Below are 283394 nucleotides of genomic sequence, written 5' to 3' on the forward strand. Positions count from 1 at the left end.
TATAAAAGCTGAACCAAGATCCTGCCCTGATTTTAGAAAAGAAACCAAGATTCACATGCAAAAAAGACATAAATTTTCACACTTGCAATGAGGAAATAGGTACATATTTGTATATATGTGTATATATCCTATATAATAAAAGACTAATATGCAAATAGACCAAATGGTGGAACAACAGAACAACCAGTCGCTATGATGTGCACTGACCACCAGGGGGCTTGTGCAGAACATGGCAGATATTGGCTGTGGCAGAATGGTGGAGCAGGTGAGCGGGGGTGCCAGACCAAGGTGGGGCGCCAATTGTTGTCATCAGGGGGAGCCTCTGGTGGTTACTGAAAATTCTTTGCTTCCATACGCCATGGTCCCACCCGGCGCTCGCACCTGCTGCCAGCACCATCCCCACTCATACCCACTGTCGGTGCCCATCGCTGGTCCTGATCACTTGGCACCATCAGCAGGTGCCAGTGGCTACGGGCCCTGATTGCCCCTGAGGGCTTCTCCACCTCCCCCTGCTCCTGAGGGACGATCGGGGCAGCAGCCGCCACTCACACCCGCTGCTGGCGCTGGTCCCAATCGCTCTGCGCCATCAGCGGGTGTGAGTGGGGCCGGCGCTCTCAGTGCATGGGAGTGGCAGTGGTGGCGGCAGGAGCGGGGCTGCTGGCAGACAAGGGACCGGGTTCTGCGGTGGGAAGGGCTGAGACCCACCCCTGTGCCTACCGCAGCCTCGCAGCCCACAGTTCCTTCCAAGGTGCACTTGGGCCCTGCACTGGGCCCCTAGTATGTACTAGTATATAACATTCTGTAATTACATTAATTTTTTATAATTGAAGAATATTCATATGTCAATATTTTATTATACGTGGTTAGTTTTTCCATTGAATACATTTGTTCATTTTTGCTATCTAAAACCAGTTCTATAGTTAGGAGTGTCTAGAATCTATAAAAATAGGTATGTATCGCCAAAACCGGTTTGGCTCAGTGGATAGAGCGTCAGCCTGCGGACTCAAGGGTCCCAGGTTTGATTCCGGTCAAGGGCATGTACCTTGGTTGCAGGCACATCCCCAGTAGGGGGTGTGCAAGAGGCAGCTGATCGATGTTTCTAACTCTCTATCCCTCTCTCTTCCTCTCTGTAAAAAATCAATAAAATATATTTAAAAAAATAGGTATGTATCAATTATAATAAAATAATAATTCATTCTAAGCCAAAGAGATAAATTCTTACTCCAAATTTTTCATGAGCAATATATTGATTAAGCCCTGTCTCAAAGATTGAAGTTTGAAAGTCAAAGGGCTGCCTTTGCATAAGTTAATTAGCAGATATTCTGAGAAGCATTTTTAGCCAGCACTAAAGAGTCTATTATGAAATACATTGACTTCATAATTGCTATTAAGAGTTGCTTCACTAAATGGGTTGTGTCTATCCTTTCTTAAATTCATCTGCCTTCCTGTTGGTTACACCAATGAGCTTTTTTGCGATTTCTTTAATAAATGTATTTGAAGTTTTACAGGTAGTGGGGGTGGGAAGGAGGTACAATGTCTTCAAGAAGAGCGACTGAACATAAAAGATTAATCTGAGGTTAATTTTGGTATTTAAAATTAAAATTTAATTTAATAAGCTTACATATCCAAAACATTTGCTTCTTCCTTAAATTTTAAGTTCAATCTATATATCTTATTCTACATGTGTCTAAAAAGCTTTAACAATCACATTTAAGGGAACAGTGGGGGAAAGGAAAAAGAGAAAACTCATCTCATAGACACAAATAACATGTGGTGATTGCCAGGGGGAGGGCAGCAAGGGTCAGGTGGAGGAGGATCCAGGTGAAGGGATAAATGGTGATGGACAAAGACTTGACTTGGAGTGGTGAACACACAATAAATACAGTGTACAGATGATGTTTTGTAGAATTGTGCTCCTGAAACCTGTATAATTTTGTCACCCCAATAAATCCAATAAAAAGGGGGGAAATTTTTTAAAGCAGTAAATAATCCCCCCCCCCAAAAAAAAATAAGGGGCCTTTGGTTCATATTTGGTCTTACCAAAAAAAACAATTTTAAAATTTCAAATATGCATAAATTTTTAAAAGTCAGACAACTGATCTTTTAAATAATATAATTGTCTGATTGAACAAATAACCTTTTCCTAAATATATAAATATCAAACTACATATTTAATAGGCTAAATTTATAAATAAGAACTTTAGATTTTCGTCAATGATTTAATATCATGTATAACTTTAGAAAAATTTCAACCTAGAAATTCTAAATCTAAATCAATTACTCAATTAACACATTTTTAACTTGTTGACATGGCTGACAACTTAATAGACCATTCTTATAAACATATCCAGATTCCTTATTATAAAATTATTAACATAATGGTTTTGTTTCTCTTAATACTTTAAGATTAATCTAAATCTTTTTTATTAACCAATGTCACCTCAATAAATTTATTAAAATAAATAGTTTTAGAAGATGCTAATCAACTAAAATTTAATTACATCACTCTCCAAAATTTAGGGACTACCTTCTTTTTTTTTTTAGTCTTTATTGTTGAAAGTATTACATATGTCCCTTTTTCTCCCCCTGACCCCTTTTGCCTCCCCTGCCTCCTGCCCCAGGCCTTTGCTACACTATTTTTTGTGACCATGGGTTATGGATATATGTATAAAAGTTCTTTGGTTGATTTCTTCCCATCCCTCCATCCACCCACCCACCCACCGACCCCCGCCTTCCCTCTGAGATTTGACAGTCTGTTCCATGCTTCTATAGGGACTATCTTCTTAACAGAAGTTCTTAACATCTAAAGGTAACAGGCAAGAAACTGACTAAATTCTAGTCAACGACACCAAGGGCCACCTTCAACCATTTTTACAGATTGTAACAGAGACTTAATAGCATAGTGAAGGGGTTGGCATCACGGAGAACCTAAGTCTCTTAGGTTCAAGTTATATCTCTAGACCCTGAGAAAGAAGATACCTACTAAGAAGGGCTCCTGGTGGCTAACTGTGCTCAAACTTTTATTTTTTATTTTTTTAAATATATATATTTTTTTATTTCAGAGAGGAAGGGAGAGGGGGAGATAGAAACATCAATGATGAAAATCATCTATCCACTGCCTCCTGCATTCCCCCTACCAGGGATCGAGCCCGCAACCAGGACATGTGCCCTGATCAGGAATTGAACCGTGACCTCCTAGTTCATAAGTCAAAGCTCAACCACTGAACCATGCCAGGCGAGCACCACCACATTTCTTGACTGCCCTTGCAACTAGAGCTTGGCAAGTGATTTGGGTTCCACCAATGAAATGCACCCATACAAAGTATGAAAGGTGGCAGCAAACTATCTGAAGTGAAGTCACCTTTTATTCTGCAGACACCCAAAATCAGACACATAAATCAGTGTGACTCTGTACAGTCACTAAAGCAGAGATCCCAATGCCTAGTCCCTGACTTGGTTAGTAATGAGAATTAGCAATTTAAAAAATTGCTTTCTTTCTTGCTCCACTCAAAAGTGTCTTCTGTTTGGTTCTTAAGCCATGCACAGTCTAGAACAATGATTCCCAATCAGGGGCAATTCCTCATCCCTCAGGGGACTGTTGTCACTATCTGGAGACATTTTTTATTGTCAGGAACTAGTCTAGCTGGGCAAGGGGCTAGCAGACAACTGGAATGTTACTGCCATCTAGTGAATAGAGGCCAGGGTGCACTTAAATATCCTACAGTACAGACTCTTGACAACCAAGAATTATCCAGTCCAAAATGTCAATAGTGCCGAAGTTGAGAAACCCCAGAACCGTATAATGTGCTCAATATCTGCACATTAAGTGGCCCTTTAGCTGTGAGTTGCTTATAGTTACCCCACCCGGTGAAGAGAGAACAAGTATGAAAAACAGTGGCACTTGGAGAAGAGCACGAGAGCATTGTAAGGAGAAAATCTTCCTGGGCTGGTCAGTGGTATCTGTTTGTTTGTTTGAGTGAGTGTTTCTAATTCTTGAATGTTATTCTCTGGATATCCAATATTCACAGGTTTTATAAATTTTTAAATTGTTTTGATCACAATCAAAATATATTCAGTGATAAATTGATATTAATATTTATATATAAATATTTTATTAATGCTGATATTTCTCTTACATCTTTTATTATTCATATGTACTTTTAATATATTCCTATGTTGTAGAATAAACAGTTTCGGAGTTTAGAGTTAGATGCAGATTATCTGTCTATCCATCTATCTATATCTATTCATCCATCCATGTATCTAGATTATCTATTAGCTACTTGTCCATCTACCTACTTGTCTATTTAATCTATACTATTTCTCCTTGTATCACATTATTAGCCACTAGGATCATTAACTAGATTCATTAAATACTGAGCACTTGCAAAATAGTGGTACTCTAATTTAACTCTAAATCTTTTTCTATTTTCTAGCTGAAATACTTTTATAAAGAGAATTTACCCTTCATCAACTACATTGATAGCTTGGGTTTAGGTCATATAGAAAAGATAGAATAGGTGGTTGAGAATTTCTCTTTATTCACCAAGTTTTTCAACACTGTTTTGGTTCCTTAGTATCCACCAAAGGTGAGCCATAAGGCTTTTGTTGTGGTTGTATCATTATAAATTAATAGACTTGAACATATTTGATGTGATTCAACCCATTGCAGTTAATGTGTTATCTTTGCTAAGTGGGGCTTTATTCAGGCCAACTGTTGGGTCCTTTTGTCATGATCCTGGCAATCACCAAGTGCTTTGTTGCTGTTTGGCAAGGCAAGATGTCCCAGGTTCACTGGGACTTGTGGTTTCCTCTGGGGAAAATGATGTTTAAAGACCAGAAGCGTGGTGTGCCAGACATTTTATAAAGAGAAGCTGTTTTTCATATCCCGATAGTCAGGAGGAAAAGGGGACTGGGTACCGTCAATCTATTTGTAAATCTGCCAGTAAGGAAAGTACATTTTTCTCTCTGTACAGACAGCCAATGCTGCTAAGACAGTGCAGTCACTCTGCACGGGTATGCACACTGCAGATGCACTGCCTGAGCAACACCAGCGATGTAGACATTGGAGAGACAACTTTTAATTGACAAGTATCTAGATACTGTACTGCAGGATTTTAGTCTTTAGCTTCCTGGACAGTGAAATAAAAATATTTCAAAATCAGTGTAACTTCAGACCCAGTTTGTTTGCTACTGATCAATGGCCCAGACACATCAATTATTTCTTTCTCCCGCTATTTAGTATTTAATGATCTGCAAATGCACTCCTAAAAAGATGTCAAAGATTTAGAAACAGCCCAAATGCCCATCAGTAGATGAATAGCTTAAAAAGCTGTAGGGCATTTACACAATAGAATACTAGGCAGCTGTAAAAAAAAGAGGGATCTCTTACCCTTTGGGACAGGATGGATGGACCTGGAGACTATGCTAAGTGAAATAAGCCAATCTGAGAAAGACAAATATTGTATGATCTCACTTATTTGTGGAATCTAATAAACAAAATGAATTGACCAACAAAATAAGACCCAAAGCATGGGGACATGAAATAGACTGACATATCTTGGTGTGGGGGTCACGGGGACGAGAAGAGATAAACCAAAGAACTTATATGTATACTTATATGGACATGAGCAATAGTGGGGTAAAGACCTGGGGGGGGGGGGGGGTAGGGGCTGGGAGGAGGGGAGTAAAGGGAGGGCGGAGAATAAAAAATAAAATAAAATACACATAACCTTTTGTTCGTTTGCATGTGGTTTTCCAGTTTTCCCAGCACCATTTATTGAAGAGACTATCTTTACTCCATTGTGTGATTCTGGCTCCTTTGTCAAAAATTATCTGTCCATATACATGTGTTTTTTTTAAATGATTTTTAAATAATAATAATTTACGTCAAACCAGCCCTGGAAGAGGTGCAGCTGGGGATTCATCAGAGCTAAAAGCGCGGCCAGGGGCTAGGGTTTCCGTTCCATGGTGGAGCTGGGTCTGGAACAGCATCAGACTAGTTCCAGTCCATCAGTCCACCGTGTGTGGGGTCCACCTGGCGTGAACCATGTGGGTGAGTGCAGAGTGTGAAAACCCCACGAGCCAGGAGTCAGGCACGAACAGCAAAAGAGGGAACTCCTTTGTTTAGGAACTTATGTATCACACAGGCTGTAGCTCTTCCCATCACTAAATTCCTTTATGAGGATCCAGCAGGGATATCTGCCAAAGGTGTAAGACCATGTCAGAGACAAATGGGTGGCCTGCAAACTCTGTGTCATAGAGCCCTAGAGTTTCATAAAGCAGTCTTATGGGCTAAGAAAGTTGAGTTAGTAGGGCTTACGGGATCCTCCATTCCCACCCAACCAGAGCACTTGTATTTGTATCTGCAGTAAAGATGGAAGTGTGTAAAATTTCATCTGAAAAATGCATACTACTGTTTTTTTTATTTAAAATATATTTCTTTATTGATTTCAGAGAGGAAGAGAGAAGGAGAGAGAGAGATAGAAACATCAATGATGAGAGAATTATTGATCAGCTACCCCCTGCACACCCCCCACTGGGAATCGAGCTGCAACCCAGGCATGTGCCCTTGGCCAGAATCGAACCTGGGACCCTTCAGTCCGCAGGCTGACGCTCTATCCACTGAGCCAAGTCGGCTAGGGCCATACTACTGTTTATTTTAAACATTTGAAGGACAATGGAGAAGATGATTTCTAAGATCTAGTCAAGATCCATCATTCTATAACCTAAAAAACCATGAGTAACAAAACATGAAAAAATGCTTAACTTCAACAATAATCAAGCATAATTCCATGTCGACATATCAAAATGAATGTTAATTATTTGGGTGGGATAATAGTATTGTGATTACCTTATCTTTTAGAAGTATTCAGATGAAATTGAAAGATTTTTTCTGAGATTTGGTTCAAAATAACATTAAACAGAGTATAACTGAAATAAGATTGCCCAGGTATTGATTATTACAATTGTGTATGGTATATATGAATAAATAATGATATATCAGATTCACTGTACAATTTTCTGTATATATGCTTGAAATTTTCAAAAATGAAAAAAGTTCTACCTTGCCAAACAGCAACAAAGCCCTGGGTGACAAAAGGACCCAACCGTTGACCTGAATAATGCCCCACTTAACAAAGATAACATAATAACTGCAAGGGGTTGAGTCATACCAAATATGTTTAAATCTATAAATTTATAATGATACAACAACAACAAAAACCTTATGGCTTTCTCTCTCCCTCTCTCTGAAATCAATAAAAAGTTAATTAATTAAAAAATAAAAACTAGATATTTAAAAAGTTTTAAGAAAGTTTAAGGACCCCTATAAAATAGCATATATTTCCCCTTCAAAACTTGGGGACAAATCACATTTATGATTCTGTAAAATAGAACATATGCAGTCTGGGTATTGCTTGTCAATTTAATTCTTTCTTCAGCTACAAAGATAACTCATTACCAACAAGCCATTGCCACAAAGGAATCTTGTAATGTCCGCATAATTCCTACATGACCTTAAACTGACACTAATTTTTAGTGACAAGGGCCACCTCAGATGACCAGAATTGGTGGTCCTGTTGGAAGAGGATCTATCCATTTGGTCAAAAAGTGCTCCTGGTCCTGGAGCAGGCTCCATTAATGTTAGGCTATTAGACTGTGCAGAAAAGGCTTAAAGCACCCCCGTGTGGCCCGTATGGGTTAAAACAAGCCATGCTGTGGGGTGTTTTTTTGGTGTTGCCCATGCAATAAAGCCACTGGGTGCCCTTATCCCTCAGTCCAAAAATGGCAGCTGTAGCTGGAGATCTTGTAAGAGTGTTCACTTTACCAGGCCTGATACACTCTTAAATGTTAGTCCAGATCTCCCATCCTAATAGTAATAAAAACAGAATTTATTCTTTGGAGGAGAACAATCAAAAATCTTCAATAACATTATTTCTAAAAGTTTTAGATATTTTATTTGTATGTGCTTATTGTCTTATATGGTAGCTTTTGCAAACGTCTTAGGTGATTTTCACTAAACTCTAGCATCTAAAAAAGATCTGTTTATAATAAATGATTAATAATTCTAAATGAAGAGAAAGTAATCATTAAAAATAAAAAGCGTAAAGAATCTATCTCTGAGAGCACACTCCATCCGTAAATGAATGGAGCAGCAGAAAGAGCACAGAAGTGGGAGTTAGAAGGGAAAGATCCTCTAGACTCAGTCCTCACAGCTTCTCTACGGGCAGATGTTTCTGTCTTCCTGATGCAGAGAGGATGTAACTCACCCTGGGACACACAGCAGAGCTGGCATTCAAGCCGGGGCTTGCCTCACCTCAAGTGTATTCTTCCCCCAATACTAGACTGCCTAGGGAGTTTTTCTCCACAAGGCCTTAGGCAGGTCATGACCGCCTTCACTCTCTATTTTTCTTCTTGCAAAATTAGAACACTGAGCTGCATGATCATTCTGTTCAAAAGCTAAACCTTAGTCATTTGTCTAATGTTTGTAGTGTCCAGAAAGCTGAAATGTGCTAGAGTCTAAGCTTAAGAAAAGTTGGTTCAGTGGCCACTTTCACAGTTTTGCAACAAATGTCAAGCCAAAACTTGAACTTCCACACATGCCAAAAGGTGAATATTGGTGCCTTTGTTATCCCCAGGATGCAGAAACCCCACTCCCCTGACATGCCCCAAGAAACACACAGGGAGGAGCTCTTTAAGCACACCAGGATTTTCATCCCAGAGAAAATCATACACATGCCAGAAGCACAGTAGTTCACAAGGATACATGCAGACCACTAAAGTGATATAGGAGGGACATACTTCTTAGGAATAACTAGCTGGCTGCAAAATTAATACTTTTAAACATCTGCATAAAAAAAAACAAAGTTTATAATTCTATTATGTTTTCTTCCCACCTTGTAACATTGTTCACAACCTACAATATATCAAAAATCATCTAGTCAGTTGATAGGGGAAACGTGAAGAAAGGAAAAAGGAAGAAAATTAATTAATTATAATTTTTTTTTAAAAAAGGGCCCCGAATTGACCAAGAATGAGAATGCACTGAGGAATATTATTAACACAAGTCTCTGTGTTTGCCATTATAAGGAAGAGAAGAGAGGAAGGGATAAGCAAGGGTAAGCGTACTGGATCCAAATACATTTGAAACCCATCTCTGGGAGATGGCAATTTACTTAATCTGTCTGATCATTTTTCCCCAGCAAGAATCTATATATATAAAGCCCTAATATGCAAATAGACAGAACAGTGGAACATCCAAACAACCGAACAACCGGTCACCATGTTGTGTGCTGACTACCAGGGGGCATGCGCAGAACATGGTGGGCGTTGGCTGCGGCAGGATGGCAGAGCAGGTGAGTGGGGGCACCAGACCAAGACAGGGCGTCCATCGCTGTCATCGGGGTGAGACTCTGTGGTTACTGAAAATTCTTTGCTCCCGTGTGCTGCGTTCCCGCCCAGCGCTTGCACCTGCTGCTGGTGCCAGAGCCGCCATTTGCACCCACTGCCAGTGCTGGCCCTGCTTGCACCCACAGCCGGTGCCAGAGCTGCTGCTCGCACTGGTTGCCAGCACCCAGCGATGGTCCTGATCTCTTGGCACAATCAGCAGGTGCAAGCAGCAGCTGCCAGCTCTGATCACCCCTGAAGGCTTCTCCATCTCCCCCTGCTCCTGAGGGGCGATCAGAGCAGTAGCCACCCCTTGCACCTGCTGCAGGCACCAGCCCCAATCACTTCACGCCGTCAGCAGGTGCGAGTGTGCTGGGAACTAATTCCAGCATGTAATAATTACAAGAGTATCATCAAAAGGTTGATGAAGCTTGGGCAGCTCAACAAGGGTGAGGCACATATGTAGTTTGCCTGTTGGAATGGCTACCCAAACCTGAATAGGATTGTTAACTGCCAGACAGCTCAGGGCATTTTATTGCCTCCTGTTGGTCAAACACCTGAACAGCTGTAGGCTATTCCCCAAACTGGCAATGCTTCAGTGCCCTTTGAAACCTTACCCTTTGAAGTGTATATCTCCACCTTGCCTTAGGACAAAATGTGTTAAATAAATAGCACGGGGTCCTTAGACAAGAGGAGTCTTCAGTTCCTTTAGCTGAAGCTCCTCTGATCCCCAATGCCTTTCAAAATTATCTTTCGTCTTTGGACTCCTTCTTAATCATCTACACATCAGCCCCTTTCTCCAGAATGCTGAACCCTTTGTAAGACTGGAAAAAGAACTTCAGCACAAGTGGGGCCGGCGCCATCAGCACATGGGAGCTGCGGCGGCGGGAGTAGGGTTGCCGGCAGAGAGGGGACCGGGGGCTGCAGCAGGAGGGGCCAGGTGGGGGCACAGAGGATGGGCCGAGACCCGCCCCTGTGCCCACTGCAGCCCACAGTTTCTTTGAAGGTGCATGGATTCGTGCACTGGGCCCCTAGTGGAGGAATAAACCTTGTGCATCTGCCGTGGCTATTCAGTGGCTCAGCCTCTGACAAGCGTCTGGCACAAGGGCAGGAATCAAGTGCTAGTTCCCTCCTCTCCCCATGCTCCTAGTTCCTGGGTCCCTGCCTGACCCTACCCAGGAAGACTGGGAACGAGGTCCTCCAGGCATCATCTAAGACCAGGGAGTGGGTGGGACTCAATACACACAAATGAAATTTGCTGCCACTGAAATGATCTCTGAAGGATGCCCCTTTGCTCCAGGCCTTCTGACTGCACTTGAGCAACAAATGGGTTCAATTCAACCTGCGTCAAAATCATCTGCAGTTTATACATGCTGATTCCTGGTGTGGGTCCCAGAAATAAACATGTTTATCCAATTCTCCAGGTGATTTAGGGTACTGTATAGTTTAAGAACCAATGTTATAGGGTGAGAAGAAAACACAGACTGGAACTACAAAATCTAGGGGTTTAATCGATGTTGAAAAATATTAGTTTTCAGTTCATCATTAATAAGAAATATGCGCAGATAAAAATGGCATATGAAAAGTAACAATGATCCACAGTCCCTTATCTGAAATTCTGAGACCCACAAAGCCCTTAAAAAGCCACATGAAAACAATCTCATGTGGACTAAACTGATGAGAAACTAGTTATATTTTTTACATTCCCCACCAAATATGACTGTTTCATTGCTGAAAGGTGTTTTTAACAGAGTGCTGCCCCAGATTTCACTACGGGGTACATGACATGTGCTATAATGCCTTTTCCTAAAGTCTAAAATATTCTGAAATCTAAAATACATCTGACTGCGAAGATTAGGGTTATGGGATTGTGGCCCTATTCCAGGGAAAGAAAAAGCATATTAATACATAATTTCTTGTCAACCATCATCTATTCTTGAATAATCCTGGGTCTTTCCACTCCTTTGGAAGGATCTGGGACCCCATCTATGGAAATACCCACCTCCAGTGATACTTGTTTTATCAGTCTTTTCTGCTGAGTCTCCAGAGAAAAAGTAGCCTACTAGAGCTTTCCCCACATTTTCCCAGAGCTGGTCAACTTTCCTCAGCAGAAAGCTCTTTCTACAAAGCAAACAGAGCCACCCATATCCCCTTCACTCTGGCCTTGTCAGGCCCACAGAGCAATAGTGTCATGTGGGCCCAAGAGCGCCAGGCTGTGAGTCAGTGGACCTGCTCAGTGCTGCCTCTCCCTTCTTAGAGAAGGTATATCCTGCAAGCTTCAATTTTCACCTCTGTAATAACGCTCCTTATCATCAGTACTCAGGATTGGTAAATAGGCACGCCCAGCTCCCGATCTGAGAATTATCCAGTGAAAACAATACAGATCTGAGTCATCTGCATTTTTAAAGGGTACAACACCCCCCAAGCAGAAGCAGAAGCAGAAGCAGAAGCCAGGCTAAGAAGAGAAATAAATGCCCAGGGAAGGAAGCAGACTTTAAGAAAGGCTGTGGGCCTGATGAATAAAAAGATAGATACAGAGGCAGTAAAGCACCGAACAGACTGTCAAATTACAGCGGGAAGGCTGGGGAGTGTTGGGGAGGGAGGGAAATAGATCAACCAAAGGACTTGTATGCATGCATATAAGCACACCAATGGACACAAGACACTGGCGGGGGGGGGGGGGGGGGGGGGGGCGCGGGGCGGGGAATGAGGGCATGCGACAGGGGGTAGGGGAGGCTGGGGGAAGGTCAATGGGGAAAAAAAGGAGATATATGTACTAATATATGTAATAATTTAAACAATAAAAAAAAAGCTGTGGGAACTAATTGTACATATTTTAGTTGGCAAAGATCCCAGGTTCTTAACTATCAATTCATAGAAGGCAGGGATAGAAATCTACCTTTTTCCTGCTACTCCATAAAAGCTTAGCCCTTCATACTACTGGCACATGACACTAAAAAATGTGTATTGAATGAATAAATTAGTATCATGTCAATTCTGTCTTGAACACATCCAAGGCCATTATAGTCCCATCTTTCCTTCCTTTAATTCTTCTTTCACAGAAGTTTTTATTGTTTTCCTCAGATCTGATCCTGGCCACTGTTCTTAAAAGTTGCCATTGAGTCTCTAATGTCACTTTTCAGAGAATGTCTGCTTCTCTAGTTTCATCTTTTATAAACTGTCCACATGAGCCTGAACTTTGAACAGGCCCTCATACTCACTTCTGTACCTTTCCAATCCCATTCATTCCCTATACACATTTTGTGAAATATCACACTAAGAATCCTCAAATGTCATTTCCTGACTTCCTGACTCGATAGCAAGAATTACTACCTTACTGTCCCCATAGTATTTTAAACGTAATTCTTTTAGAAATTTTAATACAATTATATTTCAGTTGTTCACTTCCATTTCAGACTAAGAATTCCTTATAGCAAAGAAGTTACCTTTAATACCAAACTATTATAATGCTCAGTACTTATAGTAAGTACTTAATAGTACTTTAATAGGTTCTCCAAAAAGCCCAAGTCCAATTTCCAACACTAGATAATTTTAGTTGCAACGTGAGTTAAATATACCTCTCTACCCTAAATTGGAACTCCAATCACAGCCATTTCCCCTAGGAAATATGTTCTGAGTAATAGAATCTCTCCTAAGAGAAACACCTCATACACTTAATTTTGCATTTCATTTCAGAATGTTCATGGACCACAATAATCCCCAACAAACATTATAGCTGGAAATTGAATTTCCCTCCTCACAAAATAGGAATTGGTACAGCAGAAAGAAGTCAGGCTGTGAGGATACAAAATCATTAATACTGGCTCCTATACTTAGCTTAAGGCTCAATTTTCCCATTTTAAAAATGTGAATACTTATCAACTTTGCTGGTTTGTTTGCTTTGTTACAAAATAAAGCACCTAGCACAATATGGACATAAAAATGTCTTTTTAATTACATGTCACTCAACAGGCATGGAGTTTCCCTGAAACTATTTCACAAGAATGAGATAATGCAGTTATCACTTGCCACTTTTAAAACAAACAGGAAAAGTAGAATTCGTAATTCAAATATTTGCAACATGGGGACAGTTTGTACTTAAAAGTAAAATCTAAATTTTTTTTTTTTTTTAGTTAATCCTCACCCAAGGATATGTCCATCGATTTTTAGAGAGTGGAAGGGAGGGGGAGAGACAGAGAGAAATATCAATGTGAGAGAGATACATCAATTAGTTGCCTCCCACATGAGGATTGAGCCTGCAACCAAAGTACGTGCCCTTGACCAGAATCAAACCCAAGACCCTTCAGTCCATGGGCCACTGCTCTATTCACTGAGCCAAACCAGCTAGGGCTAAAATCTGAATTCTTTTTAAATGTTTTATATAATTCTTTTTTCAATTTGTTCAAATTAATACTTTACCTTAAATGTCCTGGGTTTAGTGTGATTGTTGTCTATCTTTCTTTTCAAAAAGATACATCAATAGATCCATGGGACTTGAGAGATCAGTATTTATTTTAAAAAAGAAAAACAGGAAAAACAAAGACAAGATTTACTTTATTCCATATTAATATATTCTTTGTAAACATACCCACAGACTGCATCTGACACATAGCAATCAGTGTTTCTTTTCTTTAATGGCTATAACTTTAGAACCTGAAATTAACTATACACTAGTATCTCCCAGCCTGAAACTACTATAAATTGATAAATCAATATAATAAAAAACAAGCTTCAGTTTCCTCCGGATGTTTAATTCAAGATGAAGTGTAGCCATATTCCATGAAATGTGACTACCAGTAGGGAGGTGTGTAGCCCTTCTGAATCAAACAAATAAAAGCACTGTGATCCAGCTAAAAGCCTTACATAGATGTTCTTCTGTTCTTAATCACTATAAATAAGGTTGTCTCTTGTGCTTTCTCTACTTTAGGAAGTTATATACTTTATAGATGAGAAACAAATCAACTCTACTGGTTTGAATTCTGTTATTCTTTTTACTAAAGACCTTTTGTTTTTCCAATTAAGATGGGAAGACCCAGCTGTTGGTATAAATAATTTCTGTGACAATATTTAAAGGATATCACAATATTCAGTGTCAGTTCTGTAATCTTTTGGTAAGGGAGTGGCTAGAGGTTCTTTGCTCTCAGTAAGTGCTCTGGGCTGATGGATAAACACACTAAATTTAACACCCTGGTTGTTGGCAGCTCTGACAAAACCACTATTGGCAGTCATTGTGATGGCTTTTAGGGTGTCTCCTGTCCCAAAAATCGTTAATGAACGACTATTGATTTTTGAACTGGCCACTAGTCGCAAGGCACGTTCAGAAGGCTGGTCTGGCACCACATTAATTCGCTTAATTAGCGCAGTGGCCCTCTCTCTCTCCCCAGGTCCTCCTAAAGCATCTAGAATAGACTGAAAATCCTTGACAGCAGATTCACAAGCAAACAGTTCCTTGTCCTTCATAAATGCCTCCAGCTGCGGTAGAACCTGCTCTTTCCTCTCTTGCTCTGCTTGTTCTGTTAGTACTTTTTCTTTAAAGATAAAGTGGCAACCTCCATAGCTGAGGGCAGATACATATGTGATCAAAGTAGTAATGTCCAGATTTACTCTTTTGCACACATCAACCTTAATCTCTGTTGGAAACGCAACACTTGCTAGTATATTTTCCCGGTCTACTCTGGTCACCTGGAAACGTTCAGGGCCCTCTTCATCTGATTCACTCTCACTCAGTGGGAGCTCTTCAAGGTGATCTGACAGAGAGTTAACGGCCACTATGTCTCCTCTCACAGATATGCCCATTTCTTTCAGCTTCTCTGCCATGGGGCTGGAGACACTGTTGTAAAATGCAAAGATGATGTGAGGGTTGCTATACTGCACTGGCTGCTGGTGGCTGGCCTGAAGGAAGTCTTCGGCTTGCTCAATTATGCTTTTGTCACCATACTGGCCCCGGCCCAGCCAAATATTATGCAAAGCTTCAGCCTTTCGGCCAATGGCTTTCACCCAAGTATGACCACCATTTGCAACAACATCCACCACAAGGGTCTGCTTTTCTCCCAACGTATCTGTGTAGCCAAAAACATGAAGAACACTAACAACTTCTTCCAGATTTTCTGCTGATTCCACTATGGCTCTCAGGTGTGTTAAATTAGTGCTCTGTAAATGGGATTCCTTAATAGCTACTTTCCCAGCTTCTACTTTCTGTAAAAATTTTAATTCAGCCTTCAATTTGCTGCACAGCTTGGCACCACCTTCAACACCACCTTTTCTTGATCTAGAAAGTGATTCTGCTCTCTTGATCAGTTCCTTGGCTATGGCAATGCGTTCACAAAGCATGGAGTGTGCAGACATGCTGATAGCATTATCCCTTTCCTATGAAAAGAAAAGAAACAAGGCAAATTGAAAGTCTTCACAAATTATGGTGATTAATTTTCACTGAGGATTATAAAACTTCAATCTAGCAACCAAGTTTATGGAGGCTGAGTCTAGGGACCTGAGCTTCTGCATGTCTTATTTTGGAGTGACTCCCTTCTCTGACAGCTAAGGAAGGAATAATAGCTATACTTCCAAACTCTTCCTTAGGTGTGCTGGATTCTTAGAAATTTCAGACTTTCATTTCTTCAGCTTGAAGTTATGGGGTCCGCAGCATGTCCCAGGTCAGGATTAAATGCAGGAGTTCGGCATTCTGCTATGTAAGAAATTCCCTATCAGCAGCCTTACTCTGGTTGTAGATAAATTGTAATAAAAGCTCCAAAGTCAAGGTAAACTGATTAAAGTAAAAATATCCACACAGATATTAGCAAATTGCCCAAAGCAAGACTCTCTCCCCTAAAAGGACCACACTAAGGCTCTCTAACCTTTTCCTCCTTCGTGAGTGGGCCTTCTTTAATCAGTGATTACCCAGGGGCACATAGTACACGCGCCAAGGAATCAAGACTGCCTCATTCCTGCATTTGACGCCAACCAGCACCTTTTAAAACACCGAAGGAGCACAGTAACTTGGCTTCCTCTCCCACTCAAACATCAACCAAACTCCATGGGGACAGGGGACAGCCCGCGACAGGGTACAGGCGCGGCGGTCGGTGCGGGTTCCGGTCCCCCTCCGCCGCGGCTGAGGCCTGCCGGGCAGGGTTGGGTTCGAACGGCGCTGCGGCCAGGGCCGGGCGTGGAGCGCGGGCGGGCGGGCGGAGGCCGCGCTGGCCACCCCCCACGCCGGCCGCCGAGTTCAGCCCTCTCCGGGCCTCGAAGGGGAGTCCGGCCTCCTCCTCCCTCCCCTCCCGGCTCCTCACCCGCAGCGCCTGGAACCCCGAGCAGCGGGCATGCGCGCGCGCCCGGCTGGGACCCCCCGAGGAACTTCGCGCGGCAGCCCCCACGCGACTCGGGCCGCCAGTGCTCCGCCCGACAGCCCCGCCGCCTCCGGCGCCTCCCGCGTCGCGCAGCCCTGCGCCGGGTGACGCAGCACAGGGATTCCCAGGAGGCAGCGCGGCCTCCCGAGCGGGGCTGAGGTTGACGCGGCCATGTTTGGTGATGGCACCGGGCTTCGGAGAGACGCAGAGGTAAAGGCACGGCCACCGGAAGCCAGGAAAGGAGCAGTGGCGGTTCCCAGGGATCAGACCACTCGCCAAGGCTTCATCCCCAGGGTCCCAGGCAGGCTGACCGCGGGCCCTAGCATCTGGTCACTGGTTGGACCTTGCCTGGGTGGGAGTGGGTGCATTTTAGTGAAGAAACTCCCGGTTGAGCACAGTTCCCTCACCCTAGCCAAGTACCCCATTGCTATCAAATTCAAACCCCTAACAGGTGCCAGGCAATGGTTGTCTTAGGAAAAAATTTGGCAGAGGTTACATATCTGGTAAGTGCTGGCGCTGCGATTTCTGACTCCAAGCCAAAGCACTTTCCATTGCACCATCCTGGGCTCTCCACAGAAAGTGGAGTATAGAGATGAGTGCCCTCCTCAAGAGAACAAAAGATCAAGTAACTTCCAGGAGACTGGAAAATTTTATATAAGTCTAGAAATAAGTATCTACAAGAGTGCCCGAAGTCACCCAGAAAGGTTAGGGCTTTATTAAAGGAAGAATAACTTTAAAAGTGGACTTCCAAGTTAAAAATCTTTTGTATACCTTCTGTCAAATGTAAGAAACATTCAAACCTGTGAAGAATTTTTGTGCGTTTATTTGAGCCAAACCATCCACAATTGCTGGGAAAGATCTCAATGCATTGAGATAATGCTCCAGAGAATGGCAGTTTTGCACCTTATTTTATGCATTACAATGAAAACAGAAGACACAAGTGGGTTACATGAAATTCATTGGTGATTGATTAGGGAGGCAGGAGAAAGCAAATGGGGAGGGGAACCTCTGGGATTGGATGAAACGTAAAATGATAGACACATATTATCTTTTACAGAGATGGGTATGGGATAGTTGACAGCCAACGATTAACATGATAATAACGGTCTCTGCCCCAGTGCAGGGGCATGGCTATGCCCTGAGGGGCCTGGAGAAAGGGGAGTTACCCTGACAATCCAAAGGAATGTTATCATAGATGCAGAAGACAATAGATAGGCTGAGTTAAGGTAAAAATGGACTTTTGTCAGGGAAGATTCTAGCTTAGTACATGATTACCTGCCATAAACTGCTTTTGGTTAAAGTTTATAATTTCAAACCATTCTTAGGTTACTTTAGTTCTCTGGGTTTGACACTTCTCCAAAAAGGGCACCCAGATGGACAATAGACGCATGAAAACATCATTAATCACCAGAGACGCAAATTAAAACTACACTGAGGTATCACCTCACACCTACCAGAATGGTTTCCATCAATAAATCAACAAACAAATGCTGGGGAGAATGTAGAGAAAAGGGAACCCTAGTGCACTGCTGGTGGGAATGCAGACTGGTGCAGCCATTGTGGAAAACAGTATGAAGTTTCCTCTTAAAATTAAAATGGAGCTGCCATTTAACCCAGAGATCCCACTTCTGGGAATATATCCTAAGTATCCCAGAACACCAATCAGAAAGAATATATGCACCCCTATGTTCATAACAGTGCTATTTACAACAGCCAAGATCTGAAAATAGCCCAAGTGCCCATCAGTTCATTAGTGGATAAAAAACCTGTGGTACATTTACAAAAAGCCATGGTACATTCACATCATGGAATACTATGCTGCTGTAAAAAAAAAAAAAAGGATGTTACCTTTGAGACCACATGGATGGACCTAGAGATTATGCTAAGCGAAATAAGCCAGCCAGAGAAAGACAAGTATCACATGATCTCATACATGTGTAATCTAATGAACATAATAAACTAATGAACAAATAGGTCCAGAGACATGGATATGTGGAACAGACTGACAGATCACAGGGGAGGTGGATGCTGGGGACAAGAAGAGATTAACCAAAGAACATATGCATATATGCATAGCCCATGGACATAGACAATATTGTAGTGAAGGCCAGGACTGGGTGGAAGGGGTAAAGGGGGTTAAAATTGGGGATATCTGTAATAGTCAACAACAACAGCTAGAATCTACAGGCTGGAAATGACTAGAATTTGGGACATTTAGAGATGCATGGAATGGATTGCTAAACCAAAGAATCTAGACATAAAAAAGGATTTATTTTAAGGCAAATGAAAAGAACAAACAGAACAAGGGCGAAGTGTTCCAGGCAGTTTCAATTGAACTGGGCTTCATATTTAATGTGGCTGTAGGCAGAGATTAGACTCTTGACACCAATCCATTTCAGCTAATTTTTCCTCTCTTTATTCTGTAAACATCCAATAAGAAACTGCATGTGGTTTCTTTTTGTCCTAAATATAAATGCCTTTACTTTCCCTTCTTTGATTTGTAGAATTTTAGCATCCCTCTGTTTTTTTAATTTGATATCAGAGAGCAAATTCCAAGGCAGTACTTAGCCAAATCATTATCCTTGCCAGGCCTTTCACTTGCATTATTAAAATATACTTTCAGAAAACCCTCTGAGATAATTAACTTGTGCTGTCACTTAGGCAGTAAGTGGGAGAGGGGAGACCTGACTAAAAACCATTCCTTTTTATCACTACCTTCTCTTTCTAGTGTGTTGGATTCACAATATATCAAGAACCCATAAGGAAAGATTAGATGAGGCCTTCAAGACAAACATCTATAATAATAAAAGTGTAATATGCTCATTAGACTTGATGTCCTTCCGGACAAAGTCGGGGCTGCGAGGGAAGCCCAGGCCCCGGGTACCCAAGGGAAGCTGGTGCCAGCAGCCTGGGGAAGGAAGGCCTTCTCTTGCATGAATTTTGTGCATCGAGCCTCTAGTCTTGAAATAAGAAGTTGGCATGTACCATAATAATGCTTCGGCCACTTAGAATGAGATAGGGGTGTTGTAACTGGGAATCCTGACAAAAATTCTCGAAGACTCTTTCCCTAAAGTTGGCTAAATTTTAATCAAAACCTTTTTAGCTACATTTAATCATGGAAATGCTAGTATCTGTTGGTAAAAATAATGACACTCATAAACCCTCCCTATGTTCTATAAGCCAGACTAATGATGTGATTTCTCTTATCCTAAGATCTCTTTAAAAAGACAAAGAAGTCCAGCTGGTGTGGCTCAGTGGTTGAGTGCCCACCAATGAATCAAAAGGTCACTGGTTCCATTCCCAGTCAGGGCACATACCTGGGCTGCAGGCTCAATCCCCAGTGGGGCGTGTGCAGAAGGCAGCCGATTGATGTTACTCTCTCATCAATGTTTCTCTCTGTCCCTCTCTTTTCCTCTCTTAAAAAAAAAAAAGTCAATAAAAAATATTTTTTAAAAAGACCAAGCAGCCCAGATGGTGTGGTTCAGTGGTTCAGTATCAACCCATGAATCAGGCACAATTCAGTTCCATGCCCCTGTTGTGGGCTCAGTCCCCATAGGGGCTGTACAGGAGTCAGGGGATCAATGATTCTCTCTCATCACTGTTTATCTCTCTCCCCCTCTCCCTCTCTCTAAAATCAATAAAAACATTAAAAAAAAAAAAAAAACGACAAAAGAAAACTATACTATGCCTTCACATCCTCACATATAATAAAAACAGAGTTCAGATACTCTGAATCACCTGCTTGATTGTATGGACCCTAATTTGCAGTCAAGATTCTGAATACTCTGAGATTACATGAATGAGGGCGTCTTAAACCATAATTTTGACGCTTAAGTATTAGTATTTTATTTCCAGCACTCATGTTCATCCTTAAATTTAAAAAGTATGTTCTAGACTCTAAGGAGGTCTTTTACAATACACTTTATCTACTTGTGATGGAGAAACCAACAAGAACCAGCACATAATTTTTCACTTACATAGTTTATATCCCATAGGAGACTATTTGGCTTAGCACTCTTCTAAGCTCCAGTGCTATTTCACAGAACCACCCAGGGTTCCACTGACCCACACCTAGTGGTGCCTAAGAAGCATCTACACTTCCTACCTTGTCTCAGGAATACATGAACGTCTGTAGATATTCTCAGCTCTAAAAACAGTGTTTACCAAAATCGGCATTTTGCTTTACTGAAGCATAGACAATATCTGGTAGTAAAGAAAGAGGATAAGATTTGACTTAACCAAAATTGCATGAAGAATAAAGAATGACTTCACCATTCTGTTTTGCAACATAGTTTCCAGAAATCAACCGAGATAAAAAGCAGAAAATAACTATTTTAAAATTTTACTAACTCATAAAAATCTGAAAGTTGGATTTAACAGTTTATTATGAGTTATAAGTATCATTTTAAAAACACTGATCCATTAAATCATGTAGAAATAAGTATGCAAAAAGTCTGCAAAACAAAACATACTTTAAACATGTTTAAGTATAGAGATTATCTGCAATTCCAGATTTTCAGTCACTTCATTATGCTATGGCAGCCAAGTAATCCTTAACTTCAGTTGGAGTAAGCCTCCTAAATCCAGCTTCATTGCAGATTCCAACTTCTATGTTATCTTCTGTCATCTGCCCTTCAAAGCTTTCCTATTGTGAGGCAGGAAAAAAGGTCAATTTTCCAAACAGTTAATTATAAAATCATCATAAACCCAACTGTTAAGATTTTGAACTAACCTTTAGGGTTAATATGGCTGTATGAATGGCATCTTCAAGTTCTAGATCTTCATTATATCTAAAGAGTTTTTCGAGAAAAAAAAATTATTGCACTATTTATATTATAATAATTATTTAAACACAATGATAGCAACAGCCTAAGACTTTTAAAAAATTTTAAACACTCTTAAAAATACTAAGTTATAAATTAATCCTTTTAGTCACCTCATTGAGATAGCTGTCCACAAATAAGAAACTGACAATAATTTAAGGTGCATTCCCAATATCATGAATATAATCCCAATATGAGTTTATTTTAGGAAACTTCTTTAATTATAAGTAGTTCAATATAATCAGAATGTGGTGGCAATATTATAATAATTCTTAAAAATAAAACAGAAAATACAGACTTTTGCTAAAATTTCTTGTTCTTTTAAGTTGTAACTCCATGTGAAATGTTTTGAAGACTCATTAATAAAATGAGTAAAAGAAAAGGGAAGTGATTTAAGATCCTAAATTATTTAAGTTTACCAATTAATATTAGGTCTAATCTTAGCAAGGTTCATCTGTTAGTTAAAGTCAATTACAAATTTTTCACATTAAAATGTAGGACATTTTTTGGTGGACTACAATAATGCGAGTCTAGAATACAGCTGGAAATAAGTGAAAGCAATTCATTGTTATTATTAGGGCAGCAACAGCAGATTTTTACATAGTGCTCCACTTTTTATCAAGCATGTATATCATATACTTACTCTACCATCAATACTAGGTATTTGGCTTCACAATTTATTTCTGTAATTGTCATAATGTAAAATGTTACCATTTAAATCACTTAAAAAGTTTTCTCCAGATCCAATTGTCCTTATATTTTGATAGAAAGAGAAGTTCTTAAGAAATTAAAAATATTACCAATTAATATATTGAAGAACAGGGAGCCAGAGTGGAGAGTTTTTAGTTTTATCTGTAAGTAGGCTCGAATACAGAATACTACAACAGATTTTGGACTCAGGATATGAATTATTTAAAGAGAGGTGAAAACCATAAAGTAAGATTGCTAACAAATCCAGTTATGGTAAGCCTACCTTTTCTCAAGAAAAGTTTTTCCATTCACATAGTTCTTTCCCATCGCTGTGGCTTTCCAGGCAAAGTAAGCTCCCTAATAAGGAAAGGAAGAAGAAAACCCATTATTTTAAATAATCTAATTATATTGACTTGCCTTTTTTTTTTTTTTTCTCTATAATTTGTCTCTAACTTCAAGTCACAAAGTAGGGTATTCTTTCAAAAAAGTTAACAGGGATATAAAAGGCAAGAAAAAGACTTTTGGAAGTTATGGGGAAGTTCATTATCTTGATTGTGGTGATGGTTTACTCAGGTATTTACCTATATCAAAACTCATCAAGTTGCACCCTTTAAAAAGTGTGCAATTTATTGTCCACAATTTATGTAAAAAAAGCCAGTTAAAGGAAACTGCGGGTAACATAAAGCAAACAATTAAGAGTGATATTTTAGCTTACTAGGATTGAAGGGCTCTATAAAACTATCATATGTATCTGAAAAGTGGTGCTCAATTCATCATCATTGGTGACTAAATTAATTAAAGCAGCAGCAATATGGCATGACTTCATCTGTTGAAAAAAATATACATGCACACGCGTGCACACACACACACACTCAAATACCACACATATTTTAAAAGAAACAACTGCCTTTTAGATACAAGGATGAAAAAGGGCAAAAGATAGCATCTAGATTGTTGTGATGGTGGCTTCTGCTACCCACTGGAAAGGAAAGTAACAGGGCTTGTTATCTAGCTTCAGAAACTCAAAGAGATGGAATTATAAAGTTCTCAAAATACTTAATTTTTCTGATTTAAATAAAATACTTTTCTTTGCCTTTTTAGATTATAAAGTTAGATCATAAGATTTGAATTAAGCGAACCTGTGTCTAATGATACATTAAATATGAAAGATCAGTTCCTAATGACTTTTTCTTCCAGTTCTCACAGCAAATGAGACAGATGCAGAGTAGCAACATCCTTAATGAATACTTTTAACTCAGAGACCAATCCTCTGCTTTAGAGTAGACAAGTCACACATTTTGCAAAACAAAAGACAGTTACATCAATGTTTCCACAGGATTAGTCACACTCAAGTCAGCCTCCAGATTAAACAGATGGCAGAGTACAACACTGTCCTCTAGACCAGTGGTCAGCAAACTGCAGCTTGCGAGCCACATGCGGCTCTTTGGCCTCTTGAGTGTGGCTCTTCCACAAAATACCACGTGCGGGAGCGCACATACAGTGCGATTGAAACTTCGTGGCTCATGCACAGAAGTCGGTTTTCGGCTCTCAAAAGAAATTTCAATAGTTGTACTGTTGATATTTGGCTCTGTTGACTAACGAGTTTGCCGACCACTGCGCTAGACCCATATATTTCACAATATTTCTCAAAGTAAGAGAATTCCAGAGACTTAAAAAGATCTGATTAATATTTCAACAAATCATTCAATTATGTGACGTGAATGAACAAGAGAACAGAGGGCAAAACTAAGGTAGCTTCTTTATCGAAAGACTGAATTACCAACACTTCAAATGTGCAAATAAATATGAACTATTTCATACTTTCTAAAGTCCAAATGAAAAAGACAAAATATTGTTAATTTCAAATTTTCTGTTATTGCTTTTATTAGCTTTTAAAGGAGCACTTTAACAAATCCCTCAAATACATCTGATACTTACTGATGGATCTGACTGAAATAAGTATGGTCGCCCCTCATTCCAACCACAAATTAGTAAAGAAACTCCAAATGGACGAACACCACTGAAGAAAGGAAAATGAAAATTACTTGTTAAAGTCAACCTAAGTAAGAATTTATTAATTCTCAAGTGAAGTAAATTATCAGGTAAACCAAATTAGACTCATAAGTTCCTTAAAAAAATACTTAATACCTCTTTCTGAACAAATCAAATCAAAACAAGGTAATTCTCTTTGTGGTACCAAGGAATAGCAGTTAAATCATTTCATTAAATGGAGTGAAACAAATATTGGGTTGAATAAGGGTGGAGTAACATTAAGTGTCCTAACAAAATGACAACTTTCAGCAATGCAGTTTTTTCACTGGCTTCCTTCGCACATCAGCCACTAGCTAGGGGTACACTACCTCATCCACGTTCACAAACTCAAAGGAATTAAAATGAATATGGATGTGTCAAAGAGTTATTGCTTTCATGGTGTGCTTATGATCATTTCTGATTGGGATGATAAACTTGGAAGCAGTAGGGTTGTTTGCCTATACTAGTAAAAAGTATAAGAAATATCTGGCAAAAGAAATTTATTTAGAAGCTACTTTCTGCTGCTTTCCTCTATTATACAAACAGCAAAAAAAACACTCAGATTTTTTCCATAAGAAAATATTCTAGTTCCACTTGAGAAATTATTCATCATGGTGATTTTCTCTACTCATTAAACAAATACAGGAATAGTAAGTCCTCTTTTTTTAATGTATCTACTCTTCTAAAATGATTTCTTTTTCTAATATGACACATTTCAAGTAATAAAGTCAACTTACCCTGATTGGGTATATTCTTGCATCACAGAAGCTACTCTCTGTACCAGCTGAGCTGTGGGAATGGGTTCTTGGTAAACAAGATAATATTGCTGAGCTAGTTTTCGAGCTCTGTGCACAAGCACTCTAGCAAACAAGGAAGAAATAAAGTTTAATTAAAATGAAGCCATTCTAAACACTCATTCTCTTTCTAACAACATATAACTACAGCACAAGTTTAATAACTATCTGCTCAAAGCCAGTCTTGCTACTACATGATTCCAGTTAATTTACAAGAAAACATCACAGCATCACAGAGATGAGCCACGGGAAATAAATAAGGACAAGGCAAAAAGAGACTAGCAGTACCAGTCAGCTTAATAACAACAGATTTAGTGTATACTAGTACAGTGAGAGCTCTATCTCCCTCCATGGTTCCAAGGACAGCACCCTGTTGCTTTATACCTCAATCCAGCACACACATATACACCTGCACACATGACCAAAATTTCAAGCATTTTTTTCTCTCTGCCTCAAACTTTCTCATAGACTACACTTCAAAAAGTCTCTTTCAAAGATTAAAGGACAGCAAATTACTTGTAACTTTAAAAATGTAAAATTTATCTTAAGAATATACTGTACAATAATCAAGTATATAGTAAAACAAATAGGATGTACCTTTACCTGCTTATGTACTACTGATCTGAATGAATCATGCACATTATCACCCTGTACAATAAAAACTCAGTTTATTCTGTCAGTAGCACACTGAGGCATCCCTTCTATAAACCACTAACAGGATCCACTATAGTGAAGCATGATCACATTCCTGAGACACTGTTGCTTTTAAACTTATTAAAGGGAAATTCTGGCGCTACCTATTTTGTTCCACACAAAATCAAGAATGAAGTCATATTCCTTTTATTGTTAAATGACAGAGGGCTGTCAATCTCTTTCAACTTGTTGGTCCCTGATGTAACAGGATTACTCTCTTCCCTCCTGTGAAATACAAAGGAGTGAACAGATGATCATCTAGATCCTGAATGGCTGTCATATTCAGAAAATTTCAGTGGCCTTTGAGAATTTTGTCCCTTTACTAAAAGCAAATAAATAAAATAAGGTCAATTCTGGATGGTGATACTTTCTTCTGCTGCCTGAAGACTTTTTAAAATATAGTTTATTATACCTATCATAACTTGTATTGCTTTGCTTTTTAAAATGCATTCGAAAACAGCAAAGCCCTTGAAGTCCAGCCCTTGGATGGTAGAAAAGGGACTGTGATCAGAAAAGAGAAACTACTAAACAGGTAAGAGGAGTAAGTTCTGTATCTATCTCCTCTTTTACAACCAACTTGCTTCCATTGAGTATCCTCCTTAAAGTAATCCTTTATGCTGCTATTGCTATACAAAACAAAACAAAAAAGGAAGTTGGAAGATTAAAGGATAAACATTCCTTGATTGTTTTTTCTCCTCAAATATAGATTATGAGCAAGTCATGAGATGGTGAGAAAATTAATAAATAGTATAGCATACCTGTAATCTGGGCCCATGCCACTATATACCAAGCCTATATGTTTGGTAATTGGCTCCACTTTGTGTACACTTCGCTCATCATACAGAATGGATTTCTGTTTCTTCTCTGTTGCTAATACCACACCATTTGAAGCTTTAAAAAAAAAAAAACCCACACACACAAAAAAAAAAACATTACACCTAAATGTTTAATCATTTAAAGACTTCTTCAAGAGCTTTCAAATAATAGCTACATTTTACCAATTTTCTTTTACTTTCAAAACTTTTTCTTCTGGATTTCTATATTAAAACACATTGTGTACCAGTAGTTTTATTGCTAGCTTTACCCAGTGGCCAGATAAGTTTCTATTGAATGAGCACAAAAAACGTTTTACATAAATGTTAAAGGCACGCTTTAAAATTAAATACCATTGCATTTTGAAGCTATTTATTACATGTTCTTATAAGCTAATATCTTTTTAAAGTATGATACTTTGAAAAACACTGTGTAATATGAAGCAAGAATTCTTATGATCCGTCTGCAATGTGTTAAAATCACCTAAGGAGCAACAGTAAATCAATTTTTCCCTCAGTGGTCATCTACATACACGAAAAAATCCCTACAGCTAACAGTATTACACAACTTTCTTAAAAGTATTCCAGGACATCTTAGAGTCCACATGTTTTAAAATAATGGAATTTTGCCTACTTGTCCTACTCTTCTTATAATCTGAAATTTAAAAATCAATGACAAAGACTTTTTTTATAGGGTATCTTTAGATAATAATCTTTTCTAAATTACAGGAAGGATAAAAACTACCAGAGAATAGTGATATATAATTAATGGAAAAATAAAATAATACTCAGTTATTTGAATGGGAAAGACTATTTATAGATTATCACAACTATTTAGATAAAGGTGCTATATTTATTTTGAAAAAAATTTAATCACCTTGTTAGGCTTACTATATTCTTGAAACTTCAGATACTGTACATTAGAACTGTAAAAATTATGCTGCCACAGCTTTTCATTCATAAATTAATTACTAATTAATTCCATAAGAACATTGGGATAACTATTAGCAGGCATCTGAAAGGAATGAAGTATTTAATTACCTTTAATTCCCACTGAAGGGGCTCCTCCAGCTACAGCAGCCAAAGCATATTCAATCTGAACAAGTTTACCAGATGGGCTTAAAAAGAAACAAGGATTATTTATTAAATTCACACATTCTCAAATCTTTACTATAGAAACATCTCCAAATCCATTAATCAAAAATCAATAAATTGCTAGACTTTGAAATCCTATATAATAAAGAGCTAATATGCTAATTAGACAGAACAGCAGAACGACCATCCAGACAACCTTCCGGTCGAAGAGGAGCTGTGAGAGCCAGGGCTGCAAGGGCCGAGCCCCTTGCACAAATTTCATCCATCGGGCCTCTAGTTTATCATAAAGTTGTACGAAAGCTGAAGTTTACTAGGCGATTTGAACATATTCATAGTGAAGTGCTAATCTGTTTCCTTAGGTTATTTTCTTCTTGTCTGCTACTTAAAGAAGTATCATTACTGTAGCCTTTCACCACTCACCTCAACCTTGTGATTTGGGCAAGTTATTAAATCTCTCTGTACCTCAGTTTTCTAATCTGGAAAATGGAGATAAACAGTGCTGTAGTAGTTACCTATTTCAAAGGTTGTGAAGATGAAATGAAGTGATGCCTTTTGTTCCCGGCACAAAATTAATAAGTAAACACCAAAACAGTAATGTTATTAAGAACGTGAATGTGTCTGTTAAATACCAAACAACAGCATATACCTCATGTGGGTGGAGCTATATATATTTTAGAAAGTAGAATGGCCACTTAAGACCTAGATATCAGTCACAACTAAGTACTTCCTATATAATATACACGTTTACCATACTTATCATTGCATCTTTCTGTATGAAACCTCACTAATCTGTGCTCACTGACCAATCTCTGTATTCAATCATGCCTCTACCCCATTCCAAAGCACCAACATCTCTATCTGGGATAAGTGAAATCGCCCTTCTAACTATTTTCCTTTCATCCTTATGTCCATCCCCCCAGGCGGAATTACCTTTGTACCATGTCACTCCCCACTTAAATTCTACAGTAACTTCTTGGTTCACTTAAAATAAAAACTCCTTACTCTATCCCTACAAGATTGGACTTGACCCACGCTAACTCCTTCCTCACTATTTGCCTTATATCAATTCCTTTAAGAGATCAAGCTCTTTTCCAACTGTAGGACTGTCATACATGCCGTTCCCTGTCTGCAACGCTCTCTAACCCCTAAATCTTCAAACAGCTGGCTCCTTTTCATCTTCCAATCTCAAAAATCACCCTCAAGCATTGGCCTTTCCTGACTCTGATTACCAAATCTTAAATTATGTTCCTTCTAGACCCAGGAGTCGCAGAGGGAAGGGGGGAGCGGAAAGAGATCAATCAAAGAACTTGTTTGCATATATGCATAACCCATGGACATAGACTATAGTGAGGTAGGCTTGGGGGATGGAGGTGGGGGGGATGGAGGCACGGAGGCGGGGTGGAGGTGACCAAAGGGGGGGGGAAGGGGGGACATACGTAATACTTTAAACATAAAGATAAATTTAAAAATAAAATAAAGAAAAAAATAGTTATGTTCCTTCTTTAACCTCTTTTTGTAAAACTTCCCAGTAAGGGAAAAACATTTTTCAGAATGCAATTACAGACACCAATTTGTTAACTCATTTACTGTTAATATTCCCAACTGTATGTGATACACAAGAATACCTAGGTGATGACAGAAAGCTTAGCGCTTTCATTTTTAGTTCCTCAGCTTCAAATAAGGGCATCGAAGAAACCGAAAGTGGGAGATTTTGAAAGACACAAGTACGAAAAGGAGGCTAAAGCTCAGATCAAATGTTAAATTGAGGCTTTCTGAGATCTGACCAACATTCCGAGCTCCAGAAGCTCCGGAGTCAGGCCTACCTGGGTCAGGAAGAAAATCCTAGGTTCTGAATGGGACACCCAGACAGAGCTCGGCCAAAGCTGCCTTCTTCTCTAGTATCCAAAGCGAAAGCAAATCCCTGGCTGAGGCCTGTACCTTCCCACCATCTCAGGGTCGCCCGGGACTCCCGACCTGCGCTCCCGCGGCCTCCCGGGACCGCTGCTCCCCAGGCCGTGGGCGGGCCCGACAAATGACTTTGCAAAGTCGTACTTCCACCCCCCTCCCGTACTGGGCCCTCCGAAAGCACCGAGCCGAAGACCAAATCGGGGGAAAAGACAACAAGCCGGTGGGCAAAGATCCTGCAACCTCAGCTACGCAGATTATCTCCATACCTGAAAGTAGTCAACGAAAAGCTGTAACCGCGCTCCGCCATCTTTACCCGGAGAGGCAAAGCACGTTCTCGCACCTGCGCACTACGTCCGGCTTCCTTTCATTTCCCTCCAGGCGCCTTCCTTTCTCTCTCTGATTGGAGGAAAGTGAGAGCCGCTCCAGAGGCATGCTGGCCGTTGTAGTTCCAGAAGCCGGGTGGTCCGACTCTGCGTCTGTGCGCATGCTCCGAAAAGGGGCGGGACTCGGCAGCCGAGTAGGAGGCTTTGGTGTTTGCGGCCATGCTGGTGCTGGTGGTTCCGCCGTGGCCTACAGCCCGGGGACTTCTCCGGAGCTGTTGGCAGCGACTGCAGTGGAAACTTCAGCAGAGCCTGCCAGGCTTTCCCAGGCCTCCGTGGGGTACGTAAAGGAGGTCGCGGTGGAGAAGAGGTGGATGAGGGAACCCCAGGCAGCGTGGTGGATACAGTTCATACGCTGCCCTTCTCCCACGTTTCGATCCGCGACGGGACGTTTTCAGGGACACTTACTTGGGAACAAGAGACAGTTGTTTTTTCCGCTTCCTCTCCGCAAAAGAAAAAGCCCTCCGACACATTCTTACAAATGTTACTGAAGCTCATCAGCTCAGCGTCAAGGGCCGCCACGATCGGGATCCTTGGATCTGTCCTTTCCTCCCACACCTTAAAGCCATTGGTCTTTGTGGTGTTTGAGTTCCGTACAGTTAAATCCCGATCCCCGTGTTTCCCCCCGGAAACTAATTTGTATTGGAAGTGTCCTAGATATTAAAATTTTATGTTTACCTTCTGCTCCATTTCTGAGGTCTGCCAAACGTGGTAATACACAGGCAGTCTGAAGGGAGAGCCCACTCACAGTATGCCAAAGCCTGCCTGTGCTCCCTGGGGTTATCCCCAGGACAATCCCATCAGACATCACCTTTCCGCTGAGGAAACAGGCTGAGAAAGGCCCCGACGTTACACACGCCTTCCAGAGCCTGTGCTGTTAACCTCTGGCCTATGCTTAGAGATACTTTTAGGTAAAAAGGAACACCAGTTTTTAAGTGTTGCACAGCTTTGTATACATTTTCATTTTCATTTTTAAAATGTAAAGTTTTTTTTAAAAAAATGTATTGATTGATTTTAGAGAGAGGAAGGCTGAGAGGGGATCAAACCCTCAACCTTGGCTATTGGCACCATGCTCTATAACTAACTGGGCTACCCAGCCAGAGCCTGTATATTCTTAAGAGTACCTAAAATCAAAAGAAATATTGCAAGTCTGAGGAATAGCAAAGAGCGGGTAAAGGAATCTATTTGATTTTATAAACAATTTAGAAAAAAAGTGAAATGTTGACGGTTACATAAACTAATATACAAAGAGTGGTGAGCTAGTGCTTTTTCTTAGCGAACAGACAGGAATCGAGATAAAATATTATGAACTAAGTGACTTAAATAGGGCCTGCCAGCTTATATGACGAAGGAACTAACTCAGTTTGAATATAATTAAAAAGCCAGTAGGCAGTTTTCTTACACTAGGTCAGAAGTGCCCTTTGGGACTCTCAAGCTTAGATTTACTTGTAAAATAAGTAAGTGTACTGCCGACCGACAGGATATGGACAAACTCTTGCTAGAATTTCACTGATTTCATTTCAGCAGGTGTCTCTAAGAAAAAAATTATACTTGTGCTCTTTAAAAGTGCTTTATGTATGAGTTTTGGTATAATTTAATAGCTAAGGTTTTCTGTTTAATGTCTATTGAATGTAATATTCCAAATTATCTATAAATATCTCTGTTTTCATATCACTCTTGATTGTTAAGGAGAATTATATCTGAAAATAGTCATTTAGAAACTAAAAACTGATTCTGAATCTTCATATTTTATTTTGTAGAACCAGCATTAGCGGTCCAAGGTCCGGCTATATTTACAGAATCAGCAAATGATACTAATGGAAGTAAGGAGATTTCCAGCCTTTTGGATAGTATCTTTTGGATGGCAGCACCCAAAAAGAGACGCAGCATTGAAGTTAACCGGTGTAGGAGAAGAAACCCTAACAAGCTTATTAAAGTTAAGGTAATATGTTCATTTTTGTAGGTGTACTTTTTCTCATGATTATCACTGCATATCTTCCTTGTATATTCATATAACTTTTGGGTAAATTATTCTCAGATCTTGTATGTCCACTTCTGGCTTAAATAAAATGCAATATTCTCAGTATGTGTGTCTACTGTCCTGTCGCCTAACTAGTAACACAGTCAAGGAGGGAGTTTGGAGTCGGGCAGAGGACTGGATTGTGAAGAGCCTAAATGACTTTTTAATTGTGAGCTGTACCACTCCTGAGCTATATAATTTTGAACTATTTGTGGGTAAACATTTTAACTGGAGCAGGACCTGAAATTAAAGTTAGAAGCAGTAGTTATATTGGACCTTGGTTTTTCTAGATTTTACATATTTATTCTATTCTTCATTGTGTCCAGTAAAATACTGTGAAGGAAAATCCTTAGATTGGTAATAAAAATAGCTAACATCTATTAAGTGCCTATGATGTAATTAAGATGTGAATTATCTCATCAGTCTAACAGCCCTCCAAAGTAAACAGTGCTTTGATCATTTTTAGGATGAAGAAACTGAGGTAAAAAGAATTTACCTGTGGTCAGGTTTTGAGCCTGGCAGTCTAATTCTTGAGCTCAAATTTTTCTCTTTAAATTTTTTTGTGTGTTCCTATCATCAGACAGTTCCAGATCTCCACTCTCCATTTGATACGTGGATATACTGTCTTCATTGACCTAGTAAAAAAATACAGTGTTTATCTGTTAATTTATGGCTTTAATAGCTATGTTTGAATTATTGGCATTCCATAGCAGCCACACAGTACAGATGAAACTCGAGAACAGAGAACTTACTATTAAGCTGTTACGTTCATTATTAAACTAAACCCTTAGAACTTAACCCAAGAAGTGTTAATGAGTCAAAGTTGAGACTAGTCTTAAAATCTGGAACTGAAAAATACTTCATTAATTAAACAACAATAAATCATAGAATTGGTTGAGAGAATTTAAAATTTTAGGGATCTATTATATGATTTCCCTGACTGTTTATTCTGAGGGAAAAGAATAGCTCTTATCCTGTGCATTCATTGAATTGTTTTCTGCTACATGTATTATGCTAGGTGCTTTTTTTAAGTATTAAATTTATTGGAGTGACATTAGCTAATGAAGTTTCAACTGTACAATTCTATGATACATTACCTGTTTATTGCATTGTATTTCCACCACCCAGAATCAAGTCTCCTTCCATCACCATGAATTTGGCTTCCTTTACCTTTCTCTACTTTCTCTACCTCTCTTCTCTGCTAATCACCAAACTGTTGTCTGTGTCTATGAGTGTTTTGTTTGTTTCTTTCATTTTTATATCATACATATAAGTGAAATCATATGATTTTTGTCTTTTTTCAGCTGACTTATTTCACTTACTATGATATTCTGAAAATTCAGATGGCAGTATTTCATCTTTTCTTACGGTTGAGTAGTAGTCCATTGTGTATATGTACCACATCTTCTTTATCCAGTCACCTATCAAAGGACACTTTGGTTGTTTCCATGTGAATAATGCTGTAGTAAACATATGGTTAAATATACATCTTACAAATAAATGTTTTCAAATTTTTCAGGTCAGTACCCAAAAGAGATATTGCTGGGTCATATGGTAGCTCAATTTTTAATTTTTTGAGGACCCTCCATATTGTTTTCCATAGTCTTTATACCCATTTGCATTCCCACCAGCAGTGTATGAAGGTTTCTTTTTCTCACCATCCTTGTTTTTAATAATTGGTTTTAGAGAGAGAAAGAAACATCAATTTGTTGTTCCACCCATCTACGCATTCATTGGTTGATTCTAGTATGTGTCAGGACCAGGGATCGAACCCACAATTTTGGCATATTGGCACCTTGCTCTAACCAACTGAGCTACCCAGCCAGGTCTCTTTGTGGCTTTAATTTGCATTATCCTTATCACTAAAGTTGAACATCTTTTCTATATATCTGTTGGCCATTTGTATGTCTTTTCGGGGGAAAATGTCTGTTAGGTTCTCTGCCCACTTTCTAATTGATTTTTTGTTTAGTTGTATGAGTTACTTTATATTTTGGATATTAGCCCATTATTAGAAGTATTGTTTGCAAATGTGTTCTCTCATTCAGTTGGTTGCTTTTTGTTTTGTTGGTTTTCTTTTGCTGCCCAGGAGCTTTTTAGTTTGATATAGGGGTCTTTTGCTTAGGGGGCAACTTCATAAAATCCTCTCTCAGATCAAGATCCATAAGTTTAGTACCTATGCTTTCTTCTATGTATTTTACTGTTCCAGGTCTTATTTTTAGGTCTTTGGTCCATTTTGAGTTCATTTTTGTGTATGGTATCAAATAGCAGTCTATTCTTTTGCATATGAGTTTCCAATTTTTCCGGCACCATATATTGAAGAGGCCTTCTTTTCTCCATTGTATGTTTTTGGCTCCTTTGTAAAAAATTAGTTTTTCATAGATATGTGGGTTTATTTCTGGGCTCTCAATTATATTCCATTTATCTGTGTATCTGTTTTTCTTCCCACTGTTTTGATATTATAGTTTTGGAGTATAATTTGAAATCATGGAGTATGATACCTCTGGCTTTGTTCTTTTTCTCTCAGGATAGTTTTGACTATTTGGGGTCTTGCGTGATTCCCTACAAATTTGATGATTTTTTGGTTCTATTTCTTTTTATAATGCCATTGGGATTTTGATAGGGATTTCATTAAATCTGTATATTGCTTTAGGTGTTATGGCCAATTTAACTATTGATTCTTCCAATCCATGAATATATAATATATTTTCATTCCTTTGTGTCTTCTTCAGTTTCTTTCAGTAGTATCTCTAGTTTTCAGTGTACAGGTCCTCACTTCTTTTGTTAAGTTTATTGCTAGGTATTTTATTTTTGTCTGAGATTTCATTCTCAGTATATAGGAAAATAGTGAGTTTTTGTAGATTGATTTTGTATCATGCTACTTTGCTGTATTTGTTTATTGTTCCTAATAGTTTTTGGTGGAGTCTTTAAGAGTTTTTAATGTAAATAATCATGTTATTTGCAAAAAGTGACAATTTTACTTCTTCATTCCCAATTTGGGTGCCTTTTATTTCTTTCTCTTTCCTGATTGCTCTGGCTAGGACTTACAGTACTATGTGAATATCAGTGGTGAGAGTGAACATCCTTGTCTTGTTTCTGATCTTAGAGGAAAATATTGTCTTCATTATTGAAAGTACTAGGGGCCCAGTGCACGAAATTCGTGCACTGGTAAGGTCTCTAGTGGCTGCTGGCTGCCAGCCGGGTACTTCCTCCCTTCCCCCTGCCACTGCCAGCCAGGGCATCCGTCCCTTCCCCTGGCCACCTGCTGCTGCCGCCATCCGGGTCCTCCCTTCCCCCAGCCAGCCCTGCCCCCTGGTTGAACTCCTGGACAACCTCCCAGTCGAGGGGACAATTTGCATACTACGCTTTTATTATATAGGATTACAGGTGCCCCCTTTTTGCCCCCATTGACCCACCCCAGGCCTTCACAGCGCTATTGTCTATGTCTATGGGTTATGCATATCCTATATAATAAAAGCGTAATATACTAAGTGTCCGACTGTTCGTTTGACCAGTCGCTATGATGCACACTGACCACCAGAGGGCAGACGCTCCGACCAGTAGGTTAGCTTGCTGCTGGGGTCCCGCCAGTCGGGACTGGGCAAGATGGGCCGGACACTCCCTGGAGCCCTCTCGCAGTCCCTCAGCCTGGCCTGTGCCCTCTCGCAATCCAGGACCCCTCAGGAGATGTTGGAGAGCCAGTTTCAGCCCGATCCCCGCAGGCCAGGCCGAGGGAACCCACCAGTGCACAAATCCGTGCACCAGGCCTCTCCTATGCATATAATATAAGTTCTTTGGTTAATCTCTTTCCACCCACCCCCCTCCTCCTTCCCTCAGATGCATCAGTCTGTTCCATGCTTTCATGTCTTTAGGTCTGTTTTGTCCATCAATTTATTTTGTTCATTAGATTCCACATATAAGGGAGACCATATGATACTTGTCTTTCTCTGACTGGCTTATTTCGCTTGGCATAATACTAACCAAGTCCCTCCATGCTGTCTCAAAGAGTAAGAGATCCTTCTTTTTTACATCTGTATAGTATTCCATTGTGTAAATGTACCATGTTTTTTTTTTATCCACTCATTTACTGATGGGTACTTGAGCTATTTCTAGATCACGCTGCAGGAACGGATCTCGGACACTGCTATGAACATATTGGGTGCATGTATTCTTTCTAATTGGTGTTTCGGGATTCTTCGGATATATTCTAAGAAGTGGTATCACTAGTTCAAATGGCAGTTCCATTTTTTAATTTTTTGAGGAAACTTCATACTGTTTTCCATAGTGGCTGCGCCAGTCTACATTCCCACCAGCAGTGCACTAGGGTTCTCTTTTCTCCACATACTTGCCAGCACTTGTCATTTGTTGATTTGTTGAATTGAGAGTTTCTTATATATCGCCTTATGTTGAGATACTTTCCTTCTATTTTGAGTTTTAATATAAATCAGTGATGGCGAACCTGTGATACGCGTGTCAGCACTGACATGCCTACCCATTTCTGATGATACGCGGCCGCATGCCGAGGATGAAACAAACATTTGCTGCTCCTGAGGATGAAATATTTGCGACTAGAGTCTTGGAGTTAGTTTTTTCCTCAAAGTGACACACTACCCGAGTTATGCTCAGTTTTTTGGCGAAGTTTGACACACCAAGCTCAAAAGGTTGCCCATCACTGATATAAATTGATGTTGTGCCTTGTCAAATGCTTTTTCTGCACCTATTGACAGGATCATGTGATTGTTATCCTTTATTTTGTTAATGTGATTTATCAGATGGATCAATTTGCACTCTACTTGATAGTGATGTGTTATCTTTTTTAATGTATTGTGTTTTTACTTATATTTTGTCTGGGATATTTGTATCTATATTTATTAAAGATATTGGCCTATAATTTTCTTTTTTTGTGTTGTCCTTGCCAGGTTGATTGGTTGGTTGGTTTTTTTCTTGCCTGATTTTGATATCAGGGTCATGTTGGCCTCATAAAATGTCTCTTCAATATTTGGAAGAGTTTAAGGAAGATAGCCATTAAATCTTCTGTGACAGTTTGGTTCACTAATGAAGCCATCTGGTCCTGGACTTTTACTTTGGGGGAGGTTTTTAATGACTGTTCCAATTTCATTACTGTTGATCAGTAATATTTATATTTTTTAATTCATCATGATTCAGGCAAGGAAGGTTCCTATATTTCTAAGTCCTTGTCCATTTCTTCTAGGTAATCAAATTTGGTAGTATATAGTGTTTCATAGTATCCTTGTATGGTCCTTTGTATTTCTCTGGTTTACAGTTTAACATCTCGTTCATTTCTGATTGGTTTATTTGAGTCTTTTCTCTTTTTTCCTTATTGTGTAAAGCCAGACGTTTGCCAGTTTTATTAATCTTTATTTCCTTTCTTCTACTGACTTTGGGTTTCTTTTGTTATTCTTTCTCTAGTTCTTTAGGGTGAAATATTAGGTTGTTTATTTGAGATTTTTCTTGTTTCTTGAGGTCGTCCTATAGTGCTATAAACTTTCCTCTTATTACCACTTTTGCTATATCCCCCAAATTTTGATATGTTGTATTGTCATTCTCATTTGTCTCTGTATCTTTTTGTTGTTGTTAATCCTCATCCGAGGATACTGTTTCCGTTGATTTTTATTTTTTTTTTAAGAGAGAGTAGAAGGGGTTAAGGAGGGAAAGAGGGAGGAAAGAGAAAGAAACATTGGTGTGAGAGAAACACGTGGATTGGTTGTCTCTCGTATACACTTCACCAAGGCCAGGAAACAAAACTGTGGCCCTTTGGTGAGAAACCTCGATAGGTCACCTCCCTCATGCACCTTGACTGGGGATCGAACCCACAATCTGGGTATGTGCCCTGACCGTGAATCAAACTCGCCACCTTTTGGTGTACAGGACAATGCTCTAACCAACTGAGCCATAGTCGCCAGGGCTGAAATCTTTTTGTTGTTGTTGTTTTATATTAGAGACTTCACTGTTCAGTAGGTTGATAAGTAGAGATCTTTCTTTTGTTTTCCAGTAGGTGTTGCTGAAGCATAACTCACAGTTGCATAGCTGCCTCCCCTCACCCTCCCAGAGCTTACAGCAGCCCCAGCAGATGCTGTAGCAGTAGCAGTGGATGTGTCAATGACGGCACACACTCTCTCTGCAGCACTGAAGACTAGAAGGGCAGAAGTATTTCTCCCTGAGTGTCAGGCACACACTGCAGCTCAACCCAGTGACGGGCTTCTGGGATCTCTGTGGAGTGGTGGTGTCTTTGCTATGGAAGATGACCCGTATTCCCTGGGGAGGTGGGCATCCCTTAGTCTCGGCACCACCCCTGTGGGGGATTGTGGTAGGCGATGGGTCTCTGGGTCTGTGAGATCCCAACACTGCCTCCTGCAACTACATGCTGCTAGCAGTGTTGTCCTTTCTGAGGTGTCCCAGGTGCCTCCACTAGGCTCCACTGCAGTGGGTGGGGTAGGGTGGGTGGGAAAAGGTCTGTTCTTGAGTTTGTGGCCTTGCTCTCCTTCCAATAACGGTGGCTGCCCGACCTCAGCTGCCATATCTCTGCCCTGTCATTAGGTTAAGCTGCAGTATGCTCCTGCTGCTTAGAGTTGGATGTCTGCCCCTCCAGTCCTCAGGGCTGCGGAGAGAGTGCACTGTAACCCAATACCTCCCCTGCTACCTATCTGCAGCTGCCCCTGTGAGTTTTGGGAGGGTGAGGGAAAGCCGCTATGCATCTGTGGCTTTGTCTTCTGCCTGGTAATGGCAACTACTAGAGCACAGCTGCCACACTTTTGTATTCCATCTCTGCCCTTCACTGGGTTTTGCTGCAGTGTTTACTGTCACTCAGGAGGAATGTTGATTCTAACTCTGTTCCTTAGGGCTGCAGTATGCACTGTAACCCAACACTTTTCCTACTACTGAGGGACCATAATGAGCTCTGGGCTGCTGCTTTGATGCCCATGTCTGGCCTTCCTCCTTCCCTCCTCCCCTTTTCCCTGAGATCCACCCACCTTCAGATGTTTCAGTGCATGGATCTCTCAGCTGTGTTTATGTGTTGAGCAGAGAATCCTCTGTTGCATTATAGCTGTCAAACTTGTAACTTCAACAGGAGAACCCTCGAGGTCCTCATGCTGCCATCCTGCTGATGTCATTCCTATTTTTCTTTATATTTCAAACCTACTTTTAAACACATCAGAAAGACTTCTTTAAAGGTTGTCATTTTCTCATTAAAGTTGGATAGACATGTGTAAAAACTCATTAAAATACCCTCAATTTATAACAAGACAGGGAAGTTTTACAAGAAGTAATCAATGTTCCTATGTTAAAAAGAAAATGACACCGTCTACCAACTATACTTCACGTAAGGATTTGAGTTATACTGTGATAAATCAGGGGAAGCCGTCTTGTAATGTGTTCGTTGTTTTGTTTTTCTGAAGATAAATTAAAAGGAAACATTAATTTTTTTATTATTATTATTATATGCTTAGCATTTGAAGATGTGGAACGGAATAGAGTACTGTTTTAAATAATATGACTGCTGTGTAGATTCAAAGTCAGTGGACCTGAGTTGTAGTCCCAGTTTTTCTACTAACTCTAACTCAATGTTGTTTATCCCCAGTTTTTCTATTAAAGTGAGATTGAACTAGATGGTAGGTGACCTCTCATGCAGAAAACTTAAATATAAGCATCACTCCCATCAGAAATTTTTTGTTCATTATTTTGCCTCTTATTAAAATACATTTTTGTTGTTGTTGATTTTTCTCTTATAGCACAACATAGTCGTCTGTCCTGAATGTGGTCACCTGAAACAGAAACATGTCCTTTGTGGCTATTGCTATGAGAATGTGTGCAAGGAGACTAAAGAAATCAGAAAAGAGATGGGGAAACTAGAAGGGGGCCCTTTTAAGGCTCCTACCGTAGAGACCCTGGTGCTGTACAGCGGAGAGACACCATCTGAACAAGATCAGGGCAAGAGGATCATTGAACGAGAAAAGAAGCGACCATCCTGGTTCACCCAGAATTGACACCAGAGATGTTTAAAAAGGGTAACTTAATGTAAAATATTTCTCCTGGAAAAGAGGAAGTTTTTTTATTTTTAATGTTTTGTGTCTTTTAAAATCATCAATATAGCTTAAAACATCCTTCATAAGAAGTTTTGTGTGGGTAATTTGAAGATGATATCAGGAATAAAATCTGAAAATGTGCAGAGTCTCTGGATTTATAAGTCTGTATCTATTATAAGGTTTTAAGTAAACATTAAATTTTTAGGACAAAACAATAAAATAATTTACAATTCATACCAAGAGTTATGTGTTTGGCTCTGATTTTCTTTGTTTGCCAGTATTTTTTCTTACACAAGTATACTTACACAAATACTTTTGTTTAAGTAACACCTGGAAGTAGGTTGTTATTTTAATTCTGGGTATTCTTTTTTAAGATGGTAATTCTAGCAATGAGAAAAGGTTTGTTCTGTTTGGGGTTTTTTGTTTTGTTTTTGAAAACTAAAATTGCCTTTGGTGGCATTTGTATGGGATGCATTATGTTAATTTACTTGGGAAAAATAGTTCTTGACATTTTACATGAAATCAAAATAACATTTAGAATTCATTAAACAGCTCATGAGATTTGTAATTATTGTTTTGGGAGAAAGACTTTTAAAAGGAGATGTGAGTGAATTCAATAGTACACAGAAAGTGTGCTAAGGATGTTGCCTTTACATTTTCCTTTTAGTATGTCCTTTTAGTTTATTTTACATTTTTATTTTTATCTCTTTGTAGCAATGACCTTTTTAACTTAAAGCAAATCATTTAATATTTCTCTCTCCTCTGTATCTACCTTGAGCCCAAGATTTGCTATATTTTTTCCTAAGTAAGATAACTTATTAAAATACACAGAGGTAAGTAAGGGATTATGGTTACATGGAAAATCAGTAGACATGATAAAACCCAGGGATATATTTTAACCCTTTGCACTCACTTGCTTTTTTCTTGATTCCTTTATTCTAATGCTATCCGTGTCGTGTCATACTCAACATCCGAGTGCAAAAGGTTAATGCATATAACCGTAGCCTGAATAAGTATTAGAATTAGGCAGCAAATTCAACATTTGAACTTCCTTTTCCTTGGAAAGAGTTTACATGGGTAAGTCTCTACAAGTTAAGACACAATCTAGAAATTCACCACTATCTTGGTACTAAGGCCTGATGGACATTTCTCCCAGGCGACTTTATAATGAGAACTCTGTGAAGGGGTAATCCATGTTATTCCTAGAAGTAAAATGACCAGTTTCATGAGGTACAGTAAGACCAATAATATGTCAAAATGTAGTTCAGTAAAAACAGATCCTTAAAACTAAGAACATTTTGGAATCCCAGTAAATAATTCTTTTAAGGCTTGGCTTGATATGGGCATAAAATTGAGTTTCAAGAGGAATCATCTGAATATTCTTATTAAGGTACTTCTCTGCAGATAATTATTTCTTAGTATCTAACAAACCTTAAAAATGCTGTGTCACACTTAAGGTAGGTATACCAGTTAATAATGGATTTTTTTTCAATAGATGGAGTTAAACATATGTTGATATATATGCGATTTGATATGTATGCTATTTTGTTGTATTGACAGCAAGCTTCAAAATTTCGTATGTCAAATTTTCTGAAGGTGTTAACATCATAGATATTTTTACACTTAAAAATGTCGAATTTCATGCCAAAAAAAAGCATTTGTGGGAAGTTTTAATTCATTATTTTGAAGAAAAAGTTATCGTATACTTCAGAAAGTTTATGGTGAATATGCTCCATCTCAAGATACTTGTGCACGCTGGTTTAAACGCTTTAAAAGTGATGATTTTGATATGAAAGACAAAGAATGTCCAGGTCAACCGAAAAAGTTTGAAGACCAACAGTTATAAGCATTATTGGATGAAGATGCGTGTCAAACACAAAAACAACTAGCAGAAAGATTAAACGTTGCTCAGCAAACAATTTCCGATCATTTACAAGCAATGGGAAAGATTTTAAAAGAAGGAAAATGGGTTTCACATCAACTGAGCGGAAGACAAATGGAAAACCAAAAAGTCATCAGTAAAATGTTGCTTCAAAGGCACGAAAGAAAGTCTTTTTTGCATCGAATTGTGACTGGCAATGAAAAGTGGATTTATTTTGAGAATCCCAAATGCACAAAATCATGGGTTGATCCAGTTCAACCATAAACATCGACTGTAAGGCCAAATCGCTTCAGAAAGAAGACAATGCTCTGCATTTGGTGGGATCAGGAAGGTGTGGTGTATTATGAGCTTCTAAAAGCAGGTGAAACCATTAATACTGATCGCTACCGATAACAAATAATCAATTTGAACCGCGCTTTGATCGTGAAATGATCAGGATGTGCCAAAAGACACGGCAAAGTAATTTTGCTTCATGATAATGCACCATCACACACTTCAAAACCAGTTAAAGACACATTAAAAGATCTTGCCTGGGAAATAGTAACCCACCCGCCGTATTCACCAGACCTTGGTCCTTCAGATTACCACTTGTTCCGATTGATGGCACACGCACTTTCTTCAAAACACGAAGAAGTAGAAAATTGGGTCTCTGAATGGTGTGCCTCAAAACAAGAAGAGTTCTATTGGGACGGTATCCACAAATTACCTGAAAGATAGGGGAAATGTGTAGCTAGAGATGGACGTTACTTTGAATAAAGCACTTTTGATGTTTCTCTTGAAATTATCATGTTTTCTTTGATTACAAAATCCACCATTATTAACCAGTACACCTAGTACTTGAGGTAGACATGACTAAAGAAAACTAAAGCTAACCAGGTACGTACCTGAATCTATTCCACTGCCTACTCAGCATCTCAGTTGACAATCACCAGGTTGCAAAATGTGCCAGTACATTTTATACTTTGATTAGAGGCCCAGTGCGTGAAATTCATGCACAGGTAGGATCCCTAGGCCTGGCCAGCGATCAGGGCCGATCGGGGCCTTCTGACTGCCAGCCAGGGCCTTCCTTCGTTCTGCGCCGCCCCCTGGTGGCCAGTGCATGCCATAGCAAGTGATCAAATTCCTGGTTGAACTCTGGAGGGGACACTTTGCATATTAACCTTTTATATATATAGGTTTTAGAGAGAGAGAGAGACTAGAGGCTCAGTGCACGAAATTTGTGCATGGGTAGGGTCCCTAGGTCTGGCCCAGCCATCAGGGCCCATAAGGTTCCTTGCCTCCTTCCCTCAGCACCCACACGCCACCACAGCACAGTTCCCCCCACCTCCCTGCCTCCTGCTTCCATTGCTCCCTCAGTGCCCCACTGCCATCACCACTGGTCGCCCGCCATGTTCCACGCCTCCCCCTGGTGGTCAGCGCACATCATAGCAAGCAATGAAACTCGCACGGGGCCACTTTGCATATTAGCCTTTTATATATATAGATTAGCAGTAGGCTTAATCTTCAGTAGACCTAATGAGAAAATGTGGGCAGGATCACTTTTTTGTTAGCTTTCATGGACAGATAAACATAAAATGCATCCCCAAATTAGCAAAACCAGATGTCTAGTTCCTGTCAGTAAACCACGTCAGGAAGAGTACTTAGTATTCTTAGCACTTTTTTGAAGAGGTTGTTCCCTCAAAGTTACACATTTCATCATTTCATGCCTCCAGTTTTTACTTTCAGAAAAAATAGTTTAAATTAAGTGATGTTTTACACATTCTGAACATTAGAAATGAACTCCATCCTTTCTTAACTCCAACATCAAGATGTTGAGACATTCACTAGGCACTTGGAGGGAGGGATTTCTGTCTACCTTAACTACTTCCTAGCAGATCACCAGGTTCTGAAAATCTAGTGTCTGATTTTACTTCATTTCCCTGCTGGTGTCCTCATCCTAACCCTAATCATTTCTTTCCTTAGCTGTTACTGTGTTACAGTTATTTTCATATTTCTAATTATTTTAATTGTTTTATATTGTGAAAGTAATTTTATATTACAAAAGTAATTGTAGTTACTGAAGCAATACAAAGTGTGTCAGCAAAAAGTTAAGAATCGCCCTAGCCGGTTTAGCTCAGTGGTTAGAGCGTTGGCCTGCGGACCGAGGGGTCCCAGGTTCGATTCTAGTCAAGGGCATGTACCTTGGTTGCAGGCACATCCCCGCTGGGAGGTGTGCAGGAGGCAGCTGATGAATGTTTCTCTCTCATTGATGTTTCTAACTCTCTATCCCTCTCCCTCTCTGTAAAAAATCAATAAAATATATTTTTTTAAAAAGTTAAGAATCATTTCTTTACCATCACACCTACTACACACCTGGTGTATGTGCTTCTAAATGCCGCACTATCCCATCATTTCTGATCCTATCACTCCCCTGGTCAAAACCAGGCTCCTAATTAAGCCCTCTCTTGCATCATACCCCTCAGGCTATTAGAATCACAACCAAATGTAGCAGAGACTGTTGAGCACCTCAGCATGCACCACTCCCACCCCACTGTCTTCACTTGGCTTCACTTTGTTTTTCCACTACCTCACTGAATATCCTTTCCAATTCCCTTACCAATTCCTTCTCTTCTTCCAACCTCTAAACTTTTTAGTGCCCAAGTCTCCATCCCTGATGATCTCTAACAGGCTATGGCTTTAAATAGCAACTACTTATTCAAGCCTTCCAATTTGCTATTTCTGACATGGGCCTTTCCCCTGAACTCCAAAGTCCTACTCAACTGCCTACTTGGCAACTCCAGTCAAATGTCTAAAAGATAACTCATTAAACTCAGTATCTCCAACTCAGAATCTCCTCTCTCAGTCCTGCTACTAGTATTTCCTCACTCCCCAGTGATAGCAAATTTCAGGTGATAGCAAATTCTATTCACATTGCTCAGTCCGAAAAAATTCAAATAAGAACCCCCAAGCTGGTAACCAGATGTATGAATCCCCAGGCTGGTAACCACATATATATATAACAGAATTTCTTACTTTGATTTTATTTTTGATTATAACTGTTTCATGTTCACAGTTTAACAAAATATTTCAATCCTATCTAATAACTAGAGGCCCAGTGCACAAAATTTGTGCACTTGGAGGGTCCCTCAGCCTGGCCTGTGCCCTCTCACAGTCCAGGAGCCCTCAGGGATGTCTGACTGATGGCGGCAGTCGGACATCCTTAGCACTGCCACGGAGTCCTTAACACCGCCCCTGTGCTCACCAGCCATGAGCCCAACTCAGGGCTTCTGGCTGAGTGGTGCTCCCCCTGGTCAGTGCACTGACCACCAGGGGGCAGCTCCTATGTTGAGCATCTGCCCCCTGGTGGTCAGTGCATGTCATAGCAACCAGTCATTCCACCGTTCAGTTCATTTGCATATTAGCCCTTTATTATATAGGATAGACAAATATGCAAATTGACCATACCTCCGACACACCCACAAGCCACGCCCACCATCCAATCAGAGCGAGTATGCAAATTAACCCAAACCAAGATGGCTACAGCCACAGAGAGCAAGGTTTCCTAGGTAACAGAGGAAGCCAAGCTTTCCACCTGCCCTGGCCAGGCCTAAGCCTCCACTCAAGCTACAAAGTTTCAATTATAGAAGGTAAACAAATTCAAACAAATGGCGGCAGAATGGAGCTTGAGAGAGCAGGCCAGGGTTGCCGCCGGCAACTTTCCGCACACCCTGGCCGGGCCCACCCGCTTAAGGCAACAAAGTTTCAATTATAACCCCAACACAAATGGCTGCGGGCCTCGGAGGGAGCCCCAGGCTTGGCTCTGCTCCAGGCTACAAAGTTTCAATTGTAGAAGGAAAATAAATCCCAGATACCAGGGCCTCCGCTTGCGTTGCCAGGGGGCATGGCCCGCCTGCAAACCACCACAGGCCCCTCACTCAGGCCGCCCCACGCCCCAAGGGAACCCCACTCTGATCAGGGACACCCTTCAGGGCAAACCAGCTGGCCCCCACCCCTGTACCAGGCCTCTATCCTAGCTAATAAAAGAGTACTATGCAGATTGATCATCACTGTAACACACAATATAGCTGCCCCCATGTGGTCAAAGATCCTGCCCCCATGTGGACACAAGATGGCCACCACAAGATGGCCAGCAGGAGAGGGCAGTTGGGAGGCACCCGGCCTGCAAGGGAGGGCAGTTGGAGGTGATCAACCCTGCAGGAGAGGGCAGTTAGGGATAACCAGGCTGGCAGAGGAGGGAAGTTGGGGGCAAACAGGCTGGCAGCAGAGTGGTTAGGGGGTCATCAGGCTGGCAGGCAGAAGTGGTTAGGGGCAATCAGGAAGGCAGGCAGGCAAGCAGTTGGGAGCCAGCAGTCCTGGATTGTGAGAGGGATGTCCGACTGCCCGTTTATGCCCGATCCCACCAGGACTGGGCCTAAACGGGCAGTCGGACATCCCTTGAGGGGTCCCAGATTGGAGAGGGTACAGGCTGGGCTGAGGGACAACCCCCCTCCGTGCACGAATTTTGTGCACCGGGCCTCTAGTTTATCTATAATCTGATTGTTTTACATATAATTATTTAATCTATCTGGAATTAATTTTGATGTGATATATGAGCAGATTCTAACATGAATTTCCCTCCCTCAGATACATCACTAATTTCCTTAATACTATTTAACATTTACAAACATTTGCATTATAAATTCTTACATATGCTAAGGTCTGCCCCATGCTTTCCCATTATCTGTCTGTTCATGAACCTGTACAATGCCATTTATTGCAACATTATAATGCATTTTACTACATGGTAAAGGAAGTATCTTCTCATTCATATCTTTCTGTGTCAAAAAAATATATTTTTTCAATATGGACTTCAGAATTATTTGGTCTAGTTTCATAGTCCATGCTAGAAATGTAGTTAGCATATGTTCTCTTTCTACATGCATAGCAACATGATATTTTTTTCTATATTTCAATCTTATTTTCCTGTAAAGGGGAACTTAAAGATGCAATGTGGCTCCAGCAGCAAAGGCATTTGGAAAATGTTGATTAACCCTCTGTAGCTTCAGGTTTGGCTGACTATGCAGAAAGCCAGAATACCACTCAAAGATAGATATTGTGCCCCCAGGAAGGAGGTTAATTAATGTATAGAGTGTGATAACTGCCTGTACATTATGAATTACTAGTGGCCTGGTGCATGGATTCATGCACATTGAAAGGAAATTAGAAGAAATATTTTAATATCGCTCTTTGCCCTTTCTCTATAATAGAAGTGTCAACCAAATTCACAATTGACAATGACAGATCGAAACACACCCGTGTGATTGGCTCCAGCGAGAGCTTTAAATGTATCACGTTTATTTTTAAATTGCCAGTGCGAGTCATATGTACTGGACAGACAGGCAGACGGATGGACAGACAGTCGGTCACTTAGCCTTTTATATATATAGATAGCTTCAGATATCAGATCCCTCCAGAAGCTCTGGGCTATAGGCAAGTGTGTGCCTTGTTTGCAATATATATAACTCAAGTCAGCCTATCATAGTGATAAAGCTCCTAGGAGTTGATATGTATAATCAGTTTAAGCTCAAATTTTCTCCCCTTTGCTGGTTTGACATTATCTGTTAACTTGAAAATTCATTGTTCTTTCTCGTGGTCTACATGACTACCCATCGTATGGTTTTACTATTAACCCCCTATAAAAAATAGACCTTGTCCTGGGAGGGGTTCGGATTTTTACCTGGCTGGCCACCACTGGCAGCAAGCAGCTGCTTCGCTCATGTATGTAAGTGTATCCTAGTAATGCCCTTATGAATTTGAATAAGACTACATGTCACTTCTTGGCCTTTAGGGGAGACAGCAAAAAATTAAAGTCATGGGAATATGATGGGGAAGGCATGTGATTAGTTAGTAAAGAGGATTCCCTGCCCCAAGGACTAGGTGAAAATGCCCTGGGCTAGAGGAGGGAATAGAGGCATCTGAGAAAGCTTTCGTTTCCAGTCCCGAGTCAAAGTTGACCCCTGGAAGGAGGACTGGAGTCTTACTTTGGGGAGGCAGGAAGACTCAAGAGAAGAAGTGGCTGTGTGGTGTTTTTTTGGCAGGCAGGGCCTTTTGTGGTATCACAGAGAGTTGAAGAACCAACCATGTCTAGTCCTGAGGGGTCTCCCAGACAGAAACCAAGGGTGACTCTCCAGGTCACATGGATAGAAGACCAAGAACCAGATAGGAAGATGACTGCTCAGTGGATAACAAGAGCTTGTATCTGCCCCATCTTCTCTCACGTGTCACTTAGTAAACCCTCCAAAATCTAAAAGAAAAAAATTAAAGCCATCCCTGGAAAAGGCAGTATGCTGGATATGTGTGTGGTGACACAGTGGGATCCATTAGCACTAAATTGGTGGTTGTGTCTGTCACCTGGTGAAATGCAGACACAATAGAAATTAAACAAACCAGAGAGGTAGAACTGATGCTGAGGCAGTCTTGCTAATGTCAAATCAGCAAAGGGGTGAAAATTTGAGCTTAAACTGATTATAAATATTAAATCCTGGGAGCTTTATCACTATGATAGACTTCCTTGGGTTTATAGGTAGCAAACAAGGCACACACTTGCCTATTGCCTGTGAAGTCATATGGCCCTTGTGATTTTTCATAAAAATTTTTAAATTTCATTAATAGTTATAGAATTATTTAGATTTTTTTAATTAGGTAAGATGTATTTATTAACATTTTTAATTTTGGTTAATCACATTTATAAGTTTCAAATGTACAATTCTATAATGGATCATTTGTATATTGTATTATGTGCTCACCACCCAAGTCTAATCTCCCTCGGTCACCATAACTTTGACCCCATTTACCTCTTCATCCTCCCCTCACCCCTCTTTCCCTCTGGTAATCACTCTCCTATTGCCTGTATCTATGAGTTTGTTTTTGGTTTGTTCCTTTATTGCATATCCCACATATGAGTGAAATCATATGGTTACTGTCCTTTTCTGTCTGACTTATTTCATTTATTATAATACTCTCGAGATCCTTCTAAAGTGTTTCAAACGGCAGTATTTCAACCTTTCTTATACTATTCCATTGTATATATGTACCACATCATCTTTATTCGATCATCTATTGAAGGACACTTAGGTTGTTTCCATGTCTTGGCTACTGTGTACAATGCTGCAATAAACAGGAATGCATATATCTTTACCAATAAATGTTTTCAAAATTTAAGGGTAGATACCTAGAGGAGGGAATGCTGGGTCATATGGTAGCTCTATTCTTAAATTTTTTTGGAGGTACCTCCATACTGTTTTTCATAGTGGCTATACCAATTTACTTTCCCATCAGCAGTGCATAAGGGTTAAGATAGAATTTTAAAAAATATATTTTCACATTATATTTGGGGTTATACTAATACTAGAGGCCTGGTGCATTGAAAATTCATGCACTAGAAGGGGAGTCCCTCAGCCTGGCCTGCCCCCTATCATAGTCTGGGAGCCCTCAGAGGCAGGAGGCGACCTGGCGATCAGGGGAAGGCGATGCCCCATCACACCTCTGCTGCTGCCACTGCCGGCAGCGAAGCCCAATTCTCTTATTACATTTTTTTTTTTTTTTGCATGATCTATAGTGGTGTTGCCTCTCTCATTCTTGACATTGGCTATTTTTGTACTTGTTATCTTTTTAATTTTAGTACCCACTCTCCCCCCGCCCCAGGCACATATCAATTTTATTCATCTGGAAGAAATGAATTGCTGTTCATGAATATAAACAACAAACAGGGTAAAGTAATCTATGGAGTTAGAGATCAAGCTAGCAGTTTCTCTTGTGGGAGTAGTAATGGTAGGGAGCACAAAGGTGATGGTAGTACTCTCTTGACCTGAGTGTTGCTTAGGATGTTCACTTTGTGCAAATTTATTGACCTATATACTTAATGGTGTGTGAACTTTATCTATAATATTCTTCAATAAAAATCAACTTGAAAACCAACTTTTGGTTTGTTAGTTCTACTTGCATATTTTATTAGTTTTTGCTTTTGCCTTTAGTAGTTATTTTTCCCACTTTCTTTTGTGTATTTTGTAGTTTCTTTCTGACTTATTGAGGTAGTTCCTTATTTTTAGCATTTAGAAATAAAAACTTCCTTTTATGCACAGCTTTTTTTCTCCACAAGTTATGATATGGAATAGTTCATTAACATAAGTTTAAAATATTTTCTGATTTTCATTACTCTTCTCTCTTTAATTTTAATTTTTTACTGTATTTTTTGCTTTTATATTATTTATAAACATTTTCTTAATTTCAGAACATGTAATATTTTATTAATTATATTTTAAAATTTATTTATACCTTAATTGTCTTGTGATCAGAGAAGGTACTGTATGCTTTTAATCTTTTATAACTTGTAGAGACTTGCTACATTATGATTCAATGTATGATCAATATTTGTAAGTGGTTCATTTGCCCTTGAGCATAATACTTATTCTGCAATTGTTGGATGCAGTATTCTGAATATATTCTTTATGTTTAATTTGCTGGTTACATTTTTGAGATTTAAACCCTTATTTATATCTTTCTAGTTTGCTTTAGCATTTATCACTGTCTATTTTTATATCTCTTCCACTTTTTTGTATAAATTATATGTTATGTTAATGGATAAATACATGTTCAAAATTGTTATATATTCTGAGTGAACAAAATATTTTTTCATTTTGAGGTGCTTCCCCTATCTAGTAGTATTTTTTTGCCTTAAAGTCTACTTTGATATTAATATTGCTATTTCAATTGTATTTTGGTTTGTGTTTACACATTTTCTACTCTTTTATATTGAATATAATATTTTTACATTTCAATATAACTCCATAACCTATATAATTTCTACTTTTCTTATTCTTGTCTATCTTTTTTTAAAACTATATTTTAGATTAATGAACTATTCCATTTTTTGGCAGTTTGGAAGATATGCACTCTTATGATTCTTTTAGCAGTTGTTTCTGATATCATAGCCTGTGTCCTGACTCATCAGACTTAAATATTACTTTGCAATTTTACCTTCTTCCTGAGTAATGCGGGACATTAGAACACTTTCGTTCTGTTTCATCTCCTCTTGAAGATGCAATTTTGATTCTGCCTAAAATATAAATCTTATGAAAATAATAATAATTTATATTTGTTTATATTAATTTATATATTTATCAATTTCATTCCTTTTTGCATCTCAAGTTTGCTATATGAGATAAGTTTTCTTGTGCCTGAAGAATATCCTTTAGCTTTCCATAGGTCAGGTCTGCTAATGATAAAATTATTTCAGCTTTTGTTTTTCTAAAATATATTTAATTCATCTTCATTTTTGAAGGCTATTTTTAAAAATATATTTTTATTGATTTCAGAGAGGAAAGGAGAGAGAAACATCAATGATGAGAGGGAGTTATTGATTGGCTGCCTTCGGCACCACCCCTAGTGGGAATCAAGCCTGTTACCTGTGCATATGCCCTGACAAGGAACCTCCTGGTTCAGAGGTCGATGCTCAAACACTGAGCCACACTGGCAGGGCTGAAGGACATTTTTGCTGTAAATTAGGAATCAGAACAATGAAGATATTATTCCATTAACATTAAACTTTGTTATTTTTTATGAAAGTAATCTTTCTTAACTGCTTTTATGATTTTCCTTTTGCCTTTTATTCTCCCTTCTTCTATCCTACCCCAATCCTGCCCACAGTTGTACTCTGATATTTTTAGGTGTATGCTTATTTTTATTTTTCTGGCTTGGGTTTTCTTTGGAATTCTTGAATCTTTAAATTGATGCTTTTTACTCATCTTAGAAAGTCATTATGTATGTTAGGATTTGTGACTGTTTCCTCCATGTTTATTATTTTCTCTTCTGTGTTTTCCATTCATTTCTCTTATGGTTTATTTTGGATATTTTTCTTCTGATCTATTTTATTCATTTCACATTTTTACCTTCAAGTTTTTCTAATCTTCTGTAAATCCTGACACTGAGTTTTTAATTTTAGTTATGAGGTATTTTTATTTCTCTTTTTAATGGTGGATTTTCTTTTGTTAAATTTTATTTATTTATTTATTTATTTATTTATTTATTTATTTTAATGTTGACATAATTTTTGATGTCCCTCTTTTCCCCACCCTTTGTCCACCCCCACCCACCCTTGCCTCCTCCTCCCCTGGCCTTCACAAAGCTATTGTCCATGTCCATGATGTATGCCTATATATGTGTTCTCTATCTAATCCCTTCACCTTCTTTAACCATTCACCCCTACCTTCCCCTGGGTACCAACCAGTCTGTCCCATGTATCCATGCTTCTAGTTCCATTTTTTTAAATATATTTTTTTATTGATTTTTTACAGAGAGGAAGAGAGAGGGATAGAGAGTTAGAAACATCGATGAGAGAGAAACATCGATCAGCTGCCTCCTGCACACACCCTACTGGGGATGTGCCCGCAACCAAGGTACATGCCCTTGACTGGAATCGAACCTGGGACCCTTCAGTCCGCAGGCTGATACTCTATCCACTGAGCCAAACCGGTTTCGGCTCTAGTTCCATTTTGTTCATCAGTTTATTTTGTTCATTAGATTCCATATATTAGTGAGATCATAGTATTTGTCTTTCTCTGACTGGCTTATTTTACTGAGCATAGTATTCTCCATCCATGCTGTGGCAAAGGGTAAAAGCACCTTTTTTACAGCTGCATAGTATTCCATTGTGTAAATGTACCATAGCTTTTTTTAAATGTACCACTGCTGATGGGCATTGGGCTGTTTCCAGATCTTGGCTATTGTAAGTAATGCAGCTATAAACATAGGGATGCATATATTCTTTCTGATTGGTGTTTTGGGATTCTTGGGACATATTCCCAGAAGTGGGATGGCTGGGTCAAAAGGCGGTTCTATTCTCAATTTTTTGAGGAAACTCTATACTGTTGTATGTAGATTGATGGATAGTAGCCATTCTGATAGGTGTGAGGTGATACCTCATTGTAGTTTTTATTTGCATGTCTCTGATTAGTGAACTTGAGCATTTTTTCATATGTCTATTGGCCATCTGTATGACTCATTGGAGAAGTGTCTATTTAGGTCCTTTGTCCATTTTTTAATTGGATTATTGGTCTTCCTGGTGTTGAGTTGTATAAGTTGTTTTTAAATTATATTTTGGAAATTAACCCCTTATCAGATATATCATTGGCAAATATTTTCTCCCATACAGTGGGTTCTCTTTTCATTTTGTTGATGGTTTCTTTTGCTGTGCAGAAGCTTTTTAGCTTGATGTAGTCCCATTTGTTTATCTTTGTCTGAGTTTCCCTTGCCCCTAGAGACATACCAGCAAAAATATTGATGTCTGAAATTTTGCTGCCTATGTTTTCTTCTAGGATTTTTATGTTTTTGCTACTTACATTTAAGACTTTTATCCATTTTGAGTTCATTCTTGTGAATGTTTTTTATTTCTATAATTATATTTTATTGTTTTAAAACATATTTTTTTGTTTTCTAGTTCTGTGCAGAAATATTTAAAACTGTTGTTTTGCTTATGGACAAAATAAGAATATTTATTTTAAAGTCTATGTCTAATAATCCCAAAATCTGGAGCTCTGTATATTTGAGGCCTGGAGTCATGTCATTTTCCTCCAAAGACAATTTTCATTTGCTTTTGCCAAGTCCCTGTGGGGTCTTAACCATCCGGACTCATGTCATATCATATTTCATGTTTAAAATTTCTGGGCCGCTCTCAGATGATTTGAAGCTGGTATACAGTCTGAATTAGCACTAGTTTACTCTCAAGTCTTGCTTACTCTTAGGGTACAATCCTTTAGGGCCCAACTCCAGAGCACATGTAGTTTATGAGGGAATCTCACGTTTAGTGGTCTTAAAGTCTTACTTTTTTCTTTGAAACTCCACAAGTCTGTGGAAATACTGATTTGGTTCTCAGCTAATTTGTTTGGATTGGCAATGGCAATTGTCCCTGGGCAAAAAGACATTCCCAATGATAAGATTACCTTTGTTTATTGGTTTTAGATTTTTCTTTGTTTTGCTTTGGTTTTGATTTTTGTTGCTGTCTTTCAGACTTAGCAATCTTTACAGTTTTGTCAGGTCTGTAATGACTTTGTCAACTGCTGATTGTTGGTGTCAATTCAAATGCCAAAAGGAATCCCCAGTTTGGGATGTGGTGAAGAAGGAAACTTTCTTTTAAAAAAGAAAATATTTTTATTGATTTCAGAGAAGGGAGAGGGAGAGAGAGAGAGAAACATCAATGATGAGAGAATCATTGATTGGTTGCCTCCTGCACGCACCTTTCTGGGGATTGAGCCCACAACCTGGGCATGTGCCCTGACTGGGAATCAAACCGTGACCTCCTGGTTCATAGGTCGATGCTCAATCACCAGCTAGGCAAGGAAACATTCTTTGGTGCAAACAACTAGATGGTAATACAGCATGGCTGTGAAAACAGCACTGCTGTGGAACAATATCTTGATAGTGCTACATTACAGCTACTGTGAAAACAGCAAGGTTGTGAGGCTGTTCAGTTCTGCCCTGGGGAGACCTTTCAGTTTTGCCCCAGAAACTGGAAATGCAGTCTTCAGTCTTTCATGGAAAGTGCACTCCGCAGTCAGAGGGAAGCTGGCCTATATAGACAGAAGTTCCCACCCATGGTCCCTGATTGGTCAGAATAGACCTGCTCTGAGTGGTCAGAGCTTCACAGCTCTGATTGGGGAAATCCTAAGGTTGTAATAGGACTCCAGGAACTTCTTTTGTTTATTTATTTATCTATCTATCTATTTATTTACTTATTTAAATTAAGTTAATTATTTTCCCCTCTATACCCTCTTCTACTCCCCTCCCCTCCCCCCCCACACACACCCTAGAGCTGTCTGTATGCTCTCTATCTATGAGTCTGTCTCTATTTTGCTTGGTAGTCCAGTTTGTTCATTAAATATTACATAAGAGTGAAATCATATGGTGCTTGCCTTTCTCTGACTGGCTTATTTCACTCAGCATAATGTTTTCCAGGTCCATCCATGCTGTCACAAAGGATAAATTTTTCTTCCTCTAGTATTCCATTGTGTAAATGTACCACAGCTTTTTTATCCACTTTTCTACTGATAGACACTTGGGCTGCTTATAAATGTTGGCTATTGTAAATAATGCTTCAATGAACATAAGTACACATATATTCTTTCAAATTCGTGTTTCAGGTTTCTTCAGTTAAATTCCCAGAGTGGAATTGCTGGGTCAAAGGCAGTTTCATTTTTAATTTTTTTGAAGTAACTCTATACTGCTTCCCACAGTGGCTGCACTAATCTGCATTCCCAACAGTGCACGAGGGTTCCAGGAACATATAGATATAGATATAGATATAGATATAGATATAGATATAGATATAGATATAGATATAGATATAGATAGTTTTCAAAGAGGAAGGAAGAGGGAGAAAGAGATGGAAACATCCATGATGAGAGAGAATCATGGATCAGCTGCCTCCTGCAAGTCCCCAACTAGGGATCGAGCCCACGACCTGGGCATGTGCCCTTGACCGGAATCGAACCTGAGACCTTTCAGTTCACAGGCCGACGCTCTATCCACTGAGCCTAACCAGCCAGGGCAGGAACTTCTTTATAAGGACTAGCTCAGATGGCAGTAACACAGTGCAGGCAGGCAGTCTCGCTGTGCAGAGGCAGGCAGTTTAGTGCAAAGGCATTTCAGTGAAGTGCAGTTTGCGTGAAAGTTCCTTGTGCAGAAATGGCTGCTAGGTTCTACTTTTTTTTTTTTTAAATATATTTTATTGATTTTTTACAAAGAGGAAGGGAGAGGGATAGAGAGTTAGAAACATCGATGAGAGAGAAATATCGATCAGCTGCCTCCTGCACCCCCCCCCCCCCCACTGGGGATGTGCCCGCAACCAAGGTACATGCCCTTGACCGGAATCGAACCTGGGACCTTTCAGTCTGCAGGCCGACGCTCTATCCACTGAGCCAAACCGGTTTCGGCAATGTCTTCAATGTTTATCTATGTTGTAGCATGTATCAGAATTTCATTCCTTTTTAAAGCCAAAAGTATTCTATTGTATGTATATACCCATTTTGTTTATCCATTCGTCCATCAATGGACATTTGGGTTACTTCAACTTTTTGGCTATTATGAATAACTAGAGGCCAGGTGCACAAATTCATGCACGGGTGGGGCCCCTCTGGGTGGCCTGTGGGGATCCGGCTGAAACACCCCAATCCAACACTGTCTGCAGATCCTACCTGCTGCTCCCACTCATCCAGGCCCCACTGCACCCAATCAGTCCTGAGCAGGAGAGGCTCGTACTGCTGCTCACCAGCCTTGAGCCCTGTGTCTGGCGCCCTCCCGAGGAGAGTGGCCTGTGGGATTGGGCTGAAACCGGCTCTCTGACATCCCCCGAGAGGTCCCGGATTGTGAGAGGGCACAGGCCAGGCCAAGGGACCCCACTGGTGCATGATTGGGCCAGGGAGTGACCATGGGAGGGATCCCAATCGGCCAGATCCCAGCAGCAAGCTAACCTACCGTCTGCCCCGTGGTGGTCAGTGCACATCATAGCACCTTGGCATATCATTAGCATATTATGCTTTGATTGGTTGAAAAGTCAACCGGTCACCAGACGACCAGACACTTAGCATATTAGGGTTTTATTATGTAGGATGCTGTTATGAACACAAGTCTGTAAATATCTCTTTAAGACCCTGCTCTGTTCTTTTCAGTGTATTACCAGAAGTAAAATTGGTGGATCATATAGTAGTTTTATGTTAATTTTTTAAGAACCTCCGTATCGTGTTGCACAGCAACTGTACCATTTTACATTCCCACCAACGATGCACAAGAGTTCCAATTTCTATACATTCTCCCAACACTTGTTTTCTGTTTTTGTTTTGTTTTGCTTTTAAATAATGGTCAATCTAATGGGTGTGACATGGTATCTCATTGTGGTTTTCATTTGTATTTCTCTAATGATTAGTGATTTTGTATAACTTTTCATGTGCTTATTGGCCATTTGTGTGTCTTTGGAGAAATGTCCACTCAAGTTCTTTGCCTTTTTTAGATAGGGTTGTTTGTCTTTTTGTTATTGAGTTTTAATAATTGTTTGTATATTCTGGATATTAGTCCCTTGTTATATATGTGACTTGCAAATATTTTCTCCCATTCTGTTGGTTGCCTTTTTACTATGTTTTTTTAATGCATAAAAGGTTTTTAAAAATTTTGATGAAGTCCACTTTATCTATTTTTTTCTTTTATTGCCTGTGTTTTTGTTGTCATATCTAATAAATCATTGTCAAATCCAATATCATGCAATTCCCCCCCCCCCATGTATTCTTCTAAGAGTTTTATAGTTTTAGCTCTGTCCTATTTTGGGTCTGGTTTAAGGTAAGGGTCTGACCATTTTTTCGCATGTAGATATCCAGTTTCCCATCACCACTTGTTCAAAAGATTGTCCCTTCATTATCGAATAGTCTTGGAACCACTGAGCGAATTTTTGTGCTCTCTGTCATGATCCATTGGTCTATATGTCTGTTTTTATGCCATTACCACAATGTTTTGATTAGTAAATCTTTGTAATAAAGTTTGAAATCAGGAAGTGTGAGTCCTCCAACTTCTTTTGTGTGTTTTCAAGATTGTCTTTGCAATTTAGGGCCTCTTGAGATTTCATTTGAATTTTAGAATGAAATTTTCTATTTCTGCAAAGAAAAAGTCCTTGAAATTTTTATAGAAATTGCATTGAATTTTTTGATTACTTTGAGTAATATTGACATTTTAACAATATTAAGTCTTTCAATCTATGAATATGGGTGCTTTTCCATTTATTTATGTGTTTTTAAATTTCTTTCAGCAGTGTTTTATAGAGTTTAGTGTGCGAGTCTTTCATCTTTGTGGTACAATCAAGCAAATTTTATATTTTTTTCTAGCATTCAAATATTTTTGTCTTTATTTATTTTTAATTTATCTTTATTGTTGAGAGTATGACAGTTGTCCCCCCTTTTTTCTCTCTCATTGCCCCCCTTCACTTGGTTCCCTCCCCACCCCAGGCCTTCACCACAGTATTGCTGAAACCATGGCCAATGCATATAATTTCTTTGGTTAATCTCTTCCCAGCCTCCTCACCTCTTCCCTCTGAGATTCCTCAGTCTATTCCATGCTTCCATGTCTCGGTATCTATTTTGTTCGTCAGTTTATTTGTTCATTAGATTCCACATATAAGTGAGATCATGTGATATTTGTCTTTCTCTGCCTAGCTTACTTAGCTTAGCATAATATCCTCCAGGTCCCTCCATGCTGTCTCAAAGGATTACGATCCTTCTTTCTTTTACAGCTGTGTGGTATTCCATTGTGTAAGTGTACCACAGCTGTTTTATCCACTCATCTACTGTTGGGCCCTTGAAGATGAAACTGGAATTTAGATTCCTGTTTGCCTGACTCCAGTGTCTATTCTTGTCCTTTATACTATGCACTGTGCTAAAACCAGATTCTAAACTGACTTGAAGTCATCTGTGGATTTGTATTCTATTCTTGGTTATTTCCTTAATGTTAGGTTATTACTAGAGGTCCCTCGGCCTGGCCTGCGGGAATCGGGCCGAAACCAGCTCTCTGACATCCTCCGAGGGATCCCGGATTGTGAGGGCACAGGCCAGGCCAAGGGACCCACTGGTGCACGATCGGGCCGGGGAAGGACCACGGGAGGACTCCAGGGTGTGTCCAGCCTGCCTCACCCAGTCCCCATCGGCCAGACCCCACCAGCAAGCTAACCTACCAGTCTGAGCGTCTGCCCCCTGGTGGTCAGTGTGCGTCATAGCTACTGGTCGAACGAACAGTTGGACACTTAGCATATTAGGCTTTTATTATATAGGATGTGTAAAGTAGCATATTAGTTCATCCTTCTTTCTTTAATCATCCTTAAGAAGGTTTAACAATAAGTGGCCTTTATTTCTCATGGGGTATTAAAATAATTTCATTAGTTATTTTAAAGGACAAATTACTAAATAAAAGGAATAATCAAATTTTAGAACTAGAAGGGGCATTTGAGCTCAACTGGGAGAATTTGTTCATTCAACAGAGGAGGAAACCCAGACTTAAAAAGGAAACTCTTGCTCATATTCTGACAATGAGTTATCTGGAAGGTGGTGGGCTACCCTGCTAACGAGGCTTAGGTTGAAGCAAAGAATGTTTAGGCTCAGAGCAATGAGTCATGCGTTCTGGTGGCTCTTTGAGACAGTCACCCATCTTTCAGGCATTCTTTCCTCTCTACCTGAAATGGGAGGAGAGAAGCAGCATGGCTTCCATCTGGGGCACAGACATCTGGTCAGTGTTAAGATTTTCCAATTTCATTCTTGCTAACCTTCCTTGATCCTGTCCATAGCTCATCAAGTAGTTTCTAATATTTACCATGGACTTACTGTGTCGTATTTGTGATACACCAAACGTATCTAGTGCACAGTAAATCTATTGTTTTCATTAATTTTCTGTTTTACTTTCATATTACCCTTGGCCAGCAGAGGCTAGGCAATGAACACTCAAAATTACAGAAGAGACGTGCACAATCAGAAGGTTGGACGTGTAATAGATACCTGTTGAAAGGGCACAAGACAAAAAGCCTATCCTAACGATACCCCAAACCAGTATGCGTTTCGCTTTCCAACATTCACACCTCTATTTTTTGTTAAAAAATAAAACCAGAAATCTTGTTAATTCCTTCAACAAATGTCCATGCAGTTTTTAGCTTTGAAAAACAGCTAAAAGTGGAAAGACCACAGTGGGAAGGGATATGATTTCTTTGGTCAGTTGTGGATGAGTAAAGATAAAGTGGCCCTCAGCTCTCCCTCTCCGTGAAGGATATGCTGCACGCAGTGCACAGGGGAGGAATTAAGCTTCTCATTGTGCCCTTATTAGAAAGTGAACAGGTGCCAAGCTATGCACACATTAGCAGAATACAATTAACACAAGCTGCTGACTCCATTTGTAGTGCTGAGCACAGCAGTATAAAAACAGGACCATTATAATAGTGCTAGAGTCAAAGAGAACTGTGAAGCAGTGCATTTTTTTTTTAACTTTTGCAAATTTGAACCTAATACATAACACTACCATTAAACACCAGGAAAACACATTTTAAAATTTCATTTATCTTTTGAAAAAAAATGTTTTTTAATTCTAGATCGGCCTTTTTGGTGGAATTCACCAAATCATTACTATCAACAATCAAGGTATGTGACTGCCTCACGTGAGGCTCCCTCAGGAGAGACATTGGAAAAATGAATGAAAGAGTCTCATTGCTGCTGCCAGTAGCCCCTTAAATTGTGTTGTTTTCCAAAAGCATGATAAAGAAGGGAACAATTTAGGAACAAAGGGATTTAAAAGTGAAGTCCAAACAGGGAAGGGCACCTTTGAGAGTGGTGACTGTCAAGATTCTTTTCACCTCACAGGGGTGGCCTGAGTCCTATTTTAACATTCTTTGTTAAGATTATCTGACAGTCAAAGAAAGAAAAATTATATTTTTTCTCAGAAATAAATTAAGGGATACAACACTAAACATTGAAATTGAGAATTTTTCTGAACTCATAGGAATTAATGAGAACTTTTCAAGTTTCCTAAAACTCATCTTTGAGTCTGTTTAGGGGAAAATAGACATTAACATGAGGGAAAGAAAAATAAATTTAGTGCCTTCTTTATATAGTGACCCCCAGGTCATTTTAAAAGGAAACATTTTACTCCCTCCTTGATCACACACTGTCTACCACCACCTACTGTTTGTCTTGTTCTCTAACATCCTAAAACCTTCTTCCTGGTCTCCCTGAAATGCAAATGCTATTTATAGCTTTCAGGGATAAAAAGAAAATTAGAAGCATGTGAGGAGGTTTCAGTGACCAATGGAACAACTCAGGAGTATCACTCATGTGACCTGCTTAGTCAATGCCTCTCCACCAACATTGGAGGGTCAATAACTGCTTCTCAAGATTCTTGACACTTACTTAGCTCTCGACCTAAACTAATCCTGTTATCAGGCAAGAGGGATATATGGGGCCTTGCATTAGTGATCTAATTGACTCCACATTAAGTCAGCCTAATAGCTGGTCTTACCCTAGTACTATTACCCATGTAGTAGACATCTGCTCTTTTTACCAGCCAAACATTTATCTCCCACTAAGAAATGGGTATTTACCCAGACTTCAACCTGAAATCAAGAGCCAAGCTAGTGGTTACAACTGTTCTGGGAAAATCAGTCTCAGAGAAGGACTGAAATATTTCATTAAACAATTTACTGGAAAATACCCACTTCATGTCTTACAACTTATTGAAAGCACATTTTACCTACCCTACTCATTCCCCACTTCCAAAATTCCGCACACATTACCAGAGCTCTATTTGAATTCCTTAGTTCTAGTCCTATAAAAATCTTTGTTGGTGAGACTGTATTTCCTATGCCTAGCAAGAATAAAATTTAAGTTAACCAATAGTTCTTCCTAGTGGCCTGGTGGGACCTTCAGAATTCCAGTAAGAGCCCCTCAAATTTCCTTGGGAGGACTTCTCCACAAGCTTTGCCCAAGTGTTTTCAAGTGTGGCTACTTTTGCTTTCATTTTTAGGTGTGAGTGTGTGACCCAAGCCTAGGTAACTGTCCCATACCTCTTGACATATGAACTAGTTTTTGGCATGTGAAACACAACTGTCAATCCGAACCAGTAAGTGTCAACCTCAGGATTGTTCTAGAACTATTGGTACATGAGCATTTTTCTTTCCTTTGAGGTTGTTAAGTTGGTAAACTGCAAATCTGGAGCTTCTGGAGGCCATTTTGAAACTGTATAGAAGAGGCTGCATGAAACAGTGAAAAAAGTGATTCCTGGGACATTATTTGTGAGCATAAAGTTAGCATTGCTCAACTCTATCTGGACTTTTAGTTAGGTGAATTCATTAGATCCCTTTCTCATTTAGTAATTGAGTTATTGCCCATTCCTTGTGGGCAAAGTCTTGTTTTGTACTTTATTCTGGTAACTGGGACCCTTTCTTCCTCCCCGCTCCCCTAACCTATATTCCCTATAATATTATTTTTAAATATCTGCTTTTTCCCTGAAATAAGATTATGTATCATTACCTTGTGCTAAGAGATATCTGTTCTACATCCGAGGAAAGGAGGATATGTGATCTAGACTGGGCCCAGATGTGCTTTGGCCAATGGGTTGCCAATACGCATGACAATAGCTTTATTTAACCAGAAACTTTACATTACATGGGTTGGTCCAGGCCCTCTTGCATTCATGCCCTCTGCCATAAGAATAGCATGTTTTCTATAGAAACTTCTTCAACTTGGGTGCCAGAACAGAGCAAAGCCTGGAAGAGTGCATCAATGCCAGCAGAACTGGAACAGATCTATAGCACTCATGTAACTTAAGCAAAAACATACTTTTGTTGTTGTTTTAAGCCACTCAGATGTCTTGGGGTTGTTTGTCATTATTGCAAAAGTTAATACTTCTTAGTTCATCTTGTCTAAGATTGCCTTAATTCAATAATTCTGTTCTTAAACTTTCCATTGGCAAGCATCTTGTTACTTGCTGCCTGTCTGAGTCTCATAACTCCGAGAGGAAAATTGACAAGACATTCTGGGGCAGCAGGAACCAGGGCTGCGAGTCCTCCCTGAGACAGCATGACCCCCAAGACTCCAGTCCTGATTACAGAAGCTGGAGGAGAGGCAGAAAGCAATAAAACTGCAAGTACCTATATCCTTATGTGAAACAAGGAACCAAGAGTTTAAAATAGAGGAATTAAAATTACTAAAGACAGAAAAATCAAAACTGGCAGACCTGGGGAAGTTGTAGGATAGGGAAATGTGAATAATCTGTGAATAATTTGCTAAATCCACAGTAAAGGTCCTTGACAGAGGAGACATCACATTATCCCATCTTCTCACATCTCCCCCGCCCCCTTGCTGGGGATGATCCAGTGGACTGTTTTTGATGTATTTCAGGCTATTATTGAGATGGTAGGAAGATTTAGTAACAGTTTTCCAGCCTATATCATTTCCATTATCACACTGACTTTTCCCTTTCTTCTGTTCCTCACTTCCTCCCACCCATATTGCCTTGGAAACCAAATAGTTTTTCTCCTCACTTTTATGGATAGTAATTCAGCTTTCCCTTAACTCCTACTCCCAAATTTTCCTACACAAATCTTTCAGCGCAGCAGGAAATGGCTGCTGTTCTATTCAAGTCTCCTTTGTTATCAGCTATATAGTTTATAAATAATAAAATTTGTTTTTCTCTTTTACCTCTCTGATTCTATAACTCATTGTTATCTCCTGGGAGTCCCAGAGATGTAGCCTCTAAGTGCATACTGCAACGCCTTTTACAAATGCACACGAATACTCTTCTAAATTCAAGTTTTATTTACCCCAAGGCAAAAACTCTACTCAAGTTCTGTCATACTTTATCACTTTCTGTAGCCTTGGCACACAGTTCCTTATTTTTCTCATTATTCCCAGCAAAGGTGGCTCACATATATTTAGATATATTTTTCAATCTCTTTATCTCAGTTTCCCTCATTTGAAAATGGGAACAATAATGTCTTTTTCATAAGTTTATTATGAAGATTAAATAAATAATACACATAGAACAGTGTCTACCTAGCAGAAATAAGTGTTCAAAATTTTAATTTTATTATGATTATCGTATACTGAACTCAAGGGTCTCCTAATTGCCAGAAAGTATAAAGTAAAGTAGCTTAATATTACTGAATGGCAGCTGCATTCTGGTTAGGGGCTATTTTGAAAACCCCACTGAAGAATTGAAATAGTGCTCCCTATAGAGTCCCCCCTCTTATTCCATATTTTTCTTAGATTATATTTATTTAGGTACAGTCTAGCAAAATAGGAGGGAGCCTATGTTTTCTACACACACACACACACACACACACACACACACACACACACACACAATGTGTGAAAAGAGAAGGCTATATAGACTCAGACAGAGATTTGGGAGAAAATCCATGTGACATCTTTCCTGGTGATGCCTCAATACCATCCATATTTCAGAGCTTTCTCTTGGATATAAAGCCTGTTAATTCTGTGCATTAGACAATGTTAATTCTATGCATTCTAAAGAGCACGTTCTCTCTCCCAGGAAATATTGAAAGAATATACTGCCAATGTCCTAGCACTGTGATTGGCAAACTGCGGCTCGCGAGCCACACGCGGCTCTTTGGCCCCTTGAGTGTGGCTCTTCCACAAAATACCACGACCTGGGCGAGTCTATTTTGAAGAAGTGGCATTAGAAGAAGTTTAAGTTTAAAAAATTTGGCTCTCAAAAGAAATTTCAATCGTTGTACTGTTGATATTTGGCTCTGTTGACTAATGAGTTTGCCAACCACTGTCCTAGCAGATCCTTACTGGGGAGTGACACTTCTCTTTTCATCTGGCTCTCAGGAGTAACTTACACTCCACAGTCAATGGATAAAACAAATAATATGTCTATAATTAGAAATATGAATGTGAAGCTTATTTTTTTTCCCTAAAAAGCATTATTTTCTAAAAACTGGGGGAAATGTCTCAACAAGTCTTCTTGGTCCCTGAAATTTCATCTTACAGCCTAAATTTTATATGTGGAGCATAAATATGTAATATAAATAGTAAGGTGAACTAGGCAAATGTTTTTGTCACCCATATGATGTAGAGATTCATAATATTTAAAGAAATTACAAATCAATGAGAAAACTGACCTTAAATCACACACTAGATCAGATGGATTTACTTGATATCTACAGAACATTTCATCCCAAAGTAGCAGAATATACATACTTCTCAAGTGCACACGGAACATTCTCAAAGATAGACTATATGTTAGGACACAAAAAATGTCTCACTAAATTTAAGAAGATTGAAATCATATCAAGCATCTTCTCAGACCACAAGGGCATGGAACTACAAACCAACCACACACACACACAATATATATATATATATATATATATATATATATATATATATATATATATATTCAAATACATGGACCCTAAATAGCATGTTATTAAACAATGAATGGATTACTAATGAGATCAAGGAAAAAAATAAAAAATTACCTGGAAACAAATGAAAATGAGCACACACCACCCAATATCTGTGGGACATAGTGAAAGCAGTCCTGAGAGGGAAGTTCATAGCTTTATAGGCCTGGCAAGAAGCAAGAAAAATCTCTAGTAAACAATCTAACCATATACCTAAAAGAATTAGGAAAAGAACAGCAAGAAAAACCTAGAGTAAGTAGACGGAAGGAAATACTAAATATCAGAACAGAAATAAATGACATAGAAATTTAAAAAATAATAATGCAAAAGATCAATGAAACCAAAATTTGGTTCTTTGAAAGGATAAATAAGATTGAGGAACATCTAAACAGACTTATTGAGAAACAGAGAGCCCAGCTGGAGTGGCTCAGTGGTTGAGCATTGACCTATGAAGCAGGAGGTCACTGTTCAAATCCCCATCTGAGCACATGCCTGGATTGCTGTCTTGATCCACTGTAGGGGACATGCAGGAGGCAGCCGATCAATGATTCTCTCTCATCATTGATATTTCCATCTCTCTCTCCCTCTCCCTTCCTCTCTGAAATCAATAAAAACATATTTTAAAAAGGAGAGAGAAGACCCAAATAAACAGAACTGAAAGAGATGTAACAAGAAACATCACAGAAATACAAATGATTGTTACAAGCAATTATATGCCAACAAAATAGGCAAACTGGTTGAAATGGACAAATTCCTAGTAACATATAATCTTCCAAAATGAAATCAGGAAAAAGCAAAACACCTGAATAGACCAATAACAACCAATTAAATTGAAGCAAGAATCAAAATACGTTCAGCAAATGAAAATCCTGGATGATTTCACAGGTTAACTTTACCAAATATTCAAAGACGAACTAACATCTATCCTTCTCAAACTATTCCAAAAAATTCAAGAGAGGGAAAGACTCCAAGCTCTTTTACAAGGGTAACATAATCCTAATACCAAAACCAGATAAAGACATAACAAAGATAGGAAATTATAGGCCAATATACCTGTTTAATATAGTTAAGATCCTCTACAAAATATTAGTAATTCAGATCCAGAAATACATTTAAAAAATCATACACCATGATCAAGTGGGATTTATTCTGGGATGCAAGGTTGGTACTCTATCCACAAATCAATAAATGTGATACATCACATAAACAAAATGAAAGGTGAAAATCACATGATCATATCAATAGATGCAGAAAAAGCATTTGATAAAATCCAGCACCCATTTATGATAAAAACTCTCAGCAAAGTAGGAATAGAGGGATCATACCTCAACATAATAACAGCCATATATGAAAAACAGCCAACATCATATCTAATGGGCAAAAACTAAATGCATTTCCCATAAATCAGGAACAAGACAGGGACGTTTGCTTTCAGCACTCTTTTTTTTTTTTTTAAGAAAAAGGTTGCGAGATCCGAACCAAGATGGCGGCATAGGTAAACACCTAAACTGCTGCCTCACACAACAATTTCAAAACTACAACTAAAAGACAAAATGTCTATCACCCAGAACCACGGGAAAGCTGGCTGAGTGGAAGTTCTACAACTAGAAGGAAAGAGAAAAGAGCATTGAGACGTGCACAAGCGCTGAAAAGCTGAGGTATGGAGGTGGAGGCGCGCGAATCGGGCTGGCGGTGGGTGACTGGGTGCACTGCTTTTTTCAACCCAAAGGGAGACAAGCTCCCGATTACTCTGAACTCCAGTTTCTGGGGAGACGCTGGGGACCCAAACTCCTACGGGGAGAAGCTGGACTGTCTGCCATCGGGTCGAAAAGTGAGGGTGGCTTTCTTGCAGAGGTGCGCGCAGCAATCATTGTTTACTATGCTGGGGCGTGGGACGCGGAAACTTGGAAACGCAGAGACGGCTGACTGGCAGCCATCGCTGTTTGCTACGCCCTAGCCTAGTGACTCCCTGAGACCCCGCCCCACACAATCTACAAACCCACCCAAGCTCCACGCAGTGGCTTTTGCATATAAATGGCCTGCCCTATCGCAGCTTAACCTAACAAGCTGCAGCTCTGGTCAGACAGCTCCAAAACCTCCAAACCCAAGGTAAAGAAGAGAAAACTGTAGTTCTCACTGTAGCTCCTGCTGGGTGGCCTCAGACAGTAGCTGACCTGAACCCCATTGGAGATCCAGAAGCTAATGTATCTAGTGGTCAGTGTGAGATGACACCAGATTTCAACTACTCACATCCATAAGTGACACATTCAAGAGGCAGACTCAGAGAGCACAGCACCAAAGCCCCACTGAAGCAAGTTCTGCCCCATAAGCGTGTCTCCAGCACAGCAGTTCTTCCATTATAGACACAGCGGGTCCTCACAGCCAATTGGCCTGGAGGTCAATTTCTCCCAGTGTACCAACAGCAATCAAGGCTTAACTACACCAAGACTTTGCACTCAGCCCACAAAGGGGTGCACCAAGAGTGTCCACCTCAGGTGATAGGCTGAACCACTGGTCACCTACCACAGAAAACCACTCCATCAACACAGGGAAGCAGCAAAATGCGAAGACAAAGAAACATGTCACGAATGAAAGAAATAGAGGAAAGCAAACTACTGGACATAGAGTTCAAAACCACATTTATAAGGTTACTCAAGAATCTTCTAAAAAACCACTGAGAAACTTGATGAGACCTCCAAGGAGCTTAGTGAGACCTTCAAGGACCTTAATGAGAATGCCAAAAAAATGGAAAAGGACCAGTCAGAAATTAAGCATACACTGTCTGAAACAAAGAATATACCGAAATTCAACTGTAGATCAAAGGACCCCAAGAATCAAACCAAAGATCTGAAATATGAGGAAACAAAAAAACACCCAACCAGAAAAACAAAAAGAAAAAAAGAATCCAAAAATATGAAGATAGTGTAAGGAGCCTCTGGGACAACTTCAAATGTACCAACATCCGAATTATAGGGGTGCCAGAAGAAGAGAGAGAGCAAGATACTGAAAACCTATTAGAAGAAATAATGACAGAAAACTTTCCCTACCTGGTGAAAGAAATAGACTTACAAGTCCAGGAAGTGCAGAGAACCCCAAACAAGAGGAATCCAAAGAGGACCACACCAAGACACATCATAATTAAAATGACAAGGGCAAAAAGACAAAGAGAGAATCTTGAAAGCACAAGAGAAAAACAGTTAGTTACCTACAAGGGAGTACCCACACGACTGTCAGCTGATTTCTCAACAGAAACTATGCAGGCTAGAAGGGAGTGGCAAGAAATATTCAAAGTGATGAACAGCAAGAACCTACAACCAAGATTACTCTACCCAGCAAAGCTATCATTCAGAATTGAAAGTCAGATAAAGAGCTTCACAGATAAGAAAAAGCTAAAGGAGTTCATCACCGCCAAACCAGTTATTATATGAAATGCTGAAGGGTATTCTTTAAGAAGAGGAAGAAGAAGAAAAAGGTAAAGATAAAAATTATGAACAACAAAATGACAACAAATACATACCTACCAACAAGTGGATCTAAAAATCAAGTGAATAAAAAATCTGATGAACAGAATGGACTGATGAATATAATAGAATCAGGGACATAGAAAGGGAGTGGACCGACAATTCTCAGGGGGAAGGGGGTGTGAAGAGTGCGGGAAGCGATTGGACAAAAATCTTACACCTATGGATGAAGACAGTGGCGGGGGGTAAGGGCATGATGTGGGGTGGGGAATCAGGTGGAGGGGAGCTATGGGAGGGGGGGAAAAGAGGAACACCTGTAATAATCTGAACAATAAAGATTTATTTTAAAAAAGGTTGCATTTATTTCAAAGAGAGGAAGGAAGAGGGAGAGAGGGATAAAGAAAATCAATGATGTCATAGAATCATTGGTCAGCTGCCTCCTGAACGCCCCCTACTGGGAATCCAGTCCACAACCCAATTATATGCTCTGATGGGGAATCCAACCGTGACCTCCTGGTTCTTAGGTCTGTGTTCAACCACTGAGCCACACTGACCAGGCTCAGCACTCTTATTCAACATAATATTGGAAGTTCTAGCCATAGTGATCAGACCATAAGAAGAAATAAAAGGCACCCAAATTGGAAAAGAGGAATTAAAACTGTCATCATTTGCAGATGTCATTATATTGTATGTAGAAAACACTAAAGACTTCACCAAAAACCTACTAAATCTAATAAATGAATTTGGAAAAGTTGCAGGATATAAAATCAACATCCTGAAATCTCACATAAAGATTACGTATACAAAAGAAATAAAGATATTAAAAATGAGAAGTAGTCAAAATAGAATAGGCGAGTGAATGCATTAAGGTAACATTTGCAATTGTGTAAGCAGATAGAAATTGAGACTTAATACCAACAAAGCAAAAAAAGTTATAATGAATTATTTTTTATTGATGTTAATTATCTACAAAAAAAGTTTTACAAGTCAAAATGTGTATAATAGCCTTAATCAAAATGTTAACATGTGTTAAGTACAAAGAAATTATGTCTAATGTCTTTTTAAGGTGGCTTAAGCATATTTCAATTAGATTGCACAGAGTAATTTAATGCACATATGGTTAGAATAATATGATGGAAAAGTTTAATTATTTGACATATATCAAAAATTTAAAAAATCAAACAGGTGTGTCTTATTTAACCAGCCATGAAACATTTAATAAAAATGAACTACATACAAGGTTAGAAGTAAACTTCCAAAACATTCAAAGTAAGACATTTTATACTTCATGCATTATAATATACTAGAGGCCCAGTGTATAAGAATAAAAAATAAACACATGAGAAGATGCTCCCCCTAATTAGGCATTAGGAAAATGCAAATTAAAACCATAATAAGACACTGCTATACACTTGAATATACTATATACTTCTCTGCCTATTTTCTGACCTTGCCTCATTAATCTCGAATGCTCTCCCTTCACTTCCTTCATCTGCCAACTTCTACTGATCCTTTAAGACTCAACTTGGGCACCATCAATTCCAAAAAGTCTGCCCTTGGACTCCCACCCTCACTCCCCCAACCTGGGTCTGAATTAGTGGCCTTTGTAAAATATGATAATGGATCCTCCAATTTCATCTATCACCTCATCCATCAAATATATAGTGCTAAGTTGTTTAATTAGAGGTTTTGGTATTCTTAACTCTGATCTCCATGAAGTAATAGATTCTGTCTTCTTTAAGCTTATATCCCCAGAAATTAGCACATTAAAAATTGTTGAATGAGTGAATAAATTCATATAGAAAAATCCTATGCTCTTTCATGTAGGCTCAGCCTCTGCTTTAGGTATACTCACCCTTCAAAGTTAAAATCATTTCCCCCTCATTAGAGGAAGTCCTGGTTTCTCTAGGTAACTTACTTAGCTGCTCAAAGTTAGACACCCTGGCCTCTGAGTTACTATCCTAAGTCTTAGGACCTTAGGTGTCCTCAAATGATAATTTTGTGTCCCTGGCTGCAATTGATCTGCTGAGAGAGACTATGAGACTTGATACCATGAGCACAGCTACAACAGCGTGGTCCTTAACTATAAGACATTCACTTCTGACACTACCATGAAGGTCTCACCAAAGATGAAACCCCTGGTCAGTCCAAGTCAGAGCTTTCTCAGCATGGTAGGTGCCACTTGCAAATGGTGCTCTGTTTGTTTGTCTTTGTCTGCATGTGACCTGAAATGAGCAGGCATGCCAGTCCTTCCCTGCATCCCACTAGATCCTCAATTAAAAGAGTGGAAACAAAGAGTGCATCAGCATCATAATAATACCTAATATTTATTTATGCTTCTCAAAATGGCTTCATCATCTTATGCCATTATGTAAGACTAGAGGCCCAATGCACAAAATTCATGCAAGAGTAGGCCTTCCTTCCCCCGGCTGCCAGCACCGGCTTCCCTCTGGCACCCGGGACCCAGGCTTCCTTTGCAGCCCCAGCTTCATCTGGAAGGTCATCCGGAAGGACGTCCGGTCTAATTAGCATATTACACTTTTATTATTATAGACTAGAGGCCTGGTGCACAGATTTGTGTACCAGCGGGGTCCCTTGGCATGGCCTGCGGCGATCGGGCTGAAATCAGCAGTCCAGCGCTGCCTGCTGCTCCTGCCTGCCACTCCTGTTCATCCGGGCCCTGCTGTGCCTGCCATGGGCTCGCACCCAGTCAGTCCTGATCAGCTGTGAGCCCTGCAACTGGTGCCCGTGGGTCAGCTGAGCGGTGCTCTTGCTTGGGAGTGCACTGACCACCAGGGGGCCGCTCCTGGATTAAGCATCTGCCCCCTGGTGGTCAGTGTGCACCATAGTGACCAGTCTTTCGGTCATTGGGTTGCTTAGGCTTTTATATATCCAGATTAGTACTATTGGAAGCATTGGGATAGTGAATTACTATTATTGTATTTATAAATGTTTGGAGTATATTGGGAGCTGGGTAAATATGATTCATGCATGGGTGGCTTTAAAATTCATGGCAAATCTTTTCATTTCTCCACCAAATACACCTCATGTTAAGTTAGGGCAGCTGAAGTCTGTTCCCTTTGGATTCGAGGTCTTCTACTGGCAATGAGACCTTAAGGAAATGATACAACCCTGTGTAGCCTGGGTTTTCTTTGTAAAATATGATGATGCTCCCCAGACTGCAGAGGGACTACGTGAGTGTGAGGAATAAATAAGTCAGTAAGGGCGGAGCTACCTTCACATCTTCCAAGCTTTCCACTGGTTTTGGTTGTGAGAGAGAAAGCGATGCCAAGAGGCTGCTCAGTGAAATAAGTTCCACTGAGGAGCAGCCATCTTACAGAGTTTGGGGGTGGGAGAGGCAAGAGGAGATGTGGTTTGGGGAGGTGCTCTGGTCTTAAGTAAGGAGTCTGGAGGCAGGGCCAACCCTGCTTATTCTAGAGGAGTCCTGCATTTGCGGGAGGGGAAAAATGGCCACTCAGGGTGTGAATAATGTCTTATGTAGGGAGTGCTGGGCAGGAGAGTGGCAAGAAATAAATAAGCATTGTGAAGAATGCAAGTAGGTCATAGAATCTCAGACTACAGAATGTGCTCGAAACCACTGCATCTTAGGTGAACACCTACAGGCCAAGTATAGACCCAGTGCACTTAGATTTACATATATGGAGTAGCTAGCAACCGACAGTGACCAACATTTCAGTTCTGTTGGCATCTCGATCGGCTGTTCAAAGAGGGCGTAGTCTCTGCTTCCAGTTCTAGCATTCTGACACTACGTGCCGTTTAATATAAAACCCGGGTTGAAATCCAGGCTTGCCCAACCATAGATTTTCCGGGAAGATTTTCATCCTTTGCATTTGTAACCATGATGTTCTTTTCGTGTGTTTGTGGTGCAAATACTAGACAGTTTCTGGACATGTGTTCTGTGAATGTGCGTAACTGTGCATTATTTAAGTGGGTAACGTGTGTACTAGAACACCTGTTATAGGGTACCTACTGAGGTGTCTGTACCACATCCTTTCTCAGCACACTGGCTGTACTTACACAGAAGAGCCAATGGGCTCTGAGCTGGTGCTGGATATGCCCAGTGTCCGTTCTGGGTGTTGGAAGGATAGGGCCCCGGGTAACAAGAATATATACACATACTTTGAATAATTATAAAGGCAGTGTTTATTAAAGTACATTTTATTTTCAAAACTGAGCTATCAGCTGTAAAGTGTGTATACATTTTGGGGGAACACCATATATATATATACCTATGGGAGGGGGGGTAGGAGGGGGGAGGGGGGTGGTGCTGGCGCTGAGGCCGTAGGGCGGGGCAGCGCTAAAGAGAGCCAGCGCTGCTAGTGGCTGCTGCTGGAATCCGGTACCCACCGAGGAGCAGGCGAGGCGGGCGGGGTGCGGGCGGGAGGATGAATCGATGAAGCGTGCTGCGTTACGGTGCATCAGGCGCCGCTGTCGGAGCCGAACCCGGTGCGTCTCTGACCCCGCCGGCCCGCCCCTGCCGCACTCACCCGCCGAGCCCGGGCCGCTCCGCGGAGCGCTGGCCGCCGCTGGTCCCGGGCAGCCGCAGCGCGGCGAGAGCGGGTGGGCGCCCGGTCCGTCCCGCAGGTCCCCGAGGCCCGGCGAGCCCTGCAGGGCACATGTGCCCCCCCGGCTCTCATCTGCGCGCTGACGGGAGCATGATTTGTGCCCGGGCCGGGGCTGCCAAGGTAAGCGGGCGCTTTTCAGGGGCTCTGCTTGCCGCCCCTTCCTCTGCCCTTCGCTGGGCGGCTTCGCCGCTGCAGGCGAGGCCCCGGCAGCGCCCTCCTTCCCCAGCACCCGGGATCCACCCTCCTCCCCACCTTCTCGCTTCTCCGGGGCGGTTCAATTGTCAGCCTGGGGCGCGCCGCCGCCGGGGCCCGGCAGGCGTTCGCGGGCGTGGACCCGAGCTCGGGCGCCACCGGCACACCCGGCCCTCCTGGGAGGTGAGGCTCCGAGAGAAACAAAGAAACCCCCCAGCGGGTTCGCAGCGTCTCCCCCGCCCCGGCCCTCCCAGTGAGAAAGAGGTGTCGGTGAGGGGGCGGAGAGACCTACGTAATCCCCTTCTCAGCCCACACCCACCCCAGCCAAAGCTCTGGATGGCGGCTTCGCCCTGGGCTCCCGTTAGGTAATTGTGCCCCTTGCAATGCCCAGGGATAACTGAGCGAGCGCCCGCGGCCCCCGTACGGACTCGAGAATGCTCGCCCAGGGGGCAGGGGGCAGACCCGGCCCCTGCTCCTGTGGGTGGTGGCGGGCGCGGAGACGCGCGGGGCGGGTGCTCCTCCAGCGCCTCCCGGTCCCCGGCCGGCTGCGCGGCTCAGCGGATCCCGCGACCTGAGTTTTAACCGGGGCAGCCGGTCCAGTCACCTGCGGTATTGCGACCTGCGCACGGGCAGAGAGGAGCCGCTGGGGGAAATGTGCCTGGCCCATCCATTTGTAGCTGAAGGTGCGCTTCTTTTTTTATCCCCGCATCCCGGTCTGTGACAATGCAGCCCGCTTCGGGGGGCTCCCACAGTGTGGTCCCCCACCCCACCCTCATCAAGTGCCTTCCGCTTGCCTTGGATGTGCCGGCCCCTTGGCCTCTTTGCGGGGCGCGGGTGCGTGGGCTGGCGGTCTGTTTGGCACACACAGAGGCCGGACACCATAACTTCCCTGCCGGGTTTCAGCGCGCGGCGGGAGCTGGCAGGGACTCAGGCTGCGGAGATGTCGTGGGGCTCCCTGTGGTTCCAGGCACAGCCTGCCTCGGTCTGCACCGGGCAGACACCAGCTCGCCCTGGGTGCTTTTCCTGGTTGCGGAAGATATTACCTGACGTTGCTGTAGTTATTTGTGTGTGTGTGTGCTTACTTTTCTTGGGATCCGCAGTGGTGCAATTCTCCCCTTGTTTTTATTTTTTTCTCTCTTTGGAAAGATAACAAGGCCGTCTTCCGCAGAAATGGATGTAGGAAGATCAGCATAGGTCAAAGGCTAAGGGAAGCATCTTTTCTCTCTTCCTAGTATTTAAGTGCGATGTAGGAGGGCAGATGTTTTTATGCCCGGAAATCCACGGGAAAAGGCCAGCCGTTAAAGACCCAAGAAGTGTCATTGTCCAAAGACCGCACAAAGCAGGTAGCCATATCTGCGTTTCTCATCGGTGGACTCGCTCGGCTTTGGCTATTGCAGCAATTCGTTCTAGATCACGGATTCGTTTTGGAAATGTGTGTTGTGCACTAAGAAGGGATTAGAGTCCACATGCCCACCCCGGTATGACGTGTGTGTCTGATTGGTAGAGAAAGAGTGTGTGGTAGAATTCCCTGGTAGAAAGAGTGTGTGGTAGAATTCCTTCTTTCTCTCTGCTGCCTCCTCTGGAATGTGGCACCGAAGAAATGTAGCACGCTATTAATTCCTGGACCTGCAGAACTTCCGAGTGTTTAATGTAATAAAGCATGTTCTGACTAATTCTGGAACCCCAGTCTAGTGCAGTTGGCAGCTTTGTGAAAGGACAGTTCTGTTTTTGTCTGGGGTAGTTATTTCACAGAGGCAAATTACTTAAGTTTGTTCGGATTGTGTACGTTATTGGCGTGGTGGGGAGATCCCATCCCCAGCCAGAACAGTCTGTAAATGCATCAGCATAGAGGGACTGCAGCTGCTGTGATCTCTTTGCCTAGCGACATTTGATCCCTTTTAAAGGTGGGTGTTTTAGAAGATGACTTCAGGCTTTACCTTCTCTGATGTTTGCGTCAGATCTGACTGTTAATCTAGGAAATGCTACCAGACCAGATGTGACCATGGAGAGATAAGCCTCCTCAGCCCCTTCCTTATCGGTAAAGTGAGGAAGCCGGGCTAGCTGTGGTTCCTCCCAGTTCCAACACTGTGTGTGTGATAACGGTAGAAGAGCAAGAGAAGTTACCCAGGTTAGCAAAGCAAAGGGTTATAGCCCAAACTGTGTAAGCAAAGCAGGGATTGATTCCTGGATTTATGGCTTGCTTTTATACCTGCAGGGTGTTGTTTTTAACCACAGTATCTGCATTTTTCTCATAAACTAAAATTAGGCAACAACTAAAATGGGTCATTTTTTTAAAATTCACTATAGCAAAAATATTTTGTGCAGTTGAAGGAGAGAGAAGAATGTTGAATTTATAGGATAACATGTTTTCTCTTTATTTGTGGATTAGTTATTTATTCCAGCCCTGTCATTGGTGGATAATTGAGACTGTAGCTTATTTCCAATGATTTTTGTTTTGAACAAATTGGCAATAGCATAACTTACTTTCTCTGATAGAATTTGGTGTTGCTCATAAAACTTGTTAGCTGTTTGGCTTGTTATAAAATCGAGTGAGCCAACAATTATTCTATAGGCAAGCAAAGTGTTTTCTTCATATGCTTATACTAATTTGTACAATTTAGGGATAGTTGAGATATTTGATCATTGTTTTATGCTTATGCACACAACTTTCCACAGTAGTGTGCTACTTTTTTAAAAAGTTACAATCAAAATAACTTCCTGAAATAATAGTGCCTGTCAGCATAATGAATCTATCCCCCTCCAATTTTCCCATAAGCCTTTTGTCCGTCCCACTAAGGCAGCACTTACCATATTGCAATTACATTAGTTGTGAATGGCCCACAGCATCCTTGTCTTACAAACAGTGTATCTTGAGGACAAGGACATTGTTAAATTTATCTCTCATCTCTTCAGCACCTTGAACTTTGCCCAGTCCATGGTCTGCTCTTAGGGTTGTTGACTGAGTGGATTTCAGGTCATAAAAATATCATCTACTTGTTTAAGCAGGAAATAGGTGGGAATTCTTCCCTTTGTGAATCAGATGAGCAAACCAACGAGGTTATTTAAGATGCTGAGGAGAACCAGCAAGCTGGGACTCCAATCCAGGCTTTCCACTATACTGCTTCTAAGAGAGGCTACACCACACCCACAGTAGAAATGAGGTAGACAGCAAGTTCAAATGCTTCAGGTTTGGGTCTTTTGTTTTTTACGTGGATGACTTATATTGTCCATTCTGACAAAATCAGTCTGATACTGCTTTGTTCTGTCTTGCTGTAGCCTTTGAAGGAAACTTGTTCTGTCCAAGCCCTCTGTCTCTTAAGTGGCACTTAAACGGAAAGCGTGAGAGCCCTCCTGCCCTCCTCCTCCCCAAGTGCTTCTGAAACAATCCATTGATTCGGCCATCATTCCTGGCCCGCTCACCCCAACAGAGTTGCCCAACAGGCAAATTTCTGTGCTAACAGGTGTTACTTATTGATAAAGCAACCCCTGCTTCTCTCCCATCACCTTCTTCCTCTCCATCTTACAAGACAGAACAGGTGACCGTTAGGAAACCAGGAAGTACAGTGCTCATATGCCCTTTCTGTAAAGCAGCCCTGGGCATGTTTGATGTCTATGGCCTTTTAGAGGAAACAGTGTGAAAGGTTTGGTGTGGCTTTTTTCAAGTCCCTTTTCCTCCCTCAGGTTTAATTTCTTCTTCTTTAAAAGTAGGGAGCTGAACCAGGTAATCCCAAAGGTCACTTCTGCCACCATGATTCTGTGATTATTTTTGTTGGTTTATTCAATTGAGCTAATTAGGGGGGGGGATATCAGTGATAATTTAACTTGACTATATATATGTATATATAGTAGAACTACTTAAGGCTCTCTGTGTCAGGCCCTGGGTTATCTAATAATCACTTTGGGTCCTCTGTCAATGCTATTCTCCACAAATGTAGTAATTTTTTCTTATTTGTAAAACTAGATTTACTGTATTGAAGGAAAAGGTTTGTGGCATTTCCTGTTCCAAGAAGTATACAGTCCTCAAGTCCTATATAAAAGGTTTAGAACTTTAGGGTTTGATAGTCAAGGTTCCAATACCTGTAGTAAAGCAGTTTTATTTTCACCATGTGTGTGTTTCATGGCTGAATAACTTGCAGCCAAAAGTGTTCCCTGAGATTCATCCAACCATGTCTCTTTCCATTTATTGCTGCTTCCTCTTTTTGCTTTTCCCTCCCTCCCTCATTAGCTCCATGGACCTCCTGTCACATTTCACAAAATATATGCCACTAGTACCATTGCCCACCTCCCTCACCTTCACCATGTCCCTCCAAATGCAGTAGTCGGAGCCTCATAATCTTCCTACTTGTCTCAACCTTTTCTATACCCTTCATGAGTATTGCTTCTCAAGTTTGAATATGAGGATTAGAGGCAGACTGGTTCATCTGTTTTTGTATTTCTCATGGAATACATGAAATTATCAGAGCAGTTATCAGATCAATTTTGTTAGAATGGACAATATAAGTAATTCAAGTAAAAAACAAGGTATTTGTGTCTTAAAATCTATTTCAATACTTTAGGAAACAAAGAAACATATAGATGGTATATATATACATACATATATGTACATATATATATATATATATATATATATATATATCATACTATAATATTTGGATGTGTGGGTATTGGTAAGTGGTTGTTATCTTCTGTGACACAGTCACTGTAGGGAAATAAGTGGTAGGTGCAGGATGTTACTGTTTATTGGACCACTGGAAAAAATATCTGGATTTCCATAGCAACAAGTGATGTGTGCTGTTCACATTATTAATTAGTAACCCTCACTTTATTGTCTCAAAGCTTGATGCACACAGAGGATGAAAAATAAGGATATAGTGTATAGACAGGCTCTTCTCATACTATCAGGCATTTATTGCATTGCAGTATTTTGGGTAGAATTCGGTGGATGGAACTTAAAGCTGGTTTTGGAGTTGGGGGAGGTGGGAAGAGCTGGAAAGAGAAGCCATCTGTGCCCATGATGGAGATGCTGTCATGTAGACTTCATTTGGGGTCCCTTTTATGTTTTTAGTGGAACAGATTTTTCTTTTCACACTTTCTAGATCTATTTGTATTGCACAGATGTCAGGGAAATATTGTGTGTGTGAAAGAGGAAAAAAAAAAAAGACCAAAATTCACATTCATGGCCAGGGATTGTAATTTAAGCACGTTGCCCTTAAATTGACACCCATCTAACTTGCACAAATGTGCCTTGCTTTTGCTTTCCGGGTATAAGTCACAGCAATTTGAGAAAGAGAAATCTCAGTCCTGCACATTATTGAAATTCATGGATTCAGGTTAAGAAGGTGAAAAAAAAAAAGATGGGAAGACTAGAATTACGCACTGTAGATCTTGCTAATGGAACCCATCAGTCAGTCATCATTTTCCTTCCTATAATAAGTACACTGACCAGATGAAAAAACTACAGGATACATCAATAGATTTTAATCATTCAAAGGACTTGTCTTTTTCTTTACAATTAGTCATAATTCCTTTTACTATTAAAACTTAAAACTACCTAAGTAACAAGTTTCCCCCCTCTTTTTTGAGCACAAGTTATTTTTGTGAAAATAATCCTTTTGAAATTGAGAAAAAAAATAATTTAGAGGGTTGTCCATGCCATTTCCCCCTCCATCTCCTCAGTGTCGCGTCCTGTGCCTACAGGACCTGTGTGTAAAGGGGATGACAGGAGGGAAACTGTTGGCACACAAATGCACTGTAATATATTACACTTTATAGACCCCCTGACCCTACACCCCCACCGCACTGATGTTTTGTCTCCTTTTATAAAACATACCTCGAAAAGTTGTTTACACTGGCTTTCTCCACTCTCCATCTCAGCCTGTAAAGACACATTTTATCAGGTAATGTTTGATTTAGACAAACAATACATTTAACATAAATGTAAATTATGGGGCGGGGGGGGGGGGGGAATGTTTGCCATACAGCCTGAGACCAAAAAAAGCATCAGTTCATTTTTTAAGGTCTCTTTGTGCTCCTGCCTCATCTCTCCTTCCGGCTCTCTGAGAGCACCCTGCTTAGGTTCCTGTCCCCACCTGTCCCTCCACTGTACCTGGAAGGTCACCAGTGGCCTCTTCCTTGTCAAATACAAGGTCAGTCTCTATCCTCAGCAGCACTTCACCTTGTGCACCCACTTCCTCTTTCTCAAGCTCCTGGCTTCTAGGACCCCAGATTCTCCTGGTCTTCCTGCCGCCTCCCTCCATCCTCTTCCTCAGGCTCTGCTGATGGCGCCTGCATGTTTATCCCTGCTAACCTCTACTGAATTTTGATCTCTACATGATGGAATTCTGTAGGGCTTGGCTTTCAGATCTCTTCTCCTCTTATCTACATCCCTGCCTTTGGTATAATACTGCATTCATGCTGATGATCCCAAGTTGATTTCACCAATCTTGACTCATTCCCAGAACAGCAGACGTAAATATGCCACTGCCAGCACCTTCCCTCGAATGCCACGTCATCTTAAATTTATATGTGGAAACCCTCTCTCCCCCAATTTTTACTCCCCAAACCAGTTGCTCAGCCAAATGCTTTTGTGTCCCCTGATTTCTCTCTCACCCAAATCTAGCTTTCAGAAAATTGTTCTCCCTTCCTCTCGCCCCCTCCATCGAGCACGACCACAGATAAATAATAAGTCACCATGATTTTGCACTTGATTTTTAGCTAGTGTCTTGTATTTCTTGCCCATCTGCAATCTATTCTCTATACAACAGTCCAAAAGATCATTAATTCATTCAACAAATACTAAGTATCTGCTATGTGTCAGGTATATCTTAAGTGTTGGCATGTAGCATAAATACAATGTACCATAGTCACATTACCTATTATGTCTTTGCCCACAATCCTTCAGTGTTTCCACCCTGCTCAGAATGAAATCCAAACTCCTCATTTGGCTACAAGGTTCCGCATAACCGGGCCTCCGGCTCCTGCCTCATCATTCTCCTTTCCCTGCTCACCGGCTCCCAGTCCTCAATCGCCTTCCTCTTCCTAGAAGATGCCAAGTGCACTCTCATCTCACATGCTGTTCCCTTGATCTGGGGGATGTCTCCTCACTACAGGCAAGTTTCTCCCTTGGTTAATGAGATATCACACCTTCATAAAGGCTTTCCCTGATACCCCATATACACTGTGCTCTTTTCCTTTTACCTAATTTCTTTTGTCTTCACACCACTTAGCACCACCTGATATATGTTCTTGCTTATGTGTCTGTTTTCTGTCTCCCCTTCTAACTTATAAACACACTAGAGCAGGGACCTGTTTATTTGCTCAGTGCCTGGGACATAATAGACACACTCTTTATGAGATCAAATTCCTTTAGAATCTGCTGGGTTAGAGTGTGGATGGTATTTTTAGGTCTCTGGATCCTCTAAGAATACTCTTTTTCTTTTCCATAAATCATTTTTCCTACTTCTTGTGGTGGGGGTTGAGAGTCTTTAGTTAGTACCGATTCTGTTATTCTGCTTGAGCATTTAGTTAAAACCAATTCTGTTATTTATCCTGGCTGCGTTTTCTAACACTTAAAGTTGGAGTTTGTCCTGGATCCCTTTTCAGCACCCAGCAAGTAGCATTTGGTCACTCAATTATTAGTGTTTGCCATGACGAAGTAACCGATTGAACTAAAGCCAACCCGCGGTCACTCAATTATTGTTAAATTGAATCACTTACTTGTTGTTGTTGCCAGAACGTGATAAAATTGTTGTCTGCCCTCCTGTCACTACCTCCTCTGGGCCACATTGACTTTGTCATCTTGAATGTGAGCATGTCATTCCTGAGTTCAAAACCCTTGGAAGCTGCCACAGTCTACACAATGAAGAACCATCTACCCAGGCTGGCCTGGCAGGCCTGTGCGGCTGTAGACAGACATGTCCCCAGAATGCTCCAGTGACCTCTGCTATAGTCAAGTGAATCTTTTTTTCCCAAACACGCTCTGTGTGCTGGCTTACAATTGTGTATTTTTTTCTTATTCTGTATCCTACTCTTCAGTCCCCTACCCATCTGTAAATTTCTTCATTTTAAAGATCTAGCTTAAATCTCACCTCCAAGCAGAAGCCATCACTCAGTTTCCCAATAAAAAGATATGATTCTTCCCCCCACTGAGTTCCCTGTGATAGGTATCATTGCATGTCCTTACTAACTGTTCTGCCTTTCAACCCCCCTTTATATGATGAGCTGGCTCCCCAAGGTTAAGGGCTGTGTCACATTTATCTTAGTATCCTGAAGACAATTGTCCCATTATCTGCCACTGCAGATATTTCTCTTAAGTGAATAAGTGACCGAAGGAAAAACCCAAGAGTTGAGAAGGTCTGCATTTTATTGCTTCTAGATTGGCTTTATGCACAATGTATGCCTCCATGAAATGCATGTCATAAGGATGGGTAGAAAGTTGGGAGAGGCAAGCGCCACCAAGAACAGAATTTCTACGTGCCTTGTTAGAGGATTCTACTGAGTGCTAAGAACAGGGCTCAGGCCAAAACCGGTTTGGCTCAGTGGATAGAGCGTCGGCCTGCGGACTCAAGGGTCCCAGGTTTGATTCTGGTCAAGGGCATGTACCTTGGTTGCGGGCACATCCCCAGTAGGGGGTGTGCAGGAGGCAGCTGGTCGATGTTTCTCTCTCATCGATGTTTCTAGCTTTCTATCCCTCTCCCTTCCTCTCTGTAAAAAATCAATAAAATATATATTTTTTTAAAATGCCAAAACCGGTTTGGCTCAGTGGATAGAGCGTCGGCCTGCAGACTGAAGGGTCCCGGGTTCGATTCCGGTCAAGGGCACGTACATTGGTTGCGGGCACATCCCCAGTTGGGGGTGTGCAGGAGGCAGCTGATCGATGTTTCTCTCTCATCGATGTTTCTAGCTCTCTATCCCTCTCCCTTCCTCTCTGTAAAAAATCAATAAAATATATTTAAAAAAAAAAAAGAACAGGGCTCAGTAATAGAATTCAGTAACTATTTAAAGACAGAAGGCAGTTTATAGTTAAATGATATCTTAAATTTCTAATATCCTTGTAATATATTCTTAGTGAGAAAACTTCTCATTAAGGGGACTGGAGAGGCTTTCTTTCCTGAAAACACACAGTTAGACATGGAGCCTGTCTTCGCCCTGCTTTCCTGCCCTGCCATGAATAATGCAAATATATAGAAACTAGAGGCTCAATGCATGAAAATTCATGCAAGAGTAGGCCTTCCTTCCCCCGGCTGCCAGCACTGGCTTCCCTCCGGTGCCCGGGACCTGGGCTGCTTGGCTCCGGCCTCAGCTTTGCCCGGAAGGACATCCAGAATGATGCCCGGAAGGACAGTTTGTCTAATTAGCATACTACCTTTTTATTATTATAGATATATATTTATAAATATACGATATATAAATACATATGTATATATACGTATTTTTAAAATTCTGGTTTACTATCCTATCTAATAAAAGAGTAATATACAAATTGACCATCACTCCAACACACAAGATGGCTGCCCCCATGTGGTCAAAGATGGTTGCCCTATGTGGACACAAGATGGCTGCCACAAGATGGCCAGCAGGGGAGGGCAGTTGGGAGGGACCAGGCCTGCAAGGGAGGGCAGTTGTGGGCAATCAGGCCAGCAGGGAAGGGCAGTTGAGAGGGACCAGGCCTGGAAAGGAGGGCAGTTGGGGGCGATCAAGCCTGCAGGGGAGGGCAGTTGGGGGGGACCAGGCCGGCAGAGGAGGGAAGTTGGGGGCGACCAGGCCTACAGGGAAGGGCAGTTGGGGGAGACCCAGGCCTGCAGGGGAGAGCAGTTGGGGGGGACCGGGTCTGCAGGGGAGGGCAGTAAGGGGCAAACAGGCTGGCAGGGGAGGGCAGTTGGGGGGGGACCAGGCCTGCAGGGGAGGGCAGTTAGGGGCAAACAGGCTGGCAGGGGAGCAGTTAGGCATCAATCAGGCTGGCAGGGGAGTGGTTAGGGGGTGATCAGGCTGGCAGGCAGAAGCGGTTAGGGGCAATCAGTAAGGCAGGCAGGCGAGCAGTTGGGAGCCAGCAGTCCTGGGATCGGGCCTAAACGGGCAGTCGGACATCCCTCGTGGGGTCCCAGATTGGAGAGGGTGCAGGCTGGGCTGAGGGACACCCCCCCCCCCCCATGCACGAATTTCGTGCACTGGGCCTCTAGTTTTCAAATAATTTTTCAATTGCTTATTCATTTAGAAGACATTTCTTGAGCTTCTATTATGTGACAAGTATTTATGTTTGTTTGCATGTGGGAGTTTTCCATCTAGACAAAATCTACTTATAGTTTAATATGAAAATGTGCAAAAGTTACATCAGAATTAAATACCTGCTGTGGAAAAACATCTAAATTGAGAAGACAAATTGATAAAAACCCTGTGAGAGTGATTATTTCATTTTTCATATTATTAATGGAGCATCTATTATATACCAGACACTGGGTTGGAAACTGGGTTATCATGGTGAATGGAAATACAGCCACATTCCTTGTCTTAGAGTGAGGTCCTCAAATTTATAATATTGCTTTCTGGGAAGCTACTCATAGTTTAGTCATTAAACAGAATATTACGCTTGTGAGGGACTTAGAAACCATCGTGATATTTTTCTATTAAATTTATTTTATGAGCCCTAACTGGTTTGGCTCAGTGAATAGAGCATCAGCCTGCGGACTGAAGGGTCCCAGGTTCGATTCTGGTCAAGGGCATGTGCCTTGGTTGTGGGCACATACCCAGTGGGGGGTGTGCAGGAGGCAGCTGACCGATGTTTCTCTCTCATTGATGTTTCTAACTCTCTATCCCTCTCCCTTCCTCTCTTTAAAAAATCAATAAAATATTTAAAAATTTTTATTTTATTAAAATCTAATGCTGTCATCATAGTAGATCTTAGACATCTTGAGAGCCCATGGCTGTAGGAACATGCTCCCTTATGACTTGAAGCTTTGCCACACATTTCCTTTATTTTTCTTTTTTTTAATATTTTTTAATTGACTTCAGAGAGGAGGAATGAGGGAGATGGAAGCATCAATGATGAGAGTCATTGATCGGCTACCTCCTGCACGCCCCCTACTGGGGCTATACCTCACAACCTGGCATGTGCCTTGATCAGGAATCGAGCCAGTGACCTCCTGGTTCATAAGACGATGCTCAACTAATAAGCCACACTGTCTGGTCAAGGAGCACTTTCTTAATCTAAATATTCTACATCGATTTCTGTGAACAGTTGTATCAAGGGCATTCTGTAGCTCAGGCTTGCCATCTGCTCAGGACATACAAGCTCCTAGGACCAGGTGAAGTGAATGGCCTGCCTTGATGCCCATGGTTAGCAGGTGGACCAGGCCTGGGATGGAGACCACACAGGACACTGGGCCCCAGGATGCTCTCCTGTGGAATAGGCCTTCAAATGGGGTGGGCTGTGGGTGGGGAGAGGAGGCATAAAGACAGAAGACCAGACCCTTCCCTCTAGGGATCTGCATCCTACTCTGGGTTAAAAGGCATTTATGACGCTAACTTAGGATATTCTTAGTTTCTTGGAGAAAACATTGAATGAATCATTTCAGCTATATAGAGAAATTTGAGGGGTTCTGGCAAAAAAAAAAAGTGAACCCAAGTTGTATCTGTAGGTGTGGGAGTAATGAGGGAGGGTAGGAATTGGGTGAAAGAAGTGTCAAATCTAAGATAGGAAAATGTCATTCCATGGTCCACTCCCTTTTTCAAGTGTTCACTTGTTTCCACTGAACAATGTAACTGAAGCACTACTTTTATAAAAACATTAAACTTTGTGGTATAATGTTTTTCTTAATTTTTAGAACTCTGGCCTTTGAAATTTCACTTAAGAGACAAGTGTGAATGGCTTTGTGTTTACATTTAGCACATCTTGGTATGCATTTGCAAATGGCTTTTGAGGGATACAGATATTTTATTTTTCAAATCTATTTTTTTCAAGTTGCCATTGTGACTTCAGGCATTTTCCAGGCAATGAGCTCTGTGAGATTTGAAAATTAGTTGTCATTTATAGATTTATAGAATGCTGGCTGGGAAAGGGACCTAAGCTACGTCTCACTTAACCCCCTCATTTCCACATGGTGGAACAGCCATCTCCCAGGGTCTTGGCCTTACACTTGTTAAACCTAAAGTGGGAAGCTGTCTCTCAATTACTGACTTGGCCTAAAGCTTTGCAGCACCCTTTGCTAGCTCATGTTAGGGCAGGACAGGAAACTGGGATGCGTTCTGGGTCCAGGCAGATGTGGGTTTCAGGGTTGGGGATGGGGAGGTGGGGACTTGTGACCAGGAGCTCCTGCTGGATCTTTGTCAATTGTTGACATGTGGGAACATGACCCAAGATTGCTAGCTAGTTCTTCTATTTATACTGGATGTTTAAGCGAAATTTTATGATTTTAAGGTGTTTTTTACTCATTCAATTTAATGATTTCACAGTACTTTGGGGGGCCAAACCAGGCATAACTGTAGCTTCCAATTTGCAACTTCTGCTCTAGAAAAACTATGCTTTGAGTATTTCTAGGCTGGAAACAAAGGACCATGATCATGGCTTCACATAACTAAAATATGAAAGGTGACAGAGGGACTCGCTCCAAGTCTAGAATGAGAACTAGTGGGCAGAGGGTTTTGACACAATATTAAGTGTTTTCTGTTACTCGGAATGATTCGAGAGGAGTGAAGCATTGGTGTGCCAGTGTGCCACTGCGCAGAGGTCACAGGCCCCTTGTTGGGGTGCTGAATGAGGCCTGGGGTACTGACATTTTCTATGACTCTTGGGTGATAAGCTCCAAGTTTGCTCTCCAACTTAGCTAATCAGTGGTCCCGAGAGCCTCCCACTGCTTCACTATTCCATGGGAAATGGGTCAAAGCTTTCAGGACAAAATTCAGTGAGAGACAAGGTATACATATATAGCTTGCTCTCTCTCTCTCTCTCTTTTTTAATGTTTTTATTGATTTTTAGAGAGAGAGGAAGGAAAAAGGAGAGAGAGGCAGAAATATCAATGATGAGAGAAAATAAGCTGCCTCCTGCATGCCCCCCACTGGGAAATGAGCCCGAAACCCAGACACGTGCCCTGATGGGGAATTGAACTGTGACCTCCTGGTTCATAGGTCGATGCCCAACCACTGAGCCACACTGGCTAGGCTCTCACTCTTTTTTCTTTATTTTTTTTTTTTTTATTTTTTTTTTATTTTTTTTTTCTTTCCAATTTTTTTTATTAAGGTATTATATGTGTACATATCTTGCCATTGCCCCCCCCACCCCACTCCCATATATGCCCTCACCCCCCAGAGTTTTGCGTCCATTGGTTATGTTTATATGCATGCATACAAGTCCTTTGATTGATCTCTTATCTCCCCCATCTCTCCCTAACCTTCCCCCTGTAATTTGACAGTCTGTTTGATGCTTTACTGTCTCTGTATCTATCTTTTTTTTTTTCAATTTTATAATGTTCTTTATTATCCATAAATGATCTCACTCTTTTTTCAATAAAAACTCATCAGCTTGATTCTTTCTTCCACTTTTTGTCTTCTTCCATAATTGTCCTGTTTTCTTATGTCCATAAAGCATTGTGCAAAGCTTCTTTATCTTCTATATTCCCACCCCACCATTATGAAAATTTCTCTTTTCTTTATTTTTGCTACACCACCTTAAAACTTTTATTTTAAAAAAGTGTATATATTATTTTCTATAACAAGGGTCTACAAACAAAGGTTGGTTTGCCTCTTGTTTTTATAAAGTTTTATTAGAACATAGTCACACCATCATTTACATATTCTCCATGCATGTCTGCTTTTAGGCTACAACAGCAGAGCTGAGTAGTTAAGACAAAGACCATACAGCCTGCACAACCTAAAATGTTTACTAATTGGCCCTTTACGAAAAAGTTTACTGACCCCTGCTGTATATGAAAATGGATATATAAGATAGATAATTTGAAAACAAAAACATGTATAAAGAATAAAATAACAACCACCTATAATGACCAGAAGTAAGATTCATTGTCATCTTAATGCATTTCCTCTAAGCATATATACAGTATAATACTGGAGTCATACCATAAATACAACAATGTATCCAATTATTTTCTTGTCATACAATTTTTATATTATTTTAGTTGGCTATATGAAAATCTTTATATAATAGTCCATGTACATGTATGTATCTATTATGTGTTGGTTCTTTATGTGGCACTTTGCTACATATTTTACATATAAAATTTTATTTAATCTTTCTAAGCTTATGTGGGAAGTATTATTAACTCCATTTTATGGATGGGAACACTGAGACCTGATGTGTTTTTGTGACTTGACCAGCTCACACAGCTAGGCTATCTGACAATCAACCTGGCAGCTTCAGCCATTCACCTATTATAGGGCACTGAAGTTAAGTTTACCTTTTTTTTTTTTTTTTTGCATGGACTGGATATTAGAAATATTTCATTGACAAATACCAATGTACACAACTCACTGACTGCATTTCTCATTATTCCCAAAGAAATGATTCCCAAAAGCAGAACTAATGAATGCTAAAGATACATTGAGGTTTCTTCAAACACATTAAAGCTGTGTTTTTTTTTTTTGCTCTTCGGGAAAGTTATAACTATATGCCATATACCACCAGTTGATCAATACTGAATACTATGACTTAGTCATTCTGCTCTTGCTCTTTGTCTAGAGAGGAGGCTGATTCTTTGTAGGTAGTGTGGCCAGGTGACTTCTCTGAGAGTGACTTTTGAGAAAGATGTTTTCTGGATGGAAAGGGACAGGCTCAGTTGGCACAAAAGGCTCTGCCATTTGCCCTTCCACTTCTCCCAGACATCTGTGACTGAGGATGGAAAGCTGCAGCTGAGAATGGCAGGCAAAGGGAAAGGTAGCCTGGAGGCCTCTGGGCCCGCTGCATTGCCTGGGAAGAGTACCCTGATTTAGCGGAGCCTCGGGTGAGGGGACTGATACCCAGGCGGATGTAATCTTTGTCCCAGCAGAGAGACAAAGAAAGTGAAGCTCTGGTTCTACAAATTCTCTGTACCTGTATTTTCCAACATTTTCTCTCCAGGTAAAGTCTTGGTGTTTCTCTTTCCAAACTGTACGAAAATGTTTTAAAATATGGTTTTTTATTGATTTCAGAGAGGAAGGGAGAGGGAGAGAGAGATAGAATCATCAATGATGAGAGAGAATCATTGATCAGCTGCCTCCTGCATGCCCCACACTGGGGATGAAGCCCACAATCCAGGCATGTGCCCTGACTGGGAATCGAACCATGACCTTTTGATTCATAGGTTGGCGCTCAACCACTGAACCATGCTGGCTGGGTTTTTTGAGATATTTATATATCATAGACATTAACTGTATCACATTTGATGTGGCTATAACGTCGTTTAATTTTATTTATGATGAACTTTTGGTTAAGAAGGTAATCTTCAGAGATCTCCATCAAAAGGTACAGTTTGTTTTCACAATTAGTAATAGGGAGAAATTCTTATTCCCCAATAATTTTTTCTTTAATTGTTCTGTCATCCAGTGGATCCTTCCCTGAAACCATTATTACATTGGGAATTGCCAGCCCAAGGAGGGGTCTTCTGGCAGAGTGGAGAGGAGAGGCACCCTGTCAGGAGGGAAGCTCTGAGACAGACCCTTGGGGTGCCCTTGTTATCAAGTCGGGCACGGACACCCTCCTCGAGCACCCAAATACCTCCTTATGTGGCTTCACAAAGCCTACCACCTGTTCCCAGTGCTGATCACAAAGAGTTGAAACATGAAGAATCTTTGCTAGGATCAGCTGCCATTTCTTACGACTCAGGCTGCTGGTCTTGTAACCATGCAGAAAACTTGGTTTCTTCAATCTGGCATTTTATTTTGATGTTTTGCCTTTGACTCAAACTAGCCTTACCGAGTGCCCTGACTCACCCACCTTCCTCTCTCTTGTTTAATCATTAAGCCTGCAGGACAATGAGGTTCTGGTCAACAACCAGTAGTCTTAGGAACAAGGTCCTGGGTCTATTGACTACTGAAACAAAAACAACCATCATATCTTGGTTTCAGTTGTATTTTAGCTCCAAAACCCAGGAAAGTGGAATCATTCCACAGAACAAATCCTTGCAGAAACGGACAGAACAACTCCATCACTGACATCAGGACTAGATGCAATGATTAATTACCCCTTACCCTAGCACCAACCAATTGGTAAGGCCAGCTTGAGTCAAAGGCAAAACATCAAAATAAAATGCCAGATTGAAGAAACCAAGTAGAGACCATTATCCAAACTCCATTAGGCACCACAACTAATTATTTTTCCCCTATAGAATCCATCCCTTGGAGGCCATCCAAGAATCAGGTCTTTGAGCATGAACGACTTGTGACACCAGGCATAGTGTCATCTCCTTAATAAATTCTTACATTTTTGGCTGCAAACTCCAGTTCTGTCTTATCGGGCTTTGATGCACACAGGCAAATGGACTCCTTCAGTCTGGTAACAGTCTTCACGGTGCTGGTGGACCATCTGCACTTCTACCCAAAACCATCCTGCCTTCAGCTGGCTCTATGGCTGCTGCACTGGAAGGAAAAGCCATCCTGTAGGAGTGCTTCTCCCTGCACTCACCAGTGAATCCTCCCCCTTTTGCTAGTAATAGGGCTTGTGAGGAGTGGATCGGGCCCAGCTGGCATGGCTCAGTGGTTGAGCGTCGACCTATGAACCAGGAGGTCGTGGTTCGATTCCCAGTTGGGGCACATGCTGTTGTGGGCTCCATCTCCAGTGTGGGGCGTGCAGGAGGCAGCCGATCAATGATTCTCTCTCATCATTGAGGTTTCTATCTCTCTCTCCCTTTCACTTCCTCTCTGGAAAACAAAAATAAAAAGAAGAAGAATGGGATGGCCACTCCACTTCAGCTCCTTGAGTGCACTCAGCTGGGAAGTACAGGGAGAGCTGCTAACGAGATGTGTGGTCACCTCAGGAGTTACTTCCTCTCCTCCCTAAAAACTATATGTAATACCTTAATCAATAAAGAAAATTAAAAAAAAAACTATCACTTAAAAGCGCACACACACACACACACACACACACACACAATAAACAAGTTTGGGAGATTCAGTGTTTGGCTATTAGAAGTGGTTGCTCCTGGGAAAGCCTAGATCTGGTTGACAGTTTAATGTTTTGTCACTTTATAACTCAAGAAAGATGCTTCTAATTTTAAACAAATTTCACCAACTTTCTAATCAAAGGACAACTTATTCATTTAAATATTGTAGACCTCACATCCCTTTGTGATTAGGTACACATGCTTCTCAACCTATGACGGAGTTTCATTTTGATATACCCATTATAAATTGAAAATATCCTAACTTGAAAAGTATTTAATACATATAACCTACCAAACATCTTAGCTTAGCCTAACCTACCTTAAATGTGCTTAGAACACTTAGCCTACAGTTGGGAAAATCATCTAAACAAAGCATATTTTATAATAAAGTGTTGAATATCATATAATTTTTGTAATCATAATTTGCTGGCTTCATGCTGGGCAATTATGTTGCATTTTATCTCAATATTAATTGCCCTACTCATCTTCTTCTCACCAGAAGCAGGATACAGGGATGTTTTGTAGACATGATGGGATGCAGGAACACAAAACACAATATCCAAAAAAATGCAGATACCATGAACACTATAGGATTGTAGGTACAGTTTGGTTACCCTCAAGATCTTGTGGCTGACTCGGAGCTGTGGCTTGCTGTCTAGTATCAACCACATATCACTAGCCCAGGAAAAGATCAAAATTTGAAATATGATTTCTACTGAATGTGTATTACTTTCACACCATTGTAAATTTGAAAAATTGTAAATTGAACCATCATAAATAAGGACTGTCTGTATTAGTAACTTTGCCTTATCTAGCCCAGCTAATCCACAATGTAGATAGAGCAACATATGAAGAGCTTCAGTCATTTGAAGTGTTCAAGGACACTCTAAAGATTGGTTTATTTACCCTCAATTACCTGAGAAGGCATGGTCCCATAGCTACATGTGTGCACTGTGACCTGTACTATTTCTTAAAAGGAAACCCCTGCTCTCCCATTCGTCAAGCCCTTGGTTTACCATCCATTGAAACCCAAAGAGTTCTCCCCTGAAGTCCTTAACCAATTTCAATCCAATTCCCTGCCCAGTTTAGAAGCAGGAAGGCCTTAGGTAAACTTTTCATCACTGAGTGAAAAAAATCTGTCAAAATAATATAACATTGTTTAAACTTTTTGTTCTTTTTAAATAATATTTTCTCTGTATATAGATATCTATATTTATTATAGAAAATTTAGAAAAAAAGACCTAGTGTTATTTCTATCACTCTATGAATAAACATGCATATATTTTAACCTTTGTAATTCATTTTTCTTATATTTATTGTGATAACATCTTCAAATAATTATTGATTATTTTGACACAGTTTTGTTGGTTCTTAGATCTAGATACCTTCCAATTTATTTAACCAAACTCCTTGTTGGGCATTTATATTCTTACCAATTTTCACTGCTCTATTAATGATAAAGTAATCTAGATAAATCTTTGTGCTATCTGTTGTTAAATATGTGACCTTTTGTGTCTGGCCTTTTGAGTTTTATCCGTGTCATAGCATGTATTAGTACTTCATTTCTTTTTATGGCTGAATGATACTTTATTGTCTGTGCCTATCCAAATGTATTTATCCATTTATCAGTCAATAAATATTTAGGCTGTTTCTACCACTTTTTGGCTATTGTAAATAATGCTTCTATGAGCATGTATATGTTTGTTTTCACTTCTTTGGGAATGTAAATCTAGGAGTGGAATTGCTGGATCCTATTGTAATTCTGTGTTTAACTTTTTGAAGGATTGTAGCATTTTTTAAAATAGATTTTTAATTTTACAATAGTTTGAGATTTACAAAAATATCGAGACAGTATTATACCCAGTTTCCTCTTCTGTTAACATCTAAAATTAATTAGTAAACTTGTTAAAATTAATGATCTAATATTTATACAATATTATTAAGCAAAGTCCATACTTTCAGATTTAATCTTTATCCAATATCTTTTTTCCACAAGGATTTCATCCAATATGCCAAATTAAATGTACTTGTATATGTCTTCTCTGATTTCTCTTGGCTGTGACAGTTTTTCAGACTTTCCTTGGTTTTGATGACCTTTTCTCATGATTAGAGTTACATGTTTTCAGGAGGGAAACCACAGAGGTAAAGCACCATTTTCATCACCTCAAAACAAGGGTTCATGCTATCAGTGTGACTTGTCACTGTTGTTGATTTTCTCTCTTTTTAAAATATGCTTTTATTGACTTCAGAGAAAGGAAGGGAGAGGGGGGGAGAGATAGGAGCATCAATGAGAGAGAATCATTGATCGACTGCCTCTTTAATGTCCCCTACTGGAGATCGAGCCCACAACCTGGGCTTGTGCCCTGACCTGGAATTGAACTGTGACCTCCGGGTTCCCAGGTTGGCGTTCAACCACTGAACCACAATGGCAGAGCTATTGTGGATGATTATCTGGCTGAGATGGTGATTGTCAGGTCTCTCCACTGTAAAAAGTTATTTTCCCCCTTTCCACACAGTGCTCTTCAGGAGGAAGTCACTATGTACAGCTTACATTTAAGGAATGGAGATTTAAGTTCCGCCTCCCTAAATTCTTTAGAATTTCTCTCCACAGGAGGTTAGTCTCTTCTTCACTTATTAATTTATTCTTTCATTTATTTATGTCACTATGGCCTCCTAAGTATTTAGTTTATACTTCAAGTTATAATCCAACAATTCATTATTTTGTTTCTCAGATTGTTCCAGCTCTGGCCATTGGGAGCTCTTTCAGCTGACTCCTGTGTCCGTTTGACATAGCCCATCATTGTGTGGGGTTTTTGTTGTTGTTTTGTTGAGCACTTCCTTACTTCCTGGCACTACAAAAGGCACCCAGGCTCATCTTATATATTTCCTGGTCTCGTGCTGGATCCGTCATTTCTCCAAGGAGATCTGGTTTCTTTTATTGGAGAATAGAATTAAAAACTAAAATCTGGCTCTTAGGTTTTATGGCATTTTTTATGTTGAACAACTACATTTTACTTATTAAAATCATCAATATTTTACTTAACATTTTCTTACTTTGCAAAAAGGGTAATATTAAAATGCCTTTTCCTTTCTAAGAGTAAATGGTGAGTGACATGAATTTTGACATAAATAATCTGCACATATTTTTTTGCTTTATTTTTAACATTTGAATCTTTAAATATATGAGCTATATTTTTGGTACCTGGTATAAAATAGATATTTTACATTTTTTCAAAATAGATTACTAGTTCTCATACTAGGATTTATTTTATGCTTTTTAAGTAATTTTTCCTTGGCCTTTAAATGTCAAGATATGGATTGATTGGGTTATGGGTTAGTCTGTAAGGCCCCTTAATACAGTTGAGAAAGTGTGTCACTGGTAAAATCATAATTATTTTTTCCTCTTATTTTCTCGTATATCTCAATGAACAGCTTCTACATGCAATGGTTGTGTGTCTTCTTGCTGTGGAAGTCTAGCTTCTTGCTTCAGCCATTGGGAACTCTTTCAGTTGACTCCTGTAAAATTCCTTTAATTGAAAAATCTATCTGTTCTAGTTTATTGCTGCAGGCAATAAATTCAAACCCTTGTTGCCCAAATATCATGGGGTGTGGTTGTGAGAAACAGAGTACATGAAACATTTGCTGAAAGATCTATGATCTATCCAACACTCTGTGTACTCTGCATTATACCCCCAGGGCAGAACAGAGCAAAAGGAAACAAAGCAGAAGTGGACTCAGGTCTACCAGTTTTGCTCCTTTGTAGACTTGTTCTTGTCACAGGCTTTTGTCCTGCCCTTCCTCTGTGGGTTTCTGTGACAACTAGCAACAGTGAAGACACTTAAATTGATCGTTTGGGACTTTTATGATGGAAACTTCGGTGCTCTCCATCACCTTGTATCTCTTCACTTGGGCCTTACAAAGAATTCTTAACAGACTTGTGGGCCAGCAGAAACTTCCCCAGGATCATTGGTGGTTAGTTTTTATTTTATGGTCACTGTTTATTTTATCATATGGTATTTTCCTCTTTGGTTTGGCTGATAGAAAGCTCAGAGCCACATTTATGGTCCGTTTACATAAAAATATTTGCCTCTGACTGAATTTTACCATTCTGTTTCCAATATTTTTGCTTTGTCCTTATTTCTTTTTTTATACAATTTTTTTATGGTATTGGATTTAGAGTTTCTATACCTGAGCACTATTAACATTCTGGGCCAGATAATCCTTTCTTACAAGGATTGGCCCTATGTGTTTGCCCACTAATAGAAGCCTGACCACCCCCAGTTGTAACAAGCAAAAATTTCTCCAGAGTCCTCCAAATGGCCTCTGGAGAGCAAAATTACCCCTTGGTTGAGAGCCACTAGATTATGTATATTTATGTCATCACTAAAATATCTTTGGCTATAAGGCAATGTATAAAATTTTAAATTAATAATAAATAATTAAGTGAATAAAACTTAATAGGTGAAAAATGGGGAGTCGAACATTTATATATGAAGCTAGAAGTGATAACCTTAATAAGTTGCCCAAGCATCTTTGCATTAGTTCTGTAAATGTATTCATCTGGTGGTTCTAGAGTGGGATTTTACCCATGGAAGGTACCATGTTTCTAAAGAGAGAAGCTTTTGAAGCAGAGAAATAGAGGGTGTGCAATGGACCAGCCTTCTTTGGGCACACCCGGTCCACTTGTTTACAGATGAGGAAGGCAAGTGGGCATATCAGCAGTCAGTGGTAGCTGGCGAAGTCTGAACACAGGCAGTGCTCTTTGAGTGCTTCTACTGCCTGGTAGAACAGCTTATGTAATTGAAAACATGTGGACATGGGACAATGAAAACAGAGAACATGGGTGAGTCATAGAGATCATCAAATTGGGACATAAGAACTGGGTTATTTGGCAGTTTCAGGGCCTTATTGCTTCTAAAGACTATTTTAAGGCTGCTTTATGTGCTAGCACAATTATGTACCTCTTCAGGAACTTGCCTCTGGCCAGCAGAGGATAATGGAAATTTTGTACTTTAAAAATATTTTTTTTTGTGAAAGACCATTCAAGTTGCCTATCATCTAAGGAAGCCTTTATTAAGCTTTCAAAGGCAGAGCTAAAGGATAATAGGTAGCACCCAGGCAAACATTTTAATGTGCCTGTTATGATTTTTGTAATGGTAATATAGATTCAATCATGCAAGAATGTGTTATGTTGGGGTTTTTTTTTAACAACATTTCAGGCTGAGATCTTTCATAAGAGTAAATAATTGAGCTTTATACTATTTCTGCTTGTTGAAATAGCCACATAGAGTGCAGTTTGCTCTTTGCTTAAAGAAACATGATTTCATTTGGCTTTTAGGGCACATCCCGTTGCAATAGAAGCACAATATAGTTTTTTGGGTTTTTTTTTTTGTTTTGTTATTGTGATTGAGCTGAAATTAAACTATAGAAGTTCTGAAACTTGTGGACACAAATAGCAGTGTGGTGATTGCCAGAGGGAAAGGGTGAGGGGTAGAGGGTGAAGGGGGTCTAATATATAATGATGGAGGATTATCTGACTTTGGGAGGTGGGCACACAGTGCAATATACAGATCTCATAGCATAGAAATCCACACCTAAAACCTATATGATCCTATTAACCAATGTCACCTCAATAAATGTAATAAAAACGTTTTTAAAGCATTGGTATTAATTCTAAAAAAAAAAATGAAATATACAGATGATGTCTGAAACCTATATAGTTTTATTAACCAATGTTGTCCCAATAAATTCAATTAAAAAAAATAAAAAAGCAGAGATCTAAAACTCAGTTTCACATTCTTTATGACTTGGAAGTCCAGAATTTGTGGACACCTACCCATCGACCTTTTTGTATGAAGGGTAAGCAGAGTTTTTCAGGAGACAATGAGTTTCTTTAGTTTAAAATCAGGTTGTGGTTTTTTGTTATTGTTGTTAGAAAATGAATGGTGACCTTCCACCTCCAGACTCCAGGGTTCTTTCCCCGCTGACGGCCCTCGATGATGCTGTTATCAGCATGTGAGTATCAGGAGAGTATGGATTGCGAAGGGATCACAGTAGTCCTGCCAAAATGGTGTTTTGGTTAATTGTACAATCATGTTTAGTTTTCAGTCTTACCTACTTGACAGCAAGGATTGTTTTGCTAAACTCTATATCTTGATAACTAGCACTGTACCGGATGCATACTAAGTACTTAATGCATCTTAGGATCAATTTGTACTTAGTGATATGGGCAATATGTAAAGGTTATCTCCAAAAGGCACATCAATCATATTCATAACAAATGTTCCTAATGCTTGAGGACCTATTTTATATCATGTGGCAATTTGGGTTCTCCTGGAAATGAGCTCTGAGTTGGGGTTGGCTGTTTGGGATGTTTTGTAGGGAATGCCCCTGGAGCTGAAATGGTTGTTAGGGTTGTTCTCTATGCAACCAAAATGGCTGGGCCTCTATATCTATGTTTTTGGGTATGTGTCATCATTGGAAGGTCATGGCCTTGGATGAGGCAGCTCTCTGCCACTGAGGCTGACCTGAAGGAGATGAAGACATGTGCCAATAGCACTCCCAACAGCTGGACCACATCTGCTCCTAACACTGCTTAATAGTATTAACAATTGATTTCAGATAGGTATTTTATTCTTTTGGTCGCTATTGCAAAAATAATTGTGTGTTTTTTTTCCTGGAGTTTCATTTTTAATATATAGGAAAGCAGCGGATTTTTGTACATTGATTTTGTAACCTGCAACTTTACTATATTTGTTTATTGTTTCTAAAAGTCTTTTGGTGGAGACATTAGGGGTTTCTGCATACAGAATCATGTCATCTGCAAAGAGTGACACTTTTACTTTTTCATTCCCAATTTAGATGCCTTTTATTTATTTCTCTTGCCTGATTACTCTGGCTAGGATTTCCAGAACTATGTTGAATAGGAATGATGAGAGTGGGCATCCTTGTCTTGTTCCTGATTTTAGAGGAAAATCTTTTAGTTTTTTTACCATTGAGTATAATATCGGCTGAGGGTTTGGCGTTTCTTATGTTGAGGTACTTTCCTTCTATACCTATTTTATTGAATATTGTAATAATAAGTGGATGTTGTATCTTATCAAATGTTTTTTTCTGCATATATTGATGAGATCATATAATTTTTTTAAAACTTTACTCAGTAGCTTTATTATAGTATTGATATTATTTTTTGAAATGATATAATAAATATCATGGAATAAAGTATATTAGAAACCATATTAAATACACAATCAGACAGGTATAGTAAAAACCTGGGAGCATTAACTGCAAACTGGAAATATTAGTATGAACTCAATTTAAAAAATATTTTATTGTGGTAAAATACACATAAAATTTACCAATTTAAAATTTGTATTTATTTATTTACTAGAGGCCCAGTGCATGATTTAATCATGCACCTGGTGCACCAGCGGGCTGTCCGCCTGTGCCCCAGGCCTTCCGAAAGCCTCCGGCGCTGCGGAGGCTTTCGAAAGGCCTTGCGCCGGAGCAGACAGGCGGCCAGGTCCCCCGCTTTGGCCTTTGATCGCGGGGGACCTGTCCGGCTGGCTGTCCGCCGGCGCCCCAGGCCTTCCGAAAGCCTCCGGCGCTGCGGAGGCTTTCGAAAGGCCTTGCGCCGGAGCAGACAGGCGGCCAGGTCCCCCGCTTTGGCCTTTGATCGCGGGGGACCTGTCCGGCTGGCTGTCCGCCGGCGCCCCAGGCCTTCCGAAAGCCTCCGGCGCTGCGGAGGCTTTCGAAAGGCCTTGCGCCGGAGCAGACAGGCGGCCAGGTCCCCCGCTTTGGCCTTTGATCGCGGGGGACCTGTCCGGCTGGCTGTCCGCCGGCGCCCCAGGCCTTCCGAAAGCCTCCGGCGCTGCGGAGGCTTTCGAAAGGCCTTGCGCCGGAGCAGACAGGCGGCCAGGTCCCCCGCTTTGGCCTTTGATCGCGGGGGACCTGTCCGGCTGGCTGTCCGCAGGCGCCCCAGGCCTTCCGAAAGCCTCTGGCAGCCATGGTACAGACGCTGAGCTCGCGGCGCCAGAGGCGCCGCGAGCTCAGCGTCCTTCTGGCCCAATCAGCTACCCCGGCCACCCTGAGTCCCGCCCCCTGCGCCTCCTGCTGGCCCAATCGTGGGCGTAGCGGAGTGATGGTAATTTACATATTACCATTTTATTATGTAGGATTAAGATCATATAATTTTTATCCTGCAATACTTGTCTCTTGGAGTCAGCAGTGTGTGTTGAGTGGCACATTCATGAAAGTTCTCTCTTCTAGCTTCCAAACTCCGTTTTAAATGAGGTTTCTGTTTATTAATTTTTATGGATTCCTTGGAAATTTCTTGGGAAAAGGTCCTGAAGGGAGAACGCACATGTAGAGATCAGTGCTGGAAAACAAAGTTAGACTGGTAGCAGAGGCTGCATTTGAAAGGGCCTTGTTAATACTTAGGGAATTTACATTATTTACTCAAAGAGGAGGAGAAGATATTAACCCTTTGCACTCGCTTGCTTTTTTCTCGATTCCTTTATTCTACTCGGGATTTAATTTTTTAAATACCCCAGATTTTACAAAGTGCGGCAGTAGAATAAAAAACTGGAGTTTCTTTTCATACAAACTTATTTATTTGGATTTTTTTATATTTCAAACTAGAAGCCCGGTGCACGAAATTCGTGCACGGCAGGGGGTTGTCCCTCAGCCCAGCCTGTACCCTCTCCAATCTGGGACTCCTGGAGGGATGTCCGACTGCCCGTTTAGGCCTGATCCTGGTGGGATCGGGCCTAAACGGGCAGTCGGACATCCCTCTCACATTCCAGGACTGCTGGCTCCCAACTGCTTGCCTGCCTGCCTTCCTGATTGCCCCTAACCGCTTCTGCCTGCCAGCCTGATCACCCCCTAACCACTCCGCTGCCAGCCTGGTTGATGCTTAACTGCTCCCCTGCCAGCCTGTTTGCCCCCAACTTCCCTCCTCTGCCAGCCTGGTCACCCCTAACTGCCCTCTCCTGCAGGGTTGATCACCTCCAACTGCCCTCCCTTGCAAGCCTGGTCCCTCTCAACTGCCCTCCCTTGCAGGCCTGGTCCCTCACAACTGCCCTCCCTTGCATGCTGGGTGCCTACCAACTGCCCTCCCCTGCTGGCCATCTCGTGGTGGCCATCTTGTGTCCACATGGGGGCAGGATCTTTGACCACATGGGGGCAGCTATATTGTGTGTTGCAGTGATGATCAATCTGCATAGTACTCTTTTATTAGATAGGATAGAGGCCTGGTGCACTGGTGGGGGCCAGCTGGTTTGCCCTGAAGGGTGTCACAGATAAGGGTGGGGGTTCCCTTGGGGTGTGGGGCGGCCTGAGCGAGGGGCCTGTGGTGGTTTGCAGGCCAGCCACGCCCCCTGGCAACCCAAGGGGAGGCCCTGGTATCTGGAATTTATTTTCCTTCTACAATTGAAACTTTGTAGCCTGGAGCGGAGCCAAGCCTGGGGCTCTGGCAGCCATTTCTGTGGCAGTTAATTCACCTTCTACAATTGAAACTTTGTAGCCTTAAGCAGGTGGGCCCGGCCAGGGTGTGCGGAAAGCTTTGCTTCCCCTGTTGCCGCCGGCAACCCTGGCCTGCTCTCTCAAGCTCCTTTCTGCCGCCATTTGTTTGAATTTGTTTACCTTCTATAATTGAAACTTTGTAGCTTGAGTGGAGGCTTAGGCCTGCAACGGCTATGGAAAGCTTGGCTTCCTCTGTTACCTGGGAAACCTTGCTCTCTGTGGCTGTAGCCATCTTGGATTGGGGTTAATTTGCATACTCGCCCTGATTGGCTGGTGGGCGTGGCTTGGCTGGTGGGTGTGGCTTATGTAGCGGAGTGATGGTTAATTTGCATATTACCATTTTATTAGAGAGGATTATTGATACATTCAAAGAGTAATTTTAATCTCTATAATTTTTCATGGCGTGATATTTTTTGAAGCATTCACCCACATGAAGACCTGGTTTACATTCACATGTTTTGCAAATATAAATCGTCTCTCTTCTTCCTCCTTTGATTTTTCTGTTAGAACAAACAACACAATCTTTGTGTTTTTTGTTAGGGTGAGGTGTGATTATATGGAGCTTTCCATCTAAACGTTGCTCTAAGTTAGTGGATAATAATCTACCCCTGGAAGTTAGTGTACTGGTCTAACCTTTTTCACGTGACTGATGTGTCTTAGAAACAAATAGCCTTTGAAGATGCCATTGGTGAAGCTTAGGTGATGGCATCAGTTGAGACGGCATTTACATTTTACTTGTCCTTTCATGCTAGTGAAAACAAGAAAAGATACTGGAAAAATAGACAAAAAATCCCCCTTCCCCCCAGCGGTGAAACTACGTGTCGAGTGTGGCTCGACATATGAGTTGCTACCGATGCTAACCGTGTCGAGTCACACTCGACATTCAAGTGCAAAAGGTTAAGTTACAGACCATTCAGGCCTGGAAGCTGGTTTGATGACCAAGAGCAGGTTAGGAAGAATCTGTTAAGTAAATGCTAGTAGCCAGTGAGAGATGAAAATCACTCAGCTGATTCTGGTGCCAGTGGGAATAGAACAAATATACAAGTCCCAAGAAAATCAGATAATGTGTTCAGCTGATAATAGGGTTGGAGCAGCTCATGTGCAGTAAAAGTGTTTTTGTTTGTTTGTTTTTGGAACACAGTGAAGAAAGAAGAATATTGGAAAGATTAGGTAGCTAGTGGGAACATTAATGAAACCAGCATCCTTTAACTTAGAGAAAGTGAGACCATTATGTCTTGATATCACCTGCTCACAAAAAGCTGACAGTTGACACACTATGGTGGGCTAGATGGACAAGTGTAAGAATGAAAAACCCATGTATTTTGTATTAGATTCTTTTTTTCCTAAAATTTTAATTTTAAAATAAAATAAGTGTGTGAATTTATTAAAAATAATGTCTGGCTTTCTTGATATGGAATGAAGATTATGTCTCTACAATAGGGAGTTCCAAAACTAGTCTGGGTGATGGGAAATGTATTTTCACTAAGTGTTTAGCTGCTCAAAATCACTAGTGAAACACACACACACATTTAAGTTCTGATCTGTTATTTTTATAAAATTTCATCTTTCAAGACGTATTTTTTTAATCACATAAATCTGGTATTTCTTTAGGTCTTGCTCAGAGTTTGAGTGAACATTTGAAAGTTTAGACATCATGTTTTTAGCAAATCCCCTGAGTGCTGGCCATGCTCCATGGATAGTATGCTTATAAACTCCATGCAAACCACCTAGTGGGAAATTACAGTCTCATAAAAAATAATTCAATGCAATGGTTTATAACAGATACATGAGAAACAATGGGAGGATAAAGGAGGGAGTTTCAGCTCATATCCTAGAAAAAGTTACAACCATGAAATTTTGAAGAATTTTCTGTGAATGATAAGTGATCAGGCTTGAAATTATTTAATATAGAATCCTCTCAAGGGTTGGGCATTCTTATCCTTTCAGCGTGCTGTCCCCCTGCATAGCAGGAAATCCTTTTCAGTATGGTGGCACTTGTAGATAATAAAAGTAAAATGCTTTTTGAGTATTTCATGTGAGAGCTTTTGAAATTAATGTTACTTGTGTTTATGAGCTTTAAGTACTGATGAGTGAATATTTAAGCAGATTCAAGATTTTTACAGACACAAAAAAAATATGTCGTTTATATTAAAAACAGACAAAATACTCTATAATTCTTAGTATTTTCACCATTCAGCTTTAGAGACTTCTGGGATTTTTTTTTCACACATTCTTTCACATATGTCTGTATCTGACATCAAACCCATACATACAGACAAGATCAAATTATACTTATGTACTAATTAAACTATTGTTATATGCACTTTAACATAATGTATTATTTAATTTTCAATGCACTTTTATAAACATAAGTTAGGTTTGAGTTAAATAAGTAATCAAATAAGACATGAGAGGCTTAGGGCTCAGCCCTTCCTACCCTCTTCCACTGCCCCAGAACTCAGAATCCTCTTAACTGGCACAGATCCCTATAGGGAACCAATGTGACAATTAGAAGTCTGCCCTCATTATAAGAGTCTCAAAGGAATACATGGTGTTGAGACATACTCTTATTTCCTCAAATTTATTATAAGCAGTCTTTGGATGCTGCATGAAGAGGCTCTGTAGAAAGCAATGTGTGCAATGAAATGGATGCTTCTTAAACTCAGGGTGAATTGGATGAGCAGTTGAACACAAACAACTAGACTATTTCACTTCTACCTGAGTTGTTTCATATGCCCTTGTCAAATTTCTAACTGTGCCTTTAAGCACCTATTGTTTTGGGCTCCTAATCTCAAGTTCTGGAGAAGGATAAACCCTAAAGACCTCCCACACCTACAACTAAAGGTGCCCTGATTCTCTAGTTTATATATTCCAGTTTTGTGTAAAATTTAACCTGACACTAGGGTTCTCTGGGGGGAAAAATAAACAAATACAGCAAACTCCAGGTTTCATATGTAAATGGCCATCATAAGAATGTTCTGCCACACCTTGGCTGCCTGGGTCTGTGGTGAGGCAGGGAGGAGAGAGAGAGGTATCTTATCTAGAGAAATAGTAGTAAATCTTGAGACTCAAGAAGAGGACACTAACCTCTTCGTTCTCAGGGAGCAGGGTGGTGTGGACAGAAGCAGGAGGAAGTTAGGTTATTGGATTACATAAATATAATCTTATCTCTGAATCAAGGAAAGACTAAAAGAGAGCCAGAGTATCACTAAAGGGCCACTGGCATGGCTATGCGGGGCATAAAGGTTTTGCTATCTCATTTCTGAAAAGGAAGGATTGATTTACTTAAAGACAGTCCAATGTGAAATTTCAGTATGGATGTTTCTTCTCCCTTGGCACCCAATGACTATGCTTTGCCCTCCAGAGGATGTGCACTCCTTCCCGTGTATTAGGAAAACAATGTGATGAAATTAAGTTACCCAGGATATACGCGATTCACAGTATACCTACCACCACCAGATACCTGTTATTGTAAATGAATCCTGATAAGTAGAATTTCAGGTAAGATTTGGATGACAGCATAAGTATTCTGATGCAGAGAGAAGAGGTTTATACTCCAGTGCCTGATAAATCCCGTCTCTATAACATAGTCTTGCCATTAGAGGCTCCATGGAAATCTCTTATATGGAAGCTGGATCCTTATCAATCCTGGTTACCCAGGTCATGAGTAGGTGGTCTTAGAGCAATCCCCTCTTCCAGCCAGCTTTCCAAATCGCTCTTTCTTCTTTAGCTTCTGCAACTGTTTTATTCCTCACTCCAAACTGTATCATGTCCTGCTTGCTGTTGATGTTGTCAGCAGTGGTCAGGGTGGCCTCTGGCCAGAGACAGCACTCTGTGTCCTCAGTTCTTGTTTTCTTGTAGGAACAAATTCAAACAAGAGACAAGGAATAGCAGCAAGAGCAGGTGAGCGTTTATTTGCAGAGTAGACAACACAGCCAGCTGAAACCAAACCAAGTGCCCCCCTTCATTGGGGTTTGGGGTATTTATACCCTTAGGCTGGAGTGCCCCTAAGTAAGTCTCCCCCTCCCCTATTTCTCAAAAAATGCCTTCAAGCTATAAGACTCCTTCACTCAGGTTTTATGCCACCTGTTTGACCATCATGGAGGGACTCTAAATCTTCTCTCCTCACATAGGGGTCTGTTGCCTCCATTGTCTGGTTTTGGTTTGTCATGTCTTACATGTATCCCCTCCAAACTCCAACTGCCTTTCATATCTTTCTATGTGCCTACTCTAACATTCTCCCCTCAAGTGATATCGGCCAAATTCATTTGGGAAGTTGAAGGATGTTGCTCTGACTTCTGGATCTACTTCCTGCTGAGTTTGGATATAGAGTTGAGTTGGCCCTTGCTCTCTATCTGGGAGTGGATACGTTAGGATGGAGTGGAAGCGTTGTGCAGCCTGACCTAGTGGGTTTTGTTGTATGGGCTTATTCAAGGGGGATGGAGGCATATCTGGGATTGGGTGAAATCCTTGAGCCAGTATCAGTTGAAGTCTTATAGCTTATACTCAATCTGAAACAAAGGAGACATGGGCGTTTAGAATTTGGAGTCCAAAAATTACAGTTATTTAGAGTCTTAATAGGATTGGGATAAAGGGAGTTATTCATTGGAAGATGGTGGAAGTGAGGGGACTCCACCAAAAAGGGGGTTTGTATTTGTCTTCTAGATCTATGGCCTGTGCAATGAGGCTTCTAATATCCTCTTGTACCTGAAGGGATTGGTTAATATAATAGCAACATTCCTCCTGGAGGAATAGGCAGGTTTCCCCCTAGGACTGTTGTGAAAAAAATCCAAGGTCCTTCTGTTTTGGAGGACCACAGCTGTGAGGGAATAAATTCGTTGTTGTAGTTTAGTTATGGTGTTGGCAATGTCTTTAAGCATTGGGGAGGTTTCTTTAGCTGATTGACCTAGACTCTAGGTCCTAGAGAGTCATATGCTGTGCTACCTATTGAGGCTCCAGAGAGCCCAGTGCTAAAGCTTAAGAATACATGCAAGGGAATTAATAGGGCTGCTTTTTTGTGGGTTACCTTATTAACACTGTGAGGGAGCTGCATGGGGGTAGATCCATTTGCAATGAAGATATATGGTCAGCCATATCCCAAGGGACATCATCCTGTCATTGAGGTGGCAAGGGGATGTAAGCTTCCTTGCCACATATATAATGTAGCCCCGAGTCCCATGGAAGTATAGCATAGTACTCACCTGGAGGAAAGTGACCTCTGGATTTTGTCTGTCACTTTCAACGGCTTAGTTCAGGATCTCTGAGATGACCCCAGCTAAAGAATTGTGCTGCTATATTACCTGAAGAGACCGGATTTACAGGCAGATTTAATCCCTGGGATGCTTCCCCTGGCATTTTTAATCAAGAGAGTGTTGGATCTTCCCTAAATATTAAAGTGAGAGGAATTGTGTATGAGAGCCTCACATGGGATTGTAGTGGGGTTGAATGCCTCGGGGGGCCCCTTGAGGACGATTTATGCAGAACTCAGATGTTTGAGACACAGTTGTGTTGGGGAAGGACGAGTCAGCTACTGGATGGAAACAGAAGTAGTTTTTGCCCGACCAGCACCAGAGCGTTGACAGTGACAGTGAAGTCAGCCTGTGTCCTGAAGTAAGCTCGAGCAGGGTGGTGAGATATATGTGGTTGTTCTTGAGAGTGCCGCCCATGTTTGTGCTGTTTCCTAAACATGGGGCTGAGTAGTTTCTGATGAAGCATTGAATGCATAAAGGGAATTTGACGGTTTTAGCAGAGCGGTCTGTAAAAATGGGCCCATGGATCGGAGGCCTATTTGTTTATGGTTGATAGTTAGAAAGATGATTCTGGTATAGGTGTCAAACTTAATTATTTATTGCAGCTGTGAAAGTCCAATGGGCTTGAATTTGAAATGCATTGTGGGTATGCGTGTGCAGCATTGCTGGAGTGGTGGCCATTCATAGAGTGTGGCCAGGATGACAGAAGCCTTTTGTTTGGCGTTTAAGCATATCCAACCGTCAGGTGTGCATATAGCCTGAGCAGTAATATTGGCAATTGTATAGGAGTTATGTGTTTGGGTATTACTTATTGGGACATAATAGAAAAGGAAAGCGAGGGTAAGAAAGAAATTGTAAAGTTTCATTTTATGTGTGGTCATAGGAAATGTTAAAACAAACCTAAAAGGGGATGCCTGGCGTGCTGAGTTAAATATGCAAATGAGGAAAAAGGTTATATAGGAGAGTAGTACTCCAAGGAAAAGCCATTCTAGGCACACTTTCCATGGGGAACTGGGGATTTTGAGACAGACAGCAAATGAATAAGAGGTCATTCCAAAAGAGCGTAAAGAAATTTACAAATAATAGTAAAATTTGAGACATGAACTTATCTGGGTGTTGCTTTCCATATTTAATTTTATAATTATTAATTATCCTTTGAGGATTTTTCTTGGAAGGTAACCCTCTTCTTGAAAAGTAGTTTCAAATCTTCAAGTAGCTCTGTTTTAAAGGACAGTTGTATGGTTTGTCCCTTGTCTGAGCGGGAGTATGGCTTTACCTGGGTTGGACATATCCAACTGGTAACGCCTGGTACCTTGATGGCTATTGGAGTAGAAAGTACAGCAGTATATGGCCTTTTCCAAATGGGGGCTAATTGGGATGCTGTAGACCCATCCCTCCAAGTTTTAATTAGGACTGATGTTCCTGGTTCATAGGGGCTTGGTGGTGGATGGAGGTTCCTTCCATCTAAACTCTTGTATGGCTTTTTGAAAGCGGGCCAGGGAAGTTACAAAGTGTTCTATTTTGTGAGATTCCTCATCTAGAGTGATACATGAATAGAGGAAAGGTCTTCCATATCAACTTTCAAAAGGACTTAATTTTAATAATGTGGTCAGACTCAGAATTCTTAATAGGGCAATGCATAGCAGTCAAGCTAGTTTTGATGAGTTTCCTGAGAGCTTTGCTGTTGTTCTTTTTAGACTCTGATTGGCCCTTTCTATTTTTCCAGAAGACTGCAGCCTCAGGGCTGAATATAGATGCCATTTTATGCCTAGAGCTTTGCTGACCTCCTGGGTTATGTGGGAGGCCAATAATGGACCACTGTCACTTTGTAAGGAATATGGCAATCCAAACCTTGATTTATTTCCCTAAGTAGCACTTTCACAACCTCCTGGGGACTCTGTGTTGGCGTAGGAAAAGTCTCTACCCATCCAGTAAAGGTGTCTATTATTGTCAGTAAATATTCATTCCCTAGGCGGGAGGATGGACATTCGGGTAAAATCTAATTGCCAATCCTCTCCTGGATATGTGCCCCGTCTTTGGACAGGTTCCAGAAGAGGTGGGGGCTGTCCAGACAACCCCCTTCTGGGTTGTTTATGTTGCAAAGGTGGCATCCCTGACAGAACAGCTGGATGGTTTTATTTAGTCCTCTTTCTGTAAACCTTTGTGAGCATGTCTGAATTAATTTATCCCTTCCAAAGTGGCATGAATCATGTAATCCCTTAAGGGCTTTCCATTGAATAATTTTGGGAAGATGTATAAGGTTTCCTAATTGGTACCATTTTCCTTTAACTTGGTTATAACCTTTCTGCTCGGCTCAATTTATTTCATCTTGAGTATATCGGGGTTGATAGTCTTTTTATGATAATTGTTGGCATTAAGGCCCCTGTTGAGGGCTTATTTTCCTTGTTTGAGGCTATATTCTTTGCAATCTGGTCTGCTAATCTGTTGCCCTATCAGTGTTTCCTTTCTGGTGTGCTTTGCAATGGACCACTGCTGTTTCTTTAGAGAGATGTACAGCCTCGAGTAGTTTTAAAATTTGTGTTCCATATTTTATGGGGCTATTTTTAGCTCTTAAGAACCCTCTTTCTTTTCAGATGGCAGCGTGAGCATGTCAGACCAAAAAGGCTTATTTGGAATCAGTGTATACTGATTAATCTCTTGTTCCTGCCCAATTCCAGAGTCCTGGTTAATGTAATCAGTTCTGCCAATTGGGCTGAGGTTCCAGATGTTGGAGCCTTAGTTTTTATAGTTTGGTGAAGAGAAACAATTTCATATCCCCCATAGTGGGTTCCATCCCGCATATAGCTGCCATCTGAGAACAATATGTTATCAGGATTTAAATGAGGTTCATCCTTAAGATCTTCTCAGGTGGCACATGTTGTTCTATTATTTCACAGCAACCAGGGGACATTTCCAGATCTGGGGTTGGCATTAAGGTTGCTGGATCTAATGTAGAATAGGGTCTAATTTTTATTTGTGGGTTTTCTAATAGTATTAGCTGATATTTCAATAGGCGGTTGTTAGCCAATGAGGTCCCTTGAGATTTAGGTCAGAGTTCATCTAATATGAGGTATATAGCATAATTTCCTGGCCTAGAATTATTTTTAGGGCTTCTATTAATACAGCTGCCACTGTAATAACCCTTAAACAATGCAGCCATCCTCTTGCCACTGAATCCAACTGCTTAGATAGGTATCCTACAGGTCTCTTAGTTGGACCTAAAGCTTGGGTAAGGACTCCTATTGCTAACTCCTCCCTTTCTGTGATATAGAGATGAAAAGGCTTTTCAGCGTTAGGTATGCCCAGGGCAGGTACCTGCAGTAAGGCTTCCTTTGGCTCTATAAAGGCCATTTTCTGTTCTTTTTTCTATATTATGCTATCTCCCCATAGGACATTATATATGGGACTAGAGGCCCAGTGCACAAAATTCATGCATGGGGGAGGGGTCGTCCATTCAGCCCAGCCTGCACCCTCTCCAATGCAGGACCCCTTGGGGGATGTCCTACTGCCAGTTTAGGTCGGACATTCCTCTCACAATCCGAGACCACTGGTTCCTAACTGCTCACCTGCTTGCCTGTCTGATCACCCCTAACTGCTGCCCCTGATGGCCTGGTCACCCCCAACTGTCCCCCCGCCAGCCTGGTTGCCCCTCACTGCCCCCCTCTGTTGGCCTGGCCTGGTCACCCCTCACTGCCCCTCCCCTGCTGGCCTGGTCACTCCTAACTGCCCCCCCTGCCAGCCTGGTTGCCCCCAACTGCCCCCTTCCTGTCAGCCTGGTCACCCCTAACTGTCCCCCTCTGCCAACCTGGTCGCTCCTCACTGCCCCTTCCCTGCCAGCCTGGTCACCCCTAACTGCTTCCCCTGCCGGCCTGGTCACCTCACACAGCCCTCTGTTCAGTCGTTTGGTCAACCCTCACTAACCCCCCTGCGGCCTGGTCACCCCACACAGCCCGCTGCTCAACCGTTTGGCCGGCCCTCACTAACCCCCCTGCGGCCTGGTCACCCCACACAGCCCACTGCTCAACCATTTGGCCGGCCCTCACTAACCCCCCTGCGGCCTGGTTGCCCCACACAGCCTGCTGCTCAGTCGTTTGGTCAGCCCTCACTAAATCCCTGCCGGCCTGGTCTCCCCATGCAGCCTGTTCAATCGTCTGTTAGGTTTTTTTGGTTGTGATGGTCACTTAGGCTTTTATATATAGAGATTGGCTTTTTCTCCATACCCCAAGATCCAAAGTGTACAGTATCCTGTTATTCCTAAAAAGGCCCTCAGTTGTCTTGCATGGTGGGCCTGGGTGCACTTTGGATAGCTTGTATTCTTTCTTGGGATAGAATTCTTTCTCCAGGTGTCCAGGTTAGACCTAAGTGCTTTACTTTTTGTTGCACAAGTTGTGCCTTTTCTTTGGAAACTTTATATCCCCTTCTGCCAAGAAGTTTAAAGTCTGTTTTAAATACTTTCCCCCAAATTCTTTGGTGGGAGAACAAATTAGAAGATCATCAACATACTATAAGATCTATTCAACCGCCTCTAGTGATAGGTTCTTTAAATCCTCTGCTAAGGCTTAGCCTAAGAGATGGGGGCTATCTCTGAAGCCTTGAAATTGGACAGTCCAAGTAAGTTGCTGCTGAAACCCCTGAATGTCTGTCCATTCAAAGGCAAATAAAAATTGACAAGCTGGATCTAATGGGATACAGATAAAGGCATCTTTTAAATCTAGTACTGAAAACCATTGTGTTCCTGATGGTACTCTGCTGAGAATAGTATTGGGATTTGGAATCACAGGGTGGATAAGATTTAATGCCTCATTAATTATACTTAGGTCCTGGACAAGCTGATATTTCCCATCTTTCTTCTGTATAGGTAGAATAGGAGTGTTATTGGGAGCATTGCTGGTGATTAAAAAAAGGCCCAAATTCAAGGATATAATTTTTATAGGCCTCTCTTGCCTTAGAATTAATAGGATATTTGGTAGTATATTTTAATGTAATTATGACAGGTTTGGTATATTTAGCCCAACCTTGTTTGTATTCCTGCTGCCCAGACCTATGAGTCTATGTCTATGTCTAGGTCTTCCTTATGGCTTTTCTTATTTGTTGGTTCTAATATTAGGAGATTTACTATTTCTCCAGGAACAGAGAATATTATACTAGTTCTCATTTTGGTTAATGTTTCTCACGTTAAAATTGACAAGGGGATGGGGCATTCAGGTATTATTAGAAATGAATGTAAGAATGTGGTACATCCCCAAAGGCAATCCAATGGAGGTGCTATCCATTTGAGGACAGTTTCCCTCCACTCCGATTGCCTGGTTGATGAGGAAAGTTTCCTGGAGTAGGAAGTTGGCCCAGAGTAGGCAGCTCCCATATCAAGAAGGAAGTTAACAGGCCCTCCCTGCCACATCTAGGGTCACCCTTGGCTTCCTCCCGGAAATGTCGATGGTTTTAGCAGGAGCCAGTGGAGTCTGAGGGCCCCATCAATCCTAGGCCATTAAGGGGTGGGAATTGGACTCAGAGGCCTTCTGGCCCTCAGGGCAGTCCGTTTCCAATAACCGATCTTGTTACATAGGGAGCGGGGCTTGCTAGGTACGCCAGCGGCTTTCTGTGGGCATTCTGATCTCTAATGCCCAGGCTTCCTGCATCGGTGACAAATAGCAGGAGGGCCTATTTGTCTCTGGCCTGAGCCTTGGTGGGGCTTTCCCTGCTGTGGCTGGTGTCCCTGTAATGCAACTAATAATTGTCCCTGAATTTTTTTTCTTGCATTCCTCCTTTGTCTAGGCCCCCTCCGCCTCCTCTTGGTCTCGATTGTAAAAAAAACCATGTTGGCTGTAGTTAAACTATTGATGGAAGGACCCGTGTCCAACTTCCGTAACTTCCTTCCCAAGTCTGGAGCAGATTGGGGTTATAAATTTGTTCTTCAGCACTATGGGCCCTGCCAGGGGGTCACTGGCATCTAAGTCTGTGAAGTTAACAATTGCCTTTCTCAGACTTTCTACACGGGCTATAGGATTTTTCTGAGGCCCCTGGTCAATCACGGCCAATTTATTGTAATTGACTGGTTTCTTCCTTGGTCCCTTCAATCCCTGAAGTAAACAATGTAACATGTGGTCCTGACACCATATTCCTTTACCAGAACTTTAGTCCCAGTTTGGATCATCCCAAGGGATAGCCTAATTTCCCAAGGCATAGTCTGGATTTTCAGCATTTAAACCAGTCGCATATTCCATTCCAATTCTGCAGACCAAATCCCTCTCTAAGCCAGTTAATGCCTCGTGTAGAAGGAAATTACTGCCTCTAGACGTTAAACTAAAAGTTGGGGTGATTTTTCTCGATTTATAAATATGTCAGGGTCATCTGTGAAGCTTTCTACCTTCTCCTTGATTGTCATTAAATCTTGCAGAGTAAAGGGGACTTGTACTCTAATTACTCCCTAGGATCCTGTGGCCTTGGGTGAGATTCCCAGTTATGGAGGGGCTTGGCTCCCTGAAGAGGAAGGTGGTGTTGGTTCAGGGGCTGTTGCCTTAGGAACTCCTGGTGGGGCTATCTGATCCTTTAAGGGGGGGTTGGGACCATGGGTCATTACAGCAAGCATGGCGGGGTCTATGTGGCAATGCTTACATAGGCTAGGGTCATTTTGTAGAGCCATGAAGGCTTGGACATAGGACACTTCTGTCCACTTGCCCTATCAGCGACAGAATAAATCAAGTTGTAAAATTTCATTGTAATTTAGACTGCTGTTTTCAGGCTATTTTTCTCTATCCTCTAGCTCAGGGGTCCTCAAACTTTTTAAACAGGGGGCCAGTTCACTGTCCCTCAGACCGTTGGAGGGCCGGACTATAGTTTAAAAAAAAACTATGAACAAATTCCTATGCACACTGCACATATCTTATTTTGAAGTAAAAAAACAAAACGGCAAAAACACCCGCATGTGGCCCGCGGGCCGTAGTTTGAGGACGCCTTATCTAGTTTATATTGTGGCCAGGTTGTGTTGCAGAAAAATATTAATCTTTTTCTTTTGAAAGTTTGGAGGTCAGATTTACCCCAGTTCTTCAAAATGCATCCCTTAGATACTGGGATGAGCAGAACTCAAGTCCCCAGCCACCACTTCACACCCTCCCCAAGTCAGTTTCTCCCATTTGCTTTCAGTCTTTAGAGCTTTTTTGGGGGGCTTATGGAACAAGATGGTCAGTTCACAATAATAAAAACACATCTAGAGAATTTTGTTTCCTTATTGCAGGATGCCCAAAGTTTTTGTTTCAACTACCTCATTGACAAATAGAAGTGTTATCAAAATGTCTCTTCTGTGCTGTCTGTGGACAGTAAGCAAAGAATGATTTAAAATGGTTAATATTTGCTCTGCCCCAAAAGCAGCTCAAATAGAACACAGTCTTCTTTTTGGCTGCTTCTTTGTGTTTGTTTCTATGTATTCGGCAGCTCGTCTATTACTCCCAGTCTTTGTTGGGTGTCCTAATACAGTAGGTGTCTTGTGGGGTCCAGTGGTGCAGTGTCTTGTTCACCTGAGCTGGGTGCTCTGGTAGTGTCCCTTATGTGGGTTACTTTGGCCCTTCCGTTGTAATTGAGTTTTGTTTGCCATTGGCCTGTTTGTGTGTGGGATTGACCCTCAGGCTGGCTGACTATAAGGCTCAACCCTAACCGCAGTGTGTGAGCTTCTGTGCAGGTGCTGACTGCAGCAGGGTTTGATGCCTGCTGATGTATATGTATATGTATATGTTATATATATAATAAGCTGCTTGCTAAGCTTATTGGATCCTGCTCTGCTGTTGTCTGAAGTAGGCCACTGGGTGTGTTGGTTCTGGGCCTCTTGGGGTGGACTCTGGTGCAGGCCAATATAAAATGCTTCCTGTGACTCCCCCTCAGCAAGCTGTTTGGAGCTACAAGCGATCCACTGCTTGTTGTTGCCTCTGCTGCACCTGGGTTGTGCATGAACAATCAAGCTATGCACAAAGGCTGGCTTTTACCAGCCCTGAACCCAGTGGTAGGTCAACAAAAGTCCCAAAGCACCTTGAGGTCCACCCCAGTCTAGCTTTGCCTGCTGGCTGTCTGTTAGGCTCGGTGATTGGAAGAGCCTCTGGCTTTACCCCTCAGCAAGGTGTAAGTTCCATTGGGTGGGGTGAGAAGGAGTCCAGAAGTGGGGGCTATTGCTTTCCCCCAGCCTGATGCCACAGGGAGGGGATTGCTCTAGCTAAGAAATAGTGTGTTTACCCTATGGGAATACGACTTAGCACAGGGATCCTGGCGCTTGCCCTTCAGCTCCTTCCCCAGATCCAGAAACCCCAAACTCTTCACACGACTCTATTCCACTCTACCTTCCCTCCGCCAGAGCCCAGAGTGAGTGGCTGCAGACTAAATGTTGTGTTTTTGCCCTTTAAGTATTTGCCTATATTTCTAGGGGACTCGATCTCTCCCTGGCGGACAGAAACTCTGCTGCTTTTCACAGTTATTATGTGACCTCCTCTTCCTAGCTCTGGTGCTCTGGGATGGGGAGCCTGGCTTGAGGTTTAGCCCCTGCATTTCTCAGGGGAAAACCCCTGCAGGTGAGATATCCCTCAGAACGGCAGCCACTGCCCATGGGAGCAGGGCCAGCACTTTTTGCATCTCTGCCTTTTCTACGAGTCTCAATGTGGCATCTTCTATAAATCCTTGGTTATAAGACTTCCCTTCGGCTAGTCTTCAGGTGGTTATTTAGGATGATTGTTTTATAATTTAGTTGTAATTTCATTTGGTCCTGGGAGGAGGTGAGTGTAGCTTCCACCGACTGCACCGTCATCTTGGATCCCCTAGAGCTGGATCCTGTTGGACACTGGTCATTTTTTAATAGTCTCCACTACTGCTTCCGCTCTCATTCTTCATTGCCAGCATCATGTTTTTCAGTTAAACAGTTAAAAAACTGTAAGAAAACAATTTACACCAGTATTCTCAGTGCTAAGTTTTGGACATCAGATGAGAGCTTGAAGCTGTCACAGAAATTGGGAGTTATCAATATTTGGATAGTAATTGAGGTCATGGGCAGGAATACAGGCCCCTAGTGTGAACATATGAAGATCTGAGGACCTCCAGCAAATGGAGCAGAGCTGGGCCTCCTGGGGTGCTTCTGGGAGGCCAGTGGTCATGACAGGGAAAGGGGCCTTAAGGAGGGACCGCCAGGCAGTTTCCTCATCACTAAGAAGCCAAGCAGCACCCAGCATGGAGATGGCACAGAGCAGAGTCTGAGTATATGGAGGTCAAACTCTCTCTCTCTCTCTCTCTCTCTCTCTCTCTCTCTCTCTCTCTCCCCTCTCCCCTCTTCAAATTTGCTTACACCAGGGATGGGACCCTAATCTATGCACTCAGAGTGCAAGCTTGTGATTGATTCATTTCTCACATGAACTCATTTGTCAGCAAAACTTCAGGTTTCCCTGGGGGTCTGAAAACCTTACATCATATATTATTTCATTCTGGAATAAGACCATATTGATTACTTTTATAGCAACTTTAACTTCAGAGGAAGATGAGGTTATAAAATCAGAATAAATATTCATAAACTAAAGTGATACTTGGATTAAGAGGACCCTGATAAAATACCTTCAGCAATTTTCTTGTGCCTGGCATCTTTATGTTCAAGGTCTACATTTTGACAAGGTTTCTGTGTCCTAAAAGGCTGTGATCAATGATTGCCATTTGGTGTACTACTCTGCTAGACTCTACATGTAAGGTGATGGTGCTCCGTCTTCAGTCTTACACATCTGAGTACATTTCTAAGTGAGAAAGGCACCAAGATGAGTCAATGATATTTTCAGCAGTTTAACTATAGATCCAATTTCATTGTGGTTGAAGAGGTCTTATGAGTGGAGCATACCTGAGGATTTTTTTAGTTTTCTCAAACACAGAACTTTCCCTCTCCAAAGATACCATACCAAATCTTGGTTTCCTGAAAAGAAAAAAAAAATGTAGGCTCATGATTCTTACTCCTTAAAGTTAAATTTTACAATCCGAATCATATTATTCATGCCCAGCCAGAGTGGCTCAGTTGGTGCACCAAAGGATTGCCAGTTTGATTCCTGATCAAGGCACATACCTGGTTTGTGGGTTCAATCCCTGGTTGGGGCACATATGGAAGGCAACTAATTGATGTTTCCTCTCTCTCTCTCTCTCTCTCTCTCTCTCTCTCTCTCTCTCTCTCTCTCCCCCCCCCTTCCTCTCTCTAAGCATGTCCTCAGGCGAGGATTAAAAAAAATTTATTCACGAATGGCACAAAATATGTTGCTTGCTACATTTTGTCCATTTATTAAAGTAGGTATCACCCTCATGTAATTTTTCTTCTTACATGTTGGTTGCCCAGGACAGGTATCTTGGTTGGGTGTGGGGGCACCAAGTTCTTCATGTGGGTAATGTCACTGATTCTGTTTGCTTGGGATACACACTGAGTTAACCTCATTGGATTTTCCCCAGGAATTGATGCGCATACACGTGGTGGGTCATTATGCTGCTGCACCTGTGTAGTGTGAAGGTCAGTGTGTTTTTCTGATTATAAGAACCCATCCATGTCATTCCATTATAAACCCACTCCACTCATAATGGAATGTGCCTCAGTCCACAGCTTAGTGTGGTTACCCAGCCCAGAGATTCTTTCAAGTGCAGTCCTGACATTTGAGATCCATCACCTTCATCAACCCCAAACTCAACTGTGCTCCATTTTAAGATAATTTTCTTTGCATGACAACTGCTCTTGTGTGATGTGAATGTACAGTTGTGAAAAGTGTATTTATACCTGGAAAAAAAACACTCTATGATGGTCCTCCCCAAATGCCAGCTGGGAGCTTTGCTGGCCTGTGGTTAATTACCTTACAGTAAATATGGACACACAGAAATACACCTGGAGACAAGAGCAGCGATCTTTCCTGGCAGGCCCCAGGGAAGGTTGCCAGTTCATTAGAAGGGCCTCTTGCAGTTGGTGGCTCTCCCAGGAGGGGCTTTCCCAGCTTCCCTCAGACATCCCTCCAAGTCCACTCCTTTCCATATTTCACAAGTTCTACAACTTCTAGGGATAGCCCCACAAATCATGATTTGTGTTGGATGCTTTTCCTGGGTGAGTTCCTTTTTTACTCACCACAAGCTGAAGTCATGGGTATGACCATTGTTCCTACCTTACCTATAAGGGAACTGAGCCATGGAGGGCGAAGTCACTGCTCCAAAGTGTCTGGTGTATAAGGAGCAGGTATTCGAATGAGGCTGTCTGTCTGAGCTGGAATCCCCGTCCATAGGGCCCTCGCATTGCCCTGGGAATATGCATTCAGCCAATCCTTAAATGAGGCTTTTGTTTAAAAAATAAATAAAAGTTTACACCTGCATAGCACTTTGCAGATTTACTGAGCACATCCACATGTGTACCCAGTTAATCCCTGAAATAACTCTGCAGTGAGGACAAGGGAGCCCGGAGGTGTTCAATGAGGGTCTTGGCATCCATCAGCTCACAGAAGGGTGAGCAACCCTCAAGCTCAGGTCTTCTCTTACACCACAGGCCACTGCTTCCAACCCGCCCAGATGAGAGCTTTCTTAATGGATAAGTTTACAGTAACTTAGAGAATGAGCACTTTGTGTGTTTTATTCAAGAAGCATTAAATTAGTACTTAGTCATTTGCTGCCAAATGTCCAGGGACAGTCACAGTTCAGTAATTTTAAATGCCCCTTTTCTTTTTTTCTTTTTAAAAAATATATTTTATTGATTTTTTACAGAGAGGAAGGGAGAGGGATAGAGAGTTAGAAACAGCGATCAGCCGCCTCCTGCACACCCCCTACTGGGGATGTGCCCGCAACCAAGGTACATGCCCTTGACCGGGATCGAACCTGGGACCTTTCAGTCCGCAGGCCGACGCTCTATCCACTGAGCCAAACCGGTTTCGGCTAAATGCCCCTTTTCTTCATTTGTTGTGCTGGCAGCAGAGTCTTGATTCCTCCCCATCGTCCTCTCCGTTTGGTGAAAGCTTGATTATTGCTAAGAAAGCATTTCCCCCAACACACAGCACCCTCAGCTGTTTACATTCTCCTGGGACTCCTGAATTTTCTCTTTGACTTTAACAATACAGTGAGAAGTCCTTAAAACAACCAAGTATTTCCTTTTGTGGGTGCATTGGACATTCCAGGAGAATGCCCCTCCTCTCCTCTTTCTAGGACTGGTATCCTTAGAAAGTCCCAAGTCCTAGAGCCATGGTCGGCAAACTGCGGCTTGCAAGCCACATGCGGCTCTTTGGCCCCTTGAGTGTGGCTCTTCCACAAAATACCATGGCCTGGGCAAGTCTATTTTGAAGAAGTGGCGTTAGAAGAAGTTGAAGTTTAAAAAATTTGGCTATCAAAGGAAATTTCAATCGTTGTACTGTTAATATTTGGCTCTGTTGACTAATGAGTTTGCCAACCACTGTCCTAGAGAATCTCAGTTCATGTGTGTCTTCAGATACAAGCCCCACCTCTAATAAGACTCCTTGGATATAACCCCAAAGCTAAATGTGTTTACAGATCACTTGAAGCAATTCATTCAGTGATCCAGGAAATGCAGTGGCTGGATATTCTCCCTCTGTTGCCAGCAGCAAGAATGGCACCAGGTGTTAGACCCGTGGGGTCAGACTGGACCTCAGTTCAGCAACTTTGGGGCCTGAGGTCTAGCTAGGAAAGAATTCAGAGCCAAGACTCAAACTATAAGGGAATATTTATTTAGGAAAGCACGGAGGTAAAAGAAGTGAGGTCAAGAAACAAGTTATAGAGCCAAGAGAAGGGTCTTTGAAGCTTAGGAGAAAAGGTAAAGTTCACCTGCCTGGTGGGAAGAAGAAGAAGAAGGGAAAACTGTTAGTGTTCTACCCTCACACAGACCCCTGGGAGGGAGAGCACTGGGGCCTTTTGTTCTAAGGGCTTTTAATGGTAGAACTTTTAGGAGAGGTCCTAGGGGAGGATCGCAATAGAATATTCAGCAGCTTTCCAGTGTGTCCTTTCAGGGTCATGGTCTCCACTGATTGGTCTGCCCCAGGACAGAGGGTCATTCTTTAATGAAGCTGGTCCTGTGGTCAGCCGTGGGACTGTTTGGTTTTGCTGCTTTTCAGAGCCTGGAGCTGACACACAATGGAGGCCTAGATGTTATCTCTGGGGAAGAAAGAGCAGGGGGTCTAAAGCACATCACCACCGATATGCTAGGGAGGAAAGATTACCCTTGGGGAAATGTTTTTGTTTTCCCAGTTTTGCCCATTGCTAGGCACCCTGGTGACCTTCTGTTACTGGCCTATGGTCCTTGCTCTGATCTTATCTAACTGCCAGCTATACCTGAAAATTTATGTGAGTGATCTCTGCCTGATTAATGGGAGAGAGAGGACTGAGATCACAACTGATGCTCCCAAAGGATATAGTTTGTAAAATAGGAGCATAACCACAATTTCTTGTGTTATCGGAGAGTGTGAGTGGGGTTCTTGGGTACCACTGGAATAAGCAATACCCACCTGAGCTGCTTTTAATTAGAAAGTTTTCATTTCAGAGCATTCTGTGTGGTCACTTTAGGTCTCTGAGTTTGTAAGGCTGACATGCAGCTCTCCCCTGAGCTTGTCAGGCTTAGTATGTGGCCCCTTTTTGTCCACAGTGTCTGTGACTAAGAGAATTGAAGAGAAATCTATACTCTAGATCTTTCTTCTACAAAGAGGAGTATCTTCTTGCTCGAAGATGGGTTTCCTGAAGCCTGCCAAAGATCGTGTTTTGGAAAAATAAACAAACATTAGGACTTCTGTGTTAACAATGATTAGCATTTCTGTGTCTGTCAGACTTAGATTCTGGTTGTACTAGAGGGAAGTAACACCTGTGATAAAAAAAAAAAAAAAAAGGAGGAAGTAGAATTCTGCCAGGAATTGCAGCCTAACAGACTTTCTTCCAGTACAATTGGCCCCAGGAGCAAACTTGCCTGTTCAGAGACAGCTGTGCTAGGTAGGAGCAGACAGGCCCACCTAACTCAAGGCACCCTAACCATGACCACACCTTAAAGGGCATCTGAGCAGCTCATCTCTATGTCTAGCACGTTCTCCAAAGAATTTAGCAAATCAGTTCTTCGGGGTTTTTCAGAATTTGATCAAAAGCCTCTGGGGTAGGGAGGCAGAAGTAAGATGTGTTTTTTTGCCAGAATTGACTACCTTTTGTGGCTGGAGGGAAGGGAAGGGAAAAAATTAGGACAAAAACATGGCTCATTAGATTTCTGTCTATCCGAGCATGTGCTAGGTGGCAGGGCTTGAAAGAATAGGGCATTAAGAGTTGAGGGATCTTTAAAACTTCTCATATGGAAAGTGAGGCCTGAGAGGCTGTGGGTCATTCAAGATCAGCCAGGAAGAAACAGCAGGCCTCAGGGGGATCCACTCAGCTCCTGTCCGCTCATGACTGCACACCTCCCTCCTGATACAGAATGTTCCTGGTCAGTTCCTTCTCCTTGACCCCAAACCCTGTATAATAAAGGAAATCTATGGTTTTTGTAACTTTTGTGTTCTTGCTTAAGTCTTCCAAACTAAAAGTGATAACACAATAACTGTTGTGAGCGTCATCCTGGCGCAGCAGCCCCGAGGACCAGCGACTGAGCGTCTACTCTTTCTATTAACCATGCCCAGCAGGACCAGCGCTATAAGCACATTTGCTTTGAACATCTTTCTGCTACGTTCTTTAGAAGGTGTCTTGTTTGAATACATAATCTGTCCTGTTCTTTCAAAGTAAGTGCTTTTATAAAAGGTCTGGACTGTCTTTTAAAAGTATTTTTTTCCCTCACTTAAAGGGAAATGTATTTCTAGTCCCTTTGCAGACTCAACTCTAGAAAGGAACACAGGTACAAGAAGGATGCTTTGTGTGCAATACAAAGATTAGTTTAAAATAGGGCACGCACATTACACAGATATTTTCTTCAGACAGCAGGTGGTAAAAGTGTGTATGTGTGTAGCTAACTGTTTTGAGTTTTGCTTACTTGAGTAGTGTAGAGTAAGTGATTTTCTTTTTCAGTCAAAGGAGTGCCAGCTTAATATACAGCCACAGATGAGATGCCTCATTTCCTTGGTAGTACCGTATTTAGAGACCATAATTTTCTTTTTCAACAAGAACTAGGGTCCCCTAGCAATCTTTGCACCCCCTGCCCCATGCCCATTTGCATTGTGCAGAATTCTTAGAGAACACGGCATCACTAATGTTTTATTGTGGTCTCAGTACAGACTGTGTCAGCATATATGGGTCCTGGGTCTGCTTGCTTAGCTACACCTTCTTTCTTTCTTTTTTTGTTTTGTTAATCCTCACCTGAGGATATTTTTCCCATTGATTTTTAGAAAAAGGGGAAAAGAGGGGGACAGGGAAGGAGAGAGAGAGAGAGAGAGAGAGAGAGAGAGAGAGAGAGAGATTGAAGTGAGAGACACATTGATTGGTTGCCTCCCATAGGGGCCAGGGATGGAACCTGCAACCTAGATATGTGCCCTTGACTGGGTATTGAACCTGTGACACTTCAGTGTGTGGGCTGATGCTCTAACCACTTAGCCACCATTAGAGACCCTGGTTCAGTAGCTTTCTGGTGAGACCCAGGCATCTGCATTTTATTCAGTCATTTTGATGGACACCACTGGCAACTGCATGGAGCTATGAATTCCCCTTTCCCAAATAAGGATAATAACAGAGCAGGCACTTGGGTTTTTTAGAGAATTTAATGGTAGGTAGCATGGAGGGAAAGTACACTTTAAAAATTATCAGGCACTGGGCTGCCACATGCCTGATACATAGTAATTGCTCAACATCAGTAGAGATGATGATGATAATAATAATAATGAAGATTATGATGATGGTAGTATTGATAATGATGCAGTCTCTATTTGCACACCAATTAGATATGCATAAATTATATCCTTGTTATGGAAGTATGAGCTTTACTTATATATGTACTAGAGGCCCAGTGCAAAAATTCATGCATTGGGGGAGAGGGGGGTCCTTAACCCGGCCTGCACCCTCTCGCAGTATGGAACCCCTTGGGGGATGTCTGCCTGCTGGCTTGGGCCCGATCCTCCCTGTAAGTGCCCATCATAGCGAGTGGTTGAGCAGTCTTAGCATATCATTAGCATATCATGCTTTGATTAGTTGAACGGATGACCAGACACTTAGCATATTAGGCTTTTATTATATAGGATTGCCAGGAAACAATATTTTGCTTGCCCAGCCCTCTTGAAAATATCTGACATTCTAGACCAGTGATGGTGAACCTATGACACGCATGTCAGCGCTGACACGCATGGCCATTTCTGATGACACGCGGCCACTGAGGCGGCTGCATGCCGAGGATGAAACATTTGCGAAATAATGTTTTTTCCTCAAAGTGACACACTACCCGAGTTATGCTCAGTTTTTTGGCAAAGTTTGACACACCAAGCTCAAAAGGTTGCCCATCACTGTTCTAGACAAACACTCTTACTGGAAAGTTATGTTAAGGAGTTTAGCAGAAGGTATAAGAAAGCATTAAGTCAATATGCAATCCACTGACACCATACTCACAGAAACCTCAACAAAAACTACCTTGCCTCCTCCATCTTGGTTTATTTCTACAGATGGTTCAGCTCTCCAGCTCCCTTGGATTATCATATATGAAAATGTGTGAGCAGCAGGACTTCTTAAGTCCACCTCTGTTGAATTATTATCTCTCCTCTCTTTTCTTTCAGCACTGGTCCTACCTCCTAGCGAAATGGCCCCTCTGTACTTGAAAACCACAGAATGAGCTGTAATTGTTATCTAAACTTGCCTCCAACATGATCATTTATAGCTCTAAGACTCTTTGGTGTCACTAGAGGAAGGGGTATTTAATCACTTTCTCTCGAATCACTTTGTCGTTCCTCACTGGGCTGCCCAATGGCATCTCTGTACACTTATACTAGTAATCCATTCCTTTTTTTATTGCATTTATGTATTAAAAAAGTATATTATAATTCCAGAGGGGGAAGCACAATGTTCTAGTTAATCAATATAATAAATTAAAAATGAGAACCCTAACTCTATATTATTTAAGAATCAGAGCATCTAAAACCTCAGTAGGTGTGCCTAATGTGATCCAAGTTGCTTATTAATTTACTTCTAAGCAAAAGAGTTTGAAATAAAAACAATTGAGAAGTCAAGTACTATTTCAGGTTACCTTATTTTGAGAGCTCTAGCCTCCATTGCATACAGATTTATTCAACAAATATGTACTATTTAACGTATGTTACTCACTGATATATTTATGAAATGGCTACACTGGGTCAGATGCTGTGCTGGGTGCAGGGGGAAAATGGTGAGAGCCCAATTTCCAGGCTTTCAATCTAGTGAAGAAGAAAAGTCACTCAAGTCGTAGCCGATATGAGTATTCTGAAGGAAAAGAATGCAGCTTCTGAGCACATGTAAAGAGGGTCCTTTGAGGAAGGGATGCTTACTTGGGAACTGAAATATGAATTATAGTTAATTACGAGAGGAAGATTTCTCTTCCTTATTATAAAAATTGATGCCATCTGCTTTCGAGAATCTGACCTTATTATTTCATATGAATAGGTATAAAAATAAAACAAGTTAACACATGGCTTTTCTAGTGCACTTTTTAATTTTTAAAGTGTACTTCTCATTACCTTACAAATCATTTCCTATTATTAGATAGGTACATTTTTACTCTTTTCTATGAGAAATTTCTTTTCAAGTTATTGTACCTTCTAGGTCCATGGTAGGCCATCATAAATATTTTGAGAGTATTTAAGGAGAAGGATAATGACTGGCTATTTGCTTTATCATACTACCCAAAATAGTAAATGTGAAGAGTTAGTATGTTGGTCATAAGGCTATGTGTGTGGCATAAGAGGTCTACTGAGCACTGTAAAAAGGAAGAATTAGTTTGAACCAAGTTAGAATGCAGTAGAGTAAAATATGAGCACCAACATCCTTTCTCCTGATTAATAATATCACAGTGAAATACTGGAATAATTAACAAGTGATACATTAGGCTAATGTGTACCAAGGGAGTGATTAAATAAAAGCTACTGCTCTAAAAGCAGCATTGCCTACAACAGAGCCTTCCCTTTTTTATCTTCCTTCTTTGCATACGGCTTTCCTCTTTCCCCCCAGAAAAAGGAAAGAAACATATATAGATAATGTATTGCAAATAATTCGTTTGGTTCCATTTCTGCTACTTAATGCTTAATTTCAACCTGAGATCTAAACATTTTAATATAATGGATATATGAATCAGGAAACAAAAATTAAGTCCTAGCCAGCTTGGCTCAGTGGATAGAGCGTCGGCCTGTGGACTGAAGGGTCCCAGGTTCAATTCCAGTCAAGGGCACGTACCTTGGTTGCAGGTTCCCCAGCCCTGGTTGGGTGCAGGGAGGCAACCAATCGATGTGTCTCTCTCACATTGATGTTTCTCTCTCTCTCTCCCTCTCCCTCCTACTCTGTCTAAAAATCAATGGGAACATATCCTTGGGTGAGGATTAACAACAAAATTAACAATTTGTGTTATAATGATTATAATAGAAAGGTATTTGCTGACTGTTTTTATTTATTTTTTTAATTAAATCTTTATTGTTGAAAGTATTGCATATGTCCCTCCCCCACCCGCTCCCCTGCCATTGACCCTTTCAGCTCCCCCCCTTCCCTGCCCCAGGCTTTTACTACCCTATTGTCTGTGCCCATGGGTTATGCATATATGCATACAAGTTCTTTGGTTGATTTCTTCCCACCCACCCACCCATCTCTGCCTTCCCTCTGAGATTCCACAGCCTGTTTCATACTTCTATGTCTCTGGATCTATTTTGTTCATCAGTTTATTTTGTTCATTAGGGTCCACATATGAATAAGATCATATGATACTTGTCTTTCTCTCACTGCTTATTTCGCTTAGCATAATACTATCCAGGTCCCTCTTGCTGACTGTTTTTATCATTTATTCATTCTGTTAGCTTTAACTGATTACTGTATTAAGAATGGTGGTTTCTCCTAAATGGAAAAAAAAAACACAAACAGATGTTTACAGAAATAAAGTAAATGTGTTAATATTCCAAAGTGAGATGTTAGTAGTTGTTCACAAAAGGGTTCTGTGATCAAGTAAGCCTGGGAAACACTAGGTTAAACAAATTGCATCTGATAGCTTTGCTGCAGGATCTCTCGAAGTGTTTAATATGTGACAAGGGGATTTAGAAATGCAGCATTTATACAGCTTTTTTTTAGTGTATCATCTATTAACTCATGATTTCTTGTGTGTGCTGTGGGAATTGTTCATCTAATCAATTGAGACTTCTGCTTTCAGGGCAAGGATGTTAATACTAGCAGGGTAGGTTATGGCCCTAAGCAAGAGGAAAGGGGTTCAGGTCAGAGTTCTAACTCTGATAGAGTGATAGTGACAAACTTCTCATTGCAGGACGTGGAAAACCAAGACAAAGCACAATCATATAGGCCAAGCAAACTTGCTAGGAATTTAAAACATTTATTTATTTTACTTTTTAATATGCTTTTTTATTGATTTCAGAGAGAAAAAGGAAGAGGGAGAGATAGAAACATCAATAATAAGAGAGAATCATAGATTGGCTGCCTCCAGCATACCCCCCAATGGAGAACCCTGACTGGGAATCAAACTGTGACCTCCTGGTTCATAGGTTGACCCTCAACCACTGAGCCACACCAGCTGGGCTCATTGATCTTTTGTTGTTGTTTTGTTTGTCTCTATGTCATTTATTTCCACTGTGATCTCTACTATATCTTCCTTCTACTTATGCAGGGCTTTTTTTATTGTTCTCCTAATTATTTTAGTTGCAAGGTTTGATCATTTATTTGAGATTTTTCTTGTTTCTTGAGGTAGGCCTGTAATACTATGAACTTCCCTCTCAGAAATGCTTTTGTTGTGCCCCTTAGATTTTGGTTTGTTGTGTCTTCATTTTCATTAGTTTCCAGAAAATTTTTGATTTCTTCCTTGATATCATTAGTAGCCCATTCATTGTTTGATAACATGCTATTTAGCCTCCTGCTAAATTCCTAATATTTTGCTGTTTATGTAATGTTTGAAAATTTTTGAGTGTTTTTAGTGTAGTTAATTTCTAGTTTCATGCCATTGTGCTCAAAGAAAACGCTTGATATGATTTTAATCCTCTTGAACTGGTAGATATTTATTTTGTGTCCTAACATGTGGTCTATCTTTGACAATGTCCCATGTGCACTTGAGAAGAATGTATATGCTGCAGCTTTGGGGTGAAATGTTTTATAAATGTCAATTAAATCCATCTGATCTAGTGTGTTCTTTAAGTCACACACAAATGAATTCTTACTCCCTCGGAGGTAAGACACAATATGATCAGATGTTTTCAGTGGCTTACTCACTGGATCCACTTTTTCACAGGTCAATTAAAATCTGTGCTTAATCTAACCCTAACTAGGGCCCTTGATTAAAACCAATTATTGGAAAATTATGTTGCTGAAACTACTAATATTCTCAGAGAGTTTGCGTGTGTGTGTGTGTGTGTGTGTGTGTGTGTGTGTTTTAATCAGTGTCATATTGGCTATCACCAATGTAAGAGTAGATAAAAGGCACTTGAATTACTTGGTGGGATGGAGAAAATGCTGAGAGCAATTCAGTGATACCAGTTAACTTGCTACTTGACCAGAGAATGGGGGAGCCACTCCTCTTTGGGGAGAGGAAAGAGTATGGTGCGACCTCTGTGAGATAAGATTTTTCTTAGAGATTAGGAAGAATTGAGAAGTTGTAAACAGATTCACTGTCTAAGAAGAAAGTGGTCCTTTATCCAGTGCCATTTAAAAACAGAACACATCCATGGAGTCGTGAACACACAATACAATATAGAGATGATGTATTTTAGAATGGTACACCTGAAACTTACATAATTTTATTGAACCATGTCACACCAATAGATTAAACAAATAAATAAATAAATATTTAAAAATAGATAAATAAAAACAGGACAGTTCATCTATCTCCCATGGTTCAGATGTGAAGAGATAGTGATTAAATTGCTTCCTCCAGTAGATCAATCTATAGTGTAAACTAGCACACTCGTGCATGCCCGGGGGAGACATGGTCACAAAAGAATTGCATGTGGGGAATCAACTATCCACTTGCTGCATTCAAGAAGCATCTATTGTGATTTTTTAACAATTAAATCCATTTAGGACATGATAAATATAGTTTAATATTAGCCTTTTTCTTACATGACTTTGTATGTTCTTTTTCCTCTGCACCATCTACTGCTAACTTACCATGTCTTTATGTATTTTATCTATCTTAATAGCCACTTTAAACTGTTATGGAAAAAGGAGGGACATAATTGAATAAAATAAATTCTGTTACAAAAGTTTTGAGGGCCTTTATAATTCTAGGAGTCATGCCAGGTCCAGGGAAATATAAAGAGCAGGGAACACTGAACTCAAGGTCTTCACAGTGATGAGCATGAACAGGTCAACTAGCCATAACAAAATAAAAATCCTTTGGGGGGACTAGAACTCCTGTGGGATCACAGAGCAGAAAGGCCCACTCTCTTAGGAAAGAATGGGAAAGGATGCCAGGAGAGCTCACAACAGAGTTGGTGGTAGCACACAATCTTGCAATACAAATCCTGCCAGCAAATCTGATTGGGGAGGATGTGGGCAAAGATGAGGCAGGAAGCTGGGGAAACGTGGTCTTCAAGGAACAACTTTGAGGCTGCCCTTCTTATTCCAGGAAAATGTCATTATTCTAGTCTAGTAAATTACTGACAAATGTCTGTCTTGACTAATATTTCCTTCTATGCCTTTGTTCTCACCACATGGCCAGTGATCACTGGTGTAATTTGACAGTTTCAGGAGATTGAATGGTTTCCAGATAATTCTGGTTAAAAAAAAAAAAAAAGTAACACAGCAGAAGTATCTTCAACAAAAGGAAAACACTCTATACTCTTTTTTGAGACTCTGACTGACACTACAAGGATAAAAATCTATCTCTCATTCTTCTCAACATCAGTGCAACAATGTCCTACTCAAGCACAAACCTTGCAAATAAAGGGAACCCCTTGCAAAAAATAATGGGTTATAGGGCACCATTACAAATACACTGCATTGTTTAACCTTTGCAATTTACATTCTGTAAGCAAACATGGAGGGCCATGATAAAGAACCATCCGCAAGTTTACTTCAGAATGAGCTTACGTGTGAGGGCTTTGGTGACGATGTGAAGATACCCTTGGCCAGTAAGCATGCCCTAGCCAACTGCCTGGGACCTACGTTCCAGTGAGTCTTCCTTACTAAAGCAGCACTAGTAGTATTTTAGGTTTTTATTAATTGAGCACTCTCAATGCTAAGAGCTTGACCTGCCTTATCTCATTAAATTCTGACAACAACCATTTACATATTAGGAAACTAAGGTCTAGAAAGACTGAGTAAATGGCCTAAGGAGTCACAGCTTGCAAGCTCATTGGTGCTGCACCAACTTGATTGTGGTTTGGTCTAATTCAGTGATTTTCAACCTTTTACATCTCATGGCACACTAATTACTAAATAATAATAAACTAATTAGTAATAAACTACTAAAATTTTGCAGCACACCAAAGAATATATTACATTTTTATTGATACGACAAAAAATAGGTATAATTTTGATTCATTCATACCATACTGCTATTGTTGTGTTGGATGTTGTCATTTTTTTACTTGATAATCTAAGGGAACAGAGGTCAGTGCCCCTGACCAAATAGTCAGGAATTGCATGCTTTAAGAATTCTTGTGGCACCCCAGTTGAAAATTGCTGGTTTAATTCATAATTATATGTTTGACTATGCCAATTCTAAGTAGATTTTAATCTCCATATAATGTTGTAAGATGTTGTCAGTCCTGGTAAACTATGTGCAAACTGAGAAAATGGGCTCCAGCAGCAGCCTTTCTTTTTTGGAGATTTTACAAAAGACTGTGGACAAAGCATCCAGGATGGTGGTCACATTACTGAGATCCTCCCCAAAATTCTCAGAGAACCAGAGTGACTGTAAGGTGGGTGAGCTGTTCATACTTCCTGGGGCAGTGGTCGGCAAACTCATTAGTCAACAGAGCCAAATATCAACAGTACAACGATTGAAATTTCTTTTGAGAGCCAAATTTTTTAAACTTAAACTTCTTCTAATGCCACTTCTTCAAAATAGACTCGCCCAGGCCGTGGTATTTTGTGGAAGAGCCACACACTCAAGGGGCCAAAGAGCCACATGTGGCTCACGAGCCGCAGTTTGCCGACCACGGTCCTGGGGTAAAGGCTTTGCCTGTGTTCCTGAGAGAATGACTGGTTTCCAGGCAATGCCATAGTATATATGTTTTCAGAATGGCACAGTGACAAACATTTTTTATAAAAAATAAGGTGTATGGCTTGGCTGGTGAGGTCACAGTTCAATTCCACGTGCCCAGATTGTGGGCTCGATCCCAGTAGGGGGTATGCAGGAGGCAGCCAATCAATGATTTTCTCTCATCATTGATATTTCTATCTCTCCCTCTCCCTTCCTCTCTGAAGTCAATAAAAATATATTTTTAAAAAATAAAATGTATGGCACCAATAATGTGATGAGATGCTTTCTGAAGTCTGCCATTTCTGTCTATAGTAATCCCCTGGTTACCACCAGTGAGACCAGAGGAATTCCTAACAAGAGACTCAAAAAAGCAGGCTACGGGGCCAGTAAGGACTCAGAATGAAGACACTGGGCTTTATCAGGTTAATTGACTTTTTTCCAAGTGCCCTGGTCTTGGAAGATGGAAAAAATACAAGCCTAAATTTCTGCTAAATAGACTTCTATAATGTAAAGAATAGACTGCTGCTGGGGTCTGATCCTCATGGCTGGTAAAACAAAAAGTCAGTCACTTGCACGTGATTGGTGTGTAAGTTACAGTCCCTGGGATCTAAAATGCCTGATTCAACCCACACCCATTTTTAGAACTTAATCTTCTTTTCTTAAAAACAAAAGTGTTATTGGTTTTAGAATAATGTGTACTTTAATTGTCAGGAACTCCCAAAAAGGGCATCTAAATCCCAATGTTAGTATACTTTGGTGAAGTTAAAATTCCCCTGCTTGTTTCAAAAATGAATCCATTGTAGAAATGTTATATGATGCTCTCTCCCCACGTTGTAAAAGCTATCTGTATCCAAAACAATCATGATACTGCTCTGAACAGCTCAGTTCATTATAAGTACTCAATATTGTAAACAATAAAAACATGTGTTTTTTTATTCTCAACAGAGGCAGTGTTTTTTAAAAAAATTTTTAATGGATTTTAGAGAGAAAGGAAGGGAGAGGGGGGATAAAGAGATAGAAACACCAATGAGAGAGAAACATAGATTGGCTGCCTCCTACACACCCCATACTGGGGAGTGAGCCTGCAAGCCGGATTTATGCCCTGTTCAGGAATCCAACCAGTAAACTCTTTGTTCATGGGTCGACACTCAACCATTGAGCCACACTGGCCAGGCCAGAGGCAATGTTTTTGACAATAACATTGTCTCTGAGGGGTTGAGATTGGATTTTATTAAAAATGATGGTGCCTGAAGATATCGATAGAAATTTTGTAAAAATTCCAGATGGCCTGGAGATATTATGTAGAGTGAAAGAGAGTAAATGGAGGAGAAATGACCATCTCACCCAGCAGGGGCCACCTCTGATTCTAGGCTGTGTGTAGGGTCTTGAGTGCTGCAGGAATCACTAAAATGTTTAGTGATAATAACCATCATTTACTCTAACGAAGGGTAAAATTGGATCCAATCGAATTGATGCTGGAAAACTCAAGAGGTGGTACTTTGGTTGGGAGAGACATACTTCAGGACCATTCTGCACATATGCAGGCCTTCTAATACCAAGCAGGTTGGAGGGAGCTGGGAGAAGTAGGCTCCGGCCAGTTGGAAATGCACAGCCCCTTGATGAGCTCACATTTTCATTCTTGCCTTCTCTATGTGAACCCAGAGCCACAGCATTTGTCCGGAGAAAAACGCTCTTGTGTTTCAAACCTTCCTAGGGGGCTGCTCACTCGCAGCTCCTTTCTCCCAGAATATCCTCCATTTCCTGTGAAGACAGTGACCTTGTGGCTGGGATCTTCTGCCCCTGCTGATTGTCTGCTTATCCCCACAGAATCTGTACCAGAACAGGTTTTTAGGCCTGGCCGCCATGGCATCTCCATCTAGAAACAACCAGAACAGGCGCCGCTGCAAGGAGCCACTTCGCCACAGCTACAACCCCAGCCAGTTCCACAGCATGGCCATCAGGACCGGCCCCCATGGCACCGTCACCATCCCCCGCTCCACCAGCGACACTGACCTGGTTACCTCTGACAGCCGCTCCACGCTCATGGTCAGCAGCTCCTACTACTCCATAGGGCACTCCCAGGACCTAGTGATCCACTGGGACATAAAGGAGGAAGTGGACGCTGGAGACTGGATAGGCATGTATCTCATCGGTGAGTAGAATAGCAATTAGCCAGGCTGGCTAACAGTGTGCAGCAGATATAACATCTTAGGAATGTGGTTTGGGCACTCAGCAAGCATATTGTTCATATTTCACTCCTCTGCAGGCTTTAATATTTCAATAAACTCTATAATTTAATTAAAACTCACAATTCGCAATCAAATATGTTATGCACCAAATTCTAACACACTGAAGACCACACACTAGCTTCTTTTGCCATCTCTATTCCATAGAAGATCATGAGATAGCAGGGTAAAGTGTGGTTGCCCACAAACACTGTTACCACTTGCACATCTACGTGGAGCTAATTTCACTTTTGTTTTCAACAGAATCATAGGGCCTCTTTTTACCTGCTCCTTCAATAGTCTTTCTGCTTTGTAATACTGCTTTCACTGTAGACAGTGAACACAAACACCAGGGACTAAAGAACAGAATGATGACTGGAAGGAAAATGGCTGCACAGATTTGTAGTGCTAGAGAACATAAACCTCACAAATTGTGAATTATGGAAATAAAGTTTCATGAAAAATATGTTTCATCTATTTTACATGATAGAATCAGGTGTGGTGAAAATTGACGCATTTACACTACAAAGTGAAAGGGGCCACTAGAGTCAGCAAGTTCAACAGAGGCCAGGCCTTTTGCATTCAGTCTCTGCAATGAAGCATTTAAACATTCAGACACACAGATTTAACATCACCAAATATCAGAGAAACTAATGGTTGTTATGAGTATGTTATAACCTAGGCTGTTTTTATGATAAAACATAGGGATTCTTATCTGTCCAGGTGTCAGAGAAATATTCTTTTGTTCTCTTAAAGGTTTTGTAACCAGTTTGGTTAGTGTAGTTACAATACACACAATATTATAATGATTCAGGAACATAACTTTTGAGATTTTTACATAAATAGTTGTTACTAACTAAACTGAACTTCCAAACAGGTGACATTTAAATTTGCTTTAAAAATAGTTCCTGATTAAAAGTGTTTGGATAACATTGATCTAGAGCAAATATTGTAAAATAATAGCCCGTAAAGCATATTTTGTTTAGTCCATTTTGTTTTAAATTTGATTAGTTATTAACACTTAAAAATGCAGAGATTTTCCATTAAAATTCAAATTCTAACCTTCCTTCACAAAAGTCCTCAATTAGGCAGCCTGAGCCTGTAGCTCCACGTGGCTTTAGTCAGCTGGAGTTAGGCATTAGCTTCCCCATTGAGACTGTCCTGCATCCATCTATTTTGCCGTAGTCCCCCTTTTACCCATCCCTACTTGAATTATGAATCTTACTTGTTTAGAACCTTAGACAATTAGGTTTTTAGTCTGAATCTAGTTTTAAATCAACTCTTTATAGCTGTACCTTCCTGCAGTGGTGGATGTCAATGCCATTCATTTCCCAGTCAGGAAATAGGAGAGAAGCAATTGGGGTGATGAGGGCATTTGAGGAACATTCAACCATAGTGAGGGAATTGATGGATTTGGAGGTCAGCCCTGGGAATTGATGGATTTGGAGGTCAGCCCTGGATCTGGGCTAGGAGTGGAGACTTGGGGGAATCGGCACCCTGAGAGTAGATACTTATGTATTGTGTGTAGAAAGAGAGCATGAGAAAGCCACTGTCAAAGAGAGAGACAAAGGAGTAACTCAAAAAGGGGATGGAGGAGTTGGAGAGGTGGGACAAAAATTAGGAGCCCACATCATAGAAGAGAGACTTCAGAAGGAAGGGTGGTCAGCACTATTAACCTGTCATGAAATTCCATGAATGAATTAGATCTGGCATTAACATGACATTTTTACTGAGACAAAAGTAAACACAGCTCATCATCTTAATTTGACAGTTTGTTCTTTTTCTTAGTAGCTGTACATAGATAACTGTGAAGTTATTTTTTTATTAAAAATTTTTGTTAATGTTGACATTATTTCAGTCCCCTTCCCCACCCCTTTGCCCACCTCTGGATCCAGAAGCATGAATATATAGAACAGACTGGTTTGTGTCCAAGGGGCAGGGGTTGGGGGTGATTGGATAAAGAAGGTAAAAGAAATAGCTAAAGAACATATATGCATAACCCATGAACACAGACAATAATGTGAAGCTATTTAATGCAAAATGACAACACTTTTGGTGGCATAGCATTCAAAAATAATTTCTCAACCCAAAATTATCTCTGAATCATAAAAATTCATAATTTGTAGGTCCTTAGTAATTCATATGCCAAATTTTACATTCCAATATTAAACTAATATTTAATATATTTTAAAAATCTCCTAGGATCATCAATTTTTAAAAGCAGTCATTTCCTTGACTCTGTTAAGTCCTTATTAAAATGACTTAACACCCTGACCAATGTAGCTCAGTTGGTTGGAGCATAGACCCATACACCTAAAGGTTGCAGGTTCCTGGTCAGGGCACATACCTCGGTGGCAGATTCAGTCCCCAGTTGGGGTGCATATGAGAGGCAACCAATTGGTCTCTCTCTCTCTCTCTCTCTCTCTCTCTCTCTCTCTCTCTCTCTCTCTCCTTCTTTTCTCAAAAAAAAAAAATCAATGAACATATCCTTGGCTGAGGATTTTAAAAAATGACTTAACAAGGGGGAGGATCTAAAATAACAGGGGAATAGGGGGACATTACTCATCTCCTTCCAGGACCAATCTGGAATTATAACTAAAATATAGAGAGTGCAACCTAATAACTAACTGAATACTAGCTGAAGAGAAATCTTATAATCAAGAATTTACAGAAGAAGCCACATCAAGACTGGTAGGAAGGGCAGAATGCAAAAATGGCTGGCCCTACTCCCCACAAGAAGTGGCTAAGATTCCAGAAGGATATCTCAGCTGTGGGGTGGGGGGGTCCCCCTTAGAAGCATGGGGTCTCAAACCCAAGCCAACTCCCAAGCTTAGAGCACAGAGCTTGAAAGGGATGCCTATTTAACACTTGGCTATGAAAATCAGCAGGGATTGTGTCTGCTAGGGACAGACAGGAATCTGCTAGAGACACAAGCACACTCAGTCAATACACAAAATCTTGTTCACATCCACTCACCCTGGGATCCAGCAGAGGGAGGGCAGAGTGGACTAGAGTCAGTGAGGAGAGACTGGGATTTGTGTCTCTGGGGAGAGAGCTGAAGTGACAGCTGCCATGATAGCTATAGTGAGTCTTGCTCCCACATCATAGATGCCATATTTCTTGGGTGGAGCACTCCCCTCCATATAGGCATCAGCCTGGGAGAAATTAATAGCCCTATCTTCTGGACTCCCTCTCACCCCACTCGGTGGAGCTCACACACTGCGAGGAGTCAGCTGCCTGAGCCAGGGTGTAGAAGTCTGGGAAGACTCAGGGGGTGTCGGTGACCGAGTTGAGTGGCTTTAGGGTGGAGGCCATTCCCCACTTTTCTGTGAACATAACTGGCACCTCCCTCTCAAGACAGATCCACTAGACCCACACTCCAGTCTCTTGGTGGCTCCTCCCTTCTAAGCTCTGGGCAGATTCTGGGACAGACTGAGTTGTGTGGCTCTGAGGTGGGTACACCCCTCCCACCATCCCTCAAGAGTGACTGGCACCTCCCCTTCATGGGAAATCCACTAGCCCCATTCTCCAAATTCTTGGTGGTCCTGCCCTGCTGAGATTAGGCTCCTGGCAGAATCTGGGACAAACTCCGGTGTGTGGATCTAGGACGGGGCCCATTTTCCCCTTGCATGCCTGAGTGGTGCACAGCCCTCTCTTCACACAGCTTAATCTTGGTCTGATAAACCCTGCTTGCCTCACCCTAACAACTCTCTGAGATACTGCCTATCACAAAGGTGTGTGAGCACCCAGAAGGTGGCAGCTAGACTCAGGAACATTTGCTGAGTGGCCTCAGACCCAGCACTGGCACTGAGTTTGAACTTCTGTCAATTTGATGAACACCACTCACCCCTTTCTGATGACTCACTGAGTCACCACCTCATGCAACTCAAGTACCACCAGAAGCTCTTTCAGTGACTGTGTCTAACAGGCAACTGACAGGTGAAGGCAGTTGGAGAAGGATTTCCAGGTGCCTTGAGACTTTTGGTGGCCTGTCTCCAGGCCTGGTACTGGTAAAAGCCAGCCTTGATGCACAGCTCGATCCTTCCTATGCATACTCAGGCCAGCAGAGGCAGCCACAAACTGTGGATTACTTTGCAGCTCCAAGCAGGTTGCTCAGGGCCAGTCACAGGGCATACCTGCCATTGACCTGCACCAGAGTCTCTCCCAAGAGGCACAAAACCAACACAACAAGTAGCCAGCTTCAGACAACATCAGAGCAGGATCCAATAAATTTCACAAATAGTATATCCAAAGGGATATATCAGCAGGCACCACACCCTGCTGAGGCAAATTTTGCTTTGTGTGGTCAATACCTCCACAGCAGCTCATACACTGTGGTACAAGATGATCCTTACATTCAGACAATCTGAGTGTCAACTCCACACACAAACAGGCCAATAGTAATTAGGACTCAATTACAATAGGAGGGCTTACATAATCCACACAAGGGGCAGCCCTGGAGCACCCAGCTCGGGTAATCAAGGAGACTGTACCACGAGGTCCCACAGGACACATACTACATATGACACACTATCAAGACTGAGAGTCAGAGCAGATCTACCTAGTACATAGAAACAAACACAAAAAGGCAGCCAAAATGGAGAGACAAAAAACAAAACAAAACATGCCTCAAGTGAAAGAACAAGAGAAAAAGAGCTAAATGAAATGAAAGCAAGCAATTTATCAGATATAGGTTGTTTTTTTTAAATGGGTATAAGATCACTCAAGGAACTTAGTGGTAACTACAACAGCATGAAAAAGACATAGGAGCCATAAAAAAGAACCAGTCAGAAATGAGGAATACAATATCTGAAATGAAGAATACACCAGAAGGAATAAAGAGTTTGTTGGATGAAGCAGAGGATCAAATCAGCAATTTGGAATACAGGTAGCAGAAAACACTGAATCAGAGCAGCAAAAAGAAAAAAAGAATTTTAATGAGGATAATTTAAAGAACTGTTGGGACAGCATTCACATAACAACATCATAGAGATACCAGAGGAGAAAAGAGAGAGCAAGGGATCAAGAATCTATTTGAAGAAATAACTACTGAAAACTTTCCTAACTTGGTGAAGGAAAATTGCACACTAGCAGGAAGCACAGAGAGTCCTAAACAAGATGAATGGAAAGAGGCTTACACCAAGACATATCATAATTAAAATGCCAGAGGTTAAAGACAGAAAATCTTAAAAGCAGCAATACGAAAGCAATTAGTTACCTATACAGGAGTTTCCATAACACTATCAGCTCATTTCTCAACAGAAACATTTAGACAAGAGGCTTGGCATGAAATATTTGAAGTGTTGAAAAGCAAGGGCCTACAACTAAAACTACTCTCCCCAGAAAGGCTATCACTTAAAATTTAAAAAGAAATAAGAAGCTTCCCAGACAAGAAAAAGCTAACGGAGATTATTACCACAAAACCAGTATTACAGTGGTTTGGAGCTCCACAGAATGGGGCAAGAGGGAGTCCAGAAGGTAGGGCTATTAATTTCCCCCAGGCTGATGCTTATATGGAGTGGAGTGCTCCACCCAAAAAAATATGGCATCTATGATGTGGGAGTAAGACAAAATGTTAAAGTATTTCATTGATGAAGAAGGAGAAGGAGGAGGACAAGAAGGAGAAGGAAGAGGAGGAGGAGGAGGAAGAGAAGGAAGAGGAGAAGAAGAAGAAGAAGAAGAAGAAGAAGAAGAAGAAGAAGAAGAAGAAGAAGAAGAAGAAGAAGAAGAAAGTTATAAAGAATAAAATGGCAATAAAGAAATACTTATCAATAATCATTTTAATGTAAATGGCTTATATGTGCCAATCAAAAAACATGGGGTAGCTTAATGGATAAGGAAACAAGACCCACATATATATATGCTTTTTACAAGAGACCAACCTCAGAACAAAAGATTCACACACAAAAAAAAGTAAAAGGATGGAAAAAGATATTTTATACAAAAGGAAAGGATTAAAAACTGGAATACCAATAATTATATCAGAAAAATAGACTTTAAAACAAAGGCTATGTAATTAGAGAAGAAGAAGGACACTGCATAATGATAAAGGGAGCAACCCAACAAGAGGATATAACTCTAGTAAACATGTATGCACCCAACATAGGAGCACCTAAATATACAAAGCAAATCTTGATGGACATAAAGAGAGAGACTGACAGTAGTACAATCATATTAGGTGATTTTAACACCTGTTGACTTCAATGGATAGATCTTCCAGACAGAAAATTAACAAGAGCAACCTTAAATTGCACACTAGATCAAATGGGTTTAATTTATATCTTCAGAGCATTTCACCCCAAAGCAGCAGAACATACATGCTTTTCAAGTGCACATGGAACATTTTCTATGATGGATCACATGTTAGGACTCAAAAAAAGTCTTAATAAATTGAAGAAGATTGAAATCATATCAAGCATCTTCTCTGACCATAAGCGTAAGAAACTAGAAATCAATCACAAGAAAAAAACAACACTAAAAAATGCACAAAACATGGAGACTACATAACATGTTACTAAACAATTAATGGGTTAACTCTGAGACCAAGAAAGAAATAAAAATGTACCTTGAAACAAATGAAAATGAGAACCAACCCTAAAACTATTAGTCACAGCAAAAGCAGTCCTAAGAGGAAAATTTATAGCATTATGGTCCTACCTCAAGAAACAAATTTTAAAAAAATCTCAAGTAAACAATCTAACTGTACACTAAAGGAACTGGAAAAAGAGAAACAACAAAGGCCAAAGTGAGTAGAAGGAGAAAATAATAAAGACCAGCATGATGAAGGCCTGGGGTGTAGTGGAGAAGACTGAATATGATGTTGGCTGTGGTTTTTTATTTATGGTCTTTATTACATTGAGGTATGATCTCTCTATTCCCGCTTTGTTGACATTTTTTATCAAAAATGGCTACTGGATTTTGTTGAATGCTTTTTCTGCATCTATTGATATGATCATATGATTTTTATCTTTCATTTTGTTTATGTGATATATCACATTAATCGATTTGCAAATATTAAAATACTTGCCATGTATTATCAAGGAATATTGGCATGTACTTGCTTTCTTTGTAGTGTCTTCATCTGGTTTTGGAATTAGGATAATGCTGGCCTCATAAAAAAGAGCTTGGAAGTCTTCCCTCCTCTTGAGTTTTTTTGAATAGCTTGTGGAGGATTGGTGTTAGTTCTTTGAGTATTTGGTAAAACTTCCCTGTGAAGCCATCTAGTCCACAACTTATGTCTGCAGGAAATTTTTGATCACTGCTTCAATTTTATTAGTTGTTATTGGTCTATTTGGGTTTTCTTTTTAAAAAATATATTTTATTGATTTCTTACAGAGAGGAAGGGAGAGGAATAGAGAGTTAGAAACATCGATGAGAGAGAAACATCGATCAGCTGCCTCCTGCACACTCCCCACTGGGTATGTGCCCGCAACCAAGATACATGCCCCTGATCGGAATCAAACCCGGGACCCTTGAGTCCGCAGGCTGACGCTCTATTCACTGAGCCAAACCAGTTAGGGCTATTCAGGTTTTCTGATTCTTCCTGATTGGGTTTTGGAAGAGTGTACGTTCCTATGAATTTGTCCATTTTGCCCAGGTTGTCCAATTTGTTGTTTGTAATATTTTCTTACAATCCTTTGTATTTCTGTGGTATCAGTTGTTACTTCACCTCTTTTGTTTCTGATGTTATTTATTTGTGTCCTCTTTCTTTGTCTATTGATAAATCTGCCAAGCGGTTCATCATTCTTGTTTATCTTTTCAAAGAACCAGCTCTTGGTTTCATTGATCTTTTGTATTGTTGTTGCTTTTTAAAATCTCTATGTCATTTATTTCTGCTCTGATATTTATTATAACCTTCCTTCTACCTACTCTGAGCTTTTTCTCTTGCTCTTGTAATTCTTTTAGTTATAGGGTTAGATAGTTTATTAGAGATTTTTCTTGTTTCTTGAGGTAGGCCTGTAATGCTATGAATTTCCCTCTCAGGACTGCTGTAATCCATAGATTTGGGGTTGTTTTGTGTTCATTTTTATTTGTTCCCAGGAGGTTTTTAATTTCTTCCTTGATCTCATTGGTAACCCATTCATTGTTTAATAATGTGCTATTTAGCCTCCATGTGTTTGAAAGATTTTGAGTGTTTTTAGTGTAGATGATTTCTAGTTTCATGCCATTATGAGCTTAAAAGATGTCTGATATTATTTCAATCTTCTTGAACTTGTAGAGTCTTACTTTGTATTCTAACATGTGGTCTATTTTTGAGAATGTTCCATGTGAACTTGAAAAGAATCTATATTATGCATCTTTTGGGTGAAATGTTCTGTAAATATCAATTCAATCCATCTGATGTACTGTGTCATTTAGAGTCAATGTTTTCTTGTTGGTTTTTCATCTGGAAGATGTATCCAGTGATGTCTATTGAGTGTTAATGTCCCCAACTATGACTGTATTGCTGTCAATCTCTCCCATAAAGTACTCCAAGAGCTTTTTTATATATTTAAGTGCTCCTATATTGGGTGCTTATATTTTTTAAGCATTATATACTCTTGTTATATCAACCCCTTTAGTATTATGTAGTGGCCTTCTTTGTCTCTTGTTATGGCCTTTGCATTGAAGTCTATTTTGTCAGATCTAAATATTGCTACCCTTGCATTTTTTCATTTCCATTTGCATGGAAAATTTTTTCCATCCCTTTACTTTTATCAGGTGTGAGTCTTTTGTTCTGAAGTGGCTCTATTGTAGACAATATATATTGGGTCATGTTTTCTTATCCATTCAGCTACCCTATTCTTTTGATTGGAGCATTCAATCCATTTACATTTAAGGCTGTTATTGTTAGGTACTTATTTATTGCCATGGTGCTCCAGGCTAGGGAGCCAGGCATAGGGTTGAAACACCACGTTCATAAGGGGGGACGTTTGCAGCTGAGATATCTTTCCAAGTTCTCAGCCACCACAAGTGGATGCAAGGCCAGGCCTTTTAACCTCTCCAACCTTCCTACCATTTTTGAGGTGGCTTCTGTAAATCCTTGGTTATAAGACTTATGTTCAGCTAATCTTCAGTTAGTTATTCAGGTTAATCATTCTATAATTTAGTTGTATTTCCAGTTCAAACCTGGGAGGAGATGAGTGAAACTTCCACCTACTCTACTGCCATCTTTTTCCCCCGTAGGAGGAAGATTTCCACACTGAGATTTCATGCATATAAGAGTTTTCAAAAGTAAAATAAACTACCATAAAAGCAATTATAGTTTGTTTTTGTAGTTGTTCAAGAACCAGCTAGATGAAAATTTACCAAGAGTATTGTGAAATAAGAAGAGATTTCTACATTAAAAAGGGGTTTGTCCAGAGGTTACCTCTGGATACTGTTTCTGTGATTCTCTGTGAGTTCTCTGATTCTATGATTCCAGATGCTTTTTTCTCCATTGTTCTGGAGATGACATTAATACCTTTGCTCTTTTACTCCCATATATATGCTATTGGCTGATGTGTTTCTCTACTCTCTTTCTTTCTTGGGAATATAGATGAGGTATTGTCGGAGAACTTTCTGGACTATAAGAACCGTGGAGTCAATGGTTCTCATCGGGGCCAGATCATCTGGAAGATTGATGCCAGCTCTTACTTTGTGGAACGTGAGTACTTTTCCCATTCCTGTCGTCCAGGATGAAGCAGAATTCAACTGCTTTGTATTTGTGCTGTTGTATTGCCTGCACTTAGAAAGATGCCATGTGAAAGGGAGACATAGATTTGATGAGATGCTTAAAAATAGTGAGTAATGTACAACAGTTGGGTAACACCCATACAAAATAACCCAGAGGGCCACTTCTTTAATTTCAAGGAAAATTTTTGTTCAGATTCATTCATCAGCCTCTGGACTCAGGACCTTATGGCTCACATCCCTTAATTTTTGCTCCATGACTCCTCTAGCTGCGCTTCAACTTTGTGATAGTTGCCCCTTCTGTATCCTCTCATTCAGTTTTGGCTTTGCTTAACCCAACTCTTCAGTGCTCCTTGCTGCCAACCTGTTTCTTTGATTTCTGATCTACTGACATTTTTGAATGTGTAAACTTGTCATCATGTATCTTATTTTCTAAAATTTCCTGTTTTCTTTGAAAATAAATCATGTTCACAGTTATGGAAGGATGTTTTTCATAGGATCCCATACTGGTATATTTCCCATTGCATGAGGGACTACCTATATGGGTCGTGTGTTTGCCAGATAAAGTAATGCACAGATTACCTTTAATCTACAACTTCTTTCCCCTATTTGGATAATGAGAGTGCTAACTATACAAATCCATTCATGCATTATCTTGTTCATAGTGGGTATTCATTCCCTATAACACTTCTGAAGGAAATGAATAGTTTATTCTTCCAACTGCCCAGTGCTCAGAGGAAATGGTACATGGCCAGGAATCTAAAGTTACCTGTTATCATTTGATTGTGGTTCAAGATATACTACATCCTCTAGCATGCTTTGCTTCCATTTATATTTACTCTTATTTTCATTCATTCACTCAATGAACATTTTGTGAGACCTATTATATTCTAGAGATTTGATTATAAAAGGCCTGTGTCTGCCCTCTAGAAACTTATGGTGTCTCTGCTTCTAGAAAGGACACAATCCCTCCCCACTTTTTTGCATTTGCACATGCAGAAAGAGGTATACTGTCAAGAGACTTGATACTATCAGATGTAGAGAGGACATGATTTTATGGGATGTGGTTGCTGGCCCTGGATTTTGAGTTAGACATAATGAAATTCCCAGTAAGGTATTTCCTTTTATTAATACTTACCTCCCTGACTCTAGTTTTTCTCCTCTCTAATTCATCTTGCACACTGGTACCAGATAAATGCCTTTAACCCAATTCTACTACCATCTGCCCAGAAGCCTCATGGCTCTGCTTTCTTATTGCATAGCTGAAACTTCTCTGCCTAGCTGCCAAGCCCCAAGAAAATGCACCCTCCTCCCTCAACCCTACTTCTATATGTTTTAATAATACCAGTATCTTCCCCTAGTCCACAGATAGCATCATTGATTACAAAGAAGGTTGGTGGGTTTGATTTTGGGATAAAGATGGGCCTCAGCTAATGTTACCCAATAGGGATTCCCAAATGCCAGTAAGAGCAAAAAGGGTAAAAACTTCATTAGCCATGAATATTAGACATAATAGTTGACTATATGCCCCAGTCTACATTCAAAGTTTAGTGGAAGAGTCCTTCCTTATTACATACCTATTTTTCTTTTGTGGGGAGTTTTAACTAATTGAGAGAAATAGACACAATTTAGGGTTAAAATACAGTATCGGTGCAAAATGGTGCAAGCATGAGCAAAACTTTCAACTTTTTATCTTTCTAGAGCAAGGAAATAAATATAAAGGATAATATTAACTCTCATGACTGTTTCTTCATTCTGCATGTGTCAATGTGTAAAAGGTGAATTTGTATATAAGTTAATCTATCAATAGTGCTATTCTTTTCAAGGCAGTTTTTACAAGGTTTCTGTGACGTACAGAACATTTCCTTTATATTCATCTCAAATAACAAATCATTTAAAATAATTGTCTTCACCAGCAGTATGAAGATACACCTTAAATATCATTAGAAAAATGTAATATAAAATAAGCTCTGTAAAATATATAAAATATTGTCATAATTAGGTAAATATATACAAACTTGTTACGTAGCAATATCCTATAATAAACAAATGGCTTGCCAATTCATATTCAACATAACTAAAAGTTCAGCACAGCACTTTAGAAAAATGACATTTTAAAAATGTTTTGTGGCAACCTTGAGAAGATCCCACTCCACAATTTATATATATACCAGTTGGACTAGCAATATCTCAGTGCTTTAGAAAAATGGGTGATAGTGAAATTGAAAAGGTGGATATTTATATTTGCAAATACATCAAATGAGTGATCAGTATGCCAAGAATGTATTATTCTGTACAAATATAATTTTGTCAATAAATGTACCAACAAAAAGCATAATTGAACTTTCAAATAATTAAAATATTAACTCAGGACACACATACAAATCAAACAATTTAAAATGCGATAATGAATCACATCTTTAGGTGTCTGAATGCATTAAACGCGTATATATATTCTGCCTGCCAAGGCTCTCACATTACAGTAGGGGAGACAAGCATGTATTTCTTATTGTGTTCTCTGTCAATAAAGAGGAGCACTCAACCCAGCTTTGGGCCACAGAATTGATCACCATTCACGGATCAGAGGAGCTATAGGCAGACTTGGCCAGTGAGAAACAAGGATTGGTATTGGGGGCAAGGTGGTAGAGAGGTCATTCTAGGCAAAGAACAGCACCTGCAAAGGCAGGAGAGCAAGAGAGGAGGGGTGGCCATGCAAAGAGTTGAGGATGCAAAGAGTTAAAGATGGAATCTGAGGAGGGTGAGGGGGAAGAGAGACCATCTAGTGTGAAGGATTAAGGATGGTGACAAATTCCTTGACATTCTTCTCAATGAGGGGTGGAGTCCATGTCCCCTCCTTGGGCCTGGGTAAGCTCTGTGACCCTGTGCTGATTTCATGCTGAAGTGATGCTGTTCCAGCTTCTAGGTCGAGGCCTTAACAGACTGGTAGCATCTACTTCATACCCCTTTGGACACACACTCTTAGAGCCCCGAGACAGCTGTGCTGTGAGAAGCCCAAAATGGCCACAGGAGAGGCTGCATGGAAAGAGCATGCAGCCAGCCCGGCTGCCCACAACCATTCCCACCCAGGAGACAGCAGAGGTCCAGCCCAGATGCTATCCATCACAACAGCATGGGAGACTGCAAGGGAGAGCTGCCAAGTTGAGCCCAGTCACTTCAAATAATTTTGAGAGATAATAATACAGTTCTAGTGTAAGCTGTTCAGTTTTTGGTCTGATTGTTATGCAGCAATAGTTACATAACATCAGGGAAACCAAAAGAGCAGGATTATGGCAGTCAGGGAGGAGAAACTATAAAAGGGGACATCGTCCTCATGACCTGCTGAGTGCCAACAGAGGTATCATGGAAGACACAGTCTAGAATGTATCCTCAGAGAGTTGTCACATGGGGATTATGGTGATGTTTGTAAAAATACGAGTCAACAAGCGGATAAGAAAGACTGCAAGGTGAGCAGTTCACTCCAGCTTGCTCAGACTGATCCTGGTTTTGGCTCCGAGCCTGGTTTTGGTAAATCTGCATTGACAGAGAAGAGGCAAAATGTACAAAGCACTCCTCCAGGCAGAGTGTCTGTGAGAGTGGCTCTGAGGTGGCAGCTTGAGAAATTGAATCAAGATGGGCTTGAACATGTGGACAGACTGCATGAAAGGCGCCATCAAATTGGGGTTCTCATTTATTCAGTACTTACTTGTGTTCAACTTTTTGGCAACACTCTTACATCCTTTTATTTTATGCTGACAAGAGCACCGTGAGATGGGTGACATCACCATCGTATTTGAGGAAAAAGCCTGGTCTCTGAGAGACGTGACAGCTTGTGTAGTAGGTAATGGAGCTGGATTTATTTTCCCAGGCTTGTTTGCTTATGCTCATCAACCCGAGGGAAGAGCCTCTGGGGATGTTGAAGCGGTGGGACGTAGAGGGACATTTGATTATTTGAGGCCCATAAGGATACAGAGGATAGTTAATGACACCAGCCTTTCCAAGAAGCCCTCTATGGACTGGATGATTGGAAGTGTGAGTGGAGCAGGATAGGGATGGAGAGATGGAAGGAAGAAATGTGTGCTGACCACACTGCAGGACCCCTTTTCTTAACAAGAGGGAAACAATACTTTCAGGCATTACATTTATGTATTTAATCCATTTTAGTTTATTTTTTTATATGGTGTAAAAGAGTGGTTCAGTTTCATTTTCTTTGCATGTATCTGTTCAGTTTTCCCAACACCACTTGTTAGACATTGTTATTACTCCAGTGTATATTCTTACCTCCTTTGTCATAGATCAGTTTACCGTATAAGCAAGGGTTTATTTCTGGGCTTTCTATCCTGTTCCATTGATCTGTGTGTCTGGATTTTGTTGTTGTTGTTGCTGTTGCTATTTTTCTCCTGGTACCATTCTGTTTTGATTATTATAGCTTTGTAGTATAGTTTGAGATCAGGGAACATGATACCTCCAACTTTGTTCTTCTTTTTCAAGATTGCTTTGGCTATTTGGTTTTTTTTGTGTGTGTGTGGTTTCATACAAATTTTAGTATTATTTGTTCTAGTTCTGAAAAGTATGACATTGGTATTTTGATAGAAATTGCACTGAACCTGTTCATTGCTTTAAGTAGTATGGTCATTTGAATAATATTAATACTTCCTATCTGTGAGCACAGTATATCCTACCATTTAACTGTGTCCTTTTCAATTTATTTCTTCAGTCTCTTATAGGTTGCAGGTAGAGTTTTGGTTAAGTTTACGCCTAGTTATTTTATCCTTTTTTATGCATTTATGAATGGGATTTTTTTTTCATTTCTCCTGATTTTTCATTATTAGTGCATGACAAGTTTCTGTGTATTAATTTTGTATTCTGCTACTTTACTGAATTTGTGAATTAATTCTGTTAACTTTTGTTGGATCCTTTACAGTTTTTCATATATAGTATCATGTTATCTGTGAATAGTGACAGTTTACTTCTTCCTTTCCTATTTGGATGCCTGTATTTCTTTTTCTTATCTGATTGCTGTGACTAAGACTTCCAGTGCTATGTTGAATAACAGTGGTGAAAGTAGGCATCCTTGTCTTGTTCCTGATATTTGAAGAAAACCTTTCAGCTTTTTATTATTGAGTATGATGTTAACTTGTCATATATAGCCTTTATCAAGTTGTGATATGATCCTTCTATACCCACTTTGTTGATAGTCTTTTTATGATAAATGGATGTTGAGTTTTGTCAAGTCCTTTTTCTACATCTATTGATTTTTTTATACTTGGTTTTGTTTGATGTGATGGATCATATTAATTGTTTTACAGATGCTGAACCCATAAAACTCCTAGAAGAAAACATAAGAAGTAAACCATCTGACATCAATCTGAGTAATATCTTTTTGGACAGATGAGGGCAGAGAGAGGCCAAATTTGGCAGGAGAATATGTGGGTCAGATGAGAGAAACTGACCTAACTAAGATGGAGCTGTGTCTAGACTTACAGCCAAGTGGGTGAGGCCATGTCTGAAGGGCATGGCAAGCTAATTACCACAATATCCAATTATACAACAGACACAGCAGATGGGCATGAAGGTGGCTGGGGTCATCCCAGGAGGGTAGTCTGTGCTTGTCTCTGGGGATCTGTGCATGAGTTACAAGATCTGACCCCTGGGTTGTCATTTGGGTAAGTCTTCATCCTGAGTAGAGAGATGATAATACTAATAGCTGCAGCTAAGCATATCTGCACTCTCCTGATTTGCCAGGCACCACGTGGAGTACCTCACATAAATTGTTCATTTAATCTACATAAAAACCATAGGTGGAAGACATTATTTTCCCTTTTGTTGATGAGAAGTCTGAGGGACAGAAAGATAATATAGCAGATCCAATATTTACAGGGATTAACAAATGGTGGAACCAGGATTTGAGCCCAGGCAGTCTGACCTTTTAGCCACTCTGATGTCCTGATAAGACCAAAGTAGGCCAGAAAGGCTTCCACCACTAGAAGTACAAGTGCAAGGTAGAACTTCAGTATAGACTTCCGGTCCATTGGAGGGTGGGGTATCAGGTAATACCCTGGATAAAACTTTGAAGTTAGAATCAGTGATGGGGATCACCTCCCACAGTGATAGAGAAAATTTTTGGACACCAAATATTTTCTCAGACATCACGGGGCTAATAAATCCTTGACCAGAGGAAGGAAAGTTGAGATGATTCACATATAGCCTTCCTCCCATCCAGATTATTCTGAGGGGGGAGCTCAGGCTGCACCATAAAAACTGTAGAGAAAGTCAAATTAGAAGACAGAGGTAATCCAAGATTTCAAACACATACGAGTACGTCCAGAATCTCCTCAATTTTATGAATTTGTTATGTGTGCATGAATCCCATTTGTGTACACAATTCTAAAAGTATTACTTATCTCCTACAGAAAATTTGAGGAAAAATCAAAGTAAAAATGATACATAATTTCAGCACTGTATAACATTTTAAAATATTTTTTATTGTTAGCATCTTCCCTTGGATGGGCTTTATAAATATTTATTAAATTAATAAATGAATTAAATAAGCTAATGCTCATACCTCCTAGGCAAGAAGCGTGAGTCTTATGCTCAAGGGCAACAGCCCCAGATGGCACCTGAGCCATCTGGAGGAAGACAGAGCAATACGGGTGGAGGGAGGGAGCCAGGTGGTCCCTGGTCAGACACAGAGCAAGAGGGTGCCATAGAGAGAGAATGGAGTTGACTGACCTATCTAACTTCTTGGAATAAGGAAGTGGCAAAGAGGTACCACCTTTTAAAGCAGAAGACTCTGCTGTCTAGCAAACATGGCCCAATCCACTCTGGGATTGTGACCAACCAGTTTAGTAATTCTTCTTCCTTTGCTGCTGGGAAGTAGACAATAGAAGAGCAGTGGGAAGGTGGGGTATTTCTTTCTCAACTTGCACTTTTCTCTTTTGACCCACGGAGCCTTCAGCAAAATCTGTGGTCACACACAGCTGCAATTTTCATGGTAAGGACAAAGACCCACAGAAGCCAGGGAAGTCTGCCTGCACACTATGTGTGCCTTCCCAGGCACTTGTCACTCCTCCTATGCACCCATCTGGGACAGATCAGATGTACCCCCAGAAGTTTCTGACAGAGCAGCAAGTCTCCAGTCATCTCAGTCATACATACCAACTTTGGACAACAAAGAATGAGTTCAGAGTCCAAATAATATAAAACTCCTCAAAAAATCTCATTAATTGAGTTATCAGTATCTCATGTATCCCAGTTTTTTGATAGTCTAGAATTGTATGCTACCCCCCAACACCCATGAAATCTAGAAAACGCCTTGTCCATTGCAGCAGCTTCTAATCTAAACGCTGTTTCCCTCTTTCCAAGTAAAACCATAGTTTGCAGAACCTGGTCTGTATTTAGAACCCATTGCTAACCAGTTGTGTTACTTAAGGGAGAAGGAAAACAAAAACAGAAAAGAAAAAAGGAGAAAATTGTCTGTTTCAGCTTCTCCAGAATGAGCACCCATCTCTCCCAGGTTGTTCAAAGGCCTAGGAGCTTAGAACACAAGCCAGAAAACTCATTTTTTAAGGGAGGAACTATGTCATTATGCCTCCCATATGCTTGGGGGGAAATACAGTTATAAATACTGAACCCTGTACCACAGAATAACATATAAAACATTCCTATTTTTTTATACAAATACCAGAAATTTGAACCTATACACTCAAAGCCTTTTCACTGGGACTTCTGTTCTTATATTTAAAACCTCTTAATCTCTCTCTCCAATAATAGTTATCCCTGAAAAAAAGTGGCTTCTTTTACAGCATGAGTTTTCTATAACAGAACATGAGTTTCTAGTGAAAACTAAACCGTTAAGGCCTGGCTGACTTTTTAGTGAAGGAAAAGATAACTATTATAACAATATAAAGAACATGAAATATTTGTCAGAGAGGGAAGAGTACATTATGTCAATCCTTAAAAAAAAAAAAAAGCCGGGGGAGGTAAAAAGTAAGGGAACATGGAAAAACAAAGTAATTTACAATTAGACTTCACCACTAGTGTAATTACAGGCAGTTCCCAAATTGGAGAAAAATACATTTTAGGCAAACAATTAAGAAAAAGAACATTCACACATCAGAACCAGTTGAATGGAAACTCTTAGTGCTTGACACAGAGTGATCCACTGACCTTACAGGCGCACAAGAGTTAGACTCTTCAAAAACCCATCCCCTTCCTGGACTGGAGGCTGGCAGCCTTTTTTTTTTTTACCCCCAGCCTCTAGCCCAGCTCGGGACTGGACCTCTGGTGCAGTTTCACCATGCAGCCCTGCAGCGCCTTCTGTAGGCGGGTCTTGCCACTGAGCACAGAATAAGAATTAAAAAAAATTGGGGGGGGGGCGGGGGGAGTCATTAGCAAGCTGCTGCCACCCACAGAGGATGGGAAGGAGGCTGGGAATCAGGAAAGGTGTCCGGAGACCCTTTTTACCGAATGTAGGAGGAGAATGCGAAGCTTATAGGAGGCTCCAAGCTGGCAGTGGGCACGGAGCTAACCGGGTGCATGAAGAATTTCCTAAAGCGGTGAACCTGCCACCTAAAGGAAGTGTAGAGTAAGGGAATAGCTGGCATTGGGATGTTTGTGTTGGATTAGAGCTGTTTACTCATCAAGTATGCTCCTTTTGTTTGAAATAAAGAACCCACGTGACCACCTCTCACATAAGCCAGAGACAGAATTTGGTGTGCAGGGGGGTCTTCTGTTCCTTCTACTGCTCTGCACACTTCCTCCAGGATAATCCTTGGTCATCTGGGATAGATTCATCTCTGAGTCTACCAGGAAAAAGATGTGTTTGAGAGCCCCAAAGTGAAGTTTCCAGTTCCACCAAGTGGCATGCTCAACATGTTGTGGAAAGGGAGACCCTGCCTGCTGACCAAAAGCATGCACTGTCACTGTGTGTTAGTAGCTACCAGGTTTTACAGTGTCTGTAGACTCTCTTCCTAAACGGCTACAGCTACTTCTGTGTAAGTGGTGCTCCTGGGCTGGTAACACATCAGCCCTGTTAAATAAGGTCACAGGAATGTCTGGTGACCATATATCAGGAATGATACCCTGCCCAAACTATCATCCCTAAGGTCTGTGCACGATCAAGGTCATAACCACTTATCCACACTTCTGAATAGCCATGAGTTTGAGCTCTGCCCTGGTTTATCTTGATAGCACATTACATCTCAAGCTCCAACATCATGAAACCTCTTCTTAGGGACCTCTCTCCAAGGCTTTCATAGAAAGCTGAAGATTTTCACCAGGGCCCTTCCCTTCCCCTCTCCAGAAAAAAATATCAGAAAGTAATGGAGTCATAACATAATCAGGTAGTCATCTCCATCATCATCTTCATCACTGACATTTACTGAGCACTTAACTGAACTCTAAGCATTTTTATTTTATCATCCAAAATCTTATGAGGTGCGTATTATGTTTGGTCCATTTACACATAAAGAATAGGGTGTACGGGGAGGTTGACTTGCTCATTGTCTCACAGATTTTCAATAATGGAGCTGAAGTTCAAACCCAGGCAGCATGATTCCCCAAGGCCATATCATTGCTACTTATATTCTAGAACTTTGAAAGAGAAAAAAATTGTGATGCAGAGAGCTTATCATGGATGTGTGCCACCATTTAGAAAATATGCCTCCCATCTATGTGTTTATATGACTTCTCAAAGTCTTCCTCCAAATTTCTAAGCTTTTCATCACAATGAATTATATTACAGGAAATTACATAAGCAACAGACTGGTGGTAGGCATCAAACTACCTAAAACCTTAGAACTAAGGGTTTAAAAGAAATAACCTCTTGGAATAGCCTCTAATAGAGGAATCTAAATAACATTCTACTTGGGTAAAAAATGCTAAGGCCAAAGCAATTTTATATGGCACATTTTTAGAAAGAAGTCAGATCTGTCTGTGAGTTGACTATCATTGTCAACTAGAACCTACCTGGCTTATGGGAGTGTCCACCAAAGTCATTGGCATATATTCACCACCAACAGGAAATCTACAATTAGAGGTGCATTGAACAAGAAAAATTTATTCAATGCAAACAGCTCAATCGTGACACAGCACAGCTGTGAATACAGCATGGCTGGCAGCTCAATTATGATATAGCATGGCTGTGAAAACAGCACTGCTGTTCGGAAGCCCTGAGGTGAGAGCGTCCTGAAGCCAGGCTTCTCTCCAACGGGACAGCAGTGCTCTGCTCCTCGTTGATTTTCTGTGCTCCACTTCCTGCCCATCTGCTCTGCCCGGCACTGGTCTGCTCCACTGTGCTCCAGGGAGACCTCTTTGGTGTTTCAGCCTAGGAAACACAGTCTTCAGTCTTTGGTGGGAAGGGAAAGTGTCCTCTCAGAGCAAGAGGGGAGCTGACATATAAACAGAAGTCCTGCTCCCTGGTCCCTGATTGTTTCCTCCTTATGCTAGTAAGGACTGAATTCTCACAGTGCCATTGCTCCAAAAGGTACTGCTCTGATTGGTCAGTGAATAAGCTGATGGGGAGATAGCTGTGTAGCTCTGACTGGCTGGGAAAAGCCTCGGTCCTATTGGTTGAAATAGTATTCCAGGAACTGCCTTATAGGGGCTGGTTCGGATGGCAGGAACACAGTTCAGGAAGGCTGTTCAGAACAGGAGGCAGGCAGCTTAGTGCAGGCTTCTCCCTGAACTGTAGTTTGTGTGAGAGGCCCTGTATAAAAGTTGCTGCTAGCCTCTGTATTCTAAATGTAAGGCCCGTAAGCCACCGGGAGCCCTTCTCAGTAGGTATCTGCTTTCTCAGGGTCCTATGGAAGAACTAGGTTGCAGTTCCTGATGGTGTTCTCTCTGGCCCTGGCTATTTCTTCCTGGGTTATACCTTACTTCGCAATCTCCTTTTATTTTTGTCTTCCAGGTGAAACTAAGATTTGCTTCAAATACTACCATGGAGTGAGTGGAGCCCTGAGAGCTACCACCCCAAGTGTCACGGTCAAAAATTCAGCAGCTCCTGTAAGTCTCATTCCTTCCTCTTTGGTCAGACATAACTCTGGGATTCGTCACTTTTCCATTTGCTGGAGTGTGTGTGTGTGTGTGTGTGTGTGTGTGTGTGTGTGTGACAGAGACACTGATAGATTATTAATAGTTAGATAGACAGACATGTATCTCAAAATAATAAAGAGGAATGAGATCTGAAGGCAACCATATAAAAATGCATACCATTTTTTGTAAGAGAAATGTCAAGCTTCAGTAGAGAGCCAGATATTTCTAATAATCTCATGCTTAGCAGCAGTGAATAATAAAACTTTCTTTGGAACACATTTTAAAATTTCTTGATTTCAAATATTTACATTTTCATATGTTTTAATTTCTTCTTAGGCTTATAATTAACCCTTTGCACTCGCTTGCTTTTTTCTCCATTCCTGCTACCGATGCTAACCGTGTCGAGTCACACTCGACATCCAAGTGTAAAAGGTTAAATGACACATGCCCATAAAGCATTGCATAAAATCATTTTCACAGTCAATAAATGGTAGAGCATTTATCTGGGAATGCAGCATATTTCTTAACCTCAAACATGCCTTTAGAACTCATCTTAAACAACAAGTCAGGATGCAATACCTTCCAGACCAGGCAAATATCTTTACTTCCTGGAAAATGTTTATCACAGCTACAGTTGCCTCCACTCGCATACCGTAAGACTGGTGCTGAGATGACTTTGTAAATAATGTTAGCAAAAAGCCATGAGTTTGGAGAGGAAACCAAGATGGCAGCATAGGTAAACACTTAAGCTGCTGCCTCGCACAACAATTTCAAAACTACAACTAAAAGACAAAATGGACATCATCCAGAACCACAGGAAGGCTGGATGAGTGGAAATTTTATAACTAGAAGGAAAGAGAAATGCACACTGAGACTCAGAGGAGCTGCAGGAGGCAGAGGTACTGAGATGCGCGCGCGGAGAGGGCGGGCAACTGAGTGCGCGGCTGGCTTTTTCAAGCGGGAGGGAGACAAAAGCTTCCGACTGCACTGAACTTCAGTTCCAGGCAAGACTCTGGGGACCCAGACTCATTCGGGGAGAAACTGGACTGTCTGGCAGCAGGCAGAACTCGAGGGCAGCTTTCTCTCAGAGGTGCTTGCAGCGATTACCACGGGACACTGAGACACAGGGGCATATTAGGGCAGGGCTGACGGAAACCAATGCTGTCTGCTCTGCCCGGAGACTCTGCCCCATCCAAGCTGAGCACAGAGGCTTTTGCAAGTCTTGTCTCATAAGGGTGTCTCCAGCACAGAAGTTCTCCCAGCATAGAAACAGCTGATCCTCACAGCCAATTGGCCTGGAGGTCAATTCCTCCCAGTGAGACCAACAACAATCAAGGCTTAACTACAACAAGACTGTGCACACAGCCCACAAAGGGGTGCACCAAGAGTGTCCACCTCAGGTAACTAGGGAGGCTGAGCCACTAGGCCCTATAGGACAACTAGCACACAAAGCCACTCCATCAACTCAGGGAAGCAGCCAAAATGCGGAGACAAAGAAACAGATCACAAATGAAAGAAATGGAGGAAAACAAACAACAGGAAATAGAGTTCAAAACCACAGTTATAAGGTTTTTCAAGAATTTTTCTAAAAAAGGCCGATAAATTTAGCGAGACCCTCGATATGAAAAAGGACCAACTAGAAATTAAGCATACACTGACAAATAAAAAATATTACACAGAGATCTAACAGCAGACTAGAGGATTGCAAGAATCAAGTCAAAGATTTGAAATACAAGAAAGCAAAAAACACTCAACCAGAAAAGCAAAAAGAAAAAAGAATCCAAAAAGTTGAATATAGTGTAAGAAGCTTCTGGGACAACTTCAAACGTACCAACATTCGAATTATGGGGGTGCCAGAAGAAGAGAGAGAGCAAGATACTGAAAACCTATTTGAAGAAATAATGACCGAAAACTTCCCCCACCTGGAAAGAAATAGACTTACAAGCCTAGGAAGTGCACAGAACCCCAAACAAAAGGAATCCAAAGAGGACCACACCAAGACACATCATAATTAAAATGCCAAGAACAAAAGACAAAGAGAGAATATTAAAAGCAGCAAGAGAAAAAGTTAGTTACCTACAAGGGAGCACCCATACAACTGTCAGCTGATTTCTCAACAGAAACTATGCAGGCCAGACAGGAGTGGCAAAAAATATTCAAAGTGATGAATAGCAAGAACCTACAACCAAGATTACTCTACCCAGCAAAGCTATCATTCAGAATTGAAGGGCAGATAAAGAGCTTCACAGATAAGAAAAAGCTCAAGGAGTTCATCACCACCAAACCAGTATTATATGAAATGCTGAAAGGTATTCTTTAAGAAGAGGAAGAAGAAGAAAAAGGTAAAGATAAAAATTATGAATAACAAATACATATCTATCAACAAGTGAATCTAAAAATCAAGTGAATAAAAAAATCTGATGAACAGAATAAAATGGTGAACATAATAGAATCAGGGGCATAGAAAGGGAGTGGACTGACAATTCTCGGGGGTGGGGGGGCGGGAAGGGGTGTGGGGGTGCGAGAAGAGACTGGACAAAAATCGTACACCTATGGATGAGGACAGTGGGGGGGGGGGCAGAGGGTGGGGTGGGAACCGGGTGAAGGGGAGCTATGGGGGAAAAAAGAGGAACAATTGTATTAATCTGAACAATAAAGATTTATTAAATTTTTTAAAAATCATTAAGAATTTTATGAAATGTTAAATGTGTCCCACCTCTGAGTGTTATAGCTTCTGAGGTATACATTATCTTTTGGTGCCAGACCTGTTTTGATGCAATAAAGATGAAGAACCTTTTTGTAAATACCCTGAATAGCCGGCAGAAGAATATTTAAATAGGAAGAACCAAAATATGTACACCTTAAGTAGGAAAGAACAAATGTGCTATCCATTTTTATCATTGCATGTTTATGCTCATTTTAGCCTAGCATTAAATGTGCAGTTTAGCCCAGCCAGCATGGCTCAGTGGTTGAGCATTGACCAATGAACCAGGGGGGTCATGGTTTGATTCCCAGTCAGGGCACAGGCTGGGGTTGCGAGCTCAATCCCCAGTGTGGAGCATGCAAAAGGCAGCCAATCAATGATTCTCTCTCATCATCGATGCTTCTATCTCTTTCTCCCTCCCTCTCTGAAATCAATAAAAATATATATATTTTAAATGTTCAGTTTAATTTTACACTTTTAAAAAATATAGATTGAGCGCTGGCTGGTTTGGCTCAGTGGATGGACCGTCGGCCTGCGGACTCAAGGGTCCCAGGTTCGATTCCGGTCAAAAGCATGTACCTTGGTTGCCAGCACATCCCCGGTGGGTGGTGTGCAGGAGGCAGCTGGTTGATGTTTCTCTCTCATTGTAAAAAATTGTGTTCTGAAATTTCTCAGGAAGGAAATTAAATAAAGGAGACTTGAGAGTTGCTTCTTAATGCCACGCACAGGTTTTTCCCTAATAAACAGTTTCCTGAAAATTTCTAAATAATAATCAGAAGAAATGGAGATACAGCAGTTTAACACTATATTTTGCTAAATCAGAACACATTATAATTACAACAGTAAACATTTTTGACTGTCATTCTAAGTCCTTTAGGGTCTGCTTTAATAAATACTTTTTTTTTGCAAATTTGAATGTAAAAAGGCATTGTTTACATAAGTAGTTACATAGGGGCTCTAATATTACAATAATGTTGTTTGAATTTCCATTTCTCTGAAAAGTACACCTCATCCCCACTGGCATTTCCCACTCTATTACTGGGAAAAGACATTAAGCTGCTAGAAGCTTGTTTTAATCAATAATAGCCTAATAAAGTCACAGTGCTGCTGCCTTCATGGAGTGTAGAGAAATAACTTAATAAGACACGTTTGTTTTGGAATATATCTATGACAATGCTTGTCTCCTGTTTGTCTTCTTACAGATTTTTAAAAGCATTGGCTCTTATGAAACTGTCCAGGAGCAAGGAAGTCGGAGGCTGATCAGCTTTTCTCTCTCAGGTATGTTTTGCTTGCTGAAGGCCTTGTGGAAAGAACAAAAATATCAACCATCAGGAGATCCACTTTAATTTGACTCTCACTTAAAAGTTACTCAACCTCTCTGTGCCTCAGTTTCTCCATCTGTAAAACAAAAATTAAAAATATCAGCTTCATTTCCCCTGGCCTCTTGAGGATTTATTGGAGGATTCAATAAATAATAGATGCATAAGCACTTTGAGATGATGAGAGGAGAAACTGCTAATTCTACTTTTCCTCCGTTGCCAAGTAGCAGTAATTGAGAGTTTTTCTAAAGTGGAAGTAAGGGAAATCCTGGGGAGAGAGGCAGCTGGCAGACCCTTTGTCTAAATAAAATCTTAATTAAGTCCAATTGAGCTACTCAAAAAAGTACATTCATGGAAAAGCCAGTGTAAGCCATGTAAAGTCTTTAATTTAGTTAATAGTATTTAGTTAAGAGTAATTTAGTTAATTTTTTCATTTTAATAATGTACCACAGCACTGTAATATGTTAACTATGGGTAAAGGACATTGTACTATTTTTGCAACTTTCTGTAAATATAAAATAATCTCAACATGAAAAGTATAAAGAAAAAAATGAGTTCCTCTGGCTAAAATTCTCTACAAAGTTCAGAGCCCCACACACTCAATTTCATCTTAAGTGGTCTTTGGGGATATGCAATGGCATGAAGCTCTAGGATTCTGGTGAGTACAGTTTGAGAAACTATTGCCTTAGCTTGTTGTCAAACCAACAACTGTTACAGGCCATAAATGTCAGAGATCTGAGATCATACTCATGCACTGTCCTTGAGAGATGGACAGTCAACTGGAGCTATTCATGTTTAAGTGAGCACCAGTAAAGGAAATGTGTGTCTAATGATTTATTGATAGGCGGTTATAGAAAAGTTACAGGATACAAGGTTAATATACAAAAAGTCAGTCACTTTTCTATACACCTGCAATAAACGAGTGGAATTTGACATTAAAAACACAATACCGTTTACATTAGCCCTGGGCATGGGGCTTCATGGAATGGGTGGGGCCAAGAGTGATGCGTGCTGCAGTTAGGGCCCTGGACTGTAGGTGTCTTCCACTACAGTCAAGGCTTCTTACCTGGACACCCAGCTACCTCCTTCTCAGAGAGGCAGTTGGTTGGCAGGACATTAAGAGAGATGGAGGAAGACACAAATAAATGAAAAGATATTTTGTGTTCATGAATTAGAAGAATCAACATAGTTAAAATGGCCATATTATCCAAAGCAATATACAACTTTAATGCAATCCCCATCAAAACCCCATTATGGAAAACAGTATGGAGATTCCTCAAAAAATTAAAAATAGAGTTACCATATGACCCAGCAAGCCTTCTTCTGGATATGTACCTGAAAAATTTGAAACATTTATTCATAAAAATATATGCACCCCTATGTTTATTGCAGCATTATTCACAGTGGCAAAGACATGGAAACCATATTGTCCCTCAATAGATAATTAGATAAAGATACGGTACATATATACAATGGAATACTAATAGAAAAGCTGAAATACTACCAATTATGACAAAATGGATGGATCTTGAGAATATCATGCTAAGCAAAATGTCAGACACAAAAAGTTAAGAATCATATGATTTCACTCATATGTGTGATAGAAAACTTAAAGCAACAAATGAACAAACAAGGCTGATGGGTTAGCGAAGGTTAGAAGGGGTCAAATGTATGGTGACCGAAGGTGATTTGACTTTGGGAGGTGGCTACACAATGCAATATACAGATGATGTATTATAGAATTACACACTTGAAATCTGTAAAATTTTATTATCCAATGTCACCCCAATAAATTTAATTTTAAAAAAGACAAGAAACAGAAATGTTTTTAAAGGTTATATGGGAAGAAGGAAAATAATAAAGGTCATAAACTCATAGATCACACAAAAAACAACACCACCTATTTTATACTTGAGAAATTAACCTATGCCAATATTGGTATTTTTATTGAAAGGTAGTATAATATATAGGTTAAATGCACAGACTTGGGAATCAAAGAGACAGGTTCCAATTTGATTTCTGATATTGACCAGCTCTGACAACTTCATCAAGTCGCTTAATTTATAAGCCTCCATTTTCTCTTCCTCAAATTAGTAATATCATATCTACCTTATAGAGTTTATGGTTAGAATTAAATCAGATAATGTATTTGAAGGTCATAGTATACATAATTCCCAGAATTTAGTAACTAGCTAATAAATAGGACCTGGTAGAGGTGATGGTAGTATCACTACCATTTTATGATGAATAAATCTACATCTGTCACCACCCCAGATTTGATGGTCCACCAGAACTCAGCATATAATCATACTCATGGCTACTCAGCAGTGCCTGGGGTGATGTCTGGAGGGAATCAGTGGTGAGCTTCTGTGAGTCCTCTCCTAGTGGAGTCACACAGAATGTACTTATTTCCCCCAGCAACAAATCAAGGCATATGAAATGTTCTTTGCCAGGTAAGCTCATTACAGACTCATTGCCAAGGAACAGTTCAGTTTTCAAAGCCTTGCCTTTCCTGACAGCACAGTTATTCAAAACTCTACTCACTGGTATACACTTAACTCCACAGAGGCCATGTTTTCTTTTTTCATTCTTCCACTGTCCATCTTCTTTGCTTCTTTAACCCTCCTATTTCTCTTTATTTCTTCCAATTCTCTCTTATTATTGAAGACGATATTGAAGAACATATTTATTATTTGACTACAACGCTTGCTTTATTTATGTCTCCACTTTGCAGAATTTTTACCTGGATTTCCTCCTTCAAGGTCGACCCAGATTTTCTGAGGTGACCCTCAGGTGCTCACCCAACCCCATTATCTTAGTCTGCCTGAAAAAGACTTAAGTCTAGTCCAGTAAGGGCCAATGGTCCTCTTAACCCTTTGCACTCGCTTGCTTTTTTTCTCGATTCCTTTATTCTACTTGGGATTTAATTTTTTAAATACCCCAGATTTTACAAAGCGCGGCAGTAGAATAAAAAACTAGAGTTTCTTTTCATACAAACTTATTTATTTGGATTTTTTTATATTTCAAATTATTGATACATTCAATACAATTCGACATACGAGCTGCTACCGATGCTAACCGTGTCGAGTCACACTCGACATCCGAGTGCAAAAGGTTATAAAGCATAATGACTATAATGCCAGTTATGTTTATTTATTATAAGGATTTCTCACCAAAATAATTTAATACATGCCATTAAATGTTTCACATAGTGGCTTCTTTAGACATATCAGTCCACATTTGAAATGAGGTGGAAATAGTCTAAAGAGTGAAATAATTTTTAAAGTTTTAGATAGACCTTTCTTCTTATGAAAGGCCTGATATGTTCTTCAACCTCACTGAAACACAATATCATTTATTTTATAGATTTCCAGGCCATGGGGTTGAAGAAAGGGATGTTTTTCAACCCAGACCCTTACTTGAAGATTTCCATTCAGCCTGGGAAGCACAGCATCTTCCCTGCCCTCCCTCACCATGGGCAGGAGAGGAGATCGAAAATCATAGGCAACACTGTGAACCCCATCTGGCAGACTGAGGTGAGTGCCGTGGGCCCTGAAAAGAAGCCTAAGTGACCAAGTGAAATGACTGAGCATGAAGTAGCTCATGTGTTATTACCTCCTTTCTTGGAGCCCTAAACTCTGCTGCTAAGTCCATGGCTCTCTTGGTCTTAGAAGGGAGTCATGTTCTCTATGGGTTGCAACTTTCAGGGTTCTTGATAGAGGCCCTCAAGGCAGTACCCACCCTCAGTAGCCATATTGTAGTCACTTAATTTGGTTCTAAACCTGTACCTGAAAGCAAGACAGCCTTTTCCTCTGCCTTTGTGTGGGAGAAGGAAGAGAAGCATTTTGATCTGAGAATTCTCACACGCTTTTCATACATATGGTCCTTAAGCAAGTATGCCAAATTTTAACTGTGCCCCTCTGGACTAGTGCCAGGGATTCTAAAACTGTCAGGTTCTTGGGACAGGTAAATCAATAGGCCTAGAATAAGGCCTAAAATACATATTGCTTGATTTAAATAGACAGGAAGCTTAATTGTTCATTCCATCTTCCTGGTTTACGCAGTAGTGGGCAACTTGCTGGCACATTGAATAGTTTGTTTTGTCTAATGAAGGCCCTTCACTCCTAAATGTGTCTCCTTCACCATTCGGGAGTAGAATGTTTCTCAACAAAGCCACGTGTCAGGCTCAGCCTCACAGTGACTAAGTCCTATCCTTGAGAGCTAGCAGAAAGTTGCCTAGTTCACTAGCTTTAGCATGAGGGTTTAACCTGCAAACTGTGTGGGTTGGGGAGCAGGGAAGTTTAGGACATGAGTGTGGCCACAGTTTAATGTAAAAGTGCAGCTTTGCAGAACACAAACCTTGGTTCAAATCTCAGATTGGCCAAGTGAGTCATACTGGTTGTATAACAGAGAAATCAATTATCCTCAATCTGAGCCTCAGGTTATCTTCATTGGGTTCTTACTGATGGAAATGTACTACTCCTACTGAAGACATTTACTTTGGACAAGATTCCTTCCTTAATTCTTCAAAGTAGACCATCTCTGATGTAGAGCCCTCAAGCATCCTTAATTAGATATTTGGGGACAAATACTTTTTCATTGACTCTTAAATTATACCCTACTTCCTAGGCTTAATTAACCCTGACCCAGAAGAGCAGCATTAGAGCTTTTAAGTGTACATTAAGGGAAATGGAGTTATACTTTAAACTGCTTTGGTTATCAATAGATTCTAAAGCATGGATAGTACCATTAGCATGAAATAATGAATCTTAAGTTATTTGTCCCTTCAGCCCTGACTATTCTCACCAATTATTTCTGGACTCCTCACTGAATTCCTAGGGATAATGCAAGATGCCACAGGAATTTATAGTACATAAAATCAAGAGGCTTCTCTCTGAGGGGCGTGACTAATTGTGAGGGGTGGAGGGATTGAGTGATAAAGAAAAAATAAGGGGGAAAAATCATGAAAAAGGATAACAGTGTAGTAATTGCCAGGGGGAAGGGAGTGTGGGGAGTGGGGAGATGGAGGAAGATACAGAGAGGATAAATGGTAATGGATGGAAACTTGACTTTTGGTGGTAAACAGACAATAGAGTGTACAGATGGTGTATTGTAGAATTGTACACCTAAAGTTTCTATAATTTTGTTAACCAGTGTTACACCAATAAATCCAATAAAAAGGAAAAAATGGATTCTTTCTTATGAAAAACTTTAGAGCAACTTGTTCTAAGGTATTTAGTCATAAAGTTATTTTCTCTCAGAAAATAATTGTAAAATCCTGCACCATCAGAATGTTTTTGTGACCTCCTCCATTCTCCAGCTTGCTACGGTTAAAGTTAGTGTGGCTTTTCCTCTAAAGCCACACAACTCAGTTTCTCCCTATGTGTCTCTGGCATCCCCTGAGCTTGCCGTAATTCCTTGAGATTTTTTAAAGAAAGACTGCAGTGTGTGCCTAGACTGGTTACTGCTAGCGGAGCTTACAGCTATGCGTGCTTTGGGTAGGGCACTTCTGGGAGTCATCCTGTCAGGGTTGGGCTAGTGGAGCTCCCCTGGCTAATACCATGTGGATTGAGTGCTTGACCCCGGAAAAATGGCACCTGGGGCTGTGTGGGAGAGGGACTTGATACAGGGACATTAGTGGCTGTCCTTTTAGACGTTCCCCGAAGCCACACAACTCATTCTCTCTCGGTATGATTCTGGCATCCTATGACCCGCCATCCCTCCACTGGAGCCAAGGGTGAGTGCCTGCAAGCAAGATTTTGTGTGATTTACCTTTAAGAGGATGCCTGGGTTTCTAGCAGCCTTCCATCTTATCAGGGCAGAGAGAATCCCCGATGATTTTCACAGCCAGATGCTATGTGGGCTCCCATTCCCAGCACTGGTGCTCTAAGCTGGGGAACCTGGCATTGGGTTGAGACCACTCCCTCCTCAAAGAAAACCTGAGATATTGCTCCAGATTCTCAACTTCTGCACACGAGTGTGCGCCAGACCATTTTTTGTCTCAGCCCCTCCTAACAGTCTCTATGTGGCTTCTTCTGGATAGCCTTACTTATAGGGCTACTGTTCAGCTAGTCTTCAGATGGTTGTCCAGGTGTATTATTGATAATTAATTTGTAATTTTGATGTGGACAGTCATCTGAAGACTAACTGTTGTTGCCTTTATTTAAAATGTTATATAGTATGCTGTTTTTAAAAATTGCTCAGTGAGCCCCGGGTCCGGGTGAGGCCGCGGGCCCCTGAATCCGGGTGAGCCTGGGCCCCGGGTCCGGGTGAGGCCGCGGGCCCCTGGATCCGGGTGAGCCTGGGCCCCGGGTCCGGGTGAGGCCGCGGGCCCCTGGATCCGGGTGAGCCTGGCCCCGGGTCCGGGTGAGGCCGCGGGCCCCTGGATCCGGGTGAGCCTGGCCCCGGGTCCGGGTGAGGCCGCGGGCCCCAGGATCCGGGTGAGCCTGGGTTCCGGGTCCGGGTGAGGCCGCGGGCCCCTGGATCCGGGTGAGCCTGGGTCCCGGGTCCGGGTGAGGCCGCGGGCCCCTGGATCCGGGTGAGCCTGGGTCCCGGGTCCGGGTGAGGCCGCGGGCCCCTGGATCCGGGTGAGCCTGGGTCCCGGGTCCGGGTGAGCCTGGGTCCCGGGTCCGGGTGAGGCCGCGGGCCCCTGGATCCGGGTGAGCCTGGGTCCCGGGTCCGGGTGAGGCCGCGGGCCCCTGGATCCGGGTGAGCCTGGGTCCCGGGTCCGGGTGAGGCCGCGGGCCCCTGGATCCGGGTGAGCCTGGGTCCCGGGTCTGGGTGAGCCTGGGTCCCGGGTCCGGGTGAGGCCGCGGGCCCCTGGATCCGGGTGAGCCTGGGTCCCGGGTCCGGGTGAAGCCGTGCCCCCCCTGGGTCCGGCCGAGACCAAACCAGAGGGAGTCGGACCTGCATTATCACCATTTGTCCACCATCCAGAGCTGAGGGGTCAGTGCCGACATGTACTCATAAGGAACTGGTGGACATTGATATTGGGTCTCAAAAGAACTGTTGGTCCAGAAAGAAACTCACTACAGACTGATTTTTTGCCTGTCAGCATAACTATTATTGCCCGTCGCACATTCAATTCTTATAAGTACATCTCTAGTGACACATGATTTCGCTCATCTAGGGGAAATGATGAACAACATGGACTGATGAACAAGAACAGAACCAGAAACAAGGAGGCACCGATCGGACTATCGGGCCTCAGAGGGAGGATAGGGGAGGGTGGGGGGAGAAGGGAGAGATCAACCAAAGGTCTTGTGTGCATGCATAAGAGCCTAACCAATGGTTAAGTTCAACAGGGGGTTGGGGCATCCATGGGGAGGGGTGTGGGATGGGAATGGGGGGATGAGGACAAATATGTGACACCTTAATCAATAAAGAAATTTAAAAAAATAAAATAAAATAAAAATAAAATAAAATAAAATAAAAAAAATTGCTCAGTGAAAAAGATCTGCTTTCTCCCTTCCCCTACCAGCCCACTTCCTAGAGTTCAGTTTGGAGAGTACCACTCCAGGCATTTTATCTGCAAAGTATAATGGAATCTCACTCTTCATATTCTTCAATGTCTTGCTTTTTCATTTAGTTTGTCAAGTATCTTTTCATATCAGTGCATATTTGCCTGTTTCTTTTTAATGACAGCAGAGAGTTTTCTGTTTCAAAGATTTATCATACTCCACTTATCTGGTTCCCTATTGATAGATAGGTTTAGTCTTTCCAGTCTTTTGCTATTGTTAATAATGCTCCATTGAACCCTCCCCCCCCCCCATTGAAAATATCTATTTTGCATGCTTGTGAAAGTTAATACAGAAGGAAAATTCCTAGAAGTAGAATTCTGCTTTGAATTGAATTTGCAGTTTAAATGCCAGTAAATATTGCCAATTCCCTTCCCAAAAATTGAATCAATTTACATTCCCATCAATACAGTGTGGGAGTTCTTGCCTTTTCCCACTCTCAAGAGCATGAGGTATGATCAATCTTTTAAAAAATCTCTGCCATTTTAATCATGAGAAAAAAAGATACTGAATTATTGATTAAAAGAGCATTCCCTTTATTACAGGTGATTTTGTGTGTTTTTCTTACTTTAAGAATTTTAATACCTTTAGTCAAGTATGGTGATGCCTGATAGCATTCTTTCTTTTTAAGGTGACTTGATTTTACTATTTGAATCTCAGAGAATAACCTTATTTTTAAGCACTGAGGAAGCACCTCATCATTGCCATTACTCATTTACTGAGTAAACAGGGCTTGGAGCATTCTAAGACCTTGAGATGTGTGTGTGTGTGTGTGTGTGTGTGTGTGTGTGTGTGTGTATACATATATACATATATATATATATATATATATATATATATATATATATATATATATAGTGTTCCCCAAAAAAATGTATACACATACTTTGAACAATTATAAAGGCATTGTTTAATAAAATACATTTCATTTTCAAAATTGAGCTATCAACTGTGTATACATTTTTGGGGGGCACCCTGTATATGTACTGCCACTGGGGTGTTTTACCATGATTTTATTATCCAAGGCAGATGGACTGGGAATGAGCCAGCCTTCACAACTCTCAGTTAACTGATATGACACATTATTTCATTGCAGCAATTCAGCTTTGTGTCATTGCCCACTGACGTGCTGGAAATTGAGGTGAAGGACAAGTTTGCCAAGAGCCGCCCCATCATCAAGCGCTTCTTGGGAAAGCTTTCAATGCCGGTTCAGAGACTCCTGGAAAGACACGCCATAGGGTAAACATGTGATTGAAATCCTTATCCGATATTCTAAAGTAGAAGTCAGCAAACTACAGCCCGTGGCCAAATCTGGCCCAACACCTGTTTTTGTGCAGCCATGAGCTTTTTACATTTTTAATGATTGGGAAAAAGTGAAGGAAGAGTAATAGTTTGTGATACATTAAAATGATGTGGAATTCATTTCTGTTTCTACTAATGAAAGTTTTATTTGAACACAGCTATGCTTATTAGTTCACTTATTGTCTAGGGCTGCTATCATGTTACAATGGTAGAGTTGAGTAGTTGGGACTGAGACCTCATTACCTACAAAGCCGAAAATATTTACTAATAAGCACTTTACAGAAAATTTGCCAACTTGTGTTCTAAAGATAAAAAAATATATATGAATTTCCTTTGCTTGGTTTTTCTGTGCATGTTGACATTTTCCAAGTACACCCTTAATAATGGATAGTGCCCGCAACAGGTGCAGGTCTTGCAGTAAATATACAATGTCTAAGAGAGGATACAGTCGTGGATACTGAAGACCCTGTGGAGTGCTTCAGAAAGGGAACTGCTGCTTTAGAATATTTGATAAGGATTTTCTTGGGGTTTTTCATTGTTGTTGATCAGATAAGTACATTCCCATCTTTACCTTAGGACCATCTTCTAAGTACTGGAGGAGATTATCACCTCCTAATAGCAGGGCCACCCTGGCATGTCTGTCTCATCTGCTGGTATGGTCTTTGGAAGAAGAGGTATTGGTCAGATCGGTGATGATGCTTATTTCCTTCCAGGGATAGGGTGGTCAGCTACACACTCGGCCGCAGGCTCCCAACAGATCATGTGAGTGGACAGCTGCAATTCCGATTTGAGATCACTTCCTCCATCCACCCAGGTATTTTCAGCATGAACTTCATGTCTTGTCCTAGCCTAATGTCATGTGGTTAGACAGTGGAGTAGAGATTAACAATAATACCAACGTAGGTATGGAGCCATGTCTAATTTTTCATTTTACGTCCAGCACCCACATAGGAGATGCACAATAGATGTTTAATCATTACATACATGAGTGACTAAATGAAGGAATTTGAGCATGAATCAATGTGATACATGTCTTGTTGAAGAACTGTGACTGTACAATGGATTTTACACTATCACAGGGGAAAATAAAAACTATAAATTAAACAGAAAATTTCAGAATCATCCAGTGTTCAGCTTTTCAAGGCAAAGCACATTTCCAAATAAGAATGATAAGACGCCTCATAATTCCACTTTTTCTCTTCGCCTACAACTAAGTGTAGATCACGCTGAGAATTGTTTGGTCCTTCTAGGTCGCATTTATGAGTTGCTGTTAAAGCTAATGAAACTTTTGAGAACTCGGAGTCTGGAGTTTATCACTGCCCACTCATTGAACTCCAGTTTCTATGTCCATATACAATACAGAATGTAAGAAAATATCTGACTGGGTTTTTTTCCTTTCAAATTTAGCCTTTTCTATATTCTAAGAATAAAATTCTTTCTTTAGTGTAGCAGTAAAAACAAACTTATGGCTCACCAGAGAGGTGGTTTTCCTTCAAAGTGTGAATTGCACTAGTGTGTTTGAAATGGGAAGTTCACATCTTGCAGGAATCAAATAAAGCAAGCAAGTGGGGGAAGGTAGAGGTACACCAGGATTGCTACTCCTTGAATAGTTACTTCGTGTGGAGACCTGGTTTATTCTTCCACTGCAATAATCTCCAAATCTTGGAAGCCTTCCAGTCCGAATAACTGAATAACTGGTTGCTGCCATCATCTAGCCCTTTTCTACTCTAGTTGCCACGAACCCAGCTTACCCATTCGGCCACCCTGGGGGACACAGCCATAGGACATACTCTGAGCAAGTATAATTAGCCTTGCCTGGGACAAGCAAGGAACTGTAAACACCCCTCCCCCACCTCTCAAGTCTTTCACATAACAAACACTGTTGACAACTCTGGTAGCACTAAGCTTTTGGTTATTTTAACCAAAAAATGAATTCCCTTAAAACAGAATTCAGGCCGAAACCGGTTTGGCTCAGTGGATAGAGCATCGGCCTGTGGACTGAAAAGTCCCAGGTTCGATTCCGGTCAAGGGTATGTACCTTGGTTGCGGGCACATCCCCAGTAGGGGGTGTGCAAGAGGCAGCTGGTCGATGTTTCTCTCTCATCGATGTTTCTAACTTTCTATCCCTCTCTCTTCCTCACTGTAATAAATCAATGAAATATATATTTTTTAAAAAAACAATTCAGAAATAAGTTATGACTGTAAATCTGTAAATTTTCATTAATACAAGAAGAACTCATTTTTCCCCCCAAGTTTTTAAAGCACAATCCTGGCATTTGCCTATAGTCCTGGATTCATTATTAATAGTGCCCCCCCCCCTCAATAGTGTCTCTTCTTAGACAATAAATTATATGATCACAATAAAGGAAATGGGATCAAGCATGTAGGAGGGAGAGTAGCTAGGCTTTATTTATTTATTTATTTTACTTGTCCCCCTATATTCCACCCTTTTGGCAACCACCAGCGTGTTCTGCATATCTATGGGTTTGGTTTTGTTTCTTAATTTGTTTTGTATTGTTAGATTCCATATAAATGAAATCATACAGTATTTGTCTTCCTCCATCTGACTTATTTCACGTAGTTCATAAAATCCTCCAGGCTCATCCATATTGTCATAATTGACAAGATTTAATTCTTTTTATTGCTGAGTAATATTCCATTGTGTAAATATAACACATCTTTATCCACTCATCTATCAATGAACACCTGGATTTTTTCCCATACCTTGGCTATTATAAATAACTAGAGGCCCAGTGCACGAAATTTGTGCGGGGGGGGGAGGGGGAGAGGGGAGCGGGTCCCTCAGCCCAGCCTGCACCCTCTCCAATCTGGGACCCTTCAAGGGATGTCCGACTACCCTCTCACAATCCAGGACTGCTGGCTCCCAACTACTCACCTGCCTGCCTTCCTGATTGCCCCTAACTGCTTCTGCCTGCCAGCCTGATCACACCCTAACTACTCCCATGCCAGCCTGATTGATGCCTAACTGCTCCCCTGCCAGCCTGATTGCCCCTAACTGCCCTCCCCTGCAGGCCTGGTCACCCCTAACTGTCTTCCCCTGCAGGCCTGGGTCCCCCCCAACTGCCCTTCCCTGCAGGCCCGGTCGCCCCCAACTTCCCTCCTCTGCCGGCCTGGTCACCCCTAACTGCCCTCCCCTGCAGGCTTGATCGCCCCCAACTGCCCTCCCTTGCAGGCCTGGTCCCTCCCAACTTCCCTCCTCTGCCCGCCTGGTCACCCCTAACTGCCCTCCCCTGCAGGCTTGATCGCCCCCAACTGCCCTCCCTTGTAGGCCTGGTCCATCCCAACTTCCCTCCTCTGCCCGCCTGGTCACCCCTAACTGCCCTCCCCTGCAGGCTTGATCGCCCCCAACTGCCCTCCCTTGCAGGCCTGGTCCCTCCCAACTGTCCTCCCCTGCTGGCATGATCACCCACAACTGCCCTCCCTTGCAGGCCTGGTCCCTCCCAACTGCCCTCCCCTGCTGGCCATCTTGTGGCAGCCATCTTGTGTCCACATGGGGGCAGCCATCTTTGACCACATGGGGGCAGCCATCTTGTGTGTTGGAGTGACAGTCAATTTGCATATTACTCTTTTATTAGATAGGATGCTGCAATGAACATAGGTTCTTTTTAAATTAGTGTTTTTGTTTTCTTCATATAAATACCCAAAAGTGATATTGCTGGATTATATGGTAGTTCTAATTATTTGAGAAATATCTATACCATTTTCCATAGTGACTGTACCAATTTATAATCTCACCAACACCAACAATGAATGAGGCTTCCTTTTTCTCCACATTCTTGTTGGAACTTATGTCTTAATGTTTTGATGATAGTCATTTTGAGAAGTGTGAAGTGATATCTTATTGAGGTTTTATTTTCCATTACTTGGATGATTACTGATGAGCATGTTTTCATGTGTCTATGGGCCATCTGTATATGCTCTTTGGAGAAATGTCTATTCAGGTCTTCTGTCCATTTTTTAATTTCATTGTTTGTTTTTTTATATTAAGGTGTATGAATTCCTTATATATTTTTATATTAATCCCTTATCAGATAAAGCATTTGCAAATATCTTCTCCTATTTAGAAGGTAGTCTTTTCCTTTTGTTGATGGTTTCCTTTGCTGTGCAAAAACATTTTAGTTTGACGTGTTTATTTTTGCTTTTGTTGTCCTAGCCCGAGGAGAAATATCCCAAAAGGTAGTGCTAAGAGCAATGCCAAAGACTTTACTGCCTATATTTTCTTCTAGGAGTTTTATATTTTCAGGTTTTATATTTTAATCCATTTAGAGTTTATTTGTAATATGGTATAAGAAAGTGGTCCAGTTTAATTTCTCTGCATGTACCTGTCCAGTTTTCCAAGCACCACTTATTGTAGAAACTGTCTTTACTGCATTGTATATTCTTGCCTCCACTGTCATAGATTAACACTACATATAAGTGAGAATTTATCTCTGGGCTCTCTATTCTATTCCATTGATCTATGTGTCTGCTTTTGTGCTATTCCCATACTGTTCTTATTTTTATAGTTTTGTAGTATAATTTGAAATCAGAGAGTGTGTTACACCCTACGTTGTTCTTTTTCAAGATTACTTTGGCTATCTGGGAGTCTTTTGTGGTTCCATGTAAATTTTAGGATTAGTTTTTCCTGAAGGAAAACACATTCTTGTAGAATGTTTCAGCTGAGCACTGGCCAGTAAGAAGCCCTCATCAACCCCCACATCCAATACCCTAAAATAAAAATCCCTTAGGGTGGCTTACATGTCCATGTCTGGCAGAGTACACCAACACCGAAATGCTCTCTTATGGAAGGAATGACGTTTCCCTCTTGCCCGCAGATGATGAAGAGATGTCCCTGAGTACCGAAGCCGAGTCAGCGGGCATTCAGGACAGCCCCATGAACAGCCTGGTGGCGAGCCACCCTGGGGACCCTCTGCAGGATGCACCAGAGCCCTCGGGAAGCTGCGGGTCAGAGAAGCCCAGGGAGGGCAGCGCCCTGGGCCCTGAAGGGAACGCGACCCTGGGGCTTGCCAAGCCCGTGGAGGAAGCGGCAGGTACCACCGAGGCAGGAGACGACCTCGACACCGTCTCGGTGGGACCTGATGGGGCTGGGGAGCTTCTGGGCCTGGGGCGAGAGGACACCGAGCCCACCCTGAGTGCGGAAGAGGTGGCCGAGGGGCTGGCCCTGGGAGGGGAGGCACCCCCACCTGAGCTGCTGGAGGACGGTGACGCCCAAACCAGCCCTGGGGATCCTGGGGCCGAGGAAGCGGCCAACGAGAGCAGGGCCGGGGAGCAGGAGGAAAAGGGGCCGGTGGAGGAGGAGGCGGAAGAGGGGGATGGCAGCGTGCCTGCCCTGGCACCCCCGGGGGACAGGCTGCAGCTGCGCGGCGCCTCGGTGAAGCGGAAGAACAGGCCCTGCTCCTTGCCGGTGTCCGAGCTGGAGAACGTGATCGCGTCGGCCTGCAGCGACCCGGAAACCCCGCGAACACACTACATACGCATCCACACGCTGCTGCACAGCATGCCCCTGGTCCGGGCTGGCAGCCCCGGGGAGGACGACGACGGCGCGGAGGAGGAGCCCACGCTCAAGGACACCGCGGAGAAGGATGGGCTCAGCGACGGGGACACGGTGGCTGCTGAGCCGCCTGCCCCGGAAGAGGGTGTTGAGGGTCCTGAGGGGGCTCCTCTCGGTACGGTGGCCCCCGGCCTCCCCGGCCTGGCCCACAGCTCGGCCCTGGATGGCGACACGCACCCCAGCACGGGCAGTGAGAGTGACTGCAGCCCCAGGCAAGGCGGGGACCACAGCTTCGAGGGCTGCGACGCGTCCTGTTGCAGCCCCTCCTGCTACAGCTCCTCCTGCTACAGCACGTCCTGCTACAGCAGCTCCTGCTACAGCTCCTCCTGCTACAATGGCAACAGGTTCACCAGCCACACCCGCTTCTCCTCCATGGACAGTGCCAAGATCTCCGAGAGCACCGTCTTCTCCTCGCAAGAGGAGGAGGAGGAGGAGAACAGCGCGTTCGAGTCGGTGCCGGACCAGGTGCAGAGCCCAGAGCTGGACCTGGAGTCGGTGAACGCTGCGGGGCCGTGGCACGACCAGCCAGCCGCCCCCACCGGGAGCATGAACGAGAGTGTGGCGAGAACCGTGGATGGTGTGGAATCCCCCATGGCAGGGCCAAGCCACCGGAGAGAAGGTTAGACCTCAAACCTGATCAGAGTGAGAATAGGACCCACGAGGGGGACCCCAGCCCCAAATGGGGTTGCTGCCAATGTGTATGCCTGTCCTGTAAGTGTGTGTATTTGTGGCTACAAAGAGCTTACACCCCACCACCTCTCAGATATACACCGAGAGTTACCAGTGCTCACATGTGAGTGTGCACGTGGACATGTGACTCTCTGTTTAACTTACCACTGTGGCTAGTGTATATGTTACCCTTCCTGACCTGACAGCACCCAGAGCATCAAGGCTAGTATCAGATGACATAAGCAGAAATGGTGGACTACGTGGAAATATCTGCTGACTTCCCAAAATTTATTAAAGCTTAGCAATAAATGTAAGTGGAGGGACATTGATTTTACCTCTGTTTTAGAATTTAACTAGTCTGTGTACAGATAGATAGGAATAGTCTACATATCTTTCATAATTTGACATTATTTCTAATGCTCAATTCTGTTTATTGTTGTTGCTTTTCTCTTTTTTAGTGTTTCTATGTTTTCTTTTTTCTTTTTCTTCTTTTATTTATTTATTTAGGCTATTTAGGCTGATTGGAAGGGAAGGATAATATGAATGTGCAAATTGCTTTGTTTCAAATAAGATTCTAATTCAGAAGATGCCACCTCTAGTTTTAAAATGTGTTCTGTATTTTAACCACAAAAGGTCCTTCTTAGTCATGCTTTAGAATCATACATGAAATTAATTTGCATTTCCTTATCCAGAGTTGGGAACCATCTTCCAGGCAAGTGACAGTGACATAGGGGGAAATAATTCAAAGGTCATATAACAAGATGAAATAGTTCGGTTGTCTTAAAAGAGAAACATACAGATCCTGCTATTTTGCTATAATGCTGTTTAAATTAGGCTCCAAATAAAATGTGATGGTGTGGTCTCTAAATTGTAAACTCATGAAAGACCAGAATTGTATCTTCCTTATGTTTGCATTATCAGCACTTAAAGGAATGCTTGGCACCTACAAATTTTTATAGGAACTAACATGAGCACACAAAAATAATTTTAAGTCAACAATGCCCAATTCTGCGTTTCAGAGAAAGAAGGAGTGAGGAAAAGTGGCGCATGTGATAAGAAAAAGTGCAAAAAAATGGAAAAGGAAGAGAAACCCAGGGAGGAAACTGTAGTGATACACAATGCACCAGAGGGGGCTACAACATGGAGGGAACCCATGGCAGCGAAAACGGGATGGTCAGTTTCTTTCTTTAGCAAAGACGGTGTGAATATCTTCTTTGTTCTGGGCCCAATGCTATATGCTGGGTGCAGGAAAATAGACCAACGTCAGATAGCATATGGAAATACTCAATAATTAAACACAATTAAAAATAATTACAATATAAAGAGATTTGGGGACACACACATAAAAGAGTATAACTAGGAGCTGGCAGGAATTTTTTGGACTCGAAGTCGGCAAACTTTTCCATAAAGGGCCAGATAGTAAATATTTTAGGCTTTGTGACTCAAGAGGCAAAATCTAGCAACTATTCACTCCCAAAGGCTATTTTTCTAACACTTTTACATTTTAAAATGTAATAATTCTTACCTCAGAAACATACAAAAATAAAGTTGGATTTGTTATTTGTCGACCATTGTAGCCTCTGGGGTATATTTTGACCACCTTGTTGGGAGACAGTCCACACACAGTTAATTGAAAATTAGCTCAGCATACACTGCCCATGCCCCTATCCATCAGGGGAAAGCTGCCCAGAAAGGTGCTGCAGGGCCATAGCAGAAATCTTTGCAGTGCAATTCTAAAGCAATGTCTAAATCCCTGAATTCTGCAGGCTGTAAACTCAGAAAAGGTGAAGAAGCACCTGAGCACTTCCCTATGGTGATCACCAGGGGCAGTAGGAAGATTCCTGAGAGGGACTGTTGATCTCATGAAAGCTGCACATGTGTTAGCATGTGACTCCTTTGCAGCCAGTCTTCCCTCCATCAGTAGTGAGTCCTGAGCTAAGGGTGTCAGTGTTGTGGATCTGTCCCTCACTGGCATTTGCTCCAAGAAAGCAGGGCTTTGACACAACCCACCTAATATATGCATGTGGGCCCTGCTCTCCCAGTAGAATCACTATGGCCCCTTGCCGTGACTTCTCAGGTTGCAAATTCTTTCACTGCCTAGGCCACAGTAAACTGACTGCACACATGCCCACGTAGATGAGTCCACAGCAGCTTATGGAGGATGTAGTCTTTAGCTTTATCTACTTTTTGTTTTTTTCCCTCTATAAAATCCTCCTTTTTAAACCTCAACATGAAATAGTTCTTAAAAACTTTCTTAAGATCAAATTATAAGAGCACTGTAATGGGATTATGATCTCAGGCCCTAGAGATTGGGTTTATTATATCCAGTCCCACCACTTCTTAGCCATGATACCGTAGCCAAGTTACGTAACTGCTCCATGCTTATTTGTAAAATGGGTGTCAGTGTAGAATCTACCTCAAAGGGTTATTGGAAGGAGTAAGTAAGGTTATGTGTAAAGCTCTCAGCCTCCCCTCAAGGGAGGCTTCTTCAAGGCAGATAAGCAGTGAGACTAACTTTCCAAGTGGAATATATTTCCCTCTTGGAAAGTTCTAGAAGTTCTGAACTCTTGCTTTGTGTTTGAGGCAAGGGTGATTGTGTGGCGCTTCAGCCTCTTGCCGGACAAAATCCTTTGCTTCTTCTGTGCGCTCCATCCTTTCAGTTGGCTGAGCGATGTCAGTCATGTGACTGCATTTGCTTGGGGTTCACAAGCAGATGGGGTCAGCTCCATTAACCCCTGCAAGCAACAATATCCCACTAGCTTGGAGGAGTAATTAATCTGATTGGTTGAATTAATTACAGGAGGTAAGTTTGTTCTTTTTTTTTTTTTTCAAGAAACTAAATTAAAAGCACAGAAGCTGATGACATAACAACTATACCATTGCTTTTGGTTTCCGACATGAAGCATATATAAAAACGGACGTGAGAGTGGGATCCACTAAAAAACAGAGCACATCTTTGAAACAGGAATCAGTTCACAAGGAGCTGTGCACTGACACGAGGGGCACACACCTTCCTTGGCGTTCCTTAAAGTCTCCGAGACCCCAAGGATTTGAGTAACAGAGTTTACACAAGAAATTGTGTAATATATTTAAACTTAGAAGGACCCTTTGTTCCTAAATACCTCTCTGTTTTTGTTTTTCTGTTAGCTGTAGGAATTACACTGCTAAATTAAAACCATCTAACTTCCTTCCTAATTAATTTATTTTACTTTTTATCAGTTCTATGGATCTAGAGTTAGAAGAAATAATCACCCTGTCCATGTATGGGCATTCTGGAAAATAATTGAAACTTGAAATGCCACAAAGGTCTTAACTGCTGTTTTTACCAGTTTCTCTCCCTTTTGACCTAAGAGATAAGGGAACACTTAATATTTGCATCAGCCATGAAGGACAGAAGAAGGAAAAGGTCTGACCTTTGTCCTCTGGCCAATATGTGCTATTGCAATAAAGCCAGGATCATGTGAGGTAGGAAGTAGGGGAGACACCAGTCTGAATGGAAGCTGTCTCTTGGACTGTGGGCCTGTAGCTCTCCAAAGACCAAGAGCAATTACTTTTGCAATTGCTGGTGCTGTAGGCCTCCCATCCACATGGCCACTCTACACACAGTGTTACCAGAACCTGAGAACATCATGAAACAGGAGCACCATTTTAGATCATTGTTCAGTTCATTATAAGCCTGACTGACAATATTATTAGATATGTCTGTAATAATTGGGGCATGCATTCTGTGGATATGTTTATCTCTAAAATTTGTCCATGTTCGTCTCTCTTCTTCCTCCTATCTCACTTCTGTGTTTCAAGTTTTCTTGTCTCAGTCTTCCTACCTCGTATCTACTTCCTTTGTCTCTTGTCCTTTTCTCTTTCCAGAACACTCTGGCTTTTCTGATTCTTCCTCAGAATAACCTGCAACAATCACGAAATCCCATGGCTCCTTGCCCCTCCACCCCCAACCCCAACCGTTAGTTTCTATACTAAAGGAATTTACCTTCTTGACCCACCGGTTCCTTAACTCCATCTTGGAAAGACACCATCTACGAGTTTCATTCCAAAAACAAAATCTGCAAAGCAGCCTCTTGGCAGCCCTCTGATGAAACCTATTCAAACAAGAGCAATAATTTTGCACTGGCCCACTGAACTTCCATGGGACCTCAGACATGCTGCACTTCCCTCAAACAGGCTTATTTCTTTTGCTGGGCTCAAGTCAGGCTCTGCTAATTTTCTTTCTGATGCCACCTTTCCCATCAAGACAATTCAGGTGGTTACAGAATCAGACCTTGATCCTACATATTGGTCTATGTGGTATAGATCATAGTCATGAAGTGTTTGGCTATGTTCTTGGGAGGTTAAAACAACAATTACCTCTGTTCCTTCTTTCCTGAATGACTGTGATTGTAGTAAACTGACACAAAAATAGATCGCCCGTTCTCGGGGATTTTTCTATAGCAGTTTGTTTTACGGTCCTGCTTTTCTGAACACGTTGCCATAGCAATGAGTGAACCTGAATGTCTTGACTATCTTGTCCATAGGTGAATGTCCTATACTCCATAATTCCCAGCCAGTAAACCAGCTTCCTTCCTTGAGGCCTGAACATCATCACTACCCAACAATCGATGAGCCTCTTCCACCAAGTAAGCTTTAGTTTTTAAACTCTATGCCTTAACTCTTCCTGCCAAATCTAAACAGGTCAGTATGAACTTGTATGTAAACATCCAAACTCTTCCTCAACTCCACTATGGCACCTACTATAAAAATTGTTTGGGGTTTTTAACTAATGGTTTCAGGATGTGATCTGGAAAAGATAACCTAGTGCTCCTCAACTTCTGAAATGGAGAGCATTTCTTAATAAGTACTTGCAAACTGTACATAATCCTTAAGTCCCAAATTTTACTATTTCATGTTTTAAATTTTGCAGTTCAGGATTGAATAGTCCTACTGTTTGCCATTGGACCTGTTATGTAGCAAACATCTCCATATAATAAAACATTTCAACCCGTTAGGACCAATGAACTTGCATTTTCCTTGCTATAGCTTACATCGATAGGTGACAGCCTCCAATTTCTTCTGTAGTTCTTAGGGTTGTTCAGAAAAACATCGTCTTTTTTAGGGATAGCATTCAATATCATTTTCTCCTAGTAACTGTAATAAGTAATAATTATCCAACTAGTCATTTGAACTTGGGAAAATCATTTACTCTCTCAGAAACTCAGTTTTCTTATTTGTAAAGCAAACCTTTAATTACCTCACTAAATGCTAAATTTGGACTAGGTAGTCTCTAGATATCATTCTATCCTTAACCTTATGATAATCCATTATAATAAATTTACAAGAAAGAACTGACACCCCACTTAACATCACATATGTTCACGAGTTCTGTAATATCTCTGTTTTGGTTTAGGCTTGCTTTTCAAGCAAAGATAACCTTTAAGATTTGATAAATTCTATAGATCTTTCCAGGATGCTAAGAATCAATGTTTCCTTACATTCTGTTGCTTGTGCTTACATTAACTGGTAACAGTTTTGAAAAGGAAAAATGCATATCCTTTAATTCATCTATTCTTGCTAACGTGATACATTTTTCATTTACACCATTTTTCTATGAGTCAGTTGTAATTTATCAGTTAGAAAACAGTGAATACCTTTAATATGTAGACATTAAAAAGAAAGCCATTTTTGGGGGGTGGGCCAAGCCAAACATATTCTTTAACTATTGACATCTGATTTCTTTATTTATTTATACATTGACTTATGTGTATTCCATAAATGAATAGTAACATTTCAGTGCCACTATAGATACTTCCTAGTTGACACTTATCTGATAAATATTTATAGCATGTTTTCTTCAGGGAAGGAACACTTGCCCCACAACAAATAACCTATCAGTGCATGTGCGCATGAATTGACTTCCAATCCATGCAAGAATAATTACTAGTTATAGTAGATATTATAAAAAGTTGAATATATAAGTCTAATTTAAATAATTGCATCAGCAGGTTTAAATAATGGAAATAAAATTTCCAGATAGGTTTTGATTTTCTATTCATGTGATACTTAAAAACATTTAAAAAGTTTATAGTGAAGCCTAATAACTGAATTTACTTAGATAATCTTAAATAGTACATGGATGATTTCACTCATTGAACAAATATTCATGGAATCCTTACTCTGTGTGAGATATCAAACAGACAAAGGTTGCTGCCCTCATGGAGTTTACAGTCTAGTCTGGCAGAGACAGATAATAAAACAATTTTTTAAAAGAGAAAATAATATAACATGTTTGAAGATAACACGTGCTACCAAAAAACAAAAGCAGAGCAGGATAAGGACATCTGGAGTTGGTGGTGGTGGCTGGTTTGCCATTTTAAATAGGGTGGTCAGGTAAACTTCATTGAGGAGGCAACCTTTGATGCTAGACTTAGAGGAGGTAAAAGAGTAATCCATGCAAGTATTGAGGAGGGCGAGCTTTCTGGAAAAAAAAATTATAGCCTGCCTAGTGGGTTTGAGGAACAGCAAGGAGACCAGTGTGTCTGGAGTAGGTGATGACGTCAAGGAGATACTGGAACCCAGATCACATAGGGCCTGGTAGACCTCTTAAGGACTTTGGCTTTTCCTCTGGATGAAAGGAGGACATTGTAGGTTTTGAACAGAGAAGAGGTGTTGTCTGACATAGATATTAAAGGTTTTCCTGTGGTTACTGTGTTGGCATTAAATGTGAGAAGGAAAGATGGAAGCATGAGACCCAACAAAAGTTTACTGCAGTGACCTAGGTAAGAAATAATGGTGGCTTGGGCCAGTGGGGAGCCATGGAGGTGCTGAGGAGTGGTCAGATTCTGGACATGTATTTTGTGGGTATATTTGCTGACAGATTGGAGGTGATGTGTAAGAGAAAGATAGAAGTCAAGAATGTCCTCAAGAATTTTTACCTGGAAGGATGGAGTTGCTTTACCTAAGATGGGAAGGGAAGGCTGCAGACGGAGCAGGTTTGGCTGGGAAAACTCTGAAGCTTGGTTTTGATCGTGTTATATTTGAGATGTCATCCAGGTAGTGATATCAAGTAGGCGATGGGATGTATGACTGAAATTCAAGAGAAAAATCAAGACCACAAACATGGCATTGAAATTGTTAAAGCAAAAAAAAAAAAAAAAAAGCACAATTTTACTTTTGCTAGTATAGTACCTAAAAATGATACTTTATTAGGCTCTTCGTTGTTCTTAGATTGCATGGAAAATATATAATTTAGTATATGATAGGTACTTCAGCTACAGATGAATTGATGAAAATAAATTATTCTAACTTGCCCCAGCATCAGTAAGGTATCGTTTTCAGGAGTTGTTTAGGCATCACATTGCCAAGTCCAGCAAGTCATGCTGAGGCCTGAAGTTCCATTTGCAAATTTTCTCTTCATACAATATGGTTTATAAAATATATGAAAGTTAATTCTTAAAGCAACCCATAAAACATGCTTATAAGTTCTAATTCTACTTTATTCTTTTTCTGAATATTTATAAAAGTGTATAATTAGCACTATGTATTCCATATATTGACAAAAGGACCTATCTGTCTGGCTTTTATCTTTTTATATTAGTGATTTGGAAATATTGAAACTTGCAGAGAGGAATTATTGCTGCACCATTCTCTAGATGTGTTTTTTTCCTTAGAGAATTTAGGAAACTAGAAAGAATCCTTTCTTTACTTTGAGTGCCTGGAGGGCAAGGGTGTGTTACTCAAGATGTGCCCTCGGGACCTGGCATGGTTTCTAGTTCATAGTGAATGCTAATAGGAGTTTGTTCAATTGAGTTGAATAGCACAATACTCTTTAAGGTTAGTACTCATTTTTTTGTTGGATAATAGTCATGTTAGATTCAAGAAAAAGAAAGTGTCTGATTGCTACTAGTTTAGGAATCACAGAAATTTCAAAAATTTTGGTTCAAGATTAATTAATTATCTAGTAGTTACATATACACACAGGTTTATCAACAAGCTCACTAACATTTACTACTAACAGCTGGATTATCTAAAAGTTAATTTTAATCAAAACCTCCTAGACTTTATTTATGCAATCTGACTACATTTTTCCTTCATTTTGTTTTCCAAGTTAAATTTTCTAGTATTTTGATTTTTTCAGGCATTTTAGCAATTCCTCAGTTAAATGTCAGACATAAGCAATAATATTCTCAAACAAATATGCCATGCACCTATAAAATCATAAATATACTAAATATATTGAGTTTTGTTTTTTTTAAAAAATTGAGAGTTACTATGTCATTATCTGAATGATAATTTTTCAATAGAATTGTTAGTATCTGATCTACTCCCAGAAGCTATGGCTTTTCTCACTTAAAAGGCTGAATGGTTTCCCTCCATTTGCAATTATTTTTGCTTTTTCTTCAGTCTAATTTTTCAGCATAATTTAATCATGAAGCTGCTATTTCCATCACATTTTTACATGTGGACTCTAAAAGCTTTGCCCAGTTTGGTATAGCAGATATTGCTTTTCCATGTTCAGCTCAGATATGTATATATTACTGCCAGCTCTTTCAGCTTTGAGGACTTTTTCATCTACCCCCTCCCCACCCAGCCCCTACATCTATTTATGTAGTGTATAACTATGATTCCACCTTTGATTTGGCTATTGTTTAAATTTGAGAAGCAAAGGAACTTATATTTACCTTGGGCTCCCTCTACTGTTTGGGATGCTTATTTATCAACAAAGAAGTATTTTAAAAGATTGATGTTTATTAATAGTTGTTATCAGTTTTGCTTTATTTTGGTCAAGAACTATTTGGCAGCCACACTGGGTTGAATATACACTGTCAATTTACAACCTATCAAAAAGATGGTTTGAAATCCTAGATATCAAATCCCTCTCAAGGAAAATGACAATCAACTAAAGTTGCTAAATATTAGATGGAGATCATCTAAAGTTGCATGTACAGTATTTTATAGCTATAGTAAGGTGACCAGATCGTCCCGCTTTTGGCGGGACAAAACCGATTTTTAACAATTTGTCCTGCGTCCCACAGCGTTTTAAAAAAGTCCCGCCAAAAGCGGGACGATCTGGTCACCTTAAGCTATAGTTAAAACTGGTTTTAACTACAATCTTCTGGCTGTCATTTGAGTAGCCAACAAGATTGACAGGATGAAAAGATTTAAAGAAAGAAATAAAATAAACATTAGACATTCTCTTTAGAAATTATTAACATTTAACATAGGTCATATTTGAGGTACTATAGTTACTGTTTAAAATGGCCCAGCAGAGACTGTGGATCCAGTAGGCTCTTTTCTGGAATGTCAATGCCGTTCCAATGCCTCAGACGTCATAGCAGGTTCTGTGGATGGGGCTGGCTTCCGCTAGTAACCAACGGTGAGTTCTAACCGTAAAAGACCTGGAGGTGGCATCTGTTTCCCATGGATCAACAGTTTGTGCTTGATTTTTCACTTTGCCTTTCTATTACATGCTAGACTGGGAAGCTCGCATTGACAGCCATGGGCGGGTCTTCTATGTGGACCACGTGAACCGCACGACCACCTGGCAGCGTCCCACAGCAGCAGCCACCCCGGATGGGATGCGGAGATCAGGGTCCATCCAGCAGATGGAGCAACTCAACAAGCGGTTGGTGATCAGCATGCAAAGAGCCCCTATAAACCAGAGTGAAAGGAGAAGGGCAGCTAAAGAAAAACCCATGACAGTTTTCTGCTCAGATCGCATGAGCAGGCTGGAGATTAATTTTACATCTTAAGAAACTCATGCATAGCAGGTACTTAGAAAGCCAGATTTAGAATTTGGTGGCAAGAGATGAGCTAAGCCTGAGGGTTCTTTAAAGGTGGGGAATCCTCTGAACTTCTTGATGGCCCAAGTTTGAAAACAGGTGTGCTTAATCAAGAGGCTCATGGAGTCCCACACCCCCATCTTAGGTATTCACTGAGGGTGTCAGTTTTCCATGAACTCTCTAGAACTTGTATGCAAAATTATACTTGCAGGCACATTTTCTGCAGGTCAAGTTGGAGAACTAATTCCATTCAACCTGCTGCCAGTAGCAACCAACTAAGTGCTCTCTGCCTCCCCTCAGCTGGTCTCCTAGCCCTGCCTGAGGTCCACCACCAAGCTTTTCAGAATTCTTCAAGGGTGAACGCTTTGGGACATGTTATTTTCTCTATGGTTTTTCCCTGCAAGGTCCCCAACAAGTTCGTAATCTGATTTCAAAATAGACTGTTACGTGTTTCCTCATCTGTGTTCACATACCTCTTACACATCTAGGGCAGCCTTTTCACATTGCTAGAGTCATGGTTTATATAGAGTTCCGTTTAGACTGTGTGGTTTAGAGTGTGATATCATATTCTAGTTTTCTCTTTGATCTGAAAGTCCAGGACAGAGCCTGGGCATACTGGAAGATTTAGTAAATATTTAGTAGGTGCCTGGCAAAGTGGCTAACTGGCTGGCCAACTGACTAACTCCCCAATTTGGGAAGAAAAATAAAATGATTCTTCAAATAAGCAGAAAACATTTGTCTGCCAAAATATTTATTTTTTGCCAGCATGATTTTATTTCCACATACCTGCTGGTCATATCAGTTTCTTATCGAGTAAAAGTGAGTAGAACTACTCTTCTAGTTTGTTATTACAATAATGTAGAGGTAATTTGATATTTTAATTGTAACATTTTAAGTTACTCCTTATGGCCTTATTTTAGACTTAGCCAGTGTATAGGCTATCTGTAATAATAAAAGCATAATATGCTAATTAGACCGGACGTCCTTCTGGACCAAGCCGCGTCGGGTGGGGGCAGAGGCAGAGGCCCCAGCTGCCACGGCGGCCAGGGCCGAGCCCCTTGCATGAATTTCATGCATCGGGCCTCTAGTTGTTTTATAATTCGTTATTATTTATGTTGGTTTTTTAGAAATCACCATACTTGAAACTTACCATATCTCACAAAGCAAACAGAAGTCAAACCAGCCAGAGACACTTGTCTTACTAGTTGCTTTGGCTCTCTTGTGGGAATTTCAAGCATTTTTTTCCAGACATCCAAGACAACATTTTCCAGATTTCCCCAGTAATCTGATCCGTAGCACCAGCCCCAACCAAGCCAACAAACAAAAGTTAACTCTTTTCTTTCCCTTTCTGATGTAAAGGTATCAAAATATTCAGCGAACCATTGCCACAGAGAGGCCGGAAGAAGATTCTAGTAGCCAAAGTTGTGAGCAAGTCCCGGCAGGAGGCGGCGGAGGAGGTGGTGAGAGTGACTCAGACACTGAATCTTCTCAGTTGAGCTTAGGTATGGGAGGAGGGGTCCCTTAGACTTCTGGGATGGCATCCAGTGGCTGTGTGACAGAGTGTGTGAGCCCCTGGTAGCATGGCGCTGTGCACTCGGGGAAAGAAAGCAATGGGATGGATGGGGGTCAGGACAGAGGAGAAAGAGGCAAGGCTCAACAAAGTAGAGCAAACAGAAGTTTCCCACAGGGAACTAAGGAAGAAATGGGTTCACATAAAAAGAATGCCAGCACTATGGCTTGGGGACATGAGGCAGATGAAGTCTGGGGACTCAGAGCTGGGGTTGCTATGTACTTGCGCATCAAGGCAATTTTTTCAGTGTCTTAATCATTTCTAGTTAGGTTAATTTATTTCTTGTAGTCTGTGGATTTTCTACTTATAACTAAAACACGCAATCAAAATTCATGGTCTACTTCAAAAGAACCACACTATAAATAGGAATAATTAGTTGTTTGCTTTAGGAATAAAATATAGTTCCCCTTGAGGGAGAAACCTGGGAATAAAGACATTTTCTAGATGTGGTTATGCACACCACCCAAGAGCCTTTTTTACCAAATATTGTAGGGTAGGTGTCCATCAGGGGTCTGGTTGTCATTTCTTGGAACTCAAATGAGGATATTCAAAAGGCATAAGAGACTGGCTTTCACTTTTCATACCTGTGATGACATAAGAGGATCACAATGACATACTAATAATCCACTTTTTAAAGTTGAGTTGTGATAGAAATTTTATTTGCAAAAACAAGGCTCAGGAGATCAACCAAAGGACTTGTATGCATGCATATAAGCCTAACCAACGGACACCTTCACCAAGGGGGTGAGGGCATGAGTGGGGAGGTGGGGGGGGGGGGCAATAGAGGGATAAGGACACATATGTAATACCTTAATCAATAAAGAAAAAAAATTTAAAAAACAAAGGCTCAGAAAATAGTCTGAGCAAACAAGCATGTGTTTCCAGTCCTCCCAGGTCTCAGCTCTGTATGACAATGCAAAATAGTGGACACTTTCATGCAGCCTTTTGAATGCATATACACAGTTCTACCAACAAGTTTAATTGCCTTCATTTTATTCATTTTACCAGATATACTAACTTAACTGACTAGTTAAGATTTTCTAGTATTAATTTCTTGGTTCAGCCTTCTGAGAGAGATGTGGTAAAGTGGTTGAGCAATTAGAAACATGAGAAAAAAGGAGCAAAGAAGTTTATTTCTGGGTTTGGTATCACATATGTTGGCATTTGCTATGTAACAGACCATCCCAAAGCTTAGTAGCTTAAATTCACAGCCATGCATTTTCCAATGGTCCTGCAGATAGGCAATTTGAGCAGAGTTCAGCAAGGTGGTTCCTCAGATGCTACTGGGCTCCCCCATCTGTCCTGGGTCCGCTGTCCAATCAGCTGTGATCTGTCTGCCCTGAGAGGGCCTCGGCTGGGGCGGCTTGTTCCTGCTCCCCAGGGCTTCTCCTCTTGCGCCAGGCTAGCCCATGTTTGTTCTCACGATGGTGGCAGAGTTCAGAGTGGGAGTGGGGACACAAAGTCTTCTTGAAACCTTGGCTCCAAGCCTCTGCTAAATTGTATTCGTTAAAGCCAGACACATGGCCAGCTCGATTCAACACGGGGAGAAGCTATCTATCATACCTATTATTATCAATTTGTAAAGAAAATGTTAAAAAGTAATTGGCATAAAAGGGACAAGATATCCAAGGACTTGAGCCTAACTGAAGTTATTCAGAAACACTCCTAGAAATAATGGTTCTTAACTGACATACACAAGGTGATGTGACTCCTGGTCAGATCACTGACTCCTAGTCAGATTACTATTAAAAACAATAGCCCAGTCCAGCTGTGCAAGTAAAGGTGTGTGTGCTGCTGGTATGCAGAGGAAAGTGCTGTGTTCGAAATGACTTTCTTTCAATGCGCTCTGTGCTTTTGCTTCACCTTTTCCAGATCTGAGGAGGGAAGGGTCACTTTCTCCGGTGAACTCACAAAAGATCACCTTGCTGCTGCAGTCGCCTGCGGTCAAGTTTATCACCAATCCTGAATTCTTCACTGTACTGCATGCCAATTATGTGAGTGCTCCAAAAATGCAGAGTGAGCCTGGCCTGGCTTCCATCAAGACCAAAAGCGCAACTTTGCCAAGTTGTTTGATACCTGAAAGAGGGTAGAATTTTAACCCAGGCGAGAACAAAGAAAACAGCTCAGTCCACTCTTTTCACTCCGTGCGTTTTCCAAAAAGGGAAAGAGCTGGACTGGGACATGCTGCTTACTCTTCAGGTTTTTGTCAGTGTCCGCGTGTTAGTGTCAGTGAAAGTGCTTTGGTAGAAGTGTGGGAGAAAGACTGGGGCACTAAGACCCGAGACTGATTCAACCATCCTAGTGAGAGATGACCAAGGCCTGCTAAGTCAGGGCTGGCCTCGTGGAAAGGAATGACTCAGTTCAGGAGGCATTTCTGCGTGGAATCAATAACAGTGCTTTGGACCACTGTGATTGCGGGGGGGGGGGGGGGGGGATGGGAGATGAGGACTCAGGAAAGTCTGAGTCCTTTTTGCTTTGAGCACCTGAGATAGATGGTGACTCCATTAGGCGGGTCCAGTAGTTTAATGAGATGACAAAGTTTGTGTCATGGAAGGAGATCAGATTTTAGCAGGTTATATGTGAGAAGCCGCTGGGACATTCAGCTGCCCTGTGGTGCAGGCATGAATGCTGAAGGGGGAAAAGGATGCCAGATCCTGGGCACCAAGGGACTTGAGCCAGCGGGAGCTATCCTGTGCCTGCTTGCTCCAGCTTTCCTTTTATCACATGCACGCATCATCTCAGTGAGCCATAAAATTGTAATTTGCACAATTAGAAGTTCTTGCAACTTTTTTTTGTTTTTCTCATCCCCTACCCCTCACATACAAACATTTCTACAGAGGAATCAAAGGAGTTGTGGACCCTGAAGTTCTGCCTTAAATGCCAGGAACCTTAAACTAATACCCTTTGTTGTAGACAGCTAAAGGAGCCCAGGCAGACCTGTGCAGTCAGAGAGGGTCCATGGAGGAGAGAGAGGAAAGAGACTCAAAGTGGTCAAGAGAGATTCCAAAAAGCCAAGTTGCTGAGAGAGGAAGGAAGGAGGAGGGAGGGGAGCCTTTGAGATGCATAGGGAGGTGGACTGTGTCCAGGGCTGTGGAGCAGCAAGCAGAGAAGGGATCGCAAACAGGTCCACGTGTGTTTACAGCTGCTCATTTAATTTCTTAGCAAGATTTCTGCTTCTGAGGCTGCCTCCTCGAGGCTCACAATAAATAGCTGTTTAGAAATCACATTATATACATTAAGGTTCTCAAACTGTGCTTGATCTGTGTTTTTTCTAATCCTCCACTCCCTACCCCAACTGGCTCTGACCCCATCTCAGAATGCTTACCGCGTCTTCACCAGTAGCACCTGCTTAAAGCACATGATTCTGAAAGTCCGGCGGGATGCACGCAATTTTGAACGCTACCAGCATAACCGGGACTTGGTGAATTTCATCAACATGTTTGCAGACACACGTCTGGAATTGCCTCGGGGCTGGGAGATCAAAACGGACCAGCAGGGAAAGGTGAGTGGGACTGTGTGGCCCTTTCATCAAAGGAGCGCTTACCGTGAAAGGGAAGACACTGTGAAAGTGAGGAGGGAGGTTGATGAGGAGAGGAGAGCCTATGTGCCTGGGATGTGCCATTGGCCACCAGGAGGCAGGGAGGAGGAGCTATCCACAGCAGGGTTTCTGTCCTGGGCACTGGAGGATGTTTAGCAGCATCCCTGGCTTCTGTCCACGGAGCACCCCCACCAAGTTTTGACCTTACTATATGCCCCCTGGGGGGCAAAATCTCCCCCATTTGAGAACTACTATCTACATCTCTTTAAATTTAGGTTTGGATCTTGAAACCAGATTACTGTTTTGCCTCCTTAGACAGCTAACTCTCAGAGAATGAAATTATTAGCTTAATGGTAGTGACATTATTAGATTACTCGCTGTGATTTCCCTAGTAAGCCGTCAGTTCTCCTTAAGACAGCCTGGCAAACAGCGATGGGGCACATTGAGTTTGTGCCATGTTAACTGGCTTGCATTTTGCCTCTGTGTGACCTTAACCAAAACTGGTCCTTCCCAGCAATGCTTTAGAAGCCTAGCTGAGCTTGCTAAAGTGAGGATGTTTTTTTCTTAATCATCATCATTCATCTCAATTTATTTACAAGACAGGCCAATGTTTACTAAAGAAATGTCCCTGTGTAATCTTTTGTGAACTTTGGTGGAGAGAACCCCTCCCTCTTTTAGGGTCAAAGGAATCAGAAGCTTCACCAGTAGACTTGTCTCTCAATAGGAAACTGAATTACTTCATTTTTTCCCTTTGTGATTGTGAGCCAGCGTCGATGTCCCCAGAGTGGTACTGTCATAAAAACTGGGAGCTATAAACCCTTGCACACAAACCGCTTAGCATGCCTCAGCACCTCAATTCTCTAGATTGTGGGAGGAAAGACTGCAAGTCCATGAATACAAGGAAGTTCTATGACCATCTCCTCTGTAGTCAGGGATTAAATGGGGGTGGGGGGATTCCTTGTGCAGCAGAAAAGCCACCACAGCCACAATCTGCTCCCCAAGATCTCATTTACTGGATGTGGCCTCCACTGGGAGAATGACAGTGATTTATATACTATGCGGACTTGCTGGGATGTGGTGGGGTGGGAAATAAAGCTTGAGCCAGAACAGAAAGTAAAAGGATCAGTGCCGGGGTGCACCTGCCTATCTCAGTGGTCTGCGGTGGCGGCCATGATTGCATTTATTGTTTAACCAAGATGCCGAGAGACACCACTATGAGTCAGTGAACAGAAAGGCAGTGTTTATTGTGCAAGAGCACACACTACTGCAAGCCATTTGCCTGTCCTTGGATTTTCAAGAAGGAAGCTCTCATATCAGGAAACAAACAGCAGGGGCCCAGTGGAATGCAGAGAAGCCCCAGATGCAGTCAGCCCTGGCCCTCCATGGTACACACACTGCCTCCTACTCATCGCTATGGCAGAAAGCACAGCAGCTGAGACATGCACCTAGAGACTGTCTTTACTCCATTGTAAATTCTTGCCTCTTTTATCATATATTAATTGACTGTATAAGTATGGGTTTATTTCTGGGCTCTTTATTCTGTTCCATTGATCTATATGTCTGTTTTTATGACAGTACCATGCCTTTTTGATTTCTATAACCTTGAAATATAGCTTAATATCAGGTAGCCTCCAACTTTGTTCTTCTTTCTCAAGATTGCTGTGGCTATTTGTGGTCTTTTTTTGTTATACATAAATTTGGGGGTTATTTGTTTTAGTTCTGTGAAATACGCCATTGGTATTTTTCAGAGTACTGACAGTAATCATTATGCATCCATCAATCTGAATACTATATGTTTATTAAAATTCTATGTTAAAAGAAAATTTGGTAACTTAGGGAGATGCTTATAAAATAATAGGCAAAAAGATTTACAACAAAATTATTGTTAATGTGGGAAAATATTTATGTATGTGTATATTTGCATAGGAAAAGAAAAAACTGGAAAAAAAATACCAAAATAGCTCAGCCAGTGTGGCTCAGTGGTTGAGCCACCCATGAACCAGAAGCTCATGGTTCAATTCCCAGTCAGGGCACATGCCTGGGTTGTGGGCTCAGTTCCCAGTGGGGGACGTACAGGAAGCAGCTAATGAATGATTCTCTCTCATCATTGATGTTTCTATCTCTCCCTCTCCCTTCCTCTCTGAAATCAATAAAAATATATTTTTTAAATTACCAAAATATTTTGATGATTGCCTTTAGATTGTGTTATTTGGGATGGATTTAAGTTATTTTCTTTTTACTATTTTATCCTTTCAATTTTTTTTATCAGTGGGACTCTACTAATTCTATATTAAAAAGCATTTTTAAAAAAGTAAAATCCGGCATATATGGGAGTGGGGTGTGGGGAGGGCAATGGTAAGATATGTACACATATAATACCTTAATAAAAAAATTGAAAAAAAAAAAAAAAAAGTAAAATCCTATAAAAGTTATTAATCACTATTTATCCATCAAAGGCTCTATTTATCTTATTTTGCACATGAAATAAAGTGTTGTTATTACTACTGTAAACTTCACAGTGTAAAGTGTTAATGACTGCTATTGCTTCATTCAACTACTGAGCAAACAGATGCGCAGTGCCCAGTTTTCCATCTAATTTTGAGTAGATAAAAAAGAGAGACAGAAATAAGCATGATGCCTTGGCCCCGTAGCATCCCCTTACATGGTTCGCTTCACTCTGGCTCATTCTCACGGCGTGCTCTTTTCACTGGTCTGTCTGCAGTCTTTTTTCGTGGACCACAACAGTCGAGCGACCACTTTCATTGACCCCCGAATCCCTCTTCAGAACGGCCGTCTTCCTAATCATCTGATGCATCGCCAGCACCTCCAGAGGCTCCGCAGTTACAGTGCTGGAGAGGTAACACCTTTCCCCACCCTCAGTTCACGGGTCCACAGACTCTGCCTCTGTTTGTGGAGCCAGAACTGTTTGTAAGTGGCCGAGATCTAGGAGAAATTAACCAGGCACAAGGAGTGCCCTGTTCTCACTCCAGCACGTGCTGTTCCGGTTTATATCTCTTTTATTACCTGTGCTTACCTGCTGCTGAGCCACGAAAGGCTGCCCCCTTTCCTAAGCTCACATTCACTGCCTTTCTGAAATACTGTCTCTATATCCCATAATCTTCCCTGTCCTCTTTTCTCAAACCAAAACTCAAAATATAGTCCTTTTCTACTTTCAAACAGTTTCTGAGAGTATTATGAGAAAATCCATTTTTATGTCCTAACATCTTTTTATAACATCAAGAGATGAGGGCACTGAGAACAATTTCCCATCAAACAGCTTTTAAAGTTGAATTTTAGAGTGAGGCAAAATAATGAAAAAACTGTCAGAAAAAAAGGAAATATCTATTTGGCCCCCCTTCGAGAATCATTCCGGGGAGAACCACAGTGTACATACACCTCAGAAGAAACTGGAAAAATAACGACCCAAAAGCTTCCAGACAGCACACATAAGTCTTAAACGAAGAGCTGTTGTTGGTGTGTCATCACTTGTTTTAATGAAAGCCTCATGTGCAAAAAAAGATCTTTACATTTCAGAGGAGTCATCTGTGTACTCTGAGAGATGCAGCTATTTCCAATCAAGGGTACTCATGTTTCAATGCCACTGTGATCAAAGGAATTTTTCTTTCATGGGGTCATCTTAGGTATCATTGTTTCAGGATACTACTGAAAACATATACATAAAAGGTGTGTGTGACCATGCAGAGAGGAAGTATTACACATCTGCAAGTGTTATGTGGGTGTCAAGACCCTCCAGATACCAGACACTCAGCAGGAAACAAGTTCACAGATTGTAGAAAGCAGTGCCCCAACTTCCCAGCTCAACCTATACCCCCCCTGTCTGGTAGCAATTTTACAGTACTTCAGAAAGTACTAAGCATGAGATGATAGTGTACAAATTCAAAATTCTCACCCATGTACAAATTCATGCACTGGGCCTCTAGGATGGGGTCCGGCCAGCCTGGCCAGGGGGAGGGGACATAGGCGGTTGGCCAGCCTGCCTGCTGATCGAACTCCTGGTCGAGGGGAAATTTTGCATATTAGCCTTTTATTATATAGGATATACACTGAGTGGCCAGATTATTATATGCATTCAGAGATCATAATAATCTGGCCACTCAGTGTATGTCATTTTAATTTATTTAAAATGTCCAAGCTCTTTAATATTTAAAGGCAATTTCAATATTATTGTAAGGTAACTTCATATAATAAAAAACTTAGTATTGCAGACATTTCACTGTCAATAAAATATATCTCAATGTAATAAAGGCTATATATGACAAACCCACAGCCAACATCATACTCAATGAGCAAAAACTAATAATTTTATTTTGGAATTAGGCCTCAGATGTCTGTAGAAACAGAGGAACCTCTTTTATGGCCCGGCCAGGACACAGCCTAGTAGCTGCTATTCGAAGCCAGCATCAACATGAGTCATTGCCACTGGGTATGTATCATGCTTTTAGAACCCCTGGATATTCAATAATTAACCTCGCTTTTCTTATTGTGAATTCTTTAATATTGAGGATTCTGTTGAGTTATTTTTCCTTCTCTTTTATGGCATAGTCTCCCCCCTTAATGTTTGTGCCCATTTTCCCCTCCCCTTTGCCTCTTTTCCCTTTCCCCTTCCTCCTCACTTTGTCCTCTCTCATCCCTCACCTCCTTCTTCCCTGATATCTTCCAGACCACATTTCCCTTCTTCTTTTCTCTATTCAGTGATTTGTTAGCTAAGTCCAGGGGAGCATAATTTAATAAGGTCATGAATTTGTTGCTCTTAGATGCAGTTTTTAATTTAAACCTCTCTTCCCTTGTGTGTATGGGGATAAGTCGACACAGTCTTGATTTCTAAACTCAACTGCCTCTTTTCAAACCACATGCCGCTTGTATCAGGGGGTGGGGGATGGGGGAAGGTGAGAGAGTCTAAATGGATTTGGATAGTTCCATTATCACTCCCAGAAATCAATTCATGGCCACAGGTCATAAGTGTCAAGTGCTCGGAAAAAGATTTATTTGAACTCATAAAGAATCTTGTGCTAAAATAACTATGGCAAAATGACCAAGAGAATTTATTAAGAAGAGAGTAAGACTTCGCTCGTGGGAGAACTACTTTATATTTTATCTGTTCACACAGTAATGAGTTAACACACGGTTAAGTTTCTGGAATATTAGGATGATTAACTTAGATTGAGTTCACTTTTGGTGTGATTGGTTAAAAATAATAATGCTATTATATCATTGGAAACACCCTCAAGAGCTTACATTTTTTGATACATTGCTACTTGCCCCTCAGACTTCTAAATTAATTCTTGTATCAAGCAGCCATCTTCCAATCATTTGAGAAATCATCTGTGGTCTGCAGACTGAAGCACAACTCTGCCCTTTTGTCTGTTTCAGCATATAATGACAAGATTGTGGCATTTCTTCGCCAGCCAAACATTTTTGAAATGCTGCAAGAGCGTCAGCCAAGCTTGGCAAGAAACCACACACTCAGGTAGGGGCTTGTCCACCACCCGTATAACTCTAGTTCTCCTCGGCTATTTTTCAAGATGGGACAACACCTCTGTGGAGAGACAGAGCAGAAGGCTTGGATGTCTTTTATCCATGCATTTAAATTATAATTTGAGTACTCAAAATGAAGGGGCCAGAGGGTTCTAATGTTCTCAGAAGTGTAGCAATCAGCAATAGTCATATTGTCAGGTTACATATGATTCATAATGATGCTAAAATGATTTCCATTGATTTGGAAGGAAGCACTGAAAGGGAGCAAAATACTTTTAATTTAAAAGTATTTATGTAAAGCACCATATACATTTTTTTGAAATAAAATTATTTAATAGTAAAGCATATATGAAATGACCATATTCAAAAGAAGCAAACAAAAAGTATCATATATGTTCCAATTCTCCTAAAAGTATCATATATGTTCCAATTTTCCTAAGAGTATCATATATGTTCTGTTGTTCATTAGGGTCATATTTGAATAAGTGTCTCTGGAAATCTGAATCACTTCATTTGGAAGGAATAGTCACACAAAGTGATAAAAAGAGAAAATATCTCCTGAAGCTAAATCCCACTTTCTCACCAAGATAGTTAAACGCCTCTCTTTCAGTTTACTGTCCAGAATTTCAAAAGCTGGAGATGCATGGATATGAAGAGCATTCCCTTGTAGTCTTAATTCTACCTCACATACGAACTAACAATTGTTAGTGATAATAACCAATGAACTTTAAATACCAAGAATACTAGTATACTTGACACTAATTAGGACATCACTGTTCAGCCACATTGGAAGGGAGAGAAAAAGGGATCAGAAAAGGATTCATTCCTTGGCTTCTGAGTTGGTGTGTAACTCTTTTCTTTTCCACATTATTTTAGGGAGAAAATCCATTACATTCGGACTGAGGGTAATAATGGACTTGAAAAGTTGTCCTGTGATGCAGATCTAGTTATTTTGCTGAGGTAAGAGGCGAAGCCTGGAGCAATTCTGGAAAAGCACCTGGAAAAGCTGCCTGGGCAGTTCTTCACTGCAGCCCGGCTGAAACACGCCATTTGCTCTAGGGGTTTCTAGTGACGGTGACTGAAAAGGGCCCCCATCGGGTACATGCCATCCTTTGCCTTCTTTACATTTACAAGTTCAGGTAGCGAGAGCTGAATATAGTACTTGATAGAGACTTTGATGTAGTATTAATTAGGGTTTAAAATAACGCAGAAAAAATAACACTGAGAATTTGCTGGGATGTGCCTATCTTTTAAATACTATGTAGTATGGGAATGTGAGTGTTTTTGTTGCTTTGTGAGGACTGTAACTGCTATTACGCTAATTCATGAGTACTCTCTCATGAACAGAGAATAAACTTTTTTTTTTTTACTTTGCAGTCTCTTTGAAGAAGAGATTATGTCCTACATCCCCCTGCAAGCTGCCTTCCACCCTGGGTACAGCTTCTCTCCCCGCTGTTCACCCTGCTCCTCACCTCAGAACTCCCCAGGTAACTTGGGAAGCTGGCAGTGTACCTCCTGTAAGTGGCCACCTGTGTTTCTACCAGATGTTGGTGAAAGAAGGACAGTTGTATGCTTGCCTGTTTCTCTGCCACCTGTTTCTGTAATGCCCCAAGACTTGAATGCATTTTACATTTCAGATGGTTTGAATTTTTTTTTTTTTTTGCAAAACCAGTATTTCATGACATGTATAAATTATGTGAAATTCAAATTTCAATGCCTATAAATAAAATTTTAGTGGAACCCAATCATACTTGTTTAAGAATGGCAACTGTCATACTACAACAGCAGGTGTGAGCAGTAGTGACAGAGACCATATGGCCCCAAAACCCTAAACTATTTACCATCTGTCTGCCAGACCCCTGCTCTAAATTTCTATTACATTCCAAATGCATTCTATAAGAACTTAAAAGAGGCCCAGCTAGCGTGGCTCAGTGGCTGAGCAGCAACCTATGAACCAGGAGGTCACAGTTCGACTCCTGGTCAGGACATATACCTGGGTTGCAGGCTCAATCCCCAGTGTGGTGCAAGAGATAGCCGATCAATGATTTTCTCTCACCATTGATGTTTCTATCTCTCTCTTCCTCTCCTTTCCTCTCTGAAATTAATTTAAAAATATATTTTTTTAATTTAAAAGGAAAGAGCCCTTTATGAAACCTTCATCCTTATGACTCAGAATGTTAATAGATATCAATATTGGCAACTTTTCTCATGTTGTAAAGATGTTACTAGGATATATGGTTAGTAAGGACCACCATACGTCCCCAGAAAGATGCCAAAGAGTTTTCTTTACATAATATGAAATGGTTCCCCTGAAGTTTTCTTTATGTATTAGAATGAATTTAATCATGATACAAAAAATCTTTGTCAATATTTTTCATTCCCAATGAGGAAATATATATTAAACTGTTTATGGAAAAAGGAAGATACTATTTTCTATGTTCATCAAAACAATTAACTTAAGTAAAAACCATACCCCCAAACATGACCAGATATTGGAGACTTTCCCACCATTTGTTAGTTAGCATTATCACATTGTTGCAGGTCTTGGGGTAACCCAATTTTTATATAGCTTTAAAGGTAAAGGAAGTTAGTTTGAAAAATCTGGTAACTTTTTATCTCACAACCTCAAGAGTCAGAGTCCAGGTTTGGCTTCTGAAGCAGATGAAGAAATTCAGTAGAGAAACAGAATTTAGCAAAATGCTCTGTCTCTCAAAAAGGGTGTGTCAGTATCGCTCAAAACTGCTATAGGTCGCTAAAACTAGAGTGTTTTTTAGTTTGACTCCTCCAAGTCATGTCACTTGAAACTGTCTCTTAGAGGTGTTTTTATTTATTGTTAAACTCAGTTTTTAAGTCAGTACCTCTGTTGTTACTTCCTCCAAACAAGTGTACCAATGACATTGTTGAAGAAATGCCTAATGCGTGCTCCCTGTGACTTACAATGTCATTGAGGTGCCATGACCTGGGGAAAGGCGGAGCAGGAGCTTTGTCAGAGCCAGAACGACTGTCTCCAATGTGCACAGGGTGACTTACTTTTGGGGAGCAGAGCCTTCCATTTGGAGAAGCTGTTGGTCTAGATCAGTGGTCAGCAAACTCATTAGTCAACAGAGCCAAATATCAACAGTACAACGACTGAAATTTCTTTTGAGAGGCAAATTTTTTAAACTTAAGCTTCTTCTAACGCCACTTCTTCAAAATAGACTCGCCCAGGCCGTGGTATTTTGTGGAAGAGCCACACTCAAGGGGCCAAAGAGCCGCATGTGGCTCACGAGCCGCAGTTTGCCGACCACTGGTCTAGATGATGATCTGCCATTTTGTTGTAGAGATTGCCCCAGCCTTGTAACCTGTCTACACTTTGGTCCAAACTTTGGCAATAAAGTATGATTTTAACATCACTATATGTGAGAGATATCATATTGGAAATGGAAAAAGAAGAGACAGTAACGAGTGATTTGCTAAATGAGATATATTTGGATAACTTTTATAAAAAGATTCAACTTTCCTGATAGAGATATTACTGATGCCATGAGTCCAAGCACTCACCCAGTTCATTTTGTCAGAGGACTTAATTATTTATCCTCTTGGCTTTGACGATAGGTCCTGGATTATGTAATCCAAATATAGTGATATTAAGTTTTACAATTCCCATTCTCTAGATTTTTATGAAATTAACCTGGATGCTACAGAGATTCAGAATCATAGATATTTACACCAAAGTACTTTGCAAAATGCATAGAAGTGACCATGGGGATAGTGGTAGTACCAGCAATAGTAAAAGATATTTGTCTTTCTCTAACTGGCTTATTTCACTTAGCATATTAATCTCCAGGTACCTTCATGTTATCTCAAAGGATAATAGATCCTTCAATTCTAGCATCAATATCAATATACTTAGAGAAATACAACATATGCATATATTACAGCTGCCTCATTAGAGTTACAATCACTTCTTAAAATATAGTGACTTACAAAAAAAGTTTAATCAAGTTTTGTTTATGTTGTTTTAGATTATTTAAGTGCAATTAAGCCAAGAAATATGCTCACCAAAGAATTTGTAAGAGAAATATAACTTGAAATGTAGTGGAAGACAAATATTTCTTGTCAGCAAAATTTTTCTGTATTATATTATTTTAAGGGAAACTTCTTGGAGAAAAAAATATGAAGACACATGAATATGCCTCTGGTCGGCCCTTCCTCTATACCACTGCTCTATGTGTTTGTTCTTTGATAAAACAGTGTTGACCTTCAGCGCATGCTCTTCTCTCTGCAGGTTTACAGAGAGCCAGTGCAAGAGCCCCTTCACCCTACCGGAGAGACTTTGAGGCCAAGCTCCGTAATTTCTACCGAAAACTGGAAGCCAAAGGATTTGGTCAGGGTCCAGGGAAAATTAAGTAAGTGCTCCAGTACTTGACACTGAATTCAGATGGTAGCTTTTTTTTAAATCTTTTTCCCCTTTATACCTTTGTAATATTATTTTGGAAATTGGATACTATGGTGTAGGAAAAGTTATTTTCATAGTAAAAAGAAAGAAAAAAGTTACGAAGTTAAGAAGAAAGAAGAATGGAAGTTAAGAAATTGAAGAGGAGGCAGAAAGGGAAGGAAAAAGAAAGGGCCAGAAAGAAAGAAAGAACAGTAGATTTCAGACAAAGGCATATGTAAAGTCAATGGTAGACCTTTTCAGAAAACAATGAATCTTGATCTAAATTTTAAAAAATCATATATTCCTTTACTTTTTCTTGGGACACATCATTTAACTCATTAGTCAAATTCATGGGCTCTTTGTAACTTTGTAATAGGAGGCTAAGTAAAAAGTTGTGGGTTTTTCTCCTTCTGGGTTTTGTGTTTTTGTTTTGTTTTTGAAAAGCCAAACCCAAACTCAGGAATCCAATTGAAAACATTTTTTAATTGATAAAAAAGAAAAAAAGTAGTCCAATAGGATTTAATGTATCTATAATAATAAAAGCATAATATGCTAATTAGACCGGACAGCCGAACAACCTTCCAGACATCATTCCAGATGAAGCTGCAGCAGCAGAGGTAGAGGCAGAGGTGGTTAGGGGCAATCAGGCAGGCAGGCAATCAGTTAGGGGTGATCAGGAAGGCAGGCAGAGAGGTTAGGGGCTATCAGGCAGGCAGGCAGAGGCGGTTAGGGGCAATAAGGCAGGCAGGTGAACAGTTAGGAGTGATCAGGCAGGCAGATGAGTGGTTAGAGACGATCAGGCAGGCAGACAAGTGGTTAGGGGCGATCAGGCAGGCAGGCAGGCAAGCAGTTAGGAGCCAGTGGTCCCGGATTGCAAGAGGGTGCAGGCCAGGCTGAGGGACCCTCCCCTCCGTGCACTAATATTGTGCACTGGGACTCTAGTCTAATTATAAAAGCATACATGTTGTCCTTGTGCTGTCAATGGTTTAAAAAGAGTGTTTTTTAAATGTCCATCTCTCGACTGATGGAATCTGAACATTCATGGAGAGTCTAGGGAATGAGACATGGGCACTCATGACTTACCTAGACTACTGTCCAACGGCAGAGCTTCAAGCCACTACTCATCACGCACGTGGCTTTTACTCCTTCCTAGGCTCATCATTCGCCGAGACCACTTGTTGGAAGGAACCTTCAATCAGGTGATGGCCTATTCCCGGAAAGAGCTCCAGCGAAACAAACTCTACGTCACCTTTGTTGGAGAAGAGGGGTGAGGCACCAGTAGTTTTATGCAGACACCTCAATGTGGTGGACCAAGCCCCTGGATCTTGGGTGACTTTTCTCAAAAAGAAGCAGGTTGGCTCTAAGCCTTTGCCCCAAAGTGATTCTAATTGTGGCCTTCTAGGAGGTCTTTCTCCAGGTATTGCCAAGCTTGAGATTTCATGTCCTTTAAAAGCCTAACATTATTGGCAGGTACTAGAGTCTGAGGTACATGATCAAAGTCTAAAACAAAAATACAGCCCTAAGCTACTGGATCTTCACTTTTTCAAGTGGTGTACACTTTTGGGTATCTGATCAAAAAACTCTTCCTCCTAAAGTGCACATATACAACTATATACCAAATTTGTTATATGATGTGAGTGGCTTCATGGAAAATCATCTCAACCATAGAGGGCAAACCCACCTAAGAGGGCATATCAGAATGAACTTGGAAACTTCTTAATTCACACATATGTGCACATACACACACTGTCACAGGAAATTCTATTGTGCCTCCCCCAACAAACATGGGCCAGCTGTGTGTTTTATTCAACAGTTGTTATATAATTTAAAAAAAAAAAAAAGAGGAAAGGTTAAGGAACATTGCCGTAAGAGTTCACTGAGTGAGAACTTCCCCAAACCAATGACCACATCCTCATTTTTCTATGGCAAATTAATACTTCCATTGGCTTCCACTCAAAAGAGCCAAGGCTGATCTTGACATTCCCCAGTACTGACTCTGAAAGAGCACACTAGCACCCAGAGAGAGGTAAGTCCCCTGCTTCCTGTTCATAATAGATTCCCGGGCCTCTGCTTCCTTCACAGCCTGGATTACAGTGGTCCTTCGCGAGAGTTCTTCTTCCTTTTGTCTCAGGAGCTCTTCAACCCTTACTACGGACTCTTTGAGTATTCTGCAAATGATACTTACACGGTGCAAATCAGCCCCATGTCTGCATTTGTGGAAAACCATCTAGAATGGTAAGATCTAGAATTTATGCTTTCTTATGTTTGAAAGTTTTAGTCTTTCTTAGTCAGAGGGCAACAGTTTTTAGAGCAGTGGGCCAGATAGAATGAGGGGTGATGAGAATGAATAGCAAAGCACTAGAAAGAAGACTTTCTGTTAGTCTTAATCCAGAATACAAAATAAATACTAAAGACACTGCAAATTTATTGACCACTTCAAATTTATGTAAGAAACAGTAATTGCCTTCTGAGGTGACACTAAGTTAGCACACATAGGTCCTAAATGTTGATAATTCTACTAAAATTAGGAGTCCCTAGTGGAGGTTCCTTGGAGATGTATATGGGTTTGAAATTCTTTGACACTTGTACACTTATGGACCAATACCTTTAGCACTGTGGACATCAGCTTCTGTATCTTATTGTAAAATAAGGCTGTTGGGTCACATGATCTCTAAGTGTCCTTCTGACTCAAAAATCCAGTTATCTCTTTGGTTTTCTCCTATTGAGGCATCTGTTACCACTTACTGCTATGTGTAAGAAGATAAGTATTATCAATTCTGTACAGTTCTATAGGTGAGATACTTCAAGTATTAGAAGCCTCCAGAAATCTGCATGGGAAATGAAGTATGCATGCACTTTCTTGCTGTGTCTCCACAACACCTGATTTGAAAATTACCCCTGCTCTCACTGCAGGAGTTCCAGGACTTCATAAGGAAATGAGTCCTGGAAATTGCTAGTGTGATTGTTGTGACATTGTTTACTTATGATATGTTGCAATGGCTGCTGGTGATGGGAGTTTCTGGGCCTACTGGACGTACCTGGGCCTACTGGACTTACAGGCCAAATTCCTGTATTTTGGTTTTGTAACATCAAATAACCCACCTCTGACAAGGTGTATAGCTATTGCCATGCCATCTCTCCTCAAATAGTCTCAGCTCTGTAGTTCTTGAGCTGAAGCAGGAATGAGTCTACATCAAGCATTTGACACAAGTGATAAAACAAAAGTCCTTCTTCTATCATTTCTTTTTCTGTCACTCTCAATAAAGTGATGAAGAAACCTATGAGACAGAAACACAAAGACAGGCAGACAGAGCAGGCAAGATATTGCCAGGGAAATTATGACCCGGAGATGTGAATGCCAGCTCTTACTTAAGTCACATTCAGACAGGGTTAGAGAGTGCTATAAACAATATAAGAATACATAAGTACAAAGATTATACTTACTATAATCCCTTAGTTGTCTCTTAATTTGTGAGCATGAAATTTAAGATGGCATCATCAAGGCCATGAATTGGAATCTGCAGCCAAAAAAGAAATATTTTCATCAAATATCATACCATATAGCACTATGCTAGATGTTGTGGGGATACATTTACTAATTTAGCAATTACAAATTAAGCACATACTATATGCTGGAAGGATACAAAGATGAAATAAAACCTCTTCCCTGAAAGAGGTGTAGTAGGAAGAACACACAAATGAACCAATAATTATAATACAAAATCATAAGTCACCCCAATAAATTCAATAAGGAAAAAAACTCCCAACAAACAATGTCCTGGACTGGGTGATTTCACAGGTAAATGTTACAAAACATTCAAAGAAAATTTAACACCTATCCATCTCACACTACTTCAAACATGTCAAGAGGAGAAAAGATCCCAAAGCTTATTTTATCCTAATACCAAAACCAAAAAAAGACACCACAAAACAAGAAAATCATAGGCCAATATCTCTGATGAACATAAATGCTAGTATCCTCAACAAAATATTAGCAAAATGGATCCAGCAGTACATTAAAAAGATCATACACCATGACCAAGTGTGATTTATTCGGAGATGCAAGGTTGGTATAATATCTGCAAATGAAAGAACATGATACACCATATAAACAAAAAGAGATAAAAATTACATGATCATGTAAATAGATGCAGAAAAAGCATTTGATAAAATCCAACACCCATCTATAATAATAAAAGTGTAATATGCTAATTAGACCGGACAGCCGAATGACCTTCTGGACAACCTTCCCAAAGAAGCCAGGGCTGCAAGGGCTAAGGCAGCCACCACAGCTACAAGGGCCAACCCCCTTGCATGAATTTCGTGCATCGGGCCTCTAGTTTATAACAATCGCTCTCAGCAAAGTGGGACTAGAGAAAACATACCTCAATGTAATAAAGGCCATATATGACAAACCCACAACCAACATCATATTCAATGGGCAAAATTAAAAGCATTTCCCTTAAGATCAGCAAAGTGACAGAGTCCACTTACAGCACTCTTATTCAACATAGCACTAAAGTCCTAGCCAGAACAATCAGACAGTAAGAAAAAATAAATGATATCCAAATTGGAAAGGAAGAAGTAAAACCACCATTATTTGCAGATAACATGATACTGTATATAGAGCGCCCTAAAGACTACACCAAAAAAACTATTAGATTTAATAAATGAATTTGGCAAAATAGCAAGATACAAAATTAACATCCAGATATTGATGACATTTTTATACACTGATGTTCATATTTCACAGATGTACAACATATTCCAAAAATGTATATGAAAACAAAAAATAACACCAAATAGCCATAACAATCTTGAGAAAATGGAGTGAAGTTGGATGAATTAGTTTTGGATCTCAAATTATACTACAAAGCCATTGTAATCAAAACAGCCTGATACTGGCACAAGAGCAGGCATATAGATCAATGCACAAAGACCCCAGAAACTGACCCATGCCATTATGGTAAATTAATATTTGACAAAGGAGGCAAAGCATACAATGGAGTAAAGACAGTCACTTCAATAAGTGGTGTTTGCAAAATTACACAGGTACATGGGCGGGGGGGGGGGGGGGGAAATGCTTCTATACCAACTTGCACCATGCACAGGAATAAACTCAAAATGGATGAAAGACTTAAATGTAAGTTGTAAAACAATAAAAATAGGCAGTAAAATCTCAGACATCTCATGTAGGATTTTTCACTTACACACCTCCTAGGGCAAGGGAAAAATAAACAAGTGGGACTATACCAAACTAAAAGGTTTCTGCACAACAAAGGAAACCACCCACAAAATTAAAAGGGAACCCACTGTATGGTAAAATGTATTCACAGCTGGAGGCTCCACTTATTGCCCACCACAGTGGGATTCTGTGTAATTCTTCCCACTGACTTGGAGCTCAGCTGCCGTCTGTATTAGACACACATAACCTTCAGGTGATTTCTCCGGGATGCTTTAACAGGTAAGGATGCATAGTCTAGAAAACTGTCCATGGCCTTGGGTTTAGGTCTTCCTCAGGGTCAGTGTGGGCTGTTTATCCATAATTCCCCTTCACCAGTGCTTTTCTTCTCTTGGCTTCTTATACGCTCAGGTCTGAAAAGAAGATCCTGGCAAAATTACTCTGGTAATTCTGGTAATTGGGGGAGAGAAGAGTTCCTTTAGTACATACCAAGCACATAGGTATTGTTTATGGTAAAGAATAAGGAGGAGAATGTGCCTCCCCTGTGTCATCAATTGATTCCTTAAGTACCTTAAGTGAGTGCTATAAAGAAACACATCAAATAAAGGCACAAATTAACATGTTTAACGATGTAAATTTCTACCTGTCCTTAAATCTCCACCTTGTTCGTGTTCCAGGTTCAGGTTTAGTGGTCGAATCCTAGGCCTGGCTCTGATTCATCAGTACCTGCTTGACGCCTTCTTCACAAGGCCCTTCTATAAGGCACTCCTGAGACTGTAAGTGTATTGCAAACCAGAGTCAGTCTGGCCCCACCTGCAGGACAACAGGTGCTGGCCTCCCTAGTCCCTCTAGCCCAGTGGTTCTAAACCCTTAGGCTCTACAACCTATCGAGACCTACAGGTTGAGAACCACTAGCAGGGTCGCCTAAGACCATCGGAAAACACGGATATTTACATGATGATTCATAACACTAGCAAAATTACAGTTATAAAGTAGCAACGAAAATAATTTTATGGTTGGGGGTCCCCACAACATGAGGAACTGTATTAAAGGGTCGCGCCATTAGGAAGGTTGAGAACCACTGCTAGCCCTTTGTCCCTATTTTGCCTAACAATTCCTGTTAAGTTTATGGTAGTTTATTTTTCTGAGTCCTTAGATATCACATAAACCTTTTAGTACAATAAAAAGGCATTTGGAGATGTTCTGCAAGCATAGTAGAAGCCTATTATAACATTATATAGTGGATATGAATTAGTTTTCATAGATAATTATAGTTTGCATAAGTAATTACAAACATTTTATTAAATTACTAAGTCGTATTGATCTGTCTAAAACTTAGATGTTCTTGAATAATACTTTTCTCCAATTGCCGTGGAGAGTTCATGAGTCAATCATTATTTCATGTTTATTATTGTAGATATTGTAATATTTTGTCTTTAAAAGAGTAAAAGATACATGAATATATTCAAAAGTATCACATGGTTAGAACAAGTCTGTGTTGTTTTAGCCAGGAGTGGCATACAGACATTTTGAAATGAGGTCTGGACAGCCGTTTGTTTTACCTTTCTCCCTTTGAATGGACCCAGGCCCTGCGATTTAAGTGACCTGGAATATTTGGATGAGGAATTCCACCAGAGCTTGCAATGGATGAAGGACAACAACATCACAGATATCCTAGACCTCACTTTCACTGTTAACGAAGAGGTGTTTGGACAGGTTTGTAAGATGTGGGGCTTGGAAAAGAGATTTTGTTTTTTATTGTGAAAAATTAACATAACATAAAATTTACCATGTTAACAACTTTTAAGTGTATAGTTCAATATTGTTAAGAATATTGACATTGTTGTGCAACTATCCCCAGAACTTTTTCTTTTTTTAAAAACTTTATTGTTCAAACTATGACAAATGTCCTCTCCCCCCACCCCCACTGTTGACCCCTTCAACCTCACTCCCTCCCCCCTCCCCAAACTAATGTTTGTCCATGGGCTATGCATATATGCATATAAGTTCTTTGTTTAGTCCCTTCCCGTTCTCCCCTCCCCTTCTGAAATACATCATCTTGCAAACCTGGTATCGTACCCATTAAACAATTTCCCATTTCTCCTTCCCTGCACCTTATAAGCAAAATTCTACATTCTCCTTTTATGAATTTGGCTATACTAGATAACTCATATAAGTAGAATCATACAGTATTTTTATTTTTGTCACTGACTCATTTAACTTGACATAATGTCCTCAAGGTTCATCCATGTTATATACATGCGAAAGTATTTTCTTCTTTTGTAGGACTGGATAACATTCCACTTTGTGTATATATATCTGTTGATGGACACTTGAGTTGCTTCTACCTTTTGACTACTGTGAATAATGCTGCTATGAACATCGGTGTACAAATATCTGTTTGAGTCCCTGCTTTTAATTCTTTTGGATATATACCCAGAAGTGAGATTGCTGGAGTATATAGTAACTAGAGGCCCCAGTGCACAGATTCGTGCTCCGGTGGGGTCCCTCAGCCTGGCCTGTGGGGATCAGGCCAAAACCAGCTCTCCGACATCCCCCGAGGGGTCCCAGATTGTGAAAGGGCACAGGCCAAGCCGAGGGACCCCACCAGTGTATGATCGGGACTGGGGAGGGACCGCAGGAGGGCTCCGGGGTGTGTCCAGCCCATCTTGCCCAGTCCCCATTGCTGGACCCCTACCAATTGGAGCATCTGCCCCCTGGTGGTCAGTGCACATCATAGCAACTGGTCAAACAGTCGAACGAATGATCGGACACTTAGTATATTAGGCTTTTATTATATAGGATGACATAGTAATGGGATTTGATTTTTAAACTAGAAAACAAATTTTGTTTATTCTAAATTTAATTCTTTGAGCACTACATTTTTAATATACTTTTATTGATTTCAGAAAGGAAGGGAGAGGGGGAGAGAGAGATAGAAACATCAATAATGAGAAGGAATTATTGACTGCCTCCTGCAACCCAGGATCAAGCCTGCAATCCAGGCATGTGCTCTTGACTGGAATCAAACCCGAGACCCTTCAGTTAGTAGGCCAACACTCTATCCACTAAGCCACACTGGCTAGGGCTGAGCACTACATTCTTTAAAAGGCTTCCCATATCTTTTCTCTTCTTTTTCACATTATGACATGGATCTACTTTATAGAGTTTTTGAAAATCAAGTATGATAATTGATTTTAAAAAGCATTTTTGTAAAGTGTGTAATAATATGTAAAATATTTTTGTTATTTGTGCAACTACAAAAATTTTATAGCTAGCATCTAGATATTTAGTCCTCCAAAATTTATATTTCAATACTATTTAAATAACGCTTCCCATTTGTTTTTCATCAGCATTTATGTAACACTGAATCTTCTGGGTTACAGTTTTATCAGGCTAACTATAGCCTGAGCAGATTTAACAATTAACGTTTTCCGAATATCATTTACAAGAGACCCAAACAGCCCATGACATGTGGTAATTTGTAATAAGGTTGTTTTGAGAATTAAGTGAGGATACTTTATAAGTAACTTGCATGAATATGGACAATGTGCTGAGTCTATGGGTGAGAATTACCCACTGAACCTTGCAGTCCACACAGCACCCACATGTCAATCAAGAATCTTGAATAGGTCCTAGAAAATGTCAATATTCTGTTTTGTTTTATTTGTATAAACACACCTCTGAAGAATACTCATTTACATTTTTAAGGAAAAATTATTCTTCCTACCACTATGAAAAGCACATTTAAATATATTCAAAAATATATGATTCACTTTCCTGTTCTGCCATGTACTAGATGAATGGGTAAAATATGCCGTGTCTTGTGCATAATTACTTTTAGCCCATCCTTTACATTTTCTCTACAATGGAGGGTAAGTTTGTAAAATAAATGCAACTTCTTAGAAAATTGTGTTAAGACAACTGGGTAGCAATAATAACATTTTTTAAGTTAGAATTCTAACTTAAATCATTACACTAAAATAAACTCCAGAGGGCTCCAGCCAAGAAGACAGCATAGGTAAACACAGTACTCGCCTCCTCCCACAACCACGTCAGAATTACAACTACACTGCAGAACAACCATCATTCAGAACTGCCTGACATCGAGCTAAACGGAAGTCTTGATTGCTATTGGCCCATTTGTGTGTGGAGTCGACCCTCAGGCTTGCTGACTGAGATCAACCCCATCCACAGTGTAGGAGTTGCTGTGCAGGTGCTGGCCACACAAAGCAGAATTTGCCTCAGCATGTTCTAGAGCCTGTCAAGATCTCCCTTTGAATACGCCACTTGTGAAGCCAATTGGGTCCTGCTTTGATGTTGTCTAAAGCTGGCCACTGGGAGTGTTGGTTCCGGAGTTTCTCTGGAGGGAGTCTGATTCGGGCTAGTGTCAGATGCTGCTTGTCACTAGACCGACGCAATTTCTTTGGCGCAGTCTTGATATGGCTTTTTTTTGGTAATCCTTGGTTGTAAGACTTCTGTTCAGCTAATCTTCAGTTGGTTATTCAGGTTAATTTTTCTATTTTTTAGTTATAAATCCAGGTTGGTCCTGGGAGGTGGTGAGTGTAATAGCCACCTAGTCTGCCGCCACCTTGGATCTCCTGCCCATAACTTTTCTTGATGATTCAAACTTGTCCTAACAAACATGCATCACCATACTAAGTGGCAATGTCATTCTCTGTTTCTTTTCTCAAGGTCAAGCTGTCATTCTTCAGTCATATTTTACCTGTCTCTGAAAACTGTCTGCCCACCCTATGCTATTTTGCTTCCAATGATTTTTAGAGAGAGTGGGAGGGAGGAGGAGAAACAGAGAAACATCGATGCTAGAGAGACACATCGATTGGTTGCCTCCTGCACAACTTAGGTGTGTGGCCTTGACCGGAATCAAACCCAGGACCCTTAAGTCCCCAGGCCGGCTTTCTATCCACTAAGCCAAACCAGCTAGGGCCAGAATCTTTTTTAGTAACTTCCAGGAAGAGAAAAGAAGTAAGGAAGTATTAACAGTGAACTGATGTGAAGAGGACTTTTTGTATCTAGTTCATCCACCTAAAATTTGTATGTCGTAGAGCTTAGGTAATAAGCATCACAATCTTTCTGTTTTCCTACAAGGTAACAGAAAGGGAGTTAAAATCTGGAGGAGCCAACACCCAGGTGACGGAAAAGAACAAGAAGGAGTACATCGAGAGGATGGTGAAGTGGCGGGTGGAGCGTGGTGTGGTGCAGCAGACAGAGGCCCTGGTGCGGGGCTTTTATGAGGTAAGGCCCAGGCCTGACTGAAGAAGGCAGGGCTTTGGCCAAGGCCTTCATCACTGGACACAGCTTGTGAGGCAAAGGGAGAAGAACCAAGGCAAGCAAAGGGCTCAGCTCTACACACCAGAGTGCACGGTGGATAAATGAGAGGTCAGAGTTCCCGGGAAACCCAACTCTTCTGGTAGATTAAAAAATACTCTCACAAAATTGGTGTTGGTGTGGCCCTGGTGTGCCAGGTGTGAAAACATACAACATCTCCTGTCAAGATATGTGCATGTTGCATTTCCTTTCATTCAATGAAATTAAGATAAAAGAAGTGAAGTCATTGGAAGGCACTGTTCACTCTTGCTAGATTTTTATTTCGTTACAGTGCCACTTTGTGTCATATAATGAATGCCAAGGCTGTAAATCAAGGGACAATGACAGCTGCTAGCCTTTCTGTGCACCAAAAATTGGCATCCTCAAGCTTTTCCAGTTTATAAACAAGAGGCTGTAAATGTTTTTTCAGGGCTTGGGTCTTCTTTCCCTGCACCGTGAAGTACAGTATGGGTCACTCGCTCATCCACCACTGATTTAAAGATGGTACACACTATACACGTTCAGTTGTGCCTGATACATATGACCAGGAGACAGAAAGCCAGAGTTCAGAACCCTACCAAAGCAGGTGCTCCCAGATCATTGAATAAAGGGGAATGGAAGTGAGGGGAAAGGAAAGAAAAATATAATGCTTTTAATGCTCCTTCCTAGGAAATAAGTTATAGTTTGATGTGGAAGAGAAGATACCTGTTAAGTGAAGTGGTAATACTAATAGCTATTGAGTCACTCCAAAGTGATTTAGACCTTTATGTCTTTAAAATACAAGTTTTCTTGAAAATTTAAATGTAACTAGGAAAGTCAAGTCAGGTTTGTTCATAACATCATTGGGGTGGGCAGTATCAGAGGTAGTGAAAAGCATGGGGCCTTTTTTAAAAATATTTTTTTTATTGATTTCGAAGAGGAAGGGAGAGGGAGAGAGAGATAGAAACATCAGTGAGGAGACAGAATCATTGATTGGCTGCCTCCTGCATGCCCCACACTGGGAATCGAGCCTGCAACTTGGCCATATGCCCCAACTGGGAATCGAACCGTGATCTCTTGATTCATAGTTCAATGCTCCACCACTGAGCCACACCAGCCAGGCAGGCCAACGTGGGGCCTGTTTTGATTCCCAGCTTATGAATGGTTTGTATTTCAAAATGTGTAAGTCACAATAATAGCACATTGGGGGGGGGGGGGGGGCGTAAATGATGATCAGTTTCCCAGCTTAAACCACAGAAATAATAATAATGAATAGAACTTTCAATGTGGTTGGACCTGTATGCTGAAGCCTAATCTGTATTTCAGGTCATAGACTCTAGGCTTGTCTCCGTGTTCGATGCCAGGGAACTGGAGCTGGTGATAGCTGGCACAGCAGAAATCGACCTAAATGACTGGCGGAATAACACCGAGTACCGGGGAGGTGAGCTGGCAGGGCTTGTGATAATATAGCTATCACAGACACAAGTCATCAGTTTTTTAAAAAATTTTGAGGTGAAATTGACATAATAAATTCACCATTTTAAAGTAAGCAATGCAATGGCATTTAGTATGTTCACAGTGTTGCTCAACCATCCCTTTTAGCTAGTTCCCAAACATTTCCATTATCCCAAAAGGAAGCCTGTACTCATTCAGCAGTTGCTCCCCATTCTTCACCGACCCTGGCAACCATCAATGTGCATTCTGTATTTATGATTTTACCTATTCTGAATATTTTACATAAATAGTCATTTTTGTAAATAGGTCTTTTTTTGTGGTTGAATATATATACACTGAGTGGCCAGATTATTATGATCTCTGAACACATAATAATCTGGCCACTCAGTGTATCCTATCTAATAAAGAGGGAATATGCTAATTGACCATCACTCCATCACAAAGATGGCTGCACCCGCAGCTGAGGCCAAGTTCCCATAAGGAGCCTTAATGAGCAATCAGCAGGGACCTGAGGGTACACCCTCCCCCGCCCCCATGGGGCTTGACAAGGGACCTCAGGCTGTGCCCCCCACCCAGCAGGGCTTGACATGGGACCTCAGGCCACGCCCCCTGCCCTGGTGTCAGGCTGGGGGACCTGAGGCCATGCCCCCCGACCGGCAGGGCTTGACGGGGGACCTCAAGGTGCGCTTCCCCTCCTGGTGCTGGGCTAGAGAACCTCAGGCTGCTCCCCCCGCCCCAGCGCCAGGCTGGGGGACCTCAGACCACACCCCCCGCCCAGTGAGGCTTGACAGGGGACCTTAGGCCACGCCCCCCGCCCAGCGGGGCTTGACAGGAACCTCAGGCCATGCCCCCCACCCAGCGGGTCTTGACAGGGGACCTCAGGCTGTGCCCCCCACCCAGTGGGGCTTGACAGGAGACCTCAGGCCGTGCCCCCCACCCAGCAGGGCTTGACAGGAACCTCAGGCCGTGCCCCCCACCCAGCGGGGCTTGATGGGGGACCTGAGGCTGTGCCCCCCTGCCAGTGGGGCTTGACAAGGGTGGGACTGGCTGGGTCTGGGCTGGGGGACCTCAGGCCATGCCCCCCCATCCTGGCGCCGTGCCAGGGGACCTGAGGCAGGGACTTGACTCTGGGTCCTGTGGTGTGCCCCAGACTCTGACAGGAGGAAGGTTTTCATATACATTTTACTAATTTTCTTTCATCTCTGACACTTCTATTATAGAGAAAGGGCAAATAGCAATATTAAATTATTTCCTCTAATTAATCCCCTTTTAATGTGCATGAATTTCGTGCACATTAAAAGGGGATTAATTAATATATATATATTAGAGGCCCAGTGCATGAATTCGTGCATGGGTGAGGTCCGGCCAGCCTGGCCAGAGGGAGGGGACATGGGCGGTTGGCCAGCCTGCCTGCTGGTCGAACTCCTGGTCGAGGGGACAATTTGCATATTAGCCTTTTATTATATAGGCTATACACTGAGTGGCCAGATTATTATGGGTTCAGAGATCATAATAATCTGGCCACTCGGTGTATATATATCTATGTATGTCATCACTTTTTGAAGACTGCAAAAACTTGCTCTTACTTTAATACATGTGTACTCATTAAGGTTCTTCTATATGCCTTCCTCCATCTTCCCACCTGAACCTTCCTTCAGCTGACAGTAACCCCGGTGGTCATCTCTGGCCTAACTCAGAGTAGATTTATCAGGGTATACCATCCTTGGTGAGCCAGCTCCTGAGCTGGGTTGCATGCTGGCAGGGAATTGTGTCCCACTTCCTATAGAATTGGCACCATCTTCACCTCAGTCCTTGTTTGCTACACCCGTTCTGTGGTCTCTCCAAAACCAATTTCTAATCCCTCCTAACTATTCACCTTCACACTGCCAAACTAGTTTTCCTGGAACATTATTTTCATCATGCTACTTCCCTACCCACAAAACAAGCTCATTATTTATAGAAGAGTTCTTTGACAGTTTCAGTTTGAAAACCCTTCCTTTGTGTAACATATTACAGAGAAACCCCAATCAATACAAGAGAGAGAGAGAGAGAGAGAGAGAGAGAGAGAGAGAGAGAGCTGCCATCTCAGACTACCTTATCTCCCCAATTCACTCAGCCATGAGAAGCCTTTGTGGGACCTCTAGGCCCTTCTTATTCTGGTAGGAAAACCACTGACCTAAGGTATCAAGTCAAAATTGTTAAGGACCTCTAACTTCCCCAGCAAGTTTCCTTTCAGTCCTCACCAGATCCCTGTCTATGCTAGTCGGCTTGCTATGTCCTCCATATTCTTCCTCATTCTTGTTATTCTTTATTTCCCCCACCAGAAATGTTCTCTTCCCCTCCACTCATACAAAGCCTTCGCATATTTAACTCACATCTTCTTTTTTATGAAGGTTTTCCTGCTTCTACCCCATTCTTCATTGATTTCTCCCACCTTTGAATGTCTCTTGCATTTGAAGTCAGCAGCAAATTATTTACCTTAAGTAATTGATCCAAGCTTTGTCTCTCACCTGTACTGTGAGAGGGGCTCAATACTTCTTCCATGGGCCCAACTCATCTCAGCCCATGGTTGGCCTGAGCGCAGCTGCTCCAGGGGTCGGTATCAATGGCTGCTGGAGAGCCCAGCATCTTCCATTCACCAAGCTTGCCCTTTACCTCCAGGCTTTCTTAAGTCCAAGACCCTTCCGTGGTATGTAGTTACCAAGATCTGACATCAGAAAAACAGGAAATAAAATAAAAGATTGTATTGCCCTAACCGGTTTGGCTCAGTGGATAGAGCGTCGGCCTATGGACTGAAGAGTCCCATGTTCGATTCCGGTCAAGGGCATGTACCTTGGTTGTGGGCACATCCCCAGTAGGGGGTGTGCAGGAGGCAGCTGATCGATGTTTCTCTCTCATTGATGTTTCTAGCTCTCTATCCCTCTCCCTTCCTCTCTGTAGAAAATAAATAAATAAATTTTTTTTTAAAAAAAGATTGTATTATAGAGGGTTTTGTCTCTTAAGGATCCTAATGATCTCTACTAAGTCTAGTCATTCCTTGTCTACATTTATATGAGGCAGGAAATGACTGATGGATTCCCAAACATCTCTAAGAACATCTCTCAGAACACATAATCATTTTTATAAAATAGGTACTTTCTAAATCTGCTTTTGTTTTTAAAATTGACCAAGTTACACAAATTGTTGAAGACTTACCTACAGGCCATTACTACAGAAATCAGCAGATCAAAAGCAGCTGTTTCATTCTTACCACACCTGATGTGTATTTCATCTCGCTATTCCCTTCCCTCTTTCCTCTTTTTTCTACTTCCTCTAATTCTCTCTCTTTTTGCTCCATTCAGGTTACCATGATGGGCATCTTGTGATCCGCTGGTTCTGGGCCGCGGTGGAGCACTTCAATAATGAGCAGAGGTTAAGATTACTTCAGTTCGTCACAGGAACATCAAGTGTGCCCTATGAAGGCTTTGCGGCCCTTCGAGGAAGCAATGGGCTTCGGCGTTTCTGCATAGAGAAATGGGGGAAAATTACATCTCTACCCAGGTATGAGGCTTTTACCAACTTCAGGAAACCTGCTAAAGAGAGCAAAGTATACTTTTTTATTTGAGCTTGGGTGATCATCCTTTAGCATAGAATTCTTTTCTGGAACACTAAGTATTGTTATATGCATTACTAGAGGCCCAGTGCACGGATTCATGTTCCAGTGGGGTTCCTCAGCCTGGCCTGCGGGGATTGGGCCAAAACTGGCTCTCCGACATCCCCCAAGAGGTCCTGGATTGCAAGAGGGTAGTTCTCGGGTGACACACCCTGGAATCGGGCTCCCTCCTCTCTGATTCTAGGTATGTCATCCTAGACATACAGCTCGGCAGGTCCTACATTGAGCGTCTGGCCCCTGGTGGTCATTGTGCATCATAGCTAACCAGGCAGATGGTTGAACGGTCAGACGGTCGCTTAGGCTTTTATATATATTGAAGATTAGTGAAAGGTGCAGGTAAGAAGTCTCTGGGAGGTTAATTTAGACCATATTCTTAATGATTTTTTTTAATGATTGATAGTATTTGGGCTATAGTACCATGGTTCATATGTCAGTTGTGGGAAACTTTCCAATCTGTGTGTAGCCCAATCAATTTAAAGAGATTGTCTCCCCCTGGCAAGGTTGCAGGCTCAATTCCCAGTAGGGGACATGCAGGAGGCAGCCCATTGATGTTTCTGCCTTTCACCCTCTCCCTTCCTCTCTCTCTAAAATCAATGAAAATGCATTTTTTTAAAAAGAGGAATTCTTACCTGTTGGCAAGGGGTGTGGGGGAGAAGAGCTTCCAGGCTTTCTTAAGTCCAAGACCCTTCCGTGGTATGTAGTTACCAAGCCCAAAGTAACTCTTCCCAGCTCTGTGTATGTATTTCTACAACATATCACTTGATATTCTAGAAGCCCAAAGTAACTCTTCCCAGCTCTGTGTATGTATTTCTACAACATATCACTTGATATTCTCTGTATGGTAGTTGCTCAAATGTTGCCAATTTTTTTACTATGCTTTCAAACGTGTGAGGATAGGACCACATATATGTCAGGTCTCTACAGTGAATGCTATATAGTAAGACATCGTGGGCCTCGGCTAAGTGGCTCAAAGTTGATTGGAGCATCCTCCCGTACATCAGAAGGATTCCCGGTCAGGGTTCAATCCCCAATAGAGGCTTTTACAGGAGGCAACCAATCTCTCTCTCTCTCTCTCTCTCTCTCTCTCTCTCTCTCTCTCTCTCCCCCCCCCTCTCTTTCTCTCTAAAAATTAATAAAACATATCTTCAAGTGAAGTTATTTTTTAAGGATATTGAGGAACTTATTGTGAGATAAATGCAAAAAGGGAGGCTCTAAGGATCCAGGTAATTTAACAGAATGAATTTCTTTTAACGTGAGTTTTAATCCCAACACTTACTGGGTCTTTTCTTTGCCACATTGAGTAGCATAAACCTGGTCAGTGAAATAAGAAGCAGTAAAAAGATACTTCTGTATAGGTACTGTTATAATAAATATTGCTCAACAAACAGAAGAAAAGATTGATCCATATTATTTTCTTGTGATGATATTTTCTAATTATTAAAGAAGATTCCCATTATAGTCAACTCTATTTCTACATGGCCTCCCAAATACCTTTGCTGAATTCCAAACTATTATTTTCATAGCATTCTCAGATTTGACATTCCCAGAGTGTCCTGAAGACAATTCCGCAATTTGCATGTATTAGAGGCCCAGAAAACAGAATCCATACCTAGCTGATTAATAGCAGCCTAAAGCTTTGGTGCAGTTTTCAGCCCTGGATTTACCCACAGAGTTCATCAGACCCTCACGTTCATTTGCATGGTTCTGCTGATAGTTGGACCTACTGAATTAAGTCTGGCAAGAAAATAAGCCCAAAAGGGCAAACTTTCCATTTGTCTGTTTTAATAATAGATTTGTAGGCTGCAGTCATCAGGAGACATCCTGCTATGGTTTTAGACATGAGATTGAGTCACCATTTGTCAATCCCTTACCCCCATAGTGCACCTTGAGGAGGGCTGAGATAAAACAAGGTACCTGCCCAGAGGGGCTCACAGTCTAGGGAGGAAAAGAACCTGGTAGTAAGACATTATAACACAAGGTAGAATCAGAGGGGCACTAAGAAGGAAAAGGAAAAGCAAGTAGAACAAAGAACTAACCTGATTGAGACCAAAGGAGATGTCACACGAAACGCTGGCATTTAGGTGAGCACTGAGGGGCAGTGAATGGGTGGAGAGGAATTCCTGCCTGAAGCAGCAGCATGAGCAACGCCAGGGGGTGGGAAATGGCCAGATTGTGTTCAGACGTTTTTAGGTTACAAACTGAAATTTATTTAAGGGGGTTCATCAAGGCTGTAGATAAAAGTAATTATTGAAGAAATTCTGGGTGTTCACACTGGGTCTTGAAGAGGTGCCATTGGCTACTGCTTTCAGTTTACTCCCAGAAATTACCTTTGACAGAATTAATGTATATTGTAAATATGGGATGTTTTTCTCCATAATATTTTCACTCATGGAGTCACAGTTAAAAGGATCAGAGGAAGAAAACCAAGAAGATTATTCCTGCTCATATCTTGCTTGAGGCTAATTCAGCAAGTTCCAAACGCACACTTGGGATGTTTCTGCCCCACTTACTTTAGTTAGCCATAGCCCCGAGTATGTCCTAGTTTCAATCTTTGTAAACATAGAGAAGAACCGCTGTAACTGTTATCCTACTCAATTTACTGAGTACTCTTCCACTTCTACTCAAGCACATAAGCTTGGGTAAAATATTTTCTTCAGAAGTCAATTTAGGCCTATTTGAATCTTAGTTAATAATCTGAGACCTCTGCTAATCTTGGCCTATTTTTACGTTTCTTCCCAGTTAAATCCTTAAGGTCATATACCCTATTATCCTGTTCCCACACTTGGTTTCCCAAGGCCAAAGAAAAAGCTGTTATCAAAAGAAGGAAGAATGGATGCTGAGAGGCAAAAAACAACAACATTCTCCCCAATTCTCCTTGTGCAGGAAAACCTCTTTCCTCTCCCCTCTTCCCACCTTCCTTCTCCCCCATTCCCAGAGCACTGCATCCGCCTGATCACTGGGACTCTGAAAACAAAGTTATAAATAATACACAACTCCCCTGGGGATCTTGTCATTTAAAAGAAGAGTTTAAGCCCTAACCGGTTTGGCTAAATGGATAGAGCGCCGACCTGTGGACTGGAGGGTCCCAGGTTCGATTCCAGTCAAGGGCATGTACCTTGGTTGTGGGCACATCCCAGTGGGGCAGGGAGGGGGGGGGCGTGCAGGAGGCGGCTGATCGATGTTTCTCTCTCATTGATGTTTCTAACTCTCTATCCCTCTCCCTTCCTCTCTGTAAAAAATCAATAAAATATTTTTTTTTTAAAAAAAAAAAGAAGAGTTTAATATCCCCAAAAAATTCTAATGAAGGAAAAAATGTTATTTTTTGGTTAGGATTTTGTGTAGTTTTGTCTATATGTATGTTTGTTTTGTGATTTTTTTAATTATTTTATTGTTATTTTATATTATTATTTTATTTTATAGTGCCCTTTTCTGTGCTGGTTGGATTCTCAAAACACCATTTCAAATTACACCCCTTCTATGGAGAAAAAGGCATTCAATTAACCTTCAGCTGTACCCACCTACTTTTCTTCCTACTTTGGTATAGGACGTGGCATCAACCAAGGTTTCTAAAAAACAAAACAAAAAACAAAGAACCTCTAACAGGGCGCAGCCAGTCAGGCCCATTTGAAGTTCCATGGGAGGATTCTGTGTGGCCTGGGCTTCTAAGGCCTGCACAGGTGACATGGGCCTGTTCCTAGTCCATGTGTCAGCACATGCAGGGAAGCCATTTCTTGTCCAGGCCAGATACTGGCATGTGTGAGTCTGCAGGATGAAGCACATGGCAAGTAAAGCAGAAACCAGGGAAGGTAGCAAGGGACGCTCTAGGCCAGCGGTCGGCAAACTGCGGCTCGCGAGCCGCAGCTTGCTGCTCTGTTGACTAATGAGTTTGCCGACCACTGACCTAGACTCTCGATTCCAATAATTACAGGCTGTTGTTGTTCCCTGTGATTAAGCCCTTATCCCAGTGGTCGGCAAACTCATTTCTCAACAGAGCGGCAAACCGTGGCTCGCGAGCCGCAGTTTGCCGACCACTGCTCTAGGCAACCAGGGAGGACTATCCCACAAGCTCAGCTGTTCTTAGAAATGCAGACTATCTGTCCCATCGGGGACTGTAGAGGAGCTGGACTGTCTCCAGGGCACACCTGACCTGATAGAGCTTTGTATCTCAGAATTCCAAGCCATCTGTTGGCATCTCTAAATATATGTACGTGGTTTACTAAGACCCAGAAGTCAGAGGTGGGCAAGGAGGCTTGGGAATATGACCCTCCAATACTAGTTATATTTCTGCCTCCTTCACTAACCACACTCATTTTCACACCTTAATTGCAAAATAAAGCTGATACCATTGGTTTGCTAGTGTAGTTCTAGTTCAGTGTGGTTTGCTAACAAATGCAAACTACCTGTTTCTAGTTAGTCCACTTCCTCAACTGGTCTATTCAAGTCTAGAAGGCTATGTTTCCTAGTTCCCAATGTTTTATGGTGGTCCTACATGGTGGTTCTGCTAACTTCTGATTCACTGCTTCCGACTGATCATAGATATATCTAAACCAGTTATATCATTGAAAAAAACACCTTCACCAATCTTTTCTCCCCCATTCAGGGCACACACATGCTTCAACAGATTGGATCTTCCACCTTATCCCTCGTACTCCATGCTGTATGAAAAGCTGTTAACAGCAGTAGAAGAAACTAGCACTTTTGGACTTGAATAAAGAAATGGAAACTCGCCTGACATTTTCCTGGACAGTGACACCACCCTTTCTGGAAAAATCCCCCGTTCCCTCTCCCTTTCCCTGAATCAACTCTTCTTTGATGTTGGTACTTCATGATTTTTATTTTCAAACCAAATCAGAATGGACAAGAGCTGTGCATGAAGAACTGCCTTCTTCTAAGATATAACCTTCAGGCTTATCTCCTCTATTTTCAATGAACTGCTAGCCTGTATGCAATATTAAAAAACAGCTGTCTCAAGATCTGTGTATATCTCCACATACCTCCATTACTAACAATGAAATATGAATGCTAGTTATGCTACACTTGACCAAATAGTAATAAATGTTTACTTCCATTTATATAATTTAAGGGGAAATTGTAAGCATTAAGCATTCCAAGCTTTTATATGCCCATGTCTTCTGAGCAGAGCCACCTTTTTTTTAATAACTAATTTCTAACGACAACTCTAAAACTAGGAGTTGATCAACTCTTTCTTTCCCTCCGCTCTACTTTGCCCTGTGCATATATCCATGCAAAAGCAGCAGTAGAAAACCCAACACTTTTTTATTACATTCAACTCATAATTTACATGTGGCATCAGTCCCATCAGCCGGAACTAGCCTAAACATATGGTGCAAATATGACACTTTCCAACAAATCATAACAGCAAGATAAACACCTTCTACTGATGCAACACAATGCATCCCAATGGTTGTGGGGATTGTGGCTCAACTTCAGCTTAGAGAAATCGAAGAGGGACACACCCTTCATGAACATTCACCACACAAGAAGCACAAACTCGTGCACATGTCCCAGAAGGAGAGCTCATTGTATAGTTACTGTAAATGACAAGGCTTCTGCCCCCATTGTGTTATATACAGTGTGATGAAGCAAACGGGAAAAAGAGAAGGGGGACATAGTCGGTTGGTTTGAATACCTGAGTGCTGTACTGTTTTGTTCTGTTTCGCTACAGTTCTCCCACATGAAGGGGGGGGAAATGCACAGATAATCTCATGACTTCTGTTAAAGCCAGGTAACTACTTGTAAGGCAAACAAATTTTTATTTTAACTTGAATATTGATTTTTCATGCTGTTTTCTTAATTATGGTACTCAAATTCCTTCACATCTGATTGTCTACAGGGACCACACTAAACAAGAAGCTGCAGGTAGCGATGGTGCTTGTTAGGGGTCAAGGGCAGTATAGTGCTTTTTCATTCATAGCAATCTCCCAGAGCAGAGCCCTCACACCTCAAAGGCATGTTGATTTGTGTCAACATAGACACGAGTTTCTTTTAGCATTCAGTAAGGAGATAACAGAAAACTTCGTGTTTCCAGAAAAACAACTGCAAGCTCCAAAGACATTCTAATCTCTCAAATACATTTGACATAAACCCAAGCATAATGGTCCTTTGCTATTTTTCTAACCTTGTTATCCATGTTGTCTGAAATATGTCATACATAAAAAGTGTTTTTCTTCACTGGGAAAAGAAGAGCTGAAAGGGCCCCACTGTTGAAATGTCGCATTTTTGTTTTATTAATACAGGAAATGAAGAAAAACTGGTGAGGAACATAAGACAAAGTTCATTTCATGTGCAGCCATGCCTTGTTCTCATTAGATTAGTCTCTGTCTGGACGTGCACTGTGTTCCTTGCACTCCAATATGAAGCATTATTTTAGTAGGAATTATTTGCAATACCCAGCACCCCTTGCTGCAGTGTACTTTCTGTCAATCAGGGAATATATATGTTATAGAAATTTAGCTTTCAGTTGTCATCTAGAAAGAATATTTCCCAAGATAGAATTGAATGTGTAAGTTATATAATATGGAATTTGGGAACCTATAAAATTCAGTATACATTTAAATATCTGACAAATTGTCAATTCCAGTGGAGCTATTATTTATTTATGAAATCAGAACATAAGGATTATGCTGATCATTTCACAATTCTAATGCTTTAATACATAACAGGATAAAACTACTGCTGCAGTTCTCTTTGAATACATAACCATATGTCCTTTAACAGTTATTTTGTGCAAGCCAATAAGCTGGACTTTCTAGTAAAGGAGGCATCTATTATTTTTAGAACTTGGTGTTACATATATGTAAATACTCATTAATTCAAGCAATCAATTCTCTTTTTAGTACTTATATTATTTGTTAGGCATTGGCAAGAGAGAAAGCTGTTAAAAATGGAACCTGTTTTATAATTTGTACAAATATCTAATTAATCTATTGATTAGATTAATTAATACCTATTCCACCCATATGCAGAAGGAAAGAGATATTCTAAAAATTATATATAGATAGATAACTTGGTCATAAATGGATTTTTTTTTACCTACCCCTGCCCCCAATGTCATGACTCTAGATGTATCTCACAAAGCATTACATGAACAGTGTTTCATAAAAGTATATAGTTTCCAAAACAACCCTGTTGTCAAAGTCAGCTGAAAGAATGTATAGCTTGCTTAACAGGGTCCTAGATTCCATTAAAACCTTTGGTAGACTCCTTAAGGAAAGAAAACAAAGAAAAGGAATACAGATCGTTGTTACAGAAAGCTCCTTTTTATTTCTTTCTATGTTCTGAAAGATGTTTTCTTAGTTAATATCCCCTCATACATGAGACTGATTTTTAAATTATGTATAATTCTTCATTATATATAATAGAACAGCTATAGGACTAAATCATGCCATTAATTTCAAAGATGGAGATGTAAACCACCCAAGTTATATAATTTAATGGGCAAGGAAGATCTATTTGTTACCACTTGTATTTTTTTTTCATTTAAAGTATGAGTTTTCTCTATGACATATTATAAAATTAATCACTTATAAACAGCATTTTCTCTAAAGCAAGATCTTTTAGAGCTAGTTTTAGTACAGTATATGACCCTTAATTGAGGGATAAACAAGAATAATAAAAAAGTGAAAAACATGTTAAAATTGGAAAAATGCTTTTGAAATGCTATAAAGTATTATTAATTTCATGGATATCACATTTTATTCTGTCATATGAGGACAATAATCTTAAAAATAGAAAATTGACTCTGTAGGATCAGAAGTATTCTAAATATCCTGAGTTCTTTGTAACTTCCTGCATATATATGTTGACAAAAAATTTTAACCATCACTATTGTAGCACAATTTTTTGAATGGCAATGCAAAATTAAGAAAGATATATATTTTTGGCAGGCTTTAAATATGACAAAAATCTAAATGTGTTCTTTTTTAACATATGTCCCTATGTCCTCTAACAATAAGTGTATTTTTGTGTAAGTCAATGAACTGGACTTTTCAGGACAGTTAAATATTACATTTATGACATTGTCAGTCCATGTATCAAACTGTGTGTCCAAATTTTGGGTTCAGAAAATTTCTCAATAGCCACAAATGTTTTCAAAGTCAAGATGAAACACTTTCAAATGAAACTAGTTAGACTTTCACATAACAAATGTGGTGCTTTATTATTATTATCATTATTATTATTTATTTATTTTAATGTTCACTAAAACTACTGCTTCCATTCTATAACATAAAAATCTAAGTGTTCCAGCCCTCATAAGATCAAAAGAGAAAGTGTTCTTTTCCTATTAGTGACATAGAGTTCCTTTGTTACAATAGAAAAAAAAATAGATGCCAACAGGTAGAATATAGAGTAAATGTCAGTCCATCAGCCTACTTCCTGCAGCTTCTGAATTATCTAAGGAAATATCTATAACAATTTTGCTAAAAGTCTTTGTTCTAGTCAATAGCAGGAGAAGTCCACATTATTGGGCTGATTTTGCTTACATTGACAAGAGAAATGTCACGTGATACTCAGGCCAAGCTTTCTCTTCCCTCATATCACCTTCAAGGAATGTCAATAAACTCACTTTGGTATGGCATTGTCTGTGTTCCTTATTGCAAATGGAAGTCTAGGTAATGCATAACAATTTGCATTATGCCTATTCTCTTGTTGGAGATAAGCAACAGAACAACATAGAAGTCTATCAGCTGCTATTATAAACAATTCATGGAAAAATTATTTATCAAGAAAACATAATATGTGCTCACAAATCCTTGAATAAAGGAATAGGTTTCATAACAAATTCCTTCTGCATGCCTATCAGAACTGCACATAAACCACACGGGCTTCATTTTATGAGTTTCCTTTATGTTGAGCCAGGCGTACATGGGTTTTTTAATTTATACCTGTTGAGATGGTTTTACAAAGGCTTCAGGACACAGACTCTTGGACAAGGGTTAGCAGTAGGGAAAAATGTTGTGTCCAATGTCATATATAATAACTTCCAATATCGCAATGATATTACCTCTTTCCAAACCTTGAAAAGACAATCTATGTGGCTTTCATTGTGGTCAAAAGCTGATTTAGTTTGGTGGGAAAAAACATGTTATTAGGGGGAAAAAATATGGGTAGGATTGAGAAAAGGAAAAACCTACACTACTGGAATTACTTTAGACTCATTAAAACTGAAAATAGCTCTTCTCTTGCCCTGGCCAGATGGCTCAGCTGGGTTGGAGCCTCGTCCCATACACCAGAAAGTTGTGGGTTCAATTCCTGGTCCCAGCACATACCTAGGTTGTGGGTTTGATCCCCAGTTGGAACGCATATGAGAGGCAACTGATCAATGTTTTTCTCTCAAATCGGTGTTTCTCTTTCTCTCTCTCTCCATCCCATCCTCTCTCTCTAAAAATCAATAAAAACAGATCCTTGGGTGAGGATTTAAAAAAGAAAAGATCTCTTCTCTTGGAGTACAAACTGGGTGGCTCAAAGAAGGCTAGAAGAACAAGATCAAGGTGATGGTACACTTAGTTCCTTCCAAGGGCCTTGAGAGAGAATTTGTTCTATTCCTCTCTCCTACCTTCTAATCTTTGGTATTCCTTTACTTTTTTTTCCCCACCACCATTTATCACCTATATGCCCTCTTCCACCTCCACCCACCACTCTCAGCCCCCACAATCACCACACTGTTGTCCATGTCCATGAGTTCTACTTTTTTTTTTCTGCTCAATCCTTCCACTCCCCCAATACACCAAAGATGTCTGCCTGTTCTCTATCTGTGTTTGTTTCTATTTTGCTTGGTAGTTCAGTTTGTTCATTAAAATCCACATTTGAATGAAATCATATGGCACTTGTCTTTCTCTAAGTGGCTTATTTCACTTAGCATAATGTTCTACAGGTTCAACCATGCTGTTGCAAAGGATAAGATTTTCTTCCTTTTTACCACAGACTAGTATTCCACTGTGTAAATGTACCACAGCTCTTTTATTCACTCTTCTATTGATGAACTCTTGGGCTGCCTCCAAATCTTGGCTATTGTAAATAATGCTGCAGTGAACATAAGGGTACATACAATCTTTTGAATTAGTGTTTTGGGTTTCTTTGGATAAATTCCCCGAAGTGGAAAAGTTGGGTCATACGGCAGTTCCGTTTTTAATTTTTTGAGGCAATTCCATACTGCCAAGTTGAGGCATCTCCTGCCTCTGTGCGGAGCCTGGCTCTTCCTCAAGTCAGAAAAACAGGAATCGGGAGGACGTAAGTTCATAATATCATTCATCTTTATTATTTCACTCAGCAGAGTATATTTACATACACGGATTCCAGAATTTGTCCTAATAAGAGTTACGCAGGATACAAAATTATTAATGGTGACAGTCCATGCTTTTATAAATGGGTCAGTCTTGAAGGTAAGCTGATACTTTTTTTAAAAAATCAAAGGCAGGTGATATAGATCCTGTCCCCAAAGAATCTCTAAAGTGGTTAATATTGAAAACATCTGGCCCTCCATCTACTGAAAGAGGATTCTATAGTTCTTGCCTCATACATCGCCTCCATCAGGCAGCTCTCAATTTTAACTGCTCACCAGTGAGTAGAACATCACCATCTTGGAACCAAGTGGCAACCTGAAGTGCGGAGACTGCGTGAGAATGGAGCTGGACCGTGGACACGGCACCTGCCTCAGACGGCCTGCCCCCGGACATGAGACACCATGAGCCCCTAATGTGTTTACACCATAATTATGTGAGTTCTCTGGTTATAACCTAATTCCTAATGCTCAAGATAAAGAAGGGAGAAAAGTGCAAAAGAGTTTTCAATAACCTTTTCTAGAGGAAATCTAGAATTATACTTAGAATTCTAAAATTTTGCAAAGTTGTCTAATCTTGGCAATTTTAGTGATTTTTGTTCTAGTCTACTTCACTGTGATGATTTAACAATACAGTCATTTGAAACCTCACAGTCTTGTTCATTTCCTCGGGACAACAAAAAAAGGGTGACTGGGTCCCTTTGCATTCAGACTAGAAATGGAGAGGGCACAATGGCATAGCCACCACACCAGGAAAGGACAGCTCAGGGCCAGCGGGTCTGGCAGGCACGGGGTGGCCCACAGGAGTCCAGCTGCCCCTCTCTGCCACGCCCAGGACTTCCCAGAGGTTGCCTCGCTCTCATGTATCTGGACGCCCTGGTTCTTGTGTAACTATATGTATTCTGGCCACAGGTTGGCCTTTGCCTTGGTCCTGACTCCAATCTACCTGCAAAGGTAAGGTAATTCTTGTGACTTGATTCTGACCCTTTTTCACTACCTTATTTTTTTTTTCTTGCTCCTTTATAATCTACTACCTACCCCAACCTGAAAATGTATTTACCTCAAAGAGCCGAAGCATCACAAGGTGAGAGGCCTTGATTTCTCAAGCCCTTAAAAGTCATGAACCCGCTTCCCATCCACCAATCTTCCCATACCCCCCCGCCCCAACCTGAGTGCGTCTCTACTTAAAGAGACCCCAGGCACTTCAGGCACCTGTGAAAAGATACCTTTTATTTTTCCTGTGATTGCTTTGCTGGTATATTGCTTTTCCTGTGCATCTTCAGTTATTTGGCTGACGTTCTCCCCGTCCACAGGTCCACGGGAATGTCCAGGCCCTTTACGGTTACGTATCAGCTCATTGGCCATTTTCAAAAGGTTTGTTACCTGGTCTTCCATAGCTTGGCCAGTTTCTTTGTTATTAAAAGCACAAACTCGCCCCCCACAGTTTTTAATGGTATCCTTAAGAAATGCATTATCTGTGCTTTTGCAGTAATCTTTAATGTCGTCGCCCCCCAAGTCTTCCTTCCGGGTGAAAAGCACAATCATGTTTTTCATAACATTATTTCCGAAGATGGACTTCAGTGTCCTCACCACCTCTCTGTCCTGGGCCGTGATCCGTCCGAGCTGGAGCACCAGGACTAGAACCGTGTTCCTTCCATGGCTGGACACATAGCTTCGGACCTCCTCTAGGATGCATCCACGCAACAGGCGGAGGTCAGGAGTGTCTACCACCACCACGTCCTGCTCCGCCCCCGGCCTCGTGCTTGTCTGGCACTCCGTGGTGAGCGGCTGGGCCCGGAGCTGAGAGGAGAAGGTGGGACTCCGGAGGATGGAGTTCCCGGTGGCACTCTTCCCAGTCCCGCTCCGCCCCACGAGGACAATGTGCAGGGCCTCTGTCGGAGGAAAGCAGGAGAGAGTCATGACCCTGGGCTGACCCTCTTTTGCAGCCCAGGACACTCAGGGAGCGACGGGGCCGCTTTCCCAGAGCAGCCCCAGCCCTGAGCACGGGGATGGCCTCCTCCAGGCACACAGTGAACTCCGAAGCAGGACTTGGACCACGTTCCCTGCCCCGCGCTCACCCACTGACACACTACTGTCCTGTCTCTCAATCTGCCCCTTTTTCAGGGCACTTCTCTGGCTCCCTGGCACCTGTGAGTGCTTTGTTACTCTTCACCTACTCACCTGGGTCCAGTCTACTCATCTCATCTCTGTCTTCTGTGCCTGCTGTGACTCCGTCTTCCCACTGGCGACTAATGCTAACCCAAGCAAAACCTCCTGGGTGTATTTGAAAAATTATTCCATAGAATTACTTTTTGTGAAAAAGCAACTACACGTACCATCTGTGGATTACCAGATGGAGCACTTCTCATTGCAACCACATTCAATTTAACTGTGTCTTTCATTGATGTCAAAAGGCATCTCGTGGTGCCCTGGCCTGTGTTTTTCAGTGGTTAGAGCACTGGCCTGCACAACAAAGGGTCTCAGGTTCGATTTCCAGTCAAGGGCATGTACCTAGGTTGCAGGTCAATCCATGCCCCAGGTGGGGTGCATGTGGGAGGCAATCAATCAGTGTGTCTCTCTCACATTGATGTTTCTCTCTCCTCCCCACCCTCCCCCCTCCCCGCTCCACTCTCTTTAAAAATCAATGGAAAATATCCTTGGGTGAGGAGTAACAATAACAAAAAAAGGGACCTCGTGGTTATAATAATGAGTACCCACTAATACTGTTATGTGGTATCAGTGATGGAGAATAAATTTCCCAACAGATGGAATTACAGGAGTAATGCGATGTGTATCACTGGGGGGTTCTTTATGACTTTGCACTTGTACCGTGATCTCTCTCTTCCATTCAGGTAGCTTCACACTTTTCCTCAGTCATGGCCTTCTCCCCAAATTACAAATATCCACCTCAAAACAAGGAGAAAGGAAAGCCCACCCTGTGCTCTCCCCACCAGGGGAAATTATTGAATTGCTTATTCCAAAGCCACAATCTTATGCTTACAGGATGAATAAAGTCTCCCGACAACCCCATATCTGTCATGTGTTTCAATCCTGCTTCCATACCCTCAGGGGGTGTGGTTCTCAAGGGCCTCTGTAAGCTCCCAATCCCACTTTACCTAGAGGTGTGACTCCTCCATATCCATCAAGACCACTCCCTGATGTTCCCTCACATGTGGCATACTTAGTCCTACCTCTTCGCTTCAGATTGCTAGTGTACTCTCTCTGGAATGTCTTCCAAGTTTCTGCTTAGCCATCCAAACTCAACCCATTCTCCAAAGCCCATTTCAAATTGGGCTCCCTCCACACAGCCTCTCCTGACATTCCCACATGTCTGTACTTCTTTTAGTAGTGCACAAATCCATGCGAGAGTAGCTTGCTGCCGCTTGCCTCAGCTGGCCGCTCGTAGCTCTCCGCCCTCCTGCTGTTGGTCGCTATGCGTCACGGTGTAACGACCATTTGCGTATTACCTCTTTATTATATAGGATTTTTTGTTTATTGATTTCAGAGAGAAAGAGAGAGGGAGAAAGAGATAGAAACATCAATGATGAGAGAGAATCATTGATCAGCTTCCTTCTGCATGTGCCCTACCGGGGATCGAGCCCACAACCCAGGCATGTGCCCTTGACCAGAATTGAACCCGGGACCCTTCAGTCCTCATACCGACACTCTATCCACTGAGCCAAACCAGCTAGGGCTGTACTTCTTCAGGAAGCTCCCCAACACCTGGCCCTCCATGAGGAATAAGAAATGGCTCAATGAACAGATATGCTCCTTTAGATCTGATGTTCTTCCCAGGTGAGCACGTTTGAAGCACAAGAGAATGGGATGAGTCATGCTGAGCTGGAAGGATCTCAGCTCAGGTCAATAGAATGCATAGCACTCAGTGGATGGGAACTTCTGTTTCAGCAGTAGATAGGGCTGTGTGGCTAGGCTAATAAATAAATCCCATCTATAGCCATGTGGGGCCCACCCATCATGAGCATTCGGGCTCCCAGTTCTTGTTCCGTCAAAATGGCCTCCCCTCTCCAATAGAGAGAAGAATAAAGAAGCAAGAGAGCAAACAAAGTCAAGAAAGGGAGCAAGAGAGCCTGGCTGGTGTGGCTCAGTGGTTGCGCATCAACCCATGAACCAGGAGGTCACAGTTCTATTCAGGATCAAGGCACATGCCTGGATTGAAGGTTCAATCCCCAGTAAGGGGCATGCAGGAGGCAGTCAATCGGTGACTCTCTCACACCATTGATGTTTCTATCTCTCTCTCCTTTCCCTTCCTCTCTCTGAAATTTAAAAAAAAAATTTTTTTAAAGAAAGGGAGAGTGTGTGTATGTGTTGAGTTTAAGACAAAGAAAGAGAAAGTAAACCAATGGTCAAGAGCTATTTCATCACCAACCCTGAGTGCTGAGCCCTGGGCAACAGAGGTTGGAAACGGTACCAAAAACAAGAGGCTGGAAAAGGTCAACTCCTTCCCTCAAGGCCCTCACCATCCAGTTGGAGAGATGAGGCCTGGCTCATGAAAGAATTAAAGACCAGGTCAGCACAGTATGCAAGGAAAGGCAACTAAGTTTAGTTAAATAGAAGAAAGGAGAAAGAGAAGAGTTAGTCAGTAGAGTGAACCTGTCCTTTTTATCTTCTCTATGCCCTTCAGAAAATCAAAAGTTCCCGTAAAGCCTATATCTGCTTTTTTAAAGCATATATAAAATGTTTTCTTACCTTCCTTTTTGAAGTTGCAAGGCTTGTCTCCATTCTGTTGCACCATTTTCACAATTTTTTGCAGGAGCTCATCCACCTGGCATTGTTCCTCTTTTTCTGTCGCTCTGTAGTTGGAGATGCTGTAACGGTTTTCACATTTCTCGACAAGCTTACGGAGGTCTTCATTGCTGGTTAAAAATGTGCCTACTTTCTGATCCCCTAGATCTTCTTTCCTTGTGAGGAGCACAATTATATACTCAGCTAAGTCGTCTTCAAAACTTCTTTGGATGGTGTTCAGAACCACTTCATATTTTTCAGTGACGGAGCCCAGTGGGGTCACCAGCAGGAAGGCATGGGGGCCCTGAGGAGCATGTTCCTGAAGGTCTGATTTAAAGTCCTTTAAAGATGATAAGTCTGGACCATCAATGATCAAAATTTTCCTCCCTCTCCAGATTCTGCTCTCAGACTTAAACGTCTTGGTTACTGAGTGGTCACTGAATTTGGTCTCAAAGACTCGCTTCCCCAGAAGGCTGTTCCCGACTGTGCTTTTTCCAACGCCACGCTTCCCCACGAGCAGGACCTTTAGTTCTGACATCACAGGGTTCGGCTCATACCCTATGGCCTGCAGCTGCTCCCCTAGAGGACAAAAGGACAGATTCCAAGTCTCTTCTTATAGTTGGACACAAAGACGGGGACAAGTTTGATCGCTTATCTTCCTTGTCAGTTTTTATAGAAAATGACATCAGTGCTCTTACCCAGTAGAACTCTAGTCCTGGCCAGAAGCTACCCATCAAAGTAAGAGCCACAAAAGGGACCATGAACAAATGAAGATGTATGTCAAGGGCTTGAGATTGCCCAGGAACATGAAAATGTTAAACTCGGCTTTCACTGGCCTTGGTCCTTAGCATTCCTCTCATTTTGCTACCGAAGGTAAGTACTGGGGCATGAAGTCCATGGGCTAAGGCAGGACCAGGGAGAATCTGAGTTTAAAATAATCGTGAGTGGTCCTGGCCAGTGTTGCCCAGTTGATTGGGTGTCATCCATACACCAGAGATTACTCATTCAATTTCAGGTCAAGGGCACATGCCCGGATTGCAGGCTCAATCCCCAGTAAGGGGCATGCAGGAGGCAGTCAATCGATGACTCTCTCTCTCACCATTGATGTTTCTATCTCTCTCTCCTTTCCCTTCCTCTCTCTGAAATTTAAAAAAAAATTCTTTTAAAGAAAGGGAGAGAGAGAGAGAGAGAGAGAGAGAGAGTGTGTGTGTGTGTGTGTGTGTGTGTGTGTGTGTGTGTGTGTTGAGTTTAAGACAAAGAAAGAAAAAGTAAACCAATGGTCAAGAGTTATCTCATCACCAACCCTGAGTGCTGAGCCCTGGGCAACACAGGTTGGAAACGGTAACAAAAACAAGAGGCTGGAAAAGGTCAACTGCTTCCTTCAAGGCCCTCACCATCCAGTTGGAGAGATGAGGCCTGGCTCATGAAAGAATTAAAGACCAGGTCAGCACAGTATGCAAGGAAAGGCAACTAAGTTTAGTTAAATAGAAGAAAGGAGAAAGAGAAGAGTTAGTCAGTAGAGTGAACCTGTCCTTTTTATCTTCTCTATGCCCTTCAGAAAATCAAAAGTTCCCATAAAGCCTATATCTGCTTTTTTAAAGCATGTATAAAATGTTTTCTTACCTTCCTTTTTGAAGTTGCAAGGCTTGTCTCCATTCTGTTGCACCATTTTCACAATTTTTTGCAGGAGCTCATCCACCTGGCATTGTTCCTCTTTTTCTGTCGCTCTGTAGTTGGAGATGCTGTAACGGTTTTCACATTTCTCGACAAGCTTACGGAGGTCTTCATTGCTGGTTAAAAATGTGCCTACTTTCTGATCCCCTAGATCTTCTTTCCTTGTGAGGAGCACAATTATATACTCAGCTAAGTCGTCTTCAAAACTTCTTTGGATGGTGTTCAGAACCACTTCATATTTTTCAGTGACGGAGCCCAGTGGGGTCACCAGCAGGAAGGCATGGGGGCCCTGAGGAGCATGTTCCTGAAGGTCTGATTTAAAGTCCTTTAAAGATGATAAGTCTGGACCATCAATGATCAAAATTTTCCTCCCTCTCCAGATTCTGCTCTCAGACTTAAACGTCTTGGTTACTGAGTGGTCACTGAATTTGGTCTCAAAGACTCGCTTCCCCAGAAGGCTGTTCCCGACTGTGCTTTTTCCAACGCCACGCTTCCCCACGAGCAGGACCTTTAGTTCTGACATCACAGGGTTCGGCTCATACCCTATGGCCTGCAGCTGCTCCCCTAGAGGACAAAAGGACAGATTCCAAGTCTCTTCTTATAGTTGGACACAAAGACGGGGACAAGTTTGATCGCTTCCCTTCCTTGTCAGTTTTTATAGAAAATGACATCAGTGCTCTGACCCAATAGAACTCTAGTCCTGGCCAGAAGCTACCCATCAAAGTAAGAGCCACAAAAGGGACCATGAACAAATGAAGATGTATGTCAAGGGCTTGAGATTTCCCAGGAACATGAAAATGTTAAACTTGGCTTTCACTGGCCTTGGTCCTTAGCATTCCTCTCATTTTGCTACCGAAGGTAAGTACTGGGGCATGAAGTCCATGGGCTAAGGCAGAACCAGGGAGAATCTGAGTTTAAAATAACCGTGAGTGGCCCTGGCCAGTGTGGCTCAGTTGTTTGGGTGTCATCCCCTGCAACAGAGGTTGCTCATTCAATTTCAGGTCAAGGGTACATGCCCGGATTGAAGGCTCAATCCCCAGTAGGGGGCATGCAGGAGGCAGCTGATGGATGCATTGCTCTCACATTGATGTTGCTCTCTCTCCCCTTCCTCTCCCTCTAAAAATCAATAAACTGTTCTTTAAAATAATAATAACAATAAAATAACTCTGAGTGGTATATTCATAAAATAGAATACAACTCAGCAATTAAAAAAGAAAAGAAAACAAACGAATGAACTGATATGCAACATGGCTAGATATCCAAAACATGCTAATTAAAAGAAGCCAAACACAAAATTACATGCAATATGAGTACATTATATAAAGTTCAAGAACAGACAAGGTTAACTGACATTGGTAAAAGTCTCTTAGGGGAGGGGCAGTGAGAACTTGTAAGTAGCTGGAAATGTGCCATATCTTTATCTAGATGGTGGTCGAGTATGTGTAGAAGTGTAAAAGTCATTGAGTTGTATTGACTCTATGTAAATTATACCTCAATAAATTGCTGTAAAAACCTGAGCTACAAAACTCTCTCTCCACACATGCCCTGTTCCCACCACTTCTCCTATGATCCAAGGTCAACACCACACTTACGTGCTGAGCAAATGGCAGAGTCAGCAACTCCAGGGATAGTCACTGGGGCTCTGCTATCCAGAGCGCCATCCAGGTGGACTGTCACTCCATGTCTGCATGACAAATCTGGGAGGGGAGTAATGTGGCATTTAAAGGAAGCAGCTGAAATGCAGTGCCTACACATCCTTGGAAAGTTGCCTTCAGAAAATTACTACTTTCCCCAAGATCACCTCTCACTAGCCTACATCCTATAAAAAGTCCTTTCTGCCTGCCTGGTTGAGCATCATCCATGCACCAAGAGGTCACTGGTTCAATTCCCAGTCAGGGCACACGCCCAGGTTTCAGTTTGATCCCCAGGAGGGGGCATGCAGGAGGCAGCTGATCAATATTTCTCTCTCATCATTGATGTTTCTCTCTCCCTCTCCTTTTCTCTCTCTCTAAAAATCAATAAAAACATTTTTTGAAGTCCTTTTCAACACCGCATTCTGAAATACCCCTTGGTTCCTCGTCATGTGCTATTCCCTCATGGCCACAGTCAATAAACCCAGTTTTATTCCTAACAGGTATGCCCCTTGGCTGCAGGGCATCGACAGAATTTTAAATCCCTACTGCTGCCTGTCCTTACATATCTGTGGCTAAGTTCATTCATCTATAAAATGAGGATGATGATAATATCTTCTTTATAAGGTTGGTACAAGGATTCTATATTATATACTAAGAGGATTGAATGATTAATATATATTACATGTAATTTTTCAGCACATGTCAACTGCAATTATTATCATTATTAAAATTTTCATTTTAATTATTATTTTGGCAAATTTGGGGGGGGGACAGGGAGCTCATCTATTGTATTTAGTGCTGAATATTCAGTTCTTTTTTTCTTTTTTCCTTTCTTTATTTATGTTTGTGTGTTTGTGTTCTGTGTGTGTGTAGTGTGTGTGTGTGTGTGTGTGTGTGTGTGTGTGTGTGTGTGTTGGGGTTTTTTGTTGTGAATATTCAGTTCTTTCACAGAGCTGGCCAAGAAATAACTGGAAAGAATATCAATGAAGAGATGGTTGAATTAGTTATATATGCCCATCCTACAGACCAAATTGCATCTACTACACAATGAGGTAGCTCTGGATGTACTGGCATGTGCAGAGTATAGTATACATCACTAATGGCAATCAATACAAGGATACTGAGCTGCATCACTGAATTCTGCAAGTTAGTGCTATCTATGAGGGAGGGATTTCTGCTTTCCTCGGAGGAGTCAAAAATTGGGTGGTGCTAGATCTAGGGCCAGGAAGGAGAGGCCAACTCAGTACAGCAGTCAAGCCCAGCGTTGTAACATTGCAGAGGTCAGGGACACCCACACCAGGTACAGGACCTTTGCTGGTGCTACACCTTCTCAAAAGGGTTAAGAGTTCCCTAAGAACAGGTTGTAAGCATTGACATGAGCTAGGTCTCCAAGGTACACTTTTGCTCTGACTTATCACTTTGATGCATAACACACTCAAAGGAATGTCTATATGACCTTCACATTCTTTTAAGGATCACCTTACCATGTGGATCGTCCCCCTCCTGAGAGGTAGCTTCTCTCACACACTCCTAGAAAATAAAGGGGAGAAATGATGTACACAGATCTAAACTCTTCTTTTCACAATGGAGACACAAGTGTATAATTTAGAATAACTGGATGATTAGGATGTGATTAAATCAAGGCCATGGTCGTGGTCCTTCCTGGTCATTATAGACTTGTCCATAATGACAGTCAGTCTTGAGATCCTACTGCTGCTGCTGCCTCAACAGGTTTCCCAGACGCAAGATGGGTCTCGCTCTCAAAGCAGCCCCAGGAAAGCCATCTGCAAGGCATTGTTCCTGAAGCTCTAACTTCACTTCTCCACAGTTCCTAACAATAATTCTTCCCAAAAGCTCCCAGGGTTTCTGCTATTCCTGGAGAAAATCCAGAGGCTTAAGGAGAACTTCTGGGTTCCCTCAAGAAAGAAATTAGCTCAGTAATGTCTGTGATGAGACAAGACAGAACGAGGACATTGGGAACCAGGCTCCCCATGTCTCTCCAATGTCTCCTGCCCTCACTGGATCCCCCAGGGTAGAGATGAAGCTTCTTCTAACATGAATCCAGTAAAATTTGGAAGCTTCCCCATCCAGGTGGGCAAATAGAGATGACCACAGAGATGCCCCCTTCACTTGCCTGGTGAAGTCTTACGCTGATTCCCCAAACTTAAATTGGCATGGAATCATAAAAGAAGTTGAAAACACCCTAGCCAGTGTGCTCAGTAGTTAGAGTATTGGCCCATGCATGGAAGGGTCAAGGTTCAATTCCCAGTCAAGGACACATACCTGGGTTGCAGGTTCCCAATCCCTGGTCCAGTTGGGGTGTGTGCAGGAGGCAACAAATCACTGTCTCTCTCACATCGATGTTCTCTTTCTCTTTCTCCCCCACCCCACCCTTCCTCTCTCTAAAAATCAATGAAGAAAGTATTCTCGGGTGAGGATTAACAACAATAAAAAAAAGAAGGTGAAAACAATGACATACAATCTTGATGAATCTGCTATCCCTAGAAGCTTCCTGTACTTTATTTTAACCTTGTCTTTGTTAAGTCTCCATGCCAGCCAAGTTTCCTGCTTTCTCACCTGGCCTTACCCAAAACCATGTATGCCATCAATCATCTCTCCCTGGGATCCTCTCATTTCTCTCTGGTTATCAGACTTTTTCCACCTTCCACAGCCCAGCTCAAATTCTTGCATGTTTGTTTGTTTTAATCCAAAGGTATGATCTAAAATTTAATAATTTTTTCCATCTCCAATCCACCAGAAAAGTAAGTTGTTAACTTGTATATCCTTCTATGTTGTCCTATCTTTATACAAATACATACAAGCATATATGAACACATAGAGAGACTTGTTAGGCTCTTTTGTTCTGCAATCAGCTTAATAATTAACATGTCTGCACATCTACACAAGTAGATGCAATTAGCTCCATATGCAACCATTTAAACTAATGCAATCCTTCCTTTATTGATAGAACTACAGGCTATTTCTGGTTTTACTATTTCAGAATATTCAGTGGTAAAGGTCCTTGTCCACACATCCTTTATATATTTTTATGTCTTGGTGCTAGAGTCCTAAAAGTGGGAATCTTCGCTCCATCTCTGGATTATTAAATCCTTTTTTAATATATTTTTTATTGATTTTAGAAAGAGGAAGGGAGAGGGATAGAGAGATAGAAACATCCATGACAAAGAAACATCAATTGGCTACCTCCTGCACACCCCCTTACTGGGGATCGAGCCCGCAACTCAGGCAAGTGCCCTGACTGGGAATCGAACCAGTGTCCTCCTGGTTTATGTGTCGATGTTCAACCACTGAGCACCACCGGCTGGGCTGGATTATTAAATTCTTAATGTCTCCATAATTTATTTGAACCTCATACACTTTTATAATAATAACAATCAGAATAATAGCAGCTTATAATTATTGAACATTTATCCAGTTTCAAGTATTTGCAAATTACTTTGTAAGCATTTCATTTACTCCTCACAACAGTCCCTGGGATACATATAATTCAGAACTCGTGAACCTCAGGGTCCTCATCTGTAGAACATCTGTGCATAGAGTTGCTGTGAAGACTAAACCAGTTCATGTACGTGTCTGGAATTTAGTAGTTGCTCAGTAAGTACTGGCTCTCTCACATGGCCATCAGCTCTAAGAAGATCCTCTCGAACTCAACGGTCCCCATGCTGAATTTTTGTTCACTTTACCTTCTTCAGCACCTACATTTATAGAATTCTCTATACCAACATAAGCTTAGTTACACTGAGTCAATGATTACTTTGTTTCTTATGCATAAGTCACTCCAGTTGAAGCATAAGCTCCTCAGAGGCAAAAGCTTGCGTTCCTTAGTTCCGAATACATTCTTCATTCAAGTTAAAAAAAAAAAAAAAGTAAATAAAATGTCACTCTGGCTGTTGTGTGTAAAATGGGTGGGGGTATAAGGCCCAAGAATGAATGAGGGGAAAGTTGTTAGTAGATTATTTGTAAAATAGTACAGGCAAGAGAAGAGGCTGTCTTGTACCTGATGGTAGTTGTAGAGGTGGAGAGAAACAGGTGGGTGCCAGGTGCATGACCACAGACTTGAGGATTTCTTGGGAAGCAGATGCTAGCTGTGTATCAAAGCTGACTCCTGGGTTTGGGTTTGAAGAGCCTGGTAGGCAGCACAATCATTTACCAAGTTGAGAGGAAAACAGAAATCGTACAGATTTAAGAGGGAAAACGGAAAGTTTGGACATGGTAAGTCTGGGGTCCTATAAGAGAGCCCAGTGGAGATGTCAAGTAGCAATTGAATAAAGGAGGCAGAACTCAGAGGAGAGACCTGGGCTAGGACAACTAATTTGGAAACTGTTAGAAATAGAGGGAGCTCAAAGCTGTAAAATGTGGGATCACCCAGGGAGAGTGTAGAGAATTGAGGACAGGCTAGAACCAAGCCCTGTAGCTGCCAACTTTTAGATTCATTCGAGGAGGACTCAGCAATCCCCAGAGTGGCCAGAAAGGATGGAGTGGGGGGCGGGGAGAGAGAAGATGATGGTTTAATTGAAGCCAAGGGGGTCTAATGAGTCATTTGTGTCCAAGACTATGAAAGGTAAAGTCAGGCAAGGACTTAAATGTGTCCATTAATTCACCAATAAAGTCCAAAGGTTAATATCCAAAGTAACCTACCATCTGGTGCCTCATCTTTCCAGATTATGAATAGATATCCCCTTAAACAAGGCCTATGAACCTTTTCACATGTCTCTGCCCATCTTCATCCCACTCTAACAACACAGAGATCCTTGGAGACTTTAACGAGAATTCTCACCTGGAATCCATTGCCTTCATTGTTGAAATTCACGGGATAGGGTCCTCCATTCTTATCCACCAAACACTTGACCCTGCGGAGGAGCTCTCCCACCTGGCTGTGCCGCTCAGCCTCACCTGCCTTGTTGTTGAAAGCACAGTAGCGGCTTCCACAGTGTTCAACCACCCTTCTAAGCAATGTGTCGCCTTGAAGGTAATCTTGCATGGAGTCATCACCCAAATCATCCTTCCGAGTGAAGATGATAATGATGTACCTCCAGACTTCCACTCCAAACACCTTCTGGATGCCCTCAATTGTCTCTTTGTCCTCCTCGTTACAGTTGCCAATGGGGATCACCAGAAGCAGGACATGCAGGCTGGGGGCAGAAAGCTTCAAGCAGTGTTCAATGGTCCGTTGCTTGTCTTTGACACAAGCTGTTGAGGAGAAAAGGTTGGGGGTGTCGATGACCTCAACCTCCTCCCCTCTCACGGTCCCACTCTCTCTCTGGCACGTTTCAGTCACCATCTGCTCACTGAATCTGGACAGGAACACCTTCTTGCCCAGAATAGTGTTTCCTGTGGCACTTTTTCCTGCCCCATGCTTCCCTAAGAGGAGAAGCCTCAGGGGCCTCCCGGAGCAGCCCTGAGCGTCCTCCTGACACCGGCTCCTGCTGGTCCTGTTGGAACAAAGAGCAACACATCAAGGTTCAACTCACATGCAGAGTAAACAGAGGAACAGCAAGAAAATGTGTTCTTTCTTTTTTTAAGATTTTTATTGATTTTTAGAGAGAGAGGAAGGGAGAGGGGGAGAGAGAAAAACACTGATGTGAAAGGGAAACATCAATCAGCTGCCTCCTACATGCCCCCTAGTGGGTATCAAGTTTGCAACCCAGGCATGTCCCCTGACTCGGTATTGAACCAGCAACCTTTTGGTGCATGGCATGATGCCCAACCCACTGAGCCACACCAGCCATAGCCGTGTGTTCTCTTTGACTCAAATTTTCCCCCTGAGCATTTAGGCTACTGAAGTGCTAGACACAGACTAGACTGGAACAAGGAATCATGTTTACTAGGATCTTCTCTGCACGCTTGTGTGTGAAATAAATCCATGTTGATAAAATGTCAAATACTGTAGATGGGCTAAACTGACAAGCCCCTTCTTTACACACATTACCCACTTACATGCTGGGAGAAACCGGACACTCTCTGTGACAGAGAGAATAATGCCTTTCCCTTCCCCCACCCCCGCCCCCCCGCCATGTGCTGATGTACTAATCCCAGAATCTGTGACTTCATTACCTTTAGTGGTAAAAGGGACTTTGCCAATGTAAGTGGGATCTTCAGGTGGAGATGTTAGGGGCAGAAATAGAATATTGGGAATTAGCTATAATTATAAGAAATATTAACCATGCTCTGTTAATCGAGATTGTTCTGTTCTGATTAGAGAAAGCACATTCTAACCTCGCTGAGAGTTGTACACCCTGGGACATGGGAGCTAACGTCAGAATGCAGTCCACCCTCCTTTTCAGAGAACTGCCTAGATTAACAACCATGTGCTGAGACAATCTGGTCCTGGAGGCACCCACCCTCTGCAACACCCCACCCCCAGCCCACATTCCCTGTAGCCTATAACCATTATATGCTGCCTGCTTTCCCATGCCTGTAATTCCTACCTTCCTATGTGATCTTTATCCTTCTACCAAGGATAAGCAGCTGGCTTATGGGGAGGAGTAGAGCAGATGTTTGTGGATGACCTGCTGCTCTCCCATACTGCCAGCATTATTGGAATAACTGCTCATTTATGATTCAACCCTGTCTCTGCTTAATTGGCAGCCTGGACCCATTGGTTGTCTGGTTACGGAGAGAGAATCTTGGATCATCCAGGTGGGCCCAGTGTAAGCACATTATAAGTGGCCCTTATAAGAAGGAGACAGGAGAGTCAGAATGAGAAAAAGATGTGAAAACAGAGCTGGGGAGGATCAGAGAGTGAAATGTGAAAATGCTATCCTGCTGGCTTTGATGACAGAGGCCGACTCTACAAGCTGGGAAAGGCCAGGAAACAGATTCTCCCATAGAGGCCTTAGAAGGATCACAGTCCTGCTCAATGCCTTGATTTTAAGATGTCCAACCCCCAGAACTGTAAAATAATAAATTTGTGGGGGGGGTTAGTGACTACGTTTGTCGCAATGTGTTACAGCAGCAACAAGACACTAATACACTCAGTCTCTCAGCCAACCTTCCAAATAGGGGTGTCCATGTGACCCAGATCTAGTTGGTGACAGTTGAGGGAACATTTGCTTGGACCTTCTGAAAATGCCATGTTCTTTATTATTATTATTATTATTATTATTATTATTATTGATTTGAAAGAGAGAAACATTGATTTGTAGTTCCACTTATTTATGTAGTCATTGGTTGCTTCTTGCATGTATCCTGATGGGAGATCAAACCCACAACCTTGGTGTACAGAGACTATGCTCTAACCAACGGAGCTACCCAGCCAGGGCTGAAAATGCTATTGTTTTCTTGATGACAGGGGCAGACTCCAGCAGAGGGCTCCTATTATCACTCTCCCCCTTCTTTGGCATGGAACTTAAATGTGATGTCTGGAGTTGCAGCTGCCATCATGGGGCAATGAGGTAACAAACAAGAAAACAAAAGTCAACATGCACCATTCAAGCCAAAGGAGGGCAGAGCAAAAAGATAAAGGGTCCCTGATGGCATCACTAAGCTGCCAGATCTCCCTCAAACCAGCTCTTTGTTAAATAAACACTTAATAGTCCTACAATTTAAGCTGTTGCTACTCCAAGGATGATTCCCAGATTGCAAACAACTGGGTTCGCATGAGAAATGCAGAATCTCAGGCCCCGCCCCAGACCTGCTAAATCAGAATCTGTATTTCAACAATTTCCAGGTGGTTTCCATGAAATGCAAGTCTGAGAAGCACCTTTAGTTGAAAATTAGCATTCTTAACTGAGTCAGAATCTGCAGAAAGAGCCAAGTTTCGCAGCATCGTCTACTGAGCAGTCCACCCATCAGATACCAGGTGCCCATATGTCCAGGTTCTCCGCTATGTCCATTGAACTCTCAGTCTATTCCTGAACCACAATGTCTTCATTACTAAAACCAATATGACTTAATCAGTGTAACTTTCAAATAAGTCTCAGTGACCTGATGGAGCAGTCCCAACACCTTGCTATAGCTCAGAATTGTCTCACTGTTTCTTGGCTTTTTAATCTTCCAGAGGGCTTTTAAAATCAGTAGACATTTTCTTTAGGAATTCCTATTGGAATTTTAAATGCCATTGATTGAATTTGTAGCTTAGTTCGAAAAGAACTGACATCTTCATAGTGTTGTTCCCTTCATTCTTCTTGTTGGTCGGTTTTAAATATGCTCTAATTTCAAATCAACTATGATTTCTTTTTGGTCCATAATTAAGAGAAGTGATTATTAAATTTAAAAATATATTGGGAGACTAGCTATCTTTTTTATTTATTCCTAATGCTAGTGGACTGTGTTCAGAGAACATCTGTATAAAATATTTATCATTAGCTGAGATTTACTTTTTGGCCCAATAAAATTTTTGTAAATGTTTTGTGTGGGCTTAAAAAGAGCAAGTAGCATGTAACTGTTGGTGCTTTTCACAGTCAGGGACCCCACCTCGCATCTGCCACCTCAGCTCCAAATCCCCAGAATGCCCAGCATGCCCTTCCCTGCACCCCTCTCCTCTGGTCCTCCTGGAAGATTCCTTCCCTTTCTTCGCCACTCCACTTTGTGGGGAGCAGCTACAGAGTTTGGACAGGTTCAAGCCTTGGGCTGATGAGAGGGCACAGTCCTCTCTTTGCCACGTGCAAGTCCCAGCTTGGAGGGCAGGGCCCTCCCAGCACAATTACAGCCCAGCCAACAGCTATAGTTGTAAGCTTGAACCTATGGTCCGAACATGTGACCCCTCATGCCTGAGTAATGTAGGCTTGATAGAGTTCAGGTGCATGTAGTTGAGTAGGATTGAAACCCACGAGAATGTTGTAAACATCTTGATCACGTCCTTACTTTGCCTCATGGCATCCTCTCTAATAAAATGGTAATATGCAAATTAACCACCACTCCGCTACATAAGCCACGCCCACCAGCCAAGCCACGCCCACCAGCCAATCAGGGCGAGTATGCAAATTAACCCCAATCCAAGATGGCTACAGCCACAGAGAGCAAGGTTTCCCAGGTAACAGAGCAAGCCAAGCTTTCCATAGCCGTTGCAGGCCTAAGCCTCCACTCAAGCTACAAAGTTTCAATTATAGAAGGTAAACAAATTCAAACAAATGGCGGCAGAATGGAGCTTGAGAGAGCAGGCCAGGGTTGCCGGTGGCAACATGGGAAGCAAAGCTTTCTGCACACCCTGGCCGGGCTCACCCGCTTAAGGCTACAAAGTTTCAATTGTAGAAGGTGAATTAACTGCCACAGAAATGGCTGCCACCCCAGGCTACAAAGTTTCAATTGTAGAAGGAAAATAAATTCCAGATACCAGGGCCTCCCCTTGGGTTGCCAGGGGGCGTGGCCGGCCTGCAAACCACCACAGGCCCCTCGCTCAGGCCGCCCCACACCCCAAGGGAACCCCCACCTGATCCGGGATGCCCTTCAGGGCAAACCAGCTGGCCCCCACCCCTGTACCAGGCCTCTATCCTATCTAATAAAAGAGTAATATACAGATTGATCATCACTGCAACACACAATATCGCTGTCCCCATGTGGTAAAGATCCTGCCCCCATGTGGACACAAGATGGCCACTACAAGATGGCCAGTAGGAGAGAGCAGTTGGGAGGCACCCGGCCTGCAAGGGAGGGCAATTGAGAGGGACCAGGCTTGCAAGGGAGGGCAGTTGGAGGTGATCAACCCTGCAGGAGAGGGCAGTTAGGGGTGACCAGGCTGGCAGAGGAGGGAAGTTGGGGGCAAACAGGCTGGCAGGGGAGCAGTTAAGCATCAACCAGGCTGGCAGCGGAGTGGTTAGGGAGTGATCAGGCTGGCAGGCAGAAGCGGTTAGGGGCAATCAGGAAGGCAGGCAGGCAAGCAGTTGGGAGCCAGCAGTCCTGGATTGTGAGAGGGATGTCCGACTGCCCGTTTAGGCCCGATCCCGCCAGGATCAGGCCTAAACGGGCAGTCGGGCATCCCTCCAGGAGTCCCAGATTGGAGAGGGTACAGGCTGGGCTGAGGGACAACCCCCCGCCGTGCACGAATTTCGTGCACCGGGCTTCTAGTCTACTATAAAATAAAGACACGGCTTGTGGGCGTGGTCACTGTCTCAGAGAAGCAGAGTCCCACAGAGACCCAGCTTTCATTCTCTTGCCTGTCTTTTCTAAGCCTTTCAGCCGCCCCCTCTCAGGTTCACCCTTGGCCGTGCTGGTGTGGCACACCACTTAAAGTCACCTCCACATCAAGATTTTCCTCATTTTTTCCAGATTAAACTGGTCATCAGCTCTTTTCTGGACTCTGGCAATAACATTATCTCTGGTCTCTCAGCTTCCAACCTTCTCCCAGAGACTAAAACAAAACAGATATCACTTATCAGTCCAAAGTCCACCAACGGCTTCCCACCCACTCAAAGTAATAGGCAAAGGCCCCACCCAATTCTGGCCCTGGCTGCCTCCCTGACCTCAGCCCCACCCCTCTCCACCTGGCTTTGTCACATCAACCTTCCTGCTGTTCCCAAACATGCGACTTCGGGGGTTTTTTGCTGGCTGCTCATCTGAGCAAGTCTCCGGACTTGTGTAAGGCAGGTTCACTTCCAATAGGTCTCTCCTGCATCGTCCCTGTGGCACCGAAGGCCTTCAGTCACCCTGTATCTAAGACCTCCCCCTTCCACTCCCCCTCCCCTGCCCCAGCCCCCACACATCACCAGCACTCCCAGTCCCCTTCACCCTGCTCTATTTTTCTGCCCAGCACCCACTGCTACATCTTTCACATTGTGTGTTAACTTGCTTATCACTTTCCTTTTTATCTCCCCACCACTAAAGGGCAAATTCCACCAGAATGGAGACTTATCCTGATCTTATCACCCTGGTATCTACAAACAACATAGAGAAGGCATTTGATAAATACTTGTTTATGACCAAGAAGATGGTTTTTGCCTTGAAGAACAAAGAAATGAAGCTGAAGAAAGTGAAGAATGAGAAAAGCCCTAGTTATTTGATAGTTCATACCTTTTAAGAGAACAGTGTCTTGTAAAGTATATGATTGTCAAGCCACTATGCTGTACACCTGAAACCAATACAAAATAATATTGAACGGCCTGGCCGAAGTGGCTCAGTTGGTTGAGCATCGTCCTGTGCACTGAAAGGTTGCCAGGTCGACTCTCTGTCAGGGCCCTGCCCAGGTTTGGGGTTCAATCTCTGATTGGGGCACGTACAGAAGGCAATCAATAGATGTTTCTCTCTCTTTCTCCCTTCCTCTCTCTAAGCATGTTCACAGGTAAGGATTAAAAAATATGTAATCACAAAACAACAAGAAAGCCCACTGAATGGGAGGACATAATAGCCAATGCTATTTCAGATAAGAGTTTGATCAAGAAAATTTACAGAGAACTCATACAACTTAACAAAAAGAAGATAAACAATCCAATCAAAATATGGGCAAAGGACCTAAATAGACACTTTTCGAAAGAGGACATTCAGAAAGCCAAGAGACATATGAAAACATGCTCAAAGTCACTAATCATCCAAGAGATGCAAATCAAAACAATGAGATACCATCTCACACCTGTCAGAATGGCTATCATCAACAAATCAACAAATGACAAGTGCTGGAGAGGATGTTGAGAAAAAGGAACCCTCTTGCACTGCTGGAGGGAATGCAGCCCCTCCCCTGCAGCCACTGTGGAGAACAGTATGACATTTCCTCAAAAAATTAAATATGGGCCGAAACCAGTTTGGCTCAGTGGATAGAGCGTCGGTCTGCGGACTGAAAGGTCCCAGGTTCGATTCCGGTCAAGGGCATGTACGTTGGTTGCGGGCACATCCCTGGTGGGGGGTGTGCAGGAGGCAGCTGGTCGATGTTTCTCGAGCGTCGGCCTGGGGACTGGGGGGTTCCAGGTTCGATTCCGGTCGAGGGCATGTTGCCTTGGTTGCGGGCACATCCCCAGTGGGGGGTGTGCAGGAGGTATCCAGCATCCAATCAATGATTCTCTCTCATTGATGTTTCTAACTCTCTCTCCCTCTCCCTTCCTCTCTGTAAAAATCAATAAAATATTTTTTTTAAAAAATTAAAAATGGAACTTCTATTTGACCCAGTGATCCCACTTCTAGGAATGTATCCCAAGAAACTAGAAACACCAATCAAAAAGGATATATGCACCCCTATGTTTATAGCGGCACAATTTACAATAGCTAAGATTTAGAAACAGCCTAAGTGCCCATCAGCAGACGAGTGGATTAGAAAACTGTGGAACATCTATACAATGGAATTCCACAGGGATGTAAAAAAGAAGGAATTCTGACCAATGGCAACAGCATGAATGGAACTGGATAGCATTATGCTAAGCGAAATAAGTCAGTCAGAGAAAGATAAATATCACATGATCTCACTCATTTGTGGAATATATTGAGCAACATACTAGTAAACTGATGAACAAAAATAGAACCAGAGACATAGAAGCATCTAACAGACTGTACCACCTGTGAGGGAAGGCAGGGGGTGAGGGGTAAGAGATCAACCAAAGGACTTGTATGCATGAATATGAGCAAAACCAATGGACACAGACAGTAGGGGGGTGAAGGCTTGTGCTTGGGGGAGGGGGGAGAGGTCAATGGGGGGGAAAAGGAGACTCATGTAATACTTTAAACAATAAAGAATTTTTTAAAAATATCTTGGTGTGTGCTCTAGAATCAAGAATTGAAGTACATTAGCATGAAAGCTTCTGCATTTAATGTACTAAATTAAATAAAATATAAACTTGAAAAAATCCTATCTAATAAAAGGGTAATATGCAAATTTACCATCACTCCAACACACAAGATGGATGCCCCCATGTGGTCAAAGATGGCTGCCCCCATGTAAATACAAGATGGCTGCCACAAGATGACCAGCAGGGGAGGGCAGTTGTGGGCAATCAGGTCAGCAGGGGAGGGCAGTTGGGGGTGACCAGGCCTGCAGGGGAGTGCAGTTGGGGGTGACCAGGCCAACAGGGGAGGGAAGTTAGGGGCAATTGGGCCAGCAGGTGAGCAGTTAGGCATCAATCAGGCTGGCAGGGGAGTGGTTAGGGGGTGATTAGTCTGGCAGGAAGAAGTGGTTAGGAGCAATCAGGCAGGCAGGCAGGCGAGCGGTTGGGAGCCAACTGTCCTGGATTGTGAGAGGGATGTCCCAGATTGGAGAGGGTGCATGCCAGGTTGAGGGACACATACACCCGCCTCTGTGTACGCATTTCGTGCACTGGGCCTCTAGTGTAATAATAATAATCATATTGAATGTAAACTGTAATTGAAAAAAAGAATAATATATTAAGAAAGTCTAAAAAAATGTTAAACTGTTAAAAGGAAGACCAATTACAATTGGACTATTTTTGTTCAGTAAGGGCAAAGATAAAATGTAATCATTTCATTTCATTATTATTTATGAAAATAGTTTTATCTAATAGAACAGGAACATGTCAAAAAGTAATCTATGCCATTGCTAAACACCTAGGAATACCCTAGCCTCTCATCCCTCCCTAATTTTATTAAGATACTAGAGGCCCGGTGCACAAAATGCGTACACAGAGGGGGGGTGTATGTGTGCACTGGGGGAGGGAGAGTGTCCCTCAGCCAAGCCTGCACCCTCTCCAATCTGGGACCCCTTGGGGGATGTTCGACATCCTTCTCACAATCCAGGACTGCTGGCTCCCAACCGCTCGCCTGCCTGCCAGCCTGATCACCTCCTAACCACTCCCCTGCCAGCCTGATTTACACCTAACTGCTCCCCTGTCATCCCAGTCACCCCCAACTGCCCTCCCCTGCCAGCCCTGTCGTCCCTATTGCCCTCCCCTGCTGGTCTGGTCGCCCCTAACTGCCCTCCCCTGCTGGCCTGGTAACCCCTAACTGCCCTCCCCTGCTGGCCTGGTAACCCCTAACTGCCCTCCCCTGTCGACCTGGTCCCCCCCAACTGTCCTTCCCTGCTGGCCTGATCACCCACAACTACCCTCTCATGGCAGCTATCTTTGACCACAAGGGGGCGGCCATCTTGTGTGAGGGTGTGAGGGTGTGAGGGTCAATTTGCATATTACCTCTTTATTACATAGAATAAAGCTTGGAGTGTAAACGCTTTGTGGCCCCAAACAAAAAGACACTAAGATATTGGTTTTGGTGAATCCTCTTTTAATGAAATCATCACAAACCTGTGAGGGGGGCGGGGGGTGCTGCCAGTGGCCTGCTGAAGGGAGAAAGCTCACTGTGAGGAAGGGATCAGAGAAGGGGGGGAAGGCCGTGTGTCAGCCCTCCTTCACGCAGCCCCACCAGGAAGACGAGCAACTGGTCTGGGGTGAGGAACTGCTCATCGGGGCCACAAACAGAGGCCTGAGCTCTTCTCTAGAACCCTCTGGACCCCTCTTAGGTGACTCAACGTCCACCTCAGCCTGAAAACCACACCTCAGGGCTGTTACTCCGAGAACTAGATTTCTTTGTAGCCTAAGTCCATCACTGAGGGACTCTTCTAAGAGCACCTTCTTGCCCGGACACACGGCTATATAAAGAAACCCTTCCCCTAACTCCTTAGTCTCCTTTATTTCCATCTATATTATTTATTGTCTACTTTCTAATTTTCTCTCCACTGCCCCTAGTATGAAACTCCATGAGAGCAGAGACCAAACCTGTCTTGTTCTGTGTCCCTGGGCCCTAATATGGGGCCTGCCATATAGTACAGGGTGGGGCCAAAGTGGGTTTACAGTTGTTCGTATTGAAAATAATACCTCCCTGACCAGGGTTGCTCAGTGCTTGAGCATCAACCCCTGAACCAGGTCAGGGTTCAATTCCCAGTCAGGGCACATGGCCAGGTTGCAGGCTGGATCCCCAGTGGAGGGCATGCAGGAGGCAACCAATCAATGATCCTCTCTCATCATTGATGTTCTCTCTCTCCCTCTCCTTCCTCTCTGAGATCAGTAAAAAAAAATGTTAAAATTAAAATCCTATATAAGGCTAATATGCAAATTGTCCCATCAGGAGTTCGACTGACCAGGAATTCAACAACTCGCTATGATGTGCACTGACCACCAGGAGGGGGCATGGAACAAAGGAAGGCCCCTATTGGCCCTAATCGCTGGCCAGGACTAGGGACCCTACCCGTGCACAAATTTCATGCACCAGGTCTCTAGTAATACAATAATCCATCAATAATCATACAAGAAAAAACTCTTGTTTTTTGCATACTCACAACTGTAAACCCACTCTTTCTCATTCCTGTGCATGCTCAATAGATGGTGTTAAATGAGTGATCATGAGTGGCATGTGAGGAAAGAAAAAAAAAGTTTTTACAAGTACAGAGGGAAACTGAAGTGATATTACTTCAACTAATAAGAGAAGTAACTGTATGTTGTATCCCAAGCTAGTGAAGTGGTATTATTTTCGTGCATTAATTTTTAAAACGCACCAGTGCAGCCCTAGCTGGTTTGGCTCAGTGGAGAGAGTGTTGGCCTGAGGACTGAAGGGCCCGGGTTCAATTCCAGTCAAGGGCACGTACCTTGGTTACAGGCTCAACCCCTGCATGTGGGAGAAAACACATGGATCTTTCTCTCTCTGTCTCTCCCCCTCCCTTCCATTGTCTCTGAAAATCAATGGAAAAACATCCTCGGGTGAGGATGAACAACAGCAACAAAAAGCACTGGTGGGTAAATAAGCAGAGACATCCAGCAGGTGTGAAGGAGAAAGGAATTTCTTCTCCAAGTAAGCATCACTGTTTTACATGGTTTCCCAGCATCCTGTGACCAAATGATGTTGCTGAACTCTTTCCAGCCCAGGAAGCCTGATTTTCTTTCTCTCTCTCTCTCTCTCTCTCTCTCTCTCTCTGATCATCTCCCAGGCCCTCTGGAGACCCCAGCAGAGCAACAGAGAGAGAGAAAAGGCAGAAAGCTTTCCCAGCCTCCACCTTCTTCTCAGGAGTTAGCGGAGGGGGACGTGGCTTCAGGCATCCAGGCAGGGATTCCGGGCGTGCAGGGATTCCCCCTGCCCAGGCAGTTCACACCCCTGGTCAGGGAGGCCTCCAGAGCTGGGCCCGGGAGGACTCAGTCCAGCCCACAGGTCAGTCATCGGGAGGAGTGGAAGCGTTCATGGGATGAGCCAGGTGGCTTAAATGTAGGTGAAATCGGAAATACTATTTCTGCAAAAACTCACCACCGCCAGTGACCAGGTATTAGAAACTGAAGCGTGCGAAGGTTGGGGGTATTCTAAAAGTGAATGTGGGAGACCAGGGTCCAAACTTTCTGCTTCTGGGGGTATGGCGGGGGGTGGGGGGTGGGGGCTGCTGCTGACACAATCCCAAAGTCGGGGGATTCCTCACGATTGGGCCCCGTCCACTTTCCTTTTCCTCCCCCTCCCACTAGGCCTTCATCCCAGCCTTGAGGGGAGCATCCCCTCCTGATCTGCCTCCTCCCAGGAAGGGGGAGCCTCTGCCCCTCCCCACGCCCCGGGCTGGGGAGACCAGTGCTGACTAAGGAGGAACCATCGCAGAGGCCCTGAGACCCCAGGTGGCTCCTGCCCGCTCTGGGTTGGCGTCCTGGTGGTGTAGGCCCATCCCTGCACACATACCTCGGTCCTGTCCCCTGGCCGGCCTGGGTCTCAGAGCCTCCACACCGGGCCTGCTCCATTGCTTGGTGGGTGCAGCAGCTGCTAGTTCCTCTCAGGCAAACAGAACCCTAAAGAGGCTGGGGCAAAGGGCCTCTGGCCGGGAGAACAGGAAAGCAGGGCGGGACCAGCTCTGCAAGGTCTTTCTGATAAACAGCCTTTCCCAGAAGGAAGAGGTTTCTAGACGTGGTTGTGGGTTTCGGTTTCGCAGCCACAGCAGCACAGCAGTTCAGAATTAGTGCGAGGTCACAGGGTGACGGCGCAGGGGCAGGCGGGTGAGGGGGGACGGGCACACGCCTCCCAGGGTGCAGGCCCCAGCGGAGCTGCAGAGGGTCCCTAGAGAGGGCTCCTCAGGCTCAGGGCGATGTCGGCGGCTTCCTGCCGCTGAGGACGGAAACAGGGGCACCTTTAGGGGCTTCCATGAAGACACTGTTCCCACCACCAGCCCCCCAACCTCTGTCCACCCTGAAGCAGCCTGTCCAGCGCCCGGTAACAATCCCTCGCCCCTCTTCCGGGAGGCGTCCCTGAATCCCCGGCCGGGCAGCTCCGGCCTCAGGCGAACGCTGCTTCCCAGGCCCAGCATTCCCTCCCAGCAGAGCCCGTCCCAGGCCCGGCCGCCCCTGCTTTGTGCGAGGCCATGGTGTCCCAACGCCTCCTGGGACAGAAAGAAGTTGTACGTGGAGCAAGACTTTTTCAAGTTTTCTGTCACTGTGGTAAAAAACAAAAAGTAGCCAACACATTAAAGGACCATCTCAGCCATTTTTAGGTGCACATTTCAGCCGGGTGAAACACGCTCACGCGGTTGTGCAAAGAGCTGGGAGCCTGTTCCCCTTGCAACACTGGAACTCCACGCAGCAGTGAGACACGACTCCCCTCCCCCAGCCCTGCAACCTCCTTCCTCTTTCCGTTTCTGTGATGGGACTAGGGGCTACCTCTTGGTGGGACCATTCCCCACCCCACTTACCCCCCTTAGTAAGGAGGACTGGGTCCTGGAAGGCTCCACCCTCGGGCATCACGCGATTCATTACAAGATCAGACCAGGGCTTCCACCGGCCACGGTGGCTCACCCCAGCTGGGTCACTCCCAGAACAGAGTCAGTTCAGGGGCAGAGCGACAGGCCTCGTGGGATAGCAGGTCCCCAAAATAGACAAGACAGTAAACTGAGTTAAGAAGAGCTCACTCGTTAAGGGTTTGGGGAGCACTCTGAATCAAACCAAAGCTTCAGATAACTCCTCAATGATTTAGCAAGTTGACTACGTGCTGATTTGACCATTTTGCTAAGTGATCTTCCGGTACATCGGCTTTGGGAGAATTGACTGCACAAGGAAGGCTGCCTCTGATTCTGGCCCAGCCCTGATCTAAGGAAGGATGGGGGCTCCCTGCCCCCCAGTGGCTTTAACAAGGACAGAGTAAGGACGGTACTCACTCAACACCCCTCCTCTCACCCCCTCCCAGACTCTGGGACAGGAGGGAGAGGGGCTCCTGGACCTCAGGCGTCAGGAAGGTGGAGGCCACCAGATGCCGGCAGTGTATGGATTCAGGGGCCCAAAGACTCACAAGACCAACCCCCAACTCAAGGAGTTCGGTCAAATGCTAAGAAAAGAGACTGAACCTACGTAATGTGCGGTCATGATTTGTCCAAGGTGGTATGGGAGCAAAACGAAAGCTCTACAAGCCCTGCAAGATGGAGTCACAACCAAGTGGAGAAACAGACTTAGAGACAAACCCATAAACCACTGTTGCCTGTGGTCCTCCAATGGAGGGATGATAAGGAGAAGACATACTCAGGGAATCTATCCTGCCCTTAGACTTGGAGAGCTCGCAGAAATTTCTCTGTGAAGGACCCTCCAGCACAGAGAAGGCAAATGCCACAGCATCCGGGGTGCTGAGAGCAGCTTGGCCATGGGGGGGATGGGGGGCGGGGAATGGAGGTAGAAGGACCAGTTACAGGCTACTGCAACAGTCCAAGCTAGAAATAAGGACATGAACTAATATAGTGACAACGAATGTGGATGGTGGAAAAGAGAACCGTTTATGATATAATTAGGAGATAGAAACAATAAAATAATTGTTAGGAGATGAATTCAGGACTGCTATTACAATCGTTCAAGCTGCCACAGCGAAGAACGTGTTAATCATAGCTAGACATTTGTCACTTCGAAAAAATGTTACATGTTGTTTTACTTCAAAGACAGGAAATATGTGGTCACCACAGTTTGGGTAGATGGCAGTAAAGTGTCTTCTAACGAAATGTGTATATTTTGACAATTTTTTGGTGGAATTAAATGTCTTATTCAAATAGAGTCTTTGTTTGTTACAATAATTATTATTAAGGAACTAGAAGCCCGATGCATGAAGATTCATGCTAGAATGGGCTTTCCTTTCCCTGGCTGCCGGCACCGCCTTTCCACTCCGGCCCAGCCCCTTTCCGCTTCGGCCCCGCTTTCCCACGCTGCCCAGAGGCCCTGAGAGGCCAGGGGTGGGGCAGAACACATCATCGCCATGGCAACGATGCAAGCATCCTGCCCCCATCACTCGGCGCCTGTGTATGCAAATTAACAGCCATCTTTGTTGGGTTAATTTGCATATCACTCCTGATTGGCTGGTGGTGTAGCAGAGGTACGGTCAATTTACATGTTTGTCTATTATTAGGTAAGACAATTTGCTTATTTTTAAATCTTTAACCTGCAGAAGGGACACCATTTTCTGAGTCACATAAAGGCTTGCATTCACCCGGATGATTGGCTGAGTCTGGAGTCTAGGGGCTACCTCTTGGTGGGACCATTCCCCACCCCACATACCCCCCTTAGTAAGGAGGACTGCATCCTGGAAGGCTCCACCCTCGGGCATCAACTCGATTCATTACAAGATCAGACCACGCCCTTCCACCCGCCACGGTGGCTCACCCCAGCTGGACACGGGGCAGGAAGAGGAGCCGAAAACATCATGACTCATTCCTGTTTTGAGGAGCAGCCCCTCAAAGCCTACTCCTCCTTCCCGCAGGTTTCAGAAAGCTCAGCGCCACCTCCGACATTTCAAAGACCAGCCCTGGTGTGCAAGTGTGAGCTCAAGTTCACGGAACGGCCAGTCTCTGCGTCACAATAACAAGTCTGCTCTCCTGGATGAACCCCAAGGACATGACACTAAGCAAAAAAGCCAGTCTGGAATGGACAAACACTGCCTGGTTCCTCCAGTATGAAGTCTCTACGGCCATCAGAATCACAGAAACAACCATCATGGAGCCTGGGCTGTGACAGGCTGGTGTTTTCCGCTTGGGGACACTGAGTCTGAGATACGGACATGGGGCAGGCAGAGAAGCCGAAAACATCATGACTCATTCCTGTTCCCCATAAGATATTCATGCCAACCTTTGCACTGAAAACAACTAAAAGTCAAACAAAATAAAAACATGTTTCAATCTTCTCAAAAGTATCCTATCTAATAAAGAGGGAATATGCAAATTGGCCACCACACTGTCACAAAGATGGCAGCGCCCACAGCTGAAGCGCGGTTTTCGTAACACAAGATGGCTGCACCCACAGCAGAGGCCAAGTTCCCGTACTTAATGAGCAATCAGCAGGGGCCTGAGGCTGCGTGGCGCTGGGCTGGGGTAGGGGACCTGAGGCTGCGCCCCGCCACCAGGCAGGGCTTGATGGGGAACCTGTGGTTGTGCACCCCACCCGGCCGGCCTTGACGAGGGTGGGGCCAGCCGGGTCTGGATCTCACCCAACAGGGGTGGGGCCGGCTGGGTCTGGGTCTCACATGATTTTGAGGCACCGTGGGTGGGCGGGGACTTTACTCTGGGTCCTGTGGCACACCCCAGACTCTGGCAGAAGGAAGATTTTCATATACATTTTACTAATTTTCTTTCATGTCTGACACTTCCATTACAGAGAAAGGGCAAATAGCAATATTAAAATATTTCCTCCAATTAATCCCCTTTTAATGTGCATGAATTTTGTGCACTGGGCCACTAGTCCAAGAATAATAAGGCCTAAGCAAGAGCACGTCACCATCTTGGGAAATGGGAACCTTTGCTTTGTAGCCTCCCTGGGAGAGGAGGATGGCAATCAAAAGCCCGGGGAGGTGTCAAAGCAAAGCGGTCCTCCCAGCCTTCCCCTTCCCAGCCATCATAACCTCTTGGACCAAAGGAAATGGCTCAAAACCAAAACTTCAAATCAGCTGCAAGCACACAGGGATATAAAATGCAGAATAGGGAATCCTGTATAAGAAAAGCCCAGTGACCAAACAGTGGAAGGACCAGAACAACCGGTTGACCAGTCGCTATGATGTGCACTAAACAACAGGGGGCAGATGCTCAATGCAGGAGCTGCCCCCTGGTGGTCAGTGCATTACCACAGTGGGAGCACCGCTCGGCTGACCGGGATGAGTGGCTGCTCCTGCTGCAAACGCGGGGCCGACAGGCAGGAACCCAGGCTGCAATTGTGGCCTCCTCACCTAAGGCTCCTCCTCCTCGCTCCCTGTCGCCTCCTCTGGACACCCACAGGCCTCGCAGCGCTGCTGCCGCCAGGTTCGCAGAGCTGACCCCAGAGGCTAGGAGGCGGGTTCATGGCCGCTGCAGGACTGAGGCCTACTCTGCCGCCTCTCAGTGCTATTGTCCCTGGGCTTGGCCCCGACTGGGTCCCCTGGAGAGGCAAGTGCTTCGGCTCCCCGAAGATGCCTGACCAAGGAGCAGCCGCTCAGAGGGCAGGGCCAAAGCCACTTGGCTGACCAGGATGAGCAGCCGGGTGATCCCTGCAGGCTACGCCCCCCACCAGTGCACGAATCCTGTGTACTGGGCCTCTAGTCCTATCTAATAAATAAGAAATATGCTAATTGACCATCACGCCCTTACAAAGATGGCGGCACCCACAGCCATAAGATGGTGGCACCCAGTCTTCTCAGCCCTCTGGGGCGGCAGGCGCGTGGCATGGCCGGGCCTGCCCCCAGGCGGGTCTGGCCACTCCGCACACCTGCCTCCAGAGTCCCCCAATCCCCTCAGCCCCCCAGCCACCCAGAGCCGGCCCGAGGCACAGGCAAGCCTTGGATGGCAGCTGCACAACCGAAGCCCAAGGCACAGGCAAGCCTCAGATGTCAGCTTCCCTGCCGCCCAGGGCCGGCCTGAGGCTCAGGTAACCAGGGCTGGCCGAGGCTTGTGCTGCCTGCAGTGGCAGCAGCAGAGGTATGATGGAGGCGTCACCTTCTCCTGATCACTGGGTTGCCTCCCACCCCTGAGGGCTCCCGGACTGAGAGAGCGGGCAGGCCGGGTGGGCTGAGGGACCCCCTCCCTCCAGTGCATGAATTTTCATGCCCCGGGCCTCTAGTATAGTCAATAATATTGTAATGACTGTGTCAGGTGGGTACTAGGCTTATGGGGAGGGGAGGTGGAATCTCTTTGTAAATTAAATAAATGTCTAATTACTATGCCGTACACCTGAAATGAATATAATATTGTATGTTTTGGTATGTAATTGGATTTTTTTAATTTTTTAATAAAGATTAATGAAGTTTATATTCTTTGATCTATACATTACTCTTCACTTTATCTAAAAAAAAGAAAGAAATTTGCTTTTAAAATAAATAAATAAATAAATCATCCTCAAACTTTTTTCCTTCCCTAACTAAGATTTTGGCTTTTATAAACATATTACAAAGGGAATTTTCCAAAGGCTAGAATTGTTATCATGGAAAGTTTCTAACACATGGCAACAGTAGAGAGAAGAGTGTATAATGGGCCCCAGTTTCCTCTCACTCAAATTCAAGTTGTCCAAACTTTGTCAGGGGGGTCCAATTCCCCCCAACCATTTTCAAGCAAATCCTGTATAGCATTTCCTTCAGTATGTATCTCTGAAAAGGTAAAGATTCTTTCATTAAGGTAAGCACAGTAACTTAATTATAAATAAGAAAAAAATAATAATTCTGTATTATCAAATGTCCAATAAGTGTTCAAGTTCCCCATGATGTCTACCGTTTGAGGATTTACTCACAGGAGGTGCTGGTGAGTTTTCCAACTCTTGCTACACGCCTTCTCTCTTGTCCTGTGGGCGGGAGGCTCAGCCAGCATCACCCAAATTCCAGCTTCTTCCCTTGTACAATGTTTTAGGTTTTTATGAGCAAACTTTTATTCCTGGCATTTGGGCTAATTCTCTTTGGAAAGTTACTCTATGTTTCTTTTTATTTCCTCTTGAAACCCAGAAGAAAAAAAAAACGAACATTGAATTTTTTTGCCTCCAATTTTCTCTTGTCCCCTATAATTGCCATCAACCTTCATTCTATCCCTAAAGGGACAATTTACTTTCACACATCTGCTTTTTTTACTCACTTCCATAGGGCACTCCAAAAAGCCTCGTTGTTCTATTTATTCATTCAACAAATATTTACTGGCGATTTACATGGTCCCTGATGGCACATTCTAATATAAAGGTGACAAGGCAGGCCTCAGGGCACCAGAGAAACAGCCCTCTACAAATTCCCTCGACGTCAGTTCTCCAAGTGTGCACTAGAGGGCGCCATTCTCCCATTGGCATTTGTTACAAAAAGTCTGGAGTGATTTCAATATGCAGCCTATTTAGGTTCTTTCTTTTAATTCAATCAATGTGACGTACAACATTGTATAAATATGAGGTGTACAACATGTTACTTTGAGACATTTATTTACGGTAATACGATTGTCCAGCTTCACTAGCAACATCAGCTGTGCTGGGAAAATGGACTCTGTCCGAGGGATGCCGTCAATGGACAGTGACCAGTCACACCAACAACAGGTGGACACAGTTCCCGCTGCTCCTAAAAACAGGCTCTCTGGAGCCCGTGTGCTTTAAACCCAGTCTCAGGGACACTGCCTGTCCCCGAGTTTCCCACGCCAAGGGAGAGAGCAGCTCAGCCCCTCACCCAGGAGGGAACTTCAGGTCCTTCCCGCACCTCAGGTGCCAGGCCCTAGCTGCTCCGCTTAACATCAGCCCTTTAAAAACGGTTATTATTCATCACAACAGCTGGCATGCTGGTCTGAAGCATCTGCGTGTGAAATGCGTCCCGACCCCCTAGCCCAGTGGTCGGCAAACTCATTAGTCAACAGAGCCCAATATCAACAGTACAACTTCTGAAATGTCTTTTGAGAGCCAAATTTTTTAAACTTAAACTATATAAGTAGGTACATTGTTATTAACTTAATCAGGGTACTCCTAAGCTGGCCTTTGCTAAAAACTCAAGGGGCCAAAGAGCCGCATGTGGCTCACGAGCCGCAGTTTGCCAACCACTGCCCTAGTTGGAGAATATTAAGAAGGCTGCTGGGTGTTTGTTTTTACATGGGTTTAGCAGCAAGGGAACGATGACCTTCCAGAAACAAGGAAGGTCTGCTCCCAGGTGGCTCTGCCTCTGCGGCTAGAACCTGCAGTGCTACAGCTTAAAGGGAAAGTATCCAGCTCCAGGGCCCGGAGCCTCTGCTCCAGAGTAGGGGTGCTCGCAGCTGTCCGAAGGAGCAAGGCTGGTGACAGGACCAGCGTGGGGAGCAGAGGAGGGGGTGCCGTCCAGGGGGACCCAGCTGCACCAGGGGCTGGCTGACATCTCACAAGGCCTTGGACATGGCCCATCACTGGCCTACATGGTCTCTGCTTGTCACCACCTGAGAGAGACCACCCAAGTAGTCGGGTCTGCAGAAACCCACACGTGAGAGAAACCTCAGAGCACAGCCCGCTTACTTCACGATCGGAAAACTGGGGTCAAATGCTAAGGGCCTTGGTCAAGCCCACGCAGTCAGACTAGACCCCAACCTTGGCCCCGAACTAGGTTCTGTGTCTCGTCTCCATTCGGCAGGACCTCGGCACAACTGGTGAGGGGCTGCCACGAGGCGCTCAGTGCACTTCCCTGAGAGCTACCGGTGGCCAGCAGCACACAGAGCCTCCTAAAGAAGACTCCAGTCATGACCTCTCACATGTGCAGGATGCTCTGCGCGTGTGGTCCTCGGAGACACTGCGCGGGTCAGGCTCCCGAGAAGCAGAGTCTTCTGACTCCCTCGCTCTCAGCAGCCACCTCTCAGGGACCGATGGGAACCACCTGAAGGAGCTCAGCAGGTCCGGCCTCACTGTGGGCTGAGCGAGCAGTTGGGGCTACTTCCAGGGGCTCCCATATCCATCACCCAGCTCCAAGCAGCAGCCATTGTCCGGAGTAGATGGGACGGCTCAGCTAATTCATTGCTATGCCTTTTGAGTTATGCTTCCTACAACCCTTGGACACACACCACGTTCCCTTGAACATGACTCAAGAAATGATGGAGGTAGCTGGAGGTCACCGCCCTGCTCCCAGCTGAGCCCCAAAGGACCACTCCTCACACCAACTGATGCCAACAGAACATTTATTCCACTCGGTCAGCCCCTGTGGCGTCAGTGGCCTACAGAAATATCCAGCCTGGATGACCATTTAGGCACAGTCTTGAGAAGCCTGGGGCGAGGCGGGCAGGGGCAGGGGGTTGGGGGGTGTAGGGGGAGTCCCTCCTGTCCCACTACCCCAAGTAGGGATGGGGCCTGAGGCCTCCTATGGCCATTATTGCCCCAGGGGCAGCCCACAGCCCAATAAAATGCCCCCACGAGTGAATTCAGGAGCTCCTCCCCTTTCGCACTTCTTATCACCGGCCCAGCACTTGACCCAATAGCCATTTTTCCTGCTGGGTTCAAGAAACAATGGCATGACCCTTGCCCTCAGGGAGCTCACAGTCTTGTGGGAGATTTAAAATACACGCACACAGACCCAGCACCAGCACACATGCACACGCAGGAAGCTGGAGGATAAGACTGCACACCATACCTGAGGGTGCGTGGTGTGTCGACACAGACACTGCAGAGGAGGAGGGGAATGCGAGCTAGGCAGGCAGGGAAGCTAGGCCTGGGGGAGAAGAGCGCTTCGTGGGACAGGAGTGGCACATTTCAGAGCAATTCCTGGGAAGCCAGAGGCAGGAAGGAGGAGCCAGTTATGAGTTGGGGGGCGGGGGGGGGCAGTTAACGAGCAGACAGTCAGCAGGGAAGGGGTGAGCCTGTGAGGTTCCCTCCTTGTTGGCCAAGAATCAGAGCGAGTGGAGCTCCAGGGGCCAAGAGTGCCTGCTCTTCCTCTGATCCCCCAGCGTGGTTTGTTATCCACCCTCGGGGCCAGGACAAGGCACATGGTAGATGGGCCTCCGGACAGCCCTGACCAAACCCAGTCCAGCCCTGGAACATCCGCGCACCCCCCCCCCCCGGCCCCAAACCCAACACCGACATGCCCTCATTGCTGGGCTGTGGTCTAAATTCAGTGACTAAAGCCCTGGCCACTATTGCTCAGTGGTTAGAGCATCAGCCCGTGCATCAAAGGGTCCTGGATTTGGTTCTTAGTCAAAGACACGGGTGGGAGGCAACCAATTGATGTGTCTCTTACATCCATGCTTCTCTCTCTCCCCGCCCCCCAACTTCCACTCTCTCTGAAAAGCGATGGAAAAAATATCCTCCAAGTCAGGATTAACAAAAATAACAATAATGATAAATTCTGTGACTAAAGACCTCTCTCTACCCCCCAAGGGTTTCCCTAAAAATAACCAACTTCATGAAGTCTGGTTGCCATCAAAAACCCACCCAGCCCGGGTGGGTCTCGCCTTGTCTGACGTGCGGTTCATTGTAGGGAGGCCTGTAAGCTCGCTCCAGGTCACCTGGTCCGGTGTGAAGACCCAGGAGTCTGGCCTGGCATCTCCCCTCCACCTGCTCTAGTGGCCACTTGGGACACAGAGGTGCTTCTCTGCCAGCCTCTCCCCTGGCCTGGTGCCGGCTGGTCCCAGGATGGAGGCTGTGTCCCCCTCCCCAGCCTGCCCCACACCATGCCTGGCTGAGGCTGAGGCCGGGGCGGGGCTGCTGCACAAAGGGTCCTGCTTCACCCAGCGTCCACGAAGGCCCAGCTTTCCCATCACCTTTCTGGTGAGCTCAGAGCCCGGCCAGGAGCCCAGGGCTGCACCAGGAAGCCAGCAGCCTGGTAGCCAGAGCCAGCGACGCTGACCCAGGGAAGGGCAACGTCGGCCCGGGGAGCCTCCAGCGACGTCTGGGGAAGGACTGAGGTTCCAGGGCCTGACGCGCTGTGTCTTAGGTCTGGAAGAACGGAGTGACTAACAGGGTCCCCTCCTCAGAATTCTTTATTCCTGAACAAGGGAAGGAGGCCCGGCAGGGGAGGGAGGAATGCTCCTGCATGGTGGGCGCTCGGGGCCAGGGAAGGACAGGGTGGTGGGTTGGGTCCCGGGTTGAGGTTCCATCCTGGAGTCCAGGAGCTCCTGGTGTTCTGGTAGATTCGTGCGTCTACGTGGGTATGCGTGGTTTCCTGGGGAGACGGCTCATCGCCTTTGTCAGCTTTCCAAAGGCCTCCATGCCCCCAACTATGGTAAGAACCTTTGCTGAAAGGCAAGTGAAGCCTGCAAGTCTGGTTCACACCTGGGAGGCCGTGCCTCTGGAGCCAGGACAGCCACCAGTGTGCTGTGTTCTCTGAGGCCGGGCACTTCCCATCTCTGGAGGGCCAGGCGGGGCCGAGAAGCCAGCTCTCCACACAGGCACGGTCCCTGCTGCCACACAAGCGTGGAGGTCCGTGGTCAGGTGGCCAGGCAGCCAGGATGAGCTCTTCCCCAGCCACGACTCCCAACAGGTTCAGGGAGTCTTTCCCAGGGAACTGAACCTGCCTCCAATCCTGGGCTCCACCAGCCCCCTCTGCTGGCACTGCAGGGCACCTCCCAGGGCACGAGTCCTCTGCCAGGGTGCAGTTCCCAGGGTCTCCATCCTAGTTTCTGTGCCCACATGTGCCTTGCACACTGTCCAGAGGTCCTGCCCACTCCGCATCTGTTCATGGAGACAAAGACAGCAGGGTCAGGGCTGGGGCCATGACAGAGCCCTGCCCAGCCCGCCTCTGGGGCTAGGAGAGGGCAGGCAGCTGGGCCACCTGCACCGTCCACGGGCTCAGGGATCACTCACCCATTTACAAACAAGATGACTTGGCTTCAGGACATTTTGGTGACCGGTCCCAGAGGCCCCAGGTCCCGGTTTAATCTCTAAAGTGCCAGACCACATTGCCATGGCCACCTGAGGGTGGCAGGCAGAGGGCGAGGGTTCCCAGAGGAGCCACAAAGCTCTAAGGAAGGGCAGAGGGCAGAGCCAGGTCTCCAGCACCAAACACAGCCCTGGGCATGGAGCCAGGGCTCTGTGAGTGCAGGTCCTCTCCAAACCCCACTTCTTTCCTGCCAGCGCACCCTTGTGGATGCCATGTGCATACCGCCCATTGATGCCCCTGCCCAGGCTCCTGCCACGTGGTCCCGGGTCACATTCCTACATACTCCAAGCTCCATTTTCCTATCAGTAAGAGCCTCTCTAAGGGCGGTGGAGTAGAGATGAAGGATCTTGGGGTCCAGAACCCAAAATAGGGCCCAGGCTTGCACTGCCGTCCCACGAAGCACTAAGTGGTCTGGGGCAAGCTTGGATGAGCCTCCGTTTCCTCGTCTGCCAAATGGCTGAAGCAGCCCAGGTCTCAGAGCGCCGACTTGGACACAGAGGCCCTGGGGCGAGTCCTGGCTCTGCCCTTTCTCACTGCACGACCTTGGCCAAGCCTCGTAGCTGAGGGCCTCCTGTTCTCTGGCTCCGAGGAGCCCAAGACCCTCAAGGCTCCTGCTCCTCCCCCTTTGATCTGTGCTCACAGGGCCTCCAGTTCTTGAACTGCACATCTGAGGTCACTCTGCTCTTTCTGGTGGCCCCCCTCCCTGGCCACCGTCCTCTGCAGGGCAGATGTGAGCCGCCACAATCGGGCCCCACCTCTGAGTCCTCCTCCAACACGGCTCTCCCTAGGGCACCTCTGTTCATCACCAGGACCCAATTCAAACCAACAAAAGGCCTTGGGTGACACCCGTCACCACCCCCCACCACCACCAGCACTTTATAGTCTGTCCTCTATGCCCGCCCTCATCACGCTGTGTGAGCACCAGGCGTGGCACCTCGAGGGGCAAGGCCCGTGTCCGTGCCTCCTCTGGAGAACCCCGCCCCGCCCAGCACAGTGCCCGGCACGCGGGGGCGTTCAAACATGGCCTGCACCAGCGGCATCACCCTCTCTTATCTAGCAATGGCAATTACAACCCTCACAATATCCCTCATTTTTAGCCCCAACTTACAGATGAGCACACTGAGACATGACATGGAATGACTTCTCCGGGACGCCAGACGGTGCTGGAGCCAGGCGGCTGTGCCCGGGGCTGTGGAGAGGGGCCCTCTCCAGGTTGCTTTCCTCTCTGGCATCCTAGGAATGAAGATTTCGTAAGAAACTGGTCACAGGGACCTGAGGCAGCCCAGTACGCCCCACCACCCCCTCCTGTCCCCACCTGACATCACCCACCCCCTCCCTGCGAGCCTGAGAGGCTCTGGGCCCGGGGTCTCACCTGCTCGCCTTGGGCCTGGCCGGCGTGAGGAGGAAAACCAGCGCAGGGGTGTGCAGCCAGCCCGAGGGTCCCGGGAGAGGAGCCGAAGGAGGCCACCGAGCAGGGTGGCGGCCCACTCCTCCAAGACCCCCAGCCAGCCCTGCTCGCCTCCCGGGATCCCATCCGGGTGGGGATCCGCAGCCCAGTGCCACCTCCAGGGCTCAGGGGCACAGCTCGGGGGCCGGAAACCGCGGGCAGCCGGCCCTGCGCGCCTCAGAGCACGCGGCCCAAGTGGGCCGCCGGGCCCTCCAGGCCGTGGCCGTGGCTGCGCTGGTGGGTCTTGAGCGAGCCCTCGCGCGCGAAGCTCTTGCCGCAGCGGGCGCAGAAGTAGGGCCGCCGCTCCCCGAAGACGCCGGGGCGGCGGGGGTGCGGCGCCGGCAGGCGCGCGTGGGTGCGCTGGTGGTTGAGCAGGAAGCGCGGCTCCCGGAAGCAGCGGCCGCACTGCGCGCACTGGTGCGGCTTCTCGCCGCTGTGGATGCGCCGGTGCGTGAGCAGGTTCTGCTTGAGGCTGAAGCAGCGCCCGCACTCGGGGCAGGGGAAGGGCCGCTCGCCGGTGTGGGTGCGCTGGTGCACCTCCAGGTTGTGCTTGACGCTGAAGGCCTTGCCACACTCGGGGCACACGAAGGCGGCGGCGCGGCCGGCCCCGGCGTGCGCCTTCTGGTGCCGCACCAGGCTGGGCTGCTGCGGGAAGGTCTGGCCGCACAGCGCGCAGCGGTGGGCCTGCTCCTCCGTGGGGTGGTGGATGACCAGGCCTCGCTCGTCCCCCAGACCCTCTTCCCCGTCCCCCGTGGGGGACCCGCCCCCCGAGGACGCCAGCTCGGTCATGGGCACTTCCAGCTGTAATCACCAGCCCCTGGGAAGGCAGAAGCAGAGAGAGGAGTCAGGGGGGACCCGCGGATCAGCCGGCCCCAGCCTCAGGAAGACCATTCCTCTGTCCTCGCACGACGTGCAGCGTCCGCCCCTTTACAGTCTTGTTGAAGCCAGTTCCTCTGCTGCGTGCCCTTCTTTCTCCTCCACCCCTTCATCCCATCCTGCCCCTCCTTAGGCCCTTCCGGAGTGCCACCTCCTCCTGGAAGCCTCCCAGGAGCCCCATGGCCCAACCTTATGACCCTCACTCATCACACTGCATACATGTCAGTCATGCCACCTTGTCTTCTCGCCTGTGAACACCTTAAGGACAGAGCCGCCGCCTTTGATCCCAGCACCAAGCACTGTGCCTGCCGTACAAGGCACTGAGCAAACGCTGGAAGGTCAGATTCAGGGGCTCCTGGTATTTATTGCCAGTTATCCTGCCCGGGGATGTGTCTTCTCTCTCCAACCCGCTTCTCAGGGAGAGGGTAAGGAAGGGGCCTCCCCAGTCTGGAGGGAAGGGTAGGGGGTGGTTTGAAGATATTTCTTGCAAAGCTTAAAAGAAGAAACAAAACAAAACCGCTGAGGCTTTGAAAGTAGCCTCAGTCAAACACTAGAGGCAGCAGCCTTGTTTGTAAAAAGGAGGCTTGCCTGTAAGAGGTTTGTTTGCAAGTCACTGACCCCGAATGTGAGCTCCCAGGGCAGCTCAGCCTCATTCCTCCTGGCATCCCCACAGCAAAGCCTGGCCCCGGCCGAGCAGCCCTCAGTCCTGAACAAGCACCCCCGAGTGCAGCTCCATCCACTCACGCTGGTTCTTCTAAGGATCCTCTTCCCCAGGGCACCGTGTTCCTCTTCGATTGTTTCCCATTGTACTCACGACAGCCCTGAGGAAAGGGCAGGGCTCACTGAACCCCAATTTATAGATGGAGAAACCGAGGCCCAGGGAGGTCAGCTTACTTGCCCAAGGTCACACAGCAAGGTGAGCCAGGACGAGGCCCTCATTTCCTGACTCACGGTCGAAAGCTCTTCTCAATGTATTAGCTGCTCACCAACTAAACTCTCCTCAAAATACACACATCACAAGACCAACACCATCATCCCAGCCACCACAGAGCCATGGATACCCAAAGGGCCACTGCTCCCCTAGAGCACTGTCTGCTGCCATCACCCCCATGCCTCAGACACCCCTGGGCTCCTGCTTCTGCAAGCTCTGAGGCCGGCTGCTCCAGAGCCCCTGACCTGGCCACTGCCCTGCCTTCCCCCACCCCCATCAGGGGAGCTTGCTGGCCCTTCCCCTGGACCTCCGTGCAGGATCTCACTGCTTACTGCAGCCTCAGCCAGTCTGCAGAGTGGGGCTTCGAAGATACCCCTTCGGTCTCCCTGAACCCTCAGGCCAGGCGGGAACACACCCTCACCCTGACGAAGGGGACAAGTACTTCTTGCAATAGACCCACCCCACCCACAAGTGTGTCCCCAGGCAGCTGCATTGACATTGCAAAGGCAGATCATCGCAGTCCCCTTGGCCAGTGTCAGCCTGGCCTGGTCACTGGGCGGCCTCCCCACTTTCCTCAGTTATACCCCTAACCAAGGCCCCGCCCGCTGAGAGGGTCCAAGGTCATGCCCCCCCTGCTCCCCCAAGTTTCTCATCCCATCCCACACTCACAGCCCAGGCTGCGCCCCTGTTCCTCCCGTCTCCAGCAGTGCCTTTCCTCTAGCTGCGCTGCCCGGCGCAAATACGGTAACTCCCGCAGCGGCTCCCGCGCCCCGTCTCTCTCGCCTCCATAAAGATGGCCAGCTTCGCGCACCGGGGTTCTTACCAAATAGCTGCATTAGTCAGAAGAGCTGACCCCACCCACCCGACCCCCACCCCCACCCCCACCCCCAGCACAACCCTGCCAACTCCTGGGGCCACAGCGATCCTGGAGAAATATGGTAAACTCTGTGTCGCAACCCCACCCCTAGGAAAATACGTAGGTCTCCCCGCCCCCCCTCCGCCCCCCCCGCAACCCATCCCACCCCGCTGAAAGCCCCGCTCCCTTAGGGAATGAAAGCAACCCACCCGCACCCCGCTCCCACGGCGCTCCCCGGGGAATCACGCCACCCCGGATAAATACGTAATTAAGTCGCAGCGCTCCCCGGTCCCAGAAAGGGCCTGCGCAGCTCCCGGCAAATACGGTAGTGCTCCCGCAGTGACCCGCCCCCAGGGTCCGGCACTGGCCTAGGTAAATACGGTAATCTCCAGCGCGGCCGCGGCCGGCGGCCCGGGACTCACGTGGCGCCGCCTCCCGAGCCTCGGTCTCCGCAGCGCAGCGGCCGTCCCTGCAGCCGCACAGCAGCCCCGTGAGGCTGGGAGGTCTAACGCGCCCACACCCGGCTGCGGACAAAGGAGGCTGCGAGACCTGCGCCCGCCGCGCAGGAGAGGAGCTAGGCTGGCGCTGGTTCTGGGCAGGTCACCCCAAGTCCCCGGGCCCTCCGGCCCCAGCCATTTCCATTCCAGGATTCCTGAGACCCCCAATTTAGCAGTTAGCGCCTCATCCTGAGGCAAGGCTACCCTAGCCAGGCCCACAAACCTACCCAGAAGCTAGGAAAAGGGTCCGGGAAGCAAATTTTCCCCTTGCAGGAGAGAGAGAAGGGGGGTGGGGGCGAATGCAGCCCTTGGCGGAGACTGGGGGGCGGGGGTGGGGGAGCTGGGTGGGAGACAGCAGAGGGAGGCGCAGTTGACAGCTTTGCCAAAGCCTGCCCTCCTGTGTGTGCGGGTTATGCCCCTAGGATGGCGGGAGGACTGGAAGAAGAAATTACACCCCTGTGGTCCCGTCCTCCTCAGAAGTGAACCCAAAGAAAACTCATAAAACCAGGGGAAGCAGCTGGTGTGGACAGGGTTGGGCTGAATTCCAGTTTGCTACTGCCATTTCATAATAATACACCTTACTTATACATGACTTGTCTCTTTCCAGAGCCCTCCCCATATGTTATCCGGTGGGAGCCTTCTACTAACCATGCGCCGTCCAGGTGATGCAGGTGTTATTACCCTATTTTATAGACGAGAACATAAAATCAAACTGAAGCACCGAGTGGCTTCCCGCTGCTGAGGCCCACAGCTCTGAGTGGTACAGCCCGTGGGAAGGCAGGCCCACGGCCCAGAAACAGAAACCTGGTGTGGTGACTGGGATCCGAAGTCACAGTGCCGTCCAGGGTGAGAAAATGCCTCAGAATTTGCATATCATAGATAAAGAAACTGAGCCAGCCCTAACTGGTTTGGCTCAGTGGATAGAGCGTCGGCCTGCAAACTCAAGGGTCCCAGGTTCGATTCCGGTCAAGGGCATGTACCTTGGTTGCAGGCACATACCCAGTAGGGGGTGTGCAGGAGGCAGCTGATGTTTCCCTCTCATCGATTTTCTAACTCTCTATTCCTCTCCCTTCCTCTCTGTAAAAAATCAATAAAATATTTTTTTAAAAAAAAAAAAGAAAGAGCCGAAACCGGTTTGGCTCAGTGGATAGAGCGTCGGTCTGCGGACTGGAAGGTCCCAGGTTCGATTCCGGTCAAGGGCATGTACATTGGTTGCGGGCACATCCCCAGTGGGGGGTGTGCAGGAGGCAGCTGGTCGATGTCTCTCTCTCATCGATGTTTCTAGCTCTCTATCCCTCTCCCTTCCTCTCTGTGAAAAATCAATAAAAAAAATAAAATAAATAAATAAATAAAAAGAAAGAAAGAAAGAAAGAAACTGAGCCAGGAAGGGAAAGTGACTTCTTAAAGCTGAAAGTTCTAGGGGTCATGGACTAGCCTTTTTCTCCGTGGCCCCTCTGTAGCTGCCAGGTCCGGGAGCCGTTGGGATTCCGCAAGGCCAGGCAGTTGGGATTCCGAAAGGCAGGGCTCTTCACAGCAGACCGGGATGTGGCTGGCCAGGTGGCACTCTCCCAGCTCACGAGGTCCCCCCTGTGCCTCTGAGAGCCCCGGGAACTGAAGGATTCCAGGTGGGGTCCACCCAGCAGTAAAATCAATCCCTACTCCCAACATCACAGCTTGCTCCGTGGACTGTCTGCCCCAGAAGGTCCACCCGGGGCACTCTCGCCTCTCGGGACCTCATCCATGCTGCTCAGAGGCACCTGGCTGGGGCAGATGGGACTTCGTGAGTTAGACATCCCAAGGAGATTGGTATTTCAAACAGAGGCAACAGGGAGAGAATTCTGGGAAACCCCAAGAAATGAATCCAGCAGGGTAGATGGCACCCAGGGATAAGGGTAGAGTTCCCATGGCATTGACAACAGGATCCCTAACCACTGGTGACACCCCACACCCACCCTCTGCCTGGGTGCTGGATCTCCGATCATAGGACAGCCACACCTCCCAGCTCCAGCTTTTGTTACCACTAGCTGTCATGTCTCTTGCAGGCTACAGGGGAAATGGGGACAGTTAAAAATGACCAGGTTTTCAAAAGCAAAATCAATAATATACCTGAGGATGTAGCCCATATTTTTAGCGGCATTTTCTAGGAAAGCTGTGCCAAAATGGGAAAGGAGCATAGCCTGGGGGAAGAGGGGAGCATACTGACAAGACCCCCTGAAACTCATCCTGTCTCGGTGGGAATGCCGAAGGCCAAGGGCCCCAGGAGGCTTCCCGTCTCTGCTCGGCCACTGCCCGATTTCCACTTTGTTCCCGTGATTTCATACACATGCACCTCCTCCCACATCGCCCCTCCGCCGTTCTCGCGTGCTCTGGTGAACACAATGCCAGTAGAATGGCAGTGTGGAAGCATTCTACGGCAGTCATGCTTCCTCCTACAGGCAGGGCCAGTGGCTGCCGTAGCAATCACCACCACTCTGCAAGGCTCGTGTGACAGCTGGACTCTGGTCCCTAACAAAGGCCTGGGCTGCTCACAGGGTCCCAGAGAACAGATGGCCTATGATCCCCTTGTGGGTATTGATGCCCTGCACTGTATCCCCCACCCTACCCCCAGGGGCACACCAGATGGACGGCCATCACCCGTGTGCTCCCCTGGACAGCTCCAGACTGCTGCTCTCACAGATACCAGCCTGCCATCCTCCAGCTCCTGTTCTGCCTGCATCCCCAGGGCTTTGCTCCGCAGGACAACCATCTCCCGTGACCAGCTCCTCCCATTTCCCCGGATTGGATGGTGATCACTAACATCAGATTGGGATTCAGCACACTTTTGTTTTCCCACCAGGTTGTGAACTTCAAAAGGCACAGGCTGTGTGTTCAGCATCTTTGGATCACAAGTGCCCAGCATACAATAGGTCCTCAATCCAATGTCTATTGAATGAATGAATGAATGAATGAGTGTTTACAAGCGACACCTGAGAGCCGTGGTGGCCAGCCAGGGCGCTAATGCAGTGTAAAGAATGAGGAGCAGCAGGCAGAACTGCCCCAGTCACAGCTTTGGGCTGGGAAACCTGCAGAGATCCAGCTGCAAATGTGGGGCTCTGGGTGCGAGGTCACATCTGCTCCAAAGTTCTCTCTCCTCTAAGCTAAAATCCAAGACAGACATGACCTATGACATCAATTCAGCCACGCCCTTCAACTTGCAGCGGGTCTACTTACCCCTGGGGATGGTTCATTCCTTATGAGGACTGAGCTCTGTTTGGGGAAACCCTTCCCACAGTACAACTCCCACTTCTGTAAATGCTTTGCAGTAGCGATAATGACAATGTCACCACAATAATGCCCATAGCTACCACTTATGGGGTGCCTGCTGTGTGCTGGGACCACACATAATGCTGTAAGTAGGTTACTTGCCCAAGTCTCACAGCTTAAATGGCAAATCCAGAATTTAGTCCCAGAATTACCTGACACAATCTACTATTCCCAATGACAAAAGCAAGCTCTTTCTAGATTTAGGTGGGGGAAGGGGGATGGGGAAGGAAGAGAACATTTCTACTTCTCAATAGGAGCATAATTCCTAGAGCTATACTGTCTAGTAGCCACATGTGGCTATTGGAATTTAAATTAATTTAAATCAAATAAAATTTAAAATTCACTTCCTCAGCCTCGATAGCCACATTTTTAAATTTTCTTTTTTATTGATTTGAAAAAGAAAGAGAAAAAAAATATTAATTTGTTGTTTCACTTCGTTGTGCATTCACTGGTTGATTCTTGCATGTGCCCTGACCAGAGATAGAACCTGAAACCTTGGTGTATCGGGACAATGCTCTAATCAACTGAGCTACTACCCAGCCAGGGCCTCACTAGCCACATGTTAAGTGACCAAGCACCACTGACTGAGGCTATGGCATCAGGCAGCAAACAGAGAACATTTTCATCATCACAGAAAGTTCTGCTGGACTAGCTGGTCTAGCACCTCTCCCTCTAGATCTGAGTAACCTAGGAGAAACCTTTCTGACTTACCCCAGAGGACAAGCTACGGACACCATGCATTTCCCTCTCTTCTATGCTGTGATCCTGTCAGGGCAGTGACACATGAAAACATACTGGTTTCAGCCCCAATACTATTCCACTTAACAAAGGGTCTAGGATATTTCTTTTCCAAACCCAACTACTTAAAAAAGAAAAAATCTCAGTAGCATCCCTAACTTACTAGGCACTCACTACCAAGTCCCTACTGGGCCTACTCTCTCCCAGGTCAGTGCAGCTGCCCGCATCCGCCTTGGCCTCCAAGTCCTCTCTCCCAGGGGAAGCTCCCTGGGGCTGGGCAGTGGGGAACCAAATCCTGGCAAGGAGGTTGACCACCTTACCGCTGACTTGAAGTTCACGGTGCTTGCCAGAGCACAACCACTTTCCAAGGACCTAAGTCAAATTTTTAGCTCCCAGCCTGCTCCTAAGGGTGGAATGCAAGGATTATGCAGGCGGTTCCAGGACCCCAGCTCCACCACGCTCACGTGGCCTGCTAGAAGCTTGGCCACGGGTCCCCACCACAGACTTGCACTTACCTGGCCATGGACGGGATATGTTCTTTAAGATTTTTATGTCTTTAAACATGGTGGTTTTCCATTCCCTTCAGCAACCCTTTGATCTCTGCGTGCTCCTGAGCATTTTGAATTATAAACCACTAGGATAGGCCTGACCTTCTTGTCTTTGATTTCATGGTGTGGCTCTTGCTCAATATTCTCTGACCTAGTGTTATCATTTTAAAATGAAAGGCAATGGAAATTGGAGTTGACAATGTCAGGCCTCCCTTGGAGAAGCCTGTGATTGTGACTGTGGAAGAGGGTTAGGTTAACTGGAGGCCTGGGACCTGCTGTCAATGTGCAACATGACCTCCTGGACAAGTCCCACTGTCCTCATCCCCACTTCCTACATCATTACCTGCCTAGGTCACTGCCTGGGGGTGAGACCAAACGAGATGAACAAGAAAGCCTCCCTAAGAGAGCCGGGGCTGGGACCACTTGTTCAAGAGCTGGCCATATAGATTGTTCCAAACTGTGTGTGCATTAAAGCGATATTCTGTGAAGGTCAGTGGGCTCCTCGGGGGAGAGACTGTGATTGCTATTGACTGAATCATGTCTCTCTCCCCACCCCACCCCCCGCACCCTGCAAAAAAAAAAAAAAATCCATATTTTAAAGCCCTGACCCCCAATGTGATGGCATTTGGAGATAGGGCCTTTGGGAGACAAGTATGAATGAGGTCATAAGTGTGGGCTGCTCATGATGAGATTAGTGTCTCTATAAGAAGAGGAAGAGACTAGAGCACTGTTTTGGGCCCTTTCTCCCTCCCCCGACCACCCACCACCATATGAGGACACAGAGAAAAGGTCTTCATCTGCAAGGCAGGAAGCTCTCACCAGGGACCAAATCTGCCAGCACCTTGATCTCGAACTTCCCAGCCTCCAGACGGCATTGGGTAAGCCCCCAGTGGTATTTTACTATGGCAGCCCAAGCTGACTGATACAGTGGCTTATTCATCACAGCATCCCTCAAGTCTGACACAGTGCCTATCACACAGGAGGCTTGGTTAATGGGTCAATGTGTGCCATCCCGACCTGGTCAGCAGGTCACGCACCTTTGATGGGCTTGGCCCTATCCCCGTTGTGACCCAAAGCACCCATTTGTGAGAGACTCCGTCACCTGGGGTCAGTGAGCAGGCATCCTCATGATTTTGCTTGAAGGGGAAAAGCTGCGATTAGGCCTCATTAACCCCAAGTCCTACCAATACAGGTGTTTGATTTGATCACTGAACACAGGCCACTTGTGGAAGATAACAAGCTATGGTACAGAAATTCCATTGCATGTCTCTGCAGTATGTGTCTACCCCGGCCCTCAGGCACCTGATTCCATGGGCTCCAGTGATTCTGCAGGTCCGTCCTTGCAGACAGTGGCTCTCTAATACAGGCATGGTACTCTAGGATGCCTTCCTGGAGTAGGTGTGCTCACTTGAGTTGGTCTCCGGATTTGATAAGTGGCAGAGGAAGAAGCAAATGACTCTTGAGCCTTCCCCAGGGTTAAGGTAGGTTTTGGGTTGTTATTTTATTTTGCTTTTTATTGATTTCAGAATGGAAGGGAGAGATAGAAACGTCAATGATGAGAATCGTGGACTGGCTGCCTCCTGCACACCCCCTACTGGGGATCGAGCCTGCAACCCAGGCATGTGTCCTGCCCAACAACATGTGAACTACTGCTTCATAGGTCCATGCTCAATCACTGAGCCACACTGGCCAGGCTAAAGTGGGTTTTGATGATATCCAAACCTACTGTCTGGGGGAGGAGCCAGGCAGGCATTACAGGGAGAAAGGGGAGCAGAGAGGGGGCCTAGGAAAACCGTTCTGCTTTGGCTTCTGCCTGGCCCTGAGAGCTGACTGAAGGATGGCCACACAGCATGGTTTATGATCAAAGACCTGGACCACAAGTCGGAGCCCTGGCTGAACACTAACCATTACCTGACGTGTTCCCCAGGTAAACTGAATCATCACCTCCACCGGTCTTTCTGTGGTGCTGCAATTAGAACTCCTGCCAGATGAAGGGGATTAAACAAAACCCGGAAAGAGGAGTAACCAGAAGCCAGGGTGAACACAGCCAGGTCCTGGAAAAGGAAACACATCTCTGAGTTCAGAGAAGCCCGCAAGCCCTGGGAGGCAGGTACACATAGTTCATCCTCCTACAGAATTAGCTAGGTCCCCCCCTTTTCCTCCCACCTATCCAACCCTAGCACCCCAACACCCCCTCCTATGGGAAAATATAGTCCAAGCCACAGCTGGGCTGAAGCTCTGGGTTCTGCTTTGGAAAAGCATGAGGAGTGACTCTGGGGGGCTACAGGTTGAGGGGAATATGTGGAAAGAGATAAATTGCATTGGAAGAGGGGAAAAGAGAATTGGATGTGGGCAGTTGCTCTGCTCGTGGTCAAAGCTCCTTATCCTGGTCCTGGGGCAAATGGTCCCTGAGAGCACACAGAGACCTGGAGATCATAGATCCAGAGACCGGAGATCAGGAAGGGAAGCTTAAGAAAGACAATGAGACCATGTGAGATGGTCAATCCTTCATTTTTCTCCTGTGACACTGCCATGATAAGGAGCCAAGTCAGCCATCGGGCATGCCCCGGGCCCACGGAGTAGGAGCAGCAGGCTTGGCTCTTCCCTGCTGCAGGGCCCTTCCCAAGCCACCAAACCTCAGCTGAGACCACACCCCTTGTGCCCAGCCCCTGACGGTCTCACACATCCCCGTCCTAGGGACAGGCGGGCCATAACAGCACCCTACGCAGTGGGGCCCTCACGGTCAGGACCATAGAACCATTCACTCCTTCCAAAACTATGTACTGAATGGCCATAAGTGCTGGGCATTGCCTTTGCACTGGGAATATGCTTGCCCCTGCCTCGCCTGCATGTGGCAGGCGGCACTACAGCTGACCAGTCCAGACCTCGGCCATTTCACACCAGGGAGCCTCTCCCTCAGCCCCCAGCAGGCCCCCACCTGGCGCCTGAGGGCTGGGGTCCCACCTCTGAGGAAGTTTACGGGGTTGGCCCTCAACCTGTCAGGGACACATCCCAGCTCCAGGGTGAGGAATGCCTGATCCCACCTCCTCCCTCAGCCTACGGGGACCTCTTGCGGTCTCCCTTTGGGATGCTTCTGGAATTCTGTTCTCAGGCCTTCAGAGCCTTGTGATAGGGTCTTACCCCCTGGGGTTCTAAAAGCCACCATTCTGGCCATTCCCCACAGGCACCCCCGCAAACATCCCCCCGCGGGTCCCCCTTGGTCCAGGTGCACTAAAGCGCTTCGACCTTGACGCTGGGGGTGGGCGACAGGGTCTCCAGGTGCACGCGCTGGTGCTTGAGCAGGTGCTGCTTCTGGCTGAAGCTGCGCCCGCAGGCGGCGCACCGGTAGGGCCGCTCGCCCGTGTGGTTGCGCCGGTGCCGCGTCAGGTTGGGCTTCTGGCTGAAGCGGCGGCCGCACTCGGGGCACGGGTAAGGCCGCTCGCCCGTGTGGATGCGCCGGTGGACGGTGAGCGCCGACCACCACGCGAAGCTCTTGCCGCACTCGTTGCAGATGAACTGGCGCTGCTCTCCGGGCCCAACCAGGTCCTCCTGCGCGCTGCACCACCGCACGTCCGCGGGTTGCCGGGCCGATGGGGGGCTGTGCGGTGGCGCCGACCGGCCCTGGGGGCCTTGGGCCTGAGACTCGGGGCCCAGCAACTGAGCAGTGGCGGCGCCGGTGTGTGCGCACTGGTGGGCCCGCAGCGCCGCGCGGCTGGGGCAGCTCTGGCCGCAGACAGGGCAGCGCGCCGCCTGGGCGCCTGGCAGGTGCGTGCGCTGGTGCTTGAGCAGGTGCTGCTTCTGGCGGAAGCTGCGGCCGCAGTGCGGGCAGGGGTGCGGGCGCTCGCCCGTGTGGTTGCGCAGGTGCCGGGTCAGGTTGGGCTTCTGGCTGAAGCGGCGGCCGCACTCGGGGCACGGGTAGGGCCGCTCGCCCGTGTGGATGCGCCGGTGGATGTTCAGCGACGACCACCACGTGAAGCTCTTGCCGCACTCGCTGCAGATGAACTGGCGCTGCTCGCCGGGCCCCGTGGCAGCGGCGGCGGTCCGGGCCCCCACTTGGCGCCACCAGCCCTGGAAGAGCCCCAGCCAGGCCCACTCGGGGCGCCCCCGCGGCGGCCCCGGACGCAGGCGACAGCCCCCGCAGGCCGCAGATTCCCGGAGCAGCTCGAACAGCCTGGCGCGGGCGCCCTGGCGGTCCCGGACGTGCGCGCGCTGGTGGATGCGGAGGCCCACCTGGTGGCGGAAGCAGCGCTCGCACTCGGGGCACGAGTAGGTGGCGGGCCGAGAGTGGGTTTTCTGGTGTTTGAGCAGGTGCTGCTTCTGGCTGAAGCGCCTGGCGCACTCGGGGCAGCGGAAGGGCCGCTCGCCCGTGTGCTGCTGCTGGTGGCGCGCCAGGTTGGGCTTCTGGCTGAAGCTCTTGCCGCAGCTGCCGCACAGGTAAGGCTTCTCGCCCGTGTGGGTGCGCTGGTGGATCTTCAGGGACGACCACCAGCTGAACCTCTTCCCGCAGTCCAGGCACACGAAATGACCCTCGCTGGCAGAAAGAACGGGGCTCAGGGGGCCGGGGGCTGCCCCCGGAACCTGGCCTGCCAGCCCAGCATCCTGCTCAGTGGGAGGGGTCCACCTGGGAGGCCCAGTCTCCTCCTGTCCGCCCAAGGATCTGGGTTTCCCCAGAGCCTGGCATGGTGGGAGGCCCAGGGGCTGCTGGAAAATGTTTTCCTTGTCCTTGGAAAGCGCGGCCGGCGGCGCCAGGGTCTGCAGCAGCCACTCTGGCTTCTCTTGCTTGATCTTCATCACCAGCCGGTCTCCTGCCAGAGGCAAAGGGACAGAGGACGGGGAGAGTCAGTCACTGCTCTGAGCTCTGAGGGAGACTTGCCTGGAGGACAGAGCAGGAGGGCCAGAGCATAGCAGAAAATAAGACAGGGCCGAAGAATGCACAAGGAAGAGATTTGAGAGGGGGGAAGAGGAAATGGGGACAGGAGAAAGAAGACAGTAGGGCAGTGATGGCGAACCTATGACACGCGTAGCCATTTCTGATGACACGCGGCCGCTGAGGCGGCCACATGCCAAGGATGAAACATTTGCTGCTCCTGAGGATGAAACATTTGCGAAATAATGTTTTTTCCTCAAAGTGACACACTACCCGAGTTATGCTCAGTTTTTTGGCAAAGTTTGACACACCAGGCTCAAAAGGTTGCCCACCACTGCAGTAGGGGAAGGAAGGGCAGTGGGGCAGGGGCAGGTTGGGGTTTGGAGAAGGACAAAGGGAAAGATGCAAAATAAGAAAGCTGGTCCTGGCCCGGTTGTTCAGTGGTTAGAGCGTCAGCCTGTGCACCAGGGAGTCGCGGGTTCGATTCCAATTAAGGGCAGGTACCTGGGTTGCAGGTTCAATCCCCACCCCGGAAACCAATCAATGTGTCTCTCTCATATTGATGTCTCACTCCCCCTCTCCCCTCCCTTCCACTCTCTCTCAAACTCAATGAAAAGAATATCCTCAGGTGAGGATTAACAACAACAAAGAAAGGAGGGAAGCTGTGAAGCTGCTGTGCCAGGTGCCCCCCTGCTCTGCCCGAGGCCCAGAAGGCGCAGAGACAGTTAAAGACACCCATCCAGTGAGATCTTCCCTGGAGAGCAAGCAGAACATGGCCAAGTTCAAACATCTTCTTTTCCAAAGGATCCTGTGCTGGGAGTTTGCTCAGCGCATCTGTGCCCAGTCCCTCAGTGGCCCATGTCACCGCCGGGCCCTCTCCAGGGTGGCAGCCATGGTGTGTGGGCACCTCACCTGCTGGGACCTTGGCCATTTGGCAACATCACTTTTCTTCAACAAAAGCAAGAACAAGAAAGTCAGCCAGAAAGGTCTCAGCACCAGAACAGGTGAGCCTTGTCTTTCTACTAAGCCTAGGCCCCTCTACTCCCGAGTCCCACACACAGGGCTGCTCAAGTCTACAGGGGCACTTTGTTCCTCTGGCTCGTGGACATCAGCCTGATGGGAAAGGTCTGCTACAGACACTGAATACAGACTCTATGTTTCCCTTATATGACGTTCAAAAGCTGGCAGGACTAATGGATGAGTTAGAAGCCAGGATAAAGGCTCCCTTCTAGAGCGCACTGTTTGGAAGGGGGCAGGAGGGACTTCTCGTTCTGGCAATGGTCTCTTTCTTGATCTGGGTGCAGGTCACATGGGAGTGTTCATGTCATAAGAATTTATAGAGCTCCTGAACTATGTACTTTTCTATGTGTTACACTTCAATAAAAAGTTTACATTTGATTAAAAGTAGGTAAAATAAAACAGTTGTGAACAAAGAAGAGAGAGAAGCTCTAAACAAAAGGTTCCAATATTTAAAAGACAATAAATCCAGAGGAAGTAGGAATTAACAAAGAAAATAGCACATGTGTGTGCATGCCAGTGTCTGTGCGTGTGTGTGTGTGTGTGTGTGTGTGTGTGTGTGTGCTTGTGTGTTCCCTTGCCTGGCAAGTTTTGAACTGCCCTCTGTCATTTTCTTAGTTCTTGTCATCTGCCTTTGTCCCATTCTTTGAAGACCTTCAACATCCTGCAATTCGACACCCTCTAAGTGAGGGCAGCTTTGGAGGGACGCGAAGACGGAAGACGTGCCAGGGGAGGAAGCCATGGTTGGCTCACACCTTTCCATCTTCTGTCTTACCTGTGCTGGCACCTGCCAGGCTGCTCTCCATCCCGGGGGACCCACGGTGCCCTGACTCGGTCTGTGCGTGAGATGGGAGCAAAGGAAACAGAGTTGGCCTGTGGGACAAGGACAAAAGGCTTTCCCAGTCCTCGTGCCACCTCACAGAATGCATTCCTTCTTTTTCAAGAGCTTTTCTGTCTATGACCTCGGCATAGACAGAATTTTTTAAATTGCACACATACCTGCTAAGCAGGTAAAACAAGCATGATTCCCATTTTATGAAGAGGAACCTGAGGTCAGAGAGGGCCACTGACATGCCCCAAGTCACGTAGGTGCTGAATGGTGGAGCAGGGCAAGATCCCAGGCCTTCTAGCTCCCAGACTAAAGCCTCAGGTCCATGCTCTAACATCTGCAGGGCGGGGTGTGAAGGACACTGCAGGGGAGAAACTCAAATGAGTTAGTGGCCTGAGAGGTCTTGCAGACACCCAGGAAGGCAGAACTGTGCCTGTGAAACCACGGCCCTCCTCTCTCTAAGTCCCCGTCTATGTCCCAGCACAAACCCTCCCAAGGAGCACTCCATGCAAGAACGCACAGTCCAGCTGGGCTACGTGTCCGCCAATCCATAGCTCACCTTGCTGGTTAATGCTCCAGTTGTTAGAACATTTCCTGATGGTTCCTCATGCCTGGAACATGATGGGGTACAGGTCATGCTGCTCAGAAGCCTCGGGCTTTGCACTGGCTGCCCCTCTGCATGAGGTGTTCTGTCTCAGATCTTGGCATTCCCCCCCTCACCTCTTTTAGGGCTCACCTCCTCAGCGCGGCCTTCCCTGGCACTCTGGGTAAAGTCACAAGCCTAACTCCACCTCGCATTCCTCCATGACATGGTATTTACTTTGCTTATTCCCCTTCATCTGGGGGACAGGAACGCTTCGTGCCCACTGAGGAAGGCCCGGGACAGAGCCCCGCACAGAGCACACCTGACAGCGGTGTGTGGCACGCAGAGGCGGACTGTGGGCAGCCTGCAGTTCACTCTCTCCGCCCAGGTACCATGGACTGCCTCTGCTATGGACAGGATTCTTGTTTCACACGCCTGCTTCCCCGTAGACCCCACACTCCCAAAGAGCCCCACTGAGGACCTGTGGCTCTCAGATCAGCTCCAGCGGCTGCTACCATGGGGCTTTCCTGGCCATCAGCTGGAGCTTCCTCCAGGGCACCTCAGTCCAGCCACCCTCACAAGAATCCCTGTCTTATCTTGCTCCCTACCCCTACCGGGGCCCTCGAGAGCCCCCAGAGCTCCCATCCTAAGGGTCTCCCCTCTCCTCTCCCAGATCCCATTCCCAGGCTGGGAATCTGGACCCTGCCAAGAGAAGTGGGGTCGGAGGAGATAAGGGTAAATATGAATCTAAAACACAGAAGAAAAAAACATTTTCCCTAGTGCAGAAAGGGAAAGAGACCCCTTCCCTTTCCTTCAGAACATTTCTTTAGAAAACTTCTAAACATAGGTTCTTCCTCTGTCTCTTTGAGATGTACATAAATCATTTTAAAGGCAAAATAAGCCTCTTGCCAGCTTTACAACCCTGGAGCATCTCTCTCAGGGACCTGGAAGCCATCTCTTTGAAATATAAATATCAAGGGAGACAGGGCCCTGTCTCCCAGTCCCCATGGGAGGCTGAGACCCTAACCTGGGTAGACACCTGCCTCCAAGCTGCAAAACTACCTCCTGTCATAAAGAGATGAGAAGTGTGTTTTTCCTCTGGATAAAGGCAGTTAACTAACACCCCCATTACCAGGTGAATCTAGGATGAACTCTGTCCTCTCCCCGGAGGACTAGTGACAGTGTACCTGGAGAACGTGTGTATAACAGATTGCACCTGCTGGGCTGTGTAACAGGTGAGATTTCTTTCCGTTTTTGCAATCTCCTGGTGGACTTCCTGTGATGTGCATCTCATTCTGGTGTGATGATTATTCAATAATAAAAACATGAACAAAAAGATAGATACAGAGACAGTAAAGCAACAAACAGACTTTCAAATTACAGGGGGAAAGTTAGGGAGAGGGGGGGAGATAAGAAATCAAACGAAGGTCTTGTATGCATGCATATAAGCATAAACAATGGACGCAAAACTCTGGGGGGTGAGGGCATGTGTGGGTGTGGGGTGGGGGGGTAATGGTAAGATATGTACACATATAATACCTCAATAAAAAAATTAAAAAAAAAAAAGGAAAGTGAGTAAGTAAATGAGAAGGGTTCAAAGCAGTTTCTGGCACCATACAGTAAGCAAAGCAAAATGTTAGCTTTTATTATATTTTTTAAAATTTTTGTAGCTCATCATATTATTCATTCATAAATTGCTGCCACTCAAAACCATAATGCGGGCAGATTTCCTAGCCATTTGAGTCAGAATTAGTAAGTAGCCAGAATAGAAAAAATAATAATAATAATAATAATAATAATAATAAAAACAAAGACCCCAGCCGGTTGCTCAGTGGTTAGAGTGTCGTCCCGCACATGGAAGAGTCCAGGGTTCAATTCCCGGTCAAGAGCATGTACTTTGGCTGCAGGTTCCCCAGCCCCTGCAACCAATTGATGTTTCTCTCTCTCTCTCCCTCCCTCTCCCTCCTCCCTCCCTTCCACTCTCTCTAGAAATCAATGGAAAAACTATCCTTGGGTAAGGATTAAACATAACAAAACAAACCTATTGTTTCCTACTTTTGTGAGGAGCTTTTCTGAGTTGGCAGGCGATTTTGTTTTTAATTCTATTTCCCCAGTAGGGTGCACTCCTTCTGTGGTTTATAGACACCAAACCCTGCCTGTGGGGCAGAGAAAGGGGAGCCGGGAGAAGAGGGGAGGAAAGGCCCACCGTGGGGGCCCTGCACACTCTGTGTCACACGCCTTGGGGAAGCCTCTCACCAATGTCCACCTAAAGAGGCTCAGGGGATTGGCGAATAGGGAGGCCACCGAAAGGTGGGGAAACTCAGGGGGCAGGGGCCAACTTCAGTGTGAGGACAGAGGGTGGGGCTTGGCCTTATTCACAAAACCCTAACACGACACAAGAGGCCCCTTAGCCTAATCAAATCAGTCCTACTTGACTGATTCTGTCTTCCAAGAGGTATTAAGACCTAAAAATCGCCTCAGGACCTAGCTGGTTTGGCTCAGTGGATAGAGCATCAGCCTGGGGACTGAAGGGTCTCAGGTTCCATTCCAGTCAAGGGCACATGCCCGGGTTGCAGGATCGGTCCCCAGTAGGGGGCGTGCAGAAGGCAGCCGATCAATGATTCTCTCTCATCATTGATGTTTCTATCCCTCCTTCTCCCTTCCTTTCTGAAATCAATAAAAATAAATATATATTTTTAAATCACCTCAGGTGACAGAAAGACTTCAATTCTTAGTGAACAATTCACAGTGAATTAATTACCTCATCCCTGGGTACCCCTGGGCTCATTAGGGCTTGTGGTCGGAGTGAGACAGAAGACACGAAAGGAAGTGGACCCTCATGGGCCCCAGGGAAAGAAATAAGAATGAGAGGGCAGGGGTAGGAGGAGCACGGAGGACAGGAATAGGGGGTAGGCAGGCCATGTCTTGGGGGCCCACCTCCACCTGTGTGCTCAGGTGGGACATCTGGGAAACAGGCGAGCGGGTATCCTGCAGACAAACCCTGAGATAGCCAAACCCAGGAAAGTCCCTCCCCATGGCCACTTCTTCCCAGGTCGGCCAGGTCACCAGGTACACCCGCCCCACCCCACGCTGTGCCTTTTCCATCCTTCTCTCTTATTCTGCCACCCAACAGTCTCACGCCACCTGACGCATCGGTTGACCTGAGAGATGCCCAGGAACCCACCCAGGAGGCTGCCTAGCAAAACGCCCCAGCCAGAAAACAGGAGGCCATGGGGCCAGTCCGCCACCCCCAACAGTGCCCACTGAGTCTGTGAAGGCCGCTTGGCCCTGACCCCACACTCCAATGACCTTTCCCTGGCGGCCCAACAAGTTCTGTGGAGAGCAGGTCTCAGGGCAGGCCCTGATCACCATCCCCTTCCCAGCCCCTGGCTCCAGGCCCAACCCTCCCTACGTGGGGTCGGGCTGCAGCTGGGATGTGAGTCCCCCTCAGCTGGGGCAGCTGCCATGACAACTGCCAGACCACACAAAGCGGGGATTGTGGCCTGTGGCAGGTGGTGAGGTCTGGGCCAGGGGAAGGTAACAAAGGAGCTTTGGTCTTAGCAGAAACTTGGGGGCGGGAAGGGGCGGACAGCAGCTGGGTGAGGAGAAAGGCCACAGGGCAGGGACATGTCCAGGTCTCCCACATCCTCCCAAGCTCAGGCCCCTGGAGCTTTTCCACCCGCCAAGCACATCTCTCTTCGGAGACTCAGGCCCCGAATGGGGAAGAAGTGGATAGCGCCTCACGTGTCCTTTGTCACCAGTGGAGCAGGGACTGGCCACATGCCCGGCACCAGGAGCTGAGGCTTCAGGGATGGCCCAGCTCCTAGGCCCTGCTCAGTCATGAGCCCCGACCCAGGGCTGCACCCATGTCCTCACTGTCTGCCATGCTCACTTATACCAACAGTCCTGCCCCCACAGGAAACTGCAGGCAAGGGGACAACCTTCCCCAGGTACCCCACCACATCGAGCTGGCCTCCCTCTGCCCCTTTGTCCATGCTTCCGTACTTTCTCTTAATCACATCTCTCCCAACCCTCCGCTGGTTTAACCCCACCTGGCCCTCCGTGCCTCGCCCACTCTAACCAGCCTCCTACCCTCTGCCATGTGCTTTAGTCTGGCTGGCCCACTCTCTGCTGGCTGATTCCTCAGTGGGCAGGGGAGGCAGGGGGGTGGGGCTGAGAGCTTGGGATAGGGTTTACTTCTTTTTAAAAATATATGTTTTTATTGATTTCAGAAGGAGGAAGGGAGAGGGAGATAGAAACATTGATGAGAGAGAAACTTCAATCACGTCCCCTACTGGGGATCAAGCCTGCGACCTGGGCATGTGCCCTGAAAACGAACTGGAGACCTCCTGGTGCATGGGACGACACTCAATCAACTGAGCCATACCAGCCGGACTGGGGTTTGCTTCTGATTAGCCATGTGACCCAAGACCAACTGCTTTTCTTCTCTGGGCCAGTTTCCCCATCTGCAGATGCAAATAATGCGTGTTCCTAATGTATAGAATTGTTCTATCAAATGGAAGGAACAGTTGAAAAGACTGAAAAATGTTCACAAGGTGCGAGATGACTTCTTTTTAGGTCATTGCAGTTGCCACACCTCCCCCCACACACACTCCCCACCTTGTGAGAACTGTATCACAGGGTTTCCCCAGTAGGAAGAACCCCTTTTAGTGACCTCAGTTTGCACCCGCCAGCCTTCCTTGGGAACCAGTTCCCCATGCCTCTCCACTTCCTGGAGGTCCCTGATTTGACCCCAGGCCCATACCTGTGGCACCTCCTTGCAGGACTTCTTCCTCTACCTGACTTACATGCACATGTTTGCTGGGACTGGCCCACCCCCGCCTCCAGGCCCCCACACCTGCCCCACACCCATGGCATCCCCATCCCAGCGTCCTTTTAAAAGAGCAGCACTCGTGTTCCTCCACCCCAAGTCCAGGACTTAGGAGCCTGCCAGGGCCTGGGACCCCCATTACCTGATCTGAAGACCAGGGACAAAACCAACTGCTCACAACACTGAACAAGTGTCATTTTAATCTATAAATCCTTTTCTAGTGTTTGCTGCATTTTGAAAGAGCTTGGGAAACGTAGGAAGTGTTTCCCTCTTGTAAGATGAGGAAAGTGAGGCCAAGTTGACATTCTCTGACTCAAAGAGAATTAGACGTCAGGTCTCCTCCTGCGCACCCTGACCGCGCATTTCCCTCCAGGCCACTCGGCCCTAGGAAACCTTGGATTCCTCAGCTGACCTCTCTCCAGGGGCAGATGCATGGGACAGACCACCTCCACCATGTTCTGCACTTGACCCCAGACCTCCCTTGCTTCCCCAGAGATGACAGTGGGTCCTCATCACGCCTTTCAAAAACGCACCACCTTCGCTACGACAGAGCACAAACGCCCACAACACACAGGTCACTGAGTGGTACCGGTGCTATTTTTAAGACCCTCAGACCTCCTACTGCCACTGCCTTAGTTCAGGCCTCACCACTTCTCTCCTGGACACTGTACCTGTTTTAGAGCTTATCTTGCCCCTCCAATCCACCTACCACCCAGAACTCAAAGCAATATCACAATTTGGACATGTTTCTACTTTGCTCAAAATACTTCAATGGGTCCTCAACACCTTGAGGTTCAGTTAAAAATTTCTTGGCAAGACCATTTAAATTGGCCTCTGCTCACCTCTCCTCACTGCCTGAGGCTCAGCCTGCCCCATTGTCCCACTCTGCGGCCCCCTGACCTTGCCACGTAGCACGCCTGTGACCAGTCCTGGAATACTTCTGCCCAACTCTTCCCTGCCCAGCCCGATCAGGGATCACTGTGACCAGGAAGCTTTTTGGATTTGTCAGGCTCAGTTAGGGGCCCTTCTCTGTTTGACCTGTGCATCCACCCAACCCAGCACCATTCACATGGTATAATAACATTTTGTCTGTCTCCTCAAGACTGTAAACATCTTAATACACGGACTGTTTCTCTCTCCTCAGCACCCAGCACAAGGTCCCACATGCTGACAAACCATTGATAACAATTTTAATAAAGGAACATTTAAATAAAAGAAACTTAAGTCCAAAACAGATTACAGAATCATAGAACCTTAGAGTTGAAAGGAGACTAACACCCTCTAATCTTTTCATTTTACAGATAAACACAGGGACCCCCTCCCCCCCCCCAAAAAAAAAAAAAAAAAAAACAGCCTAAGCCTAGCCGTTTTCCTGCCCTCTGTCATTCTCCCCCCACCCCCACCCCCACCTCTGTGGCTTTGACCACACCCAACCCAGGCTCTGGCGGACCAAGACCCAACTCCAGGCTCCATCTGTCCATAGGGCCATAAGGGGCATCATCTCAATGTCCTCCACCTTTACAGGAGAAGAAGCCCCCAGCCCCTGAGATCTGAGCTGCTGTGCCCATTTTCCTGGAATGGAGGTTTCAGGGAGACCCCTACACACACTTCAATTTCTGTAGTGCTTCCCTCTCATTGTTCTCGCCCCAACCCTAGTTCCCACTCCTTCGATGGTTCATTGGGCACCCAAGTGTCACTGCGGCGAGCACGGGGCTCCTGCCCTGCAGGGCTCCGTCTTCCTGGGACAGTCCCAGCGCCCGACCATCGGGACAGCCCCCGCGCTCACCACCCGGTTCCTCCCGCGGTCACCCGCCCCCTCCGGCTGTCTGCCCCGACCGGCAGCCCCTCCCACGCACGCCCCGAGCCCGTCCCCACGGGCTGTGTGGATGGGGCAGAGTTCGAGGCCGGAGCGCGGGGGGCTCAGGGGACCCCGAGGCCGCCTCCAGCCCGGGGTGGGTGGAGGCAGCGCGGGAGGAGCGCCCGGGCGCCGGCCCCTAAGCGCGGTCCGTCCCTCCGCACGCCCCTCCCCGCCCTGACTCAGGACTCCGAGGGAGGGACGGAATAAATACCTTTGACTTTGAGGCTAAGGTTAACGGGAACTGCCACCCGGGGCGACTTGGGCACTGGGCACCCCGGCCCCGCCAGACCCGGCTGGGGACGGGCGCGCGCCCCTGATTGGCTGGCGCGCCTGGCATCCCCAGGGCCGCCCCGCCGCCTGATTGGATGCGCCTCTCAGATGACCACCTCGGCCCTATCGGAGACGCCCGCGGGGCGGCCCTTTTGTTCTCCGGAACCAATAGTCGGGGTAGGCGGGCTGACCTCGCCTCCCTCGGCACCTGAGGCGCAGTTAACTCGCTGGTCGCGGGGCACCTGACCCGCGCCCTAGGCTTCGAGGGGAGGACAGGCGGGGACGAGGCCTGGTTCTGACGGGCACCCCTTCCCTGTCTCCCCGGGGCTCTCCCGCCCGGCCCCGCAGATCACGCTGTGAAATCCACCCAGTCCGTCCGACGCTCTTGGCGCCAGGGTCTGGGGGAAGCTGCAGGAACCCCACTCGGATGCTCACACTCGAGTGTGCATGTGACGTGGTGGTGGTGCTGGGCACCACAGCACACCAGGTGTTAGTGAGATGTGCGCGTCTCATGTGACAAAATCGCCCTCCGCACTGGCACCCGCACCCGCACCCGCGCGGCGCATGACAAGCGATCCCGGGGTCCTCAAACATCACTCAACCCAACCCCTGGCCTTCGGGCGGAGGAAACAGCGATCTGGGACCTGCGGAGGTTACATCCCTAAATCGAGTGTCACTGCTGCTTTAGAGGCAGGGTCCAGATGGCCAAGGAGGGTCTTCTGTTCGTGGAAACCTTCAGGAAGAATTTCCTCTCCTACCCACTGACTGGAAGTGCTCCTTTGTGTCAAAATTCCTTATACTGCCACCTCCTAGGGAGCCAGCAACGTCCAAAGGATGCTCTCGGGAGCTGCTTAGAAACCGCCTTTGGGACTGGAGGTTGATACAAACAGAAACTGGGCTCTCTGAGACTGCCTACAAACCTTACTGCTCAGCCGGTGGACTATTCTAATTGTCAGCAGCTGCAGACAAGCATCTGCCATGGGCCAAGCTGCTGTTTGGCCTCTCACACAATAGAAACTCGTGACCAAGATTCTAGCCAAGTTTGACCGCAAACTGTGTGCATTTATTACAAAAGATACATCCTGTCTCTGTATTTTGACTTATTCATCTGTACAAGAGTTGCATACATACCTTACTGGATTTTTGCAGGGCCCTAATTGGTTCTATCATCTATAGAAGCTTTTGTAAAGTAACCTTACACAGAAACCAGCCATCACTAAGCCACCAACTCTTTAGAGTCTCATTCATCTCTTTATTTTCTAGAATACCTAGCAAAGGCTTAGGGATTCGTGTTCTAGTTCCATATCTGCCGCTGGATTCAAGTGGGAAAGTCACGGTCACTCTCTGAGCCTGTTACCTCCTCTACAGAGTGAGAGACTTCCTCCAGATTGACATTTCATGACCAAGGTTATCTAGAGGGTAGAAAGAATGAAGCATAGCTGGGGTCCTATTTCCATAAAGTAAAAATGGGGGGCTATATGTTCATATCTGCAAATACACGGAAAAATATTCTGGAAGGACACTACCCTCCAATTCCCTACATGGAGTAAAGATATGGAGGGTAGAAGGGAGGGAATGAAAGACTTCCACATGAAAAAAAAAAAATCTAAGTATATCTGCATTGCTTAATTTTGACAAGATAACTGAATACTTCTGTAATCGTAGAAGAAAACAGAAAAAGCCCAGGGCTCTTCCGAACAGGGCAGCTCCTGTCAGCAGAGCACTGACCATCCAACCCAGGCAGTTCCTCTTTCAAGACTGCTGCAGCATGTGTGATGCTGAGCTAGGGCTTGGGACCCACTGGGTCCCCTGCAGGACTCTAGGGGCAAGTTCGCTCTATCCTGCCTTACCAGCCCCCTAGAGGCTACTTCTATGGCGTTCCCTGACCCTTGGCCCTCTTCTCACCACCTCTACCCAAAAGCAGCGGGCAGCAGAGCAGTAGAGAACTTTCGGTGCTCACCTTCCCCACACACCAGGCGTTTTCTTTAAAGGTAAGTTTTTAAAAAGTCAGAACCCCTGGTCAGATCCCCTCTCCCTCATCCTTTTCTCTGACCTCCCCCCCCCCCCAAATAATAACCCTAGATGCCTAAGGACCTGTCTCCTGCTCCCTAACCATCACCCCATCTACCTACTTTCCTGATACTCCCTCCCCGCCCCGCCCCCCTCCCCATAAAGCACTGCTCCCTTCCCTTGAAGCCCTCAGCTCTCTTAGACATATTTAGGTGAGGCTTCCTTGACACAATGCCCCCAGGTTCTGAAAGCTAATTTGCCACCATCAACTACACAGGCTTTTAAGTGGCCCCATAACCCCATAAGCCAATATGAAGTGTTGAAGCTGCCTGATTCCTTCCTATACACCTGGAGCCCCACGCACCCTCATGTCCATCTCTCTATACTCATTATTTGTGTACACATATATGTCCACCCCAAACTTACTAGTAGGCCTTCTAAGGGGAAAGATTGGGGCTTATCTTTGTAAACCCTGTTTCCACCCCGCACATCAAGCACACAGTAGGCAATGAATACTTATCTTCACCAAAAGCAGCAGCATCCTCCATGGCCATGGTCAAAGCACAGGTTCCAGGAGTCAGACTGACCTCTGACAATCACCAGTTACATGACCTTGAGCAACTGCATTCATCTGTAAAAGAAGAGTACCTACCGCACAAGATAATTTAGGGACACTTCTTTGAGAGGTGCCACTCACATAAACAATTTGTGGCTATTATTATTATGCACCCAACTATTCCAGGTGCCAGTAACCTGTACAGAAATTACAAAGACTGGCAAGAAAATGGCCTACTCCAGGGTCCAGGTGAGGCCGCGCGCCCCCGGGTCCGGGTGAGGCCGCGTGCCCCTGGGTTCGGGTGAGGCCACGCGCCCCTGGGTCCAGGTGAGGCCGCGCCCTTGGGTCCGGGCGAGACCAAAACAGAGGGAGTCAGACCTGCATTACCACCACTTGTCCACCATCCAGAACTGAAAAGTCAGTGCTGACATGTACACATAAGGAACTAGTGGACATTGAAATTGGGTCTCAAAAGAACTGTTGGTCCAGAAAGAAACTCACTACAGACTGATTCATTTGCCTGTCAGCATAATTATTATTGCTTGTCTCACATTTGGTTCTTACAAGTATATTTCTAGTAACACATGATCTCACTCATCTAGGGGAAATGATGAACAACATAGACTGATGAACAAGAACAGACCCAGAAACAAGGAGGCATCGATCGGACTGTTGGGCCTCAGAGGGAAGGTAGGGGAGGGTGGGGGGAGGGGGGAGAGATCAACCAAAGGACTTGTGTGCATGCATACGAGCCTAACCAATGGTTAAGGATAACAGGGGTGGGAGC

General features: G+C 43.3%; 7 protein-coding genes across 19 annotated transcripts; 2 read left to right on the forward strand and 5 right to left on the reverse strand.

The window, feature by feature from the left end:
• Window positions 1–13877: 13877 nt before the first annotated feature.
• Window positions 13878–16996, reverse strand: LOC307108202 (UPF0415 protein C7orf25). Of its 2 annotated transcripts, none has more exons than XM_079785990.1 (2): window positions 16671–16996; window positions 13878–15753 (listed from the first exon to the last, which is right to left on the reverse strand). In XM_079785990.1, exon 2 carries the CDS (start codon window positions 15730–15732, stop codon window positions 14455–14457), a length of 1278 nt encoding a protein of 425 aa, XP_079642116.1. In that variant the 5' UTR covers window positions 15733–15753; window positions 16671–16996; the 3' UTR covers window positions 13878–14454. The 2 variants fall into 2 exon arrangements, with proteins under 2 accessions (XP_079642116.1, XP_079642115.1); XM_079785989.1 differs by lacking the exon at window positions 16671–16996 and adding an exon at window positions 16239–16653.
• A 551-nt stretch (window positions 16997–17547) lies between these two features.
• On the reverse strand, window positions 17548–29948 carry PSMA2 (proteasome 20S subunit alpha 2). The gene is made up of 8 exons (XM_079785991.1): window positions 29840–29948; window positions 27612–27688; window positions 26517–26649; window positions 25009–25131; window positions 24179–24260; window positions 22524–22597; window positions 21460–21517; window positions 17548–21372 (listed from the first exon to the last, which is right to left on the reverse strand). Exons 1-8 carry the CDS (start codon window positions 29878–29880, stop codon window positions 21256–21258), a joined length of 705 nt encoding a protein of 234 aa, XP_079642117.1. The 5' UTR covers window positions 29881–29948; the 3' UTR covers window positions 17548–21255.
• Window positions 29949–30086: 138 nt separating this feature from the next.
• Window positions 30087–40257, forward strand: MRPL32 (mitochondrial ribosomal protein L32). The gene is made up of 3 exons (XM_079785992.1): window positions 30087–30233; window positions 31714–31895; window positions 39722–40257. Exons 1-3 carry the CDS (start codon window positions 30116–30118, stop codon window positions 39974–39976), a joined length of 555 nt encoding a protein of 184 aa, XP_079642118.1. The 5' UTR covers window positions 30087–30115; the 3' UTR covers window positions 39977–40257.
• A 32713-nt stretch (window positions 40258–72970) lies between these two features.
• On the forward strand, window positions 72971–215339 carry HECW1 (HECT, C2 and WW domain containing E3 ubiquitin protein ligase 1; the record flags this gene model as incomplete). 2 transcript variants are annotated; one of them, XM_079785984.1, is made up of 28 exons in its annotated part: window positions 72971–73039; window positions 130081–130405; window positions 139996–140103; window positions 151036–151130; window positions 155067–155142; window positions 158550–158719; window positions 163797–163939; window positions 164716–164816; window positions 168838–170193; window positions 174770–174871; window positions 179703–179853; window positions 181370–181512; window positions 183453–183574; window positions 184897–185082; window positions 187841–187975; window positions 189457–189562; window positions 190510–190606; window positions 191491–191574; window positions 191992–192101; window positions 194882–195002; window positions 196185–196298; window positions 197114–197266; window positions 200891–200989; window positions 201800–201929; window positions 205323–205469; window positions 206847–206961; window positions 210317–210515; window positions 215228–215339. In XM_079785984.1, the coding sequence occupies 28 exons, from the start codon at window positions 72971–72973 to the stop codon at window positions 215337–215339; spliced, it is 4869 nt and encodes a 1622-aa protein (XP_079642110.1). The 2 variants fall into 2 exon arrangements, with proteins under 2 accessions (XP_079642110.1, XP_079642111.1); XM_079785985.1 differs by lacking the exon at window positions 72971–73039 and adding an exon at window positions 115423–115467.
• Window positions 215340–220890: 5551 nt separating this feature from the next.
• On the reverse strand, window positions 220891–245670 carry GIMAP8 (GTPase, IMAP family member 8). Of its 3 annotated transcripts, none has more exons than XM_079786016.1 (7): window positions 245512–245670; window positions 233777–234431; window positions 230463–230508; window positions 228937–229041; window positions 227294–227908; window positions 225635–226249; window positions 220891–222819 (listed from the first exon to the last, which is right to left on the reverse strand). In XM_079786016.1, exons 1-7 carry the CDS (start codon window positions 245568–245570, stop codon window positions 222038–222040), a joined length of 2877 nt encoding a protein of 958 aa, XP_079642142.1. In that variant the 5' UTR covers window positions 245571–245670; the 3' UTR covers window positions 220891–222037. The 3 variants fall into 3 exon arrangements, with proteins under 3 accessions (XP_079642142.1, XP_079642144.1, XP_079642143.1); XM_079786018.1 differs by having other exon boundaries at window positions 233777–234189; window positions 245512–245643; XM_079786017.1 differs by lacking the exon at window positions 228937–229041.
• A 9578-nt stretch (window positions 245671–255248) lies between these two features.
• LOC307107838 (uncharacterized protein) lies at window positions 255249–260665 on the reverse strand. Of its 4 annotated transcripts, XM_079785343.1 has the most exons (5): window positions 260514–260665; window positions 259658–259734; window positions 257963–258854; window positions 257699–257823; window positions 255249–256382 (listed from the first exon to the last, which is right to left on the reverse strand). In XM_079785343.1, exon 3 carries the CDS (start codon window positions 258824–258826, stop codon window positions 258215–258217), a length of 612 nt encoding a protein of 203 aa, XP_079641469.1. In that variant the 5' UTR covers window positions 258827–258854; window positions 259658–259734; window positions 260514–260665; the 3' UTR covers window positions 255249–256382; window positions 257699–257823; window positions 257963–258214. The 4 variants fall into 4 exon arrangements, with proteins under 4 accessions (XP_079641469.1, XP_079641471.1, XP_079641472.1 ...); XM_079785345.1 differs by lacking the exon at window positions 259658–259734; XM_079785346.1 differs by lacking the exons at window positions 259658–259734; window positions 260514–260665 and adding an exon at window positions 259532–259643 and having other exon boundaries at window positions 257963–259405.
• Window positions 260666–267291: 6626 nt separating this feature from the next.
• ZNF775 (zinc finger protein 775) lies at window positions 267292–280063 on the reverse strand. Of its 6 annotated transcripts, XM_079785401.1 has the most exons (4): window positions 279983–280061; window positions 273059–273110; window positions 272446–272506; window positions 267292–270591 (listed from the first exon to the last, which is right to left on the reverse strand). In XM_079785401.1, the coding sequence occupies exons 3-4, from the start codon at window positions 272474–272476 to the stop codon at window positions 269018–269020; spliced, it is 1605 nt and encodes a 534-aa protein (XP_079641527.1). In that variant the 5' UTR covers window positions 272477–272506; window positions 273059–273110; window positions 279983–280061; the 3' UTR covers window positions 267292–269017. The 6 variants fall into 6 exon arrangements, with proteins under 6 accessions (XP_079641527.1, XP_079641530.1, XP_079641525.1 ...); XM_079785404.1 differs by lacking the exon at window positions 272446–272506 and having other exon boundaries at window positions 279983–280063; XM_079785399.1 differs by lacking the exon at window positions 273059–273110 and having other exon boundaries at window positions 272446–272860; window positions 279983–280005.
• Window positions 280064–283394: the final 3331 nt, after the last annotated feature.

The sequence above is a fragment of the Cnephaeus nilssonii genome (genome assembly GCF_951640355.1).
Source record: "Cnephaeus nilssonii genome assembly, chromosome: 12".
NCBI lineage: Eukaryota > Metazoa > Chordata > Mammalia > Chiroptera > Vespertilionidae > Cnephaeus > Cnephaeus nilssonii.

Coding starts and splice junctions, on each gene's coding strand:
- LOC307108202 (XM_079785990.1), bottom strand. CDS start 15,732: ATGTCTGCACACTCCATGCTTTGTGAACGCATTGCCATAGCCAAGGAA.
- PSMA2 (XM_079785991.1), bottom strand. CDS start 29,880: ATGGCGGAGCGCGGTTACAGCTTTTCGTTGACTACTTTCAG. Junction 25,132..26,516: donor GGCATGGGCCCAGATTACAG/GTATGCTATACT, acceptor CTTGTTTGCTAG/AGTGCTTGTGCACAGAGCTC. Junction 21,373..21,459: donor CAGCCATATTAACCCTAAAG/GTTAGTTCAAAA, acceptor GCCTCACAATAG/GAAAGCTTTGAAGGGCAGAT.
- MRPL32 (XM_079785992.1), top strand. CDS start 30,116: ATGCTGGTGCTGGTGGTTCCGCCGTGGCCTACAGCCCGGGGACTTCTC. Junction 30,234..31,713: donor CTTTCCCAGGCCTCCGTGGG/GTACGTAAAGGA, acceptor TTTATTTTGTAG/AACCAGCATTAGCGGTCCAA. Junction 31,896..39,721: donor ACAAGCTTATTAAAGTTAAG/GTAATATGTTCA, acceptor TTTCTCTTATAG/CACAACATAGTCGTCTGTCC.
- GIMAP8 (XM_079786016.1), bottom strand. CDS start 245,570: ATGGAGCAGGCCCGGTGTGGAGGCTCTGAGACCCAGGCCGGCCAGGGG. Junction 230,509..233,776: donor ATGAAGGCAATGGATTCCAG/GTGAGAATTCTC, acceptor TTTATTTTCTAG/GAGTGTGTGAGAGAAGCTAC. Junction 227,909..228,936: donor CTCTGCCATTTGCTCAGCAC/GTAAGTGTGGTG, acceptor TTTGTCCTCTAG/GGGAGCAGCTGCAGGCCATA.
- LOC307107838 (XM_079785345.1), bottom strand. CDS start 258,826: ATGACCGAGCTGGCGTCCTCGGGGGGCGGGTCCCCCACGGGGGACGGG.
- ZNF775 (XM_079785399.1), bottom strand. CDS start 272,836: ATGTTAGAGCATGGACCTGAGGCTTTAGTCTGGGAGCTAGAAGGCCTG. Junction 270,592..272,445: donor CCTGGCAGGTGCCAGCACAG/GTAAGACAGAAG, acceptor TGCCTCTGGCAG/GAGACCGGCTGGTGATGAAG.